The sequence below is a fragment of the Cucumis melo genome, chromosome 3 (genome assembly GCF_025177605.1).
Source record: "Cucumis melo cultivar AY chromosome 3, USDA_Cmelo_AY_1.0, whole genome shotgun sequence".
NCBI lineage: Eukaryota > Viridiplantae > Streptophyta > Magnoliopsida > Cucurbitales > Cucurbitaceae > Cucumis > Cucumis melo.
In genome coordinates this window covers 24,779,657-25,068,014 of record NC_066859.1, presented here as the reverse complement: position 1 = coordinate 25,068,014, position 288,358 = coordinate 24,779,657, and the positions used below count along the sequence as shown (strand labels likewise).

Genomic DNA, 288,358 nt, shown 5'->3' with positions numbered 1-288,358 from the left:
ACCAAAAACAAAATAAACTTATTTTTGCTTTTTTAATTTGACTTAAAAATCCAAATGTTTTCATAAGATAGGCGAAAACCATTACCCATAAATTGTGGAGAAACAAGCATGAATTCTAGATAAAAACGACCCCCAATAAATAGATAAACAAAAATAAAAAACATAATTCAAACAAGGCAAAGGAATTAATTAGAAATTCGAGAAAAAAACCGAGGGTAGAGACAAATAGTTTGAAAATCTATTAAATATAAAATTTACATGTCTTGATTGAGATGGAAGAAAGTGATCTAACCAATTTGACTGAACTACAAGATTTACAGTGTACACAATCAAGAAAATTGTCACAAACTCAAAGTAATAATCCGATCAACCGCACTTTACAATAGACAGAATACAAGGATGAAAGAGTCATAATTTCAAATAAATTGAGCTCAATCAACGCATACAAACCTGAATTATAGGCTATTGATCAGCATCAGCATTGTTCTTTCCACTTCCCTGCAGCCTTCTCATCCATTTCTTTTGTGATGATGTAAGATCAACAGAGCCTTCTAAAGGATTAGGATTGGCAAGAGACGAATTTGGGGCTGGAAGTTCAGCAGGAAGTGCAGCGGCAGTGCTGGTAAAGGCGTTTAAGACCAAGAATGCCAATATTGGAGATAAATCAAGTGTCCCTCCAAGTGGTGGAATAATCCCACGAAATATGTTCAAATATGGGTCGCATAACGTGCTGAAACAGAAACAAACCATGACAATTAGCACAAAATTTTACATTGCAACTTCTTTTACGTATATATCTTCAAAACTTTTTTTTTTGTGTGTGTGTGTGTGTATAGTTTGGGAATCTAAGACAAACTAGAAAGGGCACCCCGATCAGCTAAAAAAGGGCACCTAAACTATTGTACTAAAAAATATTACAATTTAGTTATATTTGTTTCCGAGTAATATGAATAATAGTACTTGATTGCACTCCTTAGATCAATGCATTCTTCAATAACGAAAGGATAAAAAACAGAAAAATATGTTTGGCCAACTAGGAGCTTGTCTGCTTTGATGTGCTAAAAAAAACACATCTTTTAGACTTCCTATGCATTTAGACAATTGTTCCAACTTCCATACATGCATAGAGAAGTATTAGTAAAAACGGCTAAGCAAGAAAATATGCCAAGGAGACTCTTTAAAACTAATTATTGTATATTAATATTTAAGAAAAAGTTTGCATCCAGTTTTTGGCTAATTATTTTAGAGGCTTTTGGCTGGTCATAAACATTTCCTAATAACGTTTTCAACATTGTCCCTTCGGTTTTGGTTGGTCATCCTTTTGGTAGTACTAAACAAGTTCTACGGTTGGCAGTCTTTCTATCTTTTATCTAGCTCCTTTGTGGTGAAATGAGTGGCTGCCTTTTCAAGATACTTCCTCTTTTGACTGCTTTTCTTTAGTGTAAAACAATCTCAAGTTGGAAAACTTTGTTGTAACCTGTAACTCACCAATAGATTGTAATCTTACTGCTTCATTCATCAATATGGTACCCTCTTCTTTTTCTTTTTTTCTTTTTTTACTTCAATTTTTTTAAAAAAAAAAAATATGTTCTTGGCTTCCTTTTGTCCATAATACTTGCCTGACAGAAGTTTTAAGATCTGTTTCTTATGCAAAAGATAGCTAATGACGGAATCAGTAGCTTTTGATATGTGAATTTGAGTGTGAGTGATAAGACAGTCTCAACTTCCAACTTCTAAATCACTATGGTCAAACACCAAGTATAGATGTTTCCCTCTTTCAAGCTACAAGGATATAAAACCTTGGTACTATGTTCAGTTCAGAAATCTCGTTCCAGGCTCACAATCAACCTGGTGACAACGTCTTCTTCTTTCTAATTTTTCTTTTAATATTAATGTCAAAAACAAATCAAAGTTACCTTAGTGGACTAACAATGGCGGGAGGCGTATTCGGAAACCAAGTCAAAACCAGCCTGACGACCAAGAGTGTATTGTAAAGGCTCAAGAAATTCTGAATGCCATTTGCAACTACAAGTCCTGCCATAGAATCCCCCGGCAAAACTGCAGCAAAATTATGACTAGAGAGAGCTCGAAAATTCCTGGAGTTCATACTGTGGATCTGAAAAGAAGAATTCAACACAAAGTACTGCAGATATTAGAAAAAAGAAAGCACCGATGCCATATTCTAGCGGAAAATCAAACTAAACAAACGGATGGAAGTCCAAGATATAGTTGCAGTTAGCTACCTGGAAACGAAAACTCTGGAACTCAGAAGGCAACGAGAGCAATTTATGCAGAAATGGATTCTCAGAAGCGAATGAGTGAAAGAGTCTAATACAGCTTTCAGTAGTTGAGGCGAAAGATTCATGGAGGTCGCGAAGAAAATTACATGGAGAGGCGAATTCGGGTTGCCTTCGTCTGGATGGTCCAGAAGGTGTTTGAGAAAATGCGGGTGAGAAGGAGGAAATGCAATTTGGAAAGAAGTTGAAAGCTGTAGAAGTTCGTTTAGGGTTTTGAAGTGACGACTCGTGAGGAGTCATCTTGCTTTGCTCGGCGTGTCTGAGAGAGGCAGCTGAGGAAGACGAAGAGGATAATGGATTGAAGAGAGAGACGGAGAAGCGAACAGCAGAGCTCTCTCTCTCTCTGACGAAAGCCCCGCTGTGATTTCGAAGCTACGGGAAATTCTGATCCACTCGACTAGCCCAATACACGAGCCCAGTGTAAGTTCATTTAGGCTCCGGTTGGGATTCTTTAACCGCTTTTGTTCGGTAAATCAAATGGTTAGATAATCAATGCACGTGTATCGATATAATCGGAATATTAAAATTGAAAACGCTCATAAAATTATGCAACACAATCGGGGCGTTGAGTATGATCCATTACTTTTACGTTTTATTTTTTTAATATTGAATGACATTTTCTCTTTAAATTTCTTATAATTCATTCCATATTTGAATTAAGTTGTATAAATTAATGTAAATTTTTCAAAATTAGATTGATGTTTTTTAAAACTAAGATTACTTTGATTTTAGAATATATCCTAAGATGAAATAAAAAACTATTTTATATTATTTATTATCCAAAGAACAAGAGTATATCAATTAAAGAAAAAAAACAAATATTTGTAGTTACTAGTGAATTAAGCCGATGGCATAGTGTTTTTGTTTTTCAATACAAAGAAAAACAAACAAGTCCACGATAAATATCACAATAAATTAAAGAAAACAATCATGATGATGTCTAAAAAATCCAATAATGATCTTCTAGCAAAATTCATTCCACAAACATTTGCAATCATCGACAGAAAGGCTACATGATTATTAAAATCTCTTGGAGTGGGACGAAAATCCTTAATAATTTGTTGTTTCATCTGTCAATCATGCAAAAAAAAAAAAACTTGCTAGAGGAAAGAGTTTAGATGAGTGAAAAAAAAAAAGTCCTTGTCCATCCTTCTTTAAATCAAAAAATGGATTTCGAAAGAAATTGAGTTGTGTCTAAGAGAAAAACAACAAGAAACCAGGAGAACCAGTTTTAAGAAAGGTAATAAAGAAGCTCCTTTTACGGTAAATATATTAATGTTACAAAACCACTAAATTTTCAAAAAATTTAAAACCAATGTAATTATAATTAAAAGTAAGCCATGTTTTCTTTTAAAAAATAAATAGATAAATACGCTTCATATTTTATTACATTTCAATTATAATTAATTATTAGAAATCATTCTCATTGATATAAAACTCGAATAAAATAATGAAAAAACTAAAAATAAATTACAACAAAAGTGGATAGTGGTGTTGAGGTAGATTTTAAGAGTTCATTAGAGTGATTTAATTATCAGTATTACATTTGATTAACAACAAAATTACCCACCAAATTAATAATAAGAATGATTATAAATGAATGGTAAAGTAGAGAGAAAAAAAATTAAACTTAAAGATTTTATAAATATAGCACAAATATGTTATAATAATATATTTTTGGTTCATTTTCGAAAATAACAAAACATCAAAACTATTAATAAAATATATCGAACTTTGTCTAGTTTATTTAAATTATTATTATTACTATTTTGTTATATTTTGCAAATAGTTTTTTTTCCTTCACAATAATTCCTCTATCATTTTTCATATTAATATTAATGCATACATTTTAAAATTTAATTGATTAATTTTGTATGACAATTATTTTTTCTCAAATAATTTAAATTCATTTAAATTGCAATCATAAAAAAAAAGCACATGCTACAATAAATTATGAGTGAAAATAATTAAAAATAAAGATGACACTTTAACAATGGTAGGGGAATTCCCCGAACGAGGCGGAGAATCCCGAATACACGGAGAATGGGCAATGGAGTGAAGTAGGGATGTAATCGGGTTGGGTTGGGAGACATTCTCAACCCAACCCATATTTTTTGGTTGGTTGGGTTGGCAACCCAAATAACCCGAATTTAGTTTCCAACCCAACCCATAAAATATAGGTTGTGTTGAGTTGTCGAGTTTTTTTTTTTTTTCATTTCTAAATTTTAATTTTTGTAGGTTTTAATATTGTTTGTTTTTTTTAAAAAATCAAAATCATTATACATTCAAATATCAAATATACATAAATTCAAAGTTCCATACATCATAAATTTAAAATTTCAAGAGTTACAAACATACATAAATTCAAAATTCTTAAACATACATAAATCTAAACATTTGTCCTAAATTCAAAGTTCTTAAACATACATAAATCCAAACATACCCATAAATGTTCATGAAATACAACTTTAATAACAATCAGAAAGTTCTTAAATGTTAGTTGAAAAGCTAAATATAAATTTATAAATATCCAATAAGCATCCCAAGCATTTAAATTTGTAGGGTGAGAGAGAACAGAGAGGCCGAGAGACTAGGAAGAGAGGCACATCTTGTGTTTTCTTTTTTAGTCTAGGGTTTCTAACTTTCTTTTTAACTTTATATTTTATTAAAAAAATATAATATTAATATATATATATATATATATATATATATATATATATATATATTAATTCGGGTTGGGTTGGGTTGAACCGAATTTTCAATCATCCAACCCGAGACCCAACCCAACCCGAAAAAATTTAAAATTTTCAATCCAACCCAACCCATATTTTAAACCAACCCAACCCAACTCACATAAATAGGTTGGGTAGTCCGGGTTATTCAGGTTGTCGGGTTAATCTTACACGCTTATAGTGAAGATTATTTTTTTCCCCGGAACGAGGAGTATATTCCCCGTCCCCAACCTGACCCCTCGTTCCGCACTCGATATATATTATATAGTTAATTTTCATAAATACAACAAAGCTACTAAAATATGTAAGACGCGTGTAACAAAGTCGATGAAGTTAGTCATTTTTTAAATATTTCAGGTCTATACTGTCCTTTTTTCTCTCTCTATGCGATTTATTTATATCGTCTTTATTCATTTCCTTTTTTTTCCTTCCTTTTTTAGGTTGTAGCTAAATCTAAAAGATCGTGTATAAATAATTTTGAAAAATTTGAAGTAGCTAAATTTAAACGATAATTTAATAAAAAAAATCAATCAATTGTGTACCAAAAGAATAAAAAAAAATGTTTACCCAAATTTATATTGAAAACATTCGTTTAGCTAAATCTAAATGATCATGTACCAAATTTTGAAATAAAATAAATGTCAACGTGTAACCAAATTAAACGATAAAACTGAAATAATAAATCGTTTTGATTTAAATAGCCAAATCTAAATGATCGTGTACCAAATATACTACGTGGATCGTTAACGGGACATTTTTTGTATTTTATATCGTGGGCCAGTGTACTTTTTATGTTTTCAAAATTGTTTTATACAACATAAATATTTTGTCGTTTTGTTATATTTTTTAAAATACTCGTATATATTTATTTATCAAAAAAAGAACAAATTTAAAAAAAAAAGAAAAAAAAAAAGCCAAGAGTTCCCACCTCTTTTCTCACAATAAAATTTTGTGCTGATGAAAAATGGAACGGGAGTTCCCACCTCTTTTCTCACGATAAAATTTTGTGCTGATGGAAAATGGAACGGGAGAGTTGGGACAGAGACGGGAAGTGGCATCCTGTCTCCTTCCATGGACATCTCTAATTAAAATAACAAATTTATTTTAGTTTATGTGATTTAATTACATTAACTTAGTGTTGATTTGTCCAATAGTAATTGGTTTTCTAATTAAAAAATAAAATTTACCAACATGCTATCTTACTCTCTTTCTCAAACAGCAAAAGTGACAACAATTTTAAGCTACAACTTAAAACGAAACCCTACTCAACCTGAACCGCCCATGCCACAGGTTGAAAAAAAAATAGGACAACTAGTTGAACAGTGAAAATCTGTTATTTACTCCTACTACCTGTAATCTTCTCCATTAACTCATAAAAACCGACAACCAAATACACATATTCGAAAATGGTTTTTTCTTTGTTTAAAGACAATGTTCTTAAAGAAAAAACAACAATTTCATAAATTTGTTAGCCACAAGGATAATCGACGAGGACATGCAACATACCACCCAATAGGTAACTTGGTAACGATAACAATTAAAAGCAATAGGTGTCAAAATAAAAGTATTCAATACACCTCATTAACAAGACAAGTGACTGAAAATAACAATAGATTTCTCCACATCCATGCGATTTTTAAAATATATATATTTTCTTAAAAATAATCTTAGAATCATAATTCATCCCGTACCACCCATCTAAACCTAATTTAATAAATATATCAAACCTCTTAAAAGAGCTAGACCATGCTACTTTAATATATATAAGGAGTTGTCTACTTTTAATCCATGTAGTTTTAAATGTCTTGTTCCATTAATGCATTGTCATTAAATCTAGAATTTAATCCCTATACTCCTTTTTTTTTTAATGTTTTTACTATACACTATCATTTACATTATAAAATCGAAAAACAAATTCGCACACCACATGTAAATAAATTATGAGTTTTTTTAAAACAATAAAAAACAAACTATCTGTTGTTCATTATAAAAAATTCATCCAAAAGGATAAAAAAATCACTAAAAAAAATTATTTTAATACACGTAAATTTGTAAATATTTTATCAAATTTATCATTTTTTTTTTACGTTTTCTTTGTAAAGTACTCACCAGTTAACCAACTTTAACAAAAAAAAAAAAAAAAACAAAAGTTATAAACTAGCTCAACGAGAATTTAACTTTGAAATATATATTTGGAGGAGTGTTGTGATAAAATGTGTTTGACATAAACATTATGGAGGAAGTGTTATGATAATATTATGATAGAATGTATTTGGGAGAAAAATTATGTTGACAAGGTTATGATAGTGCTATGATAAAATGTGTTATGGAAGGGTTAGATGGTGTTGTAGAATTTGTATATATATATATATATATATATATATATATATATTAATATTATAAATCCAATACATAAATTTCGTATATTTAATTTACCAAATTGTCATAGTTTTTGCAAAACAATTTGCCTTAATTTATTTACATACAACGTTCATTTTGAACATTTTTTAAGTAATCGTTACGTGCGAATACTTTTTTAATATATATACATATATTTAAAATTCATATTCTAAATCTAATCTACAAATTTCATATATTTAATTTACTAAATCGTCGTACTTTTCGTAAAAAATTTGCTTTAATTTATTTAACTACAATGTTCGTTTTAATTTTTCAACATTTTTTAAGTATACATAACATTTCAATAAATTGGATTTTATGAATTTGACATGCAACTTGTAAACACGTAAATAAGTGCAAATAAAAATTGAAAATACAAAGTACCAGAAACATAAAATAACAATGAACGTTTCTACCAACTCTAGTTTTGTTTTCTAACGAAAATCTACAATGAATCTAATTTTAGGTTTATCTTCAATTTATTTTAGTATACTTTTAAAGTACCAACTTTAATTTTTATTATTTTTAACGTTGATTTATATACTTTCAAAATATTTATTTGGGTAAAAGCTTCACGAACCTACCGCAAATTTGTTATGTTAATTTACCAAACTTGATTTAATAACCAAAATAACGTTATAAAAATGAGAAAATATAGACAAACCACTTATAAATAATGGGTTTACTGAAATTACAACCCCACCCATTTTTAATTTAATCAGATATTCCTAATGGTTTTCTAATTGTTGTAATAATTTAAGGGTAGTTTGTTAAATTTTTGTTTTTAATTTTTATTGAATTGACATTCCTTAAATATTTAAACTAACTAAAAAAACCAATAAGGTTGAAATTGATATCAAAATTTTAGTTTCACTATATATTAATATGAATTAAAAATAGAGTTGATTAAAGGTAATTAAATCAAAATTTTAATTGTGTAATAACAATAATTTATCTAATTCAATAATAAATAGATAAATTAAAATTTTAATAATGTAACTATATCGAATTCATAATTAAAAGAATAAGCTGTGTTTTTAAAATAAAATAATTATAAACGAGGGAAAAAATGAATTGAGAAAGAGTTGGGAAAGAACTGAGATATATGGTTGAAGAAGAGTTGAAGAAGAGTGTGCTAAGGGGATAAAATTAGGTTTTGATAACCTTCTCCCAAACAAAGGTAACCCAACCCTTCCTTTATAATCCTTCCCCAAACATGGCTTTGAAGTTTGAAACATTGTTTCAATTTACACTGACAAAAGTTATTTTCCAAAATTTGATGGTAATATTATTATGTGCCCATTCCACGTTCAAATTCATAAGGTTGCGTGATTGCGTGGTGGCGAAAGCTCCGATAGATGCAAAAAAATGGGTCAGAAAAAGATAATGGTTGAGAATGAGACAGATTGTTCGACGGTGGTATGGTATGGTATGGTAGTAGGTTGAAAAAGTACAAAGAGAATTATTTTCAAAATTTCAAAATTTCAAAATCAACTTTACGTAAAAGTCAGTTTGGCGGGGAGGACGCTCCCACGTAGCGCGTGGTGGCATCCAAAAACGAGTCGTTTTGAAGTAATTAAATGGAAATAAATTTTTCAACGGAAAATAGAAAAGGAGACGTTGAGAAAAAGAAAAAAAATAAAATAAAAATCAAAGGCTATATGTACTGGGAAAGCAGTAGAGGGGTGACGTGTCGACTACGCTATAAATATCTCGCCCAGTTTCACAATTTAATTTCTTTTTCTTCTTTGTTTTGAGAAACTCAAGTGTACACCTGCCTGTTAGAGCGGGAACCCAAAAGTTTCTCCAAAAACAATGCCTATGCAAGTCCATTTCTTCTCTGCCTCTGTCTCTGTCTTGTCCATTCTTTGTTCTTAGGGTTTCAATTTCAATTTTACTTTGTTTGAAACCTGTTGATTTTGCTTGCTTTCTGCTCACGGTTTCATTTTAGCTACCCGAAAATGAGCCTACGCAAGGGCTCTAAGGTCTGGGTGGAGGATAGAGATTTTGCTTGGGTGGCGGCTGAAGTCCTCGACTTCGTTGGTAAACAAGTTCGAGTTTCAACTGCTACTGGAAAGAAGGTGATACCCTTCCCCCATCGTTTTAATTGGAGGAGTTTTTGAAAATTTTGAAGCGATAGGAAATGGTGTTCTTAATTGTGTTTTCTGGTTTTTCAACCTGTAGGTGTTGGCGCTTCCTGAGAAGCTGTTGCCGAGGGATGCGGATGAGGATGACCATGGTGGAGTGGATGATATGACCAAGTTGACCTATTTGAATGAACCTGGAGTGCTTTATAATCTTCAAAGAAGATATTCTCTCAATGACATATATGTAAGATGTAGTTGAGCAGTTCTTTGATTGATAGGTAGATAAACTAGTTATTAGTATGAGTTTTACTTAATTATGTTAAATGCGTATTTAACTATAATTTATTTACGGTAAGTTAACTTGGTTATTTTTATCACAAGGATTAATGGTCATAAAGGATTGGAAAATGGGGGTTATTTGAGTATTTTGTCTCTGCAGTCTCGTGTCTGGCCTGTGGGTTCAATTTCTGTTTTAATTTGATGACTAGACCACAAATTAGCATCTCTGGGTTTCTTAAATGGTATGTTGTCTGTGCTTGAAACAGGCATTGTATGCCTATGTAAGTAGGTCTTATCTATGGGGAAAATTTTACTTTGTTAGCATAGATAGCTTAGTTGCTAAGATGTCATTGGACGTGACCTAGCTCGGGCACTTTAGTTTGACATGAGTCCAGAACTTGTTGGACACACATTGGACATTTGTTAGTGCAACAACTGTGTTAGACATGCATCGAACATTTGTCGAGTAGGCTCAAAAGGCATATACATAACTTTTGAATGTGAAATACATCAAACTAACTTTTAAACATATAAATGGATCAACCCATTGACTTTGAATTTTCGTTTGGCATATAAATGATATACATTTTTTTAAAAGTGTATTTTAGTGAATGTGTCATTGTCGTGTTGTGTTCTAGAGTTTTAAAATATTGCATGTTGCTGTGTCCATGTTGTGTCATATCCGTGTTTTCCATATCTATGCTTCTTAGGATATGACCGTTGAAGTACTTGACTTTTAGTAAATTCATTTATAGAGCTCTGTCTCTTAGTATCACATCGTGATTGAGCAGCAACTATTATTTTTAGTTTTCAAATGTAGGACTTTATGCTTGAATCCTTTTCAGTTTTTGGTTTTGGTTAGAACTTGGCCATAAACGTCATGCTCTACTTGATCTTGGTGTTTAAGACAAGAATCATATTGAAATGGCAGAAAGCCTAAAAGTGAAAGGATGTTTTTTTTTTCTTCCAAATATCTGCTCATTGTAGGGCTTATAACATCATCAATATGATTGAGTCTTGTTCATCATAATCATGGCAGAATATATCATCTGGATAAATTACTCTATCTGCCATTGTAGTTGCTCAGATGCCTTGTTTTCATTATTTATTTTTGGCATCACTATAAATTTTTTTGTGAACTTACATATTCATGTTTGTTGCCTTTTGTTTTCTGTTAGACATACACTGGTAGCATTTTGATTGCTGTTAATCCATTCACAAAGCTTCCCCATCTATACGATGTTCACATGATGGAGCAGTACAAGGGAGCACCTTTTGGGGAACTGAGTCCTCATGTTTTTGCCGTCGCTGATGCATCATATAGGTAAGTGTAAGCGAAGTTTTAATGGATACCTGGAGTACATTTATATGATTTTGCAGTTGCTAATGCATCCTCTGTACAATTTTCACATGATGGAGCAGTAATGGGGCCCTCATTTATTTTCTTTCATTTTTCAGAGCAATGATTAGTGAGGGGCGAAGCCAGTCTATATTGGTCAGTGGAGAGAGTGGGGCAGGGAAAACCGAGACAACAAAATTGATTATGCAATATCTTACATTTGTTGGAGGTCGAGCGTCAGGTGATAACAGAACTGTTGAACAACAAGTTCTTGAAGTAAGGGTCACTTTCTGTCAGCCAGATTCTATGCTGTACCATTTTGGTTAAGATTTATATGTGATCACAATATTTTTACCTTGTTTGTTTTTTCTGGAGGCAAAGTTTTATTTAGCTTACGATACCAAAAATATGAAAAGCACATTTATGTTAAAAATCTACGCTTTAATGTAGTTGCACTGCATTAAGTTTGCTATCTTCATCATACAGTAGTGATATTACTCTGTTAGTTATTTCTTATAGTATCAACGTGTTCAATTTTTGTCTCATGCAGTCAAATCCTTTACTGGAAGCATTTGGTAATGCAAGGACTGTTAGAAATGATAATTCAAGGTGGGTAAAGTTTTCTAGAACTTGTTGTTATTATGTACTTTTTTCCCAATTCTGTTGCTCTGAGTATCATTCAGCCCATAAGACAGCCTCTGCTGGTTTGTGAATCTTTGCCCGTTATATTACACTAATCTGTCTTGAAACCTTGTTTGATTTTTCCATCATCTACCTTTTAGTGTTCTCAAAGACGTATGTTGATTCATTCTCTTCAGTTTCATGCATAAATGAATAGGGATGCAATATTGCTAAATGCCACAACACTAAGTATTTCGTTGCAATTGTGTATTTAGTTATATCGTAAATCACTTTCTAGGGTGGTCACCTGATCGGGGAGCTCATATTCCTTTTTTTCGGGTTTCGCTGGGCACTTCCATTAGGGAAACAATGGAGGTGGCTGATCTTGTTTCCTTACTTGAGGGTCACCTTTTTAGTTTTGGGAGAAGTGCTTTGAGGTTTTGGAATGTTGATCCTTTGGAAGGACTCATGTGTATGTCTTTCTTTCATATGTTGATTGAAGGATTGTCTATTTCCGGTGTTGCGGAGGAATATGATTCCTAGGAAAATGAGGTTCTTTAATTAGCAAGTTTTACATGGCCGTGCTAACACGATGGATTGTCTTAAGAGGAAGATGCCCTCGCTAGTAGCTTTGTTGCTTTCTCTATCGGATGGCACAAAGATGTGGAATCATTGCTTAAGGAGTCCCTTCCAACCCTCTTGGGGGAGAAGGGTCATTTTCTTTGGTTTGCCGGGGTGTATACTATTTTGTGGGTGATGTGGTGATGCAGTAATGCAAAGTCTTTAGGAATTTACTTGAATATTACTTTTGATAGTGAAGCCTTTTATAGGTTGGAAATTTACAAGAGTTTGTTGAAGTTAGTTATTTTAGAACTAACTTTAGAATTGAGTTAGTTATTTTAGAACTAACTCAAGATACAAGAATTAACTAAAGAATAACTAATCTCAAGATACAAGAATGGTAATTCAAGATACTCAAGAATTAGCTAAAGAAATATTAAAGAACTTTAAAGAAACATCAAGAAAGGAGGATGTTCTACATCAAACCCCTCCCCTAGGAAAAAACTCGTCCCGATTTTTAGAAAGAAGAAATTTATGATGAAAAAAAAGAAAAAAAAAATGAAATAAGCTAGTTCAACAGAGTATGACCAAACCAACCTCGTACATTTTGAACAAAAATATCATGATCGAAGGGATAAAATCAAGGCAAGAAATCAAATATGACCATTGAAAGATGAACCTCTCCATCGGCCGTAAACCCGAAAAAGATGTTTCCTTCAATCTCACTTAAAACCGTATTCAAGGAATCCATTTCAAAAGAATTAGTTTTTGAAGAAAATCCTTCAAGAATCACATTTTTCTTTATCATTCACTTGAAGATCTTTGACGGTTTGGAGATTCATTTCACTGCAACCAATTTGTCGTTCTTGTTCGGTTTTTGCTCGGTGTTCGATACTTCTTTTTCATCTCCTTCATTGGGTTTTTTTTTTTTCTCATTTGTGACCATTTCCAAATCGACATCTTCAAATTCTTGTTCTTCTTGATTGTATGGTCGAAAACCGAGTTCTCTTTGTGGTTCTTGATGAATACTCAGCAAGTTATCTTCATTGGAAGAGTCGGAATCATCTAACAAGTAGCCTGGTAAGTTGTTCCCATAGAGCTGTTGTGGATATGAACAGCTTGGTTTCTTGGACGTTCTTGATTTGCTGCAGCTTGGTTTCTTGGTACTTCTTGCCGTTCTTGATTTTCTGCAACTTGGTTTCTTGGAGGTTGAATTGCTTCTTCTAAAGGCTGGACATGAAATGGGTGGAAAGGTTAGTCAAATCTACTATTGATTGCTGTATGTCCGATTGTCTTTTTCGGAGTTCTTTAACAGCTTGTTCTACCAACTGCAAGCATTCGTCGAAGGAGGTTTCTGCATCCATAGTTATGAGTGGTAAGATCCAAGTTTTGTGGGAAGGGTGAGCTAGGATCACGCTTTGATACCAATTGATGCAGTAATGCAAAGTCTTTAGGAATTTACTTGAATATTACTTCTGATATTTTTTATTAATGAGAGGGGAAGCCTTTTATAGGCTGGAAATTTACAAGAGTTTGTTGAAGTTAGTTATTTTAGAACTAACTTTAGAACTGAGGTAGTTATTTTAGAACTAACTCAAGATACAAGAATTAACTAAAGAATAACTAATCTCAAGATACAAGATACTCAAGAATTAGCTAAAGAAATATTATAGAATTTTAAAGAAACATCAAAAAAGGAGGATGTTCTACATCTTGTGGGGTGAGCGGAACAATGGAGTTTTTAAAGGTTTGGAGAGGCCCTTGTGAGATTTGGTCCCGAAGCATCGAATTTGAAGACTTTTTTAACTATTCTATCGGTGTTATTTTGCATAATTGGACTGTGGACTTTTATAATTAAAAAAAAGTACGTCATAGTGTTGCTTTTCTTAAGTTGTTATATCTATTACCTTTTCTTACTTCTTGACAATATGTTACCTTCACTGCCCTGGTGCTTGTTCCTGTTGCTTGTTGCTGTTGATAGCTTCTATTAGGGGAAACCTGCTTGAAGACTGGCTTTGGATAAAAACTATAATCTTCTAAGAAGGGTACATTTGCTACATCAAGTTATTTGGAAAAAACATGTGGTATAGACCCCAACCTTAGTCAACAGAATAGCTCGAATTCATTGATAATGCGAATCATCAGAGTCTATCTTTGCAATTATTCTTAGTTTGTCTGTACTGTAATGATGCTATATGTAGATGTGTATATTTATTCAACTCAAGATGTTATTACTTATAGGATTGTTTTGTTCTTTTATAAATGCAGTCGTTTTGGAAAGTTTGTTGAAATTCAATTTGACACCAACGGTAGAATATCGGGTGCTGCGATTAGAACTTACCTTCTAGAACGTTCTCGTGTTGTACAAATTACGAACCCTGAGAGGAATTATCATTGTTTTTATCAGTTATGTGCTTCAGGAAGGGTAACGTCTTTCCCATTTACCATATGTCTCTTATTATTCTGTTGATTCTAATGTATGTGCCATTATGTCTTTTTTTTTTTTTTTTTCTTAATGTGAATGCTGTATTTTAGTGACATTATTTCATGCTTTTGATGTTTAGTATGCTCCTCAAGAAGTAAATATTTTATATATTTTTTGGCGTATTCATGTCTAGGATGCCGAGAAGTACAAGTTAGATCACCCAAGTCATTTTCGATACTTAAATCAAAGCAAGACCTATGAATTAGATGGAGTGAGCAATGCTGAAGAGTATATTAGGACAAGGAGAGCGATGGACATAGTTGGTATCAGTCACGAGGATCAGGTTTGAGAGGACTAGATCGATATGACCTTGTCTTTTCACAGTAGATTTTACCAGGCATAATCTCTTAATGTATTTTGGTTCTATCATCTAATCAGGAAGCTATCTTTCGTACCTTGGCTGCGATTTTGCATTTGGGGAACGTTGAGTTTTCTCCTGGAAAAGAATACGACTCTTCGGTCTTGAAGGATGAAAAATCTACCTTTCATCTAGGGGTGGCTTCTAATCTTCTCATGTAGGTGATTGTGGGAAGCTTAAAAAATGCTTGTCATACTTTACCCCGATTATGATATTTTAAATCTAATTGGTAGCTATTTTTGCATATCTTTTTTTTTTTTCCCAATAAGTAAAAGATATATATTTTTTATATAAATAACTAAATAAAGCTAGTCTCAGTTTTTATATCTATTTTAAATTTTTATGTCTTAGTGTTCTTTTTGGGTGAAAACCAGCAATGTCATCCTTGCCCAGAGGTTTGATTCTCAGGTTTCTATTTTGGAAAGAAAATGTACGTGTGCGGTGGAACGTATGTAGTCATGGTTTCAACTCTTCTTTTGATTACTACCCCGTATTTTCTGCAATCTACAATTTGATTTCCTGATTTATATTTATTAATTTCTATTATTATTATTATTTTTGAATACCCCAATCTACAATCTACAATTAAGCTCTTCCCTCAAAGTAGAGAGAGAGGTCCACCAGCCCCCATTATCTTCCTTCTTTTCTTCTTCCCTATTAATGTTCACTATTAAACCAGCAATTCACCCAAAAGCTAAGCTTTTGGGTGAATTGCTGGTTTAATACTCACATTAATGTTCACTTTCCTTCCTGAGGTATTTGCATTGCTAACTGCTAAATATGCATTCTCACAACTAGGTGTGATTCCAACCTCTTGGTCTTAGCCCTTTGTACTCGCTCAATTCAAACTCGTGAAGGAATTATTGTTAAAGCACTAGACTGTGAAGGTGCTGTTGCTAGTCGGGATGCATTGGCAAAGACTGTTTATTCTCGTCTGTTTGATTGGTGATAGGCACTGGAACTTCTTTTTTTTTCTTTTTGGGACTTACTACACAAATTATGGCCACATCTCATAGTTTTTATGCATTGTCCTTCTTTCAGGCTTGTTGATAAGATTAACCGGTCTGTTGGGCAAGATTTGAATTCTCAATTTCAAATTGGTTTACTGGACATTTACGGTTTTGAGTGCTTTAAGGATAATAGGTAATCTCCTTGCCCTAAACCATATTTCTTTACATTTGGAGTTGCACTGTTAGCCTCATATTTATATCAAAGTACTGATTTCATAGTGCATTGAATTTGAAATGTAGTAGTTCTTTTGTCTCGAGCATTATAAATTCTCATTCGAGCACAACGTGGAGTTCTCTTAGCTTATAATTTTTTGTTAGATTCAAATCTTGTTGAGTAGGGCATTGACATTTTAACATCAAGAAGGTTTTTGGCTTAACTAGTTACATTCCTTGCTTGTAATTTGTTTACTTGTTTTCTTTTGTTGAGTATCTTCTACAATTGTATTATATTTTAGTAAATGGCATTTGTTTTGTTTTTGTTGGGGAACTTCTTGATCAAGATTTTGATCTATATGTTATGATATAGTCGGTGGAAAATGGTGTATGATGGTTTCTGTATTTGGTGGTAGATGGTCATCGATATAGAATTTTATCTTGGGTCTCGATGGTAAGTAATCATCTAGTTTTTCAAGATGTATAATCTTTTAAAGTGGTGAAGTGAAAGTTGACATCTGGTTGTCTCTGTAGTTCTATATTACTTCAAATGGATGGAAGTTGGTTTTACTTATCTTGAAGAACATAATAGTAGTAGGAGGTTTCTATATGGTGCCTCGAGTCTTGAGTATTTTCCAGCACGAGAGATATTGATGCTTGAAGAAATTCTTATGTCTTGTTCCCACCTTTGTAATCAAAACTTTACTGTTTATCTCTTATAAAATACTCTTCATATTGCCTCTTTTTCATTTTAATTTATTATACTTCAAGCATCTTTTTAGCTTAGAAAAGTGTTTTTTTTCTGGTTTCTCAAAGAACCAAGTGTCTACGCTATTGACTACTCAAAATGAATTGTTTTTGTGATCACAGATGATCTTTTTGTTTCGAATTTGGTGTACCATCATTGTTATTCGCTGTTTCATTAACACATTCGTTTTATATAGTTTTGAGCAGTTTTGCATCAATTTTGCAAATGAAAAGCTTCAGCAACATTTTAATGAGGTGTGCAGCCTTGTAATTCTCAATGCATATAGCGATGAGGGATTTGTATTTAATCTTTTCTACTTGTTTCAGCATGTCTTTAAGATGGAACAGGAAGAGTATAGCAAAGAGGAAATAAATTGGAGCTACATTGAATTTATCGACAATCAGGATGTGTTGGATTTGATTGAGAAGGTTTTCTCTTGTTTTCCTTTTATGCCTATTTTCCTGTTTATGGGGTGATATCTAGGTTTTTGAACTTTCAAAAATTTTGTGCAAGTTTAACTGTTTGAATTTTTTATTTTGGTTGGGGATGGAAACTGTGTGCATAATTATGGCTGTGAGAGATGAAGTGACATTAAGACCGATGGTCCTCGACTTCTATTTATCTCAATTGAAAACTATGTATAAATATAACATGATTTTAACTTCTATTAGTGTCTATTACTCTTAAAGGTTGGTAAGCGAGAACATATCTAAAAGACACCCATCACCGATAGACTAAAAGGTCTACCAGGTCTATCACTTATGGACCTACTTGATAGACCTATTATTGACTGAGGTTTATCAATTGATTGTTTGGATGCTTATATGCCATTATGTTTGTTAATTGTATTTCATATCAATATAATATAAATATGACCTATAATAAATAAAACCATTTTTTTTTACTTACATGTACTATAATGTGATTCTTGCATGTTCATTGTGGTATACTAGTGATATTTGAAATTGCTTTCTGTCCATGATTATTGCACTTCAAATTCTTAACTTGTGCTTTTGTTGCCAAATTGCTGGCTAGATTCCATGTTGATTTAAATCAACATATTTGGTTCAGAGAATCTCTATCTCTCCCTCTCTCAAACACACACATATTAACCCATATTTCCAAGCCCGTGTTAATTGTTTGAGCTTTTTTTTTCACTTGCCCATTAACTTATCTTTATGACTTGCAGAAACCTATTGGGATCATTGGTTTGCTGGATGAGGCTTGGTACCGTCTGAGTTATTCAATATCAATTGGTGCGTGTTAGCTATAAATTGTTCTGCTACATTTTATCCTTATCCTCATTTTCCTTTTCTTGCAGTATGTTCCCAAGATCAACTCATGAAACATTCTCAACCAAATTGTTTCAGAATTTTCGTACTCATCCGAGGTTGGAAAGAACAAAATTTTCAGAAACGGATTTCACTCTTTCCCATTATGCTGGAAAGGTGTGTAGTATTTTGATGTAAATTTTTGATCCTATTGTGCAAAATAAATACTATTTACTTCATCAGGGTGAAGTTGCTGTGTTTTTCCTCTTCCTGCAGGTCACTTATCATACAGATACATTTTTAGATAAAAATCGTGATTATGTTGTGGTAGAGCATTGCAATTTATTGGCTTCTTCTAGATGCAATTTTGTTGCTGGCCTTTTCTCTTCCTTACCAGAAGAATCCTCAAGATCATCGTATAAATTTTCTTCCGTGGCCTCAAGATTTAAGGTGGGACTGAAAAGTATTTCAATCTATGTACTGTGTACAAAGTTTCAGTGTTCATAGTGTTGGTAGGTTGAAGCTTTGCTAATGATAACAATCCATGGTGGCTACCTACCTAAGAATTAATATCCTACGAGTTTCCTTTGCACCTGAATGTTGTGGGGTCTAGTGGGTTGTCTCGTGAGATGTTGAGGTATGCGTAGGCTGGCTTGGACGCCTGCGGATATCCAAAAGAAGAAAAACTTTGTTAATTATAATTTGGAATTAGAATAAAGGAAAATATTTGAAGTTATTCTAGGATAAAGTTTGACATTTGGATAGTTGCCTTTTTTGTATTTGGAGGTATTCAATAACATTATTATGTGTCTTAGTGGGGGCAGGAAAAGAATGGTTTTCTGGATGAAAGCTGTGTTAATAAGTACAACGCCATGCTATTTGGTTACCTTTTTCTTCGAGTGGACTTAGATTTTTGCATCTTTCCTTTGAAGTGAATGCTCACTACACTGAAATGCTATTTTTATTCAATAATTTTATTTATTCATTTTGCCACCTGATGTTCTGATCTACAAATTGCGTTGCTAACAGCAACAACTTCAATCACTGATGGAGACGCTGAATTCTACCGAGCCCCATTATGTACGCTGTGTGAAGCCAAACTCTCTTAATAGGCCCCAGAAGTTCGAGAATCTAAGCATTCTGCATCAATTACGCTGTGGGGTCAGTTTTCTGGAAATTTGATATCTTTTCTCTTGTTGGAACTTTCAGCATGCAGATAGATACGTGATTAACATTCCTATGTTAACTTAAGTGGTTGCATTTTTGTAGTCTATTAGCTGTTTACTCGGTAAGGTTGACTTTAGTTTTCAACTAATGATTTATACATTAAAACGGGATTTTATTGTTTCTCCTTTTGAGTTGTATGCTTAAACCTTATATCTGTATGCGAATAATCAGATTGTTGTTGGTGTTTGAGTTGCAAGTTCAGTTCACTTATTAAATTCTTCAAGCTTAGAAGACTTTTGAAAGTGGATCATAAGGATTGCGCAAGTGTTTTAGGATTATGGTTTACAGTGTACTGGCATTTGAATTTGAGTTATTTCTTCACTGCATTAACTCAAACTCATGTTGGGGGTAATAGTTTGCATTTTGCATTTTTTTCCCGAGAAGGAAACAACTTTTCATTAAAGACTAATGCTTCAAGTTTGCATTGTTAGTCTCTTTTCATTAATTCATTAAATAGAAACAAGTCAAGTTTGCATTTTGAATTTGAGTTTTTCCTTCGCTGCACTGACCAAAGTTCATATCGAGGGCAAAAAATTTGCATGGATAAAGTTGGTGGTCAAGGTGCTGTAGCATTGTGAAGATCCTGATGTAGGGTTCTTTTGGGATTTTCCTTAATTGTTTAAAAGGGTTAAGGTCTTCTGGTTTTAAGTTTGTTTGATATATTGGCTGGTTAAGTTATTTTTGAGTTTGAAGTTTAATAGTTTTACCATTCAAACAAGTTGACGGTCCTTTTATCCAGCCTATTTAAGAAGGTCTCTGTATTTTCTTGACTAGAAACATATTCATAGAACAAAGAGAACAACCTAAGTGTAAGGGACAAGAGGGCCCTCACAGGAAAAAACTAAAGAATAAGGGCCGTAATTCGTACTCCATCAAGAAGCTATGTGTTGCAACACAATCCAAAAAGAATCAAAAGAATTATAATTGTCTTAAAAAATTTCTACTATTCCTCCCTTTCCAAATACACCACAAAAGGGAATGGGTAGCACACCTCCACAAAATGTTTCCTTCTGGACTATTGAGACCTTCCAACATCCATCTATCAACCTTACTAGGAAGACAAATCTCGATATTAAAGATTCTGAACAAAGTATTCTACGCTTTCCCAGTAAAAATACAATGCAGAAATAAATGTTTCAGGTCTCCTCGTCTTTGAAACAAAGGCAGCACATCGAAGGACTGAGCATGGTGTGCTGGAATTTTGTTTTGAAGTTTCTCATGAGTGTTAAAACTTCTATAGCGAGCGACCCTAAGAAGAATTTCACGTTTTTGGGATTTTAGTCTTCCAGTTCAATTTTAATGTTAATAAGATCATTCTTCAAGATTTCTCCAGAACTTCGAGTTTTCATCGTGACCAATTGGAAGTGTTAATAAAATATGAATTTCATCCAAATGAAAACCAGATCAGATTTGAAAGCTCTTTTCAATTGGTCACGTTGAGGGAATTTCTTTCTTTCTTTCTTTCTTTTTTTAATATATCCTTTTTGAAGCGTTTTATAAAAAAAATGGTCATGACGTGGGAATAGTTTATATACACTTTAGAGTTGGTAACTCTTAACTGTGAAAGTCTCCTTCCAGAATGACGCCTCTCTTTCTCTCTCTGCCATGGAACACATGATTCTGTCTTTTTTCTCTTTCTTCTATAATATCTGAGCTGCTAAACTTTATAAAGTTGAATACGCAACTGGTAGAGATATATGTCAACAGAAATTTTGATTAGACGTGGGAGAAGCTTTGATCAATAATGCCCTGTGGGGTGGGAAAGAGCTACTGGTTGTTTTGCTTGGGGTACTTGTTTATTTATAACTATATTTTTTACGCTTAAATAATAATTTTGTTTTAGTAGAAAGCTTATTAAGAGATTTGTGTATCTTTATAGTGTTTAAAGTATTTTACCAGCGGTGTCAAACAGTCTTTAAGAAGGTAGCTTAGAAATCAAATACAAACTCCATTTGTTTTAGTAGAATGTTTATTAAGAGATTTGTACAGTTGTTCCGGAGACACTGTAACAAAATATTTTTCTGAGATAAATTTTCTGTCGAGGGTACAAAGATAGAAAAATAGCAAAGTCTGTGAGATGTGGTAATAATTAAGAAAATTCTGTGATGTAGACATAACATTGACTTGGCTATTTGGGTTGTTTTCTTTATGTGTAGATTTTCTATTTATGTGCTCCAAACATGCATGCAGTTTGTTATTTTGACTAATAAGTGCAACGATAGCATGTAGTCTTTGTTCAAGTCATGTGGGACGCAATGTAATTTTTAAACTTGTTTGAGTGAAGGGTGTTTTGGAGGCTGTTCGAATAAGTCTAGCAGGCTATCCCACTAGAAGAACTTATGCTGAGTTTATTGATCGTTTTGGATTGTTGGCACCTGAATTATTGGATGGAAGGTTTGTTTTATTTGTGTATTCTTTATTTTGATATATTTTTGTCCTTTTTCTAAAATTTTTGTAATCATTCTATTTTTTCTGCTTTATGTTTAGGAAAAACAAAATTGGTAATAATTTTTTGTTTTCTATTGGTAAAAAACAAAAGAAAAAGAACAAAAGAACCCTCTTGTAACTACTACTCTTCTTCTCTCGACCCTCTCCTCTCGTCTGATTCGGATCTGCCAACCTTAACTTTTTCACCTAACTCTAACAGCTGTTGCAACGGTCGTACTGCATCTTTTCGTACGTCAGCATCTTGCTGACTTCGATGCCAGCTCCATCTGTCGGTCCTCTGTCGGTTTCTGAATGTTGGCTCAATTTTTTAGGTTTTTAGCCTATCTTCTTCCATATCTCGTTGTTTTCCTAGCCCTTCCCTGATCATCGGTTTCCCAACCTTCATTCTCTGTCCTTTCTTGCATTTGATGTCTTCAAATGCTCTTTCCATCTGCTGCCTTCGGCCACTGTCTCCTACCTGTGTACCCAAACAAGCCAAAGCATCTTTATTTTACTTAGTTGGAATCCCTTTCTTTAATATTGGTGCTTTTGTGGACTTGTTTTTTGTATGCTTATGCTTATTCTTTCATTTATTATCAATGAAAGTTGTTGATTCTACACAAAAAACACGTTAATGTCTTCTTCAATCTCTGTTTTCTTAATGCGGGTTGTTCTCTCTCTCTGTCCCCCTCCCTCCCTTCCTCCCGTTTGTTTATGTTTCGTGGGTTATGTATTCTGCTCAAATTTTGTTTTTGTAGCTACGATGAAAGATTGATTACAGAAAAGATTCTACAAAAGTTGAAGCTAAAAAATTTTCAGGTAAAGTTGTCATATGAATCTGTTCTTTTAATCGTTTCCTATCTTGAATGAATACATGAATGTGTTGTGAGTGCATCTGAATAAAATTAGTTTAAAATACAAGTTGAAGTCCCTAAAATTTTAGGGTTGTGTCTAATAGTATTTATTAAATTCCGTATACCTATTGGATATACAACTTCGATTGAAAATTTAGGGGCCTATTAGACGTTTATAAAGTTCAAGAATTTATTGGATACAGTTTTGAAAGTTCATGAACTGTACGTGAAATTGTAATTTAACAGATTTTTTTTTTATTGTATCATATAGTTCTATGTTTTCTTTTGAATATTTTTGTGCTATAATTGTGGTTTTGATCGTTGTACTTAAATCCATATATGTGGCCGATCTGAGGTTTTTACTTTAAACAAATCATGCAGCTGTTGAAATGTGTACCTATTTTGTAAAATCTATATTGTAGTTGGGTAGGAGCAAAGTCTTTCTTAGGGCTGGTCAAATTGGAATCCTGGATGCTCGAAGAGCAGAAGTATTAGACAATGCTGCGAAGTGCATTCAACGCCGGTTACGGACATATCATGCGCGCAAGGATTTTCTATTGATGCGTTCTACTGCGATTGCACTTCAAGCATATTGCAGAGGTCATTGTACTTGTTTCCATTCTCCAATTAATTTATTCTATGGAGGTCATATAATTGGCTGGGCGTCTCTACCCTATTCATATGGTTGTGGTTCTCGGTATATTCATGTCAAGTGTTAAGAGATTAGCATTCATGTAGTTGAATGTCTTGTGTGTTGCTATAACTGTTTTGCATGGATTACATTATTGGAATAAGTTGACTTTACCATGTCTTCAGCACGTAAAAATTAACCTAGCAATGCATTTGAAAAAGGTGGATTCCATAGAGATCTTATACGTTTAGTCTCTGAAACCTATTCTCCAGTTATGCTGTTTCCTTGTGTCGTTACCAGAACCTTTTCTGGTCATTGGGTAGCTTTAAACCATCATGAAGTTTAACATACCATACTACTGGAGGAGTGAAGACGAGAATCATGAATTTGATAATTCCAAAAAATCTGTCTTTTCGAGGGGATGTGATTGGAATTTGTCTTTTCTTTGTTCCTCCAAGTCGTACGTAAGACTTCCATCAAACACACCTTTCCACAGGTTTGAAACAGCTTTGTATGGGGTTTTACACCTAATTGCAAAGTCAGAAATTTTAAAACTGCTTCTATGGAGTTTTACTTTTTTGCACTGGTCCCTACTCAATGTTATATCTGTCAGATAATTTAAAATTTTGATCTACTTGTTAAAATTCATCTGTGATGAATTTTGTAAAATTTTAATTTTGTTTCAATCCCAGGTAGATTGACATGAAAAATGATATAAAAAGTGGGTTAGTACTCATGTTTTAAAATTGAAATGTGGGATGGCTCCATGAAAATTTATTGGTTGCCTCACTTGATATCATGACAGGAAAAACATGCATTTCATTAAATTTGTTTTACTATTTGTAATGTAGGCATTATTGATTGGTTACTTAGTTTATTAGTTGCTTCTACTGTAATTTCTTTCTTTGATAGCAATTGTTTTGCGTCTATATTCGGGGAAGGGACAATGATCTGCGTCTTAAAATATTTTAAAATTAGCTATGGCTTTACCTACAGTAAGCTGTAGTTTACCAAAACTAAATAAGCTACTAAATTGTCGCGATGGATACATGGATGACATTTGTGAGTTGTGGGAGGTAGCTCTTGGTCATGGGTGTTTTAGGCTAGTGGGAACTAGTTGGATGACCGCACACATGATATTAATTCTTTTCTACTGTGGTATGTTGTCTTTGTTTTGACTTGCATTAGCTATAATGGTGTTGTGATGATTTATATTATTTTTATAGGATGCCTTGCCCGAAAGTTGTATATAGCAAAACGAGAAACCACTGCTGCCACCACGATACAGAAATATATTCGCAGGTGGTTCTTCAGGAATATTTATTTAGAGCTCCATTCAGCTGCTCTAACCGTACAGTCCGGTATTCGTGGTTTTGCAACTCGCAATAGGTTTTTACATGATAGAAGAAATAAAGCTGCGGTATTAATTCAGGTATAAATTAAATGATCTTTCATCCGTTGGTGTTAATCAATGATATCTGCATTCCCCTCCCAGGTTACTGCTGATGAGCTTTTTCATGAGCGCGCTTCCACAGAGTAAATTTTTGGAACCTTTAAAAAGCTGATCAAGTACCTTATGAAACACTTGAAATCATCATTGCCAACACATTTCTTCCCTTTGCTCTGGAAGGAAAAACCATCTGTGAAAACAATTCAAGACAAACACTTTGTTTAGGGAACAAAAAGATTAATTAATTTTCTTTTGAAAGAAGTCAACCAATGAAAACCACCCATTTGTACTGGTTTTGTGTACTGTTTTGGCCTCTTCATTGGCATTCCGCACATATGACTTATAAAAGCCTTATCAGGTCATAAGGGGCTGAGCATACCATAGAATTCTTATTTCAGGTTAGTATGTTTGTGTTAATGCACATGTGGCAGAAGCTGCTCTTATGTGCAAACTTTGTTGTCTGATTTGGCTATGCTATGGCCTGTGGGTTTGGGGTTTGACGATCCATTTTTTTTCAAAGGAAACGGACAGATTCTTGTATGAGAAAGAAATGTGATTACACTGAAATTTGGGGGATTGGGTTGGTCTCCACTTAGTGTGCCCTACCATCTGATTCCAACTCTAATGCAATCTTGATGCAAGTAAATAGATAGATGTAGATTTTGACTTCTATGATGAAAGTGAGATTTTGGACGCCTGTATTTTACCTCTTTTCTGCCTCAATCTTTTGATGTTGATTGCATCTTCTGGACTATATATATATATATATAAAGAAAAATACATGTGCATCCAAGAAAAATAGCCCACTAAAGGAAGCACCAGTACAAGGACAGGTGCCGGTTCACCAAAATGATCTCCTTTTTCTAGTGGGCCGTTTCTTAAAAGCTCAGTCTCAGCTTTCAACAAATTTCCGTGAGTGCTTGTGAATAGCTGTGATCCTTTGCCACATGGTATTAAGCTCAAGGGAAAAATGCGAAAGCCATTTCCGAAGAAGGGTTTTGTTATGCAACCTTGAACATCTGTTTTAATTTAGTTAATTAGAAGTGAGCTTTTTTTTTTCAAACTCAACATACGTCTAAATTTCTTATTTGTACATCATTTCGATGTTTACGCTACCCGATTGGTACTCTGTCTCCTTCTCTCTTTCCTCTTTTTCATATGTGAGTTGTGGTTTCTTAATGTTTATGTTTTTGTTTTGTTTTTTTTTTCTTAAGTTTTTGTCTTAATTTATATTTTGTTTGCAAAATTTTTATCAGCTTGTAAACTTTAGTCATATTAATTGAAAACAATAGGTTGCTCTCGTTTCTCTTTGTTTATTTTAATAAAAATTACGCTTTATTTTCAGCTTGGCCTGACTGTAATCTTTTTAATTATTAATTAACTTTTTGAAATAAAAATCTTAGGCTCGATGGAGGACATTCAAAGTTCGTGCTGTTTTCCATCGCCACCAAGCTTCTATTATCGCAATACAATGTCGATGGAGGCAAAAACTTGCAAAAAGGGAACTTCGAAGACTTAAACAGGTGAGTATTCGATGAGTACAAGTATATAAAACATGACTTAAATCATTTTATGTCTTGAATTTTGTCATTGCACCTTTTCATCACCTCTTTTGGCAGGAGGCTAATGAAGCTGGAGCATTGCGTTTAGCTAAAAACAAACTCGAAAAGCAGTTGGAAGATCTTACGTGGCGGTTGCATTTGGAGAAAAGATTGCGGGTAATATTAGTTATCTTGGGTATTGGTTTACTTATTTAAATTAGTTCCTTTTTTCTTTTTCTTTTTAATAATGGAATATCTGAAAAAAATGTATGCAAGTTACTTTTTATTTGGTTATGTATGCCAGACGTATGTTATTTATACAATGTTAAGCAAAGGTTCTCAAAACTGAAGTGATACACGAAACAAATAGCCACATTTTTGGTTTGTTTGTTATATTGGCCTTGACTTCGGATAGATTCTTCTTTCCACATTTTCTCTTTCTAATTTATTCTGTCCCTCTCTTTTTGAATTTATTTGATTTTTCGTTCTCCAGCTTTTAGTTCGTACGTAGTATCTTTCTCTTACAGGTCAGTGTTGTGGATGCAGGCTTCTAATGAAGAGGCCAAGTCAAACGAAATAGTAAAATTGCAAAAGATGCTGCAATCCTTAAGTCTGGAGTTAGATGCAGCTAAATTAGCTGCAATCAATGAATGCAACAAAAATGCTGTGCTGCAAAACCAAATGGAATTGTTGGCGAAGGAGAAGTATGCTTTTGAAAGAGAAATGGTAGCGGTAGTCGAATTAAGAAAAGAAAACGCTTTCCTCAAGGTGAGTTGTGCAATTGACCCTTCTGGTAATGTGGTTCTGTTTGTGTTTCTCTATGTTTTAGACATAAACATGGATATTGCGATCGTCATTTTTTTAAAAAGCTATGATATGGATATGTCTGTGTATACGTTCTTTTTTTTACAAAAAAGGTCTGGAAATATGTAAATTTAACCTAAAAAGGCTAAATGTAATCCACTTAAAAGTATAAAAAATCATCTAATAACATATGCATTCACATCTATATAATTTTTTAAATATTTGAAAGACTTCTAGAATCACAAGACACACCATAGACCGATTCATGAATAGAACACTAATTACTGCAAACTTCTTTAGTTGCTTATAATGACAATAATACGTATTACTATTAAAAAATACATACACCAGGCAACAGTGAAAATCTTGAAATACAATAGTTAATAAAATACAATAGAAAAGGTTGGTGGTGCACTGGAGTCGGAACAATTGTAGAAGAAGAAGATTAGAGGGAGGAGTGCACAAAGATAAACAAAGAACATTGAATTGTTGAAAATTACCAAGTGGATTATCTTTTTCATGACTTTGTGGGGTTCTGGTGTGGAGAAGAAAGATTACATGATTCTAGGTTTTTTTCCCTTTCTTTACTTTTGTGTTGGTGGGGTGGTGAGCTTTTTCAATAGGTTGCTTAGTTCTGGAAAGGGACACATCTACCCGATAAAAGGAAGAAAAGAAAAGAAACATATACGTCAAATCACATAGATATACGTATCTACTATCTAGGATTAGTTGAAAATATCAGGTCTGGTTCTCTGACTTACATGAAGAATATATGCTTCATAGGTTTTATTATTTCTGCCATGATTTTTGGTAATACTATCTTTTTGGTTTTTCCACCAATTGCAAACAAGATCGAATGTTTAAAATTTTATTAATAAAAAATGAACGACAGTATTGGTTATTCCTAATTCATCCACCTTTTTCTTCCTTCAAGTATTCTTCTTTCTATATTACAATTTTTTCTAAAGAATTTTATCTATTATTGCAATATTAGTTATGCCTAATTCACCCACCATCGTGAGAAACATTCAGAATCCTATGGGTTGGAACTCTTTGGCTTTCATATCTCCTCTTGTTAATCAAAGATGTCCACGGGTGAAGCGTGGGGAGCCGATGATGACTTTCCTATCCTCGCTGCGTGTTTCATTCCCAAGGGATCAGAGCAAGGATTGTTTTATATCCTCGCTGCATGTTTCATTCCCAATTGTGAAATTTTAATGCAAATTTTCTTCAAACAAAATTTATATATAAAGAAAGGGACACTTTATTGTTTTGAAAATCGGTTATTTCAAGAGTTGTTTTTGGAAATTGTTATTAAAATTGGGTTTTTCAAAAATAGAAAAAAAAAACAAATTATTTACACACTATAAAGAACCACTAAAAGTCAAAATTTATTATACTTGATTTTTCTATAAAGGGTAAATATTTTATTAATTTTTACATTTTTGACAATTTTTCTTATTAAAGATAAGGTTGCCGTGTTTTAATTGTTCTTTTATTTTTTGTTTTTGAAAACATAAAAATGAAAATGAATTATGAGCCAAAGGGGTCTAAATTTCTTTTTTTTTTTTTTGTATGATTGGTTCTACATGGACAATTTGAATCCAGAGAGATTATTCTAAATTTCTAGTAAAATGAAATAATTATCAATCAAATCATTCATATATATAATATAAATTTAAAATTTATATTAAATTTTATAATATACTATTTATAAATTTTGAAAATTTTGACCATTAAATGATAAATTTTGAAAATTTAAATATACTATTTATAATAATAACAACGTGACATTAAATTTTTACATTAAATAAAAAAAGAAACTAACAAGGTGAGGGCGGTGACGGGAAATGCCTTGTCTATCCCTTTCCTCATTTAGCCTATAAGGAAGTTTTATGATTAATGCTATTGAGGTAGTTGGATATGTTACTCTTTTTGAAGCGTAGTATTAAGGCATTAAAATTATATATTTTTTAAACCAGAAGCAACTTTTTTTTATTAAGATAATGAAGAAAGACTAATAATGAAATAGTACAAAGCTACACGAAGGAATGAAAAACCAACTAAGAAGGATTACAGAGGATCTAAACAACAATCCAAATAATACTAATGCTCCTCGACAGATGATAATAATCCAAAAACCAAATAAAACATCAATCCAAAATAGAGGCCAAGAACTGGCTCACCAACATGAGTGATTTCTTAGATTTACATTTTGGGAGAAACCAGTTATATGAACTCTTGGTTCATGATGAATGTCATGTGTATTAGGAAATCATTGCTCTCTCTCTCCTTTCTCCCCTCCCCTCCCTTCCTTCCTTCCTTTTGTCCCTAACCCCACTCTGGCCACCTTTTTCTCCTCCAGCATTTCTCATCCTTCCTTTCAGGTAAGTCCCCTAGAGCTCGTTCTTTTTGTTCATCCTTGTTTAAGTGGCAGTCTGGTTTTGGTGATAATGGAAGTAGAAAGATGCAAAGTAGCAAACGCCTTTTACTGTGTTTGGTTCGATAAAGAATACTTCCAAAAAGAAGATGTGAAAGCTCTAAAGATCTTGACATTATCAGATACTCAATTCAGATGGTCCTTGGATGAGATTTTAGAATTCTTGTGTGGCCCTAAGAAGGTTTTCTTCTTTGGAACAGTTTTGATGATTTTGGAAGTAAAGGTTCTTAAAATTTATATCAAAAGTAGGTTGAGTTATGAGGTGTGTAGCTTGGAAGAGGAACAAAAAAACTATCCTTCATCTGGTGTCTTCCAATAGGGTTGGGAATCCTTCCACAAAATGTTAGAAAGTTTCTTGATGAAGCACGATTATTCGATTTGGTGTAGAAAACATCTCCAGACCTCCTCGCAGCTTCCTTCCGAGTCACTAGGGGCAAGTTATGTTGAAAAGGTGATGCTTAATGGATCCTTTGTTCAGGAATTGGTAAAACAGAGCACTTCTTCCCCTATGCTGACTTAAAAAATTCAGGGTGCAACTTACTATTGGGTGATTAAAAATCCAGAAGTTTTAAAAGAAGACTTAGATAATCTCTGGATTATTTCAAGATTATTTGGGTTTGATGATTGAAAGGAAATTATAAAAACCTTGGAGGATCTTTTTCAATAAAAGTTAATCATTAACCCATTGTTTGCGGAGAATGCTTTGATTAAATTGGCTGAAGGTTCTCTAGTAGAGTTAGTGGAAAAAAAGACTATGGCAAGTAATGTGTCTTTTTCATTTAAAATATGCGAAATGGAGCAGAATTAAACATATCAGATGATCAGTTATCGGAGGCTATGGAGGATGGATTAAAATAAAAAACTTCCCTCTTGATTATTGGAACAATCAGACATTCAAAGTTATTGTAGATCATTTTGGAAAATATCTCATTAGAAACGCTTAACCTACTAAATGTTTTCGATGCAAAGATTCAAGTAAAAAGAAACCAACGTGGTTTTGTACCAGTTACATTAGAAATGACAGACTTCAATTGAGGGAATTTTTTCTTACACTTTGGTGAACAAATCGAGCCTCCTCTATTAACCAAGAGTCGTTTATGTTTTGAGGATTTTTCAAACCCATTTGACTTAAGGAGAAGAGAAAATAAGAATTGTGAACACGGTTGGCCATAGGGAAAGAAGAGAAAATAAGCCTCCTCTCTAGGGAAAGAAGTGTGAACACAGTTGGATTTGGAGAGTCATACTTAAGGAGGAGAAAATAAGAATTTTAGTTTTGAAAGGAACAAGAAAGAGGAAGTTGAAGAGGAACTTTTAATGAAGAAAGAGAAAAATACCGACTGTACCTACTTTTGCAGCTGGAAAGTCACTTCAGCCAGTCAAGAACCCATCTTTTGGTGATCCTCTGTCCAATCCTTTGAACAAGAAGTTAAACTCTCAAATCAATTCGATTGATTCCTAAATAAAGACAATGTAGTTCCCATTTCAACGGATGTTCCTCTTTCAATCCATCATCTTCAGTTTCCCTTTCCTCTTGAGTCTGGCTCCAGAGAAAATTTGAAAAGAAAGAAATATGCTAAGGTCTTCCCACATTACCTCAAGCCCTTTCCGAAGTACTTTATCCGAAAGAAAAAACAAAGAAGATTTTGGCAACTTTCCTTAAAAACCCAGAATTTTGGAGATCAAGTACTTGATTTTCTTGAGAAAAATCATGCCCATTCTCTTTCATAAGCTTATTCCAGCTGCTCCAGCTGCTCCAAGCTGTTTTTAGACCACCTTCGTGTGACCAACTCCAAGCTCCAACAACCATCCTTGATGAAAACTTGGGTGAAATACTTCGGTGAGTACCTTAGCGTGACCAGCTTTTGGCTTCGACAACCACCTATGATGACAAGTTGACCACCAACCGAAACAACCACATTCACACAAGCAACTTAGACAACGGATACATATCCCGTCCATCCTCACATGATCAACTCCAACTACCAACTCTAAGCTACTGCAACCACCTCCAAATGGGCAAAAACAAGAGAATATCTGTTTTTTTTTTTTTTTTTAATTAATATTGGTGAAGAGAGACTGTACATATTTTCGGAATATTACATGTCTGTAGAAAATGTTAGTTATATTGTAAAGAAAATTGTTATGCAGTTGTGTTCAAATTGTGTGTTGAAAATATGTTACATTTTTCAAGAAGGAAAAGCAAGAAGTGTTTGATTTTTAAGCTTCTTTAGTGTTCATGATTGAGGGCTATGTTGTGAAAAGTTTTCATTTGTTTGGAATATGTTTGGTGTTTAGGAATGCAAAAAAAAAATAATAATAATAATAAAAAAAAAAATAATAATAATAAAAAAAAAATATATATATATATATATATATATATATATATATATATATATATATGTTTAATTTTTAGATGGGGTGTTTTCAAACATAGCAAAATGAACCAAAATATTTATAAAATATAACAAAATTTCAGATTCTATCAATGATAGATATTGATAGATAGAAAGTCTATCAGTGTCTATCATTGATATATTAAAATTTTGCCATATTTTGTAAATATTTTCAACAATTTTGCCACTTATAATAATTTTCCTTTTAGATATTTGTTATGTTTTAAGAATGAGAAAAAAAAAATCAAGCTTTTTGTAGTGATAAAAATCTTATGAAAATATACGTATAGTTGGAAATTTTTTAAAAATTGCAAAAGGAAAATCCATGACAAAATCAATTTTGTTTAGAAAAATTGCACCAAATGCCCTGACGCAACTTAACTTTGGACCCCAAACATAGGCTTTCTAACTCAACTCAACACCTCAGCACAGACAATTTAACTCTCCAACAATGATTACCAATTCAGTTTAGCTCTGAACACCAAACGCTCTACAAATTTTTGGGAAGAGTTTTTGATGGCCAATTTCTCAAATTTTAGTTGAAAATTTCCAGTTTGCATCAACTTTCCATCAAATTCTATTTATCTGCAACGAAGGGATTAATAGAAATCTTGGATTGAAAAAAGCCCAAATTTTGTGAATTTCTTTCTAAGAATTGTGGGATAGCAATTTGGAAAACAGGAGGAATTGAAATTCATTTCTACTTTTTATTTTCTCACCCTCAGAAAGTAGAAGCATCTAAAGTCTTCTTTTATACGAGTTGATTATTGTTGACTAGCTCTAACTGTAATATTTCGTTGATTTTTTTTCAACTTGTAAATGAAAATCTCTCTAAATTTCCCAAAAAAGTAACCCAACCATTTCTTTTCAACACCAGCGAGTACTTGTAATATCTTTCTACTTTATCATGGCGGCCAATATGCACATTCAAATATCCATCTTTGGGGAACTTGGCCAAGTGGATAAGTCCCAAAATGCTTCAAGACTTGCTTACAAAGAAAATGCGTGCACTGGATTTAGCAACTATTCAGTTAGAGAATTTTGAAACTGATCAGATGAGCTAAATAGAGAAATCTTCAACTTTTTCTTCATGTGTTCAGCAGAACTGATCTCATTTTCATTCCTGATGAAAAAGAAAATTAAGAAACAAATTGAACAAAACATAATTTAAAGTACCCACAGACCATCCGCTCTATAGATATAACTTGTTAGAACTTCATGGAGATACTAGAATAGAAGAATTATGTCAAAGATACTAGAATAGAAGAGTTAGGTCCTTCATGCTTGATATTGAAAGTTGTAACAATGGTTTTTTAAAGTCAAATGGCAATTGAGTCGGAGTAGCAGTGAAGGTGAATCATATCGTCAAGTGTCAAATGAACAAGGAAAATATAGAGTTATTGTATGGCTGAGACTTAGTTATATGGCTCCTCTGATTCCTATCCACTTTGCTATTTTGTATTGGAACAAATATCACTCTTTCGAGTGTTTGTGGATTTCTGATGTTAATTGCAAATTGGTTGCTCATAAATCCTCACAGAGTGCTTTGGACGCCATGGAGAAACGGAACTCAGCTCTGGAAGTTAAGCTTGTTGAGGCACAAAAGGAGGGTAACCACACTGTTGAAAAGTTGCAGGATGTTGAACAGAAATGCTCTAAGCTTCAACAGAACGTGAAAAGGTGTTATTCTTGAATTGAAATGTGAAATGCTATATTTTTGTATCACTTGAGTTGCATGCCTTCTTCCCTTATTCTTGTTTAACTTTTTAAAAAGTTTTATGGAAGGTTCTTTTGAGACTTTGATCTATGTTGCACCTTACGCTCCTTGGGTTCTGCTTTATTTTTCTTACCTCACCTCAGTTCTTTTTTTAAAATAGTCTTGAAGATAAACTCTCCATTCTAGAGGACGAAAATCATGTATTGCGACAGAGAGCCTTAACTGCAACTCCAAGGAGCAACCGACCCAATTTTGTAAGGGCATTATCGGAGGTAGGACATTTTGTGAATAATACTTGAATGATCACATGTACAAATTTTGTGTACCATCAGACTATATGACTTTTGTTTCACGACTTCATAATCATCAGTTTTTCTGTGAAACAGAAATCCTCTGGTGTGCTTGTTCCTAATGCTGATCGGAAAACTCTATTTGTAAGATATTATTTCTATTTATGCATCAGTCTGGAAATTGTTATACTGTGTTATCCTTCTAACAAAAATATTGTTTGTTACAGGAGTCACCAACACCTACAAAACTGGTTGCACCTTTTTCACAAGGCCTTTCTGAGTCACGGCGAACAAAATTAACTGTAGAGAGACACCAGGTTTTTACATAATTCATTGAATATCATGCATTCAATTTGAACTTTTTATTCTTGAAAATCCGTGGATGATAAAAAGTGCATTTCCATACAGGAAAACTATGAAGTCCTTTCTAGGTGTATAAAAGAAAATTTGGGATTTAAAGGTAGCAAACCACTCGCTGCTTGCATTATCTACAAATGCCTTCTTAACTGGCATGCCTTTGAATCAGAACGAACAGTTATTTTCGACTATATAATTGAAGGAATCAATGACGTGCTCAAGGTTATTTTCTTGTTTCAGTCTGTCGTGTTCAGACATCTGTTCGATAAAATTTCTTAAGCTGTCTCCATTGTTTGTTCCAACCTGTTTTTTCTCTTTCCATCCAAGCTTTAACTTTGCTATTCAAAATTTTCTATAATGACTCAGTCTGGGGATGAGAATATTACCTGTCCATATTGGCTGTCAAATGCGTCTGCATTACTATGCCTCTTGCAAAGAAACTTGAAGTCGAATGGTTTTTTGAGCGCAGCTTCTCAACGTTCCGCTGGTTCCGCTGGCTTAGCTAGTAGGATTTCTCAGGTGAGCTGAGCAACTCTTTTTGAGTTTGTGATTTTGTTTATTTTGAATATATATATGTGTGTAATATACATACACATGTATATAATTTACCCTATTTTGGGTGAGAGTTGAGTTAAAGTAACTAACTATTTCTCAGGTGAGCTGAGCAACTCTTTGAGTTTGTGATTTTGTTTATTTTGAATATATATATGTGTGTAATATCCATACATACATATATATAATTGGGTAATTATAATATGTAGCAATATTTAGAATAATTATTAAGTATGTAGCAATATTTTAAAAAAATTGCAAAAATAGCAAAATCTATCAGTGATAGACCAACATTTGCTACATGGTCTATCGGTGATAGACTCCTATCATTGATAGATTTTGACAGATTTTGCTATATTTGTAATTTTTCTAAAATGTTGCTACATATTTAATTATTTTGAATATAATTGCTACATTTGCAACTATCCCATATATAATTTGCCCTATTTTGGGTGAGAGTTAAGTTAAAATAACTAACTATTGAAGTCATCCATCAACATTATTGTTAATGGTCAACAAGAGGCCTTCATTCGAAATGAACTCCTGGCTTTATCTTAATTTTTTTGAAAAGGAAATAAGTCTCTCTATTCATATACATGTAAAATGAAAGAGACTAATGCTCTAAGTACATAAGGCAAAGCATAAAGCATAACTAGGATCAGCAGGCGCACCCTGACATTTCAACTAAGTTGACACTCACTTAGTGTCCTTATCATATCCTTCAAAACATAATATCAAAAATTGGCCAAGGCTTATCAATTCAGCCATTGGAAATAGGACAAAACAAAGAGCATACAGAAGGCCTAAAACAAAAGTGCAAAAAGAGATTTAACTCAAACAAAAACTAAGCTGGGAAGATAAAAACTCCCCAATTTGAGTAGATTTCTCGAATATTGTAGCTTTCAAAAGGCTTGGAGAGAAAATGGTGGCATTCTTAAGGGCAACTTCAAAGGAATCCAACCAAACAAAGAATTTATCATGGAATACCCTTTGATTCCTCTCAAACCATAATTCCGTCAAAAGCAACTTTGGCGCATGTACCCAAAGTGATTGTGGTTTTTTTTTTTAAATGCACTCAACTAAAAGTTGCTGGATATTTCCTTGAAGATCAGAACCAAACACCCAAGATAGATTTAAGAAAGAAAACAACTTCTTCCAACACTGTACTGCGTGAAGAAGAGATGTAAAGGATCTTCTCCATTCCAATAACATAAAGAGCAAATGGTGGAAGAAAGACAGCTGTTAGGAAGTTTATGAATTTATCTTAAAATGGTCATTAACTTGTAGTTTCTCTTTTAGAATAAAATAAAATGATCACTAAACTTTGAGTTGAAAGATAGAAGACACTGGAGGGTCTAATTTCTTTACCTTTGTGGATGAGCTATAATTTTGATTTATGTAAATGTTTTTTACGTTTAAGCTACTAGTGGAGATAATGATTGATTTTCTCCTAGTGGCCAATTAATCAACGTGGTTTGTTTCTACCACTCTTTTAATAATTATTTGTTTTGCTTTGGTTGAAGTTGTATATATTTTTTTAAGCTGAAGTTTGCTTGTTTTGTATGTCAGGGACTAAAATCACCCTTCAAATATATTGGGTATGAAGATGGGATTTCTCATCTTGAAGCAAGATATCCGGCAATATTGTTTAAACAGCAATTAACTGCTTGTGTGGAGAAGATTTTTGGCATGATCCGTGATAATTTAAAGAAGGAATTATCACCATTGTTGAGCTCATGTATTCAGGTCAGTGTACTGTTCTGCTCTTTTTTTCCCGTACTTTTTATCTCAAATTTATGTGTTCCATTTGTTTGAACGTCTGGACGCTTCTTTTGTTATTAATTGTCATTTGGAAGTGATGAATGTGGATTGTTATGTCATCGTTGAGTGCTTTGCTTTTCCTTCAAAGTTAATGCTACTCATTTTTATTCCTTTTTTTTTAATTCCTAGTCAAAAGTTTACAAGGAAATGTTGAAGATTAGATTTTAAATGAATACTTTTCTTGGTAGTGCATGGTTGATTCTTAAATGCTTCCTAGAAGTAATGAATACTTTTCTTGGTAGTGCATGGTTGATTCTTAAATGCTTCCTAGAAGTTTTCTTAGTAGTTTTTAAAGGCTTAAAAATACTTAACTGGATTTTCTTTTCTTTATCCTATGGTTATGTTATTCTATGCATGCCTATTCTTTGGCCTTGCTGCATGGACCCAGTTTGGTCTCGTTTCTTTTATGGGGATAACCACTTCGTATTTTTTTTCCATCTCGTTTATTCTTGACTCTATGTTGATTGCTAGAATTTCATTTTCAAAGTCATAAGGCAAAGGTATTGCATAACATAGCTCCTTTTTTACTATTTGTCACTTGTCAGGCGCCAAAAGCTGCCCGAGTACATGCTGGGAAGTCTTCTAGATCGCCTGGTGTTCCTCAGCCATCTACTAGTAGTCCATGGGATAACATAATAAAGTTTTTGGATTCTTTGATGAGCCGTTTACGGGAGAATCATGTATGTCTTTGAAATAATCCAAATGTTGTTTGATTTATTTTAGTTTTGAACCTGAAACAAGCTTTTAATCTCAGAAAAAGTTCAAGATAACAAGCAACCGAAGCAAAAAGTAGAGAATGCTAAGGAACCAAAAAAACCAAAAAAACAAAAAACAACATTTGAGATTTAAAGGAACTTTTGTCATGTTTATTTTCAGCTTAGCAACATTTTCACTTTTAAAGATGTTCCAACAATTTTTAACAGCATCAATAAAGTCTAGCCAATCTGAGAAAGGGTCTAAGTTGACAGCATCAACAATTTTTCCACTATCCTACTGGCTACTTATTAACATATTTCATCCTCGGGAAAGGGTCTAAGTTGGACAAATATTTCTTAAAACATAATGTTGGGGTCCAGTTTAATGGGTATTGACAAACGTCTGCATCCTTAATCTTTAGTTCATACACAACCTCCAAACAACTCCTTATAAAAAGGAAACCTCGTAACAATTCACATTCATCGACTCATCTCCCCACCCATCTCCATCCACTGGACTTCTCCTTTAGCTGTTTTGGTTATACTGTATCTCTATGGAGAGCTCCCTGTCAACTGATGCTTGTAAACAATTCATTACATTAGACTAGCCACCTCAGCCGGTCTTTCATGTCACTTTAGCCAGCCCCACTGTGGAGCTTTTCAGTTTCATTTATAGCGTAATACACAAGTATTCGACTTTATACTGAACTTTTGTGTGAGAAAATTAAAAATGTGAACGTACTAACCATGAAATTTTCCTTGTATTATCATTTGACCTGAAAAATTCCTTGTCTCAGGTACCGTCTTTCTTCATTCGTAAGTTGATTACTCAGGTGTTCTCGTTCATCAATATTTCACTTTTTAATAGGTACGTGGTTGCAGTTTTCTGCCCCTTTGAGGCTGTAATTAATTGTTTATTAAATTTGGATGTGATGCTTTGTTTTGTAGCCTTCTTCTACGACGTGAATGTTGCACATTTTCAAATGGGGAGTACGTAAAATCTGGTCTTGCAGAACTAGAGAAGTGGATTGGCAACGCAACAGATGAGGTAATAAATGTATATTATGTTATAACTTCTAATCTGAATTTGAACAATGAACTTATTTTTTGAATTGGAAATTGTAGTATTCAGGGACCTCTTGGCATGAGCTAAACTATATAAGGCAAGCTGTCGGGTTTCTGGTACGTATGCTTCCAGGACTCCCCTTCCCTTTTTGAACAGTCATAGGACTGAGGTTAGTTTTGCTGTCATTTTGCGTTATATGTAGGTAATACATCAGAAGCGAAAGAAATCGCTAGAAGAGATAAGACAGGATCTTTGCCCGGTATGATCTTTACTTTTTTATTCGTTTGTTTGACTTATTTATTGACCGGCCCAAAATTTTACTTTTGTCCAATCTCTTGAGGAATCATTGCTATTGGAATATGGCTTTTCTTATGTTGAATAATCAACACAGGCATTGACAGTGAGACAAATTTATCGCATTAGTACTATGTATTGGGATGATAAATACGGGACTCAGAGTGTGTCAAACGAGGCAAGTTTTATTCCCTAATTATATTTGCTTGGTGAATTTTGTTTCTTGGCAAACTGCGTAATTGGTAGTGCATGGTTTTAGGTGGTTGCTCAAATGAGGGAAATTCTAAACAAGGACAATCAGAACTTAACCTCAAATTCATTTTTATTGGATGATGATCTAAGGTAACTTTCTTAGCTCACCAAATCGCGGTTGGTTAAATTTTAGCCATTTGCTTACTGCCCCTCTTCTTTTCCCTTCGTATTTCTCCTTATATATATTTCTTTTAGTTATTATATTGGTTAAATGTTTTCTTTTAATTATTATATGTTGACTGCAGCATCCCATTCTCTACTGAAGACATCGACATGGCTCTTCCGGCCATTGAACCTTCAGACATCGAACTTCCCACTTTCCTGTCCGAATTTCCCTGTGTGCAGTTTCTGGTCGAGCAGCAAAAGTAGTTAGTTAGCTTACAACAACACGTTAACATACGATGAGATCAACTAATCAATTTAATACTTCCAAGTAGATCTTTTTCAATTGGATATGATCTTTCATTATATCATCAAAGCCTCTTTGCATATGCTTGAAGATGTCCAAATCCATGCATGCTTCAAATTTGGGCTCAAGATTTGTCAATTGAAAAGCAAAGTAAACTGATTTTCGACTTCTCTCGAACTTTGTGCAGATGAAGACTAGTCTCGTTTCTCCATTCATTCAATTAACGTGGCTGGTAGTATATAGTACTTCCAAGAAATAGGAAATAGAATAGCTGTGCTAGGAAGGTTTCCATCCATGTGAAGCTAACTCATTTCTTTTAATTTGTAATTGATTTCACTTGGAATCCATTCATTTTGTATTATGATGCTGAGAATAGCAGTAGCAGTGTATGTAAATATGTAAATCTAGGACACTCCCAAAAGCTTTAGAATGGGACATTGTTAGGATCTAATGTTAGCTTGAACATTTGCTGGATGTTCAGTCAACAATACATTTTGCAAATGTTCCTTGATTTACTTAGATTGAATATGCTTATTTGCATTTACGTATTTTTTCTAAAAAAAAAATTCTTCGATTATAAGCTGGGAGATTAAACCCTTGTTGATACAAAAAGGAAAAGGAAAGTTTATACCTTTAGAAATGTTTTATTAATCTTTCTTGTTAAGTTTGTCTAGTACTGACTTTTTTTTTTTTTTTTTAAATTGAAAACAGTATATAGTTAATTCATTAAAATTTATTGATCAATTTCATCTTTTACACTTGAATGTTAACCCTTTACATTGGTCTTGTTTGATTATTTATATTATGTATGCTCCCCTTTCATCCGACCATATTGAACTCCTAAAAGGTCGAGTTTTTATGACCAGAAATTGAACAAATTACATTTCCATTCAAATAAAAAGTAAATACTAATGAATTTCTATTACTTTTCCATCTTTCCAGCTCCCTTTGAGACGACTCAAAAGCAGTTTATTTGGCTACTGATATGACACAGACTGTGGAACGAGATCTGTAAAAGGAATTTTTTTTTCCTTCTACGTCTTTTCACACCACAATTTGCTCTATTGTTTTCTTACTATTATGCTCTATTTGTTCTCTCTACTCTATAATCAAATAGATTTTCTTGGTTAACGTACAAGTACGTATGGCCACGTACCGAATTTTATAAATCTCACTTTGTAAGAGTATTTTGTAATAATGTAATATATTATTGATATCATTTAATTTTAAAATGGTAGTATCCTTGTGCCATTACATTTATTCATCACAAAAATTTTGTACCTTCCTAAACAAATACATAACATTTCTTAGACCGTGAATAGAATTTGGTGCTAATAATAATGAATGTTTTTAATAAGGATAGAAAGGTGGCTGAATAAACATACATATATTAGTATAATTTCGTTTAAAATAGTTTCAATTTACAGTTATATAATGTGATTGAGATTCTTTTACCATGATCAAACATAGGGGCCTTCTAATTTGGGGTAGCAAATCCCACTAATTTTGGTTTGTTCGAGACAATCATTATTACATAAAATACATGAAACACTATGTCTAGTTTGAAAAGAGTCATACAATTCATGAGAAGATCTTCTTTCGTTATCATGTGATAAAATATCAAATTTGTTGATATATTTTTTTTTTACTTGAAAGAATATAAGATCATAGTATTAGAACGATTATTGCCGAGAAACAAAGGTACTGTAAAAAGTTTTTGATTTGCCAGGTCTCTTAGATGTTACTAATTTTGCTTCTAAGTCATTTTCAATTAAGAATGAAGAATCCATAAAAGTTCAAGAACATATTTACCATGTCTTCGCAACATCAACAAAAAAGAACATGATGTGAAACATGCCATTGAAAATTCTAATTGGTTTATTTAGTTTCAAAAAAGAAAAACCTTTATTGACCGAATTTTAAAAAATAGAAAGACCATTAATTAATACTACTTTTAGAAAATTCGAAACCGGTTAGACGTGGATTGATAATGCATTTCATTATGAGATTCGAAAACAATACTGTAACAAATAATTCATTCTTTCATTCTAGTGGAAAGCATAGTTACCAAAAAGCTAAAAACCACACCACAAATGTCATTGATAGAGTTCCCAATAGATGAGTTATCAAACCTCATAAGGCTTAGGTTATGTTTACATTGTTTTGATCACTTTCAACCTTGCAGTTTTCTTCTTGCAGTTTTCTTCTTGGTGATTATTCTTCGAAAGACATGTTGATCAAAAAGATGACTTAGAAAGATGGAAAGGGAAGTTGAAGATTTCTCCTGTAGTACTTCCATTCCATCGTATTGTATCTTTAAGTTGAATTGCATCGTTTATTTTGTACTAAAACTTCCGAAGCCAATAGACGACTTAATTCCTTCCTTTTAGACCTTCCTCAACATTTATTCTACATGTTTTGAATTTAGATTATTGGTTATATTATATGCTTCATCACAAATTCCAATAGATATTTGATGTATATGTTGAAGAAATTGAAACTAAAGAAAGAGACACACACTTAGAAGAATGAAAATTTTATTAAAACAATCTACAAATGATAGACACCTTTACAAAACAGTCACTTACTTTCACTTAAAATTTATTATTAACTGTCTTTCTCTCTTCCTCTCTTTACTTATTTGTTTGGTTCACAAATGAGGATCACACCTCCTATTTATAGGCAATGAATTTCTTAAAATCCAAGTCAAAAAACTTCTCTAGAATTCTACCTATTATTGATATTTATTTACATAATTCTAACTATTCTAGATATTTATTTACATAATTATAATTATTTCTCTTATCCTTATCTAAAAGAATTCTCTATAATTTTTTATCCTAAAAATCTAAGATATTTCTAGTTTTTTTCTTTAGTTTACATCATTCTAAAATTTTGACCTGCTCATTTAATACCTCTGGAATATATTGTGTGTAGTTATGACAAGATATATAATACTTACATGATCAAGAATATATTTCGTAATTGTTTATGGTTTGAGCAACAAGCTTTTTAATAAATGCAAACTAAAATATATAAGAGGCCTTGATATAATATAGACTCATATAATTCGATATGGGTATTGTTACCGAAAGTATATTTGTTGGAGCAAGTAATGGACATGTAACAAGATGCATTGATCTCAACACCCTCTTAGCTTAAAAGTGAAAACTCTTTGTTAGGATTCAGCACACACACTTCGAAACCTCTCCTCCTCACGTCTGATCGAATAGCACCACTAATGGGGGATATCAACAAACTTTCATTTGTCTATACTCATCCTTTAAAACATTGGTACCCCTCAAAATTCAAACCCATAACTAAGGTATGTAAGGAGCCTTCCACTTGCTAGTCTTAGAAACGTGGAAATAAATAAAATATTAATATATATTTTTTCTTTTTCAAATAATTTTTCGTCAACAATATTTGACATTTGCACACATGTAAATCTAATACTAATTCTTCATTTACTCATAACATCAACGTTTGCATCTCTAATATTAAATTTAGTTGTCTTTGGCAATAGACTTTATTTCTTGTTTACTTATGATTTCCTTTTCTTCAACATCAAACAGCTTGATCATGTACAAATCAAATATTACTATGATGAAGTTTTAAATAATTGGTTGCTTATGTAGAGGATATGAATAAAAGTAAACAAGTCAAATTGATTTGTGTATACATATATAGAGTATACTACATACCAATTTACTACATACATTTGTAAACATCATTTCTAATTTGAACAACAATGTTAATATGTTGTGATATGATGTGTACATTCATCTTTTACCTATACATATGAACTTGGAAAATTGATAATTGTTAAGAGTATTTGGTATGAAGTTGTAATAGTTTAAATAGTATTGTTTGGTATAGGCTAATTTATATTGATTGAGTTACCTAGTATTTAAATTTCTTTTTATCATTATTGTTGTATGTTTGAAAAATCTTAATCAAGTTCTTTGTTTTATCTTTTCGTTTTGTTGTTTTGTGAATATTAATCTATAATGAGAAGTTCCATTTTCTTCTTTCTTTAAAAAATCTAAAATAACATTTATGTAAGAAGGAAAATCATGTGTACTATTGAATTGAATTTATTACGAAGGCATGAACATAAATATGTACATAATTGTAAATTAAAAATTTTCAAATACTTAAAATATGATATTATAACAATTACTTCAATCGAATTTTTCGTTCGGACTATTTCACACTCGATCCATTCACGACAACTATACTAAAAATTGTTAAATTGCTAACACAATTGATCTAGATTTGGACTTGGTATGATTGTGAAACTTTATAATTTAAACAAAAATAAGACATACATGATACGTCTCCCAATTTGACTACTTTTCCTTTCCTTTTAATCTATTAAACAACAATTAGTTGTAATTAGATTGAATTGGATAAAACCCCATAACACTTCTAATGCCATTTTAGTCCATAAGCTTTTATATGACATTGACACTTTCATTACCATTCCTTTTCAATTTGCCCTAAACTTTATATGTATTTTCCCCATTACTTTATTTGAAAAAGAAACTCTCTCGTACTCTCTCCATTTGCTAATTCAAATTCTATGACAAACAGATTTCGATTCAAAATATGAACTGCTATGCGTTTTCTCTTTTCAATTTACATACATACAAAAAAGAAATCAAAACAGAGTTGCTAAGATCGTGGACAATTTGAAAGGAAATGAGTTATTCGTCAGAAACCGATTCGATGAAACTCGGTTTCACAAGGTCAAGTTAGTCGTCTTTCATGGTGATTTAGCTTCCATGGACGCCATGGTAAAACCCTTCTCCTACGCTACTGTATGTTGGCCATGGAGTATGATCGCCAAGTCGGGAATTTACAGAGAGATGGAACTGCAGAACCTGAATTGATACGAGATGCTCGTCCGTTGGGGTGCAATGGAGGACGAATCGGCGTCGGCGGAGGTATTATTGAATTTAGATCGTTATTTTTGTGGCTTTCAGAACTGCTCAGGACGACGGCCAACGCTAACGAGCTTCGACTTGAACTAATAATCGGACGTTTTGATATGCCGCCGGCGATTAGATTAGATGCAAGAAGGTTTCTCCGTTTTCGAGAGAAAGCGTTTTCAGGCTTCGCTATTTCTTTAATGGAGGAAGAGGAGGAAGCGTCTGCTAGGCTTGTGAAGGATTTCGATTTCCCGTTGTAGAAATTTGAAATTCCTCTCCTGCATAACATTCACAAGATGATATAATTTGTCAAAATTCAACTGAGTCTCGAAATCAACAAGCGATAGATCAAGTTGCTCTAAATCTTGAAACCATGGAGGAGAAGAAGATTACGACGAACCAAAAAAAAAAAGAAAAAAATCGCTAACCTGATAGGCAAAACTTCTTCCAACGACTCCATTCCTAGAGGTCCTCTATACGAACTTTCCGCCTCGTTATCCTCTCCATCGTCATTATCCGATGACCGTACAGAGAAACCACTGTTTTCTCCGATCGAGGACGATGAAGACGAACTACATCTATCCACATCCTCCGGCGCCACCGCATCAGCAACGGCCGCCTCCCGCCGAACTACGGGAATAATTCCGGTCGTATTCAAGACAGAGCAGTACGGGGGCAAGCCAGCTTGAGAAAAAACGGAGGGGGGAATCCTGGTATTGCTTTCCAGAGCAATTGACATAACTGAATGATTGAAATCCAAGAGAGAAGGAACAAGATAGATTAAACCAAAAAGATAACAGTTTTCAAATGAAGATGAGATTAATAGATATAGTTTTGGATTCATATATCCATGGGAGTGGAGAGATTGTGTAGAGGGGAAGAGACAAGAATTTAAATGTAGAAAATTATGGATTTGTGAACAATTAATGAAGGAGAAGAGAACAGTAAAATCATCTTCGATGAGAGAGTAAATGAAAAGGATAAAGAACTCGGAAAAGGAAAGCCGAAGGCCTTATCCTCATCTGCCGGGCTTCCATTCATCACTTTATTATTTTTTTTTTTTTTCTTTTTCTTTTATCATTTATCTTTTATTCCCTGCCTGCGCTTCCATCGCACTTCCATGTTCCCCTCTGACCTTTTTATCCTTTTCATTTATAACTTTTTCTTTAAATAAATAAACAAAAAACAAAAACAATTCCCACCCTAAATAAAACAAAAAACAAAAAACAAAATCCTTAAACCTAACTTGAACTACCTCAGTTCTTCATATCAATATTAATCTTCTTACTGTATACGAAAATAGCTTGAAACCCACTTTGAACCGAAGTTTAAAATAACATCGACGACATAGATGTTAACGATGTATTATAGAATATATTTTTAAAAGATATTACAAAAACAAAACACTTGAATTAACAAATAAAGGGTTTTGTACTTTTTAAACTAATTATTTACATTTTATTAGTGACGTTATGTGGTTTTTTATACAAACTTTTTACCATTGAATGAAAATATAAAATGAACGATTAAAGAAATACCAACCTAAGTAATTAATATCATACTCTAGAAACAAAATTATTTTATTGAAAACAGAGAAATTGCCAAAAATTGCAAAACCAACCAAATTTTGTATAGTGATTTTTTTTGTCTTTTTTTGTAATTTTGTATAAAAAAGGATAAATAATTTGTTTTTTTTTTTTTAAATTTTCTGAAAGGATCCCCTAATTTTATTTTATAATTTGGATTTTAAAAAATGTACCTCTCAGTCAAAGAAAAATTGAAAAAGGAAGAAAGAAGGTTGAAGGATATGAAAAATCGTAAGTACGTGATTGGAAGAGAGCAGGGGTATTAGGATGGAACCCAAAGCATGGGAAAATTTAGGAAGAGAATGTGTTGTAATAAAAAAGGTAGAGCCACGTAAGGAGATTGGAAAAATGAACGGTCCAAGAAACGGACACGTTGAGGGTCGTGGTCGGTCAGTGTGATGAGAGAGAGAGAGAGAGAGAGAGAGAAATAGATAGAAGGGTTCTTGAAATGAAACGTGAAATTGGATTGGGTGGACTGACGTGGCAGTGACCAACCGAAGTAAGTTTCGGTAAGCCTTATCCAAACATGGCTGTGAGGGAAAACTGTGGGCCCTCCACTCTCTCCGCTTTCTTCGATGTTCTTTCTCCCCCACGATCTTCTCTGCCACCTGTCCCTTCCTATCCGCCTCGCTTCAACCCCTAAATATCGTATTATTAATTCATTTTTCTTTCTAAAAATTTCTGTTCTAATCTAAAACTTTCAGATTTATTAATTTAGTACTTCCATTTTTTTAAGTTTAGAACGTAATTATATACATTAAATCTAAATTTAAATCTATTAGATAAATTAAATATTTGACTAATCAGTGAGAGTTTTTTTTTTATCTTAGAGACATTAAATTAATACGAATTAACGAAGAATCTAACGTCTAATTTTGATGTAGTGTCTTAAGTTTAATTTATTGGAGTTGTTTCCTGAAATTTTTTATGATACATTTGAAAGAGAACACAACACTATGAAATAATATGTGATATGGAGATAATAGTCTTTATTCTTAGAAGAAGTTTAAGATCAATGAGAATAACATTGTTAGGTCGTAGAGAAGTGCTAAGGTTGTTTAGGTGTTGAATTCGATGTGTAGGATGTTATACTCAAAGTCAATTGTACGAGCATTGTAGTAATTAAGTTTGGCACGTTCTGATGTAAAATTAAAAGTTCGAAAGTTTATTAAAATTAGAATTTTATGAACTAATTGAACTATTTTTATAAAAGACCAAATCATAACATTTACCGAGGTTTTTCAACTGCAATATTAGGGAATTCGAACTCGATTAAAACAGGAGCAAGAACATGCAAAACTAAGATGGTGATAAATCAATCTAAGAATATAATGAACTAGTCGACTGGTGCAATTGTGGAAGAACTCCATTAAGTTTTATGACTTTTAGTAGTCTAGAAAAATTAATAAAGATTGAAATGTAAATTTAATTCAAATATACACCATCCAAGAAAATAATTAACAAAATTCAATAAATATTTTTTTAATACAAAAGAAAATATGAACAAAAAATACATGCATCAATAATAATAACAATAAATTATTCTTTTTAAAAAGATGACAAACTATTTTGAAACATTTTAAAATATAGTAAAACATACTAAAACATTTACAGCATATAGCAAAAATTTAGATTTTATCAATTAATAAACACTTGTAAACTTCTACTATAGTTTATCGATATAACCGATGAGTATCTATTAATGTTTGTCATTAATATAATTTAAAATTTTGTTATATGTTATAGAAATTTTGTCAAACTTGTCGTTTTTTACAATTTTCCGAATATTTACACTTTATAGAATAAAACCATTAGAATATAAAATTTATTGAGATTTTCAATTTTTGATGATTTACTAAAAATTTTAATACTTGAATACATGAAATTCGAAAATGGAGGTAGATGCAATTACACAAGTAAAAATATTTTCCTTTTATTAGTGTATATTATTATTTTAAAATATTTTACTTAAATAGGAAACTTTACATTGTAACGATTTATAAAGGAAAGTAAATATGAGGATGAAACGTTTAAAGCAAAAAGAGAAAAGAAAAGAAAAGAAAAGAAAAGGGAGTGGAGCGTGCGATGTACGTATTTTGAAGTGAAAAGGAAAATTGATTGATTTTACAATTAATATCCGAATCAAATCCTTCGATTTTGGAAGTGGGCCCCCACCAGTAATGAATTGGATGGGCCCTTTTTCGTGGACCGTAATTATTGGACCACGTGTCAAAAGCGCTTCGGTCTAATCCAATAATTAGTCAGGTTCGATTCTTGGTTTCGGCTCAGCCTCACGGGCTCACCCGTCGCTTTCATCTCCACATAGGAAGCTGTTGGAAAATTATCCAACACACCTTCTCGTTGTTATTTTGTTTTAACTTTACTGAATAAATTGAGCAACTAAAAAAAATGATACAACTTTACTACAAAAACAAATCTTTTTAAATGATTGGAGAAATTAAATATCTTAACAAAAAAAAAAAAGAGTAACTAACTAATGAAATAAGTATTTCTCACGTGTGAAATTTAAAAACAACGTCTATAGCTCCTAGTTAAATGAACTAGCTAGATCTTGATGTTAAATGTGATTCATCGTACATAATTGAGCATTAGAAGTTGTTGGAATGTCTTAAATGCATTTTGAAGTTAAAGAAAGAATTGAGGTGTCGATTGGATCAACTAGGCTTAAAATGGTGCAAAAAGACGTAAAAACTCTTGAAGAACAAAGTCACGATGCTAGGCGATGCTTTGGTGCAATGGTGCAAGACAAATAGTGTAGCATAGTGTCATTGGGGTACGTTCAAAGAATTATCTTTTAATTATTGTTGAATATTTTTTTAATAAAAAATAGTTGCAAATATAACAATTAGTTACAAAATATCTACCTCATAGATTTTCTTTATTATTAATTATTACTAAATGAACTATTTTTTATTTTAGTTATAAAAAAGAAGAAAGATCGTTGTGTTTCTTGTTACATAAGAATCTTGTAACAATAGAAATCTTGATTTTGCATGATATACTTACACTTTAAATTTTTTAGGACCATTGGATTTTTGACTTATTAGATAATTTTTAGAAAACCATCGTATTAGGTAGGCAAATTAATTTTTATATTTATGAAATATGATATATCCATAAAACAAGCTAGACCAAACTAATAAACCTCAAGGATGAGGAGATCGATAGAATTTGAAAAGATATCTTCATTTCGAGATGGAGAAGAGTTCACATAAGGAGGCCAGGAAAAGATAAGTCATGAGTTATTTTTTCTCTCTCTTAATACAAATTTAGTTTTATGTCAAACAAGTGGCTAAGTTTGATCAATTGAAGATTTTTCAATATACTTTTCTAAGAAAAAATTTATTTTCTACCCATAAACAAGGCAATTAATACTTTTCCACGGTCTTTGAAAATTATACAAGGGACTAAACTTTCTATTTATATGCATGAAATTCTTAAACTTGAGTAAAAAAATCTCTTTACATTTTTTTTTTTTTGTATTTTACGAATATTATAAATTTTTATTATTATTATCCTTATCTATCGGAATTCTCGTAATTCTTTGAACTTAAAGAAAAGCCCTAGGATAGTTCTAAATCCATGCTGGCGTGGTATTTAATTATTTCCAAGTTTACATATTCCATAATAATTATAACTCTAAAAAAATTATAAAAACCTAATTTACGTACACCTTTATACACTTTCAAGATGCGTCCTAATTTTAATTTAGAGTATGGATTTACGTGTCAATTTAAATTCCAACAATTTCCATCGTATTAAATCAGAAAAAGTTAATTAAGATATTATTCGAAAAATGTGGATAAATATATACCTTTTTATCTTACATTAACATACGACAAAAGAGAAAAAAAAAAAAGAGAAAGGTATTGATACCTATAACTCTTACCTTTCTCAAAATATGAATGCAAAGTTGAATCTCACAATTTTTGCATATCCCACATCTTGTTACAAAGTGTTCAAACCCCAAAATCAAAAGGAATGATAGAAAAATTCCCAAAAGTTAATTATCCTAAAATGCCTAAAAAAGAAACCTGGAAAGCTCGGTTTTCTGGGAATAGTGAAGAGTGGTTGTTTAGTTTTAATTATTATTTTTTCCTTAAAATTTGTGGACGGCGAGCTTTGCAAGGACTCCGACGGCGAGGGAGTTGGTGTAGGTGACCGGTTCGGTCATGGGTGAGTCCGAACGCTTGTCGTTGAATTTGTCGGTTCGGTCGGGGCCGCCAAGGATGGCGCCGGTGAGCTCATTGGGGTTGGGTGTGTCCTTGTTGAACCAGTCCACGAAACTCATTGGGCAGTTCACTACCGTGTTTGGCGGTAGAACCGGCACCGACGCTCCACGGTGGTGGGCTTGTTTCGGCGGGTTGTTTCCGAACCCAACCATGAATGATCTTCCTAGTGGGTTGATTCCCAACATGTAATCCATCTGCATATATAGACGCATAGCTTCAATTATTATTATTCTTGATATTGCTATTTATTTGTATTTAAAAAGCTTATTCAAATTAATGTTTCTAAATGTAACAAAAAGAATGAAACAAAATTGTCAAAGGAAGTACCTGTTTTTTGGCGAACATCATGAGTTGCTTTGAGTCGAAGCTCTTGTCAGCGCATTGAGCAGTTTGCTTATAAGTTGCAAGGAGATCACTGTAAGCACTAAACAAGAAGGCTGTTCCAGCAACATATTGTGTGTTGGCTCCATCTCTTAAGTGAACCATTCCACCTAAAACACACCACAATTTCATTTAACTAATTAATTAATTAAAACTCTCAACAAAACAAACATTACATATAACTTAATTAATCATTCTCATATGAATATATAAACAGAGAAAAACACACAGAACCTGGAGATATAAAGATTTGGTGGAAAGGACTCTCTGGAAGATTAGAGCAAATATAACTATCTGCTTGATTTTTGTACATTTGTAAACCCTTCTCTCCTTCGAAATAAAACTGCATGCCATTTTAAAAAAGAAAGAAATAATTAAGTATTTAACAATAACATTTTTTTATTTTAATTATAGCAAAATTTATTAACGTAACCTTGGAAAGAAGAATTTGAGCGCCAGCATATTTAAGATCCCAGCTGAATTCAGCCACACTTGCGCTAATGGATTCTTCTTGAACATACTTCAAATAAACTGGCCTCCTTGTTGCAATGTATAGCCAAGTGGCAGCCCACAACAGCTCATCCTATGTAATTTTACCGTTAATTATGGTTAGAAAAACTTTGAAACAAATAACCAGATCTTCTCATTCAATATAATTAAGGAAAGAAAATTACATTGTAACCAGAATAAGAGCAATAGAAAGGGCACTCTCCATCGTAAGTTCCTTTGTGGTTTTTAGCAAGTTGATAAAGCTGCAAAATTAGAAACATATACATAAAATTAATTATGTGTCACGACCTAGAGAATTTATTTGGTTTAGAGTTTATGTTGATATATTTTAATTATACCAATTTGGCTTTGTTGAGAAGCCTACGAGCATATGTACGATTGGAGCTTCTAAAGACCATGGAAGCAGAAGCCATGGCAGCTGAAGTTTCAGCTGCAATTTCTGTACCAGGTGTGTTTGAATCAATTTGCAAAACAGTCCTTTCCGTCTTCATATTTTCTGGTCTAACCCAACATTCATGATCCTTTACAGGGTCTCCAACCTTCAATAACGTCATTATGATTAAGTCACTTTTTCGCATTCATTCAAATTAAACAATTTTTTATAAGCATTTGAAAGTCAATTCAAGAGTAATCACCACCTGAACATAGAGACGATTGCGACGAGAAGCAGCTTTGAGGAAATAATCCGTTCCCCATTGGAGTGCCGCTTTAACATTCTCCATTTCCCCCGCGGCTTTAATCTCTTCCGGGTAAGTCAAGGCTCCCCATGCTAGAGTTGTAATGGTGAAAGCCATCGGAAGTCCGTACTTCACATTGTCTCCTGCGTCGTAATATCCTCCTACTAGGTCAACCTGCAACGACCCATTAAAATATCAGGTAATTTCATTGGATTAACCATCTAGTTGTTAACCATTTTTGAAAATTAAAACAAGAGAAAGAGATCAGAGAGGGACGAAACGAACGTTGGCAAGTTTTCCATCGTCGAGAGCGGAGTCTCCTCTCCAAGCGGGACGATGATTGGGAGGGAGCTTGCCGGAGCGTTGAGCTTCGAGGAAAATAAGGGATTTGGTGAGAGCATCTTTGTAATTCAAATCGGCATTAACAACACGAAGAAATACTATTGATTGAAAAAAAACAAGGCAATAAACAAGAAGAAGAATGGGAGTTGTAGAAACGTTATTGGTGTTCATAACTCCCATGGACAAAAGGTGAAGTTTTTGAAAAAGGGGGAAAGAAGAGGGCGAGGGAACTTGGGAAGGAAGGAATGGAGGAAGAGGTGAATAAAAAGGGAAAAAATTAAATAGTGATTCTTTTAATTGTATGGTTAAAAAAGTGTAGAATTTAAATTAGAAGGTTATTGTTGAAGATCATAAATGGAAATGGAGGTAGTAATGTGAGAGGTGTGGGAAAACAGGAGAAGTTAAGTTGGTTGGAAAGGGGACAACATGGGACGTACAGTTTATTGTTAAGGTTATTTTCGGAGAAGACGATGTGGGGATTGGAGAAAACTTTGCCCTACCCCCAGTAGTTTAGTTTAATCTATCGGGTGGCGGCATTTGTCATCCAATGTAGGTTGGGTTGGGTACTTAAAAAAAACTTCTATTATTCTTACTTTTAAACTTCCTTATTCATATAATTAATTCATTTTTTTCTTCTCCTTATTCGTCTAAACTCCTCAATTTATTAACCTAACTCAATTCCATTCAAAAAATTATATATATATATATATATATATATATATAATCTTTTTTATAAATATAACAAATCAGTAAAATATTTACTATTCAGATAACAAAACGAAAAAGCCATGAAATTGACAATTTTCTAAATATTCCATATTTGCACCTCTCTTTTAATTTATCCGTCTTTCTTTCTGTGTGATGTTTTTTTTTTTCTTTCTATCGTTTTTCTTCTCTTTTTTGATTCAAGACGGTGTACTAGATATAAAAATGTCTTTTACATTTGAATAGCCAAATCACTAAAGATGGTTTACAAAAATAGAGATTTTGATAGTCAAATCTCTATAAACGATCGTCCACATAAAATAGCCAAATCTAAATGTACAAAACAATCTTGAAAAAAAATCTAAAGTCAATTTTAAACAATCATATACCAAAGAAGCTTCAAAATCATTGAGATGTAGCTATCAAAATCTAAATGATCGTGTGCCAAATAAAATATATTATGCACTTTGTAGACGTTATAAACGATTGCGTACCAAATATATTATGCACTTTTGTTGATTGCGCGATTGATTGGACAATTTTTTTTTCAAAAATATAACAAAGCGGAAAACTATTTACACTATATAAAATAATTTCGAAAACAAAGTATAAATAAGTAGAATAGGTGTTGACACCAAATGTATACAATTAGACACACTGTATGGATCATAGCCTAGGAGTGCTTAAATTAAACCAGTAGCAACCAAATATAAATACGTACAAAATTTTTTTTACTCGAACTCTCCATGGGAATCAAAATCTCTCTTCTTATTACAACACCCAACAATTTGTAATTAATATCATGTTTGGTTGCTATCGAACCACAATTTTCATTAATCATATGTTTTTCTTCTAATTATATTGTGTATACTTCTAATATTATTAGTAATAGAGGAATTTGAGCTATAAATATCGTAGTCATCGACATATTCGTATGCCAATTATCATTAAATTATGAAAGAAAATTTACAAAATGAATCGAGTTAGGAATATATATAAAAGGAAAATTTGAAAGCTTTTAATTTAATAATAATTAGAAAGCATTGAGTAATGAGATGCCACAAAATTCAGATTAAATGTTTGATAATATACTATAACAAATTGTAGACTAAATATTGACACACATATCGATCATAGATTTAAACCACATTTGTATCTATGTGTCTAATTAATTTTCTTATTTGTAGGTCGTCACACACTATTTTCTTTCTCTAAAACGTCTCTTGAATCTCACTCCAATTTAAAAGAAAAGGAATTGAAAACCAACAACAATATCAAATAGGGTTTGGTTTTCTGGTTTTCAAAAAAAAAAAACAAAACAAGCACAAATTTTAAATACATACAATTCAAAACAAAATTGTTATCCAAGATAAAGTTTGATTTTATTATATTACTCATAAACTGAGAAGTGAGAGCTAGAGAGAAAATGATCATGTAATATGTATAATATATAAATGATCACGAAGAGCCACATAAGAAAGATTTAACAAGTTGATTAAATTGTGCAGGGGCTTCAATCTGAGGAACGTGTGAGGTCTCCTTCAGCACCTCCAGTCTTGTCTTCTCCCCAATAATCCTTCAACACACATATTTATATAGGCTAATTAATTACTAATCTCAACAAAGTAATTACTGCATCATTGAATGGTTTATGGATTTATGGTGTATTGATTGATTTATTTTTTAAAAAATATAACCCTTACCCTTTGAGCTCTTTTGCCATTTCTAAGGGAAATAACTGGTCATGATCTCCCCATATTATCAGTACCTCCTGCACCATACAATTATCCAATTCACTAACGTAAAAGAATATTCAATTCAAGACTTAATGGTAATTAAAACCTTTTAAAAAAACCATATATATATATACTTACTTATAAACATTATTTAAGTAGTTGGAAAGTAAATCCAACTAAAATCAAAAGTGTAAAGAAAGAAAGTTGAAATGTAAAACCCACCTGAGAAAGTGGAGAGAGGTTGATAGAGTCTTCTCTTCCAAGAGTGAGGGACTTTAGGAGTTCAATCTTTTGCTCTCTGTTTTCCATGTACAATTTCTGCATTTTATACACACACATACATAATATATATTATTACTCCATTTCATACTCTATTTATTTTGATCTCAAAGGAAAATATAACCTAAAATGTTTGGCATACTTCTTTCCATAGAAAACAAAACTATAATCAAACAAGTTTTGTATATATATATGATGTTGACTTGTAATTAATTAATTATAATTTTGATGGAAAAGTAATACTAAATTAAAATACTAAAATTAAGTATTTGGTAATAGTAAAATTGTAAGTCTTTAGGAGAAAATTGAAATTAGTAAAAATGAAATTTTCATACGTATGACTAAAATATTTACCATAAAGTACATAAAATTAGTCATTTTTTTAGACATTTTAAATTTGTCTTTCGTCTTTCTTCTGTTTCATCGTCTTTCTTTCTTCCCTTTTTCCATCTTCGTCTCTTTCATCATTTTTTTTTCTTTTTTTCTTTTTTTTTCTAAAGTGATTTAATTTATCGTGTATCAAATATAAAAAATTTATTCTTTTCAAACTTTTTTATTTGATTGTTTAAAAGTGTGTACTAAATATAAAAAACTAGAAAAAAAAACAATGATTCCAAATCTAAATGATCCTACACAGGTAAACAAACCTAAATGATCGTGAAAAAATCGTTTAGATTTGACTACTCAAATTTAAAGGACTAAATTTAAATGATTGTGTACCAAATAATAGCTAAATTTAAACAATCGTATGCTAAATATTTAAACGATCGTGTACCACAAAATAGCAAAATCTAAAGAATCGTGTTGACGGGACATTTTTGGTATTTTCTATATTGGACCTATGAGCTTTTTCTGATTTTGGAATTGTTATATATTATAAATATTTTACCCGTTGGTATTTTTGAAAAGAACTCTAGAAATTATATAAAAACTTAATATTTTGAAATTAAGAGAGGAAATATAACCTAAATCTAAATTACAAAACTTAAAGATATATACTTTTTATCAACAGCTTTGAAAGGATGGGGGAAGGTTTTTCCTACCAATATTATAACCTTAGATGCATTAATGACTTACTTTAGATACAGCTGATGTAGTTAACCAAACAAATCAAATAGTAACCCAAAATTCAAAATAACTATGTATGGTTCACCATCCCAAGAAAAACAAAAACACAAGGCAACTTTTCATTCATGTTTTTATATTAAGACTCGAACACAATTTTGAACCTCTTCTAAACTAAAAAATTATATGTTGGTAATAGAAAGGGATCAGGAAGGGATAAAGAGAAGGAACAAAGATGAGGTATTTTAGGAATTAGGATAAAATGGAACCTAGCAAAAATTCAGATTCCATCCATGATAAAAACTTTAATATATTTTGTAAATATTTTTAACACTCTATAAATAACTATCCATATCTATAATTTGATAAACTATAAAATATTTCAGAAATATTTTCTAACAATTTTAATTTTTAAAAATAGTTTGGGGATTGAAAAGTAAAATATGAACTTAAAAAAATGACTAAAATCAAATTGGATGGTTTAAAAGGTTCCAAATATGAAAGGTCATAGCTTAAAATAATATTAAATACTTCTAATGAATAAAAATAAGTTCAAATTTTAGAAATCAAAATACAATTCTGTCAATTTTTTAAAACTTAAACTATGTAATATATTCTGGGAGAGGATTTGAACCTGTGGTGATCAAAATTTATATACCAATTAAACTATATTGGTTTTGGTAAAGCATATAGCATATAAAATGTAGGAAAGTTTCATAAAGTAATAATTCCTTTGGTACACTTCAACTTATAACAATTTAAATTTTGCAACAATAATAACTTTGTAATAAATCCTTTTAAGAGTGAGAAAACTCAATTGTGAAATAACAATAATGAATTTTGCCAAAAATAGTAGCACAGTTTGATATTGCTGTCTCACATATTGTCCAAAGAGAAAAAAAATTGGGCCAATTAATTGCATATCTCTTAATGCATCGAATAAAAAAACTATGTTTATTTTTAAAAAACGATCAAAATTATTATTATTTTTAAAAAAAGTTAAAAAAATATTTGTGAAATGAAATGAAATTTTATTAATGAATTTAATATTAAAAAAAATGATGTTACCAATTTTGTCCTTACATGGATAAAATCGTTGAAGAAGAAGTCCGGCATCTTTCTCCCTCCGCCCTTGAATACAGCGAGCTTCATTAACGTCCGTAACTGTTCCGCCGTAACCGGCAGCAAAAATTCATCGATCTTCTCCACATTAGCTCTTTTCAACATCGCCTCGTTATCTTTCCGTCTCATATTAACGCCAGAGCTTGCAATTATAACCTTCTCGATCCTCTCCGGCCAAATCCTCGCCATATGATACGCCACAAATCCGCCGTAGCTCGTCCCCAGCACCGAGTATTTCTTCACTCCGATCATCTCAACAAGCTTTCCGATGGACATCGCCTGAAAAATCTCCGTCCTCTCCGCCGATTTGGTAGTCGAACCGCCGAAGAATACGAGATCAGGAACGTAGAGGTCGAAATCATCGGCGAGGAATTGGACTTGTTGACGCCATTGCCAAATCGCCGCAGGGCCGAAGCCGTGGAGGAGGAGGAGGGAGGGTTTTGCGGTGGATTTATGAGGTTTGGGGCCCCAAAAGGAGATGGTGGTTTCGTCATCGATGTGGATGACTTGCTGCGAAAGGCCGGCGGCGGAGAAGCAGCGGCGGAGATATCGGCCGTACAAGGAAACGAGACTGAGAAAGGACGGCCACATTTTGAATGAATTTGTGAGAATTTAGGAGCGGAACGGCGGAGATTTGATATGGGTTTTCAACTCTATTGCTTGTTGTTTGTTGTTGTGACCTTATTATTATCGGAACGAAAACACGGAAGAAACATGGCCCAAATATTCAAAATGTCAATGCTAATTAATCCGACTTCTTTCTTTCCTATTTTTATAGAAAAAAAAATATACTTTTTTCTTTCTCCAATGAGTTTTAAAGTACTAAAATAGATCCATAAAAATATAGCCAAAAATGAGCATATATCAACTTTTATATATATATATATATATATATATATATATATATATATATATATAGTCTTGGTACATTTGTCTGTAAGATATGTTGGAATAAATAAATCTTTAAACTAGATCTATGATCTAAACAACAACTCTAGTTTGTTGAAGTGTTGTGACTATATATCTATAACTATAGGTATGGTAGTTTTTTATTTTTTCTGTAATATGTTGGGTTAATTAGATTAAACAATGTTGATACTCCTAGGAGATGGATGTACCACGACCTTAGTGGTGGTTTCTTTGTTAATTTAATAAGTTTAATTTAGTTTTGCTATTTTGTTCGGTTTTTCTTCTATATTGTTTCAAGTTTCATTAATTTCTCTATGTTTATGAGTTTTATTTAGTTGACAATATTGAACATGAACTTTATAATTTTTTTTTGTCTATTAGAAATTGGATTTTAAGTGTTCGTTCATTTTGATATTAGTTTTTATACCTAGATTATTCTCTTGGTTGTTTGAAGTTTATGCCTTTGATTCTTTGATTCCTTTTGCCCATGAGATGAATGTGCTTTTTAACCCCCATTTCTTAGTGTTCTTTGAAGCATTATACTAACCCAAGGTTGGTTGAGTTTAGTTTTTTTTTTTGGAGGGAGAGGAGGGGTTGTTTCCATGTAAATGAGTTTTAATTTTGAATGTGATTATATGTATACTTCTTTTTTTTTTATTATTATTCAAAAAGTAGTTAAGTATTTCATTTTTTTATTTGACAAATTTTATGTTTTAGTAGACTATGGTACAGGATTTCATAGAGCTCAAAAGATGGAAACGCAAAGATTTTGGGGTTAGTATTTTTATACTTTTGTTTTGAAATGATCTTTTACACTTCAAATTAAATACCTTATGTTAGAATTTTTTGTTATGTATATATTTGGTACTAATTTTGGTTGATATAACTTGAGCTCGTTAATTAGGAAATGATTGTAGTAGGTTGATATAACTTTTCATGCAATCTTGGTGAGCAATATAGAATATTTTCTTAATTTGTTCGAAATACGATCCCATCTTAAATTTCCTTCCAAGTTTATATATTAAATTGGACATTATTTTTCTTACTAATAAAATACTTTCAGTGACATTTTATAGAAAGCAATAAACCAAAGATTCTTGAAACATATTTTAAAATATTTTGAAATTTATAGAGACATATATATAAATTTCACTATGCATACCTATGTCGCAAAAGATGCTTACAATATAATAATTTTTAGGGACAATATTCCAAGTTTAGTGTATAACACGAATAGCAACTAGTGTCGTGTTGCTAAAGGTGAAGTTTTGGTAATACGCACATGCTAGTAAAAGTTAAATTTTAGCAATGCACAATAAATTGGTTACTAAAACGATCAACAAGGCAAACTGTCAAGCATCAGTAAATACTTCTATCGACTTATTTATTTATTTATTATTATTATTAGAATGTATCGCTAAAAGTTACTTTTTTTTTTTTTTTAGCGAACATGTACTAAGTGAAAACTAAATTTAAATTAAAATAAATATTGATTTAAATACCAAGTAGAAACTCTTAAAGTAAATTTGAAATATCAATAAAAACTAGATTCAAATTCAAATTTAAATTAAGGATGAAGAGAGTTTTTTCTCTTTTTTCTAATTATACAAATAGGAGTAAGGGACTTAAAATCTCTAATCTCGGGGATAGAATAATACATTATACACTGAGATATATTAACTTTGCGATGTCAATTTGAAGACATAAGAGGAAACCATATACAAGAAAGTTTCTAGTATTGGATTAATATAATCTAAAAGTTTCTTGCTTATAAAATTGAGTATATTCAAGTAGTAAATTCAAGCATGTTAACAAGATTTTTGAATGCTATAACAAACCAAATACCGAAGCAATTAATTAATTAAGCATTTATTCAACCGCTATACAGTACTGTGTGATATTGGATTAATAATTACGATTTGAGGATTGTAAAAGGAAGAAAAATTAGAGGATGAAATGAATTTAATGCGGCGCCGGTGGAGTGGGTATCAGTTGCACCTACCGGTGACCTACCACTGGAAACAATACTTTTTCCTAATTTTCACAAACTTTATATGAATTAATATCTATTAGCCACTAGAAGTATGTCAACTACCAAGCTCCGATCCATCATTAATTATGGCCACAGATATTCATATATTTATATAAACCAACCACACAATAATCAAAAGCTAAGATATGATAGATCACCTATCTGTGGGTTTATTTTAAATTTTAATGGTTGAATTTTGGAATGATTCTGTAGGGCCCGATTGACTAAGGTCGAAAAATGAAGAAAGGCATGGTAGCGGGGGAAAATGGGCAAAATGAGCAAGAGAGAGAGATAGCTTTGTAAATTTTGTTTCCTGGTGTGGTGCGGAGGAATTGTGTGGACCCATGAGAATTTGGTTAGTTCCAACACTTTTTAATTTTTATAGCATTAACAGAGTACTGTACTATTTATGAAAAAAATTATATACTATTGTAGTATGGAAAATTCTCTATACTTCTATACTAAGTTGGTATAGAAAATTTTCATGCTATGTTTGTATGAAAAAGATTCATAAATAATATTTACATGGTAATCTCAGTAATATTAGAAAAACTTTTCAAATTCAAAATTTTTTCATTCCGTCGTTATATATAGAAATGTAAGGAGTGGGGCTTGAGCTTTGATCTAAAGAATTAAATCAAAGATTAGCTTTTACTCCACTACGCTCTTATTTGGCTCCATTTACCTTTGTTTGTCATTTGAATCATCCCAATTACTCAAACCATAAAAGAAAAGTAAATAGAATCTTGAAGGAAAACTAGTTTCTTAAACCTAGCAATATAATATTTTGTATGCTATCAGTAATCCTAAAAAATATTTCTGGGTCATTCAAGTTATATATCCACAAGAGAACACTGTCAAGAAAGCTTTAGTACCCCTTAAATCCACCCAGTGGGCTTGATGGGTCAATTTGAGGGTAATCTCTCACATGCACTTGTGAGAAACTCAATCTTGCAGGGCTCAACAAACAAAGGTCATTGAAACAACACAAATTAGAAGAATTATACACCTAAATTGAGCCCAAAATGTTTTAGCTCACAACTATGTACTAGCCAAACCTCCAAATACAACTTAGGAGTTCAATGTTTTAGGAGATTCTAAACCAAAGAGATAAATCTAAAATAAGCAGAAGGAAGCTAGAATGATGATTCTTTTGTAATTTTGATATTGAAAACATCCCTAGAACACTCAAAAGCAGAACCTAATTTATAATTTGGAAGGATGTAAAATAGACACAAACACAGCCCAAATATAGAAAATGCATTCTTTCCCATTCCCAAGAAGATAGAATGATGATTAGTTCTATACATTGAAAATTTGAAATCAAAAGTTAAAATCTGTTGGTACCTTCTCCAGATTTTATAAATATTGAAAATGCCATAATTTGCAATCTTATCTTCAGAACAGAAAAGGATCGATCTGATGTATGGGGCATCTTACCCCAGTTTCCAATCCCAATACCCCAATTTGGCTGTTCAATTTCCCCAATCTGACGGATTTTCTTTCCCAATCGTCATATTTTACCATATCTATGCCAGAATACATCAAAACAAAGCTATAATTTCTGAAATAGCAAGAATTGAACAACAGAGCCAATCGATTATGCAAGAAACGAACACGATGGAAGAAACCTATTCGTAATTGAAAGGAGCAGATATAGCAATCGTTTCATTCTGATCTTATCTGTTTGTTGATTCTAAGCACATGCACAGGGATTTTCAACACTAACAATAACATCCTCATCGTCGCTCCTAAACACCAAATAACCTATCGCGAGCCCAAAGACAATTGCAACGAAAACTCCGCCATTGAAGGACATAATCGCGAGCATAAGAAGGTAACCTATCGCTGAGTTGACTCCGAAAAACAGAGCTCCGGCAAATCTCAAAGCCTGAAACTTCCCAGCGACTTTAGATCGAAGGAGAGGGGCCTCGATCTCCGACGGCGACGGCTTCGGACACTGAAGAAGCTTCAAACGGATTCGATAATTCTCCAAATACTGGTAGAAAACGGAGACGATGAAACAAGCAAGCAAAGAGAGAGAATAGCTTAACCATGAATTTGTCCGCCATGAATTGATGAGGAGAGTCACCTCCTTGCTCCAGTAGAAGGTCATGTGCATCATCTTCGCTCTCTGCCGCAAAATTCACGAAATCGGAGAGAGAGAGAGACAGAGAGAGAGAGAATGAGAATTTGGTAAAGAAGACTAGTTTTGTTGTTGGGGTTCGGGTAAAGGGGCGTTTTAAACCCTCCACCTAACAGTAAAACATCATTTTAATCGTACCATTTAAATTTTATTTAAAAAGTATCAAAATAAACTTTTTAAATATAATAAATAAATCAAACTATTTATAAATATAATAAAAATTTTCACTTTTTTACTAGGGTAAAAATTGATATAAATTTATACAAATTTATCATAAGTAAATAATGGCAAATATTTATTAATGATAGAAATCGAAACAAATATATATCTTGATAAAAGTCTATTTATAATTGTCTCTGATGATAAAATATTAATATAGGTCAAATCTATCTAAAATTTTTCTTTTTGTTATTTCTATACATAGTTTCATATTTTTCTACTTAAAAAAAGTCACTTTATTTGATTTTATTCATGTATATTTAATTGTTTAGTATTAATAAATCTTAATTATAAATTATCGAAATTTTACCATTTTATCTCAAATTATGAAAATATTTTTTATATTATATATTTTACATCAAAATTTCAAATATAATAAATAAATCAAAATTATTTACAAATTAAAATAAAATTATTGACCATTTGTAAATATAGTAAAATAAACTAAAATATTTATAATATATATAATCTTTAGATTTTATAAATGATAGACACAAATATTTATGAAATTTTGCTGTGTTTTTGTAAATATTTTATCAAATTTATCATTTTTTACGATTCTATTAAGATGATTAAATCTTTCCTAGTTCAATTTAGTTTTTTTTTTACTATATTTGATAAATAATTTTAATTTTTTCTATCCACCATTATTACTCTAAAATTTATCGTTATTTTAGTATTATTTTTTTATAAAAAAGCTTAAGATTTATCAACTATAAAGAAAACTAAGATTAATTGAAAATAGATTGAATAAAATTCAACAAATTTAGAAATAGTGACACAAAAATGTATTTTAACATTACGGTGGGTTGGGTTGTTGTACTGCGAGATTGAAATGGAAGTACTCTTGTACGAAACACCAATGTCCGATGGAAATACCATTATACATTTTGTTATTTACATTAATGCCATTCCATTTAATCCATTTTCTGTTCATTTTTTGTTGTCAGTTATTATGTTATATGATCAGAGATAATTACTCGTTAAACTTGAACATTGGTAATTGGAGTAGTAAAATTGTCTTAAGAAAGATCCCAGGAATTCGTTAAGCTCGTATTTTTTTAGTGCACGAGATTCTACGCACGTATATTTAATATTTCGACCATATTGAGTTTCTATAACAAAAATATCACTAATATATAAATAATTTTATATAATGTCAAACATGATATCGTTTAGATAATTTTAATTGATGGAAAAAATGTTTCAAATTTAAACGATCTACTAAACGACCGTGTTGATAATGATAAACAATTATTTAAGTCGAAAGAATTTTTAAAAAAAATTAGTAAAAATGAAATAGAAAATTTAAATAGAAGAATAAATCGTTTAGAAAATATAAAAAATAAAATATAGAAGAGGAAATGAAAAAATAGTTGAATAAATCTAGAAAGGAAAATAAATAAATAGCAAAATCGATGGAAGTGTGCTCTCTATAACTAATTAACAAATTTGAAATTTATGAAAACAATATAAGAGATTTTAAATACTTTTGTGTTTGGTTATAATTATAAAAATTTGACAAAATTGAACGCATTGACTCGTTTGAAAAATGATATTTATCAACCATTTTGATGTTTATTATTTTGAATTCTGTGTTCTTACTTTTTAAAGAAAGAAAAGAAAAGATTTTTTTTAAACCATGATTACAAATTTATAAATCGAGATCAGTATTTTATCGATGTTTAATTTCCGTAAAATCATCAAGTCCGACCGATATTTTAAACATTGCGTTTACTTCGTTTTTCGGCGCACGACAGAACACTCTGCCGGTTTGACTCCCAACTCAAACTCATTCTTCGACCACGGAGCGGAGCATCAGTCCACTATTCTGCCACTTCACTTTACATTGGCAGGATGCCGGGAGATGATAACGGAGGATTCCAGGACAATATAATCAGTTTTTAGGGTTCCGATCATTTTCCTCTTGGCTTTTGCTATTTTATCCAGCAAAGTTTGTCATGCACGAGCCTGAGCAGGAAAATCGCGATGGTGCTCGCAAGAGAAGATTCTGTGACCTGGAGCCCAGCGTTGCTTCTGATCAGTCCAATTTCAACATGGCCGAGGGCTTCATTCCTAGAAGGTGTCTTCGCATTTTCCTTTTTGTTTTGATCCTTTTCGTTACTTCCCGACGCACCGGTTGATAGATGATTTGCGGCTTAAATATTGGTGCGCTGTAGGTATCAAATGGAGGTCTTTGAAGTTGGGATGAGGAGGAACACCATAGCTGTGTTGGAAACAGGTTCTGGAAAGACCATGATCGCAGTGATGCTTATAAAAGAAATTGGAAAAGCCATGAAGTCCAGCGGTGATAAGAAGTTAATAATTTTCTTGGCTCCCACTGTGCATTTGGTTCACCAGGTACGCACTCTAGGCTATTAGTTTTTCCTTACTAAGGAATGTAACTGCAATTTGCCGACGCTTTATTTGTATTTTGAAAATTTGGTATTTTGAATTGCAGCAATTTAACGTTATTAAGGATCACACTGATTTTGAAGTGGCGGAGTATTATGGGGCCATGGGGGTTGATGATTGGAATATGAACTGCTGGGAAAAAGAAACAAGCGAACGCGATGTATGTTATACATTTATTCTTATCTTTGACGTTGGTTAATTTTGATTTTTGCTCCGACGTGTTACTATTGCAATCTTTTTCACTCCCCTGTTTTTTTCGGTTAAACGTTAATGTCCCACAAGCCTTTCCTCGGGTATAGTCCTTATTCATTTGTAATGTAATATTATTAAGAAAATTTGAATCTCGAGTAAACCTTAAGGACTGCGACACTCAATTTGTTTTTGGAATTATTCATGGTAATTGTGTACTTGTTCCCATTGTTATCCTTTGCCTCCTTGATTGGGTTTTAAAGCAACATTACCTGATAAAATCTGAAGCATGGCAGTCATTTGAAAAGATACGGACATCGCAGAATGCAAATACAAGGACATGTCATGTTAATTAACTTAGATCACGTCCACTGGACCAGCGGTATGCTATAAATTTAGAACATATTTTCATAGTATGGCCTTGCTTTCAATCTATACCAGTTAAAGGTGACGTTCTATTATAATTCTGCTGCTTATGATTAGATTAGGTCAGAAAGGTAGAGACCATCTAGTTGCTATTGCCACTAAAATTAAAAGAATACGTTTCATTCACAATGGTTATTGATAAGCATCATTGATAATAACAACAAAAAGGGAAAAACATTATTGCACCAACTTCTTTTTCTTCTTATTTTGTTGTTGTTGTTGTTTTTTTTTTTTTTTGGTTTCAACTTTAAACCCTATTTTTTAAGTACACTACCTATTGAATCAACTAATTTTAAGTCTGACTAAAATTTCAAATTATTTAACTTGCAAATATCTCCAGGCTTACTTTCGCTTCTTGATTTTTGATTCGGGGTATTTTTTTTGTGCCATTTCATATATAATTGCTGTATAGGTACTCGTTATGACCCCCCAAATTCTTCTTGATGCACTGAGGAAGGCATATTTTAGACTGGGAACCGTATGCTTGATGATCATTGATGAATGCCATCGTGCTACTGGTAATCACCCTTATACGAAAATCATGAAGGTTAATATCTCTGCTGGGAATCTATTTTTCCCTGTATTATGTGTTGTGCCTGTATTTTGTCACGTTTTTGTTATTTTTGCTAGAAGAAGAATATTTTTCTAACCTTCTTTTGGTGAAGGAATTTTATCACAAATCTGACAACAAACCAAAGATTTTTGGAATGACTGCCTCACCTGTTATTAGAAAAGGTATGGTCTCAGGGTTGTCATATATCTTTGGTAAATATATCACAGTGCGTATCAACAGTATTGTAAGTTCTGCATGTGTCATACTACACAGTGATGTGAAGTGTATGTCTTTCTTTGTTTAATAAGAATCACCAGTTTCATTAAGAGAGATGAAAGTTTATGACCATAAGTCCACAGGGCATAAATGTAAGTAAGAAAGTGTAATAACATTAGAGGCAGCAGAAACAAGCTATTGTTTGAGCTCCAAACCGCTGCCATCTTTGATGTCAGCCCACAGGCATCAAAGGATAAAAGAAGACCACAAAAGAAGAGTTTAAATGAAAAAATAAGCAGACAAGTGCATGAAATCCATGAATAAGATATAATGATAAGTTATCCTCCAATTATCTATGAGTAGGACTATTTTGCTAAACATTTATTAACCTACATTAGGTGTTTCCTCTTCCTTCGATTGTGAATGCCAAATAGCAGACCTCGAAAGTATCTTAGATTCTCAGGTATTTCAAAAGTGATTCAATCAATAACCTCAGTATAGAAATCATGATTTTATACTATAGTAACTTTGGCTTTTCTGCTGATGTAGGTTTATGCTATTGAAGATAAGAAAGAAGTGGAAATATATGTTCCTTCCGCAAAGGAAATTTGCATATTTTATGAACCAGCTAAGCCTCAAACTACGGAGTTGAGGGCAAAGATAGAAGCTCTGTGGTTCAAGGTGATCCTATGTGTGCAATTATCTTAATTTAAACGATTTTTCCTATGTATTTATTAGTGATTTATCTTTACTTTTGGAACAGTTTGATGCATCATTGTCAAACTCACAAGAGGCAATGCAAGGTCACTATAAAGATGTAGACAGTAAGCTTAAGGCACTGAAAAAACGACTGTCTAGTGATCATTTAAAGATCACTTATTGCCTTGATGAACTTGGTATTATGTGTGCTTATGAGGTATGATTGTAGTTTTGATGTGGTTTACTTTATATTTATTAGATTTTAGTTTCAGAAAAAAACTAGCGTGCCTTGAAATAAGGTATACAAATATGTCCATTACAATCAAATTACCATAAATACAAAGTCATAAACTGAAATGCATAGCCGTGTTGAATCAGTTATAATTAAATTAGAACCTTTAGCCATTTCTGATTATGTCAGTTAATATGCATAAAATATACAATTTTCTGACGCACCAAAGATGAGAGTTCTTATTTCGATCAAGCCTAAAAATCTCCCATTGACAACTGGGCGTATTCATTGCAAGCATACTAATCGATTCTAAGTTTCATTGCCAATTCTTTTTTCTCATCCTTTCTTTCTTCTTGAGAAATTGTCTTTGGGTATACAACAGTACTCAAACTTTTCTGAATTTCTTTGCTATAATATTTACAGTTAACGTCTGATACATGGGTCATTGTCTCACATTATGATAAATTAATTTTTTTAAGTGAAGGGTCCACTCCAGCTTCTTGCTGCTGGGGGCCCCACTACCGCCCAGGCCTGGTGCACCCCTCCTTAATGTCCTTGGATTATCATCTGCATATGGTGCATTGTTTCAGTCTTATTTTTTATTTTTATTTTCTAGAAGATTCTGTTAGTCTTATTTGGGTATTCTAACTTTTTTAGGCTGATTTGTGTATCCTCTCTGCAACTTTTGCAGGCGATTAAAGTTTTATTTGAGAATATCAGTGTTCCGAATGAGGAATCTGATGTTTATAGAGAAAGTTTTTTGCAATATAAACATTTTCTTGAGGAAGCATTACTAGTAATTGGGGAATCACTTTCACTTGGTACGCAAGTACATGCTTCATTCAACATATGTTACATGCATTGTCAAACTATTTGCTTGTTTTGTCCTCCATTACAATTCAATTTCGTTCTGTTACAATAAATTGCATACAGTGTTGCTTGATAAGGAACAAAGTTTGAATTTTTTTTTTTTTTGATGAACAAAGCTCTTATCGAGCACAATGCAAATACGTACGAAAGCTAGGGCAGCATATTGGAAGCCAACTTCATTGAAGGTATCTGCTGCACTATAGAGAAACGAACTCCAATCCAAACGAATAAAACTCAGCTGATAATTACAAAACTCTTTAGAAACTGATGCCTGCAAAGAGGAGTTAAATCTAACAATATCTCACACCACTTCCATGAACTCTCAATCCCTCTAGAAACTAATCCATTTAAATATTTCCACAAAACAACCAAAAAAATAAAAATAAAAACAAAAGAATGGAAAAGTAAACATGCAAAGGACTTTGCTCTTACATTGAAAGGGTTTCAAAAGAACTTCCTCCCCACGGAACAACAATTTTCACTCCTCGCCAAACAAACCCCAAATGACTCTAGAAAGAACACCATAGAGATCGAGCAAACTAACTTCTGCATATAATATGGATAAATCTTTGGGATAGAATATGGATAAAATCTTTGGGTCAATGCAAATAATGCACCACTAGATGCCTGTCTACACACTCTTCGAGTTACTACTGAAAGGGATCCCCAGGTAAGAGGAAGCAAGATTACTCACCTCACAACCCATGAGGGAATTAACATAAGTCTGTCTTTATCTTCATGACACTGTGAAGAGAGGGGTTCTTAAAAAAGGTACAAAAATATGACTACAAAAGGATCAGTCTACGATAATCCACCCTTCCAGGAAACATTCTACCACCAAGCACCTCCAAAAGCTACTCATCTTCTTCTCAGGAAGGCAATAATCCGCCCCAAACTTCTTAAAGATAGCAAGCGACCCCTTGAGTCACAAACAAACAATGTGAAAACAAGTGATCAATGTTGTCCTCTTCTTTTAAACAAAAAGCATATTGAGGGAGAAATCATCCAGTTGTGAAACTTCTTTCGAAGTTTTCTTGGGTGTTTTAGCTTCTACAAGCCAATGATCAAAGGAAAAGCTTAATCTTTTTAAGGATTTTGAAGTTCTGGATTAAATTCACTAGAGGAATATCCAACTTTGTGATCCTGTTGGTTGCCTTTAAATAGGTAGACTTAGACGAAAAGGATCCTGAAGGATTGATCTTCCATCTGATTCTATCTTCACCATTGCCTGCAGGCCGCAATAATGGAGCTTAGGAAGGTGGTGTGGCTAATCAAATTATTCAACTCTCTATGAAAGATGTATCTTCTAATGTTCCAGTCTCAAGTTTGTTGTTTCAATTTCCAACAATCAGAAACTTCCAACAGCTGTAAAACCTACACCATGGTAAAAGAGGAAGTTGCTTATGACAAGCTTAAGCATCTTACTCTATCTCCTTTGGACCTGTCAACAAAATCAATCTTTAAAAGTTTCCTTGTTGCCTAACAAGACAATAGCCAAGACAATTGTGACTTCACCATGAAAAAAACTCAAACATCAAGGCTAAAAGATTGGAGAAGCAGAGAAAAATTTGCTAAGAGAGTAGAGGCGAGGAATGAAAGGACGAGGGAGATATGTGAGTGAGAGAGAGCCCATCGAAGTAGTAAGATTGGAACTTTGTGTGTGGGATTTGCTTTTCTGTTTTTGTTATGTGAACTCATAATGTATTTGTGCTTTCTCGGTGGTAACATTGCTTAAGAGATAGTACAATTGCTGCTGAAGTGGGACCATTTTTCTCATAGTTTGGTTTTCTTTTATGGTTTACTCTTTTAATCAATTGTTCTACCACTAAAAGATGCATTTCTTTTTTGGTGATTGCTGCTTATCAATTTTCCTTCCGGTTTCAGGCAATGAAAATATACCAAATTTGGGTTTTGACTTATGGAAAGCTGTAGACTTGGGCTACATTTCTCCCAAATTGTTTGAACTTCTCCAACTCTTTGAATCATTTGGGTAAATACAAATCTATTTGTTAAATATAAATTGCGGCTCTAATATCCATTGCTTAATTGCCTCATGTTTTTGTATCAGAGTATCTAGGCAGTTGCTCTGTCTCATATTTGTTGAAAGAATAATTGCTGCTAATGTTATCAAAAGAATCGTGAAAAAGGTAGAAAATTTATCGCATTTTACGGTTTCATATGTGACGGGCTGTAATGCATCAGTTGGTGCACTTGCACCGAAAGTCCAGAAGGAGACACTGGAGTTGTTTTGTCATGGCAAGGTGTTCATTTACATCATTCAGATTCCATTTTGGTTTAAGTAACTTCAGTTGTTTATGGCTAAAACCTTTCAATGTTTGCAGCTCAATCTATTATTTTCCACTGATGTAGTTGAGGAGGGACTTCATGTACCAAATTGCTCATTTGTTGTACGGTTTGACCTTCCTAAGACTGTTCGCAGTTATGTACAATCTCGAGGTCGTGCTCGACAGAACAACTCCCAATATATTTTGTTGCTGGAGAGGTCAGGCCTTATTTGGGGGTTTTTCCCCTCCCTGTCCTCCTGTTTTGATATCCTAAATACTGTAATGTAACGCTTACAGGGGAAATCTGAAGCAAAGAGCCTTGCTATTTGATGTCATAAGAAGTGACCGATCAATGACTGATGCAGCTATGAGTAGAGACTCTGATGCATGCGTTTTGAAACCTTTCTCACTTGTGGAGACAGATTGTTACATTGTGGAGGCAACTGGGGCATCGGTTACTGCAGATTCTAGTGTTGGTCTCATATATCAATACTGTAAAAAGCTCCCTGGTGATAAGTACGGATTATCTTTTCTTTTGAATTGTTTTCTACCAAAACTCAAGACATTGACATGCTTTTAAGTTCTAAATTCTAAGTATTACACCATGAGGATGTTGGTCTAAAATCAAAATTATTTTATTTGATAAATTATTGAGATATTCCATTGTTTGTACTTTTTTGTCTCATGAATTAAACCTATTAAAAGCTTGTTCCTACTGAAATAAACTGGAATCTATAAGGAACCGGAATCTATAAGAAGTATGTCAATCATGCTTATTAGTGCCTCTCCATTTTCTATCAGATATGAGCCGGACTAGGATTAGAGCTCTTATCTGTCTTTAAATTATACTGAATGCAGTTAGTATGGATTTTCTCTAACTTCTTTGGTAGTTGCCAATTCAAAGGGATCACATTTTGATTTGCTGCTGTGAATTATAGATATTTCAGTCCAAAACCAATCTTTCAACTCTCATATGGTGAAGGATCCTACGAGTGTCAGCTAACTTTACCTCCTACAGCAGCTTTTCAAACCATAGTTGGTCCTTCAACTAGGAATTCTAATTTGTCCAAGCAGCTTGTATGCCTGGAGGCTTGTAAGAAGCTACATAAAATGGGTGCACTTAATGACCATCTTCTCCCCTCTGTTGAAGAGATATCAGAATCTGACATGGGTCTGAAAAGCAATGCATCCATGTCTAGAGCAGGTACATATCCCCGAGGCTATATATCTACTTTATTGATGATCATTCAACGTACAGTACACTCAAAAAATGACATAAAAGGATGGCCAAAAGATATTGATTATACTGGATGGACGTTACTTGTTCAGATATTTGAGGCTATCAATGGCCTGGGAGTTAGTATATTAATGAAATTTGTTCCCTATTAAAAAAGTATAGTAATTAAATTATTCAAATTGTATATAAATAAAATCTGTACAACATTTTCTACTCCGGGTAAAAGTGGTTTCTTGTTAGAAAAGTCATTTGTTTGAAACCTTAAAAAGTGTCGTCTCTCCATTGGGAACATCCAAATATAGTGATACAAATATGTGCTATAAAAAGTTTCTTTATCCTATGACCATTTTTTTCTTTAAAGATATGTAAAAAATGACACTCAACTGTGTCCATTGTAGCTATGATGCCCAAACGATTAATCAGCTCGTTTGTATTTATATTCATCGTTATAGACCTCTTGAATTGTCTATTTACCTATATTCCTATTTTATTTCTTTGGTTTTTGTGTGATTCAACTTTATGCAACCCTCATATATCTCTCTTTTTGTTGATGAAAGTTCTTATCTTTCACAAAAGAGAAAGAATCAAACTTGTATACGTTCCTGTTGCCTGGTATTTTCTGTGAATTTGACTGGTAACTGGCCAGGTGTTGAAGGGATATTTCTGTATAGTTTCTTCTACTTGGTCATTGACTGGACGCCCTTTTTCCAATTTCCTTTTAACGCTTTTAACTTATAATTTGATGGCACTTTTTTGGGTCTTGAAGGATCAACAAAAAGAAAGGAACTGCATGGAAGAACTGCGATCAGAGCTTTATCTGGGACTTGGGGAGAACAAGATGAAGGGGCCACTTTTCAGGCTTATAAATTTGACTTCTCCTGTAGTGTTATATATGAGATTTATTCTGGATTTGTGCTTCTGATAGAATCAAAACTTGATGATGATGTGAGCAATTTTGAACTTGAACTTTATTTACTCTCAAAGATGGTTAAAGCTTCTGTGTCCTTTGGCGGGGAGGTTCATTTGGATGCTGAACAGGTAAATATGTTAATTTTCATCGTTTTCATTGTTCTTCATCGTCAGGTAATTGCTTCTAAATGGTTTGGTTTTGGTAAGCAACTGAGAATTGACTCTAATGAGATATCGTCACCTTTCAAAAAAGCAGATAACGAAAGCAAAGTGCTTTCAGGAGCTTTTCTTCAATGCACTGTTTGGGAGACTGTTTATTGGGTCAAAAACAACAGGAAAAAAGAGGGATTTTTTACTTCAGAAAGATACAAATTCTCTTTGGATTTCATCAAACATGTATCTGCTTCTACCAGTGGATTTACCGGATGATTCAACTCATGATTTATGGAAAATACATTGGAGAGCAATCGATTCCTGTGTTTCTGTGGTTGAGTTTTTGAAGAAAAATTCATCTTTGGATGCTGAAAGAAATTGTGGTGCTGGTGCCATATCAGATTCATGGCCTTCTAGAAATAACTCTGCTGAAACTGGAAGCAACGCTGCAAATGTAATTCACTTTGCAAACTGTGTTCTAGATGTTCATTCTTTAAAGGACAGGGTAGTTTTGGCTATTCATACTGGAAGAATCTACTCAATTGTTGAAGTTGTGAGTAATACATCTGCTGAGAGCCCTTTTGATGGGAATAGTGACAAAGGACCACCTGACTACATTACCTTTGCGGACTACTTCAACAAAAGGTGTGCAACTTCCTGATTCTATTATATTGTATCTTGCTTGCATTTCCTCAGTGTCATTGCTTTTATTTTGAGCTGCTAATGATTAAACTAAGTCTCCAGGTACGGGATTTCGTTGAGTTTTCCAAAACAACCCCTATTGCGTTTAAAGCAAAGTCATAATCCTCACAATCTACTTGTCAACTTTAAGGATGAAGGTTTGTGAGTTTGAGTTGTTGAGATCTATCCTTAAAGATTATATTTAGTTCTCTATACTCTCCATCAAGTTCTAGAATGCTGCTTTGCAAGTTCAAGGCAATAACTTTTTTAGTTTATCAGTATGTTTCTTATATTATAATTTGGACAAGGGCTTGTGAAAAGAACACTTAATACAATATTTAAACCTTTTGTTTTTTTTTTTGAAAAGGAAACAAAGCTTTTCATTGAGGTAATGAAATGAGACAAATTTTTGAACTTGATTGTCATTTAATTTACTCTAGCTATATTATCAAGTGTTTATTTGAAAATTTCTCTTGTGAACTTAAAAAAGGTCCTCACTTTTTCCCGTCTTACAATAAAAAATGCACCGTTTTGATTTAAATGCCCTTGGTGAGGGTCCTATGTTTAGCCCCAACATGTTTCTGGACTATTTGCCTTTTCCTCCTCCATATTACTAAACTTCTCTATCCTAAAGTACTTTTCTAAAACTTTGGTATTCATCTTCAATCAATTCTTAAACCTTCTAATTGGATTGTAGATACAGACTTCCAGATTTTTCTCAGATAGACTGATTACTTTTCTTCGATTTTTTTGGTACCTTGGAATTCGATAGATTTTTTTGCTGATTGTGCATACAGCAAAAGCTAAAGTCAGGTTTTGTATGAAATAGAGAAACGCCTTGTGGTTTTTGGGTACTTCACTTTCTAATTCATATAAAGAATAAGAAAGAGCCATTTCCCCATCCATTAGTTTATTCTTTGAAAAAATTTAAAAGAAAATGCCCCCATTCTCTGACAGATGAGTTGGAAGGCTGAAGAACACAGATCCATTGCAATGATCATATTACAGACCCCTTGAATCAATAACCAACATCTGTTGGATCAAATCATTGAGGTCCCACTTGAAGTCAATAAACCCATCTACAACTTCAGTTAGTTCTTCCCCTTGAAAGGTCTTCACAGTTTTTATTTAATATCAAGAGGCTCCGCATTAATGGTGGAAGCTATCTGACTATTATGGTTATCACGGAGACTTACTAGGGAGTATTAAATAGTAATTGATCCATTTGTGTGGGACATGGCTTCTTTGGGGAGGAATTGATTCAATGCTTTCATGCTCTAGGGTTTTTTGCATTGTATAAAAATTCTGTAATGTTGTATTCTCTAACAGTATTGAGAGGTCTCAGAGGCTTTTGTTGGATAGTTATGTTTGGTGGTTCCTTATTTGTGTGAGTTATCAAAATCTTGGTGATTTTGGGTGAATTGTGATTTAAGACATTCTAAGGTAAGGTAATTTGATAGGTGGTGCAACGTTTTGGTTTCTCTCATTTGTGATCGTAATTCTAGTAAAGCTTTATTGGTTTAATTTTGTATAACTTATAATTGCTTTCTTATTGGCTTATAAATTGTTTGGTTCTTTATTAGGAAAAACAAAAAATCTTCGCCCTGGATAAACTATACTGAACAATCTAATCTTTTAGAAGTTTATGTTTTTTTTTTTTTTTGGTTTTAGAAAGTTGTAAGAAATATTTTTGAATTTTGTTGGGTCAATATTGTCTTGTAGGTAATACTAGTGATAAGTTGCCATCTGGCCCTGCATTCAAAAAGCCACAAATGCATGTCCATATGCCTCCTGAACTTGTGCTTAGCATGGATGTCCCAAAAGGGGTTTTGAAGTCTTCATACTTGCTACCATCTTTGATGCACCGTTTTGAATCTTTGATGTTAGCCAGCCAACTTAGGAAGGAGATTAATTATCATTCGAACAGTCTCAGTATATCAAGCTCTTTGGTATGTTCTTCTTGTTGATGTCCAGTTGACTTCAGTTACATTTTTATATGACTAATCTTAATCTATCATCTTGGTTAGATTTTGGAAGCACTTACGACCCTTGGAAGTTGTGAGAATTTTTCCTTAGAGAGGTTGGAATTGCTTGGTGATTCAGTGTTGAAGTATGCTGTGAGCTGCCACCTCTTTCTCAAATTCCCTGAAAAACATGAAGGGCAGTTGTCGTCTAGGCGCCAACAGGTTATCTGTAATGCAACCTTACATGCTTTGGGAACAAAGTGCGGGTTACAGGTATTGGATCTTCTGCAGTCAGATGTCCTCGAATTTCTCTATTGGTTACCTGTGCTCACTCTTAGTGCTTACATATAATATATACTCACGTTTTTCAATCGATTATCTTGTACACTTTACCATTTTGCACAATAAGAGAAAAGACAATCTCTCTCCAAAAATATCAAGGTATCAGAGTAGGAAATTTAAACCCTAAAAATAAAAAAATGAAATTCTAACCCTAGCTATTGTTGCCGCCCCTGCCCATTCATCTTTCGACACCACCATCGGCGCTGCCGTCACCTAGATCCCACTGGCCACGTCGTTGTACATCGGAGATCCATCACAGACAATGGACTCAACACCACCCCAATCACATCTAATTTGGTTTTGAGAGACTTGGCAACATATTCTTTCATCACGAAATTCTTCTTCTTTCTGAGGAATGTACTGTATCCTAATTTTGTTTAATTTCTGACTTCTAACTGTTTGTAGGATGAGTGGCTATTGAACCCTTTTTATTATGGTTGGATAATGTGCTCGCACACAAAATATAAACTATATCTGTTTCTTAATCTTATTTTTAGGGATACATACACGATTCGGCATTATACATATAAACTACATCTGTTTCTTAATCTTATTTCAGGGATACATACGTGATTCTGCATTCGATCCACGTCGGTGGGTGGCACCAGGGCAATGTACTAATCGTCCTGTTCCTTGTAAATGTGGAGTGGATACAGTAGAAGTTCCTTTGGATGACAAGTTCTGCACTGAAGATCCAAAAGTTGTTTTGGGAAAGTGCTGTGATAAGGGACACAGGTGGGTGGTTTCAAAAACTATAGCCGACTGTGCTGAAGCTCTCATAGGGGCTTATTTTGTTGATGGTGGAATCATTGCCGCACTCCATGTGATGAAGTGGCTTGGAATTGATGTTGACCTTGATGTTGCATTAGTTGTTGATGCAATTACTTCTGCATCTCTGAGATCCTGCCCTTTGGGAGATACTGAGATTGCAACCTTAGAGTCAAAAATTGGATATGATTTTGCTGTCAAAGGATTATTGCTGGAGGCTATAACACACACATCTGATCAAGAAATTGGTGTTAATTACTGTTACCAGGTAGTCAAGGAAACTCACTGTGTTGTCTTATAATTAATTGGCTGTAGTTACTCTCTCTCCCCAACTTACCTTTTCCTTTTTAATGAACAACTAAGCTTTCATTGAGAAATGAAAAATATGCAAACCTACAAAAAGAACCCAACCTGCAAAAACGGCATCAAATCAAACAAAATAAAACCCAACTGACATTCACACAAAACTTTGTTGCAGGGGCCGAAAGGGACATGTTGAATCTAATACCGACATGTTGAATCTAATGCCTCACTCTGAGGTCTGTCAATCCTCTAAAGTTTTTGTTTTTGCCCCAAGATCCCAATAACCCAGGCTGTCAAAAAAATCACTCACGAAAAAGGAGGATAGAGCAGAACCCCTTGGTCATCACTTTGTAGCCTCTATCCTAAACCAAAATCAAACTCCTAAATAACTGGCTCCAAAATGCAAAAGCATAATTACGAGCTCAAACAATATGATTAAGGTCCTCCCCTGCCCTCAAGAAAATGGCCCCATCAAGTTGGGTGCCCTCCTCGAGACCCTATCACCAACGTGTTTTTTTAAAAGGAAATACAACTTTTCATTGATTTAATGAAAAGGGACTAATGCTCCAAGTACAAGGAAACAAAATATTCAAAATAAATCACGAGACAAACATAATATCAAGATCATACTAAGACATACTGAGGGCTGAACACTCATTCCATGAGTCATTTTCATAAACATATTTGATTACCATCACCAAGTTTGAAGGAAGCAAGACCTTCTACTTGGAATCATGCTCTTGAATTACTGATCCACACTTCTAGGACTCCTAACTTTCTCCAGCCCTATCACCAATATGTTCATTCTGCCCATTTCCTTCTTGGTGCTTGTGTCTAGAGAAAGTGGCCTAATTCCAGTAATGGGTATGGACTTAGTTCAAAGATATAAATTGAATTCTTGATTAGGAAGCATAAAGTGAAGTTGTTGCTATTTTAGCCAATTGCATAGTTGAATTAAAGCTTTCTTTCTCCTTTATGTTATATGTTCCTCCAGTAAATCAAAGATCAGAAGTCATTACATGTAAAAAGAATGATGCTATGGTAATGTGAGAATTCCACCTGATTTATCTTTCTTTCTTCTTTTCCTCAGAGACTAGAGTTTCTTGGTGACTCAGTGTTAGACTTGCTCATTACATGGCATTATTATCAGAAGTACTTAGATATTGACCCAGGGGAGTTGACTGATTTGCGCTCTGCTTCTGTTAATAATGAAAATTTTGCTCAAGTGGCTGTGAGGCGGAATCTTCAGCATCATCTTCAACATTGTTCTGGGCTTCTGATGAGTCAAATTACTGAATATGTGAAGTATTTGTCCGAGTCTCATGATACTGGAAAGCCACTGCATGGTAATAAAGGCCCCAAGGTACTTGTCATTCAAATTTATGATATGTATTGCAATTATTAAACTAGTTGTCATTCCATATTTCTTGACGTGGAGTTTTGGATAATAAGTATAATGTATCATTTACAAATAACAAATCCGTTGGCACTCTGTTCTTTATATGACAAGTCTACCTTCCCCTGACCTCTTGGTAAGTTGGCTCTCTTCCCTCATTTTTTTTACTGCAGGTTCTTGGTGATATGGTGGAAAGTATTGCAGGTGCCATACTGATTGACACAAAGCTTAATCTAGACGAAGTGTGGAAAATATATAAGCCACTTCTGACTCCATTTGTGACCCCTGATAAACTTGAGCTTCCACCGCTGCGAGAACTAATTGAATTATGTGATTCTCTTGGGTATTTCATCAAAGATAAATGTACTAGGAAGGGGGAAACTTTTCATGCAGAACTTAGATTACAGTTGCAAGATGCCCTATTGATAGGTGAAGGATATGAACGAACTAGAAAAGCTTCCAGAGGGGAAGCTGCTCATCGCTTGTTAGTTCAACTTGAGGTAAAATGTTGCCTGCTTCAATAGCCAGAATTTTATTGTCTCTTCTTTTCTTAAAAAAAGAATCCAAACATCGTTATTTAAAATTAGATTAGTAGTGCAATGTGGGCCGCAAGTCTTGCATTGATTTTTAAGGATTTTTTAGGTTTGTTTGGTTAACTTTTAGGTAAGTGTGCCTAGTGGATTGCACAGGGTTATATATCATTTATGCTCAGGATCTTTGAGTCCTCTTTTACTTATGTTCTCTACCGAGAGAATGTTATAATCAAGATGTTCTGTTCACAAAGGAAAGTTATCACGTTTGGATAAGTTTTGGGGGTCCTTGAAGTGAAATAAACCATATTCTATCTGGAGGGAAGTTGAATTTTGTGTTTTCTTGTGCCTTTAAGTGTCGCCCCCGGTGATGTTTTGGTGTTGGAGGTTTCTGCTTTATTTTGTTTGACAATGCTTGCTTGTTATGAAAAACTTTTAGGATCACAGTTTATATTTTAAAGCAACCTTTGAACTTGCATTCTCTGTTACAATCAGTTTCAGAGCAATCTTCAAACTTACATTTTCTGTTCCAATTAGTTTTGGATGTAAGAAGGGCCTGAACTAATTTTCTGACTAGTGAGTTGTTGGACTTTTTCATGCTTGTGATTCTTGGTTTCACCAACTGTGACTTTAATATGACATGAATCACCTTCGTTTGGGTTGTCAGTTGCGAGGTCTGTGTAGATTTGCTTCCTGTGGGAGTTTGATTTTCAGATAGTTGGCGAGAGGAATATTTGTTTGATGATTGGAGAAATGCTTTTTAGTGAGAAATGTTGTTGTTTTTGTGTGTGTGTGGTTTGCTAGGGTATGTGCTATGCTGTGGGATATTTGTGAGGAGAGGAACAATAGTGTTCAAAGGTTTGGATAAGTACCTACAGTTTCCATCCAGGTGGCATAAAGAGAACTTAATAAAAAGTTTTGACCCTCTTTTTTTGTTCGACGAGATTCAATTTCTTATTTCTTACAAAGACGAAAATGAAATGTTTTTTTTTCTTTCTTCTCTCTTAATCCTTTGGCTCTTTTAGGGGGCAGCTTAGCTTATTTGCCTGTTTTGCAATCCTTTATTAGACATGGAATTTAATCTTTGTTTTCCATACTGTATGGCACCTTTTACTTTTTATTTGTTATGGTACTCATTTTTGGACTTATCTGATAACAGACTAGAGGAATTTCTTACTCTCGTTCTGCCTCTAAGAAGAGAAAACAAAATCCTAGTCACGATGGTGAGTACCATTTTTGTGAGAGCCAGTTGAGCATCTTGCCAAGAACTTAAGTTTTTCTTTCATAAGATAAAAATGATGGTGGAGGTGGTTCCTAATCTCTCTTTTTTTTTTTTTTTTTTTTTTTTTTTTTTTTTTTTTTGTGTGTGTGTGTGTGTACAGAGGCTGCTATGGTTCTTCCTTCATCTGTCAACTGTTCTACAGAAGCCTGTGATCCCAACGTGGAGACCCCTGGTTCGCTTCCGTTCTCATTTAATCTGTTCTCGTTGGTAGAAAATAAGATATTTAAATGATTTAGAGTATTTTATAACTCATCCAAAAGTTGAAGATCACCAATATGAAACCTTGTTTAACTAGATTATCTTGAAAACTTGGGAGGCTTGGGAGATTCATGATTTGATGATTTCAACTTGCTTCCGTTCTCATTTAATCTGTTCTCGTTGGTAGAAGATGAGATATTTAAATGATTTAGAGTATTTTATAACTCATCCAAAAGTTGAAGATCACCAATATGAAACCTTGTTTAACTAGATTATCTTGAAAACTTGGGAGGCTTGGGAGATTCATGATTTGATGATTTCAACTTCTTTGCATTTGCAAGGAAAATAATTGTTTTCTATTATACAAATGCTGTATATATGTTGACATGTTAATTGCTAGAGCGTTACTGTTTTTTATGGCTTGCACCCAAATACCAGAGTATGCTCTAAGCAACATTCTCAAATCAAGACTCGAGTTTATGGCAATAAAGGAGTTATATCCTTCATTTCTAGCTTCACAGATCGAGTTGTAGTCTGAATTCAAGCTCCTTCTCGTCAATATTTTTTTGCCTATGTTGCAGTTATTGGACCGATCAACTTAAAGAAAGGAGGACCACGGAGTACTCTGTTTGAACTATGCAAGAAACTGCAGTGGCCAATGCCAACTTTCAATACGGTAGAAAATAAATCAAGGTTAGTCAATTGTTAGTTAGCATCTTCTCTATTCTGATTGGATATTAATATTTTTGTATTTGCCTCCACGTCCCAACCCTCGAGATTTATCCCTGAAAAATTAATAGCACCACCGTGTTGACTCTGAAATATTTCTCTTGATTTGCCTAATTTTTCCTTGGTACAGGGTCCAAATCGAATTTGGCGAAGGCTTAGAGAAAAGAAAAGGGTTTAACAGTTTTTTGTCAAATATTACTTTGCAAATACCAAATGCTGGCTATGTTGAATGTGAAGGTGAAGCTCGAGCTGATAAGAAGAGCTCGTTTGACTCGGCGTCTCTTGTCATGCTTCAGGAACTTCAACAACAAGGACGAGTCATTATTAACGACTCATGAGCCTTGTCATTGGTGATTATGCGTCTTTTCCCCTTTTCTATCTTTAGGTCTGGTGGCCTTCTCCCATGTTTGATACTTTGAAAATCAGCAACGTTAGGGTGGAGAGGAGATTTTAACATCTGATATTTTTATTTAATAATGTAAAAAGTGTCAATGTTAGAGTACTCAATTACCCAAGTCAAAATAGGAAATCATATCAAAGAGATGTAAAACTCTATTAAGAGGTTTTGCAATCAAGCTATACCGAGTAAGTGAATGGACCGCTTACTGCTAATAGGTTAAATTGCACAAAGTCCTTTTTAATGTGTGGTTGGTTTCAATTTGTGTTGAAATTTTAATGTCAATATAGGATAAAAGTTCTCTTTAGGAAAGAGGAAAATAACAGAATTAAGGGTGAAATTCTAACCTCCAAAATGTAATTAACAAATTGAATACAACCATTGACGTTGGAAAAATATTGAAACCAAACCTTAAAACAGAGGAGTCTACGTTTTGTATACTTCGTTCGGTTTGTTGTCCTGGAGAAGTTTCAATTATGTTGAACGGCTAAAGCTGATATTTATGACAATTATTATTTCATTAGAGAAGTTGGTAGTACTTTTAAGGTTAATAAATAAGTGTGTATAAGAACATTTTTAAAGAACCATAAATATAATAAAATCTTATAAATCTTAAGACTAATAGGCGTTTAGAAAATTGAAACTGACTGAAAAATTCGATCAAACTGCATATTTTGAGGGTATAAAAGAACTTACATTGGATTGATTCAAGTAAACGAAGTTTGGGTCCCTTATGATAGTCAAGGTCAAGTTGCTTCTGTAGTTAATTGCATAGTCGTATATATATATACGGTAAGCTTTATTTATTTTATTTAGAAATAAGATATCATCAAGGAGAGTCTATGGCAAAAATATGTTCAAAGGATAATATTTGAAATGCCCGAATAATTACCGGAATATCCATTTATTGTATTATTCTTGAAATAATTCACAAACTAAGCTTAGGTTACAGAGGGATTGATTGAAAAGCTTCACCCTCTAGTAAGTTGAAGAGCATGCACTATCATCATAAGATTCAGCAAAGATTAGACTTGAATTCTCAAATATTCTATGTTAGCTTAACATGTAACACAATGCTGATACAAGTCCAACGCACAGTGAAGATTGAAGGACGATACCCCTAGCTGGTATAGAAATCTCATGCTCTGATCAATAACTCGTAGACATTACTGTTGTTGTCAACGCTAACACGCTTCAACATTTCGAAACTTCTGCGGCTCCCCAGGAAATCTATCCTTTTGAAAACTACACAACCAGATTCTGTTGTTTCTCTACTGCAGTAAATCGATCGAAGTCGGTCAGCATGCCTTGAATCAGAGTGAACTGCCATCTCTATTTCATGATCCGACATGTTCTCCTGCAATCAGAGGGCGGAGTTTCTTGTAAGAATAGGTAATCCACCTCCATCCTAATGATCATGCTGAATCTTTAAAGAACAAGAGAAACGTAATGGAGTGAAGAAATAATACCTGATAAAATGTATAAATATGATCGAGAATCTGGGAACACGTGAACCCCTTGTGGCTAAAAAATGTCCTTGAAGAGGGTCCCATCTCGAAGAAACGATCCACTGGAAATAGTATGGTCAAGTAATGGTTTTTGAATACAACGTCAGATTTCTCGCTGCAAGTGAAAGCGACAAAGTTAGAAAATACAGTTGTGTCCGAGTTCGACGCTACTCAAAACTACAAGTTCCACATGAAGAGATAAACGATCAACTGCATCGGTCAAACTGTAAAGGTGAGTCTGACCTTTCACTGAGTGGACGAGTTAAGTTTGCAAATGAAGCTTCCGATTCCTTGCCATCTCCTGTTGCATCAAAGAACTCTGGAGTATGATGCTCACTAACACCTTCACTACTGAAAGAGTCTGTGTAAATAGAAGCAGATGAACTTGGCTCAGATATTGACCAGCAGATCGAATCCAAAAGGCTACTTGGGGTTAGCGGACGTATTGGGTTTTGACACGTCTGTGAAAAGAAGATAACAAACTGATAAATACCATATTTCGCTTTGATACTGAAGTCGACCATACTCTGGCCATTTTCCATTTTAAACAATGTTAATACAAATTTTCAAATGCAACGACCCTCCAAGGTGAACAACCTGCATTCGACAAGCACGCCGTTTCCTCACCCCAAGCTTCGCATTTGAAATAATCTGTTCACGTTCTGCCTGGGTTGTCTTACTTCTAGAAGTTCTAGTATCTTCTGGCTGCCTATTTTTTGCCTGTAGATGGTGAACAATAGCAATTAATAAATAGATGAAAAACAGAAGAGAGGTCGAATGAAGTGAAATACTAATTAATACTATTATAAAGATCTATATATAACATATTGCTCTCTAGGAGCACACGTGTTTGCATGGTCTTATTTCTTACAACAGCATATGTTATTTCGTATTTTAATTCCGTAATAACGTCTAGTTTAGGGAAGATTCAGTTTACTTAAAATGAATTCTACTGTCATCTGGATTATTGCAATAGTATGGCTCGGTACTAATATTGAAGCATGAAATTGAGATATCATATGATAGACCTAATATTATTATTTTAGTCGTATCAAAATTACTAACAAAGATATTTCAACGTTAGAAAATGCTCAACAAAGGATTAAGAAGTCCAATGTACCTCTGTAAAATTTTCGGCACAAAGATCTTCAAGGGTTGAACTAATCTGTCGAGCCAGGTCGGCAGACATGTGAATAAGTCTTTGTGCACGTTTCTCCTTCACAGTTTTGAGAATCCAGAGTGGCTGGGAGATTGTCAGATGAATCTCAATGAAGCTAAAGTAAAGTTGTCCGATACATATAAATGCAGATATGATATAAAGACAGCTAAATTATAGCCAGTATATAGCTGAAAAATTCCTGTCTAAGAAAAGTTCACTATTGAGAAACAAATATATAAAAAATACAGATTCATATGAACACAAAAGTATCACTTACTGTGACTAAATTGCTGGACTGGCCAAGATATCGATGGATGGAAGTCCTTTCACAAACCACGTGATTTGTGCTGCACCCGGCAAACCAATGATCCACAAGTGAGGCACCGACTCCCTTAGCAGCCTCAATAACCTACAAATATTATGAGAATCAATCATTACGCTAGCTGCCTCAATGGCCAAGGAACTACTAAATACTAGCTTCATGAAAGGGAAGTTCCATAGCACTCATGTAGCTAACGTTAGCATCAATAGTTACCTCCATAGTGTTAGTCTGTTAGAGCTATAAAACCATGATGCTTCTAATAAGATTACCTTATCTCGCAGTTCTGGTGAAATGTTCATGTCAATATACATGGATTGGCCAGAAAGATTAGAGTCCATTCTTCTGTCACGATCTTTTTTAGAGAAAGGTAGTTGAGAATCTCCTATCATATCATTTTGCTCAACTCCACGAATGCCCACTGGAAGGCAGGAGTTTCCGTCACCACTGGACCCTGCTAGATGGTTTAATTCATCCAGGCGTCCACTATTTTCTCCGAGACTCTTGATATTATAAAGAGACTCGCTCAGTCTTACTGCAACAGATTAGGACTGTCATAAATCATACATCTGACATAGATGCTTACAGTAGAACTAGTAACTGTACATGTTTGTTACCTAACTTATAATGTAATATTGTTTTCCAACATGTCCTCAACATACAGACCAATACAAAAGAAGTGAATAAAAAAAAAAAAAAAAAAAAAAAAAAGAATCCTACAATACTCCAATAGGGAATATATGAAAAAAGAATCCTCTCAAACTTGAGAAACATCATAATATTGATCCGATATCCTAATCTTTTTTGAGTTTTTTCTTACTCGGTATTCAGTAAAAGAAAAGACCAAACAAATCTGCATTCTACACCAAGAGAGAACCAATGATATGATCCCACATATTGGTAAACACTCTCCCTCCATGAAAAAGCTTTTGTCTCAAAATCACTTTGTAGAAAGCATAAAAGGATTAGTGATTTATGGTCAACAGAAGACTCAACAAAGATATAAGTTATTGGACTTTGAGAATCCAATTACAAGGAAAAGTAGGATTGTGATTCGTATTTATGTCAATGATTTTATGCCTTCCCTTCAGTACGTCACTCTCATCCTGAAAATAGCCAGGATACATGAGAACAAAAAATATCACAACCAGTTAGGACCCAAAATTTGTGCAGGCTTGCTTACCGTTCCTCCGTACACTATCCACGAACCAGCCAAGAGTGACAACAAACAGCCCATTCCTTGATCCATGCTTAACCGCATGTTCAAACTTGCGTCCACCTAAACTGTAGTAACTGTCAAGGTGAACTCCATACCAACATCGGCTTTCAAGCATGCCCACGGTTTGATGATAAAATCACATAGATACTAAAAAAATGTAAAACTTCCAACATCCTTTTTCTTTTTCTTTTGTTCATAAGAAACAATTCCTTAAGAAAAGGAAAAAGAATACACAAACCTAAACAACCAAGAAAGAGACTACAAAAGAATGTTCACAAATTTGTTTCAGATACCACAATCAACACCTCAACAAAATTTTAAACCATGCACCTTTTCTTACTAACCTTGTCAACAATATCGGGTAATTCAGTACATGATGAGTAGAGATGTGGATCATAAAAATTATACCATAGAAGTTCAAATACCCAACCAATATCACGTATAAACAAGAAAAGGTTAAATATATCCAAGATAAGCTAAAGGATATTTGAACCACCAAATGGGTGCATTGTGGATGCAAATTGGGGCTGTATTGTCCCCCTAATCTCTCGGTAGCTTCCTTAACTTGTTTTCTTGCTTCTGCCAAAAACATGATGCAAAGTATCAATAATTGAAGCAAAACTCATAAAAAGAAAAACATATAAGCCCCAATTCAACAATTTTTCAAATCATCATCATAGAGAACACGAACAGACACCTCAACAATGCTTCTCTATTCAGAAACTGTCACCATGAATGGATTAATTGATTGAGCAACCCAGAAAAACCATTAGAATTTTCATCTTACTAACAGAAGATCCAGTCTAATTCACAAAGAAACTCAAAAGACACAAAACCAATAGCGATCACAAAGAGTAACAATTCCGAAGAAAAGATTTTTGCCATATAACCAACCTTTGGATAAACCAGTGACACAAATTACGAGTCCAGTAAAAGGACCGGCTAACCGCACTTTCACCGGTTCAGACCTTGAAGACGGAGAAGCAAGAGACATGGACTCAAGCTGTTGCAGCCCTCCCAATGACGATAACGGTGATGAGAACCCAAAAAGCAGCCTAGAACAACCTTTACTACTAACCACTTCGACCGTACCACCTCCCATAACCACCACCAACGCCACTCAGCTTACTGCAAAACCTCAAAACAGGACAGTTTTAGAAAAGTTAAACCCTAAAACGACAAAAAGGGGGAGAAACACAATGAGAGAATATACCCATTACATGAAACTGAACTCTATGCCGATTCCGAGAAAGGAGATGGAAGAACATGCAAAGGAAATCAGAAAAGAAGAATTTATTCAAAGGCGGGAAAAGCTTTTGAAACATAACAGAGCGTAATCCGCATCCAAGAGTCAGAATTGACATGAAAAGAAGATTTTTCCAATGATTTTTTGACCGAATCAAAAGAACTGATCTTAGAAATGGAAAAGGGAAAAAGGAACTTTGATTGGGAAGAAGGAATCGAACAGAAAAGCAAAATGGGGATTGAAAAAGGAAGGAAATAACGGAATTTAAAAAACAAAAATTGTATCTTTTAAGAGAAATCCAAGCTTCTTCTTTAGTCGCAAAAGCCAAGGTTTGAGAGGGGAGCATTCAACTCGCCCTCAACTTTACTGCTTACCGGCAGAGTGTTCTTGCTGGTGAGTGTTCAAAGTTTCAGCTTAAATTACAATACTTTATTCTTCAAATTTTTATTTTTCCAAAATTAAGCTTTTTATTCCTTTTCTAATTTAATTTAATTTATCCCAATTTTTAAAAATATCCATATTTGAAATACAAATTGAAAAGATTATTTTATTATAAAATTTTGATATGTAGCATATCCCTGGTGGAGCTATCACATTAAATTATGAATTTCTGTAACCCATGTTTTAGATTGTGAAGAAAAATGTAAATCACTCAAATACAGTTAACTTGTATTTGGCTAATGGATTTATAATTTTATAAAAGAGAACGTACAATCTAAGAGTGAGTTTTCAAAGTTCTCGTTAGACAGTAAAAAATAATTTATAATGTATTTTTCTTCTCCCAAAAAAATCTCAAATAGGTACAAAAAAAACACTTCAAATTTGTTGCTCACACATAACACTCCTGATAATGATTCTCTCTTTAGTTTCTTGTTTTCTGTTTCCTCCCAATTTTTCCATTATAACCTTCACATTTATTAAATAATAGCTTAAATTTCTATTCAAATTTGAAAAAATGAAAACAATCTTTATAAGATCAATAATAAAAAAAATCAAATTCTTATCAAAGAGAAATTATTCAGTAATTCCTTCAAAGTGGTAGATGAAGAGAAATATTTTCCTAAAAGTGATGTTTTTTTTTTTTTCAAAAAATTGTCTCTAATTTACTTCAAATCTAAAAATGGATTTCAGACTTTTATGTAGCTCACACATAACTAGGAACTCATGAAACTCACAAGTAAAATGCAAGTAAAATCTTAGGATCTCATGGCAATATAAACTGAAGCATGAAGAAAGGAATGAAATGCTCCATAAAATTTGAGAGAGATTGGTGGTGGGCGAAAGGTATGGTCCCAAGTCTTTTTCCTGAATTAGTGCTACTAAATTGGATCTTGTAATGTGATGTGTGCTAAATGGGGACACATACAGTTGTGTGTGATTAAAGTACACCATACGTATCAATTTTGACCTCAACACAATATAATGAATACGCAAACCAACTAACCCACTCACCGATTCTAAATCTTCTTTCTACAATTTCTCCATATTTGATACCAAGCAAATAAGGAATCAGGAAGAGACTTCCCAAGTCCTTGAAAACCTTGGTGTATTTTTGTTGTACATAGTTTAGAAACAACTTGAACTTGGTGGGGTGGGCTATTAATTCTAATCGGTGTTTCTAACTATTATATTATGTAATTAACTATAGTATTATTATTTCAAATCCATCTTTGTTACAATGTTTACTACTTCCTAATCAATCCCTTGTTCCTTCATTGCTTCTATGTCTATTGTTTCTTATCCATCTTAAAATAGTATGTGCCATAAACACAAAACATTATAATCTAAATTAAATAGTTTGTACCTCAAAGACGAACTATTATGAGTTATAAGTTATAACTCACAAATTATAATAACTCCGTACTATAAGAACTAAACTCAATGTCTAGATTGACCCCATAATGATTTGAGTTGAAGAATTTGAATGACATGAGTGGTGTTTAGAATATTTGAAACCAAAATTTTGATCGGAAAGTTTTCCAACCACAATTATCTCATTTAGGTGAAAAATTCCAATCACATAATAGGCAATTTGACTTTGGAAAAACTATTTGGAGAATATTTCTAAAGCTTAATAAAAAGCTAGCAGAAAATGATGGTATTTTTCCTTGCTTTCAAGCATTGAATTAAAAGTAATGGTTGAATTTTTTATGAAAAACAATAGTTCAAGGATTTGGATAAATTATATTGAAATTTAAAGAAAAAGTAGTTTTCAAGTGAAATGAAGTTAAAAAGAGAGACATTCACGAATACCTTTATTACAAGAAAAGAAAAAGATTATGTTAATTATTAATTTAGATGGATTGGATTGAACTCTAATTAATTTGGGAAAAATATCTGAACTCACACCAAACCCAACCCAACAAGAAAAAGGACAGGATCATCCTATTGAATTGCCCTTTAGCAAAGTGAGTGCAAAGTATTACAAAGAAACCTATAACTCTAACCAATGAATGCCATCTGCTGCCGTACAGTTCTTCAGTTTGGACATTGGATAGTACACTACGGAAGTTTTCGCTAAATTACCTTAACAAAATCCATAGCTTTATTATTGGTTTCCAATATATCTCCCACCAATATTACCTTTTAACCTCTGTCCCAAAACATAAATTCATGTATAAAAGTCAAATGTGAAATGGTGTGATGGCCACTTGGAACAAAAATTAGGCTTTAGAAGCCGTTACACTGCTCCAAGTCACTACCAGTCATGTTACATGTTCCAATTTCAATTGATCTCCATAAAAGATACTTTTGGAGCGTTTATGAAAGGTCCTTGCAAATTCGGAGAGAACAAGTATTTTAGAGATGAAGTACTTTTCATGATTTAACCTACCATTCAATTCATTCTAGCAAATGACCAGTTGATTTAAGATGTTCAAGACTTGAAGGCTCCTGAAGAAACAGATAGGAGTAGGGCATCAATCCCTCACCCCTCCGAAACAAACTTGTACCTCTCCCAGGGTGAAGCAAAAGATTTTATATCTGTTTTTCTTTGACTTGCCAGAGAGCATACATGCAGAATGCTTCTGTCCAAAACAATACTGTAGCTGACAACTCTTTACAGTAGCTAGACCAAGAAAGAGTAGCTACAAGAAAAACAGCCTACGAAGATTCAAGAGAACAAATATATAAGCCTTATCTTAAAGTAATTGCAATTGAGACCCTAGTCACCTCAACCACCGCAAAATAAAAAGAAAGATAAGTGTATGGCCATCTTTGGGTAAACTGTCAGTAGGCCCGTTGGTCACCAATTCAGTGAAAGAAACAGGAAAGGGAAAAGATGGTTAAAGGTAAATAGAGTCCAGAGGTCAACGAAGATATCGAACCTCCAAACAGACATATAAAAGCACTAAAAAGGGGCATTTCTTGAACTGATCAACTTTAATTTTCCCAATGGATAAAATTTTGTCTAGCTAAACAACCTATCAGCTTGCTGTCTCTAATTCTTGTACTTTCGAGGAATTTCTTGATTAGGAAATGATTTTAATTAGCAAAATTAATTTTAAAAGACAAGGTCCATTTGAAACTTGAACAAGGAAGTTATCCATGGCAGCTTTTGTATGGCATGTAATAGAGCAATGAAAATGAGGAGAGATCATCTACCTTGCTACAGGAGGGTTATTGAAACTCCAAAATATTTTGGTCGTGGCAATCATTGGAGCATGATCTTCAAGTATGTGTCTCTCTCATGGTTCTCCTGTTTGAATCACCAATTAAATAAGGATCAGAAGACAAATTTATATAGAAAAATAGGTACAACTGCTAATAGAGAGACACCGGTCAGTCTATATTTAACAAGCAGTCAGATTCAAGGAAAACGCTACTATTTTCAACTGTAGCTGTGAAGCAATCGGATAGGGTGATAAACGTGATAAATCTCACTAAGCTTGATGGAAAAGAAACGGTCTTCAAGATCACACACATACTTTTCTACAAGTTTCCTGTGAATATCTATTTTGGGTCGGTGAATAAGTTGATAAAGGTTTAAAATAATCTATTTCCTATAGCTATACCATCATTAACGTATTCACGGGGTAACGTTGTAAGATTTAAATAAATTAATTCGTCATGTATATATTTTTGGGGGTGAGGAGGTTTGTCAATATGAATGAAAAAAATTACATGAACCCTCGCGCATATTCTCCAAAAACCTAGGGGAGAACAAGATCAAATAAAAAAGAAAAAAGACAGAAAGAAACAAAAAGCAGACACAGGGCATGAGCCCACTCTGGAATCCAAGATGACAACGCAAACTTCGGCGCCACTTCAGTATAAACACAACTTGCACTAATCACGTTATTCTTTTGATGTTGAAACTTTTCCGACCACACTGCATTTGCTTCGCGTCCAAACTTGAAATCTTTGACACAAAGAATCAATCTCTCGCTCCTTTTTCTCGTATATGAAGAAACCCGTGAAGGCAAATAGAACCACTGCAATATATAACAAATACAGTTTAGCTTTCTACTTGGTGTGTCATATCAAAAAACTTTCATCCGTAGGACTCCAACGTACAATAAAAAATGATGTTCCTCAAACACACCTATGAACTTCTGGGACTCAGATAATTCTTTCAGGAAATTAATAATAAATTCAAGAAATACATTAGTAGCAGTGATAAGAACATAGTGAATCTTGAGAGGCAATATTTACAATTCAAGACTTTATCTCTGGTATCAACCTACAATTTCAGTTATTGAGATCGTCCGAGTTCATGACACGATGGAGAGGGAGTAGGGAGGAAGAGGGAGCAACCTGTCTTATATAAAGTTTGAAGAGAAACCACTCCAATAAAGCTGAGAGCCAACAGTGATACAGCAACCTGTTAATTGATCAAAACAAGATCTAAGTTAATCAAACACAAAGCTTATGTCGAAGTATAGGAATATCTCGTACTTTGATCAAATACCAATTACTATTGGATTCTACACTAATTTAGGGTGTTAAATCAGGCATTACATCCATGCCTCAGATTGTAAGCAATCCAAAGAAAAAATAAACGGTGTGATTGCTCTTTACTTAGTACACTAACATTAAATTCGACCTGGGTCTGTTGCATTGTGGGGGTAAGGATGCGTATTTTTGGGTAGATCAATGAGTAGGAGATAGTCCTCATTGTTCACATTTGCTCATCTATATCATTTGTCTTTCTTTAAAAATCGTATGATTTCTGATTTTTTGGTTTGGTTGGGGGGCTATGTGCCCTTTTCTTTTGGTTTCCATTGTCATTTATCCAATAAGAAAACAACAAAGGTTGCCCCTATTCTTTCTTTGTTAGAAAAGTGCAATGTTAGGGCTGAAAGACGAGATGTTCTTGTCTTGAGTCCTAAACCCATCAAGGGCTTTTCTTGTAAGTCTTTCTTCAGGCTATTGTTGGATCTCTTCCAATTAATGAGTTGGTCTTTGATGTGGTTTGAAGGATTAAGATTTCCAAAAAAATCAAGTTGTTTATCTTACAAGTTTTGTTAGTTTGGCTGAATACCTTGGATAGGGTTGTTCAGAAGATGACTACGGTAATGGGTCCTTTGTGATGTATTCTTTGTCGAAAGGTGGAGGAAAACCTCGATCACCTTCTTTGTGGTTCCCATATGTGGATCTATTTCCTATAGGAGTTTGATGTTGAGTTAGTTGGTCAAAGGAGTATTTGTGCGATGATTGATTAGTTCCTCCTCCACCTACCTATCAGGGAGAAGGGTCATTTATTGTCGTTTGCTGGGGTGCGTGTTGTGTTATGGGTTCTCTAGAGAGAGAGAGAGGACAATATAGTATTTGGTTCTAAGTAAGATTTCATGTTTCACTTTGAGCTTCTATATCAGAACTTTTTCTTAGATGGTATAATATAAAATTTACCTTCATCTGTAAAGTAGTAAGCTAGAGCTTTTGGTTCAATCGGTGATTTAAGTTAGTATCAAAGCAAGTGTCTAGAATATCCTATGTTCAAACTCCAACAATGTTATTTCCTCCCCCAATTTAGTATTGATTTCCACTTATTGAGTCTACTACAGATTTCGAGTCCACAAGTGAAGAGTGTTAGATAGCATACCATTAAATCTACTTTCACCCATAAGCTTAAGCTTTTGGGTAATTTAAGACTTTTTTGTAATTATTTTCTAGGTAAATCTTAGTTAGGAACTTTTCTGCAATTAGGAGTTTTATGGGTTTTTTTTTGGTATGCCCTTATAGTCTCACTTTTTTCTCACTGAAAGATGTTGATTCCATCGACATATATATATAATTTTTGAAGAATTATGCAGGTTTCTTTCTAACTTTTTAAAGCTTGTGGAGTGCTTTAAGTTGAAAGCTTATTAAGTTTCCTACTATCTTCATCGGCTTAGATTTCGTTCCGGGGTACCTCATCTCCCATTCTTATACACCCCTTCTCTCTTTTCTTAGAAAGAACCATGGAATCATTTAAAAAGAAAAAAAAGAACAAAGTTGCATGCTGGCACAGGAGTGCAAACTCAACTTTGGGCACCCATGTAATATTTTGGGCAACCTTGTACTGACATATCTCTATCTTTTCATAACAAGGGCATTGTATGATAGTAGGCCAAACGTTTGTTTATTAAATAAATAAAACAATAAAAGAGAAACAGACTGTTACCTTAAGCAAGAGCACCCAATCATTCCCTCTGGAAAGAGATTTAAAATTTCTAACAAAAGAATTCCAAAATGATGTTAAAGTGATGGCAATGCTTCGTGACCTCTCTTCTGACAAGGAAAAACATGATGCGGAAAGTTTCTCAACTCGATATCCATATCTGCAAGAAGATCACTACAGTTAGAAATCGTAATTTTATGCTAGAATTTCCAATCTGATTAAACAGGCCAACCATCTGCGCCATGACAATAGGTCCTATTTTATTCCTATTGCTGAATCTGTAGCTGCGGTTAACAGCATGTCTAGGAGAGTACGCAGACATACATTTTCTCTGGTAAACTCCCATGAATAAACAGAAATATCAATGCCACCATAAGAAGCTTTGACAGTGCAGTGATCATGGTACACTCGGGAGCAATGAAGTTATAATAAATAGCCATCAAAACTATCAATGCTATCAATGTCTTCCTTTTATCCTTCCAGAGTAAAATGTCAGCAGCTGCCAAAAGGAACACAGCAGTAATGATTATTGGTTATCAATTTTTCCGCACGTACAAGTTAAGTCCACAATTAGGAATTGGATTAGTGTGCAAATACGAACAAGAGAAAAAAATCAGATTCTTCTGAATCAGAATTAGATTCCTGACGTTTTTATTAAATTTATCTATAACTAGTATTCAAGTTTTAATTTATCTTGAAAAATATGTAAAGCTTTTTGTTTTTCACAAAAGAGAGGATGGGAAAGAAACTTCTCCAACAATTAGTTGCATTTCCTCAGCCGAGCCTAACTGACAAAAAAAGTCCCAATCTCCTTAACTCTATTCCCCTGTGATCCTATCATCCTCCAACGACCAAATGAAGTTCTCGGCATTGGCAAACCAAAGGTGAGATAAAGTCACTTTTTCTTTACCAGCCTCAACCTCAAAAGGATCAATAACCTTCAACACCCCAAAAAGTGATCCTATTCAGCACATCCATCACAAACTATAAGAGAAAATGTGATTAAGGGTCACCATGTTAAGGCACCTAGAATCCTTTATCTTGCCTCTCGGACTCCCATTAAATAAAGTAGCCCACAGTTCTAGTACAACTCCACATTCCAATCCTATTTATACCCAAAACCTTTCTTCTCCATCACCCTGTCCAAAAAATTCCAATAGACATGATCATAGGGCTTCTCAAAATAAAATTTTAAAGCCACTCATTATTTCTTTTTGAATCTGTAATCCTTAATAGCTCCATTGGCTACAAGAGCTTCATCAAAGATCTGTCTCCCCACTATAAAACGCTAGTTACGAGTCAACACCGACAGTGGGAGAATTTTTTTCAAACGATTGGCTAGAACTTTTGCAAGGATGTTATAACACGAGGAATGAGACTAACTACTTTTTTTCTCTTCTCCAAATTAAAAGGGGTTCAAGAAAGTCTAATCGCTTCCGTTTTGGATAAAAGAACTCCAACCGCTTTCTTGAACACACAGTTTAGGAGACACTTCTGGGTCGTAGAGGTCAGAGAAGAACAAGAGAACCTCTTCCACTATTTCATTCTCAATCCGACCAAGGGACCTATTGTATTTTTATTTCTCCACCCACTCCCCATCCTGCAAATAAAAGAGGTATTGCAATTCTCATCCATAGACCATTTGACCAGTGGCAATTATCAATGACAAATAGAGTTTGATGAGATTAATAGCATGCACCAATAAGATACAAAAATGAATGTTTCGAGTCTTATCAGATACTTCTTTAAGTTCATAAACCTATTAGACAAACACTGGAGAGTTCAAAAACTAAACTTGCAACTTAATCCATCATATATTAATTTCTTTTAATAAAATTATTGACATGGAATAAAATGTCTGTAACTTAGTCTATTAAAATTGAAGCGGTAAACTTAAATTCAAAGCATTAAAGTTGGATCGATAAAAAATTTATATTTAACACATTCTAAATTTATTTATTTCATTTTATTTGACCCTACAAATAAAATTGTTTAGCCTTCCCCTACGCCACCAGTAAAATGATTTATAAATTCCAACTTCCAAGTAGAAAAGTGGAAATTCATTCTCATTGATTGATGTCCATAAATGTTTCCCTTTCTATCTTTTATTTTTGTTTTTTTAATTTTTTAAAAACAACTTTCATTGGGATAAAAACGAGAGAATATACGGGCACACAAAAATGATGATCATATACGGAAAAAATAAAATAAAATAAATAATAAATAATAAATAATGTGCCTACAATATAGTAAGTAGTAACAGACCAAAGAAGGATAAATCCTTTTTAAAGTCACTTGTCCAAGGCAAGGCTTATAAGAGCTTAAATGCAGGATGGAATTAAAAAAGGAGAATTATTTTAAATGACAAAACTTCTGAAAATATATACAAATATAGCAAAATATCACATTCTATCAGTGATAAGCTGTGATATTTTGCTATATCTGTTCATTTTACTATATTTGAAAATAAACAAAAAAAAAAATTTGTAAACTACATATTTCTTCTTAAACCTGTAATTTATATAAAGAGGATAAAAAGACGATGAATTGCTTAATTATTCATTGTGATTTTTACAATGAATGGAGGCAAACCATTGCTGGGAAACTAGTATAGAGGAAATCAAATAACCCCTCAAAATTCTTCTATATAAAAAGTAAATTAATTTATTTATATATTAAAAAAGAAGAAGCACACACCTGTTCCTCCCCTGAGGTATATTGAGGCTTTGGATGGCCCTTCTCTTTTAGGTTCATGCTCAGCCTTTAAATGGGAGTAGGCTTCAATTGTCCTTTGTATACCCTCCTGTGAAGAAGAACTACTGCATTTTAAGCATCAATCATGGACGTACAAAGCATCAAATAGCTATGCAAGCATGCTTAAATATGGTGAATAGCTTATTTATCGGATAGCAAGCTAAGACAAGTACAGTAATACTCCATACTCATATTAATTGGCAACGGTGGACGCTCCTATACTGTGTTATGGCTTGTTTGAAGTATAACTATTGCATTGCAAGCACTGATATGGACGTTCACACATCACATAACTATGTAAACATGTTTAAATATAGTGAATTGTGAAGTGAGCAGCTAAAGCTAAGACTAATGCAGTAACACTTCATATTCAAATTAATTGATGGTGCAGGTGCCATCATGGCCATGGGCATTCATGAAACATGTCCTCTGTAGACCCTTCCTGTCAAGAATAACCGTGGCATTTTAAGCAATAAGCTTAAATCATGAACATACAGCATCGCATGGCTATGTAAGCATGCTTGACTGTAGTGAATTTCTAAATAACCAGCTAGAGGCAAAGTCTACTACACCCCATATTCAAATTTTATAATAGTGATGGTAGTCAATATTATCGAGAGCATATAAGATACTAGTTCAAGATGGACGACTGGTATAAGAGAGAAAGAGGCAGAGGAATAATGTTAATGGTCCACCCAGAGCACATTGATCATTTTATAGATATTCAAGGAGAAAGATACAACTACATGTCTTGCTATAATTAGACAAACAGCAACAGAAATAGAGAGAGCAGAGGTTACATATGCACAGTAAATATAATCCTAACATAAGTTTTTTTTTATTCATTAAAAAAGAAGAAAAAAAAAAGACATGAACACACAAAAACTTTTCATTATGGAGAAAGTAAAGCTACAAGGAATATTAATCCTCCCTTCAGAAGTCCACAAAAACTCACCCCACCTTATGTTAGTTCGAGAGGGCCTTCATTACAAGAATTGGACAATGGACTGTAGCAAGAACATTTGTATGTGGACAAGAAAATTAAATTTAACATAATAAAATGTCCAGAAACATCATATGACCCGTGAAACTGATCCAATGGGAGGAAATATAATCACACTTCCACTTTAAGTTCAACTTGGACAAGCCATCACTCTCCCCTTTTTCTTAATAATCAATAAGTTTCCATAAAAGAAATATGGAAGTACAAAAAGGCCTATATAAAATATAGACTTAAATCTTCAGATTATGAAATGTCCATATCTTGATTTTCAATAGAGCAAAATATGCATGGTTTGTCAACATGAGCTTAGCTTAACTAGCATTTGTATGTTCCCAAGGACGTGAGGTCCCGGGTTCAAATCCTCCCACCCCCAAGTTGTACTTAAAAAGACCTTTTAAAAATAAAAATAAAATAAAATAAACAAACAGTTTTCTTTAGTTTCTACAGAAAAATCATTAATGGAAGGCATTCCAAGAGTATCTTGAAGAGTTAAGAAATGGAGTAACATGCACAAGCCAAAAAGTATATGGAATTAATGAAACATAAAAAACCTGAAGTGAAACAATGGGGGTGTAGAAAAGTCGATCCTTGGCCTTTGAGGAATTAAAAGTTCTACAACAAGAGAGAAGTCTTATACGGGAAGGTGTAAACTGTGGGACAGGCATCCCATAAGGACCTAAAAGCTTGTAAGTCCAGTTCACCATATGTGCAATTGGCATCACTATGCAGGCAGGGATCTTTATTCTTGGCCTGCAACTCAGAATGAAAGTTCTCGATATTACAGATCTTTGCTTTACCAAAACATGGATAAGGATGACTGGAATGCCATGTGATCAGAGTGACTAGAGCTTAAATTAGAAGAAAGATTACCTTTCATAGCCAAGACCATCCAGAATAAGAGAGACAAACTCCCAGAACTTGATGGGTTCCATGTTGGTTATGAAATAAGCCTGCAAAAACCCATTCAATTTTATATTATGCATGTCTAAGAGTTATTTTTTAGAAGCTAAAAGCACTTTCTTCACATTCAAAATCACTCTAAAACCAACGTTTTATCAATTAAAATTAATTTAATACTTAATTTTACACCTTTGAATGCCATTTTCACATCAAAATTTGTTTGAACTATTTGAAGCATATTTTAGAGTGATTTTGAAAATGACAAAAGTCATTTTAACCATATCAGAATCACTCCTAAACATGTCCTAGAACTCCATTTTAGAATTGATTTTGCTAGTCTAAAAGTGAGTAGGAGTATGCAATTTTCTACTGAAAAAGTTCTCATCGTTTTGGTTCGTACTGATACGCTTTTCCACTAACAATTATGGGGATGGGGGATCAGACCTCTCACCTCTAGGATAGAAGGTCATGTAAACTACCATTGAATTAAGCTTGCTTTGACTTACGTTCTAAGAAATTGGAAATGCCTATTGTGAAATCCTTTTTGAATACCATGCTTCATACTCACATCCTTTTTGCGAATTTCATACTTTAATGAAATTGTTTAGTTGTTTCTAGTGTTTGAAAAAACGGATTATAAATTAATTTAAAGAAAATCCTTTTTTCCAATTACATTGACTGCAAAACCAGGTTAACAGTTCCTTTTGAGATTGAATCCCTAGACATTCTAGCCAACTTTTAGAAGTACCTGTTTCATTTTTACTTTTTAACAAATCACTTAGAAATTTACTGAACAGCTTACTTTTTTAGAAATAAATTTGACAGTGATTACTTTAAAAGCGACAACAATCCTAAACTATGCGTTAACATTCATGAGATTCCTGAGTTTAATGCATTAAATCACGATTAAAAGATCTGCAGTGAACACATTAACATCACAATTTCCATGCTCACAGGCAAATACTGAACACATATGCTCAAGATATTAATTTACTGCTAGACTGGTTCCACGTGCACAGTGAAAACTATGATAATGAGAGTTTCAAAGACAAGAGGCAAGCATAACATTCACATTCCAATGGTTTTATACCCAAGAACTAAATGTGAGGAAACTATGATTTTGGTTTGATCATCCATTACATAATATACGCAACTTCTACAAATTCCTTTGTACGATAGGAAAAGTTAGATATGTCATGCTTAGCTTACAATATGAATAATATGTTTTGATTATTCATTAGACAGAGACGACAAAAATAACTCAACATAAATAAATCCTTCCACACCCTGACACATTGTCCCAATATTTTTAAAAATCTTAAAAGGTACCTGCCCTGCAGCTCTTTCTGAAATTACACCTCCTGCAGCTAGAGCTCGTTCAGCACATACATGGGCATGCCCCACGTTTTCCACATAAGTAAAATCATAGGTGTTATTGCCATCACCAATAATGAACTGTAAAATTTAAAACATATGACAATTACAATGAAGGCCATATTTTTGTTTTTTTTTTTAATGAAATTTATTTGCTTAGGGCAATAGAAAGAAAACTGTATAGACTTTCCATGCATGTACGTAAGCCTGTTTTTTTAATTTTTTTCTTCATTCCCTTTAGAACTCAGATCCTTGAACACTCATCTTCCTTTTAATTTATCAATAAAATGTAGTTTCTTGTTAACAAAAAAAAAAAAACAAAATATTTACAGGATCTTGAAGAGAGCATCAAATCAAATGCTATTTTGTTTTATAGCTCAAATGCTATAATAAATTTGTCTTAAAAGGAAAATGAAAAGTTACAAGAATTTTAATTAATCCTTGTGTCATTTCTGGTAATATTGCAGCTTGAGAGGATTCCTTTCTCTCCAAGCTTCATTCACTTGATGGCATGGAGGACAGATTGTCCCAAAGTGTGGTTTCTTACTTTTAAAAAAAAACAGAAAAAACTAACAAAAATAAGGAACATGCTTACCTTGGATTTCCCTGCCCTTGCATTGGCGACTAGGGATGGAACCAGTAACCTATCACCAGGGCCAAAGATGCCACTGGGCCTTAGGCTGCACGTTAGAAGTCCATTTGTGCCATTTGCCTTGAGAACCAAAGCTTCCCCCTCAGCTTTAGTAGCAGAGTAGAAATCATTATGCTGAAACAGATGACAAACAATATCCAAGAGACAAGACAGTAAATGCAAATTTCAAACAAGCGATGAAAATAAACCAAGTCCAATAATTGATGAGCTGAACATAAATCCCCTGGATGGTCGGTGGAGTTAGTACCTTGGATGCGTAGGGCATTGACTCATCCGTATTGATAAGTGCATTTATCCCATCAAATACTACACTGGCCGAACTAGTATATATTAGCCGCTTTACATTTTGCTCGACACAAGAATCAATTACATTCTTAGCTCCTGGAAGGCAAAGAAAACAATAATAATAAACAACACATCAAAAACAGAGTTGCTAAACCAAATGATTCGTACCTTCAACGTTGACCGAATAATGAAGTTTGTAATTGTTAATAGATGAATTCGGAGCAGCCATGTGGAAAACAACCTCCACTCCTTCGAACGCTGCAACATTCAAATTGACATTGCAATTACTTTTCAGAAATAGAACAGAGATAATTAGCGCTGCCACGAAGATTTTAAAAGAATCACAAACCTTTGAGCACTTGAGCTTTGTCCCGAAGATCCGCTGAAACGTACTGAGCACGACCAGAACGCAATGCCTCTCCGAGAGTCCCTTGCTCCTCGCTTGCTTCCAATTCAATGGAAGAGCCCAAGTCAACGATTCGAACGGAAAACATGTTGTATTTGATCAGCATTTCAACGAGATGTCGTGCGGCGAAGCCTCTCCCTCCCGTGACCACGCACCATTTCTCCTCGCTCCCCATATTCAGCTATTCGCTTGCTGCAAACAAAGTGAGAGGAGCTGAATTTACCAAAATTTCAGCAAAGAATGATTAAGCAATGCAACAGGTAAGTAAAACATTCATACTAAATAATCACGCCGCCGCAGCAGATGACCTAGTATGGATGGGATCTGAAGCAGTGAGGAGAGCGCATGTGCATACACGTAGGTACAGTAGAGCTGAGAGGGAAGATACTCAAAACTTGGATTAAAGAATTATTCTGGCTGATGTCGCCGCCGGCGTCGACGTGGGGATCAAACTTCACCGGAGGATTCCGCCATTGGATTCATGTAAAGGGCCGAGGAAAGATATTAGCCCAATTTGAGCCCATTGTTGTTTGTAACTTCAGTCAAGTTTTCCCTCCTCAAACCCAAACTTGAAATCGTAATAGGTTTTATGTGTAATAAAAAAACCCCTTATTTATTTATTCACTTACCTCATCCTACTACCACTAAATTAGACTCCTTTTCGTTTATAAATGCATATATATTTATATATGTCCACAGTTAATTCAACTTATTAATAGGATGAATAATCGAGAAGAACTCAAACATGAACCAGACATTATTTCGACCCGTTTAAAATTGTTTTGTTCATTTCTTCATTTACATATTTAAATTTCATAAATTAGGAATTTAAAGTAAAAGTTACAACAAAAAAATCTTTAATCTCTTCGTAGTACATATAACAGGTTAGTACTCATCTTCTAAACTAGAAAAAACACAAGACTCTTTGAGTAACAAAGTCACAAGTTCATTTTTTAGCGTTAAAATTTTCAAATGTTCGTTTCATGAAGGCTACATCGTAGTCGGCCATTCTTGTGCTTTTCTACCCGAGGTACCATAAGACTTTTTAGGTCTATTAATTGAAGGAGGTTTACCAACCATGTTCTAGGATTTTTTTTTTTTTTACTTGAAAACACTTATTTAACATCATTTAAACAAATTTAGGATTGAAACGTGATGTGAGATCGTATACTTGGAGATGAATAATGAAGCTAATCTGCCAATACAAAGAAGAGAGAATTTTTCATAAGACAATATCATACTTTGATTGTTCATATTATAAATTGATTTTTATAAATTTTATTTTGGTAGACTTTACATTAGTGATTCGGCCTTTATTTATAAAAGTGTTGATGTTGATGTGACGCACAAACCCCTCATCTTTCTCACGCAACATATTTTATTCCTCTTCTTTCCACACTTCCATTGCCAGCGACTCTCCCACCGTTGGAACCTTTTTTTCATACCTAAAATTTCATCATATTGAGAATAGAGTGGTCATGGGTCCAACGACTCCACTATGTTTTATAGCCTGAAAATGAAAGAAATAAAGAAGAGGAAGTAGTCCAAGGCAAAAGTGAAATGAAGAAAAAAAAAAAAAACTTAGAATTTTTAACCACTAATTTAATATTTTATTATTTTCTAATATTATTTTACTTTATTTAAAAATAACCATAAATATTAGGGTTTTGAAACATACAAAAAAAAAAACCTAAATTTTAATTCAATTTCATTCGTACTTAAAATTTAATGTCAAAAGTCTCACTTAATACTTTTAGTGATTATAGACTAGTTTGTTTTTATTATTATTATTATTATTATTAATAAGTCGTCATTTAATGCACTTTGTAATACTTTTAAAAACTAATTTTTAATTAAAAGTGAACTCACGGTGATTATTCATGATATTTTTATCTCTAATTATAGGTTTGATCCTCGCTTATAGTACTTAAAAAACTAATTTTCACATTTTTAGATAATATAAAAAAATATATTTTTTTTCTATTATCTTTTTTCTTTTTTTTGAATCTTCTCCCTTTTTAGCCTAATTTTAGATTTCTTCATCATATTTTTATTTGAACTTTTCTCCATCTCTTTTTGTACTATGTTATTGAGATCAATATATTGATAAAGGTGGCAAAAATGTGTCATTGTAGATCATGAATTGCACCCACTTGAAATAATATTTATAAATGATATAATATTAAATTTATCTTCACCTATTTAGCTTTTAAGTTTTTGGGTCAATTAGATCAATTGATGATTTAAAACGGTATCAAAACATATGTTCAAATCAAGTTATGTGTTCGTGCTACGTTATCTCCACCGCAATCAATATTGATTTTTATTTATTGGTTCCTTTACATATTCATAACCTACAAAAGAGTGAGAATACTATTTTTGAATCAATCGAGGATTTGAACGTGATTTGTACCATTCAGTTATTAGAGCCCAATATTAACAGAATTTTCCTCATATTCTCATGAAAAATAGGGTTTTCTGTAACACCAATTATTATCTCTCTCCATTGACCCTTATTTTCCTCGATGTTTTCGTCTTGTTAAGTAAACATAAATAATAGATTCAACTTGGGGCGCTTGTCAAATTGAAAAAGAAGAAAAAAGAGGGGGGAGGGAGGAGGAAAGAGATGCACTTGGAGACCACTATAGAAAAGAGAAATTGTTGAAAACAGGCAGCCGAAGAGACTTGAGTAAATAAAACATGTGTTTTGCACGTAACACCAACACACGGCCTAGAAAGACCATTAACACAAAAATATCTAGCCTTTATAATTTGAAAAGAAGAAAAAAGAACAAATTTGTTTAGACTTTTAGAAGAGAAAAAGGTGGCTTCGCTAGGGGGTCTGTTAAAAGTGTAGCCAATGTGGGCGGTGCTACTCATTGGTCCGGCCAGCGCATAACAGTACGGCGGCGCTAGGCAGTATCAGGCGGCGTTTGATTTATTCATGACCAGGCTCTGTGTGTGTGTTAAAGCTAAGCCCTATCCAATCTCTCATTTCATTCTTATTCTTCATTTCTATTATTATGATTTTCTTATATCAAATTCCCCTTTTTTATATCATTGTATATATTGTACTATATCTATCTATCTATATATATATATATATCTATATATATATATATATATATATTATATATATACCCCACGATTTTCAACGATTTATGTTCTTCCCCCCAAATACCTTATCATTGGTCTTTAGTCAAATTTCAGAAGGCTAGGTAGCCCCTCGTTTTCTTAGTCATATATTATGACTGAATATGATAATGTACCCTTTTCAAACAGTGTGTTAGAAACTTGATTCACCTTCATCCGCTTCTTGGTTTTTCATTTGAAAAAAGGTTCACACAAGTAGAGAACTGTGAACATCAAAAGGGACGCTCAATCGTTTCAACTAGATCGACACGATCGAGTATACACAACAACCCCCAAACCCACACGAAAGAAACTCTAATATTGCCACGAAAAGGAGATTGAACAAATAAGGAGAGATAAAACAAATATAAATAAAAGGAGATAAAGTCTTCGATGAATAACTAAACATAAAAGTCATCGTTCAAAGTTAAAATGTTACATTTTTACGATTTAGGTTTAAAGTTAATTTCTCTATATTTAATAATACTACGTTTAAAAAAGTGCACATATTTGCTAAAATTGGAATTTCATCAATTCTTGTACAAAAAAATAAGTTAGATTCTTGTACTAAATAATCAAATTTAGTTTCACCGTTTTTCATAATTTTTAAAATTATTCAGAAAAATTACAACATAACTATTTAAATTAATTATTAAGTTACTTTCGAAGTTTAAAATTAGCGAAAATTAGAGAGTAAAAATATAAAAAGTTGAGATCAAAGTTCTAAATATAAACATTTAATAACTTAATCCAAACATGCATTAAAAAAAACTCCGTAAGGATGGTCGGTGACTTTACCTACAGACCCTTCACATGACACAATCAACATCTAAGTCTATTTTGATTTTGTCTTTAATATATTATATATATAAAAGGTTTTCTTTTCCTTTTCAAAAATAATAAAAAAAAAACAAATTATTTACCATTTCCCAAATATTAATGTGAATCGTAATAACTTTTACCATTTCCCAAATATTAATGTGAAATAAGAAAATTATATTTGACTTTGTTGCCTTTTTTAACCTTTAGTAAATCAAATCACATATATGCTAATATGTATCCGTGAAAAAGATTTTGTTAAATAAATAATATAACATATTTATTTATAATTTAGTTGTGACTTTTTTTTTTTTGTTATCATTTCATTGTTACTTTTAAGCTTTTAATTTTTAATTGATTATTTATGAAAGGTCGTGTAATTGACTATTATATATTAACAAATAGATTATTTGGAGATTTCTAAGCAAACAATTACACTTTTTTTTCTTTAAATATGAAAAAAAATAAAATAATAAAACAAAGTTAAAAGAAAAAAGAGAGAGAGAAAATAAAAGAAAAAGAGGAAAGAAATTGTGGCTTTTGGTATTTTTTTTATTAAGTACGTGATGATTTGTAACTTAATGGCCATGCATAAACAAAGTAATTTGATATTTTACCTAAGTTCAAATAATTTAGAAAATAAAATCCAATCATACACTTTTCTAAAAAAAAATTTAACATTCTAATTTAATATGAATAAAAAACACCTTAAAATGTGGCACAATGAAATGACACCACGTTAAAAGGTCTCTTGCAAATAAAGATACAAACCTTCTTACAAGAAATTATTCACATTTTTTTTTAAGAAAACAATGTGATTTACATAAATTATGACAAAAACCAGAATGAATTGAAAACTACTGTGAAATATAGAAATTGTTGCCATGATATATACTTGTATTAGTACTGGACATGATATATGTTGCATAAAAGAATTATATGATGTGGATCTAGTCACTTCCAACTTTTGGAGGAACTTGGGTGGTGTATATTACCATGTGCACCAATTTTTGGGTAGTGACATCAAAACATAATTTATATATATATATATATATATATATATAAAACCTTAGAAATTTGATCACTTTGAAATCCAATGATAAACCAAAATAAAATTTTCAATGTTCTTGTATATCACAAAATAATTGACTCATCTTAGTAAATTTCTCTACTATCAAACTTGAGATTTGAAATACGATACCATCATTTGTCTTAATACATTTTAATTTAATTAAATACGTTTGCAGAAAAGACCATTCAAATCTTCCCTCCCTCCTCATAAAATTCAAACTTGGAAATTTTCAAAAATTTAAATTCTTAATATAAAATAAAGGTTTATAGCTCATATAGATTCTCAAACATCCAAAACCCTATCTTTTGTATAGAACTAAAATTAAAAAAAAATAAAAATAAAAAGGTATATTGTGACCTAAGAAGTAAAGTTTATTTATTTAATTGATTATTATTAAGGGAAGTCATGTATTGCCAAGTTGGAAGGTGATCACGTGGAAAACCATCAACCATGTACAAGAGTTTCATTTAAAAAAATAAAAACTGGACCATTTCTCGAATTCGTCTATACACTCTACATCTCTACCCAAATTCAAATTTTTGCTTTCTCAAACAATGAAAGCTTTATATATATATATATATATATATATATATATATATATATATATATATATATAATTTACTTACCCCATGACATGAGATTTCTTTCGAGTTTACTCGAACAAAACATATAATTGTATCAACTAGTCTTTAATCTTTTATGAATAGATCAATTTAAACGTATATTAATTAAAATTCATTCGAGAATCATTCATACATTTACTAACTTTTTTTCGATTTTGGGTTATAAAAAAAAGATCAATAGATGCACAGGAATAAATGCGTAGATGATTTACAAAGATAACCATAAATAACGATATAATTAAATTGATAGGGTATGAAAATTTTAGAATTTGATTGACTTGAATGGTAAGTTTCAAGAGATATTGGTCTTTAATGATATTTGGAAGAGAATGTAAATTGATATATCCGTGAAAGTTCTAGATTTAAACTAAAAGAATTAGTAATTCACGTTTTTAAACTATATACAGCTTCAAAGTTTATGAGAATAAATTGATACATTTATCCCCTTCTTAACCCTAGCAACTAGCCAAATTACAATTATATATCGGAACAAAATTATATCCCTCAAAACCTCAAAATAACAATTGTGTGTCGATTTAGACTCAAAACTTCAATGAATATATATTAATTTAGACGGTAGGTTAGCAATCAATTAATGATATTTATCATAAATATTCTTCTCCCAATTCTACAAATGGTTCTTCCTGTTACTTTGTTGATCAAAAAATGGAGAGGAGATGATGGGAACAATATCCTTCCCAAAATAAATACAAAAGATAGAGGAAGCCAGAATATGAACAACGCCACTCATTTGATTTTTGTCTCTCTAGTAGTGTGGGCGTGTCTCTATAGATATACCGTTATACTATATAATATTAAATTTATCTTTCTTTATTTAATTAATTTAAGGGTTTTTTATTTATTTTAGAATACATGGTGAGGAGGATAAATTTAAGTTAAAAGATATTTCGATGCATCTAATAATTTGATTAAATTTTTTTTTTTGGCTAATTGATAAGTTAAGATGATATATTAGAGCATATCAATGCATTGCTTTCCAATTGGGGCTGGATGAGGGTCTCATAATAAAAGAGAAGGTTATTTTTGCAATATTGTTTTCTACATATTTGAAGCACATAACTAATTATATAACCTTAAATTTAGTTTAACCCATTAGTTTGACTTTTCAAACCGGTAAATAATTTGTGATGAAATGCACTAGTAATAAGTCGGAAATGTGTTGCTATCCATTTGATTTCCGTCCCCCTAGACTGAGTGTGCGTTTGAAATTAAAATTATGCATTAAGAAGAAAATTTTGATGGATAATCTAGAGGAGAATGAAATACATTAATATATGGGTTTCTTTCTTTCTTCATGTAATTAATATCGCACTTTCTGATCTATACCCGAAGCAGCAATTTTATGGTGAATGAGCAAATTAAATTAAACAATATATGGGTTATATGATATTAATTAATTTTCTCTTTGATCAGGATGAAGATATATGGGTGCATTATGTCACTATTTTTGGGAACATCTGTCCCCTTTTTTCCCCACCAATTTTTTTATTCATTATCACTCGCAAACTTTCACTTTTTGTGAACATAAAAACCCCCACGTTTTGAAAATTACAAACCACAAAATTGAAGATAAGAGTAGAGGTACCAACTTGGCTAAGACAATAACATATATAACAACACACACTATATATTCTTTTTTCTTTTTTCTTTTTTTCTATCTCTTTCTATATGTATATATATATATAGCATATACTTATATAGCAACAATACACAATATACTTAAAAAGGAAACCTTGCTGAAATTGATCAAAGCAGTGAAACACCTACCCAAGTTCTAGCTCTCTCTTAACGAGACCATTATTAACAAAATGACTCAAAAAAGATAAGGGGAAAAAAAAAAAAAAAAAGAACAACAACAAAAAAAAAGTTTTTTTTTTTTTCTTTTTCCCCAGAAATAAAAAGAACCCTACAGTTTAAAAATAAAAGTTCTTTTCTTTTAAGGGTTTTAAATTTGATTTTCTCCCCAAAAAATTGTAATAAGAGAGAAATTAGAAAAAGGAGATCGCCTTGTAGTTGTAAGGCCTAACTATATATAGTATAGGATGTATATATCTATATATAAAATATAATGCTTAATATATATAATTGGGGTGTGAGATTTTAAAAGTTCCAAAGAAAGGGTTGATTGGAGAAAGTGTCGTCGTCGTCACCGGAAACGGCATCGTAAAGGTCGTTGGTGTTGTTGGTGGTGGAAGATTGATAAAAATCATTGGTTAAGATATTATCAAAATGGTCATTGTAAAGAGGAAAGAAATTGGAAGAAGAATGGGGATTGGGGTTGTGATGATCGTGAATTTCATCAAGGAAGGACCAATCCACATTGTTATAATTAGAGGAGGAAGGTGAATTTCCACAATTGTCCTCAGCAGTAGTAGTGGTAGTAGTAGTAGTGGGTGGAGGAGCTACATCATCAACGACGTCGTTTTGATGACAGTCATACTCATTAGCGAACTTAGCAGCAAACTCTTGAATCTGATGGGCAGTGAGTGAATGAGCATTAAGAATGTCGGGCAGTGGTTGTTCAGGGAAGTTAAACTTGGCATGAGGACCACGGAGGCAGAAAAGAGCAGCATCAAAAGCTCGAGCAGCTTTCTCCGGTGAGTCGTAAGAACCAAGCCATATACGGTCTCGGCTGTTTGGGAGACGGATTTCCGCAACCCATTTCCCCCATTTACGCCGCCGTACACCTCTGTATTTGGTGTCGCCGGCGGCGGAAGTTTGGGAAAGATTATTGTTCATGATAGATAGATAGATAGATAATTCGGTAATGAGAGAGGTAGAGTAGTGATGGATGATAATAATGTGAGGTTGTTGACTTGGATTAGAGTGGGGGCGGGATTTCATATATATATGGGAAGGACTGAGTGGACCAATATTATTTTTTTAATTTGTTTGCCTCTTTTTTAATTTACGTGTTCAAACTTCAAAGTGGACAGTTCAAAACAAAATCACACGTGGCAGCTTCGGAAGGGGTGTGCTTACTCAAACACGGTTCATCTGTTGGCTTTGGACCGTCTTTAGGCCACGTTCCTAATAATATTAATATTATTAATATTAACAATTTCAAACTCAGTATTTTTCTTTATGTAATAACAATCATTCATATATAACACTCTTCATTACGACTTATCCCTTTTCTTTTTACTATAAATATGATCTAACAAAAAAAAAAAAATTACTAAATCTCTAATTATAACCCTATCTGGTGCACAATTTGGATTCTATAGTTTGTTTTTGTAATAGTGCTACATTTGGAGTATATCATCAAGTTTTCAATTCATATTATAAAGTCAATTATTTTCTCTCTCTCTCTCTCTGTCTTTTTTTTTTTTACATTAATTAAACATTTTCATAAATTCAGTTTAATATTCTCGATCTAGGTCGATCTTTAGGTCATAACTAGCTATATTTTATTTGATATACATTATTTGTTTAGTTGAAATGGTTAGTTAAATTTAGATTAAATTTGGAAATATGCAACCAACTCATATCCTATTTAAAATTATAAGTACAACTTTGTTGTGTATTTACCATATCTTAACTATTCATTACTTATCCTTAAATTAGCATATTTGGCCAACATTTTCATTTTCATTTTTATTTTTTTTACTTTTAGAGGATGCTTTATCAAGATAAATATTAATTGATAAAGTATATATTGATCGATGCATAAAATATTTCTAGAAATGAAGTGGGAATAAATTAACTTTACATGATCTACTATCCACTCATTCAATCATTGTCTCCATCCCATAATGGCTTAAAGTCATACAATTATATGTTTACATGTTAAGACATAAAAGGGTAAACATCAAAATGATTGTTTTATTACTTTAATTTGAAGACTAAAATAAACATATACATTAGACGGAAATTAATCAATTATTAGTGATGGTTATTTTTGGGAGTTATTTGAGGGCTAAAAATGTGTAATTTTGAAAGTGGTTTTGACGGAAGTACTTATTGAGACGTTTTTTTGAAGAGCCGACCTTGAATCCAATTTTTTTTTTTTTTTTCAAATGGGAATTTATTAAAAAGAAAAAAAGGTGTGGATGAAATATTAAGTGTTTCTATTTTAAGCAGTAAGAGTTCGTATTTTGTTTGGTTTTAGTTTGGGTGCATTAGAGAGAGATATATTGCCAGCTTTTAAAAGAAGGGAAAGGATGAAGGACCAATTGTGGAAGGTGACTGATCGGAAGGAGTTTGAGGTTACCGGCCTTCCGACAACATGGAATTTATTAAAAAGATCGGCCGCTCCCAATATTAGTCCATAGTCCTAACTTTGACTCATATCTATATGGATTTTGATTTCAATTTTCATTTAATTTAGGGTCCATTATTATTTTCGATATTCTTGTTTTTCAAAGGTCAAATAAAGCAGTTATATACACTAACATATTCTTCATTCATTTGGTACAAGAATCTCCATTCATTTAATTAAAAGAAGCTTTGAATAACCTAAATTGTATTTATATTTATGTTAATCCAACTCTCTACCACTAGAGAAGTTTATTTGAATCTTTCATCTGAATAATAAATTGCTTTATTTTTGTGGTCATGAATGTAGTTAATATGTCTTTGATTAACACTTTCTTTGGTCACTTCCAACTCCATGCAACCAATTAAGGAAACAAACAGAAACTCTAGAATAAGATACAATCATGGAAGAGAACTAATATAAAGAAATACAATTGATAAAGATTTAGGTATATAAAATTGAGAAAAGAAAAGGCATAAAATAATATTAAAAATTGTCATCTATCATTGATTTGTTCCTATTTTTGATCTTCTCAACTCCATGGTTGTGCATTGTCACCTCTTTTCTCTCTCTTCATTTTCCATATCCTTTCTTTTTGCTCTCTAACTTCATATAAACCCAATTATAAGGCCCAAAAATAGTATGCAGGAAAGAATAAACACAATTGTTTCTAGATTTCCAAAACGTTAATCAATCCTTTTAAGTTTCAAGTTTTTCTTTTAATTTGTTCCCTAACTTTTAAAGATGTTATGGATGTGTCAACCTAGTTGAAATATTCTAATACACCTATAAATTTCACATTCTTTTATTCTTGGTAACAATTGTTTCTTTTTTTCTCAATTTGCTCCTTATATTTGGATTTTTTTCCGTGTTACTTTTCAAAAGAAATATATATATATGTACCCAAAACAAACGCGCTACCAAGTTGCGCTACATCCCTTTCAATTGGTCTACAGTGTTATTGTAGAGAATCCCTGTCTTGTTTTCCACATTTTTTATTTATTTCCTCCATTGGTATACACAAATTATCTTGCCATTTCTTCTTTTTTGTCTCATATCATATATAAAATATAATAAAAATAATAAAAAGACTTATATACGTATGAAATAATAAATATTAAATCCGCCGTAAAGAAAAATGAATATTTGGGGTGGGGCGGAAAGCTACATATTTTTTTTAATAAAAAAGGGAATATCTACCGAATTGAACTGTTGTACATTTCAATTTGAATTAGGAATTCCGCGGACAATACAAGCGGTTATTAACTATATATACATTTGATGGTATGTAATACCAGTATGTATTACAAATTACTATAAAGTAGGAGGATTTTCAATGCGAGATCTAAAAACATATCTCTCCGTGGCACCGGTAGTAAGTACTATATGGTTCGGGGCTTTAGCGGGTCTATTAATCGAGATCAATCGTTTATTCCCGGATGCGTTGGTATTCCCGTTTTTTTCATTCTAGTTATTGATTGGGAAGGGGTGAAGAAGATTAGAAAAACAATCAAATATCTTTGACTAATCCCCTTCCCCCTTCTTTTTTTTAGAGTTTTTAGACTTAGAATAAGTTAGAAAGAATCAAAATGGATTCAACCTCAGTCAAACTCGGACGCGGCGCCAGGTTCAAATTTAATTAATAAAAGAGTGAGAACGAAAATGAAAATGTGATGGCTATGGCAACAATATCATACAAAATACTTAAATGAAAAACTGTACTGCGATTCTAAATTTAGAAATTATAATTAATTAAGTATTATTAATAAAAACTAACACCAATAACAAAGAGTTAGTATATTTGATTGAAAATCTAAACTAAAAATGTAGAGAATAGTAAATTGAAACCAAAATACAAACTTTTAGTCAAATTATAACTACTTAATACTTGTTGTAGTTTTAGAATATCTAAGAAAAGTATACTCTAATCTCAATTTCTAATTCTTTTGTAGACATAAGTCTAATGAATCACTATTGTATATATATCAAACAAACAATATGCTAAATCGGGATAAAATAACGATCGAATACCTCACAGTCATGAGCTAGATTGATTGGACAAGTCAAATTCGTTGCTTGATACCCACATACGTGCGTCAAAAACTACTTGCACCGATATGGTGCTATATGCAATAGATCGTGATGTCTAACTCACTATTGGATATAAAGAAATAGTATGCTAACTCAGACTAATATAATGATCGCATACCTATTAAGTATATTGTTTACTCAATCTAAGGGGGAAAGGTCTTACATTCAAAAAGAAACCCAGTTGTAATGGATTTTTGTTTTCTAAAAGTTTTTTTGTAAATAATTTCTAAAAAATATTTTTTTTCAAAAGATCCTTTATAATATTTGTGTTTATCAGCCATACAAAAGAAATTGAAAAATTAAACTACTACATATTAAAGATTTGAATTTGAGTCCAACATTATTGTACTCTAATTAATGTAGGAAGAAGATTTTGCCTGACGATGAACTAGGAAAAAAGTTTTTTTTCCCCCATTCGGTCCCAAAATTATAGTGTAACTTCAATTTCAGAATCGTATAATAAATCTATCCACAAAGTTTGAATTTGAATCTGAGTTTCTACGTTTTAAGATTTATAATTTTAATTTCATTTTTTTCACTAAATGCTCAAATGTCTATGTATTAATTTATTTTAAAAATTATAACTAATTTAATTTCACTAATATTTCCAATCACTATTAAATTTGAATTTTAAGATCTAACTTTATAATAATTTTAAATTAACTAATAACACCGATACCAAAATTAAAATTGAGAGCATTTAGTAATGATGAAGATTAAAAATATAAGTCTTTGAAACCCCAGAAATCAAATTAAAAAATTTAATTACTAAAATTATTTATAATATTTAAAAACATAAAATAAGATCAAACTCAAAAATTAAAAAGAAAACTATTACGGTTATCTTTTAAAATACTGGATTAAATAGAAATTAGATAAAAAAAAGTTATATATATATATATATATATATATATATATATATATATATATATATATATATATATATATATATATATATATATAAAATAAAACATCAAAACTGATTTATGATACATTTCGATAAACTATAATATATAATAATTTATCTGGATAAATGTAGCAGTTTATTTGATTATATTTGAAATTAGTGAAAAGAATATATATATAATAGATATTAAAAAGATATTGATTTCTCATAATATATATATATATAGGTATATAAATGGGTGTAAAATGTTGACTTATTTGGAAGATTGTGTACTAAAAAAGTTTATTTTATATTTGGGAAGGAAATCGGCCGTTAATGGAAAGGAAGTAAAGTGGGATTGACTTCTTCAAATTAAAGGCCCTGTCCACGTCCCGTCTAACCAAAGGCCAGCGGATTGAAGTCAACAGGTAGTCTGAAAAACCCACACATTAACATAACTTAACCTAGCTAACTTCGTCCGACCATTGGACTCGTCCAAAATTTCAAACTTATAACCCTATAATTCTACATATTCTTCATCATTACCTTTTTTAATCTTAAATTATCACTTCCCAATTCCAATTTTTATCCATCTTTACCCATCTTCCTTTTACGACTTTCAACTTTTCCATATTTTTAAAAGACATGTGTACTAATTAAAATAAAGTAAATCAATATTAATTTCACTCTTTTCTATCACGTATGAGATTGGCAGGTAAAGGTGTATTGTTGGGTTGAGTCTAATGTAGAGAGTGACAAAAAAGATACATTCCTTGAATTTCGATTTCTCGTCTATCGGTAAGCATTTTGAAAAAGTTTGATCAAATATTAGAATATAGTGGGATTTGATTTTTTTCTCTATTAGGTATAATAATAGAGCATTCTATAATTTGGCTACAAAAGTATTATTACGTTTGGAGCTCAAAATTCAAACAAGTAGATATAGCCAATATATTGTTGATAAATTAGGTAAATTTGTTCCTACAAGAAATTATACATATCCTAATGTCTATTTATATTGTCGAGAGAATGGGCGTCGGGAGATAGGACGCATTAAAATGAGTGTTGGTATATAATGTATATCTTCCGACGCAATAACGAAGGGCATTAAGAATACTCTTCTATCTCCCGACCTGAACATTGGGGCGTCGATTGAAATAAATAATTTAAATAATGATATGTATCTTCCGATGTCAAGCATGTACACGTAAGCAGAAAAAAAAAATACTCCTGACGCGTTTAGTAACGCTTCGAGAGATAGAAGGATACTTCTAACGCGTTTAATAACGCTTCGGGAGATAGAAGGGTGCTCCTGACGTGCTTAGTAACGCATCGGGAGATCCCAATACTTATTGGGATGCATTAGGAATTTTCTTTTAAAAACCCCATATCTGTTATGTAAAGAACATATCTAAATAAAACAAAAATCACGTCACTAATCGTCCAATCTTGATTTGAAACTCTGACCATCACTGTTGCTCGTTGCATGCCCTATCTTACCATTCCCTGTCCTACGCCGTCGACACCTGGTCTATCTCTTTGTTCTTTGAAATTATTTAAATATATATATTTTTGCCTTAAAATCTCTTTGTTCTGATTGAGGTGCGTTGAAGTGTATTGTAAATGATTGAAGTGTGTTGCAAACTTTGTAAAGTTAGCTAGGTTGTAAAGATCGACCCTAGCTAGGTTGTAAAGTTTTTAAAGTTAGCTAGGTTGCAAACTTTGAAGTGAGTTCTATGAGTTATTATGGAATGGTGATATGTTACATTTGACAAAGAACTACACGATCGTGGTGATACTTCCTACACGATCATACATCATTTCCTGCATTTATTGTAAACACACTTATATAAGAAAATATGAAAATGATGAAAATTTAATTCTTACACTTATATAACCAATATAAAAAGAACTACACAATCATGTATCATTTCCAATATGATCGTATATCATTTCTTACACGATCGTGCATCGTTCCCTACATTATTGTAGACTTAGAAAAATAATATATATATTTTTTTAAAAAAGGCAAACTCGTCAACCCAACTCAGCACAACTCGAATTTTTTGGGTTGAGTTGGTTTAATTGGGTTGACCTTTGCATATTGAATCGATCGATAGAGTTTAATTTTTTCCAATCCAATTACTTTGGGTTGGTCCATATTTTTTTTCAACCCAACTTATGTATACTCCTAACATTTGTACAAAGAATCTGATTATTGTTAGTTACCAAGTTTTGGTTTTGACATCCATTTTGGTTTCTTTGAAGTTTGAATAATATACATTACTTTCATGTCATTATAGGTGCAAACTTGTTTGAAGATGGTTCCGACAATGAGAGACGATATACTTTTCTTTTTTGTGTATTTATTTCAAACAAACAATATTATAAGATACTTTTTTGTATGAAATGTTTTTTAATTTTATAAATTAAAATTTGGTATCTCAAATGTATTTATTAATTTTGTGTTTGTTCTATTTGAAAGTTTTATTGAATTTAAATCCAATTAAAACTCAAACTAAAAAAGAACCCTAGGTTAAAAAATGAAGATAATAATTGGAAAAAAGATAAAAAAAAAAACATAATCTCCCGACTCACAAAGATGTTGGGAGTTGTTTATATCTCCCGACGCATTATGATGCACATCAGGAGAGACTATTTCGATGCATTCTAAAAAGGCGTTGGGAGTAATGCACGACCGACACCCTTTTTAAGCACGTCGGGCATACCTTATTCTTGATGCCCTTCATTCCTGCATCAGAAGTTCTTTACTCTTGATGCCCATATGAACCGACGTCGAGAAATCGTTTCCCAACGCATTTCTCTCGACGTCTTCCATCAGGTCTATATATGTTGGTAGATCCTTTTCCGACACATTTTTATATATATATCGACGTGTTTATACGTTGGAAGATCCACTATTTCTTGTAGTATATATGGGTTAACTTTCCTTTTTACCTTTTATATCCTTTATTTAACAATTTCGTAAGAAAATTTACGAGGATAATAACAGTAATTAAATAGATAATTTGAAGGAGAATTATAAAAAATAGTAAATTTGATAAACTATTTACAAAATATAACAAGAATCTAAAATTTTATCTAATAAACATTTATAGATACTGATATGCTTAAACGATAATAAAAATTTTATCCGTTTTTATTATTGATATAAAATTCAAAATTTTACTATTTACGGTAAAGATGTTAGTTTATTTTGGTACATTCTAAAATAACTTAATTTGGAGGTGTTAGATTAAGATAAGAATTCTTTAAAAAGAATTAGGAAAAGTGAGAGGGCGGTCGGCGATGATTGGACGGCGGTGACCCTGGGCGGTGTTGAAAGTGTTGCGGCGTACGAGGAGATGAATCACCGATGACATCATAGTCATGAGAGCGACAGCCGAAGCGAGAGATTTTCTTTTTTGCTTTTTGGTAAACGACAGTTGAATTGGATACAGTAGATGTGGAAATTAGCCGATTTAATTAAAGAAAAATTGAATTCCACGTGGAGACAAATTCAATCATTTTCTCCCTACTTTATATATCCACGTGTCATTTTGGATCTAATAGACTTCTTTTTTTTCTTTTTCTTTTTTCCCCTTTAATTATTCTCTTTATAGTTCATTAATTATTCAAAAATTAAATGTGGACATATCACACTATCCATGAAATATATTGCTATCTCCCTATGCCTTTTGAAACCAACTCACTACAAAACCCTTTAACTACAACCTTCAAACCTGTGGTCATGATATCTTGTTGAACCTAAACCCATGCTTCAACAATCTTCAATTCCAAACCCACTTTCTAAACCAAATATTTTTTTGGTTTCTACATTTATCAATTTTTATCTAATTCTTATTTAGTTTCTAAATGTTATATCGACGGATTTAGTATAAATTTATAGAGACTCAATGAAAATCTTGAGAATTAGGAACAAACGAAAACATGAGTCCGAATTTGAAGGTAAAAATCAAATATAATATTTTAAAATTTAGAGACTAAATAAAAATTAAACAAACAAACGTGGAGGTATGTAATATTTTGAAATATAAGGAAAAAAATCCCAAAATGTCCAAAGCAGGAGGAGTTTTTTACCCTTTCTTTTTTTGAAAAAATTATTAGTTTTGTAATAAATTTTATTTATTTATCATTATTACTATTTAAATAAACTACTATCGACCTTGGTACAACTACAGTACCAAATATTAATTTGATCTTTGACAAGTTTGTTGAGTGTTACAATCAATCTCTTTTATTACTATTGATATATCAATATATCTATGTAATTATTAAAATTTGTCATTACCCAACCCAATATATATTTGGTTACGTTCGTCTAATGGTATTGATGAAAATTTCTCAAAAACCTATGGTTATCTTAGGTCCAATTACCTTCTGTTATGTTGGGTCCAATTATTACATGGCCCAATAGTAGTAGGCTAATATTATTATATGCTTTTCTACCCTAAATAAGTAATAACCTATTTTAATAGGCTTAATTGCATTAATAGCCCGAAGTCATCATTTTCTTCACAAATAGTCACGAACTAAGATGTTACGAGCAAAAGTTAGATCCAAATGACATTTTTGCCTTCAAGTAATTGTGATAGTTTAAAAAAGATGAATTTCTACCGATTGAAAAAAAAAAAAAGATAGTATTTCAAACAATTTGATGATGTCTATCTTAGTTTTTGCCCTAATGAAGTATATACTTCCAGAATAACTAAATATACTTACATGTATGAAAAAATGTGTTTCATATATATCTCAATCGAAATGACACTAAACCTAAAATATGAAATATGAAGTCTATATAAACTCATATTTTATATATATCATGAATACTTGATATATCAAAATTATATGATATATGCTACAACTTAACTATCTGTGATTCATGTAGCATACATGGGTATATCATCGTATTTATATATTTGGCCATTCAAATATATATATATATATATATATATATATATATATATATATATATATATATATATATATATATATTTTAATGTTTGTATATTTTCTAACTTGCTTGACCTTGGGATTGTTTTTCGAGATTCTTACGATTGAATCGAATTTTGAATATATGAGATCGTCTTCAAATTGAGACTTTTCAAAATTGTTGTTGAATCAATTCTTCCGCGACAACTTATTTGTTGAATGATGCCTATTTTCTCATCATGAAGTTCAATGTTTGATAGAGAAAATTCGAAAACTAGCGTGCCCATATTATTTAATAATTACCAAGAGAAATTACAATCACTGTTTCACAAAATAAAAGGATTTTGAAATACTAATGTGCGGTGAGTTAGTTTTCCTAAATAAAACCGTCGAGTTTGGCTCTTAATAATTAATATAATATTTGACTAAACCTACCATTGGGATGATAAATTTATTTATTCTAATAAAAAAATGTCAAAAGGTAACCTAATATTTAATGCAATGACCACAGTTAGTTGCCCAATTCAAGTATCTGTAATTTAATCTAATTTGACTTACTTGGAAGTGTGTGTACGTTTTTTTTGTTTGACTTTTTATACGAAAAGTGTAAAGTGAGTGTATAAATGTTTGGTTTGTATGAAGTATGGACCAATAAGAAGTCGGACATTTGCTTTTAGATGACGCAAGCAAAGATCTGGCGTTCTCCGTGTCCAGCTGACGTCAGATGACCGGCAAACTGCCCGTTAATTTAGCGCCACCTAACCTCTTTCTCATTTTTTATTTTTAATATCACAAAATATGAAATTCAAATGGATGAATAATTAATACAAATTTGCTATTTCTAATCTTAAATACTGTTTTCTTTTTCTTTCAAAACCAACATATTTTTTCCAAAACTCTATATTTTTTTTCTCAAATCTCTATTTGAGGGTTTAATGGTGTGACCCTGATTAGAATCATACCACGAGAAAATATTTTTAAAATAAAAAATAATAATTGTTTTCAAGTATATATATCGAAAAGAAAATCAAGGAACATTCGTTTAAGTCTTATAAAGATAGGACTTTCAAAGAGAATTTCTTTTAAAGAAACTAGATTTCTAACCTAGTAGAGTTGACTTACCAAGATATCTATACGAAATTTCTTACAAGAATTCCTTTTTATATTTTTTCCAAAAGAATTAGATCGGGTACTTACAGGCCTAAGAGAGAGGGGTTGGCTTGGGCTTTGTCACTAGCCAAGATTCTAGCCTTCAACCTTAGCTATGTCTAACAAAATTCTAAGGATATAATATTGTTTTAGGACCAAAATAAACAATAAGCTACATCTCTCTATATTCTAGAGATGAATATGCAAATCGTGCATTCGAAAGTAGAACCGGCTATATCATGAGCACCACTAGATCCGAATGTTTCCTTTGGCTTCTATTTTTTATGGTGTTCTTGAAGATGTCACTTTGCATCAAACAAAATGCAATTTCTTTTACTTTAGTGTGACCCACCTATTTTGGCTATACCCTGATGGACAATTAATGTTGCTTCTCGATCTATTCACTTCGCAGCTTTTTTCACATTCTACAATAAGTCAAAGGCTCCCTTGGTTATGATCTTTAGGTTTTTTCTAAATCATTCCCAATGTCTTTTGGCTACTCTGATGCTAATAGGGTTAGCTATTCCACCAATCCACGTTCCACCATGGTTTATTGCTTCTACTTGGGGGATTCTTTTATTATATTTCTTAGCATAGTAAGAACGCAAAACTATTGTTTCATAAGTTTCAGTACGTACTGAATTTGAATATATCATGTCTTTGTTTATTACACTTTTGAGTTATTATGGGTCTTTGATGACTTCTCTGAATATAGTTGTTCTTCGACATTCAATGACTATCATTTATTATGATAATTATAGTTCTATCTACATTACTCACAATGACGTATTTCATGAATGTACCAATCATATAAGGAAATGAGCTATCACTTTATTCATTATGAGCTCATAGCAACATACCGTCGTATTAAAATCCATCTCTACTATGTACCTAACAACACATTGATATTTTCATGAAAGCATTGTAATCTAGTCCTTTCACTATTTGTCGATTCATAATTTTAAGTTGGCCTCTACTCTACCATGTTCTTGAGTTTGAGGGAGGGGTGTTAACAAACATGAGTATTATGAGTACTCGTAATTAATTTACCTTTAATTTAAGCTAATTTAAAGGTTAGATTTGGACTACTTACTTATTCTACATTTTGTGTATATTTACTCATATATCCTTCATCGTAAATTATCTATTTATCATATAGTATCAATAAATTTACAATGTGCTTGGCCAATCCAACGATTTTGTAGAGTACATAAATTAGTGAATCCAAAATTGAAAATTCAAAGTTTGGTTGAATATAAAATTCAAATTTTAGATCTAAAATTTTTTAATATATATACCAAGTACCTAATATTAGATATAAAATTGAAAGTTAACAACTAAAATTGCAATTTAAACCGTCTATTAAATACTTTTAAAATCTCATAAAACAAAGAGGCACAAATTTTAAAATAATTTGTAAACTACTCTTATAATTTAATTTAACCTTCAAACTATCTATCTGAGCAACTCTTATACTCAAATTTCTCTTTTATTCCTTTCTCTCATACTGAGAGGTTTCATAAAGCCCTCTCTGGTTGCTTTATGAACGCATACATACATTCTCTTCAAGGCGATCAATTGAGAAAAGCACTATTAATGTTGCTGATCATCAACCCCCTAGTGATTAAGCTTTGTGATCTTAAACAACCACTTATTATAAATTTAAACTATAGTCATTAGTATAGGACAAACCCCAAGGACCAAGTTTATTTTTTTTCCCTTTAATGTTTGTACAAACCCTTCCGTTTTCACGTCCATATGGGCTCGCGATCAGATTTGATGGCTCTAGACTCTGAAATTGGCTCTATGTCAAGGAGAGAAACCCTTTAATATTTAGTATTAGGCTTTACTACTCCCCTTTTCAACCATGTTTGGTTTATATTAATTAGTATTGGATATAATATTAAATTTCTCTCTTGGATTAAATTGGTGATTTAAGAATTCGAGGCATTTGTCGGTCCACCGTTAATATGAACTTCAGGAAAAACTGACGTTTAAACCAACAAGTTGGCTTTCTATCTTTTTTTTTTCTTTTTCCTGCTGTTTGAAGTTGGTAGTACAAAATTGTTTTTTCAACTACGCAAATTAACTAGGGTTGGGATAAATTTTGCTGATTTTGTTGGAAACAATTTTCTCCCCACAAAGTTGGTTTTCCTTTAGAAATACAAATTTCTCGCATGGACTTCCTTACGACACAGAAGCATCGTATTCTGTAAAAGAAGAATGTCTGGGGCTCGACGTTGAATCCGAATTCTACTGATGTTTTTCATCTTTTTGCAATGTAGACATCAGCTCGATATGCATACATCCTTCTACCCAGAAGAACACCATAATTATCTCTTCAACTCAAGGGTTGTTCGTTGGTCTCTCTCGAAGAATTATAGTCCTTTAACTTTCCGTGTACTTTTTTAGAGCTCTTTCTTTAAACTCTCCCTTCTCCTTTAGATTTTTTAGTTTAAAAGTTATATGTTCCATATTACATATATGAATTCTGTAGAAATTGGTTAAAGAATAATAATAATGTTAAAATTATATCTTCTCTTTATCTATTTATACTTAGCTCATCTCGATATAAGGTAGAGCTCCCAATCAATAGGCACCTTCATGATTTTTGGTTTCACCCTAAATTAAAAGATCTTATATCCATTGGAAATAGTTATCATTCTTTATATAAATTCATAATCATCTCCTTAATTATTGAACCGATACAGGATTTTGATCGTATTCTCAATAGTTATATTTGTGAAAATTGGTTAAGAAATTAATAAATAGAATACAAGATGTTAATACCTATTTTATGAGAAACAAGGCATGGCTAATTAATAGATAATTATTTTTTTGAAAAAAACAACAAATATTAATTGGTACGCCTGAGACTAATTAAATTTAAGATGTATTGAAAGTATGATAAACTAAAATTGAAGGAATCTCAATGTTCAAGAACTAAAATCATTTTTAACAAATTTATAACCAACCTAATAATAATTATTATAGCGAACCACATTGGTAATGGATAGCACTTGTACATATGGATAATAATAGAATTGCAAATATAGTAAAACTATATTACGTTAAGACTTTATCGTTGATTAACTTTTATTAATGATAAACTCCAATCAACTATATGGTTTATCACTAATAGACTAAGATTCCAAAAACTAAATTTAAACATTGTGTTGTATTGTGTTATATCTATTAATACGATGAATTTTATTTTGTTATATTTTGCAATTGCCCTAAAGAGAAAAAGCATACTAATTTGATGAGTAATACAATGAAAGGAAGGAGATGAAAACCAATATCTGACTCCACAAATCATAATCAATGAAGGAAATTAAAGAGTACTGTCTTTCTGACTATACATTACTTTTGGTGTGGAAATTTTAAAATCCTCCTTCATATATATAATAGACTAATCTAAATTATTTCATCTAACAAAGAGGTTAAAGCAACATGAAGAAACTTCCAAATTTTGGTGCTGGAAAAGGGAATTGGTGAGATCATATTTGGAAGTTTATGTACTGACTTCTTTAAGTTCAGATGGCTACAGATAGAAACAGCTGGGAGAGGCATATGCTGAAACAACAAGGAAATTATTTGATAACAGATTGTAATTTTCCATGTACAAAAACAATAAAATAATAATAACAAAATAAAAACTTAGATTTTGCCAAAATACCTCTTTTTACTTCTTAAATGAATCAATCAAGTTATGAAAGCAAAATAAATTGACCAAAGATAAAATTGCTAGGTAAGTTTAGTTAGTTTTATTTCAATTTTTTTTACGGTTTTTTCTACACATATATATAAGAAGGATATGATAAGTGCGGTAAGATTCACGAACTTTGTCAAGAGTAATGCTATAATCTTGAGATAGGAAATTGATCATCTAACCTCTAATAATTAACGGAAGTCATACCGATAAACATTAAGTCAAACTTAATTACTTTTAGAGAAATGATGTTAAAGTTATCGTATAGGAGTATTTTGAAAATAATAATCGTAACAATAATAATAAAAAATTATGTAAACCTAATAATTATATTGATATATATACTTTGAAAGTGGTATATATATGTTTTGTATTTTAAGATATTTATAATTAATCTTAAAAGTTTTTTTTTTAATTATTATTTGGCTCACAACCTTTCTACCCACAAAAATTTCTTTAATTATACAAAGGAAGAATAAATATCTAACATATTCGAATTGAAGAAAGGGTAAGAAAATTTTATGTAGTAAAAAAAAAAAAAAGGAAAGAAAGAAGAAAGAATATAAACCTAATAATGCATTAAACTTTTGAAGTGGCTGCTGGATGCTCATTTCTCTAAGAATTTCAACCTAATAATGCATTATGACTTATTTTTCATAATTTAATCATTGCCTCCTCACAAGCATTAACATAAAGTAATACTACTCCATAATTTTATAACGTACACATCTCTATAATTGAGATAAAAATAAATTTACAATCGTGAGAAAATGAAAAAAAAAAAGTAATAGACTTACACATTTTATATAATATATCCCATTAGAAATAACTCATAAGTAATCCGGAATGATTTTCTTATCACAATCTTCATTTTTCTTATTTTTTCTTATAAAAAGTACAACAAATTAGGATAAAAACGAGAGAAAATAAAATAATGATAATATTGAATCTCCTAATCCAAGTTTTGGATAATTTTTGGTCATCAAGATTACTTATATGTGCATGTTTAAAGTTAGAGATTATTTGTAAAACTTATATATGTGAATGAAAAAGTAATTAACAAACCAAAGCTATACTTCAATATATTTGTATAAATATTCTTCTTCTTTGAGCAGTACATACATTAACAAATTCTATATGTTAGTGAAATAAGAAGACACGCATGTCTTCTATCAAGGTAGAGTTAAGGTAATATAGAAAAATTGGTTCCCGGACAACCAATTTTTCTTAAATCACCTTAAAATTACCAAGGACACTCTCCAAAATCAAAATAAATGATAAAGGAATATATACATAAATCACACAGGAAAATTTCCAAAATATTAAAGAAAACAAACAGAAAAACCTGATAAGGAAAGTAGGTGAGGTTTTTTACCGTAGCAATCTTTGATTTCCTTAGCAGAAATCTCCACAGAATCTAGGTTCTTTGGAAGCTTTATTTACTTTTCTATCTTTAAACATGAGAATGTGGAGCTGCAAAGAACATATATACACATATCAGCTAAATATTGCTCAAATAGATGGAGAAAAATTGATAGTTATTCAATAATTGGTTCCATTTTCTAATTCTTTATTTTCCTTCATAGGATCCACTTTTTAGGCATATCAGGAGTTCCACCCATGCTGCTTCTCAAAATTTTCTAGCTCAAAGTGCCATGCCTGCAAAGGCCACTTGAAACTTGTTTGGGTCATGTACTCAACCAAAGTTTTCTGCATTCAAACCAACCAAACACCCATAGAAAACTAAAAATCAAGATATCAAGATAATTTCTAGTTGAAACAAGAAAAAAGAATTGTCTTCCTTAGTCTTAATAAGCCTAAATAACTGAGATGAATTAAAGATATAGAAATTGAAACACAAATACCCGATTATTTTGTGTATCGGCATCAAATTCCTTGTAGATTAATATAGTGATGAATGCCACCAACAAAACCCAGAGCAATAGAAACTTGGGCCTTTTTTATTTCCAATATGCTCATTAAACCTTACAGCCACCGAGGGGTGGCTCTCTGCTGCAGCATCTTCATACTCATCCCCAATGGTTACTTTCTACCTTTTCTCTCTCCCTTCTTCCTCCTCTATCTCCTTCCTTAATAATCTCATATTAAAGTTACACTGACACACAAACATAAACAGACTTTTTCTGGAAAAAAAAAACCAACAATTCATTCGAAAACCCATTTCAACAACCATGTGCGGATTTAAATGCAAGCAGAAAACTAGAAAATAACATAAAATACACATCTAAAGTGAAACTAGAAGACACACATGTCTTCTATTAAGGTAGAGTTAAGGTAATATAGAAAAATTGATTCCCGGACAACCAATTTTTCTTAAATCACCTCAAAATTACCAAGTCTTAAAAACAATAATACAATTACTTTTTCCTAATTTTCCAAACCACTTGCCTAACACTATTTCCAGAGGTGGCAAGTATGAAAGTAAGGGAGCAATGGTATTGAATCAGTTAAACAGAGGTGGCAGGTATGAAAGTAAGGGAGCATTGGTATTGAATCAGTTAAACATAAGCGTGAGCGAGTGACAAGCGAAAGTAAGCGTGAGCGAGTGACAAGCAAAAGGATAAATTTCAGAACAATCCATAAAACAAAATTCAAACAAGCTAATACAATAATGAACCTAATTTAAAAATGTCTCATAAGGAGACATTGCAAGCTAAAAGAATAAATTTAAATTAAAAATGTCTTATAAAAAGACATGCCACAACAAATGACCAGAATAAAGAAAAGAAGAAAATCCAAGTTTCATAACAATCCACAAAACAAAATTCAAACAAGCTAATAAAACAATGAACCTAATTTAAAAATGTCTCATAGGGAGACATTGCAAGCTGAAAAAATAAATTTAAATTAAAAATGTCTCATAAAAAGACATGGCACAACAAAATACCAGAATGAAAAAAAAGAAGAAAATCAAAGTTTCAGAACAAAAAATTCAAACAAGGTAATAAAATAATGAACCTAATTTAAAAATGTCGCGTAAGGTGACATTGCAAGCTAAAAAAATAAATGTCTCATAAAAAGACATGGCACAACAAATGACCAGAATAATGAACCTAATTTAAAAATGTCTCGTAAGAAGACATTGCAAGTTAAAAGAATAAATTTAAATTAAAAATGTCTCGTAAAAAGACATGACACAACAAATGACCAAAAGAAAGAAAAGAAGAAAATCAAACTTTCAGAACAATCCACAAAACAAAATTCAAACAAGCTAATAAAACAATGAACCTAATTTAGAAATGTCTCATAAGGAGACATTGCAAGCTAAAAGAATAAATTTAAATTAAAAATGTCTCATAAAAAGACATGGCACAACAAATAACCAGAATAAAGAAAAGAAGAAAATCAAAGCTTCAGAACAATCCATAAAACAAAATTCAAACAAGCTAATAAAATAATGAACCTAATTTAAAAATGTCTCATAAGGAGACATTGCAAGCTGAAAGAATAAATTTAAATTAAAAATGTCTCATAAAAAGACATGGCACAACAAATGACCAGAATAAAGAAAAGAAGAAAATCAAAGCTTCAGAACAATCCATAAAACAAAATTCAAACAAGCTATATACTAGACTTGTTAAGGTTTCATAAGTAGTATTTCTTGTTAAGGTTTCGAAAGATTCGGACTTTCTTCCTATATACTAGACTTGTTAAGGTTTCATAAGTAGTATTTCTTGTTTATGGAATTTAATTTTGATGGTAGGCTTTCCTTCCGCGAAGTGGGGTTGAACTGAAACTTTCTTCATCTAAATCTTTCTTTCTAATTGATAGGCTTTCTACCTTAAGTAGGTTTAGAAGGAGCATTCCACTGATCATACTCTTGATCTTTAATATTAAAGTGTTAGAAACCGCTGCCCTGAAAGCAAGTTCGACTGCTCCCCAAGGTTAATGGAAGGACTTCTGTCCAAATTATATGTCCACTTACTCAGTTTGTAGTCCCCTTTCAAGATTTGAGTTTATATGTCCTCTTCCCACTTCAAAGTTTATCAATGTGGGACAATATTTGTTACTTTGTTATTTGGGCCAAGCCCAATAAGTCATTTCCAACAATCCCCCACAAATGACTGTAGCAGCAAAGTTTCTGGGTAGCCGAAGAAGAATGAGATTTGTTCTGAGCATAAAAGAGATATTAAGCTTAGGCACCAATATCCGAAGATTTGAATTGATGCGTAGTGAAGTAAGGCAACAACCTTGTTTAGAGGGAGTGAATTATATCTTGAACTCCTTGTAACACTTGGTTGAGACCCTTACGACACGCTCTATCTCTAGTAAGAACCTTTGTTTCTGCAATGTAAAATTGTACCTTTATGACCATGCACATAGATCGAACCTCGGGTCGTCGTGAGAGCTCTAGAAATAGACCTTTAAACTCTTTCATAAAAGGCGACCCCACCTTCACTGTCACATTATATGCTCCATCAAATTTGCCAAGTCAAACCACTCAAAAAGAGCTATGGAGACTTTAATATTATCCATACCGACTATGGACCCAGAAAAGGTTTTGGATCATCCATCTAGTCCATTTAAGGACTGTCCACACAATGGGCTATGGACCATCAAGTCTATCGCAACAGACCACCCAATAAGAGGCTATAGACCATCAAGTCTATCCCAATAGACCACCCAATTGTCAAGTGCTATGGATCTTCCATATATAATAATAACATAATCAACAACTTCAGCACTAGCACAAACATTGTTGTGAAGCTATAATATGATTCAGAGTGATTTAAGAGTGAAATATTTGGTTATTGCATTTTCAAATTGGAGCATTTGTAGAATTTGATAAAATACATTGGCAAGTGAGTTGCTAAAAACAAGTGGAAAGAAATTGAGAAGAGTTCTGAGAAAATTTTTGGAGATACCTCAACATTTGCAGATCCTATTGTCTTAGATAAACTTATTGCACAAATGGATTCTTGAAACCTTAAAGAACTAAGAAAAACTAACAAAAAAAAAAAAGAAGCAAAAACCATAAACATAAAGCCATTATGAAGCATAGAGCCATAAACATAAAGCCATTATGAAGCACATTTAGAACTCTCAAACAAAACTAAAAAAGATAAGCATGCAACACACACAATGAGGAAGGGGTCAAATATACAAAAACCTTTATAGATATTTGAAATTCAAAGAAACTCATCAATAAGCTAGATCTAATCCAAAACTTTATATCAAACTAGAGTTTCAAGCATAACATCTACTTCAGTTGTAAAAATTACCTGTTGATTGTCATTAGATTGTTATGAGCTCTATTCCATGTTAGATGTAGCTTCATCCGGTGCTTTAAAAAAAAGTCCTTGAAACAAGGCATAGTGATTTTTAGGTTACCTATAATCTTTCAAAAGAAATTAATAATGGCTTTAAACTTACTCCCTCTTTACCTTCTAAACTCACGGAATTTTCACGGAATTTTTCTTCTATTAGTTTTTAATATGTAAATAGTAGAGAATCAATATAGAGATACACTAATGTGTTACATGAGCACATGCATCTAAGTATTACTCTTTATTTTATTTTTTATTTATAAACTCCATAACATTATAGATGCTTCTTAACTTGTACCATAAATTATCTCTCTAATAATAAATTGTTCTTATTTGATAATAGGATTCGATAATGAAGATCTTAATAATTTCTATTAGTCAGAAGGAAACATCATGAATTTGCTGCTCCCATAACTCCTCAACAAAATGGAGTAGTGAACGAAAAAACAGAACTTTACGAGAAATGACTCGAGTTATGATACATGCCAAAAATTACATTTGAATTTTTGGGCCGAAACTGTTAACACAGCATGTCATATTCACAATAGGGTCACTACTCGATCTGGACATTCATCTAAGTATTACTCTTTACTTTAGTTTCTATCTATAAACTCTATAACATTATAGATGCTTCTTAATTTGTACTATAAATTATCTCTCTAATAACAAATTGTTTTTATTTCGTGAATTATTTTATTATTATTATTATTTACTTTAATTATTATTATTATTTACCTTTATTATTATTATTATTATTATTTACCTTTATTGTTGTTGTTATTATTATTATTATTATTATTATTATTATTATTATTATTATTATTATTATTATTATTATTATTATTATTATTATTATTATTATTATTATTATTATTATTATTATTATTATTATTATTATTATTATTATTATTATTATTATTATTATTTACTTCTATTATTTACTTCTATTATTTTTATTATTTATTATTATATTTGATTATTGTTATTGTTCTTATTATTGTTATTGTTATTAATTATTATTATTATTATTTACTTTTATTGTTATTATTAGGGATCTTTTAAAAAATATAAAAAAGCGGCAAAGTATTTACACTATATAGAACAATTTCGAAAATGAAAAAAGCCCAGAAGCCCAACGTGTAAAATATAAAAAAAAAAATGCACTGTAAACAATGGGCGTAATATATTTGGTAACGTGATTTGGTACATGATCGTTTAGATTTGACTAATTTGTTACACGATCGTTTAATTAATTGGGTTACACGATCGTTTAGATTTAAAACATTTTTTTTTTTAAATTTGGTATGCCGACATTTACGTTTTTTTCTTCAAAATTTGATAGAAATAATTTTTTTTGAATATTTTTTATACACAATCTTTTATTTTTTGTTACCCTAATTTAAATGCCTAACTAATTTTTTCAAGATTCTAATACAATACACCATCATAATCTAAACGTAAAATAAGAAAATAGGATACAATGCATGTAGTGAATGAAAAAAACAGAAAAAAGAAGAAATAGGAAGAAAGATATGCGCACACTACTACAAAACTGTGGTTAGTTGACGCTTTTTAACTGTCATGGTTTACTTGACGCTTTTCAATGTGTCAACTAATCCAGTGTCAAGAATAAGGAAGGTTTACTTGACAGTTTTTACGTGTCAAGTATAAATATTTATACTTGACATTGAAAAAGCATCAAGTATATACTTATACTTGACAGTTTTTATGTGTCAATTAATCCAGTGTCAAGAATAAGGGGTTTATTTTTTACAACTTCGAAGTGTCAAGTATAATTATACTTGACATTTAAAACACGTCAATTATGGAATTATACTTGACAGTGTTTATGCGTCAAATAATCCTGTGTCAAGAATAATGGGGTTTTATTTTTGACATGTTTTACACGTCAAGTGAAATTATAGTTGACAGTTTATAGATATCAAGTATATAAGGTTTGTTCAAACAAAAAATTATATATTTTGAAATATCCATATATTTTATCATTCATATATAAGTTGGTGATTACATAGTTATATAGCCCAAACTTCTAACAATAGCCTAAACTTTCCATCAATGTATCGATATATAAACAAAATATATATGTAGCCTAAATGTGTCGTTACCATATCAAAACTAGTTCACCTATATCCCACTATCAACAAAACTAGTTCACTTATATATTCAGTATCAACAAAATAATAATAAAACTAGTTCACATATATCCAGTATCAACAAAATTTATCTATCTAACCCAAAAAGAACTTAGTTATGGCCATTTCACATGTGGCCACCCAAAAATTCAGCAAGCTCCATTCGTACTTCGTCCAACTCAAGTTGACTGTATGAGTTAAATAAAAAATATCCACATAACTAGAAAAAAAAAAGAAAGAAAGAAGGAACTCAAAATTATAAATAACCCATAAAGCAATAAAAACCAAAATTAAAAATGTCTCAAAAAAGACGTTGCACAACAAATAACCAAATGAAAATAATTCACAAAAACTTCCACACATTAATAAAACTAAAAGAATGTCACAAAATTAAGAAAAACGAATCTAACATCCATAAGAGGGGAGGGAGGGATTGAAATTTTCAAACCCCGTATAAACCAATAACAAATGCCAAAAAAGAAAATAAAATCTACCATAGGACTTAAAAGAAAATTAAAAAAACCCAACTAAAGTGAAATGAGAAGACACACATATCTTCTATTAAGGTAGGTAATATAGAAAAATTGATTCCCGGATATTCAATTTTTCTTAAATCACCTTAAAATTACCAAGCTAAAAAAAATAAACCTAAATAAAAAATGGAACAAATAGACATCACACATAACCAAGAAACGAAAAAGAGAACCCCGAATTTCATAACAATCAATATATAATACAAAATGCAAGCAAGCTAAAAAAAAAATACCGACGTTAGAAAAGAATAAGGAGACATTGCACAACAAAAACAAAAAACAGAAACACAAAATTTCAAAAGAATTCATAATACAAAATATATCTAACAGAAATAAATCTGAATTAAAATGCAGTTGGAACTAAAAGAATGCCATCTAAATGAGGGGAGGGAGGGATTGAAATTTTCAAACCCCGTATATACCAATAACAAATGCCAAAAAAGAAAATAAAATCTACCATCTAATTGATAAGATTTAGAACTTAAAAGAAAATTAAAAAACTCAACTAAAGTGAAATTAGAAGACACACATATCTTCTGTTAAGGTAGAGTTAAGGTAATATAGAAAAATTGATTCCCGGACAATCAATTTTTCTTAAATCACCTTAAAATTACCAAGCTAAAAAAAATAAACCTAAATAAAAAATGGAACAAATAGACATCACACAAAACCAAGAAACGAAAAAGAGAACCCCGAATTTCATAACAATCCATATATAATACAAAATGCAAGCAAGCTAAAAAAATATACATACATTAGAAAAGAATAGAATAAAGATACATTGCACAACAAAAACGAAAAACAGAATATAAAAGAGGGGAGGGAGGTATTGAAATTTTCAAACCCCGTATATACCAATAACAAATGCCAAAAAAGTAAATAAAATCTACCATATGATGGGTAAGATTTAGAACTTAAAAGAAAATTAAAAAAATCCAACTAAAGTGAAAGTAGAAGACACACATATCTTTTATTAAGGTAGAGTTAAGGTAATATAGAAAAATTGATTCCCGGACAATCAACTTTTCTTAAATCACCTTAAAATTACCAAGCTAAAAAAAATAAACCTAAATAAAAAATGGAACAAATAGACATCACACATAACCAAGAAACGAAAAAGAGAACCCCGAATTTCATAACAATCCATATATAATACAAAATGCAAGCAAGCTAAAAAAATATACCTACATTAGAAATGAATTAAGAGACATTGCACAACAAAAACAAAAAATAGAAACACAAAATTTCAAAAGAATCCATCATACAAAATATATCCAACAGAAATAAATCTGAATTAAAATGCAGTCGAAACTAAAAGAATGCCATCTAAAAGAGGGGAGGGAGGGATTGAAATTTTCAAACCCCGTGTATACCAATAACAAATGCCAAAAAAGAAAATAAAATCTACCATCTAATTGGTAAATTTAGAACTTAAAAGAAAATTAAAAAACCCAACTAAAGTGAAATTAGAAGACACACATATCTTCTGTTAAGGTAGAGTTAAGGTAATATAGAAAAATTGATTCCCGGACAATCAATTTTTCTTAAATCACCTTAAAATTATCAAGCTAAAAAAAATAAACCTAAATAAAAAATGGAACAAATAGACATCACACAAAACCAAGAAACGAAAAAGAGAATCCCGAATTTCATAACAATCCATATATAATACAAAATGCAAGCAAGCTAAAAAAATATACATACATTAGAAAAGAATAGAATAAAGATACATTGCACAACAAAAACGAAAAACAGAATATAAAAGAGGGGAGGGAGGTATTGAAATTTTCAAACCCCGTATATACCAATAACAAATGCCAAAAAAGAAAATAAAATCTACCATATGATGGGTAAGATTTAGAACTTAAAAGAAAATTAAAAAAAAATCCAACTAAAGTAAAATTAGAAGACACACATATCTTCTATTAAGGTAGAGTTAAGGTAATATAGAAAAATTGATTCCCGGACAATCAATTTTTCTTAAATCACCTTAAAATTACCAAGCTAAAAAAATAAACCTAAATAAAAAATGGAACAAATAGACATCACACATAACCAAGAAACGAAAAAGAGAACCCCGAATTTCATAACAATCCATATATAATACAAAATGCAAGCAAGCTAAAAAAATATACCTACATTAGAAATGAATTAAGAGACATTGCACAACAAAAACAAAAAATAGAAACACAAAATTTCAAAAGAATCCATCATACAAAATATATCCAACAGAAATAAATCTGAATTAAAATGCAGTCGAAACTAAAAGAATGCCATCTAAAAGAGGGGAGGGAGGGATTGAAATTTTCAAACCCCGTGTATACCAATAACAAATGCCAAAAAAGAAAATAAAATCTACCATCTAATTGGTAAATTTAGAACTTAAAAGAAAATTAAAAAACCCAACTAAAGTGAAATTAGAAGACACACATATCTTCTGTTAAGGTAGAGTTAAGGTAATATAGAAAAATTGATTCCCGGACAATCAATTTTTCTTAAATCACCTTAAAATTACCAAGCTAAAAAAAATAAACCTAAATAAAAAATGGAACAAATAGACATCACACATAACCAAGAGACGAAAAAGAGTACCCCAAATTTCATAACAATCCATATATAATACAAAATGCAAGCAAGCTAAAAAAATATACCTATATTAGAAAAGAGACATTGCACAACAAAAACAAAAAACAAAAACACAAAATTTCAAAAGATTCCATCATATATCCAACAGAGATAAATCTAAATTAAAATATACATAAATAGACATCACACAACAAAGAATTAAAGAAAATACAACAGCAAAATATGAAAAACAACATTATGGAATGTTAAATCACCAAAATAAATTTAGTGGGGATAGAAACACATTAGAAAAAAAAATAAATTCTACATTCGTTCAAAGAAAAAAAAGTATAACCAAGTAAACAAAAACAAGGAAAGAAAGAAAAAGAAATTAAAACAGAGAATACCAAAAGAAAAAAGTGTCCACATAAAAGAAAAAAAAAAGAAAAATAAGAAAGAGAAGAAACTCAAAATTAAAAATTATCCATAATAATAAAAAATTAATTATAAATAATCACATAAAATCACAAAGAAAAGAAAAGGAGAAAAGAAGAAAAGAAAATTATAAATAATCACTTAAAATCACAAAATTATTTATAATTAAAAATGTCTACGTGAAATCACAAAGAAGAAAAGAAAAAGAGAAGAAACTCAAAATTATAAATAACCCATAATGCCATAAAAATCTAAATTAAAAATGTCTCAGAAAAGACATTGCACAACAAAAACTGCCACACATTAATAAAACTGAAAGAATGTCACGAAATTGAGAAAAATGAATCTAACATCCGAAAGAAAGAATAATTATTTGAACAAATCTAAAAGTTCATATAGAAGACATTCAGAACTAAAAAGAATGCCACATAAAAGAAGGGAGGAAGGGATTGAAATTTTCAAACATTGTATGCAAATAACAAATGCCAAACTAAAAGAATGCCATATAAAAGTGGAGAGGGAGGGTTTGAAAATTTTCAAACCCTGTATATAGGTGCAGATAATAAATGCCAAAAAAGAAAATAAAATCTACACTCTCCAGCAAGAAATAAATATAATGAGTAAGATTTAGAATTTAAAAGAAAATTAAGAAAACCCAACTAGAGTGAAATAAGAAGACACGCATGTCTTCTATTAAGGTAGAGTTAAGGTAATATAGAAAAATTGGTTCCCGGACAACCAATTTTTCTTAAATCACCTTAAAATTACCGAGGACACTCTCCAAAAATCAAAATAAATGATAAAGGAATATATACATAAATCACACAGGAAAATTTCCAAAATATTAAAGAAAACAAACAGAAAAACCTGATAAGGAAAGTAGGTGAGGTTTTTTACCGTAGCAATCTTTGATTTCCTTAGCAGAAATCTCCACAGAATCTAGGTTCTTTGGAAGCTTTATTTACTTTTCTATCTTTAAACATGAGAATGTGGAGCTGCAAAGAACATATATACACATATCAGCTAAATATTGCTCAAATAGATGGAGAAAAATTGATAGTTATTCAATAATTGGTTCCATTTTCTAATTCTTTATTTTCCTTCATAGGATCCACTTTTTAGGCATATCAGGAGTTCCACCCATGCTGCTTCTCAAAATTTTCTAGCTCAAAGTGCCATGCCTGCAAAGGCCACTTGAAACTTGTTTGGGTCATGTACTCAACCAAAGTTTTCTGCATTCAAACCAACCAAACACCCATAGAAAACTAAAAATCAAGATATCAAGATAATTTCTAGTTGAAACAAGAAAAAAGAATTGTCTTCCTTAGTCTTAATAAGCCTAAATAACTGAGATGAATTAAAGATAGAAATTGAAACACAAATACCCGATTATTTTGTGTATCGGCATCAAATTCCTTGTAGATTAATATAGTGATGAATGCCACCAACAAAACCCAGAGCAATAGAAACTTGGGCCTTTTTTATTTCCAATATGCTCATTAAACCTTACAGCCACCGAGGGGTGGCTCTCTGCTGCAGCATCTTCATACTCATCCCCAATGGTTACTTTCTACCTTTTCTCTCTCCCTTCTTCCTCCTCTATCTCCTTCCTTAATAATCTCATATTAAAGTTACACTGACACACAAACATAAACAGACTTTTTCTGGAAAAAAAAAACCAACAATTCATTCGAAAACCCATTTCAACAACCATGTGCGGATTTAAATGCAAGCAGAAAACTAGAAAATAACATAAAATACACATCTAAAGTGAAACTAGAAGACACACATGTCTTCTATTAAGGTAGAGTTAAGGTAATATAGAAAAATTGATTCCCGGACAACCAATTTTTCTTAAATCACCTCAAAATTACCAAGTCTTAAAAACAATAATACAATTACTTATTCCTAATTTTCCAAACCACTTGCCTAACACTATTTCCAGAGGTGGCAAGTATGAAAGTAAGGGAGCAATGGTATTGAATCAGTTAAACAGAGGTGGCAGGTATGAAAGTAAGGGAGCATTGGTATTGAATCAGTTAAACATAAGCGTGAGCGAGTGACAAGCGAAAGTAAGCGTGAGCGAGTGACAAGCAAAAGGATAAATTTCAGAACAATCCATAAAACAAAATTCAAACAAGCTAATACAATAATGAACCTAATTTAAAAATGTCTCATAAGGAGACATTGCAAGCTAAAAGAATAAATTTAAATTAAAAATGTCTTATAAAAAGACATGCCACAACAAATAACCAGAATAAAGAAAAGAAGAAAATCCAAGTTTCATAACAATCCACAAAACAAAATTCAAACAAGCTAATAAAACAATGAACCTAATTTAAAAATGAGGAGACATTGCAAGCTAAAAGAATAAATTTAAATTAAAAATGTCTCATAAAAAGACATGACACAACAAATGACCAGAAGAAAGAAAAGAAGAAAATCAAACTTTCTGAACAATCGACAAAACAAAATTCAAACAAGCTAATAAAACAATGAACCTAATTTAAAAATGTCTCATAAGGAGACATTGCAAGCTGAAAGAATAAATTTAAATTAAAAATGTCTCATAAAAAGACATAACACAACAAATGACCAGAATAAAGAAAAGAAGAAAATCAAAGCTTCAGAACAATCCATAAAACAAAATTCAAACAAGCTAATAAAACAATGAACCTAATTTAAAAATGTCTCATAAGGAGACATTGCAAGCTAAAAGAATAAATTTAAATTAAAAATGTCTCATAAAAACACATGGCACAACAAATAACCAGAATAAAGAAAAGAAGAAAATCAAAGCTTCAGAACAATCCATAAAACAAAATTCAAACAAGCTAATAAAATAATGAACCTAATTTAAAAATGTCTCATAAGGAGACATTGTAAGCTGAAAGAATAAATTTAAATTAAAAATGTCCCATAAAAAGACATGGCACAACAAATAACCAGAATAAAGAAAAGAAGAAAATCAAAGCTTCAGAAAAATCCATAAAACAAAATTCAAACAAGCTAATAAAATAATGAACCTAATTTAAAAATGTCTCATAACGAGACATTGCAAGCTAAAAGAATAAATTTAAATTAAAAATGTCTCATAAAAAGACATGGCACAACAAATAACCAGAATAAAGAAAAGAAGAAAATCAAAGCTTCAGAACAATCCATGTAACAAAATTCAAACAAGCTAATAAAATAATGAACCTAATTTAAAAATGTCTCATAAGGAGACATTGTAAGCTGAAAGAATAAATTTAAATTAAAAATGTCCCATAAAAAGACATGGCACAACAAATGACCAGATTAATGAACCTAATTTAAAAATGTCTCATAAGAAGACATTGCAAGCTGAAAGAATAAATTTAAATTAAAACTGTCTCATAAAAAGACATAACACAACAAATGACCAGAATAAAGAAAAGAAGAAAATCAAAGCTTCAGAACAATCCATAAAACAAAATTCAAACAAGCTAATAAAACAATGAACCTAATTTAAAAATGTCTCATAAGGAGACATTGCAAGCTAAAAGAATAAATTTAAATTAAAAATGTCTCATAAAAACACATGGCACAACAAATAACCAGAATAAAGAAAAGAAGAAAATCAAAGCTTCAGAACAATCCATAAAACAAAATTCAAACAAGCTAATAAAATAATGAACCTAATTTAAAAATGTCTCATAAGGAGACATTGAAAGCTGAAAGAATAAATTTAAATTAAAAATGTCCCATAAAAAGACATGGCACAACAAATAACCAGAATAAAGAAAAGAAGAAAATCAAAGCTTCAGAACAATCCATAAAACAAAATTCAAACAAGCTAATAAAATAATGAACCTAATTTAAAAATGTCTCATAACGAGACATTGCAAGCTAAAAGAATAAATTTAAATTAAAAATGTCTCATAAAAAGACATGGCACAACAAATAACCAGAATAAAGAAAAGAAGAAAATCAAAGCTTCAGAACAATCCATGTAACAAAATTCAAACAAGCTAATAAAATAATGAACCTAATTTAAAAATGTCTCATAAGGAGACATTGAAAGCTGAAAGAATAAATTTAAATTAAAAATGTCCCATAAAAAGACATGGCACAACAAATAACCAGAATAAAGAAAAGAAGAAAATCAAAGCTTCAGAACAATCCATAAAACAAAATTCAAACAAGCTAATAAAATAATGAACCTAATTTAAAAATGTCTCATAACGAGACATTGCAAGCTAAAAGAATAAATTTAAATTAAAAATGTCTCATAAAAAGACATGGCACAACAAATAACCAGAATAAAGAAAAGAAGAAAATCAAAGCTTCAGAACAATCCATGTAACAAAATTCAAACAAGCTAATAAAATAATGAACCTAATTTAAAAATGTCTCATAAGGAGACATTGTAAGCTGAAAGAATAAATTTAAATTAAAAATGTCCCATAAAAAGACATGGCACAACAAATGACCAGATTAATGAACCTAATTTAAAAATGTCTCATAAGGAGACATTGCAAGGTAAAAGAATAAATTTAAATTAAAAATGTCTCATAAAAAGACATGGCACAACAAATGACCAGAATGAATAAAAGAAGAAAATCAAAGTTTCAGAACAATCCATAAAACAAAATTCAAACAAGCTAATAAAATAATGAACCTAATTTAAAAATGTCTCATAAGGAGACATTGCAAGCTGAAAGAATAAATTTAAATTAAAAATGTCTCATAAAAAGACATGGCACAACAAATGACCAGAATGAATAAAAGAAGAAAATCAAAGTTTCAGAACAATCCACAAAACAAAATTCAAACAAGCTAATAAAATAATGAACCTAATTTAAAAATGTCTCATAAGGAGACATTGCAAGCTGAAAGAATAAATTTAAATTAAAAATGTCTCATAAAAAGACATGACACAACAAATGACCAGAAGAAAGAAAAGAAGAAAATCAAACTTTTAGAACAATCCAGAAAACAAAATTCAAACAAGCTAATAAAACAATGAACCTAATTTAAAAATGTCTCATAAGGAGACATTGCAAGGTAAAAGAATAAATTTAAATTAAAAATATCTCATAAAAAGACATGACACCACAAATGACCAGAAGAAAGAAAAGAAAATCAAACTTTCAAAACAATTCACAAAACAAAATTCAAACAAGCTGATAAAACAATGAACCTAATTTAAAAATGTCTCATAAGGAGACATTGCAAGCTAAAAGAATAAATTTAAATTAAAAATGTCTCATAAAAAGACATGGCACAACAAATGACCATAATAAAGAAAAGAAGAAAATCAAAGTTTCATAACAATCCACAAAACAAAATTCAAACAAGCTAATAAAACAATGAACCTAATTTAAAAATGTCTCGTAAGGAGACATTGACAAAGAACCAATAAAAGAGATAAAAGAGAAAGCAAAAACTCAATTTCAGAACAATCCAATAATCAAGGAAGCTAAAAGATAATAAATCTAAATTAGAAATCTCATGAAAAGAAATCGCACAGCAAAAACCAAAAAAGAAAAAGAAGAAACTCAAAATTTCAAAATAATCAATAATGCAAAAATGCCAACTAAAATAATAAGTTAAAATTAAAATGTGTTCTAAAAGGCATTGCGCAGCAAAGGACCCAAAAAAGCAAAAGCTCAATTTCAAAACAATCCTTAGATAATACAAAAAGCAAGCAAGCTAAAAAAAATAAACCTAAATTTTGTAATATACAGATATCTCACAACAAAGGACCCATAAAAGAAAAAGAGAACCCCAAAATTGCAGAACAATTCATTTACAATACAAAATGCAAGCAAGCTAAAGAATAAAAAGACATCACAGAACGAAAAATCGAAAAAAGAAAAAATGAAACTCAAAATTTCAAGAAGCTAAAAGAAGTAAATCTGAATTAAAAATGTCACGTAAATAGACATCGCACAACACAGAAACAAAGAAAATACAACAAATACAACAGAAAAATGAAAAGAACATTATGGAATGTTAAATCACCAAAATAAATTTAGTGGGACACAACTGCATTAGACAAAAATAAATTCTATATTTGTTCAAAGAAAAAAAATGTACGACCAACTAAGTAAATAAAAACAAAGAAAGAAAAAAGAAAAAACAGAGGAAGAAAAAATGTCCACATGAAAGAAATAATATAAAATAATGAAACTACCAAAATTGAGAGTATGTAAGACATCGAAAACATCGAAAACAAAATAAAAAGAAATAAATATAATAGTGGATTATTCAATCTTTTGTAACCCACAATTCAGTATGATTTAGAATTTATAAAAGAAAATAAAAAGAAGGACCAACTAAAGTGAAACTAGAAGACACAAGTTTTCTATTAAGGTAGAGTTAAGGTAATATAGAAAAATTGATTTCCGGACAACCAATTTTTCTTAAATCACCTTAAAATTACCAAGAACGCTCTCCAAAATAAAAATAAATGATAAAGGAAAAAAGCAATAATATATACAGAAATCACACAAGAAAAATTCCAAAATATTAAAGAAAATGAATAGAAAAACCTGAGAAGGAAAGCATGTGAGGTATTTTAGATCTCCACGAATCATCTTTTGAAGCTCCATTTACTTTTTCATCTTCAGAGAAGCATTTCACATCTACATTAGAATATGGTGCTGCAGCAATGTAAAGAACATATACACATATCAGCTAAATATTTGCTCAAATAGATGAAAAAAGATTATCTGAGGAAGAAAAATTGGTTCCATATTCAATAGGGGGCTGCTGCATCTTCAGACTCATCCCCAGTCTTTTCTACCTTTTCTCTCTCCCTTCTTCCTCCTCTATCTCCTTCCTTAATAACCTCATATTAAAGTTGCACAGAGACACAAAAATAAGGTCACTTCTGAAAAAAAAACCAACAATTCATTTGAGAACCCCATTTCAACAACCATGTGTGTGTTTAAATGCAAGCAAAAAAACTAAAAAATAACATAGAAGACACAACTAAAGTGAAACTAGAGGACACACATGTCTATTATTAAGGTAGAGGGGTAAGGTAATATAGAAAAATTGATTCCTGGACAACCTATTCATCTTATATCACCTCAAAATTACAATGTCTTAAAAACAATATTACAATTATTTTTTACTAATGTTCCAAACCAAGCCAACACTATTTCCAGAGGTGGCAAGCATGAAAAGTAAGGGAGCATTAGTATTGGATCAAATAAACATAAGCGTGAGTGAGTAAGAAGCAAAAGGGTATGCATTTTTGTTTTCAAATTCTCGGTCAAATCACATTTCAGCGATGAAACTTCGTTCATCCAAAACAAAAATCCTCCATGATAATATGGTGAACTAAATAACATAAGTTTCAGAGTTATGGGAGATTAAAAACCTTGCTAATTGCTTAATCTCTGAATGTCAAGGAACCCAGAACACCTGCCAGAGCAGAACATGCTTCTTCCAATTGAAAGAACATTATTCAGTGTATTTTCTGATTATGTCCTGAATGCAGTAGGAAAAATAATAGGAAGTTGCAATCAAGCTAAGGTTTGTTGCATACAGCAACAACTTAAATGGATAACCCACAAAATGCATCCTATTCCTATCTTATGCCTACTACATCGCTAACAAGACACTTATTTAATTAGTTTGCATTGTACAAATGAAGTAGAGTACAATTACAACTTCAAGCCCAACTATGTTCTACGGCCAGTTTTAGAAATTGAATAACTTTGGCACAACCTTTGTTTGCCTTTACTTAAAATATTAGAATCTGTGTCCTCTCCACTTTATTTAAACTTTGGTATGATATTATTGTTAAACCACTTAATCATCCAAAAGCTTAAGCTGATGGGTTAAGATAAATTTAATATTAAATCATCTAGCATTCACCTCACTTTTGAACATAGGACCTCCTAAACTATCTACCGATCACTTTTGAACATAGGAGCTCTTAAACTACCCACTCTAGACCATGTTAAATCACCAATTCCCCCAAAAACTTATGAGGTAAATGTAATACTATATCATCTAACCATTTATGCTTTTGACAATAAGCAGTGAGTTTACTGAAATTGAATGATCAATCCAGAAAATGAAAATGAAATTGGAAGTAGAAAAAAAGTGGAAGGAAGAAAAATACCCCAAAAGTTCTAAATGCAATATGATCATAACAAATTGTATCATCATGAACAGATCGAACAAGCTCCAAAACGGATTTTTCAGTGGAATTCCGACTCAGATAAACAGCCTCCATGCTCGCCAAAACATTCCTAAGAAAGGATTTGGCTCCCTACCAACATACATCACAACCCACTTCAAAAACAATGGAATTAACTCAAAGAACAACACAACAGAACAAGAACTCTAACCATCAATAACAAAAAAATCAACCTTAAACCCTTGATCCGAGCAGTCCATTGGGAGGGTTCAGCACTGGACTTGATCGAGAACAATGGGTTCCCAGCCGCAGGTTTCAGCATCCACGAAGATTTTCCAAGGAGGGAAATGAAATTTTTGGAAATGTGTAGTGAAGAAAAATAAGGTTGAAAGGATTTGTTTGGAGAGTGGTCAAAATTCTGGCCGGTGAGGAGAAAAAGGAAGACATGGGGTTCCATTTCCAGGGATTTTTGTTAATGATTGTACGAAGAACAATGAGATTGTGAGGACATTTAAGGGTAACGACACAAATGGCAGAATGTTAAATTCAAAAAGAAAATTACTTTCGTTGTGATCGAGTAGTACTTGCCCCATCCTTGAAGGCCTTTCTTCTTTCCGAAGTTCTCAGTGCAATTCGTGGAATTTCCGAGGAAATAAGCTCTGCTTTCATCGGCAATTCAGGAAACTCCTCGATTCCTTCAACCTAGACCAATATCGAATAAGGAAATATCAAAATTAACTTTCAAAAACCCTAGAAAAATTTTATTTACTTCATAACACAGTATAATTATGTTATACGCTTCAAAATCGCCAAAATCACAAGATTATACTACCGAATCAATAACCGATTCCGGTACTCATCTATCACCGTACAAAAACCCCTCGATTCCTTCGGCCTATACGAAGGGCAAACAATCCAAAATCAGAAAGAAAAAAGAATTTGAACAAACAATCCAAAGCCAAAAGATACAGGAAAGAAGACGACTCATGGATTGAAGATCGAGCAGCAAGAGCGTCGGCCATGGCGACATTAGTGATATTGGCCGGAATCTTATTCCTCTTACCTAGGGCTTGGATCTCTCTCCTTGACAAGGTAAGAAAATCGATGGCGAAAGGAAGATAAAATTTCCGTTTGCATTGAAGAAATTTTGACGCTGCCATGGCCGGGTGAAAATTTCTTCAACCCAGAGAAAATTTTGACGGTGCCACAAAGAAACGAAGCGATCTGATGAAGTTGACAAGTGGAAGGGCTTTAATTAGGATGATCTTAGTGAAATGTGACCGTTAAAGCTTGAATTTTGAATTTTAAAATGATGGGCTTAAGCCAATGTTGTCAATGGGCTTCGGTTTACTTGTTCTTTTTTTGTTTTTTTGTTGTGACTGAAAATTAACGAATATAATATATTTTTAATTTTTAAAGTTAAATATTATAATATAAGAAATTGCATTGCACATCAAATTATTGATACAAATATTTTAAAATATTAGAAAATGTTACTGATCAAATATGAAATTAAATAATTATCAAACAACAAGTTTTTCCGTATCTTCCGTTTTCATGTCAAAATCATTTTCAACAAATTTTTTTTATTATATATATTTATCAACAAATCAAATGAATCTTGAATATCTATTTAGATAAGGCGAAGAACTTATGATCTTTATCAATAGTGTTAATTATTCATAAAGATATAAAAAAAGTATTTTGCAAAAAGACATTTTAAGTAAAAAGAGTATGAGAAAAGGTATTGTAAGGAAGTTTTGGAAAAAATAAAGAAGAAAAAGTTTCTGAAATAAAAGAGAAAAAAAAAAGTTTGAGAAAAAATTTTGAAAAAATCTGATTAAAGTTCTAAGTAAATGTTTTCTAGAGAAGTTTTTTTAAAAAACAAAATTGGTTGAGAGAACATTTTGGAAAAACCACAATAACATTTAAAAAAATGTTTGAGAAAATATTTTGGAAAGAAATTGAGTGAAAAAAGAATTTAAGAAAAGGTTTTTAAAAACTTTTTAGAATGTGTTTGGAGGGATAGTTGTACCTAGTAATTTTTTTTAAAAAAAGATTTAGGTACAATTGATTTTAAGCAATAAATTTTTGTTTGGTTCCAAAATTTAAAAATGATTTTAAATATTTAAAATTGATTTTCATTATGTTTGGTTGTATTAGAATTATTAAATTATATTTTGGATCTTTTATGGTATATTTGAAAAATGTCACGTTAACCAAAACTTCCAGCTAACTTGTAACGTAATAGGCATAAATAACTTTTTTATATTATAGAAACTATATAGATCGAAGATTTGCTCACGTAATTTCCTTGTAAGATATAGATCAAATCTCTTTAGTTAAGTGTGAGAGAGTTTACATTTAATTTATCCACATCCACATCCACGTCAGTGATTAATTTAGCTTTTCTTAAAAAGGAGAAGTCAATTAAGAATATTATCATTTTTGTCCAATATGTCGTAAAGAATCAGATTCTACTTTGAGAATTATTCCTTTTTCACTATAAGCTTTTGATATAACACTTTTAAGACTAATATGTAAGTGTTATATATTCCAATTATCCTAAAAAATTTTAGGAAAATGTTGTGAATTTAGAGATGGTAAATAATTTGGAGATAAGTTTTATACTATTATTGGTTAACCACACCCATTAATATGTTCTTCCTCTATAAATCAATAGTGGATGTGAATGTAAATAAATGGAAGCACCATAGTTTTTTGATTTCATATTGGCTTCTCGGCTCTTTGTAAGAGGACATTTTGAACTTGATTAGTTTTTGGTACAAAATAATTGTAAATATGTGGATCAAATCTCTCACATTTAGAATTGAATGAAAGCTCGTGTCAAAGTAAGCTCATTTTGTTCTTAACCGAATAATTAATTGCAACTTAACTAAAGAGATTTGATGAGACATTTTATGAGATATTTTTAATTTAAATTTATTCTTTTACCTTGCAATGTCTCCTTATGAGACATTTTTAAATTAGGTTCATTGTTTTATTAGCTTGTTTGAATTTTGTTTATGGATTGTTCTGAAAGTTTGATTTTCTTCTTTTATTCATTCTGGTCATTTGTTGTGCCATGTCTTTTTATGAGACATTTTTAATTTAAATTTATTCTTTTAACTTGCAATGTCTTCTTACGAGACATTTTTAAATTAGGTTCATTATTCTGGTCATTTGTTGTGCCATGTCTTTTTATGAGACATTTATTTTTTTAGCTTGCAATGTCACCTTACGCGACATTTTTAAATTAGGTTCATTATTTTATTACCTTGTTTGAATTTTTTGTTCTGAAACTTTGATTTTCTTCTTTTTTTTCATTCTGGTATTTTGTTGTGCCATGTCTTTTTATGAGACATTTTTAATTTAAATTTATTTTTTCAGCTTGCAATGTCTCCTTATGAGACATTTTTAAATTAGGTTCATTGTTTTATTAGCTTGTTTGAATTTTGTTTTGTGGATTGTTATGAAACTTGGATTTTCTTCTTTTCTTTATTCTGGTCATTTGTTGTGGCATGTCTTTTTATAAGACATTTTTAATTTAAATTTATTCTTTTAGCTTGCAATGTCTCCTTATGAGACATTTTTAAATTAGGTTCATTATTGTATTAGCTTGTTTGAATTTTGTTTTATGGATTGTTCTGAAATTTATCCTTTTGCTTGTCACTCGCTCACGCTTACTTTCGCTTGTCACTCGCTCACGCTTATGTTTAACTGATTCAATACCAATGCTCCCTTACTTTCATACCTGCCACCTCTGTTTAACTGATTCAATACCATTGCTCCCTTACTTTCATACTTGCCACCTCTGGAAATAGTGTTAGGCAAGTGGTTTGGAAAATTAGGAAAAAGTAATTGTATTATTGTTTTTAAGACTTGGTAATTTTGAGGTGATTTAAGAAAAATTGGTTGTCCGGGAATCAATTTTTCTATATTACCTTAACTCTACCTTAATAGAAGACATGTGTGTCTTCTAGTTTCACTTTAGATGTGTATTTTATGTTATTTTCTAGTTTTCTGCTTGCATTTAAATCCGCACATGGTTGTTGAAATGGGTTTTCGAATGAATTGTTGGTTTTTTTTTTCCAGAAAAAGTCTGTTTATGTTTGTGTGTCAGTGTAACTTTAATATGAGATTATTAAGGAAGGAGATAGAGGAGGAAGAAGGGAGAGAGAAAAGGTAGAAAGTAACCATTGGGGATGAGTATGAAGATGCTGCAGCAGAGAGCCACCCCTCGGTGGCTGTAAGGTTTAATGAGCATATTGGAAATAAAAAAGGCCCAAGTTTCTATTGCTCTGGGTTTTGTTGGTGGCATTCATCACTATATTAATCTACAAGGAATTTGATGCCGATACACAAAATAATCGGGTATTTGTGTTTCAATTTCTATATCTTTAATTCATCTCAGTTATTTAGGCTTATTAAGACTAAGGAAGACAATTCTTTTTTCTTGTTTCAACTAGAAATTATCTTGATATCTTGATTTTTAGTTTTCTATGGGTGTTTGGTTGGTTTGAATGCAGAAAACTTTGGTTGAGTACATGACCCAAACAAGTTTCAAGTGGCCTTTGCAGGCATGGCACTTTGAGCTAGAAAATTTTGAGAAGCAGCATGGGTGGAACTCCTGATATGCCTAAAAAGTGGATCCTATGAAGGAAAATAACAACAATTCATTATATCTTCTATTTCTTCTAATAATAATTCCTTGAATTAGTTTAGTGTGAAAAGTAAATAAAATAAGATGAGGGATCTCATCATGTGGGATATGGTTAGACATCCAATAGTCAGTAGTGGATGAATCCAAAAAATTTATGAAAAAAATACTACATGTATACATACAAAATGTAAAGGAAAAAAGATTTATAAAGAAAAAAAATGTGTAAAACAATATCGATTCGTTCAAATACTAACACTTTTGATTTTATAAGTTTTGAAATTTTCTCTATAAGACAATTATTCATTTATTGATCCCTTCATTTAATTATGAAATTAAGTTTTCATAATATTTATAACATATTGGATAAACTAACAAATACATATTATCCCTATTTTCACGACCATTTTTATTGCAAAGACGTGTGTTTTTTAGTTCAACACGTACCTCCAGCCCTATTATATATTAATCATTTGAAGATCACATATATGATCCATCTTTTAACAAATGGTTCTCATATATATATATATATATATATATATATATATATATATATATATATATATATGTATATATTATGATTAACTACAATTAATTGAATTAGTTTAGTGTGAAATGTTAATAAAATAACATGTGGAGATGTCATGTGGATACGGTCAGACATCCAGTAGAGGTCAAAGAAAAAAAACATTATTTTTTCTTAGATAAATTTTAAAAAATCAAATGGATAAGAAATGGTCACACACTGACTTGATTAATCCGTTTTGATATTTTAGTTAGAATTATAATTAAATGTTATTTGGAGAAAATTTGGATTTATATTAATTTAAACTCTAAATTAATAATTATATTAATTTAAGTATATTATTGCATTGTTTTTATTTGTATGAAAAACCTCTATCATTTAACTATGTTTAATTAAAAGATATATGACAAACTTATATTACTAAATTAGGAATTTTAATTTTTAGTTTTTGAAACCATATGAAATAAATAAGTTGATGTTTAAGATTTGAAAATATTATTACATAGTAACAATCAATATTGATTACTAACTTCTCCATCATTCATATATAATATCAATATTACATGTAAGTTAAATGAAACTCATATTAAATTAGTAACTTAATTTTTATTTTATTGGTCAAATACATATAAGGGAATAATAAATATAAGTGGAACATCAGATCAAACTTATGGGTTTTTTTTTTCTTTTCTTTTTTGAAAGTTCAACCCAACAACTTAATATAATAATGTATATATTGGAAACTACTAATCAAAATATGACTCATTCTTTATGATTAATACCTTTTAAATTATTGAAATAAATAGAGATTTTAAAAAAGAAAAGAAAACCAGATAACAAAAGCTATATATATATAGTGGGAGTAACTATCATGTGCAATAATTTTCTCCTAATTTTGGAGACAAAAAGAATAAATTGAAAAGTTAGGTTGAGAAAGGAAGTTTGATTTGTGCAATCAAGGCTTTTTTTTTTACCCTAAACTTTTCAGTGGATAAATTCAATTATGACATTAGTTCTATTTTTGAAATTTGTCTATTAACCCTATGTATCTTTATCATTACAAAGGTTGGTTACTTGAGAATTTGCATTTAAATTTTCTATATAAACCTAATTTTCCTTGTGTAATTAAAATTTTCTTATGATTTATTTCATCTTTTTTTTTTATTATTGAGATTAGGATGGTTTTATGTGATTAAAAGTATAAGAAGGTTTGAAATTTTATTTTATTTTTAAAATTCACGCTAAAATTTTACAAACAACTATTGAATCAAATTAATTTTATAAGAAAAAAAAACATATGCATATTCATACGAAACATATCATGCAAAGATTATTTACCATCATCCCTACATTTGATAATCTAGAGAGGTGGTCATATAGTTATGTAAATTTCAATCCATAGATTAACATTATATATAGATAAAGTTAAGAGTACTTTTTAAAAAATAAAAAACATCGTATATCATCAAAAACGTGATCAAAAAGAACGAAGAATAATAAACGATACTTTTGAAAGAGACAAAGAAAGAAATTTACTTGTATATAGTAGCTTTCAAATTGATAGAGAGTTTCGTGACTTGCAGGAAGTTTCACTCGACTTGTATAAAACCACTCTACGTACTAAGTTAAATGTATTTAACTCCCATTTTTTTTTTCCTTCTAAAAAAAGGCCAAACCCAAATTTTCTTTCATTAAACTTCCTCTTAATTTCCCAAACACTTCCATTCATCTTCACCAAAATTAAGACGAACATTCCTTCATATTTTTATTTACCCTAATGCACAAATAAAGTAACACATGCATGCATTGGGAAAAACTAATCATATATTGACTAATATCAAAAAAAGAAAGAAAAACTAAAGAAAGGTGACTTATAAAAATCAGTATTTTTCTCATAAAAAAAAAAGAAAGAAAGAAACAAAGCAATGACATAATTATTAACTGGTTTATAATTGGCCAAATAAGAAAGTATTAGTAAACAATTGAAATATGTATAATAATTAAACTTGGTTAGTTGTGTGTATTAATTAATCTACAAATCACATCACCAAGAAATTTAGTAAAAATTAATTAGTCCATTGCATGATTTCCCGGCGATTAGTTGACATTATACAAAAATATAATCCAAAGATTTTTTTTTTTTAATTAAATTTTAGTGTGGAATTTTCGAATATTATACATCAGCTCAAGTGGGAAAACAATCCCTTTGCATGCATGGGAAAATTTAATCTGTTTCATACACATATAAATATATAATTAAAATGAGTTTCAATTGGTTGACTTCAGCACCTATATATGATGGTCTTTGAAAATCCATAATTATTTTATTTGCTCTTGACCTTAAACATTTTGTTTTAAGGTTTACTTTTTTTTAATTATGTTGGAAATTTTTTAATTAATTATTGGCCATTATGTTCATATAGAAAAATTCCAAGTTGTCTTATAAACCAAACTAGTCTGCAAATTCTAATGATATAGTAATTTAAAATTTTTATTTGACTTAAAGTGTAAATTGTGTTTAACTTAAATTATTTAAAAAAAAAATGTGGTAAATATTTAATAAAAATTAGGAAAAATAAATGTTATATAAATGTTTGTTTGATGGGTAGAATGATATGTACATCTTAAATGATTAACAATATTCAAATTAGAGTTATGTTTTCTTTTCTTTTAGTACTTAAAATGAGCAAAATATATTCAGAAATTTTAATGATTCTTGCAACTATTTTATGTCTTTATTTTAAATTATTAACAAAATATTACAAAATCAAACCGAATAAGATTTTATAACTATTTTGTCTTCATTTACATTTTAAATTTTAATAACCTAATTCCTAAGTTAATATGATTCATTAATTATAATATTTTATAACACGAAAGTTATTTTAATTTTAGTATTGTTGTTATTATTATTATGATTATTTTGTATGTGTGAGTGTGAAAATTATTTTAGTTTAATTTTGATAAAAACAAAAGGAACTAAATAGGTCAGAGTAAAATAACCATTAGTAAATTAAATGCAAAATTTGAAATTTATTGATATAAAAGGGGAGTTGGTTTTATAATAATTTGCAATTATATATCCTACCATTTAATATAATGAAGAAAATGATAATTTATATAATTGACTAACGACAATTTAGCAAAACGTGTGTTTGACATTAAGAATCTTACCAATTTGAAAAGTTGAGATTGTCAAATCGTCAAAACATGATTTTCCATCGTCTTTCTCTTCCGATATATTCCTTATATAAGTTAGAGTAAAATGACCTGTTTGGTCCTTAAATTTGAGTTTAGTTTTAATTTAATCTATATGACAGTCGATTTAGTTGTAGTAGTGTTTAAATAATCCAACAAACTTAGACTATCCAACTTATATTTATAAGAGTTTGAATTTAATTAGTTTTAATTTTAGGTTGGGTTAGAGGTCGGCCGGATTACATTTCTAAGAATTTGGACGGACTCAACCTAACTCAAATTTATAATATTATAATCTATCATGATATTTGTTTGAAGTTTGTGATAGATATATTGGATTTTGATGATTAACAAATTTTAGTTATTAATAAGTATTTGAAACTAACAAATATATACTTAAAAGAGAAAAAATAAATAAATAATTCGATAACTCAACCTGATTTTTAAGAGTTAGGTTGAAAATCCTATTTGGGTCGCCCCACTCGACCAACTTGCCAAAAATTCTATTAAATCGAATCCAACCTACGTATACTTTATTTAGTCGTGTCTAGCTGTGTGATTTTAATGGAATATTCATTACATAAATTACTTTTTATCCGATTGAACTTAATTATTTGTCCTGAATTATAAAATCTAATGCATATTATGATAATTGTTTTAGTTATGACGAGAGACGACTTTTGTGTTTTTTTTACCTAATTAGAGAATCAAATAGAAACTTCCAAAACCAAATTGTTGAGATTATTATTTTGAAATTAAGATTAATCTCAAAATTAACTTCATAAACACTATTTCTATCCATAATTTTTTTTTTCAAAAGAATTGTCATTACTCTGCCAAATTTTTCACAAACCAAGAAATTTTTGGAAAACTTAGAACAAGAAATAGATGGCTTTCTAAAATTAATTTGCTATTTCTTTTGGTTAAGAGTTTAAGTTTTTTTTTTTAATAAAATAAAAATGAAAATAGGAGGAAACAATAATCATAAATATAAAAATTTTGAAACGGAAATTGTTATGAAATAGAATATATAAAAAAAAGAGTGTATTATCAAGTATAATCATATTATCATCTTTGATTGAATTTTTAGCTTAAAAAGTTGAATTTGTGAATATACTCTTGTTTTATCAACTTCTTATTAAAAAAAAAAATATCAATTTTATATTTTATTTGAATTTAGACCGACCAACAATCTTAATTTAATTAATTGCCATTTGCCCCCAAAAAAATTAGTATAAATACACCTTTAACTCAACCTTTATTTTTCATCGCTCAAACCCCTCTAAATATTACACACACACACACACACACACACAATTCCTTCCATTTGTAGAAACAAAAAAAAAAAAAAAAATGGCTGCCGCGGCTGCAACCACCGCCGACAAAAGCCGTCACCGATCAGTGTCCAAAGTGGGCATAATTGGGGCTGGCATTAGCGGAATCGCCGCCGCTAAGCATCTCTCCAGTCACCACCCGGTGGTGTTTGAGGCCACAGACTGCATAGGCGGCGTGTGGAAGCACTGCGCTTATAGGACCACGAGGCTGCAGACACCTCGCGAGGATTTTGAATTCTCCGACTACCCGTGGCCACCGCAGACAACGGGGAGCGATGAGTTTCCAACGTATTTGGAGGTTTTGGATTATTTGCATGGCTATGCAACGCATTTTGATGTGTTGAAGTTCGTCAAGTTCAATAGCAAAGTGATCCAACTCCGATATAATGGCGTCCCCGAAGCTGAAGATTCCACGGCGGCGGCCGGCGTGTACGGAAGTTTACTTAGTGGTCGTCCTGTTTGGGAGGTCGCCGTTCATGACACTCAGCTCAACACCATTCAGGTAATCACTTGTACTTCATAGTAAAAAGTTTGTTTCCAAATATAACTAAACAAATTAATTAAATATTTATAACATTATATGACTAAGTTTTTGTTATATTCATAAATATTTTCAAGATTTATTGCGATGGAATTTTTATATATATGATTTATATAATAAAAAAAAGTTGATAATATAGTTATTAATATAATTCATGTGTTAATGTGATTGTATAAGAAGTTTATACTTATCATACATAGTTATACTTTTTTCTATCACACTTATTTAATTATAAAGTCAAATTGACTAAAACAATAAAATAAACATATTCCCTTCTCAATATTATATATATAATAGATATGATTTTGAAGTGACATATATTCCTAATAATACAAAAGCCATTATGTATTGACTTTCAAGTAAATATCAAGTGAATGGACCAACAATTTTATTTTCATAATGTTAATTATTAATCTATATTCTTTAAAGAGAATAATAATTCAATATTATATATATGGAACTTGTGATGTTAGTGGTATGAATTCGAGTTGGTAGTGATATGTGTGGGAAGATATGGAGATATACCAAACATACCAAAATTCCCTCACAATAAAGGTCAAGAGGTTTTCAAAGGCAAGGTTTTACACTCGATGGACTATGCGAAGCTCGACCACGACGATGCACGTGCCCTACTTCACAACAAGCGTGTTGTCATTGTTGGGTATCGAAAATCTGCCATTGATCTAGCTGTTGAATGTGTCGAAGCAAATCAAGGTATTTTCTTCCAAATTTCTATTTTTTAAGATAATAAATTCAATTCAAATACAATCTTCAAATGAACTAAATCTCTAAAATTTTGAGTTAAGAATGGAGCAAAAAGCCTTCATTATCAACACTCAAATATTTAGTGCATGTTTAACAACTCATTTGTTTTTTTTTTTTTTTTTTTGAAAATTAAGATTTTTAAAACAAGTAATTAACTCACTTTTTTTTTTGTTTTTTAAATAAAAAATTGTTTTTAAAACTACAAAGGAAATTTAAAAACGAAAAAAAGAAGCTTTTAAAAAATAAATTTTGTTTTTTTCTAAAAGAAATCAGTTATTTGTGATCTCTGTTTTTAAAATTTAGAAAACAGTAAAAGTGAAATGATTATGGCAACCTTAATATTTAACTTTTAAGATTGACTTATATATATATATATATATATATGTATGTATATATATTTGTTTGAAAGAAGATTGAGTTATACTTTTAAAACCTCGGAAGGTTGACTTAATTTTTATATTCAAGTTTTTCATGTTTTTTTTTTTTTAATTTACAACTACGATTTGTTTTGACTTTTTGTCCAAAAAGGTCAATTACTCGGCTGACCTTTACGGCTGGTAGATTTTTAAATTACAAATATATATATATATATATCTTAATCCATTTTTATTATTTGATTTTAAATTAATTAAAAAAACACATACAACAAATCTTTTCTTTCAAGTTTCCATTTCTTAACCCACAACAAATTCAAATACTATGGTTTTGATTTGATTTAGGACCAGAAGGGAAGGCATGCACAATGGTGATTAGGTCACTTCATTGGACAGTCCCATCCTATAGAATATGGGGATTACCTTTTTTCTTGTTTTATTCAACAAGATTCTCTCAATTCCTCCAACAAACCCCTAATCAGGGCCTCCTTAAGTCCATTTTCTGCTCCCTCTTTTCTCCGATGGTACACTCTTTTAGTCTAATTTTTTATTATTATTCCTCACTAATACATTTTTCATGAAATTAGATACTTATATGGGTGTCTTTTTTTTTTTTTTTCTTAATTTAAATTAAACAGATCAGAAAGGTAATTTCTAAGTTCATAGAGTCATATTTAACATGGAAGTTGCCATTAGAAAAGTATGGGCTAAAACCCGAGCATTCATTTGAAGAAGATTATGCATCTTGTCAAATGGCTATTATGCCAAATAGTTTCTTTGAGGAAGCAGATAAAGGGAAGATTGCGTTTAAGAAGACAAGAAAATGGTGGTTTTGGAGTGGTGGAGTTGAATTTGACGAAGAAGATGACAACAGTACTAAATTAGAAGCTGATGTTGTGATTCTCAACACTGGTTTTCAAGGCAAGCTAAAGCTTCGATCTTTGTTGCCTCATCCTTTTAATACCCTTTTGGTTGATTCTTCTGATATCATCCCTTTGTATAGGTACAAAATTAATTTACCATTCCTCTTTCTGATCACTTTCCTTTTTATTTGGTTTCTATTATTATTATTTGCTCCATTTATGAAACAGAGGAGTGATTCATCCACTGATACCAAACATGGCGTTTGTGGGATATCTTGAGAGTGTATCGAACCTTCGAACCGGTGAGTTACGGTGCAAATGGCTCGCAAAACTGGCGGATGATGGCTTCAAACTTCCAACCGTTCACAAAATGCTTCAACAAATCTCAAATGAAATTCAAGTCATGAAGGACACTACACGTTTTTACAAGCGTCAATGTGTTTCCACCTTCAGCATTAGCTATACTGATGAGATTTCTCAAGATATATATGGCTAATACTTTTTAATTAATTATAAGAAATGTTTCAATTATTATTCTGTCTTTTATTAATTAATTAATTAATCAAAAAAGTTATAATCAAGGTTTTATACTATGTGATAAAATTAAAGGTCCAAATTAGCCTCTACTGTAAGATATATTTTGGGATTATAATATTCACAAATATTGTTTGCTTAAATCGATTGTTATTTTGTTTATAATCATTTTACTCCGGGTCTTCAAACTCTTTGAATATGATGTCTAGATTGGACATACATCTTACTTATTATATCTTTTTACTGTACAATATCTAGATCGAACATATGTCTTACCTATTCGACTATATTTTGATTACCTATTCGACTATATTTTGATAAGCTAAGGATGTGATTTTATTGAGAGGATAGCAGAGAGACAGGTAACTACAAAGAAATAAGATTTGAATGTAAAAACAAGAAAGGAAGATTTAGAAAAAGGGAAAAACAAAAGTTGTTTCTCCCTTATTGAATTTGAACTCCATTGCTTACCTACTTTATAAAGCAACTGTTTTTAACATCTTTTATTACTATAACTTTGGACTCTAAAACTACCAAAATTGAAATATATATAACATATATAATATAATATATATATTAAAAAAATAAAAAATTAAAAAAAAAAAAAAGTTTGTGTAGATTTGATTAGTAAAAAACAATCAAATCTTTTTTCAAGCTAACCACTCCCCATCCATGCCTTCAAACTCTCCAATGTCCATACTGCATCCAACAACAAAAATACACACAAACAAAAAATTAGTCAGTAAAAACCAAATAATTACTTTGAAAAAAGAAAAAGAAAAAAGAAAAAAAAAAAACGTATAATTTTGGGCCTGTCCAAGCCCAAAGGCCCAAATATGAAGCCTTTTTGAAGAAGAAAGTCCATTGCTTCCTAATTCCCCTCGTGGATGCGTTTATGAATGGCCTTTTAGATATTATTTTCTTTTATTTTTTTATTATGTAAGTGGAAAAAAAAGTTGTGCTTTTTCTTACATGCATCCAACAAGCTCTTGCAATATGAAAACTATATAAAACAGAAGTAAATGTCAAAAAATGATCCAATAATAGAGTGTGTGTGTGTATATGTATATATATACAGACATCTTGAGTTTGTCTTTTGTGTAAATTGATGTTTGATGTGAACTATATTATTATTGACGTTATTTCTATTTATATTAACCTCAACTTGTTTTTGTTTAAATTTGTTTTCATGGATTCTTGATATAGATTAAGAGTAAACTAAGTCGTTCTTTTATTGAAATGGACATGAAACTAACTAACATCAAGTTAGTATGATTCATACAAATTAAATCAAGGAAAAAAAAAAAAAGATAGCATGGTAGGAAAAAAAACCAAAACTTTCTTTCATCCAACTCATAATCTTATAAGTAATAGCAAAGTTTCATATTTTATCCAATGCACAATCATTGTCTATTTTTAAAATATGTAATAATTTTTTTTTTGGCAGAAGATGGATGAGAAAAATTAGTGGTTTGATTATAGTTTGACATGTGGCAAACAATTTGTATTAGAATAGATGCACAAGGATGTTCATCAAAATGAATCCAACAGTGAAAAAGAAAAGAAAAGAAAAGAAAAGAGTAAGTGTTATAGAATGTACTGTTACCAAGGAAGAGCAGAAGGATGATCGTGATGGAAGAACTGGGAATAATCATTCAACATTAATTGCTCTTCTTCAAAACAATTCTCATTTCCATTGTTCATCCAATCTGGAAACTCCAATATCTGATCAAACGGATCTCCATATCCATATCCAAACCCTTCTGATTGATCTTCCTGATCTTCTTCCTCTTGCTTTTTCCCCATCTTCATAAACCTCAACCACCATGCCGATTTCACCATACTCATCTTATCACTCCATTCCATCTCATGTTTCTCCCCTATCGTTCTCATCTCCGCCATCTCCTCCTCCCCCACTGCCACGTGCATCCCCCCTCCTCCGCCCCCTCTTTCCTGTTCCTGATCCCTTCCTATCGATGTCGATGTCGAACCCGAAACCGACACGCTACTGTTTGAAAACAGATTCGCATCCAAATTCTTGAAATCCTGCAAGTTTAGATTCAACCCAAGAGTTTGCTCTGGTAATACAATGTCCACGATGTTATTATTTCCTTCCACCGACGACCAACTAGGTAACGAACAATTCATCATCATCATCATCGATGGATCGTAACACAAATTCTTCAAATTGTTATTATTATAACATTTGAAGTTACTCTGTGGTGTTTCTCTGTTTCTCTCTGCAGTAGTTGAGGATTTAGGGATTTTCCTGGGTTTGATCTTCCCTTCTTGGGATCTGACAGGGGATGACTCCTCCACCGGCGACTGCGGAGAGGTGCCAGTGGAATTGGCGGCGGCGGCAGCAGCCTTTTTCATGGCGGCCCGGTGATACTTAAGCGCAGTGACAATCTCCCTTCTGGCTTCCGCCATATTCAACAAGCGTTCTTGATAGGGTCGACTGGTATGAAGTCTTCTTCGAACTTGTTTCTTGTGGGGTTGAGTTGGTTGAGATTTGGGTATTTGGTCAGCCATTTTAGAGGAAGAGGAAGAAGATGAAGAGGAGTAGGAAGAAGAAGAAGAAGAAGAAGAAGAAGAAGAAGAAGAAATAGGATTGATGGGTTGTTTGATTTTGGAATGCTTGAGAATGGTAGGAATGTAAGGAGTGGAAATTGGATGTTGATTAAGGTGATTGAGTTCCATTAAAATGGGATTGTTTGTATAAATTTGAAGAAGGGGAGAATCATGGGGTGGGGGGGGATAGAGAAATGGAGCAGAGGATTTGATGAGGTAAGAGGCAGGGAAGAAGAAGAAGCTCGTGGGTGATATAAATAGCTATAGCCTTAGGAACTAGGGGCAAACTAGGGTTTTCAATTTTTTATTTTATTTTTACTTTTAGGAGAGAAGTGAAAAAAGAAAATTAAAAAAGGTCTGAGAATGAGAATATTATTTTGTAGTGTTTCCTATTTTGGAAAATTACTTTTGTTCCTTTTATTTATTTTAATTTTCTTAGGTGTAATTAATGAAGGGGATGCAAATTGGTACCCCGTGGACTCTTCAAATCATTTCTTTCTTATTATTATTAATTATCTTTTACTTAAAATACTAATTAATTTTGGGATTTTGTTGTTAAACTTTGGTAATGATGGGATAATCTTTCTTACAAAGGATACTCAACCAATTCAAACCTTGACGACAATATTTTAATTTTGTTTGCTAAATATTTAGTTTAACTTTTTAGCTTTTAAAAAATAAACGAGTTCTATTCGATAACTAACAACGTAGGAAAAATTTAACACGAAAGATAACATATTTATGTAGTGATAAAAGATCGAGAGAATATAAGCTTTACTTGTAAACGATATAAATATATATTAGTTTTGAAATTTTTTGTTTTTGATTTTAAAATTTAATTTAAAATTTGAATATCTTCTTATGTAGAAAACAAGCATATGTTTCAAAACAGAAAACCAACAACAAAAGTTGTTCTCAATTGGAATCTTAAATTGTTGTTTTTCTAGTATTTGAAAATTAAGTTTATTGATATTATATTTTGTTATACACTTTTCACTAGTGTATTATTTTATCAATAGAATGTTTTTCTAAAATTATAAATACAGTTGTTAATTAACTATGATATTTTAAGTATATATAAAAGTTTGTTACGATTATATAAATTTACGATTATATATATTTAAAGAAACAATAACTACATGCATACCAAAGTTTGTTACGTCAATGAGAAATCAAATTTGCAATAGTTGAAATTTTCTGTATTTATTATATGTTCCCTTTTTCTCCATTCCTGTGTGGCGACTTTGACATGAGAAATACTTCGACTTTGTTACACATTTTTCAAAGCCTATTTTATACAACATAAAAATGACATTGTCACAACTTTCTTAGGTATGTCTGTAGATAAGATTCCAAATGTTAGCGATTAGCAACTTAGTGATTTGAGTCTTCCGAATTTTTATCGAAAAAAAGAAAATCATGTACAAAATCAACAATTTGGAAAAACTAAGTCAAACTAACTTAAAATGAATCGATTCGTTTGGTTTAATTTCTTGTTTGTACTAGAACAATTTTATTTTATTTTATTTTTATTTTTATTTTAAAATTTAGCTTGCTATACAAAGTTAGAATAAGATTGGAAATTTGATTTTAAGGTGGTCAAGCCCTGACGTGTAGATGCGAAGAGCAAAGTGCGGCCTCAGAAAGGGGCTTACAACAAATTGGATATGGCTTGACTATTCCTAAACTTTGACTATATATATAACTTTGCTACCTAAATTACCTCTTAACTATTTTGTAAAATTGAGTTGGGTAAAATTGTTAAATAAGAAACTTAGAGGTAAAACAGTGCATGTATTGATTTTTAAAACTTATCTTCAAGCGTTTGAGGTACGTACTATACGTTGGTTATTATATAGTCTATGAATTATAATAGTTTCTATATTTAAGGTACGTACTACATGAGTTTGAGCTGGCGAGAGAATGAGAGAGGATGAACAAAAACATTTGACTATTGCAAAGAGAGATGAAATAATAAAATAATAATGTAGTTAATTATAAATTATAATAGTTGAAAACATTAATTAGTATGATCGAAGCTCCAACATAAAGTGAACCATATTAATTCTTAAAGTTATTGGAGGTACATAGTTTCATAGAAAGTTTTAGATAAGTACTAATATTGTAATCTAAGTTACCATATTCCACGTTTATTCTAAATAATTTTAGATGTGATTTTCTTTTTTCTTGAAGTGATGGAGATTAAATTTAAAATTATTTAGATGTAAATGAGATTAATTATTGAAATTAGTCACAAATAATTAATTATTGAAATTAATTTCAAACCACAATAATTTGTTTTCCCTTCTATTTTTCTATATCAGTAATTTCCAACAATATTTGGTGCATCTTAGGCTATTTGCATTCCTCTATTATTTATTATGTTTCCCATGTAAATTCTTTTTGGCTACAACGTATAAAAATATATAAAATATAAAATGAAAATTTGGGTGTACTGTGAGAAAAGAATCTCCCCTCCCATCTACATTACTTACCCAGTCTCAAGTACATAAAAAAGAATTCAAATGTTTGGGTGTGTATATGAAAGAAAAAAGAAAAAAGAAAAAGAAGAAGAAATGATTGGAGTGTGTTTATTATTCCAAACAGTGAACTTGGCCCCTCTCCATTCCCTTTTATTTTAAATAAATCCTCTTCACGACACAAACCCTCCATACCTATCTCTCTCAATTGCTTTTTTCATTCGTGTGCCACTCTTTCCTTCCCTTCTCCCCCACCTTTTTCCTATATATATATATCTATATATATATATATATGCACCTCACTTTATAAATTAATTAAATCCATACTTCATTTACATATCAATCCTAATAATTAATATTACACCTTCACATTATTTATTATATAATTCACCTCTCACAACTTCCTGTACTATAAATCCTCCAAACTATTTATTTTAGGTCTAAATATAATTAATTCTTGCATTATATTGTCTTCTATATACACCAACCTAATTGTAAGCAAACAATGGGAATACAAATTTACTTCCTCCAACGTTTCAACTTAATGTACCCATAAATGCCTAATTTTTATTTAATAACTCTCTTAATTAAGTGTGTTGGATCCATCTATATTTACCACCTATTTAATTTTCCCTCAATAATGAAATCTTGGAACTAGGAAACAAAATTCTAAATAAATAAAATGAAGCAAAACTTTTGAGGCGAGAATAATATTTTTAGGTATATCTTTATTGTTAGTTCGTTGGTGATGTGTTTCTGTTTTAGAAGAAATCATGTTTTACGCATATTTAATTTCTATTGTGTTTGTATTGACTCAAAATAGCTTATTTTAAATAATTTTGTAACGACCCAACTCCTTATGCTGAATCGAAGTCATTACTAAATATAGAACAAGTGGTTTAAGTCTAAAAATTTTATTAAAAGCATACGGTTCAAGAAATTCATTTATAAAAACATAAACAAGGTAGTCATGCAAAAATGTAAAAACGTTCTGAAATCCTACTCGGGCCCTATCTACATAAAAGATAGTGAAAAATAAAAAGTACTCAAACTCAAATGCTAAAATCTGAAATAAGAAATAAGCGGAAGCGGTAGTCCCTATGGCCCTCCTCGGTCTCACTTCGGGTCGCTCGCCAGCTTGCCCTTGCCTTTGCCTCGTCCTCTACCTGAAAACATAAAGTGGAGAGAATGAGTATAAAAATACTCAGTAAGGGACCCACTACTAGTCCCACTAGGTGCCTGTTAACTTCCTGTTAGAGTCCTGATAACTGGTACCCAATCTCTGGCACGTTCCCGAACACGTGCAATCATGCGCTCCCGTAGGAACGTAACTCTGGTCTTCGGTGCCCGGGGACACCTAGGACAGTCGGGATGCGAGGACCCCGTCGAGTCACTCGAGTCATGTCTATATCATGCTAGACTGGCGTCCCGTCGGACCACACAGTCCTCAATAGGTGGTGATCCCGAAGGACACCCATGCAGGTACGACTCTAACAGAATCAAGCTAACAGGTACCCTAATTTGCAGTATACATACACATGGCATCAGCATATAACATGTCACATAAATCATTTCTACACTCTCCGCCCCGACATTCGTCGTAACCATAATAAATCTTGCCACGCATAACAGGCTATAGCACAACTATATCGTCATTTGCATCATACTAACATTTATTTCAGGCATCATACTGTCAAACTCTCAATATGCAACATAGGGCATACACAGTCTCATACTTCAAACATGAAACTAGTAGTAGAATCTCTTACCTGGAGATCTACTTGTCGAGTCCTAACCGCGAGGCAGTACGCTTTCCAAGCGACGAAGTCCTAACTGTTTAATAAGTCAAAATTCGTAAATAGGTCGCCAACGACCAACGGTTCGAGACTCAATTGAATTTAACTTACCCTAGAAGGAGGTTGCAGTGCTCGCGCCCCTACTGAAGGAAATCCCGCGCTGCAGTAATTTCTTGGTCCAAGACGTCCCTTGAGGAAAATAATATAATTTAGATCCAAATTAATTTAACTAACGTCCGAGCATGGAGTCTTACCGGAAAAACCACAATAATTAATTAGCTTACCAAAATTTAGGTGGATGGAGCCAAATTAGTCCTGGCGGCTCGGCTGGAAGAAGACAGGACCGGCTCGGCTTGAGCAGACGCGGCTCGGCTCGGTACAGGAAGCTACGCGGGCGGCTCGGCTTGCAACAGGGAGGAGATGCGGCTCGGCTACGCGGGACGCGCGGCGCGGCTTCCCACGCGGACGCGGCTCACACGCGGGGAGGGCTGGACGCGGCGCGGCTTCAGTTTCGGCTTCGGGCGCGCGGATGGTGGAGCGGCTCCGGGTTCGTTCGTCGGCTGGAGGCACGCGCGGCGGATCGGCTTCGAGTGGCGGCTGCGGGAGACGGCTGGGCGCGGATCGAAGTGGCTCCCTTCGGCTCGATCGGAGCGACGCGGCTGACGGAGCTTCTCGGATCGACGCGGCTGACGGAGCTTCTCGGATCGACGCGGCTGACGGAGCTTCTCGGATCGACGCGGCTGACGGAGCTTCTCGGCTACACAGATCGGCTCGATCGAAGCGACGCGACGCGGCTCGGCTATCCTCCTGATCGGAGCGGCGCGGCGTCGGCGGTCTTCCTTAGGTCGAAACGGCGCGGCGGGTTCCGGCTCGGCTGGCGGCTGCGGATTCGGCTGCAGACGCGCGGAGGATGGCTCGGCTTCCACTCGGCTTGCAGACGCGCGGTGGGTCGGCTCTACTACGGCCGGCTCCGAGGGTTATTCTTTCAGCTGGCGGCGGCGGCGTGCGGCGGCGTGCGGCGGCGTGCGGCGGCGTGCGGCGGCGTGCGGCGGCGGCTAGGGTTTCCTCTTCTATTTTTTTTTTTTTCTTTCTTTTCTTTGGGAAGGTGAAGAGTCTCACACTTCCCCATGCCTCTTTTTAAAAGAAATAAAAAAAAATAATTAAAAGAAAACCCTAAAACCCTCTTTCCTCTCTCCTCCATTAACCACCTTTGACCCTTTCCAAGGCCATTTATTTGCTAAGCCATTAATTTATTTCACCCCCTAACTTCAAAATTAATCCATAAAAACTTTAGTTTAATACTAATAATAAACACACTTAGTATTAATATTAATGGTTAAAACAAAAAGGAAACCGAAATTGTCGGGCGTTACAATCTTCCCTCCTAAAAAAAAACTTTCGTCCTCGAAAGTTCTAATCCTCGAACAGCTCGGGGTACTGGGCTCTCATATCCTCTTCTTTCTCCCACGTGGCCTCTTCCACTCCATGGTTCTGCCAAAGGATTTTGACCAGTGGAATTTCTCGACTGCGAAGCTTCTTGACCTCCCTTGCCAGGACCTCGACAGGCTGCTCCTCGTAGCTCAGGTTCTCGCTAACCTGCAGTGGCTCGAAGTCCACCACATGTGTTGGGTCTGCGACATATTTCCTCAGCATGGAGATATGGAATACGTCGTGCACTGCAGCAAACGATGGGGGTAGCGCCAAGCGGTAAGCCACGGGGCCAATCCGCTCCAATATCTCGAACGGCCCTACGAAGCGTGGGCTCAGCTTCCCCTTCTTCGCGAACCTCAGAACACCCTTCATGGGTGCAACCTTCAGAAAGACCATATCTCCCACTTCAAACTCGAGGTCCTTACGTCGTACATCAGCGTAACTCTTCTGTCTGCTCTGGGCTGTCAGCATACGAGCTCGGATCTTCTGTATGGCTGCGTTGGTCGTCTGCACTAATTCGGGGCCTAGCATCCTCTGCTCTCCAACCTCGCCCCAGCAGACAGGGGATCTACAGCACTTGCCATACAGAGCCTCGAACGGTGCCATACCGATAGTAGCCTGGTAGCTGTTGTTATAGGCAAACTCCATCAGATGCAGATGGGAGTCCCAACTTCCTGAAAACTCTAGTACGCAGGCTCGGAGCATGTCTTCCAAAATCTGGTTCAATCTCTCTGTCTGACCATCAGTCTGAGGGTGGAATGCCGTGCTGAAGTCCAACCTTGTACCTAGTGCAAGTTGAAGTCCTTTCCAGAACTTCGATGTGAAACGGGCGTCTCTGTCTGAAGTGATGGATACGGGTACTCCATGTAGTCTCACAATCTCTGTCATATATAGCTGCCCCCACTTACTGGCAGTGTAAGTGGATTTCCCTGGCACGAAGTGGGCCGACTTCGTGAGTCTGTCGACCACAACCCAGATCACCGTGTAGCCCCTTAGGGTCTTGGGCAGTCCCGTAATAAAATCCATCGACACACTCTCCCACTTCCACCCTGGCACACTCAAGGGTTGCAACAACCCTGCTGGATGCTGCCTAGGTGCCTTCACCTGCTGGCACACCAAGCATCTACTGACAAAGTCTGCCACATCCCTCTTCATGCCCCTCCACCAATAGACACTCCTTAAGTCCTGGTACATCTTCGTACTCCCAGGGTGCATGGTAAACGGGGAACTGTGAGCCTCAGTCAAAAGCTCCGTCTTAACTGCGCCGTCTTCCGGCACACACAGGCGTCCCTCAAACATAAGGCCATCGTCAGAGGATATGGAGAAGTCTTCACCTTGCTCTGTCTCTACCACACGACGCTTCTCTGCCAAGTAAGGGTCATTCAGCTGAGCAGCAATGATCTTTTGCCTCAAGGTTGGCTGAACTGTCAACTGAGCCAACTGTGCGGTAACCTCACCTACTGAGACTGCAATCTCTGCCCTCTCAAAGTCCCTGAGTAAGGGGGTCTGCTTGGTGATTAGCGCTGCTGAATGTGCAACTTTCCTACTCAGCGCATCAGCCACTACGTTTGCTTTACCTGGGTGGTATAGGATCTCGCAGTCGTAGTCTTTCACCAACTCAAGCCACCTCCTCTGCCTCATGTTCAACTCCTTCTGGGTGAAGAAGTACTTCAGGCTCTTATGATCGGTGTAAATCTGAATCTTCTCACCGTACAGATAGTGCCTCCATATCTTCAGTGCAAAGACTACAGCTGCCAACTCCAAGTCATGGGTAGGGTAGTTCTGCTCATGGATCTTCAACTGGCGGGAGGCATAAGCAACTACCTTACCCTGCTGCATCAGGACACAACCTAGTCCCTTCTTGGAGGCGTCACTATAGATTACAAAGTTTCCCGAACCATCGGGCACTGTCAGGACCGGTGCAGTCACTAGCTTCTGTTTGAGCTCCTGAAAGCTCCTCTCGCAAGCTGGGCTCCAGACAAAAGGGGTTCCCTTCTTGGTCAACTGGGTCAACGGGCTGGCTATACGTGAGAAGTCTTCCACGAACCTCCTGTAGTAACCTGCCAAGCCCAGAAAACTTCGAATTTCACTAACCGTGGACGGTCGGGTCCAGTTGGTCACCGCTTCAATCTTTGCGGGATCTACTGAAACTCCCTCACTGGAAACCACGTGGCCAAGAAACGTCACCTTCCTTAACCAGAATTCACACTTGGAGAACTTGGCATACAACTTGTTGGCTCGAAGGGTCTCCAGAACTTGGTGTAAGTGCTCCTCGTGCTCAGCCTCAGTTTTTGAGTAAATGAGGATGTCGTCAATGAAGACTATGACGAACGAGTCTAGAAACTCCTTAAACACCCTGTTCATCAGATCCATGAATACTGCAGGAGCGTTAGTCAAGCCGAAAGACATCACAACGAATTCGTAATGTCCGTACCTCGATCGAAAGGCCGTCTTGGGGATGTCACCGTCCCTAATCCTCAACTGGTGATAGCCTGATCGCAGGTCGATCTTGGAGAAGACGGTGGCTCCCTGCAACTGATCGAACAGGTCATCAATCCTGGGCAAGGGGTAGCGGTTTTTGACTGTCACCTTGTTCAGCTCTCGGTAGTCAATACAAAGGCGCATTGACCCATCCTTCTTCTTCACGAACAATACTGGGGCTCCCCAAGGCGACACACTGGGCCGGATGAAGCCTTTGTCCAGCAACTCCTGTAACTGGACCTTTAACTCCTTTAGCTCAGCTGGAGCCATTCTGTAAGGGGTCCTCGAGATAGGAGCAGTGCCCGGCTCTAACTCGATGGCGAAGTCTACCTCTCTGGGAGGCGGAAGTCCTGGGAGTTCGTCTGGGAAAACGTCGGGGTACTCTCTTACCACTGGTTCGGAAGATAGGGAAACTTCTGGCTCTCTCACATCCACTACGCTTGCCAAAATACCCCAAGTACCCTGGCTGAGTAGTTTACTAGCCTTCATGGCTGAGATGACCTTGGGTATACATACCATGCCTGCCCCCCTGAATTTGAAACTAGCCTCGGAGGGAGGGTTGAAGACAACTTCCTTGCCATAACAGTCTATATTGGCATGGTTGGCTGACAGCCAATCCATGCCTAGTATCACATCAAAATCCTGCATGTCTAACACTAGTAAGGTCACGTCTAACATACGATTCGCTATCTCTACTCGACATGCCTTTATTTGTTCCTTGGATAACAGGACCTCCCCAGATGGAGTAGAAACCGACAAAACACTACCCAAAGGCTCTACCTCTAAACCCACATGCTGAACGAAAACGGAGGATATAAACGAGTGGGATGACCCAGAGTCAAATAGCACAAAAGCATAGTGCCCCAAAATTGGGAGCGTACCTGTCACCACAGTGCCAGCTCGCTCGGCCTCCTGCCGGGTAGTGGCGAAAACTCTCCCCTGCTGGGCCGCAGAAGGCTGGGGCGGTGTCGTCTCAAAGGGTTTCCGAGGACACATATCAGCAGTGTGCCCCGGCTGTCTGCACCTAAAGCAGACTCCACTTCCAGCCAAGCAACGACCTCCGTGGACTCTCCCGCAGGTAGTACAAGCGGGTAGCTCTCTCAGAGTCCTCCCGGCTGCTGCAAGCTCCCGTCGGTGTCTCTGGAAGACACCTCCTGACCTCAGTGTTCGCTGCGGTGCTACGTCAGGCTGCGTCTCAACCTTTCTCTTCTGTCCCAAGGCTGACCCTCTGCCGGCAGCCTTAGACGCATCGGCTCTCTCAGGCAGGCTCAAATCCAGTGCTATACGTAGTGCATCAGCATGCGTGGCTGGGCGGAGGGCTCTGACAATGCCCTGAAGGTCTAGCCTGAGTCCTCTAACAAATTTCTCCGTCCTGGCAGCCTCGTCCCTTACCATATCGGGAGCAAAGCGGGACAACATATCGAACTCGGCGTCGTACTGCTCCACCGTCATGTCGCCTTGCTCCAAGTTTAGGAACTCTTGCAGCTTGGCGTGCTTCACATTGGCGGAGAAAAACTTAGCATAGAAGTTCTCCTTGAACTGCTCCCAAGTTATTTTGCTTACATCGCCCCCTAGCATTCTCTCCGCGGTCTCCCACCAGGCGGTGCCCCTGTCCTCCAAGAAGAAGACTGCACACTGCACCTTCTGGTCTTCTGGGCACTTCATGTACCGGAAAATAGTCTCTATGGACGTCAACCACATTTGGGCCTTTGTGGGGTTGTCCATGGATCCGTCAAAGGTCTTGGGATTATACTTCCTGAAATCCCGTAAGTGTTTCGCCTCGGCCGACAGTTGAACTGGTACTGGTTGAGCTTCCTCAGGGGCTGGAGGAGCGACGGCCTGAGCTTGAACAGGGGCGGCCTGGGCCTGAGCAGGGGCGGCCTCGGCCTGAACAGGGGCGGCCTGGTTCTGCTGGGCGGCAAGGAAAGGCGCCAAAGCAGCTTGCAGCATGTCCTGATAACGCTGCTCCATCGCGGCGAGATCCGCCTGGGTGACCGGTGCGTTTGGGTCGACTGCCGGTGCAACAGGTGGCGCCTCCGGCTGGCCACGACCGGCTCCTCTGCCTCCCCTACCACCTCCTCGGCGTGTACCTCTACGTGGCGGCATTCTCCCTAAAATTCACCAACAAACTTCTCACCACAAGAACTTAACACCCTATATCTAGGTCTTAGACTATTCAGGCAAAATTGTAATCTTAACATTAGCAAGGCTTTAGACATACCTGGCGAGTGCCGAAGGACCGTATAGCCATAGGGTGAAGTAAAACCAAACAAAAATGACTTACATCGTAGGTCAGTCTACAGAACCTAAAACACTGTGCTCTGATACCAACTGTAACGACCCAACTCCTTATGCTGAATCGAAGTCATTACTAAATATAGAACAAGTGGTTTAAGTCTAAAAATTTTATTAAAAGCATACGGTTCAAGAAATTCATTTATAAAAACATAAACAAGGTAGTCATGCAAAAATGTAAAAACGTTCTGAAATCCTACTCGGGCCCTATCTACATAAAAGATAGTGAAAAATAAAAAGTACTCAAACTCAAATGCTAAAATCTGAAATAAGAAATAAGCGGAAGCGGTAGTCCCTATGGCCCTCCTCGGTCTCACTTCGGGTCGCTCGCCAGCTTGCCCTTGCCTTTGCCTCGTCCTCTACCTGAAAACATAAAGTGGAGAGAATGAGTATAAAAATACTCAGTAAGGGACCCACTACTAGTCCCACTAGGTGCCTGTTAACTTCCTGTTAGAGTCCTGATAACTGGTACCCAATCTCTGGCACGTTCCCGAACACGTGCAATCATGCGCTCCCGTAGGAACGTAACTCTGGTCTTCGGTGCCCGGGGACACCTAGGACAGTCGGGATGCGAGGACCCCGTCGAGTCACTCGAGTCATGTCTATATCATGCTAGACTGGCGTCCCGTCGGACCACACAGTCCTCAATAGGTGGTGATCCCGAAGGACACCCATGCAGGTACGACTCTAACAGAATCAAGCTAACAGGTACCCTAATTTGCAGTATACATACACATGGCATCAGCATATAACATGTCACATAAATCATTTCTACACTCTCCGCCCCGACATTCGTCGTAACCATAATAAATCTTGCCACGCATAACAGGCTATAGCACAACTATATCGTCATTTGCATCATACTAACATTTATTTCAGGCATCATACTGTCAAACTCTCAATATGCAACATAGGGCATACACAGTCTCATACTTCAAACATGAAACTAGTAGTAGAATCTCTTACCTGGAGATCTACTTGTCGAGTCCTAACCGCGAGGCAGTACGCTTTCCAAGCGACGAAGTCCTAACTGTTTAATAAGTCAAAATTCGTAAATAGGTCGCCAACGACCAACGGTTCGAGACTCAATTGAATTTAACTTACCCTAGAAGGAGGTTGCAGTGCTCGCGCCCCTACTGAAGGAAATCCCGCGCTGCAGTAATTTCTTGGTCCAAGACGTCCCTTGAGGAAAATAATATAATTTAGATCCAAATTAATTTAACTAACGTCCGAGCATGGAGTCTTACCGGAAAAACCACAATAATTAATTAGCTTACCAAAATTTAGGTGGATGGAGCCAAATTAGTCCTGGCGGCTCGGCTGGAAGAAGACAGGACCGGCTCGGCTTGAGCAGACGCGGCTCGGCTCGGTACAGGAAGCTACGCGGGCGGCTCGGCTTGCAACAGGGAGGAGATGCGGCTCGGCTACGCGGGACGCGCGGCGCGGCTTCCCACGCGGACGCGGCTCACACGCGGGGAGGGCTGGACGCGGCGCGGCTTCAGTTTCGGCTTCGGGCGCGCGGATGGTGGAGCGGCTCCGGGTTCGTTCGTCGGCTGGAGGCACGCGCGGCGGATCGGCTTCGAGTGGCGGCTGCGGGAGACGGCTGGGCGCGGATCGAAGTGGCTCCCTTCGGCTCGATCGGAGCGACGCGGCTGACGAAGCTTCTCGGATCGACGCGGCTGACGGAGCTTCTCGGATCGACGCGGCTGACGGAGCTTCTCGGATCGACGCGGCTGACGGAGCTTCTCGGCTACACAGATCGGCTCGATCGAAGCGACGCGACGCGGCTCGGCTATCCTCCTGATCGGAGCGGCGCGGCGTCGGCGGTCTTCCTTAGGTCGAAACGGCGCGGCGGGTTCCGGCTCGGCTGGCGGCTGCGGATTCGGCTGCAGACGCGCGGAGGATGGCTCGGCTTCCACTCGGCTTGCAGACGCGCGGTGGGTCGGCTCTACTACGGCCGGCTCCGAGGGTTATTCTTTCAGCTGGCGGCGGCGGCGTGCGGCGGCGTGCGGCGGCGTGCGGCGGCGTGCGGCGGCGTGCGGCGGCGGCTAGGGTTTCCTCTTCTATTTTTTTTTTTTTCTTTCTTTTCTTTGGGAAGGTGAAGAGTCTCACACTTCCCCATGCCTCTTTTTAAAAGAAATAAAAAAAAATAATTAAAAGAAAACCCTAAAACCCTCTTTCCTCTCTCCTCCATTAACCACCTTTGACCCTTTCCAAGGCCATTTATTTGCTAAGCCATTAATTTATTTCACCCCCTAACTTCAAAATTAATCCATAAAAACTTTAGTTTAATACTAATAATAAACACACTTAGTATTAATATTAATGGTTAAAACAAAAAGGAAACCGAAATTGTCGGGCGTTACAAATTTTTACGAAAATGAATTTAAATAAAAATGTGTTTCTTGAAAAAACACAATTTAATGATCAAACTTTATGAAAGTAAAAAACTTTAATTGACCTGACTTCTTTTCCCCATTGTTAACTCACTTTTCTCTCTACAAAACATATAACTTCTTTTCTCTCTCATCCTCATCTACATCTCAATTTTATCTAAATTAGACCGTCAAATGCAAAAATGCAAGATTTTCAAATTTTCAATCTAAGGCATTGTTGAAATTAAAAGTTTTCTTCTTAAATAATATAATTTTGTTCTAATCTAAAATTTCAAAATTGCCTACTTAATCGTTCGTTTCAAAAGCATGGATTAGTTTGTATTGATTTTTTTTTCTAATTATCGTTTATAAATACTTCTTTTTACTTGTAAACAATTTTTGAAACACTTCGAAAATCAATACAAACATACACTAGATCTTTGATATGATTTGAAATTTTGTTAACGAATAATGTTCAAGACCTATACACGTGTCTAAGTCCAAGAAAAAGTAGGAGAGAATATAGACAAATGTGTATCTCAAAAGAAAAAAAGTCAAAGCTCCGGAATTTCGAACTGGTAGATAATACGATTAGAAAATAATTGAATCGTGTTCGATTTGGTAATTAACATCGTTGTAGTTACACGTAACCAAATATGAATGTCAGAAGAAAGATACTCACAACCTTCCCTTAGGCATTGGGTTATGGAAAGTTCCATACCATAATAGTATGAGAAACTTCCATACACGTCAACTAAAAAAAAGTAAGGCCAAATCGAGAAGGACCTACAACAATAAATATATCTAAAAATTTTCATAATTAAATTGAATGACCAATATCATGACCTACAACAAGAAATCATGTTTTACGCATATTTAATTTCTATTGTATTTGTATTGACTCAAAATAGCTTATTTTAAATAATTTTTACGAAAATAAATTTAAATAAAAATGTGTTTCTTGAAAAAACACAATTTAATGATCAAACTTTATGAAAGTAAAAAACTTTAATTGACCTGACTTCTTTTCCCCATTGTTAACTCACTTTTCTCTCTACAAAACATATTACTTCTTTTCTCTCTCATCCTCATCTACATCTCAATTTTATCTAAACTAGACCGTGAAATGCAAAACAGCAAGATTTTCAAATTTTCAATCTAAGGCATTGTTGAAATTAAAAGTTTTCTACTTAAATAATATAATTTTATTTTAATCTAAAATTTCAAAAGATAATTATCGTTATAAATACTTCTTTTCGCTTATAAACAATTTTTGAAACACTTCGAAAATCAATACAAATATACGCTAGATCTTTTATATGATTTGAAATTTTAAATTAAAAAATTGAAACGAACATTGTTAACAAATAATGCTCAAGACCTATACACATGTCTAAGTCCAAGAAAAAAGTAGGAGAGAACGTAGACAAATGTGTATCTCAAAAGAAAAAAAGTCAAAGTTCCAGAATTTATAGATAATATTGATTAGAAAATAACTGAATCGTGTTCGATTTGGTAATTAACATCGCTGGAATTACACGTAACCAAATACAAATGTCAGAAGAAATTAAAGATACTCACGACCTTCCCTTAGGCATTGGGTTATGGAAAGTTCCATACCAGAATAGTATGAGAAACTTCCATACACGTCAACTAAAAAAAGTAAGGCCAAATCGAGAAGGACCTGCAACAATAAACATATCTAAAATTTTCATAATTAAATTGAATCACCAATATTTTTTTTACCCAGAAAAATTGATTTAAAATCAATCCATCTCAGGATAAAAAACAACAGAATTCATTTAAAATATTTGGAATTTAGAAGCTCTGGGAATGTTTATGTCACCATACCATACATACTATAGAGTTATACTAAAAGGGGAAAGTGCCATAAATAGAAATGGTCCCATGAAATATATATCTATATATATATATATAGTGGTGGGGTTTGAAGGTGGCAACCGGCAACTGGGGGCTCAGGTCAGTGTGTGTGAACCAATGAGTTTTAGTGTTAAATACATATATATATCGGTCTGAGCCTCGGGGTCCAATTGAAGTGTGGCATAGCAGAGGCATGGCTTCAGTTACTTTCAAACAGTAATACTTTTTTCTTTATACCCTACAACAAAATTTACTACCAATTATTTCGGACAGGAAGGTAGGAGTTGTTGTGAGTTGAGATATGAACTCAATTCAAACTTTAATTGGAACACTAATTCTATTTGTCATCCATATTACATCTCATGTTTCGTTATTAGTGTGTCCCTCTCCCCCCTCCTCCGTCCCAACAGTCATCTCTACCAATACCGACGACCATTATTTTAGATTACTCATTTATAGTATTTTGTATAGATGTTATTTGTAGTAATATGATATTGATAAAAATACTTTGATGCTAGCTTGGATGAATATGACTTTTTGAAAAAAAAATTCAAGTTAATTGAAACAAATGAAGAAGCATGTACGGTAGTAAAAAGATTATAAGTTCGAATTTTGAAGGTAAAAGGAAATTGTTGAACATATTTATCAAATATAATATTTATATGGATGTTTTTATAATTTTTTTTTTTTTTTTGTACAAGACTTAGTAATTTGTTGGTCCATATCATATGTAATCTTTTTAATCATATAACTCAGGTAGAGAATGTGACATTTGTTATATTTATTCTTGCTTGTCAACCATGTAACATAACTATTAGTAGAGTCATCATATATAGTACAATTACATTGTGAGGATATTTCACTAGCTTGCAATATAAATCCAAATTTATGTTGTTTTAACTAATCCAATATAATTTTGTCCCACTTAGCTAAAAACATTATTAAAAAAAATGAGATACATGATCCAAAATAAACTAAAGGTCCCATGTCTTAAAACTTAAAATAATGTGCACTAAAAATTATCATAAAAAGCCACATTTAACATATATTTCTAATATACATTCCAACGTTGTCACATTTTGTAGTAATAACAACTAAAACTGTAATTAGTCGATTATAGTTCAATTCATATGATCAAAAATTTATTAACTAATTATGACAATTTTTATCAAATTATCTTGCAACTTTCATTTATATCAATATTTTAAATTTAGACAATAATAATTAATTACTAGACCCGAGAATCAAATGGTCTATCCTAATTTGCACATCAAACCACTTGTAAGTAGAAGATACATGAATGAAAGTGCATTTGGCAATTGGGATCGGAGTGGATAGAGTTTTAGAAGAGAGAGAGAGAGAGAGAGAGAGAGAGAGAGAGAGAGAGAGAGAGAGAGAGAGAGAGAGAGATGAAAGACAAACAAAAACCTACATGTCGGATTTATAAGAAAAATGTAAAATAATTGGAAAGAGGAACGAAGGCAAAAACTGAAGATATGAGAATTATAGAAATCACCGACCGTGGTCGTCTTCGTCTTCCTGGTCGTCGTCTTTACCCAAAACCCAAAACCCAAAACCCAAAAACACAAATCCAAATCCAAATCCAAATCCGAGTTATATGGAAATTAAATAAAATCCACCACCTAAGAAATAGTTTGATAATGGCATTGTGTAAATTATTATTTTATTTAAAGGATGAACGAAGGAAAGCCGTAAAGGAGTAGGATTGATTTGATGGATGATGATGATGATGATGATATATACAACTATAATAATAATAATAGATGAAAAAAAAGGGTTTGAAAAATTCTCTCTCATCTGTTGAGTGATTAGAGGAAAAGCCAAAGGCACCTCCAAATATAACCAATCGAAGCTCTCCCGCCTGCAACATTGCCTTTTCTCTTAAGAAAAACTATATATATATATATATGTAATTTAATCCAATTGGATATTTCATTCTCTTCCACCAATCATATTTTTTTTTTATTTTACTTAGAAGAATTATGGCCCCGCGAAACGACACCAGACGGGTCGTTGTGATTCTTAAATATTGGCCTCAACCCTTCTGAACTTCAACTTATACTCCCACTTCCTTTTTTTTCTTTTCTTTTTAAATAACTTTTACCATCTTAATAAATATTTTCATTTCACCATTTTATCCATTTGGTATATTACAAATTATTTCTCTAAATATTTTGGTATATTACAAATTATTTTCTCAAATAACTTTTACCACCCTTGAATCCCATCAATTTTATATCTATAAAACTCCAACAATATACTGGAGCATAGGCTCCCATCAATAAGATTATGTATAAAAAGAACTATACATTCGTAACTAACTTTGATACAAGTCTTTTCGGTCGATAAAATTGTTATTGATAATATATATATATATAGAGTTAATAACTCTAATTCATATAAAGAGTAAATTGATTTGTATTAAAAATCATTTTATCAATAAAGAAGAATTATCGATCATATTAATATTATCAATAATCGTTAATATTAATAAAATGGTTATTTCTATTTTTCATTTTGACTGTTATGCACACAAATTTCCATTATAATCGAATTACGTTTGTAAAATGTAGAAAAAATTATTGCATGGATGATGTGATTATTTATGAGTGGGTATTATTTGGGTGGATGAGTTTAATAAATTGACCAAAACAAATAAAAATAAAGAAGTGTATTTATTGAAGGTAAATAAAATATTTATGTTTTCACTTTTCATATCATTTTTAATTATTAGATTATTTTGTTTTTCCCCGAGGAGTCTCATTAAGTGGACCGTCCCAATTTTACGCAATTCTCAATTATCACATCAAATTTAATTTCGTGTTAATTATAAAAAATAATAGCAATATATATATATATATATATATATATATATATATTGCAAGACCATTTTTTCCATTTTAATACGATAGAATATACTTAATTAATAACCTTTACAAAAAAAATACTTTATTGATGATGTACACAAAATAGAACTTTCCTTCACTAGAAGAAACACTAAATTTTAATACTGCTCTTCTTAGCTTTTAAATTATTTAATTCATTTTAGAAACAAAATAACTGTCTGAATTTTTTTAAAACAATAATTTGGAATCGGAATTTTGAGATGGACATGATAGAATATTGTGCATGTATATATAAATAGTCAATTTTTTATGATTATAACAAAACACTCACATATTTAATTATTTTTTAAATATTTTAGATTTGTCATTTCATCTCTCTTTTTATTATGATCCTTTTTTTATTGTTGTTCTAATTTATTTCGATCGTCTTCTTTTTTTCAAACTTTTATTTGATTGTTCAAAATCGTGATGACTTAAAAAAAAAACATTGTTAAACGATCGTGTACAAAAAATAACGACCGTTGTATAAAGAATCTTAAAAAGAATCGTTTAGATTTGCGATCGCATAAAAAAAATCTTGAAAGAAAATTTTAGGCTACGGTAGCCAATCTATCCAAATCTAAACACCACATATAACTCAATTAAATTAAAGGATAGAATTGAAAAAATAAATTGTTTTAGACTTGACTATCCAAATCTAAAAGATCAAATATAAATAAGTGTATCAAACAAATTTAAAACTAAATATTTTATATGTTGTTAACGACGTAGTAAACAGGTTCATTTTTTAGGTTTATGAGTATTTTTCTTTTTCAAAATTGTTTGCTTAAATATTTTGATATTTTATTATATTTCTAAAAGGGATGTATAAATATTTATTAATCAGTAGTATATTAGTGTCGTCCAAAACTTTGATCCAAACTGATTGAACACGATATCCCATTTGGAACCGCTTTTGAAAATCTAAGTAAAACAACAAAACCGAAGGTTCCACATAATTAGAAAAAGTAAATTCAAATTGTTTGACCTTAGTATCTAATATCTTCTACTATCTTAACCATATTTTAACTTCTCTAATTTTCTAAACCTTTTTTTTATTTATTTTTTTACAAACATATAACATTAAGAAACAAAATTTCTGATTAAGATTATTATTGGTTGATATTATACGTTGGATGCTAATCAGTAGAATTATACTATCTATGCCTCTACACATATCACCTACTTAATGCTTATTTCAGTTTCCTTATATAATTTTACTATATATATATAGTTGTAATAGATTAAAAGCACGTTAATATGCATATTCCAAACATTACTTTATTTTCATAATGACTATCTAGCTTTTTATTTTTAAATATTTAAGTTCATAGAGACATTATTTTTCAATTTATTTAGATGGTCATACAATCATATTTAAAATTTTCGAATCACATCCTTGTTGTTATAACTACTGAGTTATTGAGTTACGTTTGATTTGGCTGCTAAAATTAAAAGTAATTTTTAAACTCTTTTTTGGTTAATTAAAAGAAGAAAACCAAACCCTAGGAAAAGAGTTATTACTAATTTTTTATAAGTTGTTAAGTAAACAATTAGCATGAAAGATGACTATACTATACATGCATTATTATATAACTATATGGTTATCTTGAATACTTGATGACAAAAAGATGACTATACAATTACTGTAAAACTAGGCATGCCCTTATGCTCTAATTTGGATAACTGTTTCCACGTCCTGTAATAAAATTAAGGGAACATTTTGGATAATACTATATTAAGTAAAATTATAACAGTGATAAATATTATTTTGTATTCTTGGAATAGTCACGGTGTAAACACATGTTTACAGTAATAATAATAATGTAGCTCCTGAATACAAAGAATTGTTATTATAACAATGACAATGTAGGATTATAGTAAGCAATTTTGTAGAAGGGAAAGGTTGAAAGAAAAACAATTATGGAGATGGCGTTGGTTGGGTAGAGGATGAGTTTTAGATTCAAAGGGGTTGGTTTTGGTTATCCTGAAGTTTGAAAGGCAGAGAGTTGGGCGGTGGGACCGCTGACGGACCGGAACGTGCAAAGTCGTAATCGAAGGGCCAATTTGAAACCCCCCTTTTTCTTTTTCTTTTTTCTTTTTTTTTTTGGGTTTTAAATGAGTTGCCACGTGGAAGAAAGTTAAGGGTGTAATGAAGTGGCGGAGTCCACGTGGGATGCCAGAGATACAGACAAGATATCGCCACATACGTTTTATGTGGGCCCCTACCTGACAACCTCCCCGCCGAAATCCAAAAGCAAAGGCCTGCTCTCCTCCTCCCCCTCCATTATTACTATTTTCTCCTCTCTCTCTCTCTCTCTCTCTCTTCCTTTCTTTCTTTCTTTAAATCCCTTTTTTCATTATTATTGCTTTTTTTTTTCTTTTTACATTGAGAAAAAGAAAAAAAACAATCAAACAAACTTTTGATAAAGACATATATTTAAGTATGAGGTACCAAAATAATAATAATGTCCCATTCTTATTTCTTGTAAATTTTAAAAACTAAATGCTTTCTTCAACCAAAAGAGAAAGAAAGAACCAAAACCATAACTATTTTTTTTTTTTACAAAAAGATAAATGTTAGATAAATAAAATCCACGAAGAAGACACATGCAGTGTTCAATTTGAACATGTTTAAATTGGTCAAAAGGTTTTTTTTTTTCTTTCTTTTTTGTAACATCCATATATCATATATTTCAAATGAAAAGATAGCAATTTTGCTTAAGAGATTTACTTTTAGAAGCATCTCTAATCAGTCAATCTAGTTTTGCTAATTGATTTTTTTTTTTTTTTTTAAAAAAAGCGGTATGTTGAAAAGAAAAGAAAAATGAATGGAGTTTTTTTATTTTTGAAATAAATTCGTTGTATTGTATATAGATATATTTCTATTTAAAAAAATGAATTGATGAAAAAAGAAAGAAGAGAAAAGATTTAGTCATAGTAAGCGGTGATAAATATGAAAGGGAGAAGGGTTTAAAGAATGGGGAAAAGGAAGAAGAAGAAGAAGAAAATGAGAGATTGAGGAAGGAGAAAACAAAAATTAAAAATCAGAATTTTGAAAAATAAAAAATAATGTCATCAGAAAATTAACAAGAAAAAAAAAATCTTCTCAAAAATCAAACTTTAAAATTGTAATTTTTAAAATAAAAAACAAAAAACATAGTGGTGTTGCCGTTCTAGAAAATTCTAAAATTAAGGCAGAGAAAAGTTAACAAATATATATATATATATATATATATATATATATATATATATATATATATATATATATATATATATATATATAGGGAAATTATAAGAGTAATAAGAATTTAAATTTTAAAATAAACCCTACGAAATTAATTTAATTATGCATATTTTTTAACTAGAAGCTTTTAAATTGGATTGGAAAATTTAGTTAAATGAGCTATGTTAAAATTGTATTCGTGAATAAATTCAATTGAGTTTTGATAATTTAGTTTGGAGAGGGAAGAAGTTGTGTTAAAGAAGTAAAATTAATTGGTTGTTGAGAACAAATATAATGTTTCTACAATAAAGTGATTTATGAAGTTAGGTTTCTACAATAAATATAATGTTTTTTTTTTAACTTGTGTAAGAAAATTGTAGTAATGTAAAATCTAAAGCTAGAAATTGAAAGATGGATAGTTGATGGAATAAGGGGTGAGGGAAATGGAGTATGGAATTAATAGAGAGAGAGAGAGAGGCATTATATATGCAAATTGTGTGGTCACTTTCCGTTATTAGTGGGGGTGTGGAATAACTCCAAAAAAAAAAACTCCCAACTTTAACTTTAGGACCATATTTCTCTCTTTCATTATATATGATTTCTATCTTTAATACAAATACAGAGGACTTTCTACAATTTTTTCACAAAAAGAAAAACAAACCCATCATAACAAACTTACAACTCTCTCTCTCACTACTCTTTTAATTAACATTGATTTGAAAATGAAAATAAATAGCTAGGGTTAGGGTTTGTGTTTTAGTGATGGTATGAAGTGTGTTATGGAGTTGGTTGGAAGAGATATATATGTGAAAATGTTATGGGGGGGGGGGGGGGGGGGGGAGGGGGAGTAAAGGAATATTCATTGAATGAATTAAAAAGATATTAATGAATTAAGGATATAGGATATAGTAGTGTGGTTTGAGTAGTGGGGGAGAGAAAGAGAAGGGTATGAGAAGTCATTGTTTGAATGGCGTGAGCCTAAGGAAGAAGACATATTGGTGACAACATCAACAACCATGCATATGCATGCAATGCTACACAACTCTAACTTACTTTTAACCATAACTGAGGTGCATGCATTTTTCATATATCAACTTTCTACCTAGTTGTTCTCTCTCTCTCTCTCTCTCTATATATATATATATGTATGTATATATAACTTCAGTCTTTATTGGATAATGGTATTACACTTTCAACCATATTTAATTATAATGGTTTTTTCAAAAGTTTTATGAAACTCACCGAGGCACATTCATGTCTATCTATCATAGAATTTGAAATTTTATTATATTTAAAATCTAACCATTTTTTTATTAAGATTTTTGCTACCCATCTATATATATATTTATTAAATTCAAAGATTACATATTGACTTTTGAAGGGCAAAGCTAATCAAAAGTGTTTTCTAGAAATAATTTAAAAGCTTTAAGGGTAAAGATAAGTCTTTTGAAACAATAAAATAGAAGCATAATTAAAATCAATCTTATAGTTGAGTGATGTTTTGTATGAATTACTCTAAAGTTTTTGCATTTTCATTTGGATTCAAGAAGTTTGAGAAATAATTTTAAATTATTATTTTGTTTGAAACGAGATGAAATTTTAAATACTATGAAATTCTTTAAAATCAGAGTATTTTGTCTAGAAAAGTTTTTAAGTAAAAATATGATTCAAAATCATTTCAAACTTTAAAAGTTTAAAACCATTTTCTTACTTGCAATCACAAAAAAAGAAAATTTACTTACAACTGTTATGAATTGAAATCTCTTAAAATCCTAAAGTTGCAGAGCATCAAAGTTCTTTAAATAAATTTAAAAAATAAAAAAACAAATTTTGTTAAAGCCTTTTTCTATGTCTATGGGCCAAGAAGCCCTCATTTAAAAATGGGCCTCTAGGCAATCCAATTTCAATATTAATTGTTCATAAAAATATTTAGATATCAATTTTTAAAAGAATTATTAAGTATGTAACAATATTTTTAAAAATTTACAAATATAGTAAAGTCTATCGATGATAGATTTCTATCGTTGATAAACTCTTATGGTTTATCAGTGATAGATCAACATTTGTTATATGGTCTATCAGTGGTAGACTCATATCATTGATAGATTTTGACAGATTTTGCTATATTTACAATTTTTTTAAAATGTTGATATGTACTTAATTATTTTGAATATAATTGCTACATTTGCAATTATCTCAAATATTTAGCTAAACAAATAATTTCCAAACTATAGTTTTAGGAAGGGCCGACGAGAAGAATAGTAAAATTAGAAGTTTACTTAAATGATACGTAATTTTATTTTTAAATTGATAAAACAGTAAAACAGAAAATTTTTAAATAATAAATGGGAGAACAATACCTTAAATACCCCTATCTAATTGACAAATGTGATATCTAAATACATTTGTAACAGAATTCATAAATACTCTATAATTAATACAAACTATGCACTCACTGTTTCACATCTCATTAATTATTTGGAGTTTGGAAGAATTGAAATCCCTACTTCTCCTTCTTCACCAAAGGAAGAAAATAGCCTACATGGCTCGGGTAACAAAGAAAGCAGCTCGGACGACTCGGACGACTCAGTAGGGAGCAGACGGTGCGAGCGACTCAGACGACGCGTGCGGCTTGGGACATGACTGCTCGAGGACGGAGGCTTCTTCAACGGCGAGGAGAGCACGTCCTGGTGCGGCAGCGTGCTACGAAGAAGGATGGATTGTGCAACAAGCTCCACGCGAATGGGAGGTCATTACCACGGCGGTTGGGTTCGTGGAGATGCGATGACAGCAGTCGAAGTTTCGCGAACAAACACCGGTTGGAGCAAACACAATCCGCTTGCTTCAAATCCGAACGTCGTGACGCAGAGGAGATGGTTGACAGAAAGGGGAGGAGCGACTCGGGGTGTGGCAGCTTGGGCTAACGACGAACAGGAGCTTGACGAAGAACTAAGGTGACGGTGGCGAGCGGAGGGAGATTGTCACCGGAGATATCGGTGGAGAGAAGACAGGTAGGAGGTGGCGGCCGTGTGATTTCGAAGAAGAAGAAGAGAGTGAAGGGGTGCGACTGAGATGAAGATGATGAATTTAGGGTTTAAAAAAATATAATAATAATAATAATATAATTCATATTATATTATATTATTTTATAATATTATAAATTTTATATCCTCTTTTTTTTTTCCTTTCCAAACTTAAATAACTTTAACACCCAACAAAATAAAATCTTTTACCTCAAAATTTTACATTAGGAATTCAAATTAAGAATCTAAACTTGATGTACTATTTGTGTTTTTCGTAAATAATTTAAAAAATAAAAAAATAGTGAAATTAATAAATTAACCCTTATCTTTCGCATGATTTTAGAAATTTAATTTTGAATCTAAAATTAATTAATTTATGTATATTTTTCGTAAATAATTTGAAAAATAAAAATGGTGAATTTAATGGATCGTTCATTTTCTCTCATAATTTTGGTAATTCAATTTAAGAATCTAAAATTAATACACTATTTTTATCCTAATAATTAGGGGACGTTGAAACTAACGACATATTGTTGGAACAATATAATAATATTTTGATTTAGTTAATAATTATCATTTAAGTGACTGTATTTACAAATGGACTATATTTGAGATAGGTGATATTTTTGTTTTGATTTTTTGATCTCAACAAATACATTGTCTTTGTATATGAACAATTGTCGTCCGTGGAGGGATAATTTCGGGCAAAAAAATAGAAAAATTATTCAGTTAATTTTGCCATAAATAAAAATAATTCAACTGTTTGCTATTTTTCTTTTTTTTTTTATCCATAAATTTACTATTTCCACGATTTTTCCTTTTAGGAATTATCAAATATTTGAAATTTTACATACCTACATTACATTTCAAAGCATTATGTGTAACTCTTCCATTCTCATAGAATGTCATTTCACTTTTTTCAAATTTTGGAAAGTTATGGCCTCGCAACCAAAAAAATTCATTATGCAATATGAAGGTGGGATACAGAAAAGTAGATACATAAATTTTCTTCAAATATGCACCCAAATACTACTCTACTATAAGCTAAAATTACAAATCTAATTCATATCATTTTGAACATTAGATTAGATTACAAAGGGAGTTTTAGTAGTGTACAAGAAAGTTAAATCTATCCTCAAAAAGCACACCCCAAAAACTTCCCAAAAACCAAAATGTATGCTCCCAACACTAATATCTACAAACTAATCAATTTTTATTCACATGAATTTCAGTTATTTCTTCTCCATTTCCCAAAGATGCCTCCATGCTTGTACTCACCACCATTTCCAAAGCTTGATGATTCATGGGACTTGCATTCCCTGATTCAGAGTAGAACTCGAAGCTAGTGTCGTGGACTGAATAATTTGACGGACTTGGAGGGTAGTTAGACCTTGGTGAGGCCGAAATGGAGCTACCATCCATCGCACGAATCGTTTTGTCCCCATGAACAAGATTACTCTTCTTAAATGTATGTGAAGTCAAGTCCCTTTCATCGTAAGTTTTGAGCAACGCTCGAATTTTGTGTCGAAAGGAATTGTTCGAGCCTTCATTGGCAGTGTGACGGAGCGTGTGCTGTTCCTTGTGGAAAAAAATGAAACCGTAGACAAGAAGAGCAATGATGGCAGCACTGCCGGCAATGAGAAAGAGCCCCCAAAAGCTACCAAGGTTGAGCCTTGAAGAAGTGACCTTTGAGCCAGAAGACACCGAGTTACATTGACCACCAAACCATGTCTTTTGTATTCGGTTCATCTTCTCACTTTCTGTCACGTTTAACACGGCTCTCGACACGTCTCCCACCAGTGGCGAACCAATCGGAAATGCCTGTTATCATCACTAGATTTGTTAAGAAATTGACAATCAAATATGAATAGGAAACATAAAACACAACAAATTATCAACAACGTGCTAATTCGTCAGATATGTATTCAACTTAGGTTTTGTGTGTAACGAACCCAACCAAAGTCCGTATTTAATTGGTGATATAACAAATTTACAATATTCCAACAAAGCTCAAAAGCTTAAAACTAAGAGAAGGGGCAGTGGAGTTTACTTACAAATCCAAATCCATCGGTTTTGTAATTGGGCTCAGCCATGATGTACTTATCAGGAAACTTAAAAAGAAAGAGTTTAACATAAGGGATTTCATCAAAAGCAGCATCAATTCCGCCATTAGAGCTTCCAGATTTGAACATCTCATCGAGTTGCTCAGGAGTATCATAAGGCCTAAGATTCTTAATCCCCACAGATTTCAATAACTCAAAAACAAAGGAACCATCTTGATATCCAACCCATGGCTGATTCTTCAACAACTCATTAACATCAGTAATGGTAGGTTGCAATTGTTGAACTGTTAAAAGAGAAGTCAAACTTGCAGTGTAACTCTGAGTCAGAATAAATACAACAAAGAACCATATGACCACCACGAATCTCGCCAAATTGCTGACCAAACTTTCCCCTAAAAAAGAAAAAGGGTGCGATAAAAAATTTGATTTTGGAGATTAATTGAAGAAGAAAGAAGGATTATTTGAGATTGGATTACTTTGAGCAAAGACCATGGTGCAGAAGGAAAACCAGAGGCTTGTGCCGATTTGGTGAGATGGTGGACCACGAAATTCTTCGTTGATTCGGTGTTCAAGAATCCAAACAACAAAGCCCATGAAGACGAAGAAGCAGAAGCTTGTGATCCAAAGATCTAAAGTGAGAGGTTTTAAGAAAATCCATGCTTTGTTCTTGGAGTAGCCTTGTGTTGGAACCACCATTGAAACTCCTGATTCTGTGAAGGGTAATGTGAAATCCACGTAGTTTGATCTGTTCGCTACGATCGTTATGTCTCCTACTGCCCCGTCGTAGATCTGTCCACAAAATTTTCTAAACTTTCAAACTCTCAAACATTTGTTATCATAAATAGTCACCAAAAAGAAGAAAGGTAGTGTATTCCATAAAAGTGGGTTTTAGTTATTGTAATACTCACCCCTTTATAGACTTGCATGATGAGATCATCGTAAGATCCCGCGCTGGAACCATTAGGAAATGCAAACGGAACGTAATCATACGGAACTGCGTACGGAAGCATTGCCATTACCGCATCAAACACATCCGTACAATACCCTTCCGCCCCCGTTCCGTTTTTCTTCACTCTCACAAACTCACTATACCCTTCCTTCGCCGGAAACCCAATTTTCAGCCTCTTCCCGGCCACCGGCCACACCCATCCTCTCGGAACCGTCGCCGTATCCCCCGGCCATATCACTGGTTTCGTCCCACTCTGACTCAAATTCTTAGTCAACCCTTTCTCCGGATTCCAAAACCCCACCCGTTTTCCCCCATTCCCATTCACATTCACTATCTCAAAATTCTCCGATTGAAGCTCCCCCTTTACGATCCTGTAATCCCCTGTCAGCCCTTTGAACCTCGTCTTCAATAAAACATCTCGGATTTTCTCCCCGTTTTCAGACACCCCTAATGTTTGAAGATCCGTTAGATTGTTGTTCGATTCGTTAATTGGGTTGTTTTTGTATTTGAACTCTGTTTCCCCTGTTTTCTCAACCGCCATTGCTAGTGCTCGAGCTGCATCGTGAGCCCATAATCCGAATACGTCTAATTGAGGTTCTTTGGGGATGGGGTTTTCGATTAGGAATTTGCGCTTCCATCTGATTTTGAAACCATCGAGCTCTAGTGAATTTGGGACGTATGTTTTCACTCCTAAAGCTCCTTCCATGGAGTTTAGAACAGAGGAATCCATGGAATCGAGAACGTTCGTTGTTACGTCGGTTAGAATCCAAGCGTAGCCTTCGCTCATCATTCCAATCTCGTTGGCCATCATGAATAATCGAGCTGCTAGAGAAGGAACCATGTGTACTACGAACACTCTGGGCTGCATTGTCATCAACTTATAAAGCTCTTCTTTAATTTGATCGTCAGTAGCCTCCGGATCGATGACGCTCCGGTATGGCACGCGTGCATTCACACTCTGTAGCGCGTCGATCAAATACGGTAACATTCCGTCTCCAAATTCATCATCTTCGTAGATCGGAATGACCTGATGTAAAATAGAAGATTTACATTCTTAACTTAAATTTCATAAACTAATTGGTTATTAAACATGAGAGTTGGAGTTTATTTAAGACCTGTCTCCAATTATAAGATTTGACGAGGTCACTAATGGCGACGACCTGGGCAGAGTCGTTTTGGGTGAGGCGAAAGAAGTAAGGGCTGCGGAGGGAGGCGAGAGCGGGGCTGGAGGCGGTGAAGGTTAGTATAGGGACGTGAGCTTTTTGGCCGAGCTCGATCACGAAATTGGCTTGCATTGAAGTGGTTGGTCCCAAGATTGCATGAACTTTATTGTTCTTTATCAAATCAAGAGCTGTTCTATTCAAAGTCAAATGTTATAATTATATTAGATTACAATTAAGATACAAAAATGCAAAGTTTTTTACTCATTCATTTACTTTCATTATTTAATTTAATTTTGTGATTAGTTTATTGAGGATTTGCTGATTAAATATAAATAAGTTTGATCTTAATTATGTAATAATATAACTTTACAATGAAAGAGATATTTCTGTCCATTTCGTATTTTTGTTTGATTTAGTCTCGTCTTAGTCTTTTGATCCTTCTTTTATTAGCTGGTTTTGCAATTTTTTTTTCATTTTTATTTTAGTTAATTGGTTCAATTGGTTCCATTAATTTTTAATTAAATGGAGATCTATTTGTTAAGCCGTAAGGAACTAGACTTCTATGTCTAATTTTAAAAAATTGTACAAGTTATTAATGAAATTGTTTTTTATACTATTAATTGACTATTAATATGTAACTTTATAGTTCTATATTGTCGGACGTATATTGGAGAAATTAGAAAAATCCTTTAAATTTATATCCCGTAGATATTAAGTAATATATAGAATACTCATCGTACCATACGATCTTTATAACCAAATCATGTTATGGTGATCATAATATTAAATAATTTGATGTTCATTTTGACCTGAATTTATAAATTTGTTTGATTGATTAAATTTTGAACAAGTTGTTAATTAGTAAAAAAAAATTAGCTTCTAAGTTTTTGAGAAAAACGGTTGAACTCAATAAAAGAAAAAAAATGCTTGAAAATATAAGTAGTAGTAGGACAAGGTCAATATGAGGATTATCACGTCGGTTTAAATTCAAAAATGAATTGAAATTGTTATTTAAAGAAAACGAAGGGTATATTTGAAATACATTCTCACAACTTTGATTTAAAAAGTAAATAATTTTGAAAAATAAAATTTAGAGTGTTTGAAAGTTATCTTAAAATAAAAATAGGGTATTTAAAACTATTTTTATAAAAATAAAAGTTAAAATAATATAAACAAATTTTTTCATATCTTAAGTTAATTCATATAGGTTTTAAAGTTTTAAAATGAAGAGATAACACAACGAAAATTATTTGATAGGCCAGATAATTATTATAAGATTAACTTTAGAATCTTAGATAACATTTTTTCTCTCTAAATATTCCTTCATGCAATTAATATTTATGACATACGATGTGTGTAAATTTACTATGCGTCAACTTTATAACATCTACAAATGAATTGAAACAATGTTAAAATACCCCAAAATTAATGTCATTAAAACCATAAGGAGAAGAAGCAGTTCTACACTAAACATATTACTCTTTTTTTTTTTTTTTTCCTAAAAAAAGGAGCAATTCTTATTGATCAAAATTTAACCTATAAATTTTTTTGATAGATTTAATTAATGTATTTGGTAAATTGTTTTTTTGTTTTTTTGTTTTTTTTTTACTTTTTTGCAATATTTGGAAATGGCATGAATTTAGAGCCATATTTTCTTCACTAATGAGAGATGATAAAAGTCAACAACTCAAAATTGTGGCGATGTAAGCATATGTCTTCAACGGTGGAGATAATTTTCATAGGATAAAAATGGCAGCTGATAACAACAAAAAGGAAAATAAAAGTACAGAGAGAAAGAAAGAAAGAAAGAAAGGGGAACCTGCAGCGGCGGCACCGACAACATCGCGACCGGAATCTTTAGGGTGAAGAACGATTCTGGTGTGGTAGTGAGGATTAAGAGAATAAAATTCCGATAACGACATGTCGATACAACTCAACCCCATCTTCCCAATCCAGCTCTCCATATCCAACACCACCCCGACGTTCACCGGCACGGCGCTCTCATTCTGAGCGGCTGCGGTGGTGAAGAAGAACAGGCCGGCAAGAAAATATAGAGCCGCCGGAATAATGGCGGCGGCGGGATTGGGGATGTTCATAGATTTGTGGGAGGTTGTTATAATAAATGAAGAGAGAAATTTGAAAGAAAAGAAATGGTGGTGGATGATGTTTATATAATGGAATATCGCCATTGACTATGACCATACATGAAAGAGATTGAAGAGATGAAAATGTCTCTTTACATCACTGTTTTTTTTTCTTTTTCTTTTTAATATTTTTAATTTAATTTCAATTACAAAGTTTGTATCCACTCTAGACCTTATAACAATTTTATTTTGTTACATTAAATTTGTTTAATAAATAGTTCAATTGCAATTAAAAAAAATTAAACCAGCCTGATGAATTAACCTAGAGGTTCATAAAGGGTTAAAATGTTCCAATTTACAAACAAATATCAATATATACCTTATATTAAAAATGATTTTTAAATAACATATTAAACTAAAATACTTAAAATTTATAGCAAAATATCTAATTTATTTCTATTATAATAAACACAAATAGTTTTCTATATTTATCTCTTGTAAATAAATTGTTATATTTCGATATTTCAAAAATTGTGTCATTTGATTTTTTTTTTCTTCAAAGAAAGATGAATTCCAATTACACTCTACTTTGAATAATATTAACAAATACAATGTGTAAAACTTATATTTCCCTCTTTGTAGAAATATAAATTTTACTTGAATAAAAATACTACAAGTTGATATATGCTTAAACATTCATACACTACTTAATATTTGGTGGTTTAATCATTTTTGTTTCACTTTTAAATTTTACGATATATGATATAAAATATTGAAGGTTAGATCATCTAGATATTTTTTCATTAGAAACTAATAGTTGTCGGCAAAAGGTTTTCAATAATGTAAAATTTTTGCATCAAGTCTCAAGCATATTTGTGCCCAGCTGAAATTAATAAACTTATATATTGATGTTGGATGCAATGAGTGAAAATTGACGTAATCATAATTAGTTTAGAGTGTAATTATGTGTGTTATAATTACCTAAGTAATAAGTTTAATGTGTCGAGGAAATAAAAAAAACAAAGTTAAAGTTACGTACTGAAATTATAAATGGGTAATATTTGAATGGTTTCGACGTTACTTATTATACCAATACTTGTTAATCAAGGGAGGTTGACCTTGACTAAATCAAAGACGCAATATTTTACTTACATCCACATAATGGACGGTCCTGATTCTATTTGACTAAGTAACATATATATATATATATATATATATATATATATATATATATACGGATTTGATTTGGTCCATTTGAAAGAGATTATGTTGAGAGGGTATGGATTTGAGCTGCGTGGAAGCCTGTGGGCTCTCCAACGACGTGTCGGACCGGCAATTTCGTTGTTGTAAGTTGTAACGATGACTCCGACGTTAATGTCGCCGTACTAAGAAAGCAGAACAAAACAACAATGGTTTTTTCTTTTTTTTTCTTTTTTGTTTCGGGTTATATAGATTTGATTTGATCTTCTTTTTGTCACTATCTTTTTTATTTTTTTTCTTTTTGTATTCAAATAATTAAGTCTATTTTCAACTTTTTATCAACATTTTTCTTTTTATATATAAAGTATTGTTAAATATAAGAATATGAGCCAATTTTTGTTTAATACAAATATAGCACAATATATGAAAATAACTCAAGTTTATAAATCTGTTTGGATTCAATATAATTAAATTACATCAATTTAATCCTAATTTAGAATTAGAATTTAACACTATTTACTTTCTTGATCCTTCTTAACAGAATGAGTATCAACTATTATTGTAATTAAAACTTAAACCAATTTCAAACTATATTCTAAAATAATTAAAACTAATTTATCAACTTTTAAAAAAAAAGTGGGTTTAAAAGTGTTGTAATGAACATTAAATTGATTTTAATGATAAAAGGTGTGTTGGATTTGATTTTTTAAGTCACTCTAGATGATATTGAATTGTTTGATAAATGATAACTACTCAAAAATAGTTTTTTAAAATTTTAAAATTTATTTATTAAATACTTTACATCAAAAGAGATAAAAAAAAATATTTCTTTTGAAGTTTTTTTTTTCTTCAAGCTAATTCAAACAAGCTCTAAGTATTCACTTAAAATTAACAAGTAAATTTAGAATACTCTAGTAATTAATTTCAAAATCACTTACATTTTAATACGATATAAAATTGTCAAATTAAACTGTGACGACTTCTTCAAAATAATAATTTTCTTCTTTTCAATCTTGGTGAGATTCATATATTTTTTACTTTGCTTTTTGTTCTTCCCATAAATAAAGTATTATACTTTCTTTTTTTAGATTATGACTCCTCAACTAAGAATAGATTTGTCAAAAAATTTCTTCATTATCATGTTTAATTAAAGACATTATACCAATTTTTTTCCTCTAAACTTTGAATCTATAATCTCCATATACATACGTTTATAGTGTTATCCTGTTGGGTATGCATTCATAAAATGCATATTTTATATTTTACTCCAAAAAAAGTTTTAACTTCTTTTCTATTTTTAATTATAAATGTGCAATTTTCTTGCCATTCACTGCTCAAACATTTAATGTTAGTACGTAAACTTAATATTTTTTCTTTAAGAAAATCAATATTTCTTAGTTTATGCAATTTCAATGCACTAAAATTAGAATTGAATTTCAAGAAGAAAAAGAAAAATGTGGAAGAAAGAAAATAATATTTGGTAGGTACAAACAATAGGTTTCCAATTAATGCCACCTTTGTCATTATTGATGACGATATAAATATCTGATAGTATAGTACTACTTTTCTTTATAGAATAATCAATTAAATATTGTTATTAAATTTTGCCAAGTTGTAGTGAGAGTGACTTTAAATTTAGGTCAAGGCCACACAATCCTTTTTTTTTCTTTTTCTTTTTTGTGTTAATTGGGATAGTTGAAACAAAGAAATAAAATACAATTTAAGTTAGTTTGTCTCCAATCCTTTCTTCCCAAGAAAAATGATTTATAATTAACAACAAACAAACCTCTTTTTTAAATAATTATGCATTGTTATTGACTTATTTCCCAAAAGTTATGAGTAGCCACCTTGTACTTTTCTTCATAATTATACTCCTAATAATATTGATTAAGTTGAGTAATTGTATCGGTTACATGACGTTTATCTTCTAATGTTGCTTCCTAACATGTAGATATGGATGGTTTGCTTTAGTGAGATTTATGCTTAATCTTATGTGTTTCTCTCTTTGTGTTTACTGTTTATGTTTCATTCTCTTCTTTCTTGACTTGTTCTGTGCGGTGCTTTGTGTCCCTTTGAACGTATGTCTAGCGTCTATTCTTAGATCGTGAAACGCTTGATAAACTACCACTAAAATACTATTAAATTGAATGCAAAATTTGAAGTAACCTCCTCTATAAAGATATTAGATTTATTTTTTTTAGAAAAAGACAATAAATTTTAAAGTGATCGTGATATAATATAATATAATATATATGTTTAAAATGAATTTTTTTTTAAAAAAAAAAAAGAAGTAGAAAATTAATTTATATATGGGTGGGACATCATGGACATGGAAATGTCACAATTTTGTCTCTACAAGAAATTGAATTCTTCTTCCATTCAAGAAAGTGACACACTGATCAGCTTCCATGAACTTTCTTTCACAATCACACAACACCAATATTTTTCTTATTTTCGTTTTTCTAAAATCAGCAGGTTTATTAAAAAGAATCAAAGGTTGTTTTTTAGTCAAAAACTCAGACTTGGAATAATATATTTAAGATTTCCAATTAACAATATTTTGATTTTGGATATGACTACCTAACCAAAATTGATTGTTATTTTTTCTCAATTATAATAATATATGACATTCCAATATATTATTAGCATCAAATTCAAGTCAATTAAAATACAGTTAATAATTCTTTTTAGTACAGTATTAAAGCTTTTGATATCTAAACTTATGATTTCTATATTGATATGACGACGTACATGTATTAAATTATGGTTTGGACTTGTGTTTAAAAATCAATGCCATTAGGTATACTTGATTTTATAATATATATATATATATGTAATGTATGTCAAGGTGTAATTTAGGAGATAGGAATTGGCTAGCATTGTTGTATACTTTTATCTAATAAGTCTATCATTTATTTATTTATTTATCGTAGAAATTAGACAATAATTTACATCAAATATACATAGCAATCAAAATATTTATAAAATATAGCGAAATTTTAAATTTTATAATCTAAAATAATAACTAATATATAATTGGATTATATTGATTGAATTACTTAATTGATCAATTTTTTAAATTAAGGTTTATTTCAACTATGAGAATTTCTTTTAATAATTTGTGGAAAAAATCTCCATGTTTAGTTTTGGATTTAAAACTGAAAGTTGATTTAAATCTTGTGGTGATTTGATCAAATATCTTACATTTTAAATACTAATTTTATATTAAAGTCAATTAAAGTTCAACACACAGCATTCTCAAGTCTTTTTTTAATTTTCTTTTTCCTAATAATTCTTCCAAGCTAGTACTGTTGATTTGTAGTCTTAAGTTCCCAAATGATATGGCATTGTATATGTGTTAGTTGATGTTTACATTTTAAAATTTAATTATAAGTTAGTTAACATGGAATAATATATGATGAGCTATATTGGTTTACTTGTCAAAATGAATAACTAAAAATGCTAACCCATATGGCCTATGGCATATTTTTAATTTGTTAACATATTATATTTATATTGAAAATAAAACTTATGAATTTTTATCTCCATGTTGTTAAAATTAATTAAAAAGGAAACTAGAAGTAGAGAATTATTCTATTTAGGCTAATAAGTAATATTTTTCTTGTTGATATAATTTCTAGGAAAAAGAAGTGAAGGTTAGTATTATTAATATTTTGAATTCAATAATGGGTTTGAAGAAAGGTATCTATCCTGACTTTCTTAACCTTTTCTTTTTTCACTTTTAATTTATGTACATAAGATTTTAGGTTTGAAAGGTTGATATAAATAAATACAATATGTATTATTGTTGAAAAACTTAGCATCAGAGAAAAATATAATCGCCACGTTAATGATGTGTTTAATAGTTACGCAATTAATCTATTTATATTGATTAATTAACCCATTAATTTTATTTAAAATTATTATGCATTGGCCATATTAATTTTATATCAAAATTAAATTGAAATCCAGTAGAATTCTTCGATGGTTGATTTGTAGTCTCTTGTTATATTAGGACACATGCATTTGAATTAAGTTGAATTTTGATTGTGATGTTTAATTTAAAACTTATTCAATCCATTTGAAAGTATATGAATGTAAGTCAAAGATTGCAATAAAAATGTTAAAATTCGACTTACAATCAGATTGTGATACGTGGGAAAAAAAGATATTATCTTAAGTGGTCATTACTTCAACCCAAAATTTTGTGTTAATATAGTATCTTATAGGTTCTCTAATACCCTAAATTTAAGGTAATTTATTTTTAATTATCTTAAATTTAAATTCTTAATTTTTGGGTGTTATTTAATTGTTAAAATTTATTGAAATTTATTAGATATTTTAGAAAAATATCATAGTGTTCTGTTTGTGAAAAGTTGCTTAAGTGTTCATTGATTTTTTTATAATTAATTGATTGTAAAGTCAAAAAAATTATATTATAAGGCTAATATAATTATTTAGGGTAATTATGTTATGTGGATAATATAATAGGTTAAGATAATTATTTTTGAAAGATAAAGGTGATTGGATTGAAGAGAGGAAAATTTAAGTTTAAAGAGAAATTTGGTGGATTTTAAATGAAGAAAGAGTGTGGGAAGATTTTTGGAAAGAGAAAAAGGAAAAAAAAATAAAAGGAATTATTTTTTATTAAATAGAGGTTTGGGATGTGTGAAAACCCTATTCATCTTCATCTTCTTCAAGAAAAACCCTAAAAGAGAAAACCCCAGCAAGCCGCCGTCACCACCGCCACCTTTTCCGTCGCAAGTCGAGTCGTCGTCTGAAGTAGTCAAGCCATCGCCGTTACGTTTCGTCCCACACGTCGTCGGCCATCGTCGAGCGGCAGTCGAACCACGAAGGCAGTCGCATCTTCTCCTGTTGTTAGTCGTCTCCGAACGTAAGTCGCTGCGTCTCCTCCGTTCGTCAGGCTTCGCCTCCATCCGCTTTCCACCGGGTCATCAAACGTCCGTCAGTCGATCGCCAAGTAGCCACCATCGTCGACCCGTCGCCGTCCGTCATCGGAGCTCCATCCAGCTGCCTCGGAGAACACTGCGAACTTGAGCCACACTTCGAGTCGAGTCGTCCGAGTCGCGCATGCCTATACAAGCCGCCGAGCCGTCCGCGTGCCTTAGCCTGAGCCGAGCCAAGCCGTCTATCCCTTTAAGTCGCCAAGCCTCTTTTGTCCTTTTCACCTAAAATTTTGGTAAGTTTTGATTGGGTTTTTGGCATACCCATTAAAGATTAATTTTAGACTCTAATTAAATAATTGTTGGATTAAATTGACTGGAGTTAACTGGAAACCGAGTTGAGAATTGGTCCAACTAAGTCTAAATCGATTTCGGCCTCGATTTTTGGATAAGTTAAATGAAATGGATTTTTGGATCCTTAATTAACTGAATTATTTAAATTTAGTATTTTACCCTTACTGTTTAGGATTATTCCTTGGAAGCTTGACCTTACTATTAAGATTACCTTCGGTTTCAACTAATCTCCAGGTAAGAGATTCGACTACTAGACCCTCAAATTAAATTTAAGAGACCACATGTACTTATGGGTATGCGTTAGCAATAGTAAAATGTATATCTAAATGCTATTGATACTGACTGCCATGAGATTGGTGTTTGATGATGACAATTGTTAACATGTTTATTGTTGGTAGTATACGGATGATGACGACTGTGTATGTCTTTAAGATGACATGATCGATACTTATGTCATGCTTATGATATTGTATGTTACATGTTATGGTTAGGTTGTGTTATTAGCTTTAGCTATTAGTGTCGCACCCACATGGGTGTCCTTCGAGATCACCACCTTTTGCGACTGTATAGTCTGACGGGATCGCTAATCCAATATGACATAGACATAGACATGATTATGAGCAACTCGACAGGGTCACTCATATCCCGATTGTCTTAGTATTTCCTTCGGGTACACTAAAGACTAGTTGTCATAGGTGTTCCTTTGGGTTCACTAAAGACCAGACATGTTCCTACGGGATCACAGATTGCACGTGTTGAGGAATGTGCCAGTTTATGGGTACCACTTTATAGGACTCTAATAGGAAGTTAACAGGCATCTAGCGGTGCGGGACTAGCAGTGGGTCCCTACTGAGTATATTATTATACTGACTCTTTCTTGTTTAATTTTACAGGTAGAGGTAAGAACAAAGAAAGTTGTAGACCCAAGAAGTGACTGTGGCGAGCCATAGGGATCATTTTGCTTCCGCTTTATGTCCTTTTGCTTTCGAGTTAGGATTTTACTTAATTTTATCTTTACAGATATTTGTTTATGATTTTAACGAGTACTTGAGGTCTTGTTTCATTTTTTATATTTTTTTATTCATGAAATTTATTTATCTTTAATTAGTAATGACTTCGACTTAGTATAAGAAGTTGGGTCGTTACACCTTCTCTCATTTGTGGGCTTGAAATATCAAGAAAAATTAATATTCGATGGAGAGGAAACAACAGGTCCAGGTACGTCCTACCACAACATGCTCTATTACAATTTTAATTTTCAAATTGAAGCTAGTAGGTGAGGGTATTAAAATTAAGTTGTGACTGTGTTGATCTTGAGTGAGATTGGAAAGCTCAATACCCCATCGAAAAATGTGAGGATGATTCTTCGGTTGAAGTGTTTTATTTCGAGAGTGTATTCAAGATTCAAACAATTACAATACTTTAATTAGTTTGATTAATGAGTAGGATGGGCAAATTCATAACCAATCACAGAGAAGAAGGATAGAATTACATATTTGGGATTAACAAACAAACATAAAATATAACTAAAATTATATTAGTGTTATTCATATAACAAACTTTGAATAGTTAGGTTGAATACTTAATTAATGTCCTTTACATTTTCAGCTTCTTACCACATATCCTCAATGTACTTTTGTTTTTACATCCCACCTTTTATAAGAAAAACATGAAATTTGTACATAACTATAGAAGCTTATGCCTACACATATATAGTTACCAACAATCTTCTTCCAAAGCAAACTTATATGGTTTATTAATCTGAAAGCTTAATATAGAGCAAGTTGGGCCACACTACTACATTGCCCACATTTAGTTTTTTTTTTTTTTTAATTGTGCAAAATTAAAATAAGTTTGATATTTAATTTTCCAAGATTTTAGATTATATTCTAGTAAAAAAATATTTTTAAAAATAAAAAAAATGAAATCTATAGTATTTAAGCAGGTTTTAAACTTAGGGATTGTAAATGTTAAAGAAAAATGATGAGTGGAGCCCCAAACCAAAGCAAAACTCATATCTCCTAAGGCCCATTTATATCAAACTTTGGCACCAAAGCTTTTATCCCGTCCTTCTCACAACAACTTAGGTTCTAATATCATCAAATACTTCAATCATAATCCTTTATACAAAAATTTTATATTTTTTTCCTCTTTTGAAATAGTTTAATATCTTTTAATATATATAGTGAAAAAAGATGCACAAAACTTATTACTATTAGATTACTAATCCTTATTTTGTTTTTTTTTTTTTTGTTTTTTTTTTACCCACAACAAATTTGGAGTTTATAATTAAAAGGATATTTGTTCAAAGATAGAAATCTTCATTATCTCCCTTTTCTTTTTTTGGTTTAAATTCTATTATGTCCAATTCTAATTTCTAAATTTAGAGGTAGATATTGTTAAAGTAGAAACTGGGGAAATAATATGGAATTTTGATTTGAGTTTGTTGTTCTTATGATGAATAATCCAATATTTGCATAATATAGGCATGTACCTGCCCATTTCAATCTCAATGGTCGGTCACGTAAACAGCACAAATACAATATAAACATCGCCAACTTTCTTACCAATTTTGGCACTAACACAAAAAAAGTATATGTATCATTTTCATTCTAGGTAAATGGTCTATATCTATCTTCCTTTTCCTTACCCAAAAATACCGTTTTATACTATTAACTTAATTTTGGGGTTTGTATCGATTTATAATATCAGCAAATGGCAAAATTCACCTCTCAAGTATCATAATAATAATTGCATTTACATCTTCAAACTTATTGTGGTTATAAATTTTGAATGAGTATGATGACTTAATTTTTTTAGATAAGTTTAAATTTGTATATCAATTTAAACGATGAACTTATATAATTGTATCGATTTAAATCTTCTGTTACATTTTATTTGGATGTATTTATTAAAGTTGAAAGTTTAAATTGATATATTCATAAAAGTTTCAAGGTTTAAACTGATACGTTTATAAAAGTTTAAGATTTAAATTGATACAACTACTGATATAACTCTTAATGAAGACTTAGAGTATAAATTGATTTTTATGTGTGTTTTAACTATATCTACCCACCAAATTATCATAAAAACATTCAATTGAAATTACACATTCTTGGATTTTATCCAAATTATTAAGGGTTGTTTGGCCCAAGACTTATCACTATTGAGTTGATCATAACTCTTGTTTTAGGGTTATCATAATCCTTTCTTCCCTCTTTTTTTTTCTAAAACCCTCTTTAATTCCCCCATAATTCTATCTCTTTTAACTTCTATGTAATTTTATTATTTCATTTGTTTTTAAAATTTCACTATTTTATTTATTGAATGCCGTTTTTTTAATTAATTTAATGATCTTAAAAAGAATGTTGTTTTTTTTTTATTTTATTTATGAAATTAATTTTAATTAAATATTAATTGTGGTTAGTTTATGTCTTTAGTCATCATAATTAACTTTTTTTTAATTTTATTATTTAATGTCTTTTATTCTTTTATTTATTTTTCACCTTTTCAAATATTTTATTTAAAACTAACCTATCTATACCTAAACTATTTTTAATAAACTTAAGTTAAATGAATTTCTAAAAAAAAATTGATTAAATTTATAAAAAAATTAAAACAAAATTAAATTATATACTTAATATTAAATTAAATAACTTTTAAACACTTAAACAACCTAAAAAAAATCAGTTTAAATCTTGAATCTTAAACTTTTATTAAAATATGCTCGTAGTCTTCTCTCTTTCTCCTTTCCTTATTTTTATATTCTCAGTAATTCATTATAATTTTTAATTTTTAAAAAATAGTAATTTATTCAATCATAGTTAATTAAAAAAAAAAAAAGTTAAATTTTTCAAGTCATATTTAAAGAAGCTAAGGCAAATTGTTTTACAAAAACTATGACGATTTATTAAATTAAATATATAAAATTCATGTAGATTTAGAATATGAATTATTTTAAAAAATTTATTGTCACGTAACGATTCTTTACAAAAGATTTGCAAATTGTTTTATGAAAACTAGGTCAATTTCGTAAGTTAAATATACAAAATTTGTGTATTGGAATAAAAATATGAATTTTAAAAATTTATTAATTTATTCGCAGGTGCCAATTACATAAGAAAGGTTAAAAACAGACGTCGTATTTAAAGAAATTACTGGAAATTGTTTTACGAAAATACGACATTTTGGAAAATTAAATATACAAAATTTATGTATTTAATTTAGAAGACAATTTTTCAAAAAATTAATAATTTAGTCGCACGTAACGATCTCGTAAAAAATGTTGAAAATGGACATCACATTTAAAGAAATTATTATTGAAAATTGTTTGGACAATTTGGTAAATTAAATATACGAAATTTAGAATACGAATTTGTAAAAAATTGTATAAAAAAAAAAATAAATTTCTTTAACACTACCAAAATTAGGAATTTGTTGGCATTTATGACCAAAGAAAAAGAAAAAGAAAAAGAAAACTGTGAATTAAACTTTATTAGTCATATAATTTCTTTTTCAATTAATAGAAAACAAGATTTGGACAATAAATGGGAAAAAGTAGAAATATTTTGTGCATTTAAAATATCAACAGGAACATATAAATGGAAAATAAAGAAAGTTAGGTTGTTAAGTGTTCTTTATAGCAAATAATAATGTTTAGGTTGTGTGTACCATTTTTCATACCCAACTTATAAATGCTGCATTTACATGTTAAATATCTAAAATTTAAATATTTAAATAATTAATATGAGTTTATTTGAACGTTGAATTTTACCGATTTTTCATGTATAAACCAAAATCAAACGAGATGTTTGTTTACGAAATAATTACTCAATTGTGTACAAGACACCCACGTTGTTATTATGAATTAAATTAGCATTGTCTTTATATACATATATGGAAGGCAATTAATTTTTGTTCGGATAAAGAAGAAAGCAACAAAAACAAGCAATCACACTCGACAACCTAAACTATCTATCTCATGTCATATGGGTTGAGTGGACTATTCATTCCATATTATATACGATACGGTGCATTGTTAAAGAGAGTTCATGGATTGCAAAATTGTTAGCAAAATTGAAACAGATTATATGAAATAAGAAGTGGGTGTAGTAGTTATGAAAATGTCCATGACGAAAAGTGCAATTTAAAAGAAATATAAATGTGCAAATAAATCAAATTAATGCACATGTGAATACAGTAAACCTATTAAGTTAAAAAAGGAAACAAACACTATGGAGCGGAGAAGGAATTGATGGGACCTAACAACCAATTTTATATAGTAAATGACCAAACACTCCTTTCATTTCTTTTTTCTTTTTATTAATAATCCCTTCTCTTTACTCTCTTCTTCCATCCTCCTCATTAACACTCACTGCCATGTCCGACGCTCTTTCATCCCTCCGCCTTCCATGGAAGATCAAGATGATTTTGTCTGCCATTTCCCTCGGAACCGACATCTGCTGCCGCTCCGATGTTTCTGTCAATCGCTTCCTCGCTAACTTTTTGGATTTCAAGTCTCCTCCTCTGAAGAAACCAAAGAACGGCGTCAAAAGCTTCGATACCACCGTTGATTCTTCCCGCAACCTCTGGTTCCGTCTCTACACTCCGACTACCGAATCCACGTCCCAATCACTTCCCTTGATTGTCTATTGCCACGGTGGCGGATTCGTATACATGGCCCCCGATTCCAAACTCCTCGACGAATTGTGCCAGAGACTTGCTCGAGAAATTCCCGCCGTAGTCATCTCTTTGAACTACCGTCTTGCTCCAGAACATCGCTATCCTTGCCAGTACGAAGACGCCTTCGATATTCTGAAATTCATCGACAACAACGCTTCTGCGATTGAAGGATTTCCACCGAATGTCGATTTAAAACGATGCTTTCTAGCCGGAGACAGCGCCGGCGGAAACATCGCTCACCATGTGATTTTGAAATCTGGAGATCACGAACACCGCGAGTTGGAAATCATCGGCCTGATTTCGATTCAACCATTCTTCGGAGGAGAAGAGAGATTGGAATCGGAAATAAAGCTAATAAAAGCTCCATTATCGACGATCGACCGAACGGACTGGTACTGGAAGGCATTTTTACCGGAAGGATGTGACAGAGACCATCCGTCGGTAAACGTTTTCGGTCCAAACTCGACGGATATATCGAATGTAAGGTTTCCGGCGACTAAAGTGTTGGTTGGAGGATTAGATCCGTTAATCGATTGGCAAAAGAGATACTACGAAGGGTTGAAGAAATCCGGGAAGGAAGCTTACTTGAGTGAATATCCGAATGGGTTTCACAGCTTTTACGGATTCCCGGAGTTGGAGGAAAGCAATATGTTCATAAAAGATATCAGGGATTTCGTAAAGGAACAATGCCTGAAGAAAAGCAGTTGAAGGAATCAGAATCAAGGATTCGGCCGATTATGGTCAACAGACAACAAAGGGTAAGATTGAAAAGCTTTGGGGGTTTTATTTGATTACAAATTAAGAACAAAAATTAAGATAGATATTTTAATCAACTTTATACTTTATAGTGTATGAAAATGATGGTTGAGGACATGTGAATCATTAATAAGTGCTTGTACTTTGTATTAAATATTTTCTAAGGTAGAGTACCTTCTTTTTAAGCAGTGGTGGATTAGTGTTGTAAAATTTCTCTGTCACTGATGTATGATGATTGTATTAGGACTATCATGATTATTGATAATTGTTGGAATGGGGAAGAATCGCAAAAAGTTAGAATGATGAAAAAAAAGGGGTGAGTAGGTATGGTCAATGTTCAATCCAAACTTAAAGTTTGAATTATTTGAATAAATATTATAAGAGACTTGTAATTTCATGAATTAAACATATGAATTTGTATAAGTAAATCGATTTAGACTCTCAATTAGACTTCTTTAAAAATTGCCCATTCTAATTATAATTTTTCATTTTGTTAAATCGATATTTGGATAAATCTATCTCGTTGACATGTTGTCCTAGCACGTTTCTTAAATTTTGCATTTTAAGGTTGGTTGTGTTGCTTTCGTGCAATGTAAATCCCTATCAAATTTTAATATAATAGTTGAGTTTAGGGTGTCTTGTAACCATTAATTTTGATCAAATAGCACGATTCCTTTCTCTAGAAAAACAAAATATGAAAGTTGAGTCAATACTCTACTCCTAAGTCCTAACTAATAGAGATCACTAACTATAAGGAAGAGGAAGATTTAGAGAGCAAATGGCATGCTCTGAGTTCAATTAAATCTTATTAAAATCTAGAATAATGAACCTCTGGACGTATTTTCTAGAATTATAAAATTCTTCTTAAAAGCCTTTGACAGAACAATCTCTACCACTAAAGCAACTTATGGTTTAGACAATCAACAATTGGGCAAAGTAGTAAGTGAGATATTGTCTTCTTCTTTCATGTACGGCGGTGTCTTTCGGATAGTGTTGAGATTGGTGAATGGGATTGCTTACTTGTGTGCCGGTGGAGTTGGAAAATTTTCTGTTTTGTTTTTGATAATTTTTCTTCTTTCTTTTGAAGAAGATAATGACAGCAGTAGTCTTTTAAGTTTTCTTTGGCTACGGCAAAATCATTTTGAGTCTTTGAGATGCAACTTTAGGAAGTTTCATGGTAGCTACTCAACTCTTTAATTAATGTTCAAAAAGCTTAGATTGTGAATGCTAAATTTTATTGATAAAATTATTTACATGCTCCAAATGCTCGAAATTTATAAATTCAAACAAGCCATAATCTATTTAAAACGGTATAAAACCCAAGCCTAAAATGAATACATTCTGTGTGTTATTAGATATATATTGCATTTAGTATTCATTTATTCTTCCTTAAAAAATAAAGTTTAACATTTTGTTATAAATTGAAAAATGCTATTTTAATTCGACTCACCACGTATTAGTATTTCCACTTTCAAATGTTCAAACATAATTCTTACACGTTAAATAAATTTATCAATAAATATTTAGAATATTATAAAAATATATAAATGTTTTAGAATCGAAAAATGTGAGGGGTCAAAAATATACGAAGAGATAATATGAATTTTTAGTTGGAAGCAGTTTGAATATGAAAACATTCATTAAAATTTAACTTTGATGAATTAAATGTTAGATTTATTGTTAGACTAAAATTAAATATTTAAAATTATTGGACTAAAAATTGAATAATCCCAAAATAGAGGACTAAAATGAAAAGTAAATGAGAAAAAAAAAAAAAAAAAAAGCGGAAAGCCCTAACCCTTTTTCGTGAAGCTCCCTACGGTTTATTTCCATTCCACCGACTGTTCTCCCTCCAAACTCCTTCTCCGGCGAGCAGAACGCACCAGTAACGAGCGGTGGCGGCGCAGCGTCACATCCCGACCTGGTTTTTCTCTCCCAGCCTTCTTTTCAGGTACGACACTCCATCGTTTACCTACGACTTCAGTCCTATTTAGACCTGAAACCCTCACTTCGTAGAAACCAGGTCTGAATTGGGAATTTTCTATAGATCTGAATCTGAATTTTGGTTGGTATAAGCATGTGTGTCTGAGTTCCTTAAGGTCGTTTAAATCAGTTTAGTTTTGATCTACTTTTAAAACCTTGGAAATTTCCCTGATTGTTTCGATTCGATTTTAGGAACGGTTAGTACCGTAAGTAATCCTTACTTGTGGAATGTTTTTGCTTGTATGTAAAAGTGTGATTATGTTTGTGACTTGTAGTGATTTGTAAATTATGGATGTAATTGAATATTGATGTGAGTATTGTTCCATAATGTGGTTAGCGTGTTGAACGTTTTGGGTATTGATGTTGAGCTGTGGTAAGTGTTGTAGTTGATCATGATGTGATAAAGTATACCGTATTGTTCATGTTGGTTGTGCTATGTTAGGTTCTTCCTTGATGTATTTGCTTGGAAGTGTTGAATTCGTTGGGTTGTTGTGAAAGCATGTTGAAAACATGATTCACATGCAATTTTCTATATATTTAATTAATTCCTATACTCAATTTTTAGTTTGTGGTTGAAAGAGTGTTATGGGATTTGGATTGTGAGTTTGAAATTATTGTTTGTGAATGAATTAAGAGAAGTATGTTAATATTAATCGGGGAATATGGTCAAGGGTTGATATGTCACTTAGTGTATTCAGGCCTTAGGTGTAAATGGTTGAGGGGCAATGAAGGAATGTGGCATCAAGGTCTTGAGTATAAATGGCCAAGGGCCAACGGAGTGAGGAATGTGGCTTCGTGGCCTTGGGTATAAATGGAGTCAACATGGGTAAATTCAAGGTCTTGGGTACAACTGGTCAATGGTTGGCTTATCTAGAAGAGTTTAGAGATTTGACAGCGAGATCTTTGGTAAATGGCCAAGAATCACTACATTTGAAAGGGTTGTTGTGGTATTGTAGTAGTATGGGTTGGAATGAGATGAGGGCAAGGGCTGTAGCTTTCCTTCCTTGAAATTTTGAAGGCATTGGAGTTGAAGAGTTTGAGTAAGGGAGGGGTGGTTGGTTGTCAAGATGGATGTAGCCATCAATTCTGATAAAAAGGTTGATTCTTGGTGGTCATCCACCTTGGATTTAATGTCGTATCAACAACTTAATGTTGTAGGGTCGGTTGTTGTCCTAGGAGGATATTTGAGTTGTGTGCAAACTGGCACGAACCTTTTTTTTTTTTTTTTGTTGAAAAGAAACAATTTCATTGGTAATATGAAATTGCAAGAAGGGGAAGGACCCCAAGGAGACCTTTAAATTGGCACAAACGATACAGGTAAGGAAAAAGAGGTTGAAGGAGGCTGCAGAAGGATTTTGTCTATAACAAGGGATGTATAAAGCTTTTCACCAAGAGTACTTAAATTGGGCAAATCAAGCAGGTTTTCTCTCATAGGAACCATCAAGGTGGTTATCCCTCCATGCCTTCAATATTTTACAAATTTTGCCCCCGTAGCTTTATGGTTGAAGCGCTTTTCCACCTCAAGGGCATAACTATTATGTAAGATCTAGTGGTTGAAAGAGAGAGGGTTTACTGTGAAACAGTAGTTGCAAGAGGAGGGACAAAGAAGGGCATTTCCCTTTGTATTGAATTAATTGTGTTTTTATGCATTGTTGTATTTTTCTCCTTTTAGATTGGTTGTGTTGGTGGTATATGTGTGTGCTCGGTGTTTGTTGGTCAGTTTTGTTTTACATTGTTACATTTCCCTATTTCTAAAGGAGTTGGAACTTGGGAATTTTCTACACCCATGATCAAACGAGGGCAGTGCTATAGCATTTTGTACTTATCTTATGGTTCATTTATTGGTACATTTGTGATGACAATGTGGAGGTAACCACCATTTATTTTTGGCTTGTAGTCTGTAACAATGGGTAGGAAAGCTGGTAGTTTGTTTATCAACCCAAAGAAGTTTGGCAATCTTAGCAAACCTTGCATGAAGGAAATGGTATCATTTCTCAATTGCTTATCCCTTAACCAAAACAACGATGAGAAGTGCACCAGACATAAGGAACTTCTAAATACTTGCATGGATGCTCAGGTGAGTCTTCTTTTTCGTCTACTTTTCGTTAGTATCCTTGGTTATTTTAAAATTCTACCATGCCATAGTTAACTTGCTTTCTGCTCACTTTATATGATGCAGGCCAACAGAAACAAGAAACCTTGGGGTAGCATTAATTACCAGTTGCAGAGGCTTAGCAGAGGAAGAAAGTAGTTTGAGATTCTACTGAGAGAGTGGTTAATTAGCTCTAGTAACAAGAATCAGAGAAAAATCTGCAGGAAATGTTTAAATTTTGAACTGACAAAGCTGTCTACAGAAAATTCTTGAAAATCAATACCCAGGTGCAATTTCTTGACATAATTGTTATCATATTTAGTGCATAACTTAGGTATATTTGGTTGGGAAACTTATTTATTGCCTTCTTTCTTGTTGTCAAATACTCAAGAGCCGTGCTTTTAGCTATCAAGTGATTATGAATCTCAACTAGGGTAATAAATATTCTACGGATTTCTTGATGTCAAATGTTGTAGATTATAGTTTATTGTATGACAAATCCAACATCTGAACTCTCGTGGTTATTAAAATAAGGATTTCTCTAACTTGTTTTACTTCAGGAATGCATTATATCCTGTAGGTTACAAAATCTTTATTGGCGATCTTAAATTGTGTTTTTCACATATATATATATATATACACACTCTTATATCCTTTTCTTTTTCGTTTGCTCTCTCCCATCTCCCCTACCAAATCTTTTGGATTTTTTGTAACCCCATGGGTTGGTGCCTTCTTCCTCGTCTTCCTCTACAATTTCCTGATGCGTCATTGCTTCTGCTGGTTGTTCAAAGTACACATTGTGTTCATTGTCTTTCCAACGATATACCAATGATGTTGGTGTACTCCTGAATGTAGGAGTTTTTAGTGGAGTTGAAATCGTACGACGGAGAGATTGGGATGTGATGTTGAAATTTCATCGAGGGCTTTTGCATGATAACTAAAATTCTTGATAAAAAGCTTGAAAGGAGCAATATGTACAAGGTGTTTATCGATTAACTAGGGTACCCATTCATTTAATAGTAGACAACAAATTTTTATCATAACCCTTAGACCTATCTAACACAGTTTTCAAACTCTCTCTTGAGCCACTTAGCACGTCTCTTAAATTCAATGATTAACTCAAATCTTACTAACCTATGTGGCATTAAGAATCTTCTTCAGGAATGATCAATAGTATAACATCATTATCTCAAATTGGCCGGAAGGAAACTAAACAGCATATTAATTAAATCGTTCAAAATTATTTTAAGCTATCAGGTGCTAAAGATGGTCATCAAATTGGCTACAAAAGATGGTAGTTGAGTGGATTTCGAATCTTAATTTGTGCACTAGAGTTGCCAATAATGATTATTTTCAAAGTTGGGTGTTGTTGAATTATTTAACACAACCTATGAAATTGATACACTAGGCATTTAATTAAACATGTGCCATGCACATGAAAATCTTGTAATTTTAATTCAACTTTATATGAAATGTCAATTCAACTTTATATGAAATGTCCAGGAGGTCATACCATGTCATGGACAAACAAGATGAGATTATTCTTTTTCATTTTGCAAAATTCTAATTTTAACCTTTAGATATTTATTATCTAGAAAAACCCAAAGTTTTGTTCGAAGTATTTTTATTTTAGAAAATATTTTTTTATGAAAAATTGTTAAAAATATAATATTTAACAAAATATTTATACTTTATAAAAAATCAAATGTAATAAATTTTGTATTTGAATGGTTTTGTTTTATGAAGAGCAAATAGTTGGTCTACTTTTTTATTTTGAAAAACTTTTCTTTTATCTTATTTTAAAATGTCTGTATGCTATTTTTAAGGAAAAACGTACGACTACACTCAAAAGTGTTTTTCATTGGATATGGCAATTTGTTGAAACTAAGTAACACAAAACACGCAAAAACTAACCTTACATGAAAAGGTTGTCAAAAAGGGAAGAAAAAAAAAACCTCATACAAAAGGGGAAAGGAGTAGTGATTATTAAAGAAAAAAGGAAGATGTAAGAAGAAGGAAGACGAAGAAGAGTTGGATGAAGTAGGAGAAAGATTTTGCGGTATCTATGCTGCGAACACCTTCTCTCACCTTTAAAAACACGTGGGATGCCCATTAATTATGTTGCCATTGCCACCACCCTCATGCTTTCTTTAATAGGTTCTTAATCACTCTACTTATTTGTTTGTTTTACACCTCTTTTCTTTCTTTCCAATCCAACACGCCGGACCACTTCTCTCCCTCCACCCTCATGGAAGAAAACTCGGCGCCGGTAGCTCAAATCCACCCTATTCGATGTAGAGGTACGTACTTGATCTTAAGTTCTTTTGGTCTCTCTCATTGATTGCTTAATTAGCTTGCTCAAACACTCAATCTAATCTATCTTCTTTCAAATTTGTTAGCTGCTGTTTGCCGCAAGCCTGGTGAGCCACTAGTGATTGAGGAGATAATTGTGGCTCCGCCAATGCCTCGTGAAGTTCGAATTCGGATAATATGCACTTCTTTGTGTCAGAGTGATATCACCTTCTGGAAGTTGAAGGTTCGTCCGTGTCATGTTATTTTCAATTCTACATTTTGTAGAATGGGGTCATTTCTTATTCTTATTTTTTTTTATTTTTTTTGGATATATTTCATTTCCGAAGGATCCTCCGGGGATTGTTCCTAGAATTCTGGGCCACGAAGCTTTCGGGTGAGTTCACTCTCCTTTCCAATTTTTCTGGCGAAGGTCAAATTACTTTGGAATACTTCAATCCTGTTCAATTAAATTCGAAATTGAAGTTTTGAACACTCTCAATTTGGCTATTTGAATTTGATATAGCGAAATTTGGGAAGGATTATGGATAATTGTACTTGTTTACCAGTATCAAAACATTTAGTAAAATGAGTATTCTTATACTGCTTCATGTTGCAGTGTAGTTGAGAGTGTAGGGAAGGATGTCTATGAAGTTAAGGAAGGAGATTCTGTTATCCCAATTTTCATGCCTGACTGTGCGGAGTGTGCAGATTGCTTATCAAAGAAAAGCAATCTCTGTTCTAAATTCCCTTTCAAGATAGCTCCGGGGATGCCACGCTGTGGGACTAGCAGATTCACGGATCTCAATGGAGAGGTTCTTCATCATCTTCTGTTCGTGTCAAGTTTCAGTGAATACACAGTGGTAGATATTGCCAATATACTAAAAGTAGATCCTACAATACCTCCAAACAGGGCATGCCTCCTTAGTTGTGGGGTAGCAACAGGTAACTTTCTTCTAATCTATTGATCATTATTTGCTGTTGTTGAGATCTTGGGATCTTGATTAATTAGCTGTTGCTTTAATTTAGCACAAAATCTAGTTTAGTTCTCAAACTGTGGTTATGACTTGAGTTTGTGGGGAGGATTAGGGTCTTGGTTTTTCTCATTCTCCCTTTCAAAATTATGCTCAAATATCACTGGTTATATAACAATATTTGGAAAGATATATTTGACTATCATGAGAGCACTCACAATTTGTTTTATCACTGAACATTTTTGGGTACAGGGGTTGGTGCGGCATGGAGAACAGCAAATGTGGAGAAGGGATCTACTGTTGCTATTTTTGGACTGGGGTCCATAGGTTTAGCTGTATGAATTTGTTACTTACTCATTTTAGTAAAACTTCGACTGGCTATATTAGAATTGAACTTCACGGTTTACTAATGGTTCTTTAGGTTGCTGAAGGAGCAAGAATATGTGGAGCAAGCAGGATCATTGGGATAGATGTCAACCCAGATAAATTTGAAGCTGGCAAGTACTTCTAGTTTCATTCTTCAATTTCCCTCTCTTGAATAAAAGCTACTATAGTAATAAATCCTGAAGTTTCTCTCTGTTGCTGGAGCCGTGTGTTTCAAAGGATTATAATCAATCATGTGCATGGATTGTTATTAGAACTTAATAGTTTACGATAGTCGATAAGCATTTTAGAAAAAAATATTGCTTTTTAGGTTGCATAAAAGTATCCATTTTCCAAATGCAGCAAAAAAGTTTGGAGTCACTGAGTTCGTAAATTCTAGAAGCCTTGGGGATAAATCATTGAGCGAGGTATGTAGGTTATCAATGAGGTTGAATGTGATTCAGTTTCATTTTCCCATCAAACCTGCAATCTTAGCAACCAATGATTCTTACCCTTCACTATTGAATTAGGCAATTTTTCTTGAGGAGTTTTACTGGTAGGTAAGTTTTTAATTCCAAATATTATTTATTGCTGTCTTTATGAGGCCAGAGCTTTGTTTATTTAGGATACTTGAAATTAAGTAAATAAGGAGAAGAAATATCTTTGTTGCTACCTTCTTAAAGTGGATGTGAAATGATATCCTTCTTCATGAATGGTCAAGGTGTTTTGTGACACTTCTGTTTATAGTGGCCAATAACGGCTTCAAAACTAGAACAAATTCGTAAGATATATATTGTTAAGGTTTTCACCAGGATGTCAAGTGCTATCAATTACACATTTTGTGAATTTGATACAATGGTAAGGTTGATTTCAACTAAATACTTCTTTTTTCTTAACCCCTTATGATGTCAATGCTGATCAGGTAATCAAAGAAATGACCAATGGGGGTGCAGATTACTGCTTTGAATGTGTTGGAGCTGCTTCCTTAGTTCAGGAAGCATTTTCATGCTGCAGACAGGTCCTCCAATCCCTCTCTTCTGTTTACATTTTCTTTGATAATCTTGATTATACCTTTTGTTTGGTATCTGTCTCTTGTTCAATTTTAGCTATCAATGGGATGGAATGTGCTAGATATTCTTGGCTTTGGTGATACTGATTTAACTCTTACCTACTTGTTCTTTAGTAAACAAAAACATTTAGCAAAATATTGCAACAATAACAATATCTTCCTCAAGCATATAAACTTGTCGTCATCCTACTTCATAGAATTTTTGAAGTTATGTGCAACTATTAGGATTAACCATCCTTATCATTGTAACAACTCATATGGTAACAGTATGATTTAATTACAACGAATACATAAATTTGATGATGCTACAACTTCTATTTGATTCCAGGGTTGGGGAAAAGCAATTGTGTTAGGAGTAGACAAACCGGGCGCAATTTTGAGTTTAAGCTCTTCTGATATGCTTTTTCATGGAAAGAGTCTTATGGGTTCGTTATATGGAGGGCTGAAACCTAAATCAGATATTCCCACTCTTCTTAAATGGTACACAGATAAGGTAACTTACTATTGCCTTTTGCTGTGAGTTTCATATAAACTATACCATTTTTTTTCTACTTAATGATTTTAGAATCTTTCAACTGTCAGAAACTTGAGCTGGATAAATTTGTCACACATGAAGTAGGTTTTGAAGATATCAATGAAGCTTTTAAAATGTTAATTGAAGGAAAGTGCTTGAGATGTGTGATTTGGATGAATAAAATATGAGCAGCCTCCCCATCATCGGTTGTGTTGTTTATTTGTCAATCATTAATCTCTATTAAAAAACTTCGAAAATGTATTTGTTTATGTTCTATACTCTACTTGTTCCTCGTGTTTTTTTATCTTAAAACGTTTGGATTCGAATTTACTGCTATACAAGAAGTGTGTGTGACCCTAAATTTTGAAAGAACTGTTTTGAAGAGAATGAAAGATGAAAACAAGAGATAAAACCAACTACTAACGCACTAACTAACTTCTACGAGTAACCTTGAATTTTTTCTTGATCATTTCCCTCAAGGTATCATGCCACTTCCTTTCAGTTTAGGAAGCACTACCCAAAATTAAACACACTAATGTAAATAAAAAGTAAAAATTAATTTAATTACTTGTAAATTATGTTTGCATTAACTTTTAACACCACTTCCCCTTGGTGCAAACATGAAGTCAGTGCACTCTCTTGAGTTTCTTCAAACTTGACTTTACCAAGAGCTTTGGGAAATATGTCAACAACTTGCTCTTTGGGATGAACTTGAACTTTTTCTTCGTGTCAAAGACTCCCTCAATTTGTGTTCCTAATCTGCAGGTTCCATATCCCAAAATGTTTGGACTTGTTTAAAATTAAAAAAAAATAATAATAACACAATTGATACTCCAGCTAGTGTGTCGGTGTTGAATACATCGACATCTTGATCATCTTAAGAGTGTAGGTGCTTCTTAAGATGAAAGAGTATTAAATTCAATTTAGTCGTCACCTATTAAGTTCACATCAATGTAAGATAGACCGTAAGGTAGTAATTTGTTTGGTTTTATTTGAAATATGAAACGTGAAGGCTATGAAAGATATTTTTATGGACACAAGGGAGACAGATTAATGTAGTTTAGTTTTGGTGGGGAAAAAACAAAGCAACTTGATTGCGTTAGAGTAAATTTTGAGTGGCCAATATCAATGGATCTCAAATGTGCACCATTACTTTTGTAATGAGTAATATTGAATAATGAGAGGATTTATTTTCCTAAAAAAGGAGTCATTTGTCGACAAACTCAAAAGTGTCACTTTTGTATTACTTCAATTTATTTTGTTACGTACGCTCAAAATCGAATGCGAAAAAGTTATAGTTTTGACTTAATTTTATAAAATTGAAAAAATCATTTCAACATTTTTGTATTTATATCTTATTCATATATTCATATCATAATAAGTAAAAAATATGATAGTAAATTTAGAAATATCGTACCATTTTAAAGTTTATTTTTCATTTTAATTACAATTTGAAATGAAATCGTACTTTTTTTTTTTTCAAAAAAAAAGAATTCAAATGTGATTCAATATTTCAACACTAAAACAATGGAATGGATCGAATAAAACAAATATCGTAATTATATTATAAATTCTCTTTTCATGATACAATTAATTTAAATTTAAATAAAATTCATGGGTCATAAAAAGTAATAGTATATACTCTTAAACATCAAAGTCTGTAGATTTCACATTCATTTCTTCACACGTTTTCTATCTTCACCATGCAAATGTTATCCTTTAGATTTCTCATGCTTTTTTTTTTGTCTATATTCTTGGCTGAACCACACGTAGCTGTAACTGTACAAATAAAATTACATCATGTCAGCCACTAACAACAATTATTTCTTGTTCATCTCTCATTGTTTTGAGCTTCTTCTTCTTCTTCTTCTTCTTCTTCTTCTTCTTCTTCTTCTGATGTGTTAATTTCTCGTTGCATTTCTAGAGAAGGTGAGCGTTGAATATGTAAATTCACTAAGTGTTAAGTAACCACATTCCATTAAATTGAACCTATAAGTCTCTCTAAAATTAGATTAGAGATCGGAGTGAGTGAGTTATGTTACCTTTATGATATTTAAGCTTGCATTAAGTTTTTTTTTTCAAGAATAAAAATATTCTTCGACCCCTCTTGATATATATATCTTCTTCTCCTCATATGTTTATTTGTTTTTCACTGATCAAATGTATCTTTAAATTTGATTTAAATTCCATTTCTTAACCTCTTGAGCCGTACACGTTGCAAACTTAACCATATATATAGCATTTTGTAATATAAATTATGGAAGATGGAAAAGTTATATTATAGTCCTAAAACTCTATTTGTAATAAGAATATGAAAAATTAACTAATTAAATATAACTATGACCACAACATTCAATTTATGTCAATAACAAAATTACTACTTTAATTTATGTCAATAACAAAATTACTACTAAAGTAGACCAAAAAAAAAAAAAAAAATACATTGAGAGGGTAAAATTGGACTAAAATGTTTATAGACTTACACCAACTTATATATACCATATGGACGATTGCTGTATCAATTTATTGCTCTATAAATTTGGGGGTTGAAATCTCACTCCACCTATTTATAATATTAAATGTAACGACCCAACTCTTTATACTAAGCTGAGGTCGTTACTAAAAAGAAACGATGACAAGAGACACTTTTTGAAACGAGGGAAGAATAAATTTTTCATTAAAAACGGAATATTAAAACACTGAAACATAAACGCGGAAGAAAAATTGAGTCCCCATATGGCATGTCACGGATCCTTCTCTGTCGCTCGCCAGCTTTCCTCTACCTTTACCTTCGCCTGAAATGTTAAACATAGAAAGAGTGAGTATAAACATATACTCAGTAAGGGACCTACTACTAGTCCCGCTAGGTGTCTGTTAACTTCCCATTAGAGTCCTGAAAATGGTACCCAATCTCTGGCACGTTCCCGAACACGTGCAACATGCGCTCCCGTAGGAACGAAAATCTGGTCTTCGGTGTCCCGAGGGAGCACCTAGGACATGCTGGTCTATAGTGAACCCGGGGGTAACACTAAGACAATCGGGATGCGAGGACCCCGTCGAATCACTCGAATCATATCTATATCCATGCTAGACTGGCGTCCCGTCGAACCACACAGTCCTAAATAGGTGGTGATCCCGAAGGACACCCATGCAGGTACGACTCTAATAGACAAAGTTAACAGAACACCCTATCCATAGCATGTAGCATAACATAACATCATAACATGGCATGAGTATTAATCTTAACGTCCTTAATCATGTGATTAATATATCATGCATTAAGAATCATCAACAGTCATCAACAGCATACTACCGGTCATTAACATAACATCGGTCATCATCATCAATCATCAACATAATAATCTCAGTCATCATCATCAACATCAACTATCATCATAATCTCAGTATAATCATTATCATCAAATTATGCATTTTAGCTACCATCAATGCATAATCATAATTACATGCGGTCTCTTGAATTCAGTTCGAAGGTCTAGTAGGAGAATCTCTTACCTGGAGATTTTAGCCAAACAAAGGTACTCCCTAGTTGACAGTAAAATTCTCCAATTAACTTGATCCTAATCATAAAAGGAACACTTAGTATCTTAATTAATGAAATTAGCAATTGGCTAACATCCAAAAATTCTCCCAAATTAATTAACTTTCTAAAAATTGGGGTTGAAACCAATTCAACCTTGATTGGGAAAAATCCAAGATTTAGATCTTAAAAAGTTTAGCCAATTGAACCTTTTACAGAAAACCCAAATAGATCCAAAATTAAATTAATAAAATATTAATTTAATTTTATTGGCTTACCAAGGTTACTCAGATGGAGGTTGGAAAATCCTCTTATCCTTGATGAAAAATTCATCACTTTAAATCCTCAAGCTTCCAAAGAGACCAATCTTAACTTCAACTGAGGCGGCGACAGCAGAGGGTTATCTTAGAGATGAAGATGAAGAACCTTTTTCTTTTTCCTTTACTTTCTAATTTAAGCATTCCAATGCTATTTATAGACCCAAATAATAACAATAATATTTATTATTATTATTTCCTTTTCCTTTTAGGATATATATATATATATATATATATATATATATATATATATAATACCAAAAAAATATACATATATCTTTATTCCCATTATCTTTCCTAAATAAATGCCTTAATCTTAGGCATTTATAACCATTAGTAATAATAATAATACTTCTTTATTATTACTATTTTTCTCTCACCAAAATCTACAATAAATATATATTTATTTAAACCATTATTCTCTCTTATAAATAAATATATATCTTTTTCGTCCAATCAAATCAACCATCTCTCGAATTATTTTCTTTTCCAAATAAATATAATTATATTCCATAATATAATTAACTACACTTTTCCAAATTATTAATTAAATATATATATCCATATATATATACTCAATTAATTACAATTCCACCAAAACTAACTTTTCCCTCCAAAATCTCAATTTAACTTAAGTCCTCAATTAATTTAATCAATCAAATCTTTTCTAATAAATCACTTATAACTTCCAACATGAATTATCTTAACTCAACCATAACAACTTCACTCCATAAACAATATTTATCTTTCTACAGAATAATTAATTATCATCCACAATAATTAATTATTATTTACCTTTCTTCCAAAATAATTAATTATCTTCCACAATAATTAATTATTATTTATCTTCTCCAAAAATAATTAATTATCTTCCACAATAATTAATTATTATTTATCTTTCTCCAAAAATAATTATTAATTATCTTCCACAATAATTAATTATTATTTATCTTTCTCCAAAATAATTATTAATTATCTTCCACAATAATTAATTATTATTTATCTTTCTCCAAAATAATTATCCTTTTACAAATAATTATATTTTCCCAAAATATAATTATTTTACTTTTTCTCCCTTACCAAATATCTTTTCTCCAAAATACAATTACCTTTTCCTTAAATAGTTATATTTTAACAAATATAAATATCTTTTCCTTTAACCTAATAATTATATATATATTTCTACATATACATATAATTATTCAATCTCCAACAAACTTTCCACCCACAATTAAATAACATCCATAATTATTTAATTAAATTCAACTTCAACAACACTAAAAATCCACAACTTTACTTAATTGTCTTAACTTACCATCTAATCAAAAACTTAACAAACACCACATGCCAAAACCTCTAATTAATTAAATATTCATCCAAGAAATATTTAATTAATTTCAATTCCCACCTAAATCAAATAATTCTCATTAAATGGATTCAAAATAACGCCCAATAAATTATCTTAATTTTTGGGGCGTTACATTTGGGGGTTGAAATCTCACTCCACCTATTTATAATATTAAATGTGGTACTTTTATTGTTGTTGGTGTTATTATTATTAATACTATTATTACTGTTCTTATCTATATATATATCTATATATATATATATTTGTTTTTGTTCTCTCTCTCTAAATCACGATGTGTAATTGCGTATCTCATCATTGTATTTGAAACCATTTTCCAACTTTGTTTAATAATTCAAGATTTCAAAAGAAGCTTTTTTCAATTATAAAGGAAATATATCCATTCTTAGGACCATAGTTAGATTTTTTTAAATCGAAATTTCAAGATTTTGATGGATTCGAAAATTTGAGATTTTTTTTTGAGTTTTATGCCCTTAGCTTTTTTTTTTTTCCCTATAGAAATACCATCAATAAATAAAAATATATGCATAAATTTTTGAAGGGTACAAATAGAAGAAGTATGGTATTTGTGTAACATAAATTGCAAAATAGATTATTCCTACACCTTTTCTTAATTACAAGTTTAGAAGGGAGTATGTTCCTTTTTATCTTCTCACTCCATAAAAATAAAATTTTTAGAAAAGTATATGTGATAGAGAATGTACCCAATTATTTCCTAGAATAATATTTATATGATATTTACAATTTTTTTCTTGAATAGTATTGTAGTAGGATGTTATTGGATGTTGTTCGAGTTGCACAAAAGATGGGTGTCGTTAGTAAGGTTGTGTGTCCAAGTTTTTCCTTTAAAAACCAATTCTAAATAAATCTCACTAAGTTAAACTTGCATAGGATGAAAGTTGTCAAAAAGAAAAAACTCACTAGAATAAGGTGATATTATCGGTAAAATGATCTATAATCTATAGAGCCAATATTTAGGTGCAACCTCACACATCTTTTTTTGAATAATTATATACATATATATATATATATATACACACGTACATATTTTTTGAAAAAATAAACTGTCATATGACAATTTTTAGTAGGATGATGCAACGCTACACAATGATGATATTTTAATTCTCGTCGACTTTAATCTATCATAGATTAAGTGCATATTTGAATATGGAAGAGAAAATTAAAAAAAAAAAACAATCTAACCTCTTTTTGATTAAAAAGATTAAATGAACTTTAAAAGTTTTCTAAAAAAAGAGAACATATTTTGGAATGTGGTTATAAGAAAAATAGTAACTTTTTTTATGTAAAAGAAAATTCTAATCGATTAATTCCACTGATGATTAATAAAAAAAGAAAGTGAGGGAAAAAGAAGCCATCATTTAACACATTTTATGTTTGAATAATAATAAAGAAAAACCTATTAAAGAGGTGTGTGGAAAAAGAAGTTGAATCAATTGATTATATATATATATATATATATATATATATATATATATTACCCTAAAACATGTGGAAATATATTATATTCCAAAGTGCATATTTGAACCCAATTTTAATAACCAACGTCCTATTCATCTTTTTCCTAACATAATTTTGATCTTATAAAAATTACATTTAATTAAGATCATTAAATTATATGTTTGTTTGAGTGAACCTTTTTCCACCAAATTGTAAAAAATTAAATTTAGAATTTATTAAAAGTGTTGACATATGTCCCAACGATGTAAATTGGTAAATTTCGATGTTATCGTTTGCTTTCTTATTCTAATAAACTTTGATATATTTACAAATTTTAAAAATCTTACTAAAATTGCTGTCAATTATACTTACAAAAAATATTAAGATTTGGACTTAAAAACCCAATTGAAAAAAAAAAAACTTAATTTAGCATAAATACTAATAAAGTCAAAATTCAATATAGTTGAGCCCAAGTACCATATTCATAGTCAACCAAGTTCAAGCCTATAAAGCTACCAAAGAATTCTATAAAATAGAGTGAATTCTTTTTATTCGAGGAGTCAATAGTTTTATACTTTAGAGATATAAAGAGAGTTCTCCACAACCTTAAAGAGTTACGTTATTCTAGGATTTCAATTTCAAGAACATCACACTTTTTATTTCTTCAAATTAAGTGAACGCATTCAACGGAAAGAGAATTAGAGAATCAAGTTCGAGACAACGAAGCGCATTGCATCAAATCAACATAAACACAAGTTAAACTCCCATGACACACATTTCTCCAAAAATCTTGTGCGAAAAACATCAAAGTAATTTTGAGTGATTAAAAACATGTTTGAGTGATTTTAATCATCTACAAATCACTCCCAAACTACACTAATCCCTTCAACTGTCAATAAGATAAACACTTGGGTAAGTAAGAAAAGAGATGCTACAAAGAACAACGTCTATTGCATACTATAACATAGCTTAAAAAGACTCGACTACACGATCATCTTGTTAGTTTGTTAGTGAATCCTAAAACAATCAGAAAAGTGTATTTTAAATATGAAACATTTAAAATTATTTTATAAATTTAATATTCCAAAGGTGGATGTTTGTCATTTTCTTTAGAAAATTATTATTTCAAAGGAATGGTTTGATAGTGGTAAGGTAGTGTTTTTCCAAATTGGTTGCTGATTTATAAATATTGGGAATAACAAGGGATAAGAAAGAAAGAAAGAAAGAAAGAAAGAAAAAAGAATCATTTGGCCAATATTACAATAGAAAATTATATTCCTTTTTGTTTCCTAATGTTAAATTCTTTAAAACCCAAAATTTCCACTAATTGATATGTCTATATATTTTTAATATCCACTAATTGATAGAAAAGGACAAAGTCAAATTCCCAAATATGGAAAAACATTTCACAAACCAACAAACCATTATTGGAAACTTGGACTCTAATTTTAAAAATGCTTAGTAAAGCATAATTTCATCCTTTTTATTACGAAAATGTAACAAATTCCACAAAATTAACTATTTTTAAAATATTTTTGGTGTGTTCTTCTATTTTTTTTGTAGTACAATTTTTTAATCGTTCTTTTTTAGCTACGATTTCTTCCATTTTTTTTTCATTTACTACGCATTGTATCGTCTTTCTTTTTTTCTTTTTTTACGTTTAGATTAGGTAACAAAATTTGATGGTATAAGAATTTTGAAAAAATTGGTTAGACATTTAAATTAGTAACAAAACTAAAAGAAGATTGTGTATAAAGAATATTAAAAAAAAAATTGTTTATACCAAATTTTGAAAAAAAAAATCGTTTAGATTTGAGAATCTAAACGATCGTGTAGCCAAATCTAAACGATCGTGTAGCCAAACCTAAACGACCGGGTAAAAAATTAGTCAAATCTAAAGGATCGATACCAAATCGCCTTACTTGACGGGACATTTTTTGTATTTTATACGTTGGGCCTCTAGGCTTGTTACATTTTCGAAATTGTTTGTAAATACTTTGCCGTTTTTTTATATTTTTGAAAAGACCCATTTTTATTACCTTTTCAAGATTTATTGAAATTTCTTAAAACTGCAACATTTGAATAATTTTAGTTTTCTTTTTTTCAAAATTAAACATTTGAATAATTATAATCGGCTATAACCACTACTTCTTCTAAAGTTAAAACTAAAAAAATAATTTTCAAAATTTTGTTTTTGGTTTTAAAATTTGATAAGGTATGGTTTCTTTTATAAAAGTTAAATTGGAAAGAAATAAGTATAAATTTTAAATAAAATGAAAGAATATTTTTAAAAATAAAAAAAAAATATTAAAACTATTTATAAAATATAACAAATTATTTGTAACATATTTAAGTTTTTATCTATAAAGGAATAAAAATAAAATCATTTCCAGATTGAGAGTATGTATAATTCAAAGTAGATAAATTGGTATCTATACTTGGAAAAAAAAAAAAGAAAAGTAGGTTCATTCCACTAAAATACGCTGGACAACCAACAACGAATGTTCTTGGAGCCCCACAAGAAGAATTGGACAACTCAAAATGGCTCGAGTCGTGGTCAATGTCGTTGCAACCTCTTACCATAAAACAAAACCCTCAATTTTATTATGACAGATCATAAGTTATCACGTTTGAGAGTAATTTAGAAACGGTTAAAATAAATTTTATGAGGTTTAAAATGACTTAAACTAGAGTTAATTTGATATATAATTTTGAAATTTCAAATACAATATTTAATAATTTGAAGATAAAATTTGATGTTTTTAAAGGAAAAAAGAGAAGAAGATTAGTAAGTAATGTAATGAGATCCAAACGTATTTATTTATTTGTTCACCAGTTATTATATAACGGGACGAAGGTCTGCCATTAAATTCCAATTCCTGACCTCTCAACACATCTCCGGAGTCGACGGACTCTCCTCACCGGAAACCTCCTCCCGACCTCCGTCATGGAAAACAACTCCTCGCCTGCAACTGGACTTCAGCCTATCCGCTGCAGAGGTGCTTCTTCTGTTCTTCAACTTGTGCTGTCTTTTCCGTTTGAGTTTTTTTTTTTTTTTTTTACCCAATGTCTCTTCCTCAAATGTTCAATGCTTCATTGCGTTTGAAATTTGTTAGCTGCTGTCTGCCGGAAGCCTGGAGAGCCGCTAGTGATTGAGGAGATCATTGTGGCGCCGCCTATGCCTCGTGAAGTTAGGATTCGGATAATCTGTACTTCTTTGTGTCATAGCGATCTCACTTTCTGGAAATTGAAGGTTCGTCTTATAATCATTCTGGTTTTTATTGTTAATCTTGTAGAATGAAGGAGTTTTTTTACTCGGTTTTTGAATGTTCCATTTCCTAAGGATCCTCCGGGGATATTTCCTAGAATTTTTGGCCACGAGGCTATCGGGTGAGTTCCACGTCTCCTTTTCAATTCTTTTCAATTATTTTTGGGGATTTAAGTCTAATTTTCCCTTATTAATTGAAATTATATGTTGACGTTTTGGATACATATTATTATGATTAAGGATTGTTCTCAACTCAATTAAAAATGCTTGGTCCTGTATTGCTTTGTGTAGCAAAACATTCAAAAATCTAAAAGTTGATCTGAAAATACCAATAGGCTATTTATTTGCTACTATCTAAAAGTAGACCTGTTTCAGATTTATTGTTTGATGTTGCAGAGTGGTTGAGAGTGTAGGAAAGGATGTTCATGAAGTTAAGGAAGGAGATACTGTAATCCCAACCTTCATGGCTGACTGTGGGGAATGTAAAGATTGCTTGTCAAATAAGAGCAATCTGTGTACAAATTTCCCTTTCAGCGTGTCTCCAGGGACGCCTCGATATGGGACTAGCAGATTCACAGATTTAAATGGAGAGGTTATTCATCATTTTTTGTTTGTATCAAGTTTCACTGAATACACAGTGGTAGATGTTGTCAATGTAACCAAAGTAGATCCTGCAATCCCTCCAAACAGGGCATGCCTTCTTAGTTGTGGGGTAACAACAGGTCAACTTCTAATTCTTTACTTACTCTTGTGAAGATTTGAATTGTATTCTCCTGAATGCTATGAGTTTGTTAGTGGCTGTTTAATTTTGCACAAAGTCAGTTTTGTTCTTAAAAAGCTGCTAGTCCAGTTTCCTACTTCAAAAAATGTTATACCTCATAAAGAAACTTTTTGTTTTTTTGAAAAAAAGATCTCATAAAGAAACTTGACCTCTATTTGGTTAGGACTTCAATTTCTTGAGAGGACAGCAGCCTTCGTTTTCTTATTCTTCCTATATATTTCTGCTCAAATATCATATCAACAGGATATATTTTGTGAAATTATGCTATGCTGACTTCTGTATATTTGAATATGTTGATCTGGTTATAGGCGTTGGTGCAACATGGAGAACCGCAAATGTGGAAAAGGGCTCCACTGTTGCCATATTTGGACTGGGGTCCATAGGTTTGGCTGTACGTATGAGCTGTTTATTTACTTGGTTTCAATAGAACTTTAACGCCTAAAACTTTATGGTTTACTTTTGATGCGATAGGTTGCTGAAGGGGCAAGAATATGTGGAGCAAGCCGGATTATCGGTATCGATATCAACCCAGAGAGATTTGAAACTGGCAAGTACTTTCATTTCTCTATTCTTTCTTAAATTTTTAATTGTTTAAAGCAACTCCTCTCTATTGAAGAGTCGTGAGTTTCAAGGTAACATGTCCAATCTTGTGAAAACACTGTTAATTTAAACTTAAAAATTCACTGTAAGCATTTAAAGGTCATGTTATTATTAAGTAGTCTTAAAAAGGTTTTCATTTCCCAAGTGCAGCAAAAAAGTTTGGAGTCACTGAATTTGTTAATTCCAGAACTCTTGGCGATAAATCTGTGAGCCAGGTATGTGGGCTATCAATGAGATTGAATATGATTTAGTTTCACATTCCCATCAAACCTGCTACCTTACTTACAAATAGTACCTCAGAATTCACTGATCGTTTACAAGTTTACCTAAAGAATTTTACTGGAAATGAATTAGTAATACCATTGGATTTCTTGCACACTTTAATGTGGAGCAGGCGATTATTGAAATGACTGATGGAGGTGCAGACTATTGCTTTGAATGTGTTGGAAGGGCTTCGTTAGTTGAAGAAGCATTTACATGCTCCAGACAGGTCCACCCTTTTATCTTTGTTTAAGCATTTTCCATGAATAATTCTTCCTTAACCACCCTTTTATCTTTGTTTAGTATCTGTATTTGTTTCCTTTTAACTCTTTCAACAGAAATCTATGTGATTGGTTTGCTTGATACTGGTGACGGATTCTGTTCTTGAATAAACAAAATTGAGCTTTTGCAAAAGTAGTGGATTTCAATGGTATAAACAAAATGTTTTTTGAGAGTTTCCAAATACATGGATTTCAATGGTATATTATATTCAAACCCTCACATGTGGATCCCAAATCTAAATCCTACCCTCCCTTCTTCCTTTTTAGTATGTTTTCTATGCGTGTAACACACGCGTCTTTTTTAAATTTAGTAGCCGTAGCCGTAGCCATAGCATAATAATAATCCAATAACAATAAATAATTAATAATTAATAATAATAATAACTTGATTGATTTCTGGTCGTGTCTATTAATTAATGTGTTATACATTGATAGACTTCCACCTATGCCTATCAGTTAATTTTGATATTGATAGACATGGATAGAAGTCTATTAATATCTATCATTTTTAGATTCTGAAATTTGAAATTAAATTTAAATTTTATGTCTAACAACTCTTTGTAATGATATAAATTAATTACAATGGTTTCACAAGTTTGAGAACATGATCGTTAAGGAAGTAGAATTGTAACATCCGCCTAATATAAGACTTGCTTGGTTTTTGGCTTATGTTTTTCTTTACTATCTTTTTAATAATTGTTGTTCTCTTTTTTAAAAACACATTTGAATTATGATTATAAAGTGATTGTTTATGTGTTATATCTAAAAGAAAATTAATTAATAGAAATTGATAATTGACTTTCAGGGGTGGGGAAAAACAATAGTGTTAGGAGTAGACCAACCTGGAGCACTATTGAATTTTAGCTCTTTTGATGTTCTTCATCGTGGGAAGACGGTCACGGGATCCTTATTTGGAGGGGCAAAGCCTAAATCAGATGTTCCAACACTTGTAAATTGGTATACAGATAAGGTAAACATACCATACAAAACTTTTAGTTTTTTCTTTTTTTAATGTGAAATATCGTGTTATGTTATATCATATTATATGTCATTTTATTGATGTTAAAATAATGTTTTGACGTATCAGAAACTTGAGCTGGATAAATTTGTTACACATGAAGTGGGTTTCGAAGATATCAATGAAGCATTCAATTTGCTAATCGAAGGAAAATCCTTGAGATGTGTGATTTGGATGAACAAGTGAGCCACTTAACCCAACGTTCTTTGTCAGCAACTATGTTCATTTAAAATCCTTACTACATTGTTTTAATCCAATAAAGTGTTCTTCCTTTTGTTTCTAACTAAATATTCTAACTAAATAAATAAAGTGTTCTACAAGTTCATTCTAATTTTATTTATTTATTGAAAGTCATCTCTTGGTTTTAGAGAATAGTTAACAAAATCTTAACAACAATAACCAATATAAATTTAGGATTAAAATAAATGTTTTTAAAAGTTTAAAAGTTTAAGAATTAAAATAGAAGATACCTCTAAAAATCAAAATTGAATTTAAACCTAAAAAAATTATAATTCTTTCCTCTCCCTTTTTTTTTCTTGCAAAGTATAAATTTGATATTTAAAATAAATATTTGAATTATTAGCCCAATTGTTTTGAAAAAAGTTTAAATATTTTTTTGAAAATTTTAAATTTTAGTTAAATCCAACTAAATAATCCAATTCAATTAGTGAATGACTATACTAATACTAATACTTATCTGTTGTTATCTCAAAATAATATTAGAAAATACGAAACCAATCAATTGTTGATTATAAATAAGAGTACAACAGAAACTGAGTGATTAGTTATGTTAATTAATTTACATAATATCAACAACATAAGTTTGACCTTGCCCCTAGTTCAAACTTGCCGGAGTTCAAGCTCAAAGGACTAACACATTATTTGTATATGGTGATCATGACCTCAATAACAAAGCAATAACAAAGCTTATTACTGAACTCTTGGGCATGGTTTATTGGATTTGAGCTTGTGGTTCTTAAACTACCTTATTGAATTTGTTCATTTAGAATTAATGTTAATACACTGTTTATCTATTAATAATATAAATTGTTAATGATTATTGATAGATTTGGAAACAAATTTTTGTTGACTACTAATATTATATTGTTAGTACATACGGATGTTATATTTTAAATGAATTATGAATGTGTGGATAAACTATGATGCACCAATGTAATATTTAATATTACATGACCTGGGAGCTCTTGAGAAACGAGTTTTGCTTGTTTTCCATGGTAAAGGGTTAGGGTTGTACTGGTCGATACCATCTAACCACACCAATCCAAGCCCTTTTTAATTACGATTCCTCATTTAAATGCCAACTTTTCCATTTTTCATGCATCTTATCACTTGTCAACTTCGACCATCTCTACGTCTGTCACCCACTTTGCAAACTCCAACCACCACTCTTGACCATCACCTCTAGCAACCACTACTATTGTCGTCACTGTTGTTGATGATCATCTCTTGCAACAACCATCGCAAATTTTATTGTAGGATCAACCTAAACAATCAACTTCGATAACCGTTGTTTTAAATTATTAATTCGTAGTATTTTATAATGGTTTTTTTATAAATGTTTTTTCTCCTAAATTAATCCAAATAGGCACTTAATTTAACCTAATTTAAACTTTGACCCATACTTCTTAAATTTCAAATATTGAAATCCTATATAAAAACATAACAAAGTCTAGAAAACTAAATATTTTTCTCTAATAAACTCAATTTTGGCTCAACACACGAAAAACAAATCGTTTTAACCAGTTAAATTGTCAAAAATATTTATAAAAATAAGTAAAATATTAGTATTTCTTAGCGATAGTTAATGATATATGTCTATTAATATCTATAAGTGATAAATAGTAACATTTTGCTATATTTAAAAACATCTCTAAATAACAAGGTTAAATTCTCATACTTATGAACTCAAAACTTAAATTAAAAACCCTAATTCAACCATTTGAAAATTATAATATCTTAATTTAACCTAAGTTAAATCTAATTTGTTTGAGTAGCTAGATTTCAAACATCCTTCTAAAGTCAAAATTTAATTTCAAACCCAAAAACTTAATTCAAAATAAATTAGAATATAAAATTCGAAATTTAACTTGGATCGATGAAAAAAGATCCATTTTCAACAAAACCCAACAACGAAACAAGGGCAAGCACCCATCAATTAAAATCGTTTTTCGATCAAACCAACATTGAACCAAGTAGGATTAGTTTAGTAAATGTTGACTTCAATCACAAAGAAGTACAAACTAATTATTAATTGATCGATTCTTGGTGGTTTAAGCTTTGGAAATTTTTAAAAAGTGTTGCTTTGAATTTTTTCCAAATCGGGTATCTCCGTCCAATTGCCATAAGAGACGTTATTAACCTGTGACATCGCTGGATATAGGGCAAGTGTATCATCAACCTCCTAACTAAGTAGGAAAAGAAAACTGCCATGCACGTGTTAGTGGAAACGAAGTGAAGTTGACACCGATCACTTTTAAAGATAATGAAAATACAAAAATGGGATGTGAAGAAAAACAAGAAAAATAAAGGAGCTTGAAAAAATTTTCGTACTCCTCCTTATCCTCTCAGTGATGGAACATAAGTCGGGGATGAACGGCGGTAAGCCCATCCGTTGCAGAGGTACCAACTTCTTTTCCTTTAATCTTCTTTCTATTTCGTAATTTCTGTTCTCTTTTTTCTTTTTGAGACTATTGAAATTTGGCAGCGGCGGTCTGCCGGAAGGCTGGAGAGGCGCTGATGATGGAGGACATAATGGTCTCTCCGCCGATGCCTCGTGAGGTTCGGATACGGATCATTTGCACCTCTCTTTGTCATACCGATATCAAATATTGGAAAATGAAGGTTCTTTTCTCCTAATGCTTTCATTTCTTCAATTTTTGGTTTGTGTAATTGAGGGCTGATTTTGATTGCTTTACTTGGGTGATTAATTTGTGAATTTTGAGTCTATTTATTGGTCTTAGTGTGATTTGCAAGCTATTTATGTGATTGATATTTGATTTGGGGATTTTTGTGTGATTTAAGTGTGATTTTGAGCCTGTTTTTGTAATTAGTTTACTATATAGAGTCTAATGTGTGTTTAAAGTTTGATTTTGAAATTAGTTTGTGACGAAACTGTGATTTTGAGCCTACTTTTGTGACTTCTTGGAAGTTACTCTAACTTGCGAAATTCCTGATCATCTTAAAACTAAACCATCAATAAACACCAACTTCCAAGAAATCATAATTAGAGGAAAACCAACCATCTGGAACCATGTGAGTATCCATCTAGGCTTTGATCGGACTTGTCATTCCATATGTCAAACCACTTGTACTTCTTACTTCAGGAGATTTCACTGTTTAATAAAAATATGGGTCAATGATCCAAAACATCTTGCCTTCCCTAGAAGATCCGGTTTCTCAAGCTTTTTGGATCGCCGCTTGATGCCAAAAATTTTCCATGAGTTTTATTTGGACCCGATTACTTGCCTCAATAGATTGTCAAATTTAGTTTTTGCTTCATATTCTTCTCGTTTGTGAGTGAGGTTTTTCCGTCGTGTCGTGTTAGAATTCCAGTGTTAATTGTTCTGTAACAAACTCCCATCAATCAATACCCAATTCATCCAACCCTAATGCTAAAATGTTATTAGGATCCTCCGGGGATTGTTCCAAGAATTCTTGGCCATGAAGCTGTCGGGTAAGTCACAACATCTCTATTCTCTCTGAATTTTTTTTTTCTTTCTAAATATCTAGCATATAAACCATAATCTGTGTCTCTATTCTCCAAGACTTTTACAATATGGGGTGGTAAAATTGAAGCTCACCCTTCGAGGTTGATATTACAAGCTTTATTCTAGATGAGTTATGCTGAGATTGGTTTTCTCAAAGCTTTGCTCTTTGGTAGGGTGTTGGCACGAGGCGTACTCCTCAATTCATCGGTTACAACGATCCAGCTTAGTCATTACTCAAACTCTAATGATTATCACAATGTAAGACTTCATTGTTCTTTTTAGGGGGACTACTCTTGGCTTTCCTTTTAGTAGGGCTGACCTCAACCCCTACCTCACCAAAATTAATTTTACCCAGCTCTTTTATCTGTTGTTGCTGACACCTCCTTGTTACTTAGTATTTTGCTCAAATTTCCACATACACCACGAGCCTAACCAACCGTATCAATCACTTGATGGAGACACGAGTTCCTTAGGAGGAGTTGATTCAACCTCAAGCTAATACAAGTGACCAATTGTTCCAAGGTCCATGCTAATCTTGAGAAAGCTGAAGCTCTTTTTCTAAACACCTTATGCCTGGAGGATTTGTTTACTGAAACTTAACTTTTACTAGAATGCAAGATGTTCTGATGGAATATGGGGTGGAGTGGAGCAAGGAAAGAAGCTTTCATCATCATCTTGAGATGAACTTTGACTATTTAACCAAAGATTCTGAGACCTTGTGCTAGAATCTCTACGCTTTCACTTTTGGAAATGTGAGCTTCGAGGTCGATGCTAAAGCTAATGAAGACTCTACTCATCATGAAGATTAGGAACTTTAGATTCTCATGCTTCTGATGTTGTACTTTTATATTATCCCAAAAACTATTTCTATTTGCTTAGGTTTTTGTGAAGTTTTAAATGAAGTTTGTTATCTGTTGCTTTCCTCAACAGTTGCCATTTTCTTACAACAGTTGACCTTGACCTTGCTCTTGGCTACACATGGCCTACAAGTTTTGGCACATGATTTTTCTAGCTAGATCTCGATACTTGTCTGAAAGTATGTGCCCCACAAGCTAAGGAGTGATTACCACTTTTAAAAGATAAAATATATTTTTTCAAGCCATATTATCCAAGGAAAGTGAAGTTACACAACACCATCGATAAGGAAGCAACTTTTTATGAACAAGCTACAAAGTAACTGAAATAAGCAGAACTTATGATCTATCCTAGGAAATAATGGATGAAGTAACCATAATTTCACCCACAGGCAGAGGAAGAATACTTAGAAGCTTGTGGAGCCTTACTAGGTTTGATAAGATAATATTCCCGGTTGGGTCATGATTCTGGGCCTACCTTGGATCGAGAGAGCAATGTTCTGTTCCCTAGGCTTAGAAGTAAGATGGACATGACATTATTTGGTGCACAACTTTACCAACAACAGGTAGAGAAGCACAGACTAAAATCGGTTGGGCTTCAAAAGAGTTTGACTCGTTAGGCTTAGTAGTCCTAAAGCTTGAGAAAGATGTCACGACAGGTAGTGCAAAGGTTGGTATTTGAAACCAAACACGTATGCAAATGCAATAGAAGTGAAGATTGTACTCCAAGTTGATTTCTCAAAAGCTTGCACCATAAGAATGAGTAGTTAAACCACGAACCTCAACTTGGGAATGAGGCTAATGTTATGGGTGATTTTTGAGAAAATGGTACAATCAACATAGCATGGAAGCAGAGGTGGCTAAACCAAGGAAATAACATGAGGCAGGCCAACAACGATACCCTAAGGATGCAATGGTCTTGATACAAGGGCCAACTAGGCCTAAAGCTTAATCAACACGCTTGACCTCGACCTTGACCAAGGATAAGGCAGAGTCCATTGAACATTGAAGTTTTGACACGGTAAAGTCTAATAAGAAAGAAAAGGAATTTGGGAACAACTGAAAACCTTAGATGGAAAGAATTTAAGTGATTGGACCTTATAAATACTCGAGGATAATAAGAGAAGAGGTAAGTTGATGCTCCACTAGATAATCTATCTTAAGCCTCACCTATCAATTTTCTGTGTGACTAACACTACATCGATGTGCAAATCTTTCTACCTTGCAGGTTGTATTCTTCTTTTGAATACAAATATATTGTTGTTGTCATGTGGGGGACATACTACTCAACTTTGTTTGGATTTTGGTATCAACAACTAATATATCAAGCAAAATATTTCATAATTTTTAATCCCATTAACACATAAAAATAAACATAGGATTTAAAATCCATATTACAAATTTGCTTATTATTAAGATATTTTGTGTTGCAGAGAGGTTGAGAGTGTAGGAGTTGAAGTAAGTGAAGTAAAGCAAGGTGATTTTGTGATCCCAACATTCATGGCTGAGTGTGGGGAATGTAGAGATTGCACGTCAAGTAAGAGCAATCTTTGCTCTAAACAACCTTTTAAGCTCTCTCAAGGGATGCCTCAATGTGGAACAAGTAGGTTCACGGATCTTAAGGGAGAGGTTTTGCATCATTTTATGTTTGTGTCAAGTTTCAGCGAGTACACTGTGGTGGATGTTTCTCATCTCATTAAGCTTGATCCTCTTCTCATCTCTCCTGACAAGGCATGCCTCCTAGGTTGTGGCGTATCGACAGGTAGTTCTAACACATTATTTTTTGCATCGAGTCCATTTTAATATTAGTACTCTATTCCTAAACATTCAAATAATCAAACTCAACAAGATGATGAGACCATTACTGCTAGGGATAGGGTAACAAAACTCCAATTTATATCTTCATGATGGTATGATAATGTCCACTAATTTGGATAAAGCCTTTTGACTTTGTATTTGGTTTCACTCAAAATGTCTTATGTTGGTGATAGTTGTCCTCTCTTATATGCCCCTAATCTTCCTCTTATCTAGGTAATGTAGGACTTTGATTGCATTTCGAACAATCCTCCCCTTGAACAAAGAACCACCGAGCCTCCCCTCAAATAATTATCTCTTCAAATTATACTTGAGCACACTGCCTGCCTGAAAGCTCAACAATGAATGGATACCATCATGTCTACATCTTTCAAGGATTTTCCACTTCTTTATTAGACACCCTAGGAGTCTACCGACATGACTAAGTCAGGTTATAGCTATGATACCACAAGAAATTATGCGAAAAACTCCAAAACCAAAGAAAAACCATGATCTACTAGAAAGAAATCCACTATGTGAGTTTTTTTACAAAAGTGAAATCTCTTTTCCATCCTAATTATAAGAGCACTCTCTTAGAGCCATTGTACCACTTACACCATTTTTCACTCTCAACAAAAGAATGATAAGAGAGAATTTGACTAGAGTTAGTACATCTAACTTTATAATGTTTCTAACTACGACAACTTGAAAAGTGAAAACAAAGTAAAAAATCGTTGCTTACTATTTGGTGCTCATTACTTCCCTATCCCTTGGAAGCCTATTCATATTCCTTTTAGATGTGGGAACTCATGAGTTTCCTAATCATCTAAGATGTGAGATTTCTCTCTTCAAATATTTAGTAGAAATCCAACAATTAGTTTTTGTGTAGTTAGATTCATTCCTGTTGTGTTGTGACTATTTGAATGTTTAGGTATTGAGTTCTAATACTTACATACTTGATTTGATTCTGTTAAAATATATTTATTCTTGGGTTTGAATGTATATATGTGTGGGTTTGTGTGTGTGTGTGTGTGGTTTTGAATTTTTATTTTAAACACACAAAATGATGCATAAAACTTTGAGTAGTAGTAAAAGACTTGTTGATTGTTAGTCATTTGTTTCCAGGGGTGGGTGCTTCTTGGAGAACAGCAAAAGTGGAGAAGGGATCTACTGTTGCCATTTTTGGGCTGGGGACTGTGGGCTTAGCAGTAAGAATTCATTTATTCACTTCAAAGACTCCATTGTCTTCCTTTTTTAGTTTCCAATTGGAATTCTCTTTTGTAATCATCAATTAGGTGCTTTGAGGCTCCCCTTTTATTTCATTTATTCAATGAGATGTTTCTTATCTAAAAAAAAAAAAAAAAACTTCAAAGACTCCATTTAAAAGCTTCATGATTAAGGATTGTTATTCAGGTTGCTCAAGGAGCAAGAATATGTGGAGCAGCTAGAATTATTGGAATAGATGTCAGCCCATATAAATTAACATTGGGCAAGTATCTCTTACACATTTAACAAGTCAATGTTTAAACTTCAACTATTCACACAGAATTCTACATTATTAATTTACAAAATACTATGACATCATAGCTTGAATATTTGTGTGTGTGTTTTTACGATGGGTGTTTTGGGGGAATTGAACCTCTCTTAAGGTTAATATTCAACCCAAGTTTATACCTGTTGAACTATTCTTGTGTGCTCATGAGGATTTGGCAGATTTAAGTAACAGGTGTTAGGTTTGATATTAAATTTTAAAATGCATGGCCTAAAACTTTTTCCAAGTCGAAAAAGAAGTTTAGTAACAAGTAAAATGCATTTGTAATTTACGTTACAGTCTAGTATAAGGATTAAGTTTATGATGAGTTTCTATCCCACATTGTTTTTATGAATTACTTATCTTCTTAAATACAGCAAAAGAGTTTGGAGTCACAGAGGTTGTTAATTCTAGAAGCATTGGAGACAAATCTGTGAGCCAGGTAAGCGCCACAAAATTATGATCTTGACAATGTTGAAAACAAATACTACAAAGATGAAACATGTGTGTATATCATTTTTGTATGTATATTAACTTAGTTTTTTATTTAGTGGAATAGGAAGTCTTGAGTTCAAATTTAAGCCACACGTTCTATTTTTAGTTTTTATTTAATCTTGCAAATTGAGGAAAAAAAAAAAAAGAGTTTCAGTTACATTTTTAAAATTTCAAGATTTCAAATTTAATTTGAATAAATCTACGCTTATAACAATTATTATGGAAAAAAATGCTAAAAAGATGAATTATCCTCTAAAGTTTTCAACTAAAACGTTTGAATCTTAGCATTTGATTCCTTGACATGCAGGTAATCAATGAGATGACGGATGGGGGTGCAGACTATTGCTTTGAATGTGTTGGACTAAGTTCCTTAATCAAGGAAGCATTTGCATGCTGCAGAAAGGTATCATTTATATATACATGATTTTGAGCGTTTTTAGTTTTAATTCATTATCAATACCAATACGAAAATAGAAATTTGAACATCTGACATTTAAGACAATGCATAGTGCACCAAAACTGATTTTATTTTCAAGTTCACATTTGAGTTGGTTTTGTTCGGATTATTTGTCTCTATTAACCAATGACAAAAGTTTTCTTGTGTCAATGAGTTTAGGGTTGGGGGAAAACAATTATATTTGGTGTGGAGGACCAAGCGTCACTTTTAGGTGTCAAATGTATGGATGCCATTTGTCAAGGAAAAATGTTGATGGGATGCATATATGGTGGACTTAAGCCCAAATCAGACATTCCCACACTCCTTCAATGGTACATGGATAAGGTACCCCCAACAACTTTACTCTACATTTTTCCTCTTTTGTTTGTGTCTTTATAATGTTATATATTAATACTGCTCCTAACACTATAAAATGATCTAATTTCGTTCCAACTTACTTTACATGAAAATAGTTTTTGTTATCAAGACACTGAAAGTACATGCCAACACGACATAATTGAGAATAAATTAATTTAAATTTCAAAGTGTTGAATAGAAGTTTGGATTGACTTAATTTCGAAAAATTTATTTGATAAAAACTATTTAAAATACGCTGCGTTTTGAATGGTTACTAAATATTCTGTTAGTTACTTTGGTTTTAAAAATGTGGTTAAATTGTAACGATTAATGTCAAACTTTCCAAAATGTCTTGATGATAATGACTTAAACATAAAAGAAAATAAGGGTGGGTTTTTTAAGTGGATAAAACACCAGAAATGGACCATTTGTGTTATTTAATTAAACCACAAAGACTAAGTGAAACTAAGTTCAATCTATAATTAAACTGTAAAATGATAGGAAGCAAGAGGTAAGCCCAATCAAGAGACTAAATTGAACATTTGCTTAAATCATATAGATCAAAATTTATAATTAACTCCACAAAATAAAATTTGGAATATTTTTGGAAATTATATTGATTAGAGATGAATAAAAATTAAAAATATCAATGTGAAAGGAAGGTTGATCTTGGTAGCATCTTAAACTACCTTCCACTTTTTATTATTATTATTATTTTAATGTAAATTCCTCTGCATGGCACATTTTTATTTATTTTAGAATATGTAAATTTGGCTGGCAGAAATTACAATTGGATTTATTTATCACACATGAAGTTGGGTTTGAAGACATCAACAAAGCTTTCAGTTTGCTAAGTGAAGGCCAATGCCTCAGGTGTATGATCTGGATGACCAAATAATAAAGCAAACTCCTGCCCTTTTAATCCTCAAACTTAAAGCAACTTTCAATATTACCAACTCCGTTTTGTATTGAAGTTTAATGTTTCTTTAGAACACAGCAAATGCACGAGACGCTCCAGTGAAATATATGTTGGTTGAGTTTATCGTACTCCTTGATGATCCGAAGTGTCGAAGCCTATACACACCTGGATCGGCGTCTATCGGTATGTCCCATTCGATAGTCGCTAAGCTGTTGATTAATGTGGTGTTGTCTAATTTCCATTTAAAAGATACGGAGAAATCATCGTCATCATATGCTGGTGTCCATCGCTGTTTCTCTAGCCTTTCGACTAAGGCATACGTCCCTTCGGTTAAGAGGTCAAATCTTGGGTTTGCACTCCAAAATGTGGCGGTTGGCTTTTGTTTGCTCCCAGTTTTGAACCAACCGTCTTTTGGTAGTTCGACGTCTTGTTGAATGTCTCCAAAGTTTACACCGTCCGGGGGAGATTCTCCAAAAGGGTCCATTACCAAGCGGAGTTGGACAGAGGAAAGGTCTGGTGGTGAGGCGATTGGTTTGGCAACTTTTTCACCTTTGGCTATTGCACTTGCTAGTTTCTTGAACTCTTGTATGTATGCTGATAGAGTGTGTGGCCCATAGAGAGTCGAGGCAGCCTAAATATAACATGAAAACATCGAATGATTAATAAAAATAACTTAACTTAAATCGTCACTCAACTGTTTTCTTATTTCAATTTGAGATTAAAGTTCTTACTTCATATCTTTGTTGTTCATATTCTTCAAAAGTTGCGACATATTGAGAGTAAGTATTTGTAAGCCCTGCAATCACAACGTGGGTATCATCATCAAACTCTCCATTCCCATTGCTAATTAGAGTTTCCTTTACTGCTTCCCTTAGCCGTCGGCCAGCCATTGTTGTGAACTCTGCGAAACAAAAAGGGTTAAGGCTACTTTGTCTTCAAGGGAAAAAACTCAGAAAATTTTTTAGTCCGTTTTGTGTTTATACCTCCTGGTACTGAAAGTATGATCAATTTTCCTAGCCTGAGAATTTGAATTGGAAGAATTGCTGGCTGTATATTCACCCATCAAAGTTACCAATCAATTACAATAAGCATTTTTGCACAATACATCCATCTTTGGCTTCATTTATTTGATAAATTATGTTTTTACGTCCACTCAATTCTTGAAGTTTGAAAACTTTCGTAACTTTGATTCCAACAGAACACCGTCATGAATAGACTAGCAAAGTGATAATTTGGCATGATAGTACATAATATGAATTGACGAGCCATGAACACAAATAGGCCAATAGAATCTATTAGGCCAACAGAATCTATTAACAACATAAGTAGACAAACAAAATCTATTAGCAAAAGAAGTATATCGTTGGTAGACTATATCGTTGATAGATTTTGTTATATTTACAATTGTTTTTTAAAAACATTGTTATACATTTAGTCCTTAAGACAAGGGTTAAATTTTAAATTTAATCTATATGATTCGAAGAAAGTTAAATTTAATCTCGATAAACTTTTCTTTAACATTAGTTACGAGGATTTTATCAAACAATAAAAACTATTTATAAAAACAATCAAATTCTAAATTATTTTAAAACTATAATTGCAAAATTCTAATTTTCTCAAACCAAATTTTCTATTTAACTTTATTTGATTAAACTAAAAACTCTCATGTCAAATCATCGTTAGTCCAACATCTCAAGAACCAAATTGATTTTGAGCTTCTTTCGTTCAATCAATTTGGTCTGACTCATATTTTCTTCCATGGAATCACATAAACCATAAAAAAGCTATTAATGCTCATCAAATTTGTAATTGATTTTAGGTAAACTATTTTCTTTCGTACCGCCCAAGCATAAGGTTCAAACATCTCGCCGGTGTCCAACAAAACCGTCTTCGGCTTCTGGCACCCAACCTGAAACTCACTGGGTTTCTTCAACGAATCTCTCAACTGCTTCCACAACTTATTGATCTGCAACAAAATTGCAAAACCAAAATTTAGACAATCGAAAAAAGAGAGGCAAAGATTCATCCCATCTGCCATTGAACTGACCTCGGTATCACCCTGTTGGAAGCCAAACACACCAGGACCATCCGTAGTTCCAGCGGCAAAACCCGGGCCAAGAGCAGCTGGACATGTCCTCACAACATTATTCCCATCAATTTCAACTTCAATGTCCGTGAAATTCAAATACACATGCCGAAAGTCAATCTCCCCTGTTAGTTTCTCTGTAGCTGTTGTGAACAAATCAGCTGCTTTCAAGAACTGCCTTTCCCCAATGATCTTTGTGCTAAGAATTTCATCTGGGAACCTATGTGGCATTTTAACAAACGGGTGATGCGCAAAAAGTTTGATGGTAAAAGAAAAAAAGAACTTTTGTTGTATGTAACGTTACCCAGGGCCACGGCCTACGCATAGAAGGTCACTGCCGTGGCAAGATGAGCGATTGAAGTCGCAGGGTTTTCCTGAATCAATGCAAAATGCGCCAAGTACGTTCGGCGTTACGTCGCCGACGTTGGATTGGCAAAATGCTGCTACAAAGAGAGATCCGTCGTTCTTCCTCACTTTTGATGATTTGCTACTTGTTTTGCTGCACTGTTTTCCTCCTGTGGCCTTTATCTTCTCAGCTTTCTTCATTAACTCTTCGATGACTGTTTTCAATATATATACAAGGAATAAGAAATTGTAAAGATTCTCTATGCTGCTTGATGTATTTCGTCTATAACAAATGAACTATTTTGGTTAACTTTTACCATATTTGAAAAGAAGTCAGAACTTGACCTGAAGCATTATTTGAGGGGGTTGTCGTGGTACGACCATTAGAGGCGGCCCAATCTTCGAAAAACCTAGCGGCAGCACCTTTATTATCACCACTAATCAACTTATTATCTCTACTCATGGAAGTGCCATGCGTTGGGAACCAACTAAATGCCCCAATGCTATTCCCACTTTCTCCATCAACAAACTTCAGAATACTCATTTCTTTATCCACGTTGTTTGCATATTTAGCTCGTTCTTCTTCCGGGTTCATAAGGTAAGCACTTGGGCTTCTGTTGATCCCCGCATTGTCAACTTCCCCTGTCAGTCATCGAAAGATAAAATCAACAAACCAAAATCTATGTACAAAGTTAAAGAGTTGTCTGATTGGCTTGCCTTTGTTGAATAAGATGAACCCTGGCTTGAGGCTTTCGTGAGCTTGAATGATGCTCTGTTCAATGGCGTTGACGATGGCGTCGAAGGATTGTTGAACGAAGCCGAGGGATGTTATTGAGTAAACCAAGTACTGTAAGTAGCCGCCGGGGCCGGCATGTGTATGGATTCCACTTATTGCTACGTTCTCTTCTGTGTATAGGTCTCCAAACCTTTGCACGGAAATATTAATATTTCTTTGTTAGAACATCTACAAAAACAAGCATTTAATTACTCAAAACTAATTGCATACCATTCATAATATAGGAGATATCAAATGATATTCAATAACTCACGTTAATAAAAATGATTTTAATGATTTCAAAATCATTATCAAACATGTACTAAAAATAATAATCTTTTTTTAGCAAAGATGTGTGTGAAAATTGTATCAACATTTATTTTTATCTAACTTATATTTAAAACTCTTTAAATTTACTTCTGTTTTGTTTTAATTTAGTTTAATTTTTAGGATATCAACCCTTCACAATCTTTATGAATAGTATGATATCGTCTACTTTAGATATAAACTACTCATGATTTTCATTTTGTTTTTTTCTTTGCCCAAAAGATGTTATAATAGTTAGTATTTGAGCCAAATTAAAATAGTTTGTGTTTAGGTGCCAGTTGATTATTTTTCTATACTATTTTTTTTAACAATACATTTTTTATACCTCAGTCTAAAAAATAAGTTTTATTGCTTTTTTCTTTTTTTTTATGTTTCATTCTTAGAGGGTAATTGTTTTAAACCACAAAACTTCTTAAATATTCACACAAATATATAGATATAGCAAAATATCACAAATTATATGTGATGAACTATCATAATACATATCGATAAAAATAATAGTCTGTTTTGATTTATCACAGTTTATCGTAAATAGATTGTAATCGATATTTTATAAATATACTTTGATTCATTTTGTTATATTAAAAATAGCTCTAAAATATATGGTCCAAGTTGAAACTACCTTCTTTGAAGTATTGCTGTAATTACGTCTATAACTATATTAGAAAATAGTTAGAACTACGAATTTTTTTTTCCTTTCTTTTACATTATTCTCTTTTGATAGATTTGTAGTTTAGTAGATTTTTTTAATACAATAATATGAGGGAGAGATCAAACTTTAACTTCTGGCGGTTAATAATATATACAAGTTCATGTCAATGTCAGTTACGCTATGTATGTACATGATCTCATGTCATCTCCTACTCACTATTTTTTCGGTTCTGTTTGTTTGTTTGGTTTTTAATGTTTTTGTTAGTTAATTGGATATAAATAGTTCACGAATCAAGAACCTATATTAACATATGCATATATGTGTGTATATATATATTTATACCTAGATTGGAGCCTCTCAAGTACTTTAATGGTGACCAATTGGGAAGCCATTCCAGCATCCAAATTAACAAACGCAATTCTTGGTCCATCAATACTTCTAGCAACAACAAATGTCCTGGCTCTCAGCCTAAAATGAATCCCCGCCGTGACCTGATCCATGTTCGCATACCCCATCATGTTCACTTCGGCTGCCGGACCAGTCATGTCGAAGCTACCGACGCCGACCAACCAATCTCCATTGACACACCAACTCACATCTAGAACTACAATGGCCATAGCCATAAACTTTAACCATGATGATGAATTATGACGCCGCATCTGAACTCTGATAAACTTGAACTTTGAAAAATCAACAACTCAATTTGATGATGATCATCAAATAATGGCCAAGGTGTGGTCTTGATATATAGCTTTATATATCTACATATGTATTTTATGTGGTTAATTTTGAGTTTTTGTTTTTTGCTTAGGATATCGTGATTGGTTTTTGGTTAAAAACGAGGGGTTTTGGGTTAGGTTTGTCCAAGATTGCGCATCCCACTAGGTGTGTTTCTTGTATGCATTTAACATTTCCTTTTCCCTATTGTAATTTGTTATTCCATATTTTGTTTAATTATGTCTTTAGATTTTAGATTTTGGTGTTATGATTATGATTGGATGCTACTCTCATGTTCTTATGAATATTTTTTGTGTTTATTCATATGTTACAAGTTAAGTACCATGAATATGAAATTGTGTGATTAACTTACATAAATTATATACTTTTAAATCGGAATCGTGTCTTTTGGATTGAAAAGCTGTGGACTTTTATGGGTCTTTATATATTTTGTAAATATTGTAGGTTAGTTATTTACTACAAAAGTCATGGACTTTACTGGTTGTTTATATATTTTGTAAATATTATAGTTTAGTCGTTTGCCATATTTTAAAATGTTCATATTATCATATACCACACATTTTTCTTAACAAATAATTTAACTTATTTTAATTTCTGATCATTTTAATTATTACGATAATTATTTGTATGTAATTAAATTAAGGGTAAATTTTTATAATATTAATAATTTTTAAAGATATAGAATTAAAAAAATGTTACAAATTTTTAATTACAAGGAGTACGTTGTTATATATTAAAATTCTTGAACTAATTATTTATAGGTTAAATATAAAACTTAAAGTCTATTGGATAACAATTCTCGTTTTAGTATTTTATTTTTTAAATTTATTCTTGGTTTCTTCCGATTTTTCATATTGTGTTTTTCACATTTTCTCGAATGAAATCCTTGCATTCTTTAACATCAAATTTTTCTAAAATAAAATTAAAAAAAAATCACATGATTTTCTGAATACATCTTTAATTCTCAAAATGAAGCTTGCTTGTTTTAAAAAATATCAATGAAAAGTAGATAAAAAAAGTTTATAATTTGGTTAAAGATATAAAGTGTAGTATTTATGAGCTTAATTTTTAGAAAAAAAAATCCAATCATATGATAAAGTAGGAGAGAAAGAAGCGAGAAGAAAGATTGAGGAGCGTGAGACTTCTTTAACTAGAAACAAGGATTTATGGATATATGGATATCCTTAATGGACATTTATCTAACAGAAAATCTAAACTTTCATTATTTGATATTAAGGATTGCTATAAACGATTTCTCCGGACAAACTCTCCCTCTCCACATCCACATCCACACAGCTTATTTCATCTTCCTAACTCCATTTTTATACCCTTGCTATTCCACATTATTCTAGCATAGGTGAACTTTAAGTAAGGCCTATAAGAATAATACTATACGCAACATTTCAGTCTAAGATCAGTATGTCATATGAGCAGAGGTAATAGTTATGCACAAAGATAAGAATTGAACAGTATATGGTGTCTGTCAAACATGAGATGCACAAGGTTACCCTGACAATGGTTTATAAAGAAATGGAACACTGGGAAAAATGATATTGTTACATACTTTTTGTATTAGAGACTATAGACGAGAAAGAGAGATTATAATTCAACTTTCCTTTTTGAACATGTTGATTTTTTAAGCCACAAGTAGGAATGTGGCCTCGCTAATACTAAATATAGCGCCAACCCATCTGCTTCCACTTAATTTCTTCAACACATCTATATTCACTATCGTATTAGAAGTATTAAAGTTGGTTATAGTTATTTTGTTAAAGTCTATTAATTTTTGTTTTGATTGGTTGTTCATAAGTTTTTTGTTAGTCAGTTAGCAACCACTGATCTCCTGTGTGCCTCAACTTGTATAAATATATCTATACATTATTGGGTTCATTAATAATAAAACGAGAGAGAATTATATTGAATTCCTATGTCTGGGAATCATAATGTCGGTCGCATTGGAAACTTATCACGCGTTTATATTTTATATAGTCAATGAAGAGTACATTTCACAACGTTAATTTCCAGACGCGTTTATGTGTATACCTTGCTTTATTCAAAATTTCCACACTACTGCACCGTTTCTCTGGTTATTTATTTTGTTCTTTAACCATTTCATCCCCTACTTTTAAATATTAAGTACCAAACTTCATATTTTTTTCTATTACATTCTCTGAAACAGTGAATCTTATCACAATCTGTGTAGCAAAGTAATGGCGCAGGAAAATACTATTAATGAAGAAGTTCATGAATTGGAGGCCGATCCATCCAACAATTCTCTAACTGAAGTATTATTTTCTTTCCTCTAATTTTCTTCTACTGATTATTTGAATATGTACATATAATTTTTGTTCGTACTGATCATTTTTTGTATCTGAATGTGTGGGTAGAATAATTCTCTCTCTCTTTGATCTCATATAGAAGAACATCCTCTGAAAACTTTTGTACCACTGCATCTTTTTTCCACAATGGAAAATAGTTGGCACCTAAGCTTAAAAGTTTTATATACAAGTGGGATAATTTGAAACAAAAGGTATAGACTTCTTTTATATGATATATGAAAGATTTGCAAACCAACAAAGTGGTCTTTTTTTTTGGTTCACGTAATGCATCGATAATTCACGTAATTAAATTTAATTACTCCAAGGTTTGGGATAAGAAGTTGGTTATTATAATCTTTAAGGGTATGTTTGGGGTGGGGTTTTAGGAGGAAAAGAATTAGGAAATTGGGTCAAACCGTGTTTGGCCCAAGGATTATGATAAAGATGGATTAGGGTTATCCTAATCCCTAAATAACCCTATCTTATCCTATTTTTACTTTTTTACAACTCTACATTACCCTACCCAAACAATCCAATCAAAAATTTATTATTGTTTTTTAAATTACTACAATCATAACTCTTCTCCCAAACACATATTACCATAACACTACTATCATAATCCCTCCTCCAAACACATACCATCATAACACTACCTTTCATATTTTCTCTCCCAAACACATATTACCACAACACTACCAATAATAATCTATTCCTCAAACACATATTATCATAATACTAGGATTATCATAATCCTAGGATTATTATAATTCTTTTCTTCCATAACTCTTTCCTTCCCCCAAACACACCCTAATATTGTTGGGTTATAATAGTTTGTCTTTTAAGTGTAAATTATTTTGTTTTGATTATAATAGTATGTGTTTGAAGTTTAAATTACTATTTTAGATTGAGAAGAAAATAGTAGACATCAAAGCAAAAAAAAAAAAAGAATATAAATGAGTAAAAATCGAAGCAAATAAGTTTTTTTGAAATAGCGTTTGACCGATGTAGTTATCATAGTGTCTTAGATAACTTTTGTAATGATAAACTGTTGAAGAAATTGGAACTAAATAAAGAGACACACTTGAAAGAAAGAAAGTTTTATTAAAACAATTTACAAATGATGGACACCTTTAGAGAGAACGCTCACTCACTTTCACTCAAATTTCTTACTAACTCTCTTTCTCTCTTCCTCACTTTGCTTACTTGCTTTGATTTTTGTTTGGTCCTCAAATGAGGATCACATCTCTATTTATAGGCATGAATTTCTTGGAGTCCAAGCCAAAAGAGTTCTTTAAAGTTCAACCTATTCTAATATTTATTTACATAATTCTATATATTTCTCTCTTATCCTTATCTAAAAGAATTCTCTAGAATTCTTTATTCTAAAAAATCGCTAAGATATTTTTAGGTTTCTTCTTTAGTTTACATAATTCTAGAATTTTAATATACTCATTTAATATCTCTAGAAGATTCTAGTTAGTGTTGCTATATACTTTAACATAAACATACATCTATTTTTATTCAGGTTCTAACGTCATTACGAACACTGAATAGCATTAAGGACCCTTCATCAGCTGGTCGTGCATTTCCCCAACGCATTGAAAGGAAACCTAAATCCGACGACAGCTTTATTGTCAAGAAGATCAAAAGCATTCGGGCAAAACTGTGTCGTTTTTTTTGTTTGTGCTAAATGACATTTTGCCATTCTTTCCTTGGTTCTTTTCAAGTTTAGAGCATTAGTATATGATGTAGTTTGTTATAAATTAACTTAATATATTCTTCTGTTTTAGCAAGGATCGTTAATACATATATATACATATACATTTTCATCATTTTGCTAATAAACAAAACAAAGAATTTTCTTGGTTTTGTGTAATTGTTTCTACTTCTTACATTTTGATTTTACCGTGAAAAGACCAGACCTAACCTATTTTCTATTTCTAAAAAAAAAATAAAAAATTTAAAGCATAAAACATTTATGTTTGTTTTCCAAATATAACAAACGTAGAAAAATATTTACGAGATAAATAACCATAGACGACATTGGTAGAATAAAACTGTTATCATTTATTATCGACAGATTATTTAAAAATATTTTTTAGTTGTTTTATCAATTAAAATAATTGTCTAGATTTATTATCTAATTGATTCTCTTAAAGTCACTTCTATGATACATACTATATAACAATTATGGAGATAGGAGATCAAACCTTGTATCTCTAAGATGACCTAAATCATCACATTTTTATCGGTCTTTGTCACAATTCCTGAACTTTGATTTTTTATTTGAAATTTTAAAGAATATTTTGAGGATGGTTTCAAAGCTAATGAGAACCAAAATGGTTTGTTTTATCAAGGATTTGGATTGAGATTAGATAATAGTAATATATGTTGAAGAGTTTATAGACTTTTCACTTCGATTTTATTATAGTTGCAAATATTTTCTATTAGTTTAGTTCATTTTGTCATCTAAATGCAACTAAATTTACAAGACAGTATCTATATTTCATTACACTTCTTATATGTCGAAGAAAGCAACACTAAATTTCTTTTATAATGACTACAATTTGTAAGTGACAAATATCATAAAATAAATCTCATTCTTTTTACGATGAGACGATTTATTAAATTATAACTAATTTTGAATATAGGTGCGTAAATGTAAAGCCTTAATTCATACCTCTTGTTGCCCTCCTTTCATATGACGAACGAACAAATGAATGTAAATATATTAGAATTTTGCCCTCAAATGTAATAATAAGTTTTATTTAACAAAAGAAATATTAATTTTTATACATCCACCTATTTCTTTGCAGCCTAATTAAACTCATCAACCATTATTTTACATGGACGCATTATTATTTTCTAATAAAAATTTTAAAAGACCAATATCTACTTTTAAATGCACGATAAAAAAAATAGTTAAGAATTATTGTAGCGTAGACATTTCTTCTTTGATATCTTCTCTACAAAAGCTCTTCGTAAACCTTTGTTACGTGTGTATTAGGAAGAATGATCCATGTACCAAGAACAAAGATAATAATTCAACATTCCTTTCCGAACATTATTAATTTCAAACCACAAGTAGGACTTTCATCTCCTAACATGTGGCCCTATAAAAAAGTTGATTGTTCTAGCACTTTCCCTTCCTACTTGCATTTTAATCTATTAATTTCTATTTTCCAACTAACAAATAAAATAATATATACATTTGATGGCGAAAAAATATAGAATCAAAAGATAAACAAAACAAAGTTCATTAAGTAACACTTTTTTTTTTCTTTTATAGCTTTATAAAACACACACAAGAACTAAATACAAAATGAACACTATTATATAATGAAAAGACATCGAAAAAGAAAACACAACCCTTCCCCACCTTAAAAGCAAATCCCATATATATATATATGCACATCAAAAAAGCACATATATAATTCTTACAGAAACACATAATTAAATAAAAAACAGCATTATTAATAATCAAGAACTCCAGGCCACAATGATGATGATGATTTATGATCTTGATCTAAACCATTATGGAGTATGATATCATATCATCATCATCTTCAATGAGAAGCTGCCTCCTCCTTATGCTTCTCTTGATCCTCCTTAGCGTGATACCCTGGGAGTTTCTCCTTTATTTTCTCCAAAAATCCCTTCTTTTCTTTTCCTTGATCTTCATCGTGATGAGGAGGAGGAGCTGCAGCCTCGGTGGCGCACGGGGCGGGCGCTTCTGGAGCTTCCTCTGGTTTCTTGCTGTGCCCTGGAAGCTTCTCCTTGATCTTCTCTAGGAACCCTTTCTTTTCCTCTGGATGTGCTGCGTCGTCCACCTTCTCCACTGGGATGGCTACTGCTTCGTGTTCGTCCTTTTTAGCTTCTTCTTCCTTCTTTTCCTCTTCTCCTCCTCCTAGCTTCTCCTTCAACTTTTCTTTTAATCCCTTCTTCTTCTTCTTTTTCTTCTCTCCGTCTTCTCCTTCCTCCTCATCGCTAGACTGTTAAATCATAACCCGAAGTCAGTTTAAACACTTGAAAAATATCCATTCCACACATACCCCAAATATATATATGACACAAGAAATTTTAGATGATTGCCAATTACTTGGATTGCGTAAAGTAAATTTAAGAAACAAAAGAAAATTAAAGCAATACTTAGATGAAACAAGATGTAAAAATTATTCAGATTGTCTAAGTGACTATTTTTATAAAGGATATTTGCCACTCTATATGTTATACATGAAAATTTGTTGAATTACACGACGATGATAAGTATTATCTAAGCATTTTCAATATAAAATCTTCCGCATTCAACATCGAATTTTGTGCTACTTAGCTCGCAATAATCGAACAATTCACGTGATATGAAAACAAACAATTTGAAACGAATTTCTAAATGGTTAAGAGTATTTTAGGAAAAAATGATTCTAAACAGAGTCCGTATGAAGAAAAGATGAAACTTACCGAGCTAGAGCTGCTATCGGATCGGGTGAGTTTCTCCAAGAGACTAGGCTTCTTCTCTTCTTCTTCTTCTTCTACTTCAACCTTATGAACCGGCGGTGAAGGTTCAGAAACTTCAACTTTCTCGAACTGCTCAGTAACTACAACCACCTCTTCCTCAGAAACAGGGGGCTTCTCGGCCTGCTCTTCCTCTTTCTTCTTCCCCAAGAAATCAAACAGCCCACGATCTGTGGCCTCGACACCACCCTCTTGAACTCCCTCCTCGACCTTCTTGTTCTCGCAATCCGCCATGGGTATGAAATAAACTACTTCACAAGATGGATCACTAAAAACAGAGAGATATTTGGCAGTTAAGTAGTGAGCTGGTTAGAATGAATAAGCTGGTTTGTGTATTATGTGAATGGGGCTTAGGTAAGTTGCTTAGTGGGAGTCCAAGTGTAGCATTTTATAGCTACAAAGAAAACGCGCCACACGTATCCAACGCGCTTCATCCCTGATCGTAACGCCAAAAATTGGCCAAATCAAAAATCCCAACACAATATTATTATTATTATTATTATTTGTTTAATTAATTTATTTATTTCTGGCCGAGCAACCGACGTGGTGGATTCAATGAAAAGAAAAGCATTTAATTTCTTTATTAAAAAAAGAAAGCGAAAATAAAATCATTTCTTCTTTTTGCCTTTTCCCATCTGAATCCCCCGACGCGGACTTTTCCACGCATGAACCACTCGCTGACAGGTGTGAGTTTACTCGACGTGGCGTGGAGAGTGAGCGAGTGGGACAGATCGGGTACTCGGGGACGGTAGTCAAAAGAGGAAAGTAGGAGAGAGAGGGAGACAGGGTGTACGAAGGTTCTGGATGGGCCAATGAGAGAGCGCAACGTGGAGGGAGATGATGGAAGTGGGGCCGGTGATGTGGGTCTTGATTGGATAAAAACGTTGAAGGTCGGCAAGGAGAGTGGGGCCGGATGGAGGGTGTTTAGTGAATTTGGTTATTGAAAGGAGAGAGTCGGTGGAAGTGGAAGGGCATATTATTGAATATATTGGAAGTTGTACGTTATGTAAGAGATTCTCACGTTCTATGAGGCCATAGGAGACCGATGGTCGGTTTTACAATTTTAATCCTATTCTAACTTTCCTTTTTTTTTTTTTCTTTTTCTTTCTTTAAATCTTTTTCGCTTCTTAAATGTTGGATCTAAGTTTTTATTTTGGTTTTGGATTTCCAAATATTTTCCTATAATTACATTTTTACCTCTAATTTTACCTTAACCTATGAATTTTAGGACTAGTAAATTTCACTAAATATTCAATAATATAATAGAATGATTATTTTGCATCATAATTTGTTGAAAATATTTATAAAATATATCAAAATTTCATAATCTTATTTTGTTATATTCGAAAATATCTTTTAAAATTTAATTTTTAAATTGAAAATCACTTAGATCCTCTAAAAAAGTAACACTCTAGTCTTTGAATTTGATTCATAATAATTTAGTTTCTAAATTCTATTACGTAATAATTTAGTTTTTTTATTCTTAAAATTTGTACCATTTAGTTTCCATTAGATAAATCAATATTAAGATTATTTATTGCATAAATATATTGGTAAACTAATTAAAAACTCATTATTTTTATAAAACTCAAAAACATAATTGAAACTTTTTAAGATTAACTTGTTATATAAGAATTGAATTGTTAAAAAAAAAATCGAAAATATAAAGACTAAATTATTATAAATGAAAGTGCAGAGATAAAGTTGCTGCTTTGAAATTATGGATTAAAAGTATTTTTTTTATCATATTTAAAATAATAATAGATTGAAAGATAAAATTGTAAGTTTATTATAAAATTTAGGGATCGAATTGAAATTACCAAAATCCAAAATTCTTCCTCTTTTTTTTTTCATTTTCCCTTATAAGGGAAATCAAGAAATTTTCAAAAATTGAGGCATGATTTTGGCCGCACACCTAAATGATAAAATTTAAATTTTTGACATTTTCATCGAGATTATATGCTTTGACATTTTCCTCGAGATTATATGCTTAAACTTTTTAAAGAAGATGGAAATAAATTTTGAATTTTGTGCTTCTTTTTTTTTTTTTCTTTTTTTCTAATTTCTAAAGTTGAATACTTATTGAAATTTCCGATATAATGTAAAAACCACACTAAATATTCCACTTTGATTGGTTTTTAAGTCTGAATTAAGGTAAAATTGTCTTAATTGCTAGTTTCAAAAGTATAAAATGTTTTCTTCTTTCTTTTTAGATATACATTAGTTTATTTTGTTTCGGAGATTTTGTAGAAGTTATCAAAATATTTTTCAATGACTCTAAAAACTTGATAAATCTAAATTAAAAGAGTGAATAATTGCAATATAAATATGGTTGAACAATTGATGATAGTTCAATTAATATAAAATATATAATCAATTTCAATCTAAAAGTTTCAGAGTCAATTTATTATGAAAAATATATCTTACTTCCATCATAAAAGTAAGTAAAGCACAAAATTTTATGAAAAAACTCAAAAAAAAAAAAAAAAAAAAAAAACCATGACCTACTGGTGAGAAATCAATTATGTTAAAGATGGTTATAATCATACAAAATACAATTACAAGAAAATAAATTCTCCCAAAGCTTTTATACTAATCACATAATTTTTCAACTCTCAAACTAGGAAGGAATTTATTATTTAAAGTTAAAGCACATCCAAACTTGAAAAGTATTTTTCATTGGAATAATTTGAAACAAAAAAATTTTTACTTTTAGTATTTGGAGTCCATCATTTATTTAGAGCATTATAATGTAAAATAGCTATTCTTTTGAGTATCTTGTTAAAAGGCAAACACAAATATTACACCTTATATGTTGTTGAACACAAATGTATGTTTGTGTGTGTTTGAGTTAGAACTTTGTTTAAATTAGATCAACTTCTATTGCTTTCAATTACTTCATACATTCTATTCAAATTAGTTTTTTTCTTTCTTTCTTTTTTTTTTTATTCTTTTAGGTTCGTTTGTATATATAAAAAGGAAATTAAAATAGAGTTTTTTTAGAGTTGATGAATAACTAATTAAAGTTTTATATTACCGTTGAATATGTGTGTATATATTAAAATTGGTTTTTTTCTTTATTATTCTTTTAGTTCTGTTTATTAAAAAAAAATATGATTTTTTAGCGTTGAAATAACTAATTAAAATTTTATATTTAGTTGAAATATATATATATATATATATATGATATAAATTTTAGATTCTATCAATGATAGACACTGATAGAGACTGATATGTTTCTATCATTAATATTGATAGACAGTAATAGAAGTTATCAGTTTCTAACATTGATAAAATCTAAAATTTTGCTAATTTTATAAATATTTTAGTTTATTTTATTGTATTTATATTAAAATTTGGAAGGTGATTGTAAATAGCAGATTTACTGAGAATATTTAGTATAGTAAAATTTTAGATTTTATCAATGATAGATCGAACATTGATAGTCACTAATAGAATTAGTTAATAGTCATTGATAGAATCAGTGACTATCGTTGTCTATCACTGATAAAATTTAAAACTTTATTATATTTGATAAATATTTTGGTTAATTTTGTTATATGATAATGTTTCTTACCATTTTCATTCACTAGATCATTGTAATCTAAAAAATATTTATCCTTCACGAACTTAAATAGTTTTTTAGTGAAAAGAAGAGGTAAAGAGATAACTCAAACATTTAAAAATAGATGACTTGTATTTAAATCTTAATAACGAACGTAAAGTTTAGCGATAATTGACACTAACACGTCATCTAACTTGAAGGGTGTTTGGTTCGAAATATTCGATATTTTAATTGTTGCGCCACAGAGACAGAGTGGGTTTGTTTGGCAAAGAGAAATCAAATTTTTTTAATAAAAAAAGGGAACTTAAATTTGATTGTAAAGAGTTTCTTAATTGAATCGAAGACATGTTATTTCAATGTCAGCATTGTATTGTTGGTCCATGTGCACAGCACGTGTCCCCACAGAAACATCATATTTGATATATTCTATTTTGGGTTGAGTTGTTGATGGTCAATTTCTAAAGTTTCGTGACCAAATTTGTAACCAATTAATATCCATTTCTTTTTCATTAAAAAAAATATATATATTCTATTATCTCAATTATATTTATTTTTATAATTTTGGGTGGTTCTTAATATTTTAAACCCAAACTATATAGTATACAAATAGTGACATTTTTCTCCGTTTTTTTTTTTTTTTTTTTTTATCTTTATCAATTTTATATCATATATGGGAAGAAAAACTGAGTTACAGGAATAATAATAGATATGTGTATCATTGATCCAAATATTAGACCTTCTTTTTCCTTAGTTTTGATAAATTATTGGTCAATGTACTAAATTTGGTCGTACAAGATAGATGGTAAGTTTTCATAGTCTACGAAACAAGATATTTGTCCCAAAAATTTATTGACATATTTGAACCACACATATATATCGATAATAATATGGTGGTTGATTGGCTACAAGTTTGATAATTTTGTGACTTAATTCGTCTAACTTTTGATCATGTTTACTTTTTTCTAAAAAAAATTATATGTTTTGTTGCACCTTTCGTAGTTGTCTAGAAACCTTTACATTTTAGTTAGATGTAAGTTTGAATTTTACAATCTAATAAAAAAACTTTTTAACTTTAAATTTGAAATTTTATGTCCTCAATTTAAAAGTTAAATTTACAAAAGTTTCAAAATTTCGTGGGTAAATTCATCCTTTATTTGTGTGAGAATATTATTATTCAAATAAAAGGAGGATTTGGATGGGCACAAAAAATTTAAAATTTAAAAGTTTCTTAATATATATTATTTACATGCAAATGTAAAAGATAGTCATAGAGTATATTAAATTTTTATCGACCCATCAATCTTTTTATAAATAATTCTACGTTCTCATAGGTTCAACATTGGAATAGGGAGTGAATCAATATTTTCTTTATATCTTAAAATATCCATGAAATATAAAAAAACTACCAAAAAAAATTTATTTACTTCTTAAACTTTTGTTTTCAAATTTTTTTTGAAATTCCAAAATTTGTTAGTAAAACCAAGTTACCAACTACAAATTAATTAATTTAGAAGAATAAACATAAGGTTGAAAGTATGTTTTATTCAAAAACATTATTGGATGATATATAGTTGAAGTTCCATCCTATTCAACACCTATGGACATGCCTTTAACGTTTTTGGTTGGCCATCTTCTAGTTAGGCATGGGCAAGGCTTTTAAAAGAAGCCATACTTTTCTTAATGGTTGCATTATTGAGTATCCAACTTGGCACTATGCATAGCCATCCAGAGAATAGAAAAAAAAAAGGAAGACTTTACAACTATTGGGTATATTCATTAACATTATAAAATATATAAACACTGTTCTCAAAAAGTTGATGAGTTGAAAAAAATATGGTTGAGGATATATATCATTCAACCAAACTAATTATTATCCAGTAGATTTTGAGCTCATCGACATGTGATCTAATGGAATATACATGTAAACTTTATATGTGATTTATTATCATGCTCTTAATCTTTTGTTTTCTCATCGTTGTAAATGGAAACTGTCTCTATTATATTTTCACGGATTCAATGTCGATATCATGGATCGATTGATTTTTTTTATTATATCGTAAAAAAAGCCTCCAAATAAAATAAAAATGGAGAAAGAATTTATTGGCACATTGGGAGGAAGGAGAAGGACCAATGGAGATGAGTTTGTATGTTAGGACATCCCATCGATAGTCTTTTCGTTGCATATACCTGATGAGACATATAAAACAATAAAATAATGTAGAACATGAAAAACTAAGTTTTATTTCATTCTATTTACGGTCTTAATTGTACCAAAGTTATATATCAAGGAGATTGACAATTGAATTAAGTCATATTCTTTTTCATTCTTTCAAATTTATTTTTTTTCTAGTATGTTCATTTTAACAACAATAATTGATAATTAACTAAAAAAATGAGAAGTACTATATATTAATCCAACCAAATCTAATGGTCCTATTATTGTTTTAGAATTTGTGTGTTTAAATTAAACTAATTCAAGAATTGATCTCTAGCTAGTTAGGGTTATTCCTACAACATAAAGTTTAGGAGGTATAATAGGCATGTTAAATCATTATCACAAAGAACGTGGAGTTTATCCTTTCCTCTATCATGAAGTTCTGCCATTTGAATTACATATATAAAAAAAATTGTTTATATAAGTACTAAAATGAATCTAAATGGATCTGTATTTAATTAAAGAGGAGTGGACCTTTAAACAATAATTGAAGGAACATGAAAGCAATGGATTGAAGATTAGCATGTGAAACAATTCCATTCCTAGAGTTTTTTATTTAAACTTAATTAAAGTACTTAATTTCGAATGATTATTTGATAATTCACCACTTTCTTGTCTATTTAGTTCTTGCTCAAAAGAAAAAGACTTTAGGCTGGATCTAAATTGCTAGAATGTTGATTGATTATGTATAAGTGATAAAGCAAAATAATGTGTACTATGAAGAGTTTTAATGTCATATATAGTTTAATTAATCGTAAAGATATTTGGATCATTAACTTACGCTACAACAAAATTTATACATTGAAACTTATATATGTATAAGTTACAAAGAATTTTCCATTGTCGACCCTCGTGTCAAGAACATATCGATAAAACTACTCGATCCAACCATGAGTCACCTTCACAAGGGTCAAAAATAGGTTATTGTATTGACATTTTTTTCTAGTTTTTTCTCTCTTTCTCTCTCTTTTTGTCATGCCATCTCTTTCAGTATATGTGTAGTAATTTTAATACTTGGAAGATCCTAATATATTGCACAATTTAGGCCTTAATCTCCCTCATTTTCCTTGATGGGAGGAACATGGCATTCCAGTGCATTAGAATGGCAAAAATCAAAACTTTTATGACCTTTGGTAGATTCTTCTTCAATGTATCAAATCCATTATGCTTAGCATAAATCTGTTTTAAGACATCTAATCTCACCTAACGACGTCTTACATTGACTCATGTACATGCTTTGTTTTAGAATGAAATATACAAAATCCATGCCACGACAAATAACACTATAATTATTGCATTCCATACATATTATTGTGGGCTTCAAACTGATTAAGCTCCTATATATTCCACTTTTCGTAAAATCATTACATGTATATGTTGCTACAATACTATTGTATTTTAGTTGAAGAAGGTACAACACACTTTTGTTGGCCACCTGAAAATGTTATAAACCAATCAAAAGTTTTGACTTACGATCATCAAAATCTCCTTCTATAGTTGAATCGATATAACTAACAAGTACTAACTAATTTTCACATCCAAAGATGAGCTTCAAATTGGAATACTTCAAAATATCTCATTGATGCACTCAATTGCCTACCAATGTTGCTTTCTTTTTCTTCATTGGAAGTCAAAATGACTAAAGTATTTGGTATGATAAATACCATGATAGTCATCAAGTTCCCTAACTATTGAAGCATGCATATAGGATTATTCTCATATCTTCCCTATCATGATCTTTTGAAGGATCGTGTTTAATAATAAAGCTTCAAATGACTAGATGGATTGAAGGAGGAGAATCGATATAGGTTTTGGTTTTGCTTTAAATATAATAAAGACTTGCCTACTACTAAAAACTTAAAACTATACATATAGAAGATTGGATATTGGACTTAGATTGGAATCGGAATTCAATTGAAATTAACCAAAATTCAGTATTTAGTTAGAACCAAAATATGCAAAACCTAATGAACAACTTAGCAATATGATTATGGCATGGGCCTGAAGCAAACCCAAAGGAAAAGGTCCATTACAGTTTGCAAAGTCCAAATTTCTTGAAGGGAATAATGGAATTTTGGGGGGAGAAGAAGGCCAGGGGGTGGGGGGTGGAGGAGTAGTGAGAGAAGGTCCACGCAGCGCATTCCAACAAACAAACCCCCCTCAACCTGAACCACAGCGAATTGAACGCCTCATGCTCTCTCTCAATTCCATTTCACAATTCCTTGTTCGATTCCTTTGTCGCTGTTTTCGTTCCTCCATTCTTCACCTTCCCTCTTCCTCCCTTGAGGCAAAGAAAAGAAGGTCTCGGGGTTCAGCTTCAGCCATGATTACTCGATCGAATCTGGTTGAGCAGTTGAGAGAATACCAGATTCGATCCAAACACGAGTGGGCTTCCGTCTCCTTCTTCTCCTCTACCTCTAATATTACATCCTCCAGGTACCCTTCTTCTTTCTTCTTCTTTTTTTCCCTTCAGATTCTTAACTTTCGCTGTTTTTTTACGTTTTCTTTTCAATTGGGTCATCGATCAGCTACGCCCCTTCTGTTCTTTCTATGCTCATTTACAGGATTCGGATCATTGCACATGTTCGTTGTTGTGTCACCAATTTGTGCGAATCTGTTCTGTTTGTTTTATTAGGTCATTAGAATTTGAAATTTGTTGAGATCGTTTTCCGATTGTTGATTTCTTATATGCTGGGTAGGTGTTGTTTAATAGAAAAGAGGAGGGATTTTGGTACTTGAAACGGAATTCTCATAAGCATAGGTCTGGATGCATCATGTCGTCCACTCGGTTTCGAGATTTTGGCTTTGTCGGATGATGTGCTATTCTAATTGTTCTATTGAATTTCTTTACGTTTTCGAGAAGCATGGTCGCGAGTCCCTTTAGTAGTGGCTTGGGAAATTTCATGTACTATCCTGCTTAGCATCAAATCCTTTGCCTATATTCCTTTGATCGCCAGAGGGACGTTTGTGCTATGATCAATGAGTTCCTCTTCAATCCACCTGGAGGGTGTGTGTACACAATCATGTGGGATTTGGGGGCTGGGCGGAATGGTAGGATCTTAGAGGGGTGGAAAAGGACTACCGAGATTTGTTCCCTTCTTCGTTTCCATGTTTCCTTGTCGGCTTCAATTTCGAAGACATGTTGCAATTATTTCTTAGGTGTTATTTTGCTTAGTTGGAGCTCCTTCTTATAGGATTGTGCCTTTTTTTGTGGGCTGGGTTATTTGTATGCCCATATATTCTTTCGTTCTTTCTCGATAAAAGCTGTTTTTTCTATATGGGAAAAAAAATTCAATGCTCATTTTATGTGATGGGATATTGAAAGATACCCGTGATGGTGGAAATGAATAAGATTATAAGTATCAGTTGATAGAGTTCTGTCTTTTATCTTGCCTTGATTGCTAATTGCACTCCACTGAAGGAAAGTATTTTGGAAATTGCACCATAAAATCTTCAATAAGGACTTTTGTTCTCCAAAAGAAAAGGAAAACTACATGTACTTCTGTTTTAGCTTCCTATTATGTATCACTAGCGAGTGAAGTTCTACTTTCAAATAACAAGGTCTTGAGAATACGTTTTCTTGTTTGTAATTGTTAATTTTTCTAGTGTAAATTGGGAAAAGAACTTTTTATATTTTTTTAGCACGATGTTTGATCAATGTCATTTGCTTGTTTTAGGTTCAAAAGAATGTCATGTCAGTGCATAAAAATGGAAGTTGGAAGTGCAAGATTATGTATGATAGGTGATTGATAGGAACCTAATTTGCATTTTTGCTTTGAAATAGTTCATTATTGATTAAGAAGTTTCACTTATGCCAACCGATGCATCTTCTCATCTTATGAGGCAATATATCCTTTTAGATATCGGCAGGCTTGACTTTGTGCTACTGTGCGTATCAAAAGAATAACACATTCTTTTGATAGAAACAAATTGCTTTCATCAAGAAGAAAATGAAAGAATACTAAGGCACATAGGGAGAAAAAATCAAGCCCACAAAAACCATATTAAAGAATGAAAGGAGGATCAACTAAGTAAAATGGTGTCTAAGGAATAATTACAAAAGATCCTCGAAGAAGTCCAACAAGAAACATGAAACCTAGATAAGAACTAAATTCCACCCCAAAGATCTCATAACAAAGTGTGCACGCACCCCACCAATCCATAAAAAAGTCTTTCTTTCTCACTAAAAGGTAGATGGAGGAGGAATGTCTCTAACACATTCTTTATTGAAAGGTTTATGTATGATTGGATTCTCTTTTCTGTTAGCAAGAACAATGAATTATCTGTCTGCGATGGTAATCGATGTGATATAACTTCTAATGTGACTTTTGGTTGATGTTGTTTTGGATGCAGGGTGGATGTAGTGATTTTTGTAATATGGGAACTTATAATACTATCGTTCTTGGTGTTCTCGGCAGTTTCTTTATATTTTCGGCATATGCAGTTGGCTTTTATTTTAGTATGCATTACGATGTTGTTGCTTCTATGCATGAAAGTTACAAAGCAAGTGAGATTGGCTAGGAAGAAGAAAAGAAGGATGCTTCTTCCATTGTCCATGTGAAAATCTCATAGTAGAAGGAGAGTTATACTAAACCCTTTTTTTCTTTTTTTTTTTTAATGTTCTAAATTCCCTGAATTATATTCACAAAAAATTAGATTTTGCTCTTTCTCTTTCCCCACTACTCTTTATTATATCCTGATCTGTAATCACCAGGAAAGCAGGTTTATCCCTCCCAAAAAAAAAAAAAAGAAAGAAGAATGAGATGAATGTGATTAGTTTAGAAATTCATTTGTGAATGCTCTTTTATCTGTGAGTTTGGATCATCTTCCTGATTTACTGATTGTTCTTTTACTCCTATTCCCAGTGACGTTTTGGAAATGATTCTAAAATAGATAGAATTTATTCTCATCATTTTCAAAATTTCAGTACAATCGTGGTTGTAATATTATAAAACGAAGCACTTTTTTCAGTGTTTAAATATTCTTGCAATCGAAGTTAACTTTCCGATACGAAGAGGGAGATAATAAGAAGAGCAATAAATAATTTTTATTTTTCCTTTTTAAACATTAGATTGAAAGTGGAGATTTGGGCTTTGGAGCTTTTGGTGCAGAAATTACACACCATCCTTGCGTACATTTGAATGGTTCGGCCTTTGACAATACATGTTTTTGTTATTATTAGAGAACAGTTTCTTGTCCACTGCATGTGTTTTTTGCTATTTTGAATTAAACATCTGAGTTTGTATGGTAAGTGGATACTAAATTGTTAATTTATCAATGTTCTCATGTGAAAGTTAAGTGAAGTAAAAGTTTGTGGGTTAAAAATTGAAAACGAGGCAAACAATAGATAAAGACCAACGGGCAATTTAAGAGCGCACTTGAACTGGAAATTTTGTATGGATGATTCATTTTTAGATGCTCATATGAAAGATGTCCTAAGTTTCAAAAACACTTAAAAAGTGGACTTTTTGTTGATGTAGCCATGCACGAAAGTAGTACTTGTGGTCTTAGAATGTGTGGTAAGCTTGACGCCTCTACAAATTCTTGTTTCTCTATTTCGCTCCTCATTTCTTCCTCTCGGCTGCAATTTTTTTCTTTGATTTTTTCCCTCTTGCTCCTGGGTCTCCCTCTCTTTTCTTGATCTTGCTCCAATCATGCTCTGTCTTCTACCGATTTAGGGTGCAAAGAGAAAGGTTGCAAAACAAAAGTATTAAGAACATAAGAAACTAGAAAGGAAGGGAAAAAATTGCAGACAAAGAAGAAAGGAAAATAGAAACCCAATTACTTTTTAATGGTAGGCTATTTTAGTAATTTCAGCCTATGCGTAAGCAAAAGGCCAAAAACGAACATTTTTAAACGTTATATCAAATTTCATTTGGACCTCTAAAACTAGGTATCGATGTCATTTTTCCAATTATTTTTTCTTTCTTTTCAATTTTTTTTTTTTTTTATGTATTTTCTCTTTTTAGTTTCTTTTCATAATTTCAATTTTTTGTTTGAAGTTTTATTTCTTTTTTTCTTTTAATGGAAATTCACAAGGGTAAACCAAACCCAGGGTCGTTGCATAATTTTCAACATTTTAGTTAATAATAATTTATTACGAGGCATCATATTTTCCTCCTCAAAAGAGTTTTCTTTATCCTTTCAAAGAAGTTGATTTTTTCGTAGGTTCTAAATAGTATCCAAACTGTAGGAACTTAGATCTAATAGAATTGCATGTTATTGATTAAATAATAAAAATTAGTAATTTATTACATAAATCGAAATGGATGAACTTTGCTGTTAATATATATTGCAAAATCATGTACAATTTGAATTTTGAAGTACTCCCAATTGTATGGTTGTAATTTGAAGTACTTATTAAATTTACTTCGTACGTACTTAATTGTAATGATTTGTACAATTGCAAAATCATGTACGCATATTCCATAAAGATCCAAAGCCTATCTAACCATCTAATGGGAGAGATTATTCATATTCAATTTAGTAGCAGCTAAAAAGAGTTGATTTTAAGCCTAAGAAATTAAAAGACTCAAGTCTAAGTTTTCTACAGAAAATGATAATTGAATATTAATAAACGTCAACAACAATAGAGATCCAGGCAGAACTCCAATTGTAGGTGTCCCAATAATGCATTGAATAGCATCATATCAGTACGTTTAAGTACTGCAATGGAAACGTCACCATTAATGAATCCTTCAGCTGGATTAATTATATAAACGCATGTGAATATAGGGTTTACGTTTTTCCTGTGAATCTAATTAAAGATAGAGAGCAATGAATAGCATGCACTAGCTATTGATTTAATTTTTCTGTGTTTAATTTATTCAGACATCGTTTGTATAGGGGTTGCTCGAAAAGTAGAATATAAACAGAATTACTTAGAAATCTGATAAGCGTTGAAATGAGTGGAGGATAATAAACCAAACATATGTATGAGATGAATGGTTAAATATATAAGAAAATGTGGTTTAAGTGCAAACATGCATAGAACATCGATGAAGTAATAAATCTTAAGGTATTCCAAGAGTCGAATTCGTGAAACAGTTATAGTTTAAATTCTTTTAGAACAATGCAACCATAAAGGTAACTGAGTGTGATGGTGATTAGATTGAAAGATGATAAAAACAGTAAACAAGAATGATGAACAGGGGTACAACTATGCTTCACCCAAAAGGACAATGTAATTGACATCATATTTTGGTAGATTTATGTTCCGACAAAAACATTCCAATTCTACGGTAGAAAATAAGCAAAAATAATAATAGTAACAGAGCAATTAAAAGAAAGCAAAAAAGAACTGGAAACACAAAAATTTTACATAGAGAACTCCCAACTTGGAGAAAAATCACATAAAAGAAATTCACTATGTGAAAATTTATCTCTCTCCTAACCCAAAATACGAAACACTCTCTCGGAGCCTTTGGCCACTCGTACCTTTTACCCACCCTCCAATTAGAAAATACAAAAGGAAATTTAATTAGAGTTACTATACTAAAGCTTAAAGTGTTTCTAACTGAGACATTTGTAAACAAAGGAGATGGGCTCCTTTTATAGGTTTTGAGTCGTCACTCACCTTTGTACAGGACAACCTACATCTTGTCAAACTCAACAACTAAGTCATTGAATGAAGAAAGAGCTTCACGTTTTTTCACAAATACAAATTGGTTGAAGAATCGTGGAATTCACATTCTGAAAATGACTCCTAATCAATTTCGACGCTAAAAAATGTTTGTAGATAAAAAAAAAAAAGAAACATTCTTGAATGACTCGACACGATTCGGAAGTTTAGAGTTTACAAATGCATCATCTAGATCAATGCGAGCGCATCAACATATAGGTTTATACAATTAAAACAACTAAAATCCTCACTAAATACCAACGTAAACCAATTAAACATATGTCTCTGTATCAAAATATAACACGAAGAAAGAAAAAATATACAAAATAAACTCAGGCATCTTTTGACATCTATAAATGTAAAATTGAGAACATGCGAGAAATAGAGTTGTAAAGTATCAAAACGATATAAAAAAGTATTAGGGTTGAAAATTAACTATGGAAATGAAATGAATTTAGTTTTACAAATGAGAGGATCTAAGAGTGACGTATTCAAACATAAAATTTAAAATGAAAATTCATTAGAACACGTAAACGTAAACACGATTTAGTTGCATTCCATATTTGATTCCAACACATCTCAACACATGGGGTGGTCATTTTGGATGTTCCATATTTTGTTTGGGAAGTGGTACCACACCATTATAAATTATTGATGACACAATATAATATTTATGACCACTCCCCCAACCTCTCTTCTACGATAGGCCATAATCGATTTGTGTGTTTATGATATATAGCTTTTAACACCACACCTGCAACAGGCCCTCACATTTGTGTTTGTTTGGTAGCCCTCAAAACGTGTTCTTCATCTTTGCACTATTATTAAACTCGTTTTTCTTCCATAATTGTATGCTTAATTAAATGTGTTTCCTTTTCTTTCTTTCCTTTTTTTACAAAACCGAATAATCGGATGAATCGAAGTTTTTTGACGTAAAAATCATTGCAAGAGTTGGAAATTTAAGAACAAGTAGAATTTTTAAAGCTAGTAATAACTTGTATATATAACCTCATCTTTAAAAATTGTAAATATATGGAAAAAATGCATTGATGATAAACTCTATTGTTAATAAAATTCTTACCGGTAATATGGTATCATCGAGATCGACCTAACACGAAATCTAAATTTTGTATATTTCTAAATATTTTTTACTAGGCTTACTTTATATGTATACTTTGAATCTAATTTCTATACTTACGACTTCTTTCTCCTCTCAATTTTTTTAAACCTTTTCCTATTTATATTTTTTTAAAATATATATTTTAGGTCCTTTTTACAATGCACTCTCACATTTAGTTTCAATTTTATTGAAAAAAAAGGTCATACTTTTTTCAATGAATGGAATTCATCTTTCTTAAAAAAAAAAAAATTAAAAATGAGTTTTTCAATAGGGTTTTTTTTCCGAAAAATAGAAAAAATTTATAAACTATTTAAACTTTTGGAAACAAAACCAATTTATTAGACTTGATTTTTTCATAAAGGGTAAAAATTTTGTGAAATATTCTATTTTAACAATTTCTCTCCTCAAAAACTTGCTTTAGTGTTTGAATAAGAAAACAAATAATAAAAAACAAACAAAAAAAAAATCAAATTGAAGGACTTGGGGTTGGAAATATGGGGTTAGAGTTTTGATAGTTAATTGTACCCTTCACACAACGCACTTAGGTTGTTCACATCATAATTATCAAATTAAATACAACAGCCATATGTTATATGATACATATGATAGACTCTATCAATATTATTCCATAAAGAAAAATATCTTAGCCTACCTCCACTCCACTCCACTCCTTATTCTGCATTTCATTCAATAATTACCCAATGATAAATTGTTATGTTCCAATTTTCTCCCAATTTTAAAATATATATATATATATATATATATATATATATATATATAATTTTTTTAGTTTAGTTTACATCAAATTTATTTACGGTCTATACGAAAAAAAAAAATTATGAAGTCATAATTGATTTTTCATAAATTTCATATTTATCTTTGTTGGTTATGAATTTCTCAAAACGAGTATTGAATTCATGTTCATATTCTTCATATCATTACTTCTCCTTCTTCCTATTTCCATACTTTTTCTTGTTCGTGATTTCTTCATCAATTTCTTCCTTCTTTATCAATCTCTCATCTTTTCTTTTTCTTTTTTCTTTTTTCACTACACAATATCGTATACCAAAATCCTAGATAGACAGAGATAGATCACTATCATTATCTACCCGGCCCAGATAGATAAGTGATAAACCTAAATGATTGTTTATCAAGATCTAAACGATCGTACGATCATTTAGATTTGGTATAAAATCAGTTAGATTTGATATAACGTGTAATAAGATCGTTTAGATTTAGTACTAAAAAGAAATTAGAAGCCTTTTTGTGCACGTGTATGTCCGATTAATAACAGAGTATTTTTGTTATTTCACGACGTGAGATTGTGAGTTTTTTCTTTATTTTTAAATTGTTACATATTGTGTAAATATTTTCTTTTTCTTCCTTTTCTTCTATTTTTTTGGAAAGAAAAAAAAAAAGCTAACTTTATTGTCTTACACAAAAGAGATGCATGATGTAAAATTACACTAAAAGAATAGCATAAAGTATTAAAGTTTATTCAAACTCACAAGTCTTCAGTCTCAAAACGCAATCTCAAAAAATATACCAAAAATGCCAAAATGGGACCAACAAATTACCTCCTCAAAACTCTCACTTTTGGTACTCACATTATCCTTGAATTTCATTACTACAAAAACAATAATAGTTAATAAATAAATTAAACATATATACATACTCATCAACTAAATAACCTAAGAATATTTTTAAAATATGACAAAAATTTCCGTTTGTTTTATAAATACTAAGTTTATCAATGAAAATCTATCATTGTTTATCAAATAATAATATGAAAGTTTTTGTTATAATTTATAAACATTTTATTTTTAATTACAATAATTTTTGAAAGATAAAAAGCTTTCAACTCTAGGTTGGTGTGGATTGGATATGATGTGTCCTAATGTCAACCCTTCCTAAATTGCTGGCCCCAACAAAACACACCTTTTTTTCTCCTAAAACGCCTAATCCACAATAAATCTCTCTTTCCCTTTTTATGACTCTCAAATTTCATACATAATACATATAAATATATAAAAATTCTAAAGGTCCTTTTCTTCTTTTTGCACAAAATTTCTTGGGAAAGTTAAGTTGTACACGTAAATTCCAGCCGCCATAACTATGGAATAACAATCTTTCCATACTTCGTCTCGTTTTACTTTTCCACACAAAAGAATAAATGAGAAAGAGACTGTATACACATTCACAGACAGAAATTGGGAGGCACAAAATTAAAGATGCAAAGAGAGACTATGTATGTATACAGAGAGACAAACGGTACAATCTTTGGGGTCATTTCTTCATTTGTGCGTGTCATTCTTGGTGCAAAACCCATGCTAATTTTCTTTGTATCGTTTCAATTTTATTGAGTATGTTCTCAAAGAGAGACCGAGCTAGACAAGGAAAGAGATTGATTGCAAGGAGAATATATGCACAAAGACAGAAAATGGGAGGTTTGTATATCGTGTTTTAAGACTTATCCAAATAAGTAAAAATTTAAATAATAATAAATAAGATAAGATTTAATCCCATATTGTTTAATTAGGATTAAAAATTCATAGGAAAATTTAAATGAACTTTAAGTCAAATTTTCTATAAATAGTATTTCATACGAGATAACTTAAATTCTATACTTCTTTTTTCGTTCGTAGAGTTTTGACTTTTGGCATTAAAGTTGTTTTTCTTTGTTTTACAAGTTCCCTTTTTCTCAAAAGTAGAAATTTATTGTTGTCATGTGAAGATCATTTGTATTTTTTCTTGTCTAAATTTCGAAATATTCATATCATATAGGAGAGGTTCCATCTCAAAATTAGTTCAATAAAAAAGCAAGGAGTTATTTAAAACAATGAAAAGTCTAATCCCATGTATATGTCGTAAAGATTACAAGGTCTCTTCATCTTTTTATTTGAATATATTATAAACATGTATGTTCAAGAGGATTCTTTTTCAACTATAAAGATACAAAGAGAGATTTTAAGATCCAAGGATATAAATGGAGATCTTGGATAAGAGCAAAGAGTGTAGAATAGAGAAATAGTGCATGTGCATGTAGAGTTGGAGAGCATTTGTATATGGCCTCCTGCCCTCTTAAGTCTTAATTGCTAAACATAATAATGGAAACAAAATAGAAACATAGACATTATTAGAGTCTCAAAATAGTTTAGGTTTCAGGAGAGTAGTATGCTCCTAAAACCCCACCAGCGGCATTTCCTCCTTAGTCATTTAGAATAATACTAGATCAAAGATTCAACTCACATCCATTAAAAAATAATAATAATAATAATAACAACTTATTACATGCATGAGACGTAGGTGCAATTAAGTGTTAATTATAATCATGAAAGCATTATCACAAAAAGTATAAGATAAGTTGAAGATAAGGTTTGGGAGACTAACAAGACTTTTGTGTTAGTGTGAGAGTCTGGTTTGAATACTTTGTATGTAGTTATGTTGGTGAAATTGCAGCCCAATTCCAAAGCTTATTCCCTTAGAGACCAAAGGAAAAGACAGGTTCAAATGAATAGGAATATAACTAAATTGAAATTCTTATTCACTGAATGTTCTTTCTTTCTTTCTCTCTCTCTCTCTCTCTCTTTCTTGATCTTTTTGAGTTTAAGGCAATTTTTAATCAGACAAGGCTGTTCAAAGAAAAGTGGAAACAAAAAGGAAAAAAAAAAAAAAAAAGCAAAATGGATGGTCAAAGGTGATAGGTACGTAGTAGTGATCAGTTGTTAGTGGTTGGGAGTTCATGAGAATGGAGCAAGTGGGAGCAAAAATAAATATCTTACCCTTATTAATTCTCCCTAATCCTAGCTAGTCCAATATAAGCTAACTTAATTAGTTTAAATAACTAATGAAAAGCCATATATATTCGAATATCCCATTTTAGTTTTTTTTTTTTTTTTTTGATAAATTTTAAATTTAATCTCTTGAAATTAATTTATATAGAAATTGGCTAAATAATTATAATAATATTCATTCGAATGTAAATAGCTAGTTTGCATTATATCATGAAACCCAACAAATTAAATTAGAAACATTATTGAATAATAGATATAAAGAAAGTGGATGTATGTATATGTTTGCTTAGTAGTTAGTAAGCCTTTTTAGTAGTGCAATATATTAGTGAGGAAACAAGAATTAATTAGCTACAAATTAATAAAATATATATGGTGCACTACAATTAATAATAAATTATCTAGATAACATATACTTAAAGTACAGTTGCAACCCTAATTAATTAAGAAATTCAAACCACAAAGCCACATTATTCTTTATTATTTCTTATTTCTGTTTTTCCATTCCAATTTTATCCTTTCATGGTGTATCAGCATGTATTTATATTAATATCAGTCAATTGATCTACTTTAATTTATGTTAAAGTAAATCGTTCATTTATACAGAATTGTTGTCGATACATAAATGATTCTTTTTCATGCACTTGTTACTATTTGTGGAGGACTAGATTTGAATCTTATCAGTAACCTTTTAATCTTTTTATATAATTGATTTTATGGCTTATGCTGATCTATATTTTTAAAGCATATTATCTACTTCATCCTTTGATCATCTTAAAATCTTCATTGAACGAGATGTGTTTTTTAAATAAGCCAAATCAAGATGATTTAATTCAAGTAATTTTGTACTTTTAAGCTATTTACTAACGACATACATTACTCACCTCCATAGAATCGTAGATCATTTTTTATGATTCCTAGACTATGAACATGTCAAACTATGGTTTGTTCCTATGGTTGAGGATCAGATGATCATGAATCGTCTTATTGTCTTTTTCAAATATTTCCAAATTTAGAACAGGAACTAATTTGGACTTATTAGCTAGATTCAGTTGAACCCACACTACTACTAGTTATGTTTCTATTTATGTCCATATATAGTACATTTACTAATTATTTAATTTTGAAAATTGAATTTACAACATTTTGGATCCAGAAGTGAGCATGTACTCAATCTTTAGCTAGTTGCTCGAAGAAAATCAAGAACTTCTGAAACCAACGTAGGTAGTTGGACTCGTTCAGTGGTTCTCAATTTTGACAATTTTAAAATCAACCTAATTAATTACCAATCTTGATCGGCATTTGAAAAATAGAAAATACTATTTGTTTTCCGATGCATATAGTTGTTATTGTATCATGATAGATCAATTGCCTTTGAAAACAAAAATTGTATGTGTAAGAGTGGAAAAAGTTCTTACTTCTACCGCAACACCATAATTTGGAAGGCTTCCATACAAGCTTTGTATATGTCTTTCTAGAGAAAATCAAAATCTTTGGAACATGAGACAACTACTTTTGACTTCAAAATATTTAATTTTCTCTTTTCTATTAACAAAAGTCCAAATCCTTCCCGATGCATTATTCACTTATTTGACCCATAAAATAAATTAGTCAAATAATTAGCATTTTATAACGTAATTATTAGATTCTTTTACCTCTAGTTTTAATTCATTTGGTTATCATATCATTATTTCATTGTGATTACAAAATCAGCCGACCAAACATACAGATGGAGTTCACACTTGAGACTACTTGATCAATCCAAACAACTTCAAAGTATAACCAAAACATTAGAATAAATCCCAAATTTGTGCCCTTCACATCAACATTAATTATATTCTTATAGTGTATTGGGTGGCACTAATGTTAGCAAAGCATTTATACATTGACGTCTAATCCTGTACTAACATGTGTTGCAATTAACGTCTTATTTTTGTTTGTATATTATATTATGCCATAGAAGCATAATCATAAAGTTTAATTAATTTGGTCAAAAGTTGATAATCTTTAACTCCTTTGAATTAATAATAATTTAAAAAATCATAAGTGTAATTGATATCTTATGCAATCAAACGTTTCTTCACCAAAATGAGAAGAGAGAGAATCTTTAATGGTTAATTAATTATCTTAAGCCACTAATCAAACTTCATCTTTCCATTAATTTAGAGTAATTATTAAACTTAGAGGGAGGAAGGATGTCGCATTCACACTTTAATTTTTTAGTATTGTTTATTACGATAGTAATTATTGGAGTAATTTGAAGCAAGATCATTCAGATTTACAGACTGGTTCAAGTTTTAAAAAGTATCGAAGGTTTAGCTATATGCATCTCATTTAAGAAGTTATGATTATATAAGGTCTTGATTTGGTCTAAGTGAACTTGTTTCAATTCACCAAAAACTTAATAATACATGTGTTGACATCCCTAGGCCCTAATACACTTATCCTAATCAAATATGACTCTATAAATAGTCTCATTCTCGCCACTTTAATGAATAGACAATATTTTATATGTTTAGTAAAACACAACTTTATATACATAACATACTAATTTAACCATTGGAATAGAGAGAGCAACTTGACATTATCTATATACACCAACAACATAAGGTATAAAGATTTAAACCTTAATTTTAAGAGATGTTGGACATGTCAATTAAATAGAGTCGTTCAAGCTTCAAAGTCATAATTTAGAAGCATAATAAAAAGGTTCATATGACTATTTCTTTAGATGAGATAACCAAGAAAATGTCGGAGAAAACCTCCCACTATTGTTATTATATAAATAATTTAAAAGTTAAAAAATATTTAAATACAAGAATTAACGCGAAAAAATTCTAAAAGTTAAGGGAGAAAAAATACAAACTAAAAAAATTTCACTATGTGAAAAATCATTACAGTCACAGATGTTGAATATCTCTTTGTCCAATTAAGAGTACTCTTTCGCAGATTATATTGTTTCGCTCGTACAACTTTAGTATCTCAAACATAAAACACTACAAATAATTAAGAGATAGATCAGAAAGGGCCAAACGAGTAAACTCTTTTTATTAATTGAGGTAAGAGGTCATCACGTTTTTAAAGCTTTCAAAATGGGAGGATCGGAGAACCACTGTTCTAATTTTGATATGGGAAACTGAGAAATGAGATAGGATTAGAGAGGAGAGGGATGATGATGATGATATGGTGATCGAAAGAAAGTAGTTGAAGAGTGGGATGTAGAGAATTGAATCCTGTCGGCGAAATGAATCATAAAGCAACTAAAAAGAGAGAGAGAGAATATAAGTGCACCGTGCACGTGGCCCAACATGATTTTAGAAAGTGACTCAAATTGACTCCCTCTTTTTCCCTTCCCTTTACCCCCCCCCCCCCCCCCCCTTCTTCCTTCTTCTTCTTTTTCTTCTTCTTCTTCTTCTTCTTCTTCTTCTTCTTCTATATATCCCTTTCCTTGGTCCTTCCTTCTTTTGGTATCCCTTAGCTTTAATTTCCTCCCATATATCTCCTCTCTCTTTCCCCTAAATACCTTAAGTTTACTATTTATTACATATATTATTCTCTTTCTAAACTCATATCTTATTTACTTTCTCTAACCCAAATACACACACACACACATATATATAGTACCCTAATTAAGTTCATTATTATTATTATTATTATTATTATTATTATGGGTGATGATGGGGAGATGATCATCAAACACGTACACCCCTTAAACTCAAGGTTTAAAAGGGTTTGTGTTTTTTGTGGGAGTAGCTCTGGCAAGAGAAATTGCTACCGTGAAGCAGCCGTCGAACTCGCCCGAGAATTGGTAATTAATTACTACTAATTATTTAATTAATATAATTCTCATATATCCTGATCCTCCATGTGAGTTTAATAATTTTTTTTTTTATTGTGTGGGTTTTTCAATTGATTTAATTAATTTTGATATATAGGTTTCGAGAAGGTTGGATCTTGTTTATGGAGGTGGAAGTATTGGCTTAATGGGGCTTGTCTCTCGTGAGGTTCACAATGGAGGTGGACATGTCATAGGGTAATTATCCTCAATTCATCAACTTTTATACTCCTTACTTTTAAGTATAAGATAAGATATAATATAATTTTAAAATATATATAACCTTTCTTCTTTTTCTTTTCATTTTTGACAGAATTATCCCAAAAACCTTGATGCGTAAAGAGGTATGAAATCTCAAACTATTGTACAAATATAGATATATACATAAAGTTTTGAAACGACAGAGATTTAATGTTATTTGTGTACGGGTATTATTTGAAAGTTGAACATATATTATCCGACAAGAAAAAAATGAAGTGAGAGATGACTAAGATATTAAGAAATATAAAAAAAAAAAAAAAAAAAAAAAAAAAAAAAAAAACATAGGGGATAAGATTTTAATATTTAAATATAATGATAAAATGAAAAATGGTGTGTGTGTGTTTTTGGAGAAGTAGATTACTGGAGAAACAGTTGGGGAGGTCCGACCAGTAGCCGACATGCATCAAAGGAAAGCGGAGATGGCCCGCCATTCTGACTGTTTCATTGCTCTCCCAGGTCTCTCTCTCTCTCTCTCTCTCTCTCTCTCTCTCTTCTAAATATAAACATTAACCTTTTAACCAATAAAACTTATAAATTATATATATATATATAGGTGGATATGGAACGTTGGAAGAGCTACTCGAAGTCATAACCTGGGCCCAACTCGGCATCCACGACAAGCCGGTAAAAGTTATTTTGAAGGAACACTTGTAAATATAACATAATATTTACTCCTTAAAGTCTATCATTGTTAGATTTTCTTAAAGTCTATGATAAGTTAGATAGATTTCAATAACTTATTAATTGTTTGTTTATTTTTTCTTGTATGTTATAGGTGGGTTTGCTGAATGTTCATGGCTATTACAACTCGCTTCTCTCCTTCATTGACAAGGCGGTAGACGACGGCTTCATCATGCCATCTCAACGTAGTATTATCGTATCTGCCCCAAACGCAAAGGAGCTCGTTCAGAAACTCGAGGTTTGTTAAGAACATATTTATCAAACTTCCCAGATTCTTAAATTTATGTTTATTTTTCTCTATTAATTCAAAACTTTGCTTTTAACTATTCAACTTTTATGTTAGCTAGCGATGGTAAGTATTTTGAGTTTAAGGAGTGATTTTAATTAAAAGGATAGAATTGACAGGAATACGTGCCGGTTCACGATGGTGTGGTGGCAAAAGCCAAGTGGGAAGCGGCACAAATGGAGCTAAACGCCAGTTTGCAGACAGAATTCTACCGGTGAAAACTGCCAACCAAAAAGAACATTATATTGTTATCTTTCCCTTTTTTGTGGGGTTTTATGTTTGAATAAACCCAGTTGCATTTGTACAGAATGTTAGGGAAGAATAAATTTCATTTACACTTTTAGATTATTGGTGTTGAGAATTATTAAAAAATTAATTTAGGTTTAAAATGGTTTTTAACTTCACTTTAGTTTTTTTTTTTTTTTTTTTTACTTTTAATTTTAATTTATTTCAATTTCTTTTCTTTTTAAACATACTTTCAACTTTGATCTCATTAAGGTAAAATGTGATCAATTTAATGAAATCATGAAAGTTAAGATCAAGGGGTAGAATAGAGAAAAATGGCCAAATGTTAAAAAAGATACCCTCAAGAAATAATAGTATCATGCCTAATTATGCCAACATTTGATTCATTCAAGGTTAAAAACACTTCCACAAAATCTCATTTTCCTTTTCCTTGCTTCTTCCATATTTTTTCCTCATCAAATATCCATTTTTTTTTTTTTTAACTTTTTCCTTCGTTTGGATTCTCGCTCTCCTCGCTTCCTCTCTCTCACATTTCATATATCTTTCATCTTCGATACAAGAGAAGAAAAAGAACAAGGAGGAAGCACAAACAAAAGAACACCAAAAAATCAAGGAAAATAAAAGAAAACCATTGACTTTAAAAAAATGTATATTAAGAACAATTGGAATGATTTTAGTAATTTAAAACGGAAAGATGACAATGTAATCAAACAACAAACAAAAAGAAAACATTTATCTTCAAATCTTGTGTCACAATTAATCCAACTCTTCTATTTTAAACTATCTATGAATCAAAGTGATGACTAGTTTCAAAATACAAAAATCAAAAGAAAGAAGTTGAGAAGATGAAGAATAACCAAAGTATATATATAGTATGGGCATATGGGGACAATGACGTAATAGTCGTACGGATAAGGAATTCAAAAGGCCCATAATTACTATACAACCTAAGGTGATGTTAACATCCACGTAGTCAAAGATGTGGCCAATTCTTTTTACTTTATTATCTATCCCCCCCCCCCCCCCTTTTTTTTTTTAATTATTATTATTACTACTAAAATTAATTTATCAAAATTATTTTTTTTCAATATTTATTCTCCAATATTGAATTGGCAAACATTTATATCACCAAAGAATTAAAAAGATTATTATTGTTACTCTTTTTATTTTGATGTTGAAGGTTCTGATGAGACTAAATTATATAGACACCTTTCTATATAAAAATTAAAACGTTTTCTTAGAATGGTCCCTTTTTCTCATAAAAAGAAAGAAAAGAAAAAAGTATTTGTGTTCAATTACTCACCTAATATATGTGGCTTTCATTCCTACATTTTTCATAGATTATTTTTTTTTATTATTTAAACGTAATTAAAAGTTTGATTATAGTCTGTTAGTAATGGATCATGTATTGGTTAGTAATGTATTAGTGATAATAATAGACTGTATCTCTAATTAAAATAAAAAAGGACTATTATTGGAAAGTCCCATTAAGGAAAAATAATTAAAGAGATATTTTCTTCATTTAATGGAGAAGAGAAAAGAGGTTGGAGAAAGCTGCAAATCAGGAAAGAGAAAAGGGATGGGACATTTGATTTTGAGATGTAATTAATTAGCTTTCCAAATAAATTCACTAATTTTTAATTAACAAACCATACTAAATATATTTTAAAACTTTACAAAATCCCTGACTATCAATTTTAATTCATACCCAATTATGTGTCCCTTCCTACCTCCAAATTTAATTTTAAAAAACAAACCTAAATTAATTATTTGAAGACAAATCCAATATCTATCACAATCTAAAAACTTTTCCCTTAAAAGAGAAATTGTTCAAATTCACAATTAATTAATTCAATAGGCCACGGGACAAAGTTTTTTCTTTTTTTTTAATCAAATAAAAAAAAATTGAATTAAATTGGAATTTGAAATCATGAACTATTCCTACGGATTAAGAAATAGATTTTTAAAATTAAAACTTTGTTACCAATGTTCTGGAAATGAATATATATCACCACAGAAGAAAGAAAAAACAAAAGAAAAAAAGGTTCCCAGTAGTGTTTCCATACATATAAGTTTATATTTAGCTTTTTGTTTTTTTAGTATAGCAGTCAGAGGATAGAGGATTAAACTTCCTATTTTAAACAAATGATCGTATCAATTATTGTTAAACTAGCTCACTTTCGTAGTTTAATATATATTTAAAATACTTGCAGCAACCGACAGAAAAATTCAAAGAATCGGAGTATTTGGGTCATTTTCATATATACTCAAATTTGGAAGAACTCCTAACTAAACATTCAAAATCTATTTTCCTAAAATTTGAATTCAAGTACGTACCTCCACGATAATCTCACTCTTTAAACTCTTTTATATTTTGAGTCGCCGTTAAGTTAGATATTCTAAAATTATTTTAGTAATGAAATGAAGAGAAAGCTTTTAGTTTCTAAAAATCGATCATAACACTTTGATTCTAAAAGGAAAAAAAAATTATACCCAACACACATGGTTAGAAATTATTTGCATCAATCTAAAACAAAGTTATTCTTGAAATTCATTTAATTACATTGCTAATTGCAAGAGATTACGTTTTATTTCTTATCTTTTTCTTTATTGAGAAAGAGAATCAAAATGAGTATAGTTCAATTGTCATAGTAGATATACTATCAACTTTAAAGTTAGAAATATAATTTCCGACATTTGAAAAGTATCGTTTAACCATTATATAAACAAATAATTTACATAATGTGATTTAAAAGGGTGGTTAAGATAAATCATTAATATTGATTGATTGTGTTGTATAGGTTTATGATATATTGATCACTATAATTATGTTTAGGGCTATCCTAGAATATAATAATTGTGAAAAGTACAAACATTTGGATGTTATTGCTTGAAAGAGTAAGGAGTAAGGAGGGCCAAATTTCAATCAAAAATCAAAAAAAGTACCAATTCAATTACCAATACCCATCCACTTGCCCTCACTTGCCCTCCTTTCAATTGGCCCTCTCCCTCCTTTTTAAGGATAAGGAATTCCTCTCCTCTCCTTTCCTTTCCTTTCCTTTATCTGCTAGTACTAACATATTCATACATCTCTTTCTATATTTTCTGTCGGATAATTCTTTTTCAACCTAACAGTAACGGTAGAACATTATTCACTTTGGTTATAACTCTTTGCAATTTCACGTTTTTGGAATGTCCACTCGCTATCGTATTAATTAAACTTATAACGAACATCGTTATCCTTATTTTGTATACATATTCATCGTGTATCACTTTCTTCTCTAGCCATATGAAACTTTCTTTTGCATTTCTAACGATAATCTATTCTTTGAACGAAGTGTTGGAAAAAATCTATTTGTAATATTGTAAGAATTAGCAAACAAAGTAATTGAAAAGTTAAAAGAAAATAACAAAACACAAAACATTTACATAGAAAGCTTATCTTTTTATGTTTTATTTCATTGTGACGAGGACAAACTAATCTTTTCTTCGATAACGTATGACTCTTAACTATGTGAGATGGGAGTTGAGAAATATTATAATTTATTCTATTTTACAATTATTTATATCTCTTTATAGAATTTTAATGTTTCCAACCATAAATTTCAATAAGAGTTGGAATAATTGGCCTCCATTTGATTTTCCACTAAAACTCAGCCATTGATTTCAACAAAGACAACAGGTAAAAGTTAGACTTCCAAAGCTAATTTAAATTTTTACAAAAATTAAGCATTGATCGATGTCAATGATCTCAAGAAATTAAATATGGTGAGATGGTGTCTTATAAAATTTGGGAGTGAAGTGAAGTGAAGGAGGGAGATGGTATTTGGAGAGACAAGATCCGTTGTTACAGATCTCATCTGTCCTTTCCTCAATTTACTCAAATTGGATATATATGATACAACAAACACATTAATATTTAGGAATCACTAACTAACAATTATAGTTTACATATTGTGTCTTTCCAAATCCTCCATTTCCATCAACTACTTCTCAACACTAAACCTTCTCTCCTAATTTTTTAATCTTTTAAGTGCACGTTAATATACTGAAATTTGTAAAATGATGAAGACGATGATCATTTTTCACAACCTCGTTGAGGAGATCATGAAGATTTTTGTGGATGAATTTTCATCGGTTTGTCTTACGGACAGTTCTTTAGTTTCGCAGAGGTGTCTCTTTATGTGTCGAGAAACCAACTTCATTTTTTCTCTCATTTCATTGTTAAGGAAAGGTATTGTGCTGGGCACAGAATTTTATTCCATCAAACATATTTGCTAGGGGTATTCTTCCAAATTCTGGAATTTATGAGAAAATATCTCAGAATTTATATCCATTAATTTGTATAATAATAATGTTTGATTGAACTGCCCAAACTTGTCCTTTTCTTAATCTTCAACCAGCTGGATCGAAAAGGCTACAAATGTAAAGCTAATGAATTGTTTCAAGCAACATTGCCACAGTTAATCAAATTGCCAAAGTGTTTCTTTAACAGAAGAGGATGGATAAAAGATCAATAAGGGCACCAAAAGAAAACATAAAAAGATACTAAATGCCATATAAGGACATCGATTACAATCTTATTAATATATATTGTTTTCAAAATGAATATTTTCCTATTGAACTTGGAATAAAGTTGCCCTGCTCTTCATCCAGTATCATGAATGATAATAAAAGCTGATTTTCTTCGTGGCACAATTATGCACACTCAAGAATCTAAATATGTTGTATTAAGCTTATACATAAACAGAACCAAGAAAATATTTCCCCAATTTTAAAGGAAAGAAAAAATAACACAATTATTGAGAAGATACAAAGTTCCTCTCTATGTTACAATTTGATTTCATGACCAGAGTTGGTGACTTTCCATTTTAAGTGCAACTTCACATTAGGTTCCTGTTTCAAAACTATCAACAATAGCAGACTGCGGATAAGGAACAACACAGGAAGAGCAAACTTACTGTGGTCGATTCTCAAGATCCCCGTCCACCTTTTTGTCGTTTCTCTTCCAAAGCAGCAGCCTCGTTCAGCATGTCAGCCGCGTCCTTGTCCATATCTAGCTTGGCAAGCGCAACGGCCTGCATGTAAAAAGATGTAGACCAATCGGGATAAACACATTGGGCTTGCATTGCATCTCGAAGAGCAGCATCCGGTTGGTCGCAAAGAAGATAACACAAACTCCTTCGTGCATAAACAGTGGGAGAAACCATGGTGCCAACATCTATGAACTGCAGATTGAAATAATAGCGCATCATATTTAATTCTAATTTCATACATAGGCACGGGATGAGAGCAACTACTACAACATGTATCAAGATCACTAATTTGTTTTTCAGACTCAAACCAGCTAATGCTAACGTTCAATCAGCCCTAAAGATACGCAATTTGATACCCAGTTGAAAGGAATGATATCTGCTCAAGTAAAGTATATTACTTAATTAGTCAAATAAAAATAAAATGCACACCTGAGAATAACAGTCAATTGCTGTTTTAAAATCTTTGTCACGAAATGCCAAGTCACCACGCTTCCTTGCCTCTAACATGTCTCTCATTTGTTGAGTCCATTCTTGGAAAGACAGCTAAAAAAAGAATTCTAAAAATTTAACACATCAGAAAAATGAAAATAAGCTCATTCATTAAGAGGCTCAATTATTTCACCTCATTTGTTCCTTCATCGTCTTTGTAGTGTGTCATTACCAAAATCTGATGAATTGCAGTGAGATCCATCCTTGCACAAGCATCACCCATTGGAGTGAGTGGATGTTGTGGAGTCGGAGGTGCTTCCTCATGCTTTGGAATTCCTAGCATCACATAAGATGCCACCTGCAATCTCGAGACAAGGCTTTTCAGGTTACATCATTAGTCAATGTACAGCTTGAAGGCAGAAGAAGACCCTAAAATCTAGTAGGAACAAAGAATGGGGGCATAAATGAACACTCATGATACCAACAGTCTGTAGCTAATAAGATCATCAACAAAGTTGACAAAATAAATATATCAGAAAATAAAGCCCTCAAATTCTTGTAACTCATAAGCATAACATATAGAAACATATAGTATGTTTAGTAATCGCAAGCATCTCATCTAATTTACACACACCTCGACTAATCCTACCAAACAAATACTTCAACATATAAAATATGATTCAACATATAAAATATGATTTTGTGAAGTATTAAATATTTTTAAATACCCAAAATTATCATTTTAGCTCACTACTACAAAGACATTTGGAGCTTTAATTGTCTTTTAATGTGGACAATATAAAATATTTGATATTCGATTGGATAACAATACATATAAATTATACATCTAGGAATAATGTAAATCATGATATGCATAAACAAATGGCATTGTAGCAAGAATGCAAAAACATCTGGTTTAGAAAAGAGAAAGGAAGCATAGAATATTTGAAATTCTCAGAAAGCAAGTGGAAAATTTACATCAAAACAGCGTAATAACATGGTTTCTTACGTCAGGTTTATTCTGTAAAGGGGCAAGGGTTGCAACCAGGTCCTTAGTATTTGGTCGATCTCGAGGTTCATATTGTAAGCATCGTGATGCAAGATCAAAAACCACAGTTGCCTCCCCAGTTGAAAAGTTACCCTCCAAATGTGAATCCATTAAGAGAAGAATGTTTTTGCCTCGAATCATATCAAGTGCCTACACATTCCATCACACATATTAATATGAAGGTAAGTCCTAAATCCAAATGTAAAAACTACAAAATTAACCCACACCCCATGACTCAAACATTTATTATCACATTCCTAATAATCTCTTTTAAAAATGTCCTAAATTATACATTCTCAATAATTTAATAATCTCTTTTAAAAATGTCCTAAATTATACATTCTCAATAATTTGACTGTGAAAGGTGTTTTGGAGATGGAAGTTATTTAACAAAAACTGTAAATTCTTGTTATAGAAAATGATTGTTGGGCTTCAAAAAGTTCCATTGCCCTTTAACCAATTAAAGTTATGCATGGGTAATAAGATATACAAACACTTACATGACTAGGAGGGATGTGCTTGCCACTCAGTAGATCTAAAAGGACAGTTCCAAAGCTAAAGATAACACTTTCTGCAGTCACTCTTCCTATAGCAAACAAAAAAAATAAATTTTAAAATTTTAGTCAACGGTATAGATACTCAAGCAAGCCAAGAACAATGAAAACTAATATTCTTTTCCCAATGAATGAGATATTATACAAGGAGACCGTCTCTGACAATCACATTGTTCAAAAGGGAAACTACAAAAGCACTTCAAACTTGTATCTAGTGGTTATTAGGAGCATATAAATTTTGAAATCCACATCCAACGTTTATTAAAAGGCAGCCTCATTGAATAATTTTCCCCATGAGCATCTTGCTTAGAAATAATAAGTTCTCATCAATTAAAAATGACATACATGTAATTTTGTTCTATATTTATAAGCTACGTTGTATGTGTAATTATTATTAAAAACACTGTTCTGTAATTATTTTATAAGAACGTATATTTATAATTACAATAAAAATGTTATCCTTGTTATAGTTTGATTAATTGTAGTTTGATTGAAGCTACAATTAAGCGAGCAAGCAAAGAATAACATAACTACAATTTTTGTCCTAAGATAACAAACTCTTATCTCAAACAAGAACATAGAGATACTTTATTAGCTAGTCGATTTAGTCCTGAAGGTTATACAAGCAGACAGCCAAAAAAGATTTTGCAGTTCTGTATATATTCAAGTTTTCATTATCTCACCGAAACGTGAACAGCTCAACTGTCTTAGTGCTTGCACTATCAATCTCGAAATTAGAGATTTAATTTTCTAACCCATGTATTATTATAAAAAATAATTATTATTTAATTAATTAATTTTTAAAAAAAAAGAACCTTCAAGGCAAGCCACTCCCAGCTCAAATTGCCTCACCTAGAATATCCAAATTCTTCTATTTTCTTTCGAATTGAAAATAAGAAAATTTGTGACAAAAATTACTGACTTCCAAATGTAGACTTAGGTAATAAGAGAAAGCATAGAATGATAAATTGTCAATAAACACTCAAAACGAAAAATTAATTGCAAAAAACTGAGAAGATTTATTATTTACTAAATTGAGATACTTATGAAGTCAAAACATAAAGACATTGTTTCCTGAAGAAGATCAAATACCATTTCTTAAATATTCAGGTGGAGTATACGCAAGATTGGTGCTATAACTTTTTCCATCCCTGCTGTTTTTCATCAATCCAAAACAAGAAAGTCTAGGGTCACCATTCTGTCAAAAAACCATCAACAAATTACTACATCGCTCTCATACAGACAAGGGATTCCCATATGGAGTATTCTAAGCAAAACTACCAAAATATAAAATATTAAAAAGCCAATATAAAATGAAATATATCCAACATATAAGTTCCTAAGTCTGTGGAAAGAAATTGTGACAGCACCTCGTCAAACAGAACTCTGTACGCATTCAAGTCGTGGTACAATGGACGTTCCTGAGAGCTACAATAGTCTAATGCTTCAGCAATATATAAAGCAACTCTTAATCTCATAGCCCACTCAATGGTCTGATTCTCCCCTGTTAAGAAAACAAAATGATTTTTGCCATATTAAAGAAAATTATCCAAAAAATGGTAAAAGAAAGAAGATTGGCAGAGAATTCCACGAAAAATTAACAAACATTTAAAATTCGAAGACTTAGAAAAAAGAAAAAATTGATGTTGACTGCATAATGCAGCTGTGATTGCATACATCATCAATGCCTTTAATTAACATAAACACAAACGAAATAAACAAACACTAATAATAGGATAAGACATCACTATGCTACTACTTCACAGTGTTCTGGAAGGCCAAAACTCGAAAAGAGACAAACTCAAAATAGAAAGTACAACACCATGAGCTAATAATAAAGTAAGATCGATCTGAAACAACCCCTTATCTGGACATTAATCGATAATCAATTAGAAGAACTTACAGTGGAAGAGATGCTTCGCAAGGGTGTCATTGGGCATATACTCCGCAATAAGAAGCCTCTCATCGCCTTCACAGCAATACCCAATGAGATTCGCCAATCTTTTATGCCTCAATTTACCAACCCCAGATGCTTCCTCCTGAAGAACCAAACCAGAATCATAGAAATAATGAGCAATGGAATAAAGGCCATATCGAAATTCAAACCCTACTCAACCCCGGACCCCAATGTGGAAACATAAAGATCAAGTTAAATCAAGAAATGGGTTTAAATAGGGAAGTACAACGAACTGCTTGGGGTCAGGCCAAGCCAACTTAGTAAACTTTTTAACGGCGATCCAACGGCGATTGTTCTGGTTCTGAAGACGGCCTTTGTAAACGACATTGGGAGCTTTCTCCCCGCTCTCGGAGACGATGTAATCAGAACTGAAGTTGTTGGTAGCAGCCTTGAGGTCAGCGAAGGAGAACTCGGAGAAAGCAGGGACACCACCAGTAAGGGCGGCGGGATCAGAAGACCCATTAGAAGGATGAGATTGAAAATTGTTTTGGGGATGTGGGATATGGTTGCTTTTACCAGCTCCTAGTCCTAGACTGTGAGCCCTCTGTAAGGAGGATCCACAGCAGCCCATAACTCCCTTTTACTTAAAAAAAAATCATACAGAAGAACTACTCCAGAAGTTTCAATTTACAAAGACTCTGTTTCAAAAAAGAGGGATATGATAAAAGGATAGAGAGAGAGAGAGAGAGATGTTAAGAAGAAAGGATCTTTCTTTTTAGTTCATACTGTTTCTTCTTCTCATGGAGCTAAGCTAGAGCTAGCTAGCTCATCTTGCTTGCTCTCTCTCTCTCTCTCTCTCTCTCTCTCTCTCTCTCTCTCTCACTTTCTTGTTCTTGTTCTCCTCTCTCTTGATATTTTTTTTAATAATAATAATTTAATTTTTCTTGGGTTTGTTTATTTTCCATAGCTGGGTACTGACAAGACCTCTGTCTTTCTCTCTGCTTCCTCCTTGCATTGAGTTGTCATTTTTTGGAGAGTGAAGGGGTGGTTTCGTCATTTCGTTATAACGTCTCTTTTTTGTTTCTCGCGCTGTACTGTCACGTCCTCCTTTCATTTCTCTCTTTCTCTCTCTCTCTTATTTTATTATATTTTCCACAAAACTATGTATTATCTTTTCTATAAAAATAAAATCATATAATAATAATAATAATAATGATGATGATTATTATTAATTATTTTTTCAGTAGAAAAATAATAAATAGTTATGATGGTGGAATAATTATTAGCCTTCATTTCAACCCATCACAACAACAACCCTACTCCCCGGGTGTTTGATGGCTCCTAATGGAATGAAACATAACCAAATAAAATAAAATTGATTTGGAACCTTAGTTTTATTTGTAATTTAAATTTCCGTAGTTTTTTTATTGTTATTATTCTTTTTTTTATTGATTTTATAGTTCACAATTACATTTCTCTTTCGTTGCATGTTTTTCTACGCTCTTTTATTACATTTCAACCCATGGTAAATTAATTTCTTATTTAGGGTACATTATTTTTTCAAAATCTAACCTTCTAATCTATATTTTTTCTAAAAGAAAATAAGTTAAAAATTATTTTTTTTAATAGCAAAACGGTTTAAAATATTTATAAATATTATAAATTTTATTTTCTATCAACGAAAAGCTTAAATAGACATCTATCAAGATTGATATTTTTCTAAATCTAACATGATTTTTATCATATATAGATAAAAAGTTGTTATATTTATAATTAAGTTAACTCGTATTACCATATTTAAAGGATTTTTTTTCTAAAATCCATTGGGTAGTTTTATATTATTGTTTTAAATGTTCACGTGAAATTTTAAACTAAATTAATAACTAACAAATTTATTTCAACAAAGTGTTAAAATTTTGACCTTACATGAAAATAGTGATACTAAAAATGATCAAAATAGTATAACAATCAGTATAAAAGTTGAAGATATAAAAATCAAAATGAATCTTCTAAAAATATAAACATAGGGCCTAAAAGAAATAAATTAATTTGGATGTGATTGAAAAAGGTTTGTGTTTAATGGAATATTCAAAATTACAGACAAACACCCAAATGGATTCTACATTTGCATCACCTTCTTCAATCAGCTCCAAAACTCATCAAGATTGGATCCTTTTCATACATATGAAAAATGTTGTTACGAACAAACTAGTATATATCAAAATTAGAATTCAATATACCATCAAAGTATTTCATAAAAGTATCATTTTGCACGTGATATATAATTGTTTGTAGGAAATAGTTTTAAACTTTTGTGGGATTTATCTCTAACAGGTGACGATTCTCCATTTAAGCTATGAACGTCGAGAGGTCGTGGAAAAAATATTTTTCTTGTACTAAATAGGGACAGGGACATATAATAATGTATCATTTCATGTCCATATACTTCCAAGTTTCATTTACTTTTTTAAAAGAAAAACGTACTATTATTATTGTTATGTTGCTCTTACTATATAAATATTATGTTTAGATTTCGAATTCTATTGTAGAATGGTCAATACCGTACTAAAGGTCATTTGATTGAAGAGCCTATATATATTATACATATAGCTTTTAGTATGAGGAAAAGAAGGTAGAGAACGACAGGAGAAGTTGTTAACGCGAATAACCTTCTCTATAATATCTTCTCCAGACGTGTGTTTGAATTTAGCGTTTAAAATTAGATGATATGTACGAATAAAATTAGATTGGCAACTAATTTGTTTTGTTGCCTTCTTATGCGATACAATACAAAAAGTTTCGGATGATTCTTTTGAATTCAACATAATTCTACATAATAAAATATTTATTTAAAAACAACTAATTTTTTAACTTTCATATTGTTTATTTATTTCAACAATATGTGTTGAATAATTCAAACTATAATTTTGTTGTTGATAGAAAAAATATTATTGACTTGATTTTTTATAAGTTTTAAATAAAATCTGTAAAATAAGATTTTTTGTCCTCAAATCAAATAAAAATTAAGGGTTGCGTCAATATCAATAATAATGTCTATTAGAAGGTATTAAAATATCATAACTATAAACTAGCTACACTATTGCATATTTAATGTAGCATTAGAATATCATAGTTTAGTTATTTTCTATAAATATCTTTATCCCATGAATCTTCAGTAGCATTTGGTACCATTTTCCAAATGTTTATATCTTCTAAATGTTTTTCTTAATATCTCATAATTAATTGCTGGTTTCCTAACCATTTCACCTTTTTTTTTTTTTTTTTTTTTTTGCATTTAGTCTTTTGTGTTTTTTAAACTTTTTCTATTAAAAACAAAAACCATATAGGTTTGAAATTATTTTATTTTTACTTTTTTAAAAGTAAAAGTTTGTTCTTTTTATTTTTAATTTTCTTTCATAATTTTTAAAACAAGTCTATTGTTTAAAAGAAAAAAAGTGAATTAATTGTCAAATAAATTTGTTTTTAAAAAATTATTTTTTAAAAACAAAGGAGTTTCCATACATACCCTTATGGTTTCTTCGAAATAATACAGTAAGAAAAAGGAAAAAGATTCGTTTTTTTTTCAAATTGTATCCAATTTTACTCGAGAGAAAAATTCAAATTGACCAATTTTCACTAATTCTCGTTAATAAATAGCTATGTAAGAATCTCTATATATTCACTAATTTTAGTGAAATTAATCTTTACACAGTTATATTAACGAACACAAAAATTAATTTATCGTTAACTTTCATAAAATTAACAAATTAAAATGTTGTGTTTCTTTCAAAGTTTATCTATTTATACCGTACATATGTATAAAAAACAATTTTAGATGCAAGTATTAACAAATACTTTAATAATTATGGACTAATATGAAATTAATTTGAAAGTTTATATGAAAATGTGTATTTTGAGTATTGTTTCGGTTTATTTGACGAACTCACATTTTCAAGATAGATTTTATCTTGTTTTAAACCTGACGTAAATAATAATTCTCGAAAGTCTTTATTTACTTGATAAAAAGAATTTTAAAATTTTAAAAATAAAAATAGAACAAAGGTAGTGGTGTGGTTAACCAAAATAGGATTCCAAATCTAATCAAAATTGACAAAAGAAAAGAAAAACCATAATCATTACGGGCAGTTCTCTCAATATCCATAGTGATTAGATACAAATATGGTAAAAAAAAAAAAAAGAGTTAGATCCTCATCATCAACTTTATCTGTTTATCATTGGATGCTAACTCAATTTATCAAAAGCCATGATATGGTAAAATATGAAAAATAGATTTACTTTAGGTAATTAAGTTTACGGTTTTCGTAATTTTATTGACTAGATTTGGACTAATAAAATAACTCAGTTTATTTATTACATTTAGAAACAAATCTAGAAATTTAACGATGAGACATGAACTTAGATTTAAAGTTGGAATACATTTTTACTACAACAAAGTTAATATTATTCGAACCTTTTTTTTATATATTATATAAAGAATATAAAGTTGAAAATAAACTCGAGTTGTCTGAGTCTATATTAAATCCGTCGTTAATTGTATTTAGGAGAGACAAGACATATTTGTTGAATAAATTAAATGTAGCTAAATTAAAAGACCAAAGTATTCAACGAGATTAATCTTAAATAAATGTACATTTTTGAGTTCTCATGCTTATAGTAATAGATCAATCTATCTTTAAAATTTCAAAATATTTTATTTTGATCACGGTTATATGATATTTAAAATTTGGAAAAATAGTATTAAATAGAGTGTGAATTTTAGAAATTAATCTTTAAATTCTATGTTAATGAAATTTTATAATTATTGGAAGAACTTTTGGAACCTATTATTTAAATTTAGATGCTAAAAAGGTAATTTGTTTAAAAACTTAAAAGGGATAATGTGGAGAGAGGTGGATGATGGCACGTGTCAGAAAGATATGAATGACTGTTTAGGTTTTTTGTTTTTCCTTCGTATTAAATTTTGGTTTTTGTTTGGTGGAAAAGTTGTTAGTAGAGAAATTGGCATTTATGAGCGTCGCCTTCAAACGTGTGCTTCTTTCTTGTATTTATCCTCTTTCACAATTCTCATTTTCAATTTTCAACCCACAAAGATTTCTATTAAATAACCCTAAATTAAAAACTGAAAAGTAAAAAGAAAAACAAACAAACAAACAAACTCTTGATCCCACCTTGAAAACTTTTTCTACTTGAAGATGAATCCGAATTAAAATTTTCGTTTTTAAGTCTAGCCTTCAAATTGTTATTATTTTTTTTTTCTATCTTCAATAGTTAAATGAGGTAGGTGGACGACTCAATCTTGATTGTTTGTACTAAAAACTATGAATAATAATGATAATAATAATAATTTCATGGTGTAGTTGTTTGATCCTGACAACAATATCATAAAACATAAAAAGCCCCCAACTTTTTCGTTTTCAAAAAAACAAAAAAGCAAACGGTAGATAGAGTAGTGGCAACAACGACGTGGATATTGGAGGAGTAAAAAGGAAAAGGGACACATGGGTTGGTTGAGCTAATAATCCCTAAACACACCAAAACAATGTTTAATTAAAAAACAAACCAAATTATTTATCATCCCTTAAAAATATTTACTTGTCCACTATGCTTGATGGAATTTGTCCTTGTAAAAGAGCTTTTAATTAACCTAAGTTCATACTTAGGTTAATTGTCTTTAAAATCTTATTGATGATGAAAGATCGCAATCTAAAATTAGTACTTAAAAATTGAAACTCCATTAATTTCAAATCAAAAAAATAAACACAATGTCGACTTAATGATAAGGGGAACCGAGTGTAAAAAAAAAACACGGTTTAGTTAAATATCTAATGTGCTCATCATCACGTTGACTATTATTCAAAATCAAGTAAAGAAGTCATTTTCCTGACTTTGCTTGCATGCATTATACCGGTCCCTTTTTAATGACAAACAACTAAACTTTATTATCAAACTCCCATAAATGATGTTAGGATTGGTTAGCTCATCCTCGTGATCAAAAGCCAAGAGAACTTTTTAATCACATTCCAAAAACCTTATAGCCATGCAAAATCTATTATAACATAATTGCATTTGATAGTTGTTTTTTGAGCCCATAACATCACTCTACAAAATTTGTAAATACAATTAAACTTATAGGTGATAGAATCTATGGTCATGAGACTTCTATAATTGATAAACACAAGTTTGAAAGCTAACTCTAAATATTTATATACCCGCTAATATTTTGGATTCGTATGTGGTACAAAGTCGTCCTTTCTACCTTAGGCCTAGATAAAAAGGTAAATGTATAATAAAAAAGAAATGAAAAAGAAAAAGAGAAAAAGAAAGTCATTTAGGTGGACAGTGAGATAGCAAAGTTTTCCAAAGAAGCTCTTTTACTTTTACCCAATCAAAGAGCCGTTTGGTTCAAAATTTAAGCAACCCAACAATGATTCTATGAACACCACTATCCTCATTTCCTCAACTACAACCAAAATTGGATTCATATTTATTCCATTCGCCACTCACCCAAAATTATAACCAATCAACAATACCAATTAATCATAAAACCATAATTAATCAAATACAAATAATAAAGAATTAATTGAATGAATTACCAAAAAAAATCTGTGAAAACAAAGAAAAGAAAAGGAAATAGCAGCAGTTATGGCGGACCTGACTGGCTCTGACTCTGTTCTTGTTTCTCTTCAGTTATGGCTGAACAACAGAGCTCCTCGTAAGCTTTAATGGAGTCCCCACAAAACCTCGTCAACCCCACAAAAATCTGCCTCAGTCCCAATTGAATTTCACACCCACTAAATTTCCCTACTTTATGCACAGTTCCCGCCGCCACTGCTACTGTCTTCTCCTCATGATTCATCGTCGTTGTCTTCTTCACCTTAATTTTCTTCTCTAAATCTTTATTCGCCAACGCCAATCTCTGCAAATCCAAACTCTGCTGTTCAAGCGCCTGATCCAATTTCAAGACCAGCCCCTGTATGGCCTCAGAGACGTCCTTGTCGGAGAATGTATCGGCAGTGTCGGACCATAGGTGCCCGATTACAAACACGGGAGGAGCTCCAATTCTTTCCGGAGAAAAAGGCGGCGGGCAGCCGCCGTTGGGGGTCTCTTCGGGGTCGGGTTCGTATAATAGGCATCGGAGAAGCCAACCGTTCAGGGCTTTGATGCAGTCCTTTTGAGTGGCTATTAATTCGATGAAATTTGTTCTCCAATTCTCGAGCTCGAGTTTTAAATCCATGGCGGCTTCCAGATGAGTGTCGTCGAGGGCGCCGTTGAGGATTGATTCGAAGGGTTTTGGGTCTGTTAGTGCTTGGGTTTGTTGCTTGTGAGTTTCTAACATGGATTTCCACATGCTCTGTAATCTGTGAATAACAAGAACAAGAACAAGCATGCAAATTATAAATGATTTTATGAACATTTATGCTAAAAGAAAAGGATATTGTGGCATTACCCACGAATCAATTCATTCATCTCTGCAAAAAATTCTTCATCTCTCAATTTGCTTATTGTAATCGAAATCCTATCAACAACTTGAATTGAAATTTTCAATTTAATCGACAAATTTCTGATGGAATTTCGAAGGGGATCAATTTTCCGAGCATCAGCCTTCTTCTCCATCAAATTCTTCAGCTGCCGGCATTTCTTCTCCAAGAGCATACGCAATCTCTCCTCAGCCTAGCCCAATCCATTAATGAACTCAGAAATAGATCTTCATAAAAATGGCAGAATCAGAACAAACCCATTAAAAAAAGAGGCATAACCTTCACTTCCAAGTACAGTTTTTGCTCCCAAACAGACAGCTTCTTCAAAGTAGACAATAAACCTCGTGAGCCTGTTCTTGTATCTTAATCGCCATGGAAACAATAAGGAATCAATAAATGCATAAAAACAGAGCAGTTTACAAAGAAGAAGAAGAAGAAGAAGAAGAAAAATTGATACCTTTGCAAAAACTCATTCTTTGACCATAAGAAAGCAATTTTGAAATGGAATTGCTCGATTCAGATGCTTTTTCAAAGGACCCCTTGATTTCTCTCATCAAATCCAACACACTCATCTTTGGATCATCAATCTTCTTTTCCGGTTGGTTTGATTTTTCCGTTACCTCATTTTTCTTCGAATCAACAACCAGCGCCGGTTTCTTCTTCTTCTTCGCCACAACTTTCGTTGTTGGTAACTTCCGATCTGCTCCTTCACGGTCCCAATTGAAAATGGGTTGCTCGTATCTCTCGTACGAGTCGAAGAAATTGAAGAAATCCCACGATGAGCCAGTCGGTGGCGGCGGTGGCGGCTGTCCTCTTGCCGAATCGTAATTCGAAAACATAAAACTTCCAACCGGGGGAGACAGCGGTTTCTCTTGATCAAAACACCCATCTTCTTCTTCTTCTTCAGAATCGGAATCGGAATCCGATCTGTCCTTTTTAGGGGCAGCAGGCGGTGGTGGAGCGCATTTCAAATCTCCTCCACCGGTTTCGCCGTCTTGATCAAACAAACGGCGGAGAGCGGAGGCGGTTTTGTCGAGTGAATCAGCATAAGCAGAGTGGGAATCAATGAGTGAATGGGTAGAAACAAGAGCTTGGTCAAGAAACTTGCAACGGTCACGGCAAAGAGCCACCGCCGGAAGATTGTCGAGCTTGGACGAGGCACAGCCCATGGGAGGTGGCCGTCGTCGCCGGAGAAATCCCAGATGAGGCAGGAACCGAGAAGAATGAAAATAGCAACGCTTGAGATTTTATGGTACAACAAATAAATATGGATATTAGAGAGAGAGAGAGAGAGAAAGAAGGGAGGTGATTGGCAAAATGGAGTGAAGAGATTAATGAGAAGACGAAGAGACAGGAGAAAAGGGAATGTTGGCGGGATTCGCATAACGTCTCTTTTTAATTTGCAGAGTGGTCCCTTGTTTTTTAGGATATTAAATTTGGGGAATTTTCCATTTGAGGCCAAAAGAAATAGATAATTTTGTAGTAACAGTAAAGTAAAGTAAAAGTAAATAAGGGAGCCGTTAGCTTAGCATTATGAAATGAAATATAGAGAGCGTTTTTGTTTTGGGGACGTAATTTTATTGAAGTGGAATTTGTTTTCCATTTTTTAAAATGTGGAAACTAAGAAGAAATGCTTTTTCAAAACTGAGCAACTAAAAGAGTAATTAATATTTGTTTTTGTTTTCTTTTTAACGTTGGGAAGTGGTAGGAAATGGAGGGGTGGAGGTGTGCTGTTTTTACCTTTTTTGCATTATCCGGACTTTATGTGGCGAAGATTACTATGTCAACGGAAAGCAAATATGCAATGATATAAAATATGTTGGAATTATTGGCGTTTGTGATTCCTTGTCCCCGTCAGTTCTCTTTCTTTTTTTCATTTCAATCGAAGTATATAGATGATACTCACTTTTACCTTTTACTATGTATTGGTTCAATTTTATTTGTAGATGTAGTTCTTTTTTTGCTGGATTGTTAAAAGTTTTTTTTTTTTTTTTAACAAAACAGAGTTTAGGTTAGCTAAGTATTAGAGTGCACACTAATTAAATCATAAAGTCTTTAGTTTGAATTTTCCTACTGTATTATGAAAATAGTAAATTACCATTTTAGTCCTCAAATTTTGATAAAATGTGTGTGTTTGGTTTATGAGTTTTAAAAATATTGAATTTATAAGAATAAACCTATTTGGTTTTCAAGTTTTCTACCTTTTGTTCAAAAAAAAAAAGCTTAAGGTCTCCAAAATAATTTTATACTCTTATTTTAAATTAGAATAACATTTTCTATTGTTTTTTTTTTATATATAAATAAAACAAAAGATAATTCTAGGATATTTTAAATCTATATTAACAAATTCAAAGACTAAAAATGTACACTTTGAAAATTTATTATAAACTTGGAGACTAAGAAATAAGTTTTTAAAATATGAGGACTAAAGAGACATATTCAATGATGATTTAAATGTTTTCATATTTACGGTAAGTGGAGATGTGTCGAGTAGGTAATCTAGGTTTGCAAATTTTGAAAATGAGTCTGAATGTATCCATATTTTGAACTTGAATTTTAAATTGCTATTAAATAGTATTTGATGTCATAGAAAAACAAGCTAAAGCCTACAAGGCTCGTGAGAGAATTTTAAAATATAAGAGTTTTTCACCTTGGGAATTCTCCAAACTGTTAGAAAACTTCAAAAACTCTCAAATGGAGTGTACACATACAAAAGAGAAAATTAAGTTGAATCAATTATTATGAATGTAATATAATCTATCTATGTGGACATGATTTCAACTCTACGAAAGACATTTTTTAAATTTACTTATGCAAACAATGGTACTATACACATGTATGGGTAGAGCATGAAATACAATGTAACTTTTCTTTCATGGATTTTATTGTTTTCAAAATTTTGTCTTCTAAGTACTTAAAAATAAACTTTGAAATATACTTTTTCTATCCCAAGAAAATGGTTTGTTAGATTCCATCATAACTATTAAACTGTATAGTAAAAAAAAGAAGAAGAAGAAACTCACCTCTAAGTTACTCCTCCACTCATTAATAATTTGTTTTGATATGAAACTAAATACTATCAAATATGTATCATTTAAAGAAAAAGAAAAAATACCTATCAAATATAAATGAACAATAGAAACCATGCAGCAATCCTACTTTGTTTGGTTGCATGCTTACATAGTTTAATCTAAAATCACTATCGGTTTCCAAAACCTTTTTGTCCCACCATGTTTTATCTAAAATCATTTTCTTGACACGTTAGTAGAGATGGTGGAGACAGATCAAATGCATAGTCAACCATCTCAGTTTGCACTGACTTGCCTCTTGTTTGAAGGCGTAAGCAAGATG

The 288,358-nt window shown here is 32.0% G+C and overlaps 24 protein-coding genes, 2 long non-coding RNA genes and 1 other non-coding gene across 41 annotated transcripts; 11 read left to right on the top strand and 16 right to left on the bottom strand.

Moving 5' to 3' along the window:
* Positions 1-216: 216 nt before the first annotated feature.
* LOC103488523 (ylmG homolog protein 2, chloroplastic) lies at positions 217-2,738 on the bottom strand. Its single transcript, XM_008447318.3, has 3 exons — positions 2,244-2,738; positions 1,917-2,116; positions 217-730 (listed from the first exon to the last, which is right to left on the bottom strand). The coding sequence occupies exons 1-3, from the start codon at positions 2,535-2,537 to the stop codon at positions 463-465; spliced, it is 762 nt and encodes a 253-aa protein (XP_008445540.1). The 5' UTR covers positions 2,538-2,738; the 3' UTR covers positions 217-462.
* Positions 2,739-9,173: 6,435 nt separating this feature from the next.
* LOC103488524 (myosin-15) lies at positions 9,174-40,087 on the top strand. 3 transcript variants are annotated; one of them, XM_008447319.3, is made up of 38 exons: positions 9,174-9,510; positions 9,614-9,760; positions 10,974-11,119; positions 11,254-11,410; positions 11,685-11,743; positions 14,585-14,741; positions 14,935-15,084; positions 15,180-15,316; positions 15,958-16,104; positions 16,201-16,302; positions 17,267-17,324; positions 17,397-17,498; positions 18,260-18,297; positions 18,392-18,518; positions 18,618-18,791; positions 19,371-19,502; positions 21,853-21,962; positions 22,754-22,814; positions 23,272-23,449; positions 24,707-24,912; positions 26,334-26,453; positions 26,550-26,648; positions 27,018-27,239; positions 33,649-33,788; positions 33,986-34,097; positions 34,212-34,259; positions 34,343-34,432; positions 34,524-34,694; positions 34,839-34,991; positions 36,594-36,770; positions 37,391-37,525; positions 38,338-38,408; positions 38,489-38,588; positions 38,666-38,722; positions 38,809-38,865; positions 38,998-39,078; positions 39,160-39,242; positions 39,398-40,087. In XM_008447319.3, exons 1-38 carry the CDS (start codon positions 9,391-9,393, stop codon positions 39,519-39,521), a joined length of 4,548 nt encoding a protein of 1,515 aa, XP_008445541.1. In that variant the 5' UTR covers positions 9,174-9,390; the 3' UTR covers positions 39,522-40,087. The 3 variants fall into 3 exon arrangements, with proteins under 3 accessions (XP_008445541.1, XP_050938041.1, XP_008445542.1); XM_008447320.3 differs by lacking the exons at positions 9,174-9,510; positions 9,614-9,760; positions 10,974-11,119; positions 11,254-11,410; positions 11,685-11,743 and adding an exon at positions 14,381-14,400; XM_051082084.1 differs by lacking the exons at positions 9,174-9,510; positions 9,614-9,760; positions 10,974-11,119; positions 11,254-11,410; positions 14,585-14,741 and having other exon boundaries at positions 11,723-11,743.
* A 4,055-nt stretch (positions 40,088-44,142) lies between these two features.
* LOC103488525 (protein OXIDATIVE STRESS 3 LIKE 1-like) lies at positions 44,143-45,587 on the bottom strand. The gene is made up of 2 exons (XM_008447321.3): positions 44,924-45,587; positions 44,143-44,773 (listed from the first exon to the last, which is right to left on the bottom strand). Exons 1-2 carry the CDS (start codon positions 45,337-45,339, stop codon positions 44,380-44,382), a joined length of 810 nt encoding a protein of 269 aa, XP_008445543.1. The 5' UTR covers positions 45,340-45,587; the 3' UTR covers positions 44,143-44,379.
* Positions 45,588-49,860: 4,273 nt separating this feature from the next.
* On the bottom strand, positions 49,861-52,548 carry LOC103488526 (endoglucanase 16). Its single transcript, XM_008447322.3, has 8 exons — positions 52,188-52,548; positions 51,864-52,076; positions 51,564-51,764; positions 51,390-51,467; positions 51,149-51,298; positions 50,950-51,058; positions 50,662-50,825; positions 49,861-50,528 (listed from the first exon to the last, which is right to left on the bottom strand). Exons 1-8 carry the CDS (start codon positions 52,422-52,424, stop codon positions 50,202-50,204), a joined length of 1,479 nt encoding a protein of 492 aa, XP_008445544.1. The 5' UTR covers positions 52,425-52,548; the 3' UTR covers positions 49,861-50,201.
* Positions 52,549-54,306: 1,758 nt separating this feature from the next.
* LOC103488527 (uncharacterized) lies at positions 54,307-57,984 on the bottom strand. The gene is made up of 4 exons (XM_008447323.3): positions 57,113-57,984; positions 54,908-55,003; positions 54,653-54,720; positions 54,307-54,525 (listed from the first exon to the last, which is right to left on the bottom strand). The coding sequence occupies exons 1-4, from the start codon at positions 57,740-57,742 to the stop codon at positions 54,408-54,410; spliced, it is 912 nt and encodes a 303-aa protein (XP_008445545.1). The 5' UTR covers positions 57,743-57,984; the 3' UTR covers positions 54,307-54,407.
* Positions 57,985-61,671: 3,687 nt separating this feature from the next.
* On the bottom strand, positions 61,672-62,323 carry LOC103488528 (copper transporter 5.1). The gene has a single exon (XM_008447324.3). It carries the CDS (start codon positions 62,215-62,217, stop codon positions 61,789-61,791), a length of 429 nt encoding a protein of 142 aa, XP_008445546.1. The 5' UTR covers positions 62,218-62,323; the 3' UTR covers positions 61,672-61,788.
* A 1,818-nt stretch (positions 62,324-64,141) lies between these two features.
* On the top strand, positions 64,142-81,475 carry LOC103488578 (endoribonuclease Dicer homolog 3a). 4 transcript variants are annotated; one of them, XM_051082077.1, is made up of 26 exons: positions 64,142-64,540; positions 64,638-64,818; positions 64,919-65,032; positions 65,900-66,005; positions 66,121-66,222; positions 66,655-66,719; positions 66,806-66,937; positions 67,020-67,172; positions 67,879-68,008; positions 69,942-70,047; positions 70,126-70,318; positions 70,400-70,560; positions 70,640-70,858; positions 71,281-71,546; positions 72,346-72,617; positions 72,745-73,286; positions 73,386-73,480; positions 75,045-75,271; positions 75,350-75,559; positions 76,188-76,664; positions 77,790-78,062; positions 78,269-78,595; positions 79,785-79,848; positions 80,008-80,079; positions 80,687-80,798; positions 80,965-81,475. In XM_051082077.1, exons 1-26 carry the CDS (start codon positions 64,419-64,421, stop codon positions 81,170-81,172), a joined length of 4,929 nt encoding a protein of 1,642 aa, XP_050938034.1. In that variant the 5' UTR covers positions 64,142-64,418; the 3' UTR covers positions 81,173-81,475. The 4 variants fall into 4 exon arrangements, with proteins under 4 accessions (XP_050938034.1, XP_050938033.1, XP_050938035.1 ...); XM_051082076.1 differs by having other exon boundaries at positions 66,118-66,222; XM_051082078.1 differs by having other exon boundaries at positions 65,900-66,034; positions 66,153-66,222.
* Positions 81,476-82,101: 626 nt separating this feature from the next.
* Positions 82,102-90,477, bottom strand: LOC103488529 (uncharacterized). Of its 6 annotated transcripts, none has more exons than XM_051082081.1 (12): positions 90,286-90,477; positions 86,650-86,669; positions 86,331-86,564; positions 85,924-86,015; positions 85,401-85,503; positions 84,490-84,752; positions 84,176-84,307; positions 83,860-83,982; positions 83,337-83,459; positions 82,983-83,200; positions 82,701-82,854; positions 82,102-82,588 (listed from the first exon to the last, which is right to left on the bottom strand). In XM_051082081.1, the coding sequence occupies exons 3-12, from the start codon at positions 86,536-86,538 to the stop codon at positions 82,370-82,372; spliced, it is 1,635 nt and encodes a 544-aa protein (XP_050938038.1). In that variant the 5' UTR covers positions 86,539-86,564; positions 86,650-86,669; positions 90,286-90,477; the 3' UTR covers positions 82,102-82,369. The 6 variants fall into 6 exon arrangements, with proteins under 6 accessions (XP_050938038.1, XP_050938039.1, XP_050938037.1 ...); XM_051082082.1 differs by lacking the exon at positions 90,286-90,477 and adding an exon at positions 87,057-87,073; XM_051082080.1 differs by lacking the exon at positions 86,650-86,669.
* Positions 90,478-90,708: 231 nt separating this feature from the next.
* Positions 90,709-101,292, bottom strand: LOC103488530 (3beta-hydroxysteroid-dehydrogenase/decarboxylase). The gene is made up of 13 exons (XM_008447328.3): positions 100,937-101,292; positions 100,601-100,849; positions 100,420-100,509; positions 100,214-100,347; positions 99,910-100,080; positions 99,270-99,395; positions 97,911-97,990; positions 97,592-97,790; positions 95,981-96,086; positions 93,608-93,782; positions 93,287-93,443; positions 91,438-91,504; positions 90,709-91,115 (listed from the first exon to the last, which is right to left on the bottom strand). The coding sequence occupies exons 2-13, from the start codon at positions 100,830-100,832 to the stop codon at positions 90,979-90,981; spliced, it is 1,674 nt and encodes a 557-aa protein (XP_008445550.1). The 5' UTR covers positions 100,833-100,849; positions 100,937-101,292; the 3' UTR covers positions 90,709-90,978.
* Positions 101,293-108,424: 7,132 nt separating this feature from the next.
* Positions 108,425-109,063, bottom strand: LOC103504158 (ethylene-responsive transcription factor ERF017-like). The gene has a single exon (XM_008468630.3). The coding sequence runs from the start codon at positions 109,061-109,063 to the stop codon at positions 108,425-108,427; it is 639 nt and encodes a 212-aa protein (XP_008466852.1).
* A 32,062-nt stretch (positions 109,064-141,125) lies between these two features.
* Positions 141,126-143,666, bottom strand: LOC127148446 (uncharacterized). The gene is made up of 5 exons (XR_007819441.1): positions 143,533-143,666; positions 143,302-143,364; positions 142,703-143,171; positions 142,452-142,601; positions 141,126-141,811 (listed from the first exon to the last, which is right to left on the bottom strand). It is a non-coding gene; the product is annotated as an uncharacterized LOC127148446 (long non-coding RNA).
* An 8,470-nt stretch (positions 143,667-152,136) lies between these two features.
* On the top strand, positions 152,137-155,505 carry LOC103502647 (probable flavin-containing monooxygenase 1). Its single transcript, XM_008466666.3, has 5 exons — positions 152,137-152,689; positions 153,202-153,442; positions 154,213-154,391; positions 154,506-154,870; positions 154,959-155,505. The coding sequence occupies exons 1-5, from the start codon at positions 152,207-152,209 to the stop codon at positions 155,224-155,226; spliced, it is 1,536 nt and encodes a 511-aa protein (XP_008464888.1). The 5' UTR covers positions 152,137-152,206; the 3' UTR covers positions 155,227-155,505.
* LOC103502646 (uncharacterized) lies at positions 154,611-158,074 on the bottom strand. The gene is made up of 2 exons (XM_008466665.3): positions 156,871-158,074; positions 154,611-155,963 (listed from the first exon to the last, which is right to left on the bottom strand). The coding sequence occupies exons 1-2, from the start codon at positions 157,962-157,964 to the stop codon at positions 155,915-155,917; spliced, it is 1,143 nt and encodes a 380-aa protein (XP_008464887.1). The 5' UTR covers positions 157,965-158,074; the 3' UTR covers positions 154,611-155,914.
* A 24,637-nt stretch (positions 158,075-182,711) lies between these two features.
* On the bottom strand, positions 182,712-188,046 carry LOC103502645 (glutamate receptor 2.9-like). 2 transcript variants are annotated; one of them, XM_008466664.3, is made up of 6 exons: positions 187,724-188,046; positions 185,857-186,092; positions 184,701-185,768; positions 184,269-184,581; positions 183,784-184,184; positions 182,712-183,550 (listed from the first exon to the last, which is right to left on the bottom strand). In XM_008466664.3, exons 1-6 carry the CDS (start codon positions 187,998-188,000, stop codon positions 182,936-182,938), a joined length of 2,910 nt encoding a protein of 969 aa, XP_008464886.2. In that variant the 5' UTR covers positions 188,001-188,046; the 3' UTR covers positions 182,712-182,935. The 2 variants fall into 2 exon arrangements, with proteins under 2 accessions (XP_008464886.2, XP_050938032.1); XM_051082075.1 differs by lacking the exon at positions 185,857-186,092 and having other exon boundaries at positions 187,724-187,890.
* A 5,709-nt stretch (positions 188,047-193,755) lies between these two features.
* On the top strand, positions 193,756-195,550 carry LOC127148445 (uncharacterized). Its single transcript, XR_007819440.1, has 2 exons — positions 193,756-194,388; positions 195,340-195,550. It is a non-coding gene; the product is annotated as an uncharacterized LOC127148445 (long non-coding RNA).
* Positions 195,551-199,701: 4,151 nt separating this feature from the next.
* LOC103502644 (probable carboxylesterase 18) lies at positions 199,702-201,292 on the top strand. Its single transcript, XM_008466662.3, has one exon. The coding sequence runs from the start codon at positions 199,826-199,828 to the stop codon at positions 200,834-200,836; it is 1,011 nt and encodes a 336-aa protein (XP_008464884.2). The 5' UTR covers positions 199,702-199,825; the 3' UTR covers positions 200,837-201,292.
* A 1,363-nt stretch (positions 201,293-202,655) lies between these two features.
* LOC103502643 (uncharacterized) lies at positions 202,656-205,427 on the top strand. The gene is made up of 3 exons (XM_008466661.3): positions 202,656-202,835; positions 204,765-204,944; positions 205,047-205,427. Exons 2-3 carry the CDS (start codon positions 204,774-204,776, stop codon positions 205,116-205,118), a joined length of 243 nt encoding a protein of 80 aa, XP_008464883.1. The 5' UTR covers positions 202,656-202,835; positions 204,765-204,773; the 3' UTR covers positions 205,119-205,427.
* Positions 205,428-206,868: 1,441 nt separating this feature from the next.
* Positions 206,869-210,529, top strand: LOC103502638 (alcohol dehydrogenase-like 7). Its single transcript, XM_008466654.3, has 10 exons — positions 206,869-207,259; positions 207,359-207,495; positions 207,599-207,645; positions 207,868-208,193; positions 208,475-208,557; positions 208,644-208,719; positions 208,949-209,013; positions 209,508-209,603; positions 209,983-210,147; positions 210,237-210,529. Exons 1-10 carry the CDS (start codon positions 207,208-207,210, stop codon positions 210,354-210,356), a joined length of 1,167 nt encoding a protein of 388 aa, XP_008464876.1. The 5' UTR covers positions 206,869-207,207; the 3' UTR covers positions 210,357-210,529.
* A 9,124-nt stretch (positions 210,530-219,653) lies between these two features.
* LOC103502639 (alcohol dehydrogenase-like 7) lies at positions 219,654-223,387 on the top strand. Its single transcript, XM_008466655.3, has 10 exons — positions 219,654-219,846; positions 219,964-220,100; positions 220,191-220,237; positions 220,512-220,837; positions 221,205-221,287; positions 221,368-221,443; positions 221,647-221,711; positions 221,891-221,986; positions 222,844-223,008; positions 223,126-223,387. The coding sequence occupies exons 1-10, from the start codon at positions 219,795-219,797 to the stop codon at positions 223,240-223,242; spliced, it is 1,164 nt and encodes a 387-aa protein (XP_008464877.1). The 5' UTR covers positions 219,654-219,794; the 3' UTR covers positions 223,243-223,387.
* A 2,090-nt stretch (positions 223,388-225,477) lies between these two features.
* LOC103502640 (alcohol dehydrogenase-like 7) lies at positions 225,478-233,859 on the top strand. Of its 2 annotated transcripts, none has more exons than XM_008466656.3 (10): positions 225,478-225,696; positions 225,782-225,918; positions 226,704-226,750; positions 229,072-229,400; positions 230,558-230,640; positions 230,846-230,921; positions 231,341-231,405; positions 231,766-231,861; positions 232,075-232,239; positions 233,033-233,859. In XM_008466656.3, exons 1-10 carry the CDS (start codon positions 225,648-225,650, stop codon positions 233,147-233,149), a joined length of 1,164 nt encoding a protein of 387 aa, XP_008464878.2. In that variant the 5' UTR covers positions 225,478-225,647; the 3' UTR covers positions 233,150-233,859. The 2 variants fall into 2 exon arrangements, with proteins under 2 accessions (XP_008464878.2, XP_050938031.1); XM_051082074.1 differs by lacking the exon at positions 225,478-225,696 and adding an exon at positions 226,958-227,042.
* On the bottom strand, positions 233,027-237,972 carry LOC103502652 (neutral ceramidase-like). Its single transcript, XM_051082902.1, has 9 exons — positions 237,698-237,972; positions 236,319-236,551; positions 235,947-236,243; positions 235,561-235,816; positions 235,218-235,476; positions 235,011-235,136; positions 234,154-234,217; positions 233,902-234,071; positions 233,027-233,801 (listed from the first exon to the last, which is right to left on the bottom strand). The coding sequence occupies exons 1-9, from the start codon at positions 237,970-237,972 to the stop codon at positions 233,238-233,240; spliced, it is 2,244 nt and encodes a 747-aa protein (XP_050938859.1). The 3' UTR covers positions 233,027-233,237.
* Positions 237,973-243,652: 5,680 nt separating this feature from the next.
* LOC103502642 (phosphoprotein ECPP44-like) lies at positions 243,653-245,475 on the bottom strand. The gene is made up of 2 exons (XM_008466660.3): positions 244,870-245,475; positions 243,653-244,403 (listed from the first exon to the last, which is right to left on the bottom strand). Exons 1-2 carry the CDS (start codon positions 245,155-245,157, stop codon positions 243,978-243,980), a joined length of 714 nt encoding a protein of 237 aa, XP_008464882.1. The 5' UTR covers positions 245,158-245,475; the 3' UTR covers positions 243,653-243,977.
* Positions 245,476-252,777: 7,302 nt separating this feature from the next.
* On the top strand, positions 252,778-255,490 carry LOC103502637 (uncharacterized). 2 transcript variants are annotated; one of them, XM_008466653.3, is made up of 3 exons: positions 252,778-253,139; positions 254,381-254,445; positions 255,057-255,490. In XM_008466653.3, the coding sequence occupies exons 1-3, from the start codon at positions 252,895-252,897 to the stop codon at positions 255,065-255,067; spliced, it is 321 nt and encodes a 106-aa protein (XP_008464875.1). In that variant the 5' UTR covers positions 252,778-252,894; the 3' UTR covers positions 255,068-255,490. The 2 variants fall into 2 exon arrangements, with proteins under 2 accessions (XP_008464875.1, XP_008464874.1); XM_008466652.3 differs by lacking the exon at positions 254,381-254,445.
* Positions 255,491-261,719: 6,229 nt separating this feature from the next.
* LOC127148731 (U6 spliceosomal RNA) lies at positions 261,720-261,827 on the bottom strand. Its single transcript, XR_007819806.1, has one exon. It is a non-coding gene; the product is annotated as a U6 spliceosomal RNA (small nuclear RNA).
* Positions 261,828-266,667: 4,840 nt separating this feature from the next.
* On the top strand, positions 266,668-268,641 carry LOC103502636 (cytokinin riboside 5'-monophosphate phosphoribohydrolase LOG5-like). Of its 2 annotated transcripts, none has more exons than XM_008466651.3 (7): positions 266,668-267,043; positions 267,171-267,268; positions 267,384-267,414; positions 267,688-267,787; positions 267,885-267,955; positions 268,107-268,250; positions 268,418-268,641. In XM_008466651.3, exons 1-7 carry the CDS (start codon positions 266,903-266,905, stop codon positions 268,514-268,516), a joined length of 684 nt encoding a protein of 227 aa, XP_008464873.1. In that variant the 5' UTR covers positions 266,668-266,902; the 3' UTR covers positions 268,517-268,641. The 2 variants fall into 2 exon arrangements, with proteins under 2 accessions (XP_008464873.1, XP_050938030.1); XM_051082073.1 differs by having other exon boundaries at positions 266,687-267,043; positions 268,409-268,641.
* Positions 268,642-273,090: 4,449 nt separating this feature from the next.
* On the bottom strand, positions 273,091-278,529 carry LOC103502635 (serine/threonine-protein kinase BSK1-like). The gene is made up of 9 exons (XM_008466650.3): positions 277,795-278,529; positions 277,515-277,650; positions 276,982-277,115; positions 276,704-276,809; positions 275,558-275,643; positions 275,019-275,207; positions 274,203-274,367; positions 274,010-274,123; positions 273,091-273,772 (listed from the first exon to the last, which is right to left on the bottom strand). The coding sequence occupies exons 1-9, from the start codon at positions 278,137-278,139 to the stop codon at positions 273,518-273,520; spliced, it is 1,530 nt and encodes a 509-aa protein (XP_008464872.1). The 5' UTR covers positions 278,140-278,529; the 3' UTR covers positions 273,091-273,517.
* Positions 278,530-283,980: 5,451 nt separating this feature from the next.
* On the bottom strand, positions 283,981-286,329 carry LOC103502634 (protein ALTERED PHOSPHATE STARVATION RESPONSE 1-like). Its single transcript, XM_008466648.3, has 4 exons — positions 285,465-286,329; positions 285,287-285,369; positions 284,977-285,200; positions 283,981-284,887 (listed from the first exon to the last, which is right to left on the bottom strand). The coding sequence occupies exons 1-4, from the start codon at positions 286,174-286,176 to the stop codon at positions 284,170-284,172; spliced, it is 1,737 nt and encodes a 578-aa protein (XP_008464870.1). The 5' UTR covers positions 286,177-286,329; the 3' UTR covers positions 283,981-284,169.
* Positions 286,330-288,358: the final 2,029 nt, after the last annotated feature.

Coding starts and splice junctions, on each gene's coding strand:
- LOC103502652 (XM_051082902.1), bottom strand. CDS start 237,972: ATGGCCATTGTAGTTCTAGATGTGAGTTGGTGTGTCAATGGAGATTGG. Junction 235,817..235,946: donor CCCCTCAAATAATGCTTCAG/GTCAAGTTCTGA, acceptor TATTGAAAACAG/TCATCGAAGAGTTAATGAAG. Junction 235,137..235,217: donor TCCAACAGGGTGATACCGAG/GTCAGTTCAATG, acceptor ATTTTGTTGCAG/ATCAATAAGTTGTGGAAGCA.
- LOC103502646 (XM_008466665.3), bottom strand. CDS start 157,964: ATGGAACTCAATCACCTTAATCAACATCCAATTTCCACTCCTTACATT. Junction 155,964..156,870: donor CATCCTTCTGCTCTTCCTTG/GTAACAGTACAT, acceptor TGTTGGATGCAG/TATGGACATTGGAGAGTTTG.
- LOC103488526 (XM_008447322.3), bottom strand. CDS start 52,424: ATGGGAGTTATGAACACCAATAACGTTTCTACAACTCCCATTCTTCTT. Junction 51,468..51,563: donor TTCTCAACAAAGCCAAATTG/GTATAATTAAAA, acceptor CTAATTTTGCAG/CTTTATCAACTTGCTAAAAA. Junction 50,826..50,949: donor CCAAATCTTTATATCTCCAG/GTTCTGTGTGTT, acceptor GGTGTGTTTTAG/GTGGAATGGTTCACTTAAGA.
- LOC103502647 (XM_008466666.3), top strand. CDS start 152,207: ATGGCTGCCGCGGCTGCAACCACCGCCGACAAAAGCCGTCACCGATCA. Junction 152,690..153,201: donor CTCAGCTCAACACCATTCAG/GTAATCACTTGT, acceptor TTGTGATGTTAG/TGGTATGAATTCGAGTTGGT. Junction 154,871..154,958: donor GATATCATCCCTTTGTATAG/GTACAAAATTAA, acceptor TTTATGAAACAG/AGGAGTGATTCATCCACTGA.
- LOC103488524 (XM_008447319.3), top strand. CDS start 9,391: ATGAGCCTACGCAAGGGCTCTAAGGTCTGGGTGGAGGATAGAGATTTT. Junction 18,298..18,391: donor GGTTTGCTGGATGAGGCTTG/GTACCGTCTGAG, acceptor CTTTTCTTGCAG/TATGTTCCCAAGATCAACTC. Junction 18,792..19,370: donor CCGTGGCCTCAAGATTTAAG/GTGGGACTGAAA, acceptor CGTTGCTAACAG/CAACAACTTCAATCACTGAT.
- LOC103502635 (XM_008466650.3), bottom strand. CDS start 278,139: ATGGGCTGCTGTGGATCCTCCTTACAGAGGGCTCACAGTCTAGGACTA. Junction 277,116..277,514: donor TGCGAAGCATCTCTTCCACT/GTAAGTTCTTCT, acceptor TTTTCTTAACAG/GGGAGAATCAGACCATTGAG. Junction 275,644..276,703: donor ACCTGAATATTTAAGAAATG/GTATTTGATCTT, acceptor TGTTTGCTATAG/GAAGAGTGACTGCAGAAAGT.
- LOC103488530 (XM_008447328.3), bottom strand. CDS start 100,832: ATGGGGAGCGAGGAGAAATGGTGCGTGGTCACGGGAGGGAGAGGCTTC. Junction 97,991..99,269: donor CAGAAAGAGCTGCAGGGCAG/GTACCTTTTAAG, acceptor GGGTTTTTGCAG/GCTTATTTCATAACCAACAT. Junction 97,791..97,910: donor GATGGTCTTGGCTATGAAAG/GTAATCTTTCTT, acceptor TCTGAGTTGCAG/GCCAAGAATAAAGATCCCTG.
- LOC103488528 (XM_008447324.3), bottom strand. CDS start 62,217: ATGATGCACATGACCTTCTACTGGAGCAAGGAGGTGACTCTCCTCATC.
- LOC103502634 (XM_008466648.3), bottom strand. CDS start 286,176: ATGGGCTGTGCCTCGTCCAAGCTCGACAATCTTCCGGCGGTGGCTCTT. Junction 285,370..285,464: donor AAGAATGAGTTTTTGCAAAG/GTATCAATTTTT, acceptor ATGGCGATTAAG/ATACAAGAACAGGCTCACGA. Junction 284,888..284,976: donor ATGAATGAATTGATTCGTGG/GTAATGCCACAA, acceptor TGTTATTCACAG/ATTACAGAGCATGTGGAAAT.
- LOC103502644 (XM_008466662.3), top strand. CDS start 199,826: ATGTCCGACGCTCTTTCATCCCTCCGCCTTCCATGGAAGATCAAGATG.
- LOC103488527 (XM_008447323.3), bottom strand. CDS start 57,742: ATGTGGCCGTCCTTTCTCAGTCTCGTTTCCTTGTACGGCCGATATCTC. Junction 55,004..57,112: donor TCTTCAACGATTTTATCCAT/GTAAGGACAAAA, acceptor TATAAAATGCAG/AAATTGTACATGGAAAACAG. Junction 54,721..54,907: donor ACCTCTCTCCACTTTCTCAG/GTGGGTTTTACA, acceptor TGTATGGTGCAG/GAGGTACTGATAATATGGGG.
- LOC103502636 (XM_008466651.3), top strand. CDS start 266,903: ATGGGTGATGATGGGGAGATGATCATCAAACACGTACACCCCTTAAAC. Junction 267,269..267,383: donor GGAGGTGGACATGTCATAGG/GTAATTATCCTC, acceptor CATTTTTGACAG/AATTATCCCAAAAACCTTGA. Junction 267,956..268,106: donor TCGGCATCCACGACAAGCCG/GTAAAAGTTATT, acceptor TGTATGTTATAG/GTGGGTTTGCTGAATGTTCA.
- LOC103502638 (XM_008466654.3), top strand. CDS start 207,208: ATGGAAGAAAACTCGGCGCCGGTAGCTCAAATCCACCCTATTCGATGT. Junction 208,194..208,474: donor TAGTTGTGGGGTAGCAACAG/GTAACTTTCTTC, acceptor TTTTGGGTACAG/GGGTTGGTGCGGCATGGAGA. Junction 208,558..208,643: donor TGGGGTCCATAGGTTTAGCT/GTATGAATTTGT, acceptor ATGGTTCTTTAG/GTTGCTGAAGGAGCAAGAAT.
- LOC103488529 (XM_051082081.1), bottom strand. CDS start 86,538: ATGGGAGGTGGTACGGTCGAAGTGGTTAGTAGTAAAGGTTGTTCTAGG. Junction 83,983..84,175: donor AGTCCAGCAATTTAGTCACA/GTAAGTGATACT, acceptor ACAATCTCCCAG/CCACTCTGGATTCTCAAAAC. Junction 83,460..83,859: donor GTGCCGAAAATTTTACAGAG/GTACATTGGACT, acceptor CACCATCTACAG/GCAAAAAATAGGCAGCCAGA.
- LOC103502643 (XM_008466661.3), top strand. CDS start 204,774: ATGGGTAGGAAAGCTGGTAGTTTGTTTATCAACCCAAAGAAGTTTGGC. Junction 204,945..205,046: donor ATACTTGCATGGATGCTCAG/GTGAGTCTTCTT, acceptor TATATGATGCAG/GCCAACAGAAACAAGAAACC.
- LOC103504158 (XM_008468630.3), bottom strand. CDS start 109,063: ATGAACAATAATCTTTCCCAAACTTCCGCCGCCGGCGACACCAAATAC.
- LOC103502637 (XM_008466652.3), top strand. CDS start 252,895: ATGCTCTCTCTCAATTCCATTTCACAATTCCTTGTTCGATTCCTTTGT. Junction 253,140..255,056: donor TCTAATATTACATCCTCCAG/GTACCCTTCTTC, acceptor TTTTGGATGCAG/GGTGGATGTAGTGATTTTTG.
- LOC103488523 (XM_008447318.3), bottom strand. CDS start 2,537: ATGACTCCTCACGAGTCGTCACTTCAAAACCCTAAACGAACTTCTACA. Junction 2,117..2,243: donor TCCAGAGTTTTCGTTTCCAG/GTAGCTAACTGC, acceptor TCTTCTTTTCAG/ATCCACAGTATGAACTCCAG. Junction 731..1,916: donor GCCATTGTTAGTCCACTAAG/GTAACTTTGATT, acceptor TTTCTGTTTCAG/CACGTTATGCGACCCATATT.
- LOC103488578 (XM_051082076.1), top strand. CDS start 64,419: ATGCACGAGCCTGAGCAGGAAAATCGCGATGGTGCTCGCAAGAGAAGA. Junction 65,033..65,899: donor AAGAAACAAGCGAACGCGAT/GTATGTTATACA, acceptor ATTGCTGTATAG/GTACTCGTTATGACCCCCCA. Junction 66,223..66,654: donor CTCACCTGTTATTAGAAAAG/GTATGGTCTCAG, acceptor AACCTACATTAG/GTGTTTCCTCTTCCTTCGAT.
- LOC103502639 (XM_008466655.3), top strand. CDS start 219,795: ATGGAAAACAACTCCTCGCCTGCAACTGGACTTCAGCCTATCCGCTGC. Junction 219,847..219,963: donor TCAGCCTATCCGCTGCAGAG/GTGCTTCTTCTG, acceptor GAAATTTGTTAG/CTGCTGTCTGCCGGAAGCCT. Junction 220,238..220,511: donor TTTGGCCACGAGGCTATCGG/GTGAGTTCCACG, acceptor TTGATGTTGCAG/AGTGGTTGAGAGTGTAGGAA.
- LOC103502640 (XM_008466656.3), top strand. CDS start 225,648: ATGGAACATAAGTCGGGGATGAACGGCGGTAAGCCCATCCGTTGCAGA. Junction 229,401..230,557: donor AGGTTGTGGCGTATCGACAG/GTAGTTCTAACA, acceptor ATTTGTTTCCAG/GGGTGGGTGCTTCTTGGAGA. Junction 231,862..232,074: donor CATTTGCATGCTGCAGAAAG/GTATCATTTATA, acceptor CAATGAGTTTAG/GGTTGGGGGAAAACAATTAT.
- LOC103502642 (XM_008466660.3), bottom strand. CDS start 245,157: ATGGCGGATTGCGAGAACAAGAAGGTCGAGGAGGGAGTTCAAGAGGGT. Junction 244,404..244,869: donor CCGATAGCAGCTCTAGCTCG/GTAAGTTTCATC, acceptor ATGATTTAACAG/TCTAGCGATGAGGAGGAAGG.
- LOC103502645 (XM_008466664.3), bottom strand. CDS start 188,000: ATGAACATCCCCAATCCCGCCGCCGCCATTATTCCGGCGGCTCTATAT. Junction 185,769..185,856: donor AATCTTATAATTGGAGACAG/GTCTTAAATAAA, acceptor ATTTTACATCAG/GTCATTCCGATCTACGAAGA. Junction 184,582..184,700: donor TCATGCAAGTCTATAAAGGG/GTGAGTATTACA, acceptor TTTTGTGGACAG/ATCTACGACGGGGCAGTAGG.
- LOC103488525 (XM_008447321.3), bottom strand. CDS start 45,339: ATGAATCCAAAACTATATCTATTAATCTCATCTTCATTTGAAAACTGT. Junction 44,774..44,923: donor GAAGAAGTTTTGCCTATCAG/GTTAGCGATTTT, acceptor AATGTTATGCAG/GAGAGGAATTTCAAATTTCT.